At 44.4% G+C, this 288358-nt stretch overlaps 1 protein-coding gene across 1 annotated transcript; it reads left to right on the top strand.

Annotated features, from left to right (window-relative positions):
- Window positions 1-75366: 75366 nt before the first annotated feature.
- Window positions 75367-237705, top strand: ARHGAP32 (Rho GTPase activating protein 32; the record flags this gene model as incomplete). Its single annotated transcript, XM_084301400.1, has 24 exons — window positions 75367-75474; window positions 94967-95058; window positions 96105-96146; window positions 96517-96601; window positions 133892-133978; window positions 154195-154332; window positions 156471-156563; window positions 158264-158386; window positions 160579-160656; window positions 167574-167670; window positions 173767-173817; window positions 176324-176398; window positions 195206-195355; window positions 211354-211456; window positions 214639-214783; window positions 215469-215551; window positions 218116-218223; window positions 219490-219635; window positions 221309-221510; window positions 222299-222444; window positions 223623-223697; window positions 224324-225178; window positions 225830-226743; window positions 235444-237705. The coding sequence occupies 24 exons, from the start codon at window positions 75367-75369 to the stop codon at window positions 237703-237705; spliced, it is 6258 nt and encodes a 2085-aa protein (XP_084157526.1).
- Window positions 237706-288358: the final 50653 nt, after the last annotated feature.

Below are 288358 nucleotides of genomic sequence, written 5' to 3'. Positions count from 1 at the left end.
TATCTTGGTCTTCTGCAAAGTACGTAATTTGTAAAACTGCAGTTATGACCTTAGCGCAGGGAATGTGTTTTCTACTCTCATAGAAAGGCTCTCCCTAATGAAGTCTCAATCCATTGCTCTCCGTTAACTCAGACTTCTGGAAGTAACCATCTTGTATACAGTAGCTGGAAAATAAATAGAACAAGTAGTATCAGAAATCTGTGGGGACTAAGGTGGAAAGGTCATCACCAGTGTGGCTTGTTTCCCCCTGAAGCTTAAATTGTAAGGTCCTGAACATGCTGTTAAACTTCAGTTAAACAGTACTAATAAAGGGTAACAGCCCTAAATGCTTTTGTATGCAAGATGTGTATTCCTTTCATGAAGGCCATCTGTTTTTAAACACAGAAATGACTAAAAGTGCTGTGTGCCTCAGAAACTTAATCTACAAAATACGCCAACAAAACATAGTCTCCAAAAAGTATATTTCTGTCAATGAAAACTTGAGGCTGGGAGTCAGTTGTGTGTTATAGTCCTGAACATACTGTTGAATGGCTATTTGGTTTTGGGCAGCCTTTTTGTGAGTTGATGTCTTGACCTGTAAAAAAGGATGGGGTAATGGGGGGGATTGGCCAGAAAAAAAAATCAAAACCAGGAAGGCAGGGAAAGGAATTATAAGGTTAATTTGTGTAATGTCAAAAGATCCTTAGATAGAAATATGATGCTTGGATTTTGGAAACCAAGCATTTCAAAATGACCTTTTCACATAGCTTTGAGGCCTGCCTATAATTCGTTGGGTTGAAGATCACATCCTTAATTGGAAGCTGAAGCTGCCGCTCTTTGGTGATGCTAGGTACATTGGTAAAAACGTGCCGGCAATGGCATGCAAGGTGTCCGCACTCTGATGTTTTGCTACGTCTTTAATTCTAATGAAGCTTCCATGTATTTCCTTACCCTTGTGCCATTATCTGTTGTTTTGGGACGTAGTGTAATTATGCAGTAAGAAATATAGATTGCATTGAGAATAATCAGCATTTATTGTACCGTGTTTCAAGAAATATTACGTATTCAGAACATTGATGCAATTTGTTCCCAGTTTCACGGCAGCTGAGACCGTTTGAAGGAGGTACTCTGTAGAGTCAGGCTGCAAGCATGCTGGCGCATTTCATAAAGATATGGGTATTAATTGAGCCTGTTTTTTATTTACAATCCAGATTAACTGTTTTCTTGTGTAATTTTTCTTTCTTTATTGTTTCCCAGTGGTTAAATCCCATCTTTCTTTCCACTGAAGAGAAGCACAGTAGCAGTGGGATGCAGTATGACTAAAAGGTAGTAAGAGGGGCAGGGAATGACACGGAGTTCAGCTGACTGTGGTGCTCTTCCCTTATCCTCAATTTATACTGAATAACAGCACAGTAGATGGGACACCTGAAGGAAACAAGCAAACATGCTCCCAAACCAGAGCATTGTGAATTAATATCTTCCAGTCACTGCATTCACATGCCTTGTCAGTCCAAAAAGCATAGCTAGGTTATTATTTAATGTAAACTAAATGTCTGTGAAGGTGTGCTCCTCCTTCCAGTCTGTAAAGATAACTGAACCAGTGAATTTCACAGGTTGGTCCTATTATTCCTTTTTGGTGGATTTTTGGTGGGGCTAAACCAGTTGAAGACTTAATTCTTCGTGTGTCTGGATAATGGTGTCTAGGACTACATAGCAGTCTTAGAAGAACCACAAACAATGAATACGTTTGTATTAAACATTGCTAAATGTTCTGTTGTGATTTTTATAGTGTTGGTGAATTTATAAATTGTTTAATATGTCACGAGTTGCAAAAATGACTGAATTAAAGGCTGCACAAGATATTTCTATTGAGTAGAAGTTTTGTCTTAAGCGGCTGGCATGCCTGGAAAGTACAATGAATTCTTATTTCAGCTTTGGACTCCAAGTGTTGGAAAATCCTGCAGATGCTTTGGAGCAGTTTGTGAGATCCCAGATCTTCTGGGCATAGGAGGTTAAGGCACGTTGACCAGAACTCTTGAAAATTCTGCAGTTTGTTCATTTTGACTGTGGCAGAGTGAAGAGAATTTTCTAACCGAGTTTGCTGTGGTTAAAATCGACATCTATCTCTGCAAAGCATTGAGAGAGATCAAATGTGACTGTGATGTGGGAAGGGCTACTGGGCCCGTCTGTTCAGTAAGAGCAAGGGGGGTGGGAGGAGTGAATAGAAAAAGCGGTTTTTAGCCTCAGAAAGTCAGATGTCTGCCTGTCCGGGCCTTGAGGCACCGCTGAGCCCCAAGCAGCCCAGCTGGGGCCCAGGTCTGGGCTGGCCGTGGCCGCCATCTTAGGGGCCGTGCCCCTCACCTCACAGGGCTCTCCCGAGCGGCCTTGCTGCTCTCACGCAGTGCTGAATGCCTGACCTAGGATATAATTTATTTTAGCGGGCTGTCTTTCAGAAGCAATATGCAAACTTATTTTGCTCGAGTAGTTTGTAATGGATTTTAACATTTCAACAGTTGAATTGGGCCTGTGTGTGTAACCAACTCATCAGAAGCGGTGACCTTTTACTTTCAAAAGGCCTTATTTAAAAGCCTATCTCTAGTTAGCCTGCTCTCCATTTTTCTTAACTTGTGTTACCTCTGAGTGCATAGAACCGGGTTCAGCCACTGATTGCTTCTAATAGTTGTGTTGGCAGAAGTGGCAATCTTTCCGGAGAGCGCTACTCCAGCAGTGTTTGTGTTAAGCCTCTCGCTTCCCCCGCCCCCCCGCAGCTTTAATTCCAAATCAGCATCCTCTCCAAATCTGCTACTGCATTTTGTTAATCCTAAGAAGCTGAGCGTGTTTTTTTTTTTTTTCTCCTCCAGAGGAATCTTAATTATTTTTGGTAGCACATATGTGGAAAAAAATGAAGTAAAAATCTCTCTTCCTCTAGTGTGAACGTGAAGTCATCGCTATTGTCAACTCTCAGTGGGTTACTTGCATATAAATAAATTAAAGGAGGGGGGAATAATCTTTTGTTAACGGTGCATTCTGTTACTTGTGGCTGCTATGGTAACAGATGAGGGAGAGACATGCTTGCATGGTAAAGCTTAATGGCAAAGCAGTAGAATGTAGCGATGAATTTAGCAGGAGGAAGAAGGGAAGAGAGCACAAATCCTTTAGCAATGCTGCGAAATGAGTCACCAATTAAGCCACAGATGGGGGAGGACTTCCACATTTATTTACAAATGATTTAAACCGTGTTTTGTTGATTATATTTAGAGCAGGAAGAAGGACAGTCTGGAACGTAGGGGAGCAGTAAATTAGGTGGTATTGTTGTTGTGACTGTTTAAGTGCAGTCCTGAATGACTTTTGTGACTGTGGACCTTGCCAAGAAAAGTCAGTGGGCATTCCCCCTGCCACTTTTTTAAAGATTTACGTCTGTCGAGGTGAATTTTCCTATTCTATCCTGTTAGGCTGAAAGGGAAGGTTTTTAACCCTCTCTTTCTTAAGAGGATAAATGGTGACTGTTTTGACTTTCCTTTTTCTTCTATGCTTTATTAGTATAAAGCATCTCTTGCACACTTCAAAGCTTTGCCAGAATAGCAGGCCAAGTCATATATCTGGATTGAGTTATGAAGGGAGGATTTTATGGGAAAGACCGCAGAATGTCATCTGGTGCCATGCCTGGCTTTAGGTAATACTTTGAACTTGATAAATGTGATGAACCTGATTCTGTGCGTAGTTGGTTAGTAGAGCTTTTAAACTCGAAAACTTCTGTGGAGCGATGTTTTTTCTTTTTCCCCACGTATATTCTGGCATGATTACTACCATGCTGAAGTACAGAGAGTGATTTCTTTGAGCTCTTGGGGAAAGTACTTGTCATCTCAAGTTTTTCTTGGTGAAACATCAAGAGAGCGTTATAATTACTGCTTCAGTGGGAGGCTTTGTGTCAAGCAGACAGTTCCGGAGCACAGAATCTTTTCTGTAGAAACTTCACCTGAAGCTTTAGTTTTGTGGATGTGATGCAATGGAAGTGGTTCTGAAAGTTCGTAAACAGGTTCTTGACTGTCAGTAAACGCTGCTAGACCATATGAATCTTACAGCTGTGAAGTTTAATGGTGCAGGGCTTTCAGGAGTGCTTGGGGGATGGAGTAGAACATGACAGGGAAGGCAAAGGAAGGGGAGGTGCGAAAACAAGTGAGATGTGGGATGAGTTTGGAGTGGAGGATGTTGAGAAGGCTGTCAGAGGAAGAGTTAGAGAAGGGACAATAGGACTTTAGTTTAGAGGAGATATGAGAACACAGGAGGAAGACCTTTCGCTAGCAAAGTTAGAGGTGGATGAAGGATCTTGTGTGAAGAGCATTTTGTCCAGACTAAAGGACAAAGAAACAAACTGGCATTCAACAGCTGCACTGTTAAGAGGGGAAATCATTGATACTGTGAGTGGTGCTTCCCTCTTTAAAGTGCTAGGGAAGAAGTGAACAAGATATGTAAGCAGAAAAATGCCTTGTTTACTGCAGATACCAGCTGTACAGAGGGAAGTGCCTTTGTGTACCCTGAAAGGGTATCCTACTACGACATGCTTCTGGAGATGGCATCAGCACTTTCAAAAGCTTGCATCTATATCGTCTGTTTTCAGAGATTGGTTTCTTTAATTAAAAAGACAGAACAACATGACGTGACTATGTCAAAGCTTGGTATGGGCTTTTCTGGTTTGTTTTGGTACTGCACTTCGTGCCTGTAACCAAAAGCACATCTAGGCCTGCTTGATGAGGGTAGAAATGGATGGTGATTGGAACAGGGGGAAAATAATGAACTGTGATGGGAGAAAAAAACAACAAAACAAATCCCCACAATTTTTATGTATTCTCCAAAACGGTCATAAATACTACTATGTTAACTTTGGGCTTTTAGTACGTTCTGTGAACTTCTTAAAATTAATACTGTGTCACTGGCATGCAGGGAGTGTGTCCTTGCCATCCTCAGCAGTTTGTGAAAGACGTGAACTTTTACGAAGTGAGAGGCTCTGTGGGACCTTGTCTGTCCTGCGTGGTTATCCCACCCTCTGGGGAGAGAGGGAGCGGTTGTGTCGATTTCCATTTCAGGACAGGCCTTGCAAAGGAAATACTCTTGGGTCCTTTGCAGCCCAGTTCTGGTTGAGAGAATAGCCTTATTTTGCAGGCTTCTGGTTTGAGAGGTGTCCTGAAGGATAAAGCTGAAAGGCGTCATTGTAGCGTTAGTCCTGCCTGAGCTGAGGAAGGCAAGCCAGCGTCTTGCCTGCAGCATCCTTGTTAGTCTTAGAAATAGACTCTTGTCATTGTTTAAAGGAAAGTCCTATTAAATGATGCTTTTCTAGCATTGAGTGATTAATAGTAATACTTTAGAATATTGCAACCATTTTGCTGTTTCCTTTCTCAATTTCACTAGTACGAACTATATTTCATCCCTAGACACTTTTTTATTTTCTGCTCCATAAACCAACATAATGCTGAATAGTTGATTTGAGCAAGAAGCACCTTGTTAAAGGTGATGGTAAAATGAAGGTAAAGTCAGGGTAATTTCCTTGCCTCTGACAAAGTGGTCCCTGTTGTTCCTGAGGTGGTTATACAATTTCTACTAAGGTTGGCTTTATTCCCTGAGAATTGTAAAGGAAAATTATTTCTGAAGTGTTGAGACTTTTGCCTCCAAAAAACTTTAAACTGAACCACATTTCAGGTAAGATTTTTAAAATGGAGTCTTTTGTATTCTACACTCGTTTTGTTACAGCTGGTGACTGCTCAGCTTTTGCATGGAGTGGATGTAGGATGCCCAAAGTTTTGCTATTCTCTTGGTGGGCCTCAGTCACATGCTAGTTTTGGATGCCGGGCAAAGGAGTGAAGCCAGGTATTGAGAGAGCTTAAGCGTTACGGAAGGATTGCACTTGTGGCATGCGGTGTTACTTCTAGCAGGTGTATACGTTTAATTCTTTGAACCTGGTGTTTTATGATGACTGAGTTGTGAGATCAAGGAGTTGTCTCTGTTCTGGACACGGAAGGGCAAAAGCATAGAGGAGTTAAAAGTGTAAGAACTGCCATTTGCTGGGAGATGCTCAGTAAAGTCTTTCCTGTGTCAAACAAAAAGCAAATGAAAAAAAAGAGTCTAGCACCTGGAATAGAACAGGGCTGCTCTGCTTGTAGGCTGTGCTGTGCTGAAGCTGCTCTCATTTACTAGCAAGAATCCCTCTGTTGTCATTGTAATGCTGGTAATGAGTTGGAACAGAAAACGTTCGCTTCCCACTTTGTGGTGATTCCCCCAGAATTTCGGCAGTTCTGAGCAACTATTGCAAGCAGAGCTTGCTGCCTCTTTAAGGCTGCCTCTGTTGGGAAGTTCAGGTTTGGACACTTAATACAGCACTTCGGGATTTGGGGCTTTGGCTGTTTTGTTCATTACTGGAATGAAGGGACAGTGCATCAGGAGCTGTCCTGACGGATCCTGATTCTCTTGTTTTGGAGTTTATTAATTTTGACTTCCAGTTCTTCTGACTAAGAGATCTGCAGTTACCTTAGCTTTCCTGCATTCGGATCTGTCCCGGCACTGCGATTTGTTTGATTGTTGCATGGCCAGGCTCTCGGGCTTGTGCTTCCAGAGGGCTTTACCGCTTCATCAGCTCCCTGCTGGGGGCTGGCAGGGAGCATAGGCAAGGTGAGGTCAGATCGCAGCCCAGCAGCTGGCGGTGGGAAGGGCCAGGCGTGAAGGAGGCAAAGGAATTGGACCTTGGAGGCCAGGAGGGGCGGCTGTGCTGCCGAGAGGCAGGCTTCTTGCCCCAGTGCTGGGGAGGAGATGCAGCTTGTGAAGCAGAACAGACCAGTGCGTAACAGAGGTGGAGGAGGACCGGCTGCCTGCTGCTCCTTCGGGAGCTGGCGGCTGCCCCGTGCGTTTCTGGAGCGCTGCGTGGGGCTTGGGCAGGCGGCTGCTGTGTCCTGACAGCTCCGGGGAGATTTGACAAGATCAGCGCTAAGTAACAGTCCAGATCTTTTCAAACCGTCTGAAATGGGGGTGGACAACTCGGTGCCTTTAATAGCTGTTTGCTCCCTACAGAAGGGGAACAACTATTTTTGGCTCCTTGTTGTCATTGACCTCTAATACTACAAACGAAAAACTATAGGACAAAAAAATTGAGCACCATAGCATAAACATTGCTCACTAAGTACAAAGAGCTCCCTTTTACCTGGCAATTGCCTAACATACAGGTATAGAAGTACACCTGGAAAGCCTTAAATATAAAAAAAAATTGGGCAAGATGAAACATGGCAAAAACAATTTTGCCTGAACATGTTTCAAATTCCCTCCTGAAGAGAATGCGTATATATGTTGCTCTCAAGAAACTCTTAAGTGTTCCTGCATCCTTCACCGCTTTCAATCAGCCAGTGTTTCCAGCTGGGCTTTGTAGCTCTCAGGAATATTTTATGTTGCCAGTAAGAATGCCTTATTTTTATTTTGTGTGTGTGTTCAGAGTCCACAGGTAGTAAACTCCGGCTGTAATATTGAGGTGTACGTGATATGTGAGGCACACGGCTTCTGTATTTATTTATTTTTCTTAGCAAATCATGTGATTGTTTTCAGATGTATTCACATGGTTGGCGTGGGATTACAGTTGTGATGCCCTCGAGATTTGACGTTACTCTCAGCATAAAACTAAAGTCTTCTATGGAGCTGTTAACTGTCTCAGTGCCATCCAATAGGAAGGTATAGAGGGCAAAAATTCTCTTTATTTCCATTGTGTTCCAACACAAGTTTAGAACATGTCTTTGGGGGGAAAAAAGAAAATACAATAATCAAATATCTGGGGAAAAAAAACAACAAACCACCACCAACAAACAAACAAAAACCCCTTGCAAATCCTGAAAGGCATTGCACCAGCCGACCAATTATTTCTAACTTTTGCTGGTAATAAGACATGAAGCTATGAGATTGTTTTTGTGTTAACTGCTTTGCTTTGTTCTTCTAATGTAATTTTAGCTGTGAGAAAGCACTGCTGAAACTCTAAAATACCACATAGCAAATTATATGAAGTATTGATCTTCAAGTCTAGCAGGGATACGAAGTCGTTGGGAAGATTAGGCTTTTCTGGCAGCACATACACTCATGTACATCTGGTGCTTTCGTAGTTACCGGGCCCCAAGGGGTGTCTGTCCCTCATATCCTTGGCTCTTTTTGATAGGAGACGGATTCTAGCCAGAATAGTTCTTAAGTTTTGAAGCTTAACAAAAGGCCAGACCTGCTGGTGCTGACTGTTGCTTTCTTACAAGCGTGGCTTTCCTGGGGAGCACTTGGGGGTGTTCAGGAACACTCAGAAGATTGTAGCAGGGCTCCAGAATGAGGTAGCGAGCTTTTACTTTTTCCTTTTCTTTCTTTTTTTTTTTTTTTTTTTTTTTTTTGTACAGGACGGGGGAGGAGGAGGACCTAACTTTGTTTTCAAAAGGCAATTTCATTATTAAATGCAAATTTTATGCATCTCTTGGATAAAACATGTTCACCAGTTTCTTATCTTTGTCCCTCATCAGAGGTAGATGTTTCTTAGCTACAGAACTGGGGCAGTAATGCAAAAAGAGACTCTGCAGTGGAGCCCTTTGCAACACAGGAGAAGTGTCTTGTCCAGACAGAAGAGCAGAAGATCTTTTCAGGTCAAGATATTAACTCGTAATAATAATTTGCAGGGCGTGGTGGTGGTGGAAACGAAGTGTGGAGATTGGTGAGAGATGCTGCTAATGCTGATCTGTACAGTCCCGATGAGGCAACTGCTGGTTCCTTTGTAATTAGCAGAAATGATAGTGCAACTGCCTCGAAACAATTACACTGCAAATAAACAATCTGTGCCATCTAAGAGGTGTTTATTGTCATAATGGAAATTAATTTCAAAAGCTCCAGGCAAAGCGAAAGCAGCGCTGCTGTGCGGCACATACCGCGAGGTGTTCCTCCTCCAGCTCCCGGCCAGTTTGCTCTCATGGAAATGAGTGGCGTGCTTTTCCTCCATCAGGTCGGCGACACACAAACAGGTAATTTTGATCCATTAGCCTTAGTGCTGTTGTGCTTTGTTCAGTGGCAGGTTAAAAATACCCCAAAGGAGACAGAAATATTTTATAATTACTAAGCCGTGTGCTGCGGAGTGACATGGACCGTGCAGGCACTGCTGTGTGTGGACGGTAAGGACGCTGATGGATAACGTGGGAACCCAGGTCTGCAAAGCAAACAGCGTAGAAGCTTTGGGTTTTTATTTTTTATTATTTATTTATTTATTTAAAATATTAATTAATTCTGCAGGAATTTCTGGTATCAGTTGACCTTCTGATGGTTGAAACTAGTCTGTAATTGGGCAAATGCTTGTTCCGGCAGCAGCGAGTCTAAACAGCTCGTGCTTCTTGCTGTTGTCCTTGCAGTTATGCTGGTGTGATCGTTTTAAAGCTGTAGACAAAAGCAGATTGAGGTGAACTGCCTGATCTGGATGAGACTCTTTGGACTTCCCTTAGTTCAAGCAGTTCCTGTTCTAACTCCCCTGTTCCAGCTGTTCGTGCATCTAGCTGTCTGCTCCCGGTTAAGGCAGCACAACTATTTCTGGAAATTTTCAATGAACTGGTTCAGTGGGCGGTAAAAATAACCACTGGGGAGGGTGGGAGCCCTTACATTTCAACCTGGTTTATTCCATTGCCCTGATTATCTTTCTTGCTAAGATAAGAAAGTGCATCTCTATGGACACTTCTATAAAGCAGGGGTATGGTGAATGGCTGACCGACGGGGATAAGTGCATTTAGGAGGCCGGTACTCCCATGCAGTATGGTGACACAGGCTGGGATGCAAACTGCTAGACTTCTTTCGTTTCTCTTGTTCTCACTGATGGTTTACACGTGCTGTTTGCCTGCTGCCACGCTCTACTCCTGGCACACCTGTTTCTTCTGCTGCTGCCCTGCAGTCTGAGACATAGTTATGGAAAACTTCCCCAGGCTGCACAATGAGCCTGAAGGCTGGAGATTAAAGGGAGCATCCCTGCTCCTATGCAAGATCAGCATTACTTTTATACAGAATGTAAATCCTCCACGATCTGCTTTGGGGAGTGATAAAGAGCCTCTTGGCCTGTTTGCCGAGTGTGAAGAAGTCAGAGTTCTCCTCTGAGTGAGATTCATCATAAGCGATCGTAGGTTTGAGTTAATGTTACTGAGGTGAACAAACTCCTTATAAAACTGCTCTGGTGCATGGCTGTCTGTAAGCCCTTTAATACCAGCTGAAATTATCTCTGAGAAGACAGCTTTCTGTCTCCTCAGGGGTCTGGCTTGATAGATCACATCTGGGGATTGAAATGTCGTACCGACACTTGCTGCAGACGGCCCTAACCATCGCTTGTGGCTTGTCGTTGTGCATTAAGCTTATTCTAGTCCTTGTAAAATCAAGGGAGAAACAGCCAGCGTACTGCAATGGGCATGATGCTTTATTGAAATACTTTCATCAGAATGTCCAGGAGTTGCTCTGTTGTCTTCCTGTGATGCCGAGGATTTTCACTTTGGAAACAGCTTAAACTGGAGCGAAGATTGGCAGTGGGGTCAGGATGTACGTGGCTCTACAGTGTAACAATTCAGAAAGAAGCAAACTTCTTTAGGAAGAACTTCTTTACCGAAAGGGTTGTGAGGCATTGGAACAGGCTGCCCAGGGAAGTGGTGGAGTCACCATCCCTGGAAGTCTTCAAAAGACGTTTAGATGTAGAGCTTAGGGATATGGTTTAGTGGGGACTGCTAGCGTTAGGTCAGAGGTTGGACTCGATGATGTTGAGGTCTCTTCCAACCTAGAAATTCTGTGATTCTGTGATTAAAAACCCCAAACCAACCAACCAACACCCCAAGCCCTTTCCTCTGCTCTAGCTGCTGTTAGAAGAGGTGAACCTTTGGGGTGGAAGCCAACAGAAGTTTCTCTGCGCTTTGCTTCTGAGGTGGGCGCTCAGGAAGTTCACAGGTGTCCTGCTGCACCAACAGTGCCCGTGGTGGACTGCCTGCTTCCTCATCGTGCTTCCAGCGGGTTTTGAATTTTGTATTAGTATTCCTTGAGGAGTTTTCTTTAAACACCATCTTCCCTAGCCTCTCTTTGCCCCCCCCCCCCCCGATTGTTTGTTTATTTTTGAATGAATACCTTTGTATGCAAGAGCACTGAGGCATCAATATTGTCATAGTAACTAGAACTGCAGCGCTGGCTCCCCGCCAGAGCACGGTGAATCATGGCGTGAATGTGGGTGGCTGGAGATGAAATAAGATCTGATTCTTGGGTGAATCAATGAAGTAGTATTTGTATGCTTGTTTTTTTTTCTTTCCCTCGCTTTTTCCTATGAGATATTTTGAACATCTTATTTCGTTCTGGATCCATTTTTACTTCTGCTGTTTCATAGGTAGGATGTTCTCAAACTCCGTGCCCTACATCTGAGCAATAAACACAGTTCTGTATGGTAAACACTTCTGTTGATTTTGGGTTTGTGTTTTTGTTTTAAGTCTTATTTTAGTTTAGCTTTAAATTAAAAAAAAAATGAAACCTGCAAGTTAGAATTCTGAAATACAGCAATTTGATTTAATTACGGACGAGTTTGAGAACAGGTTTGTGTACTCTGTGTGAATGTGGTCTCTGTGGAGGACAGTAGAATGTGATAATTGCAGAACAGGGTTTTCTAAACACGGCTCTAATTTCTATAAATGTTGTTTGTGCCCACACTGAATCCTACATTGTGTTTATATTTATATATTGATGAAAAGTAATCGCTGAGCACGCATGTGTAAACAGAAATGTGGATGTGAATGGCAAGACTACATTCTGGGCACGCATACTTTCAGCTGCTGCTGTTGCTGTGAATGAGTGCCTCATCTTCAGGAAGGGCCACAAGGAAGCTCCTCCTCCTCAGGTGGCTGTTTCTTCAATGTGTTTATGTGATATACTTCAAGAAATCCCTTCATTTGTATAGCAGTTTAGTTTGAGTGTGTACTGAGAACCAAAATTACACCAAAGACCTGTATTCAGGGGTCTGAAAAATAAAAGCAACTTATGACTGAGTATATTGTATGTTCGTCAGGAAGAGACTCTTATGTGCTTTGTTTTATTTAGGTGTTGTTGCCACTGTGATCAAAAAATTGAGTTGCTCTGTTTTCTGACTTTGGGTTTAGAGGAGGGGATGGGTGTAAGGTGCATGTACGTAAGCTCTGGGGAAAACCTTGTGTATCAAAACTCCTCACTGCTGTCCTAGTCAGGGCGCTTTATCAATTAATAATGAATTGTTCCTGTCAGTAATTTCAGACTACACTAAACTATTCTAACAGATTATACAAGTTTGAGTACCTTAAAATATTAATGAAATTGCTTTTCTTTTGAAGTCTTCTGTGCCTGCAGGTAATACACAGGATGACCTTTTCTTCCATTTCTTCCTATTCTCCTGCTTTTGCCAACAACGTTGTGTTTTAGGAGACCAGTTTTTCCTTTTACCATTTGTGTTTTCGTGAGCTGTGCCAGTCTCTGGGTATCTCCTTTCGTCAGACTCCCAAGCCCATTTTCTTGCTGTAGCTGTTGGGTTTTGCCTTCTGTCAAGAGTGGCACAAATGCATCTATGGTGAGCTCTTGGAGCAGTTCTTCCACTGGGTATCGTCAGTCCAACGGCTTTGATGTCTGGCATTTTGGGTTGGCTGCTGCTGAGATCATTTATCCTCTGGAAGGCTGTCAGAGGTTTTTTAGTGCTGCTGTAAGTTCCACACCCATGGTGTAATACCACTCTTGGGAAATCATAGCGCTTCTGCCCCTTCTCCAGCTGCATGTAAATGGGAACGTTGACAACACAAGTTCAGCTGGGCAAGGGTTGAGCGTGGGCATTTCTTCTGCCCAGCTGTGTGGCAGCACTGAGAGTGTGTGGAGAAACAAGGAGCTGGCTGCATGTTGCAGCACGCGTGTGCTGCCCGGAGGACTCGCTGGGGCCAAACAGTGGTTTGCTTTCCTGTCTCAGAATTGGTTTCAACCCCCCTCTCCTCCCTTTATTTTAATAAAAGCAAAAGAATGAATTTGTGCCCCAACACAATTGTTTCATTATATTCTGAGGCTCAGATGTTTCCAGCGTGTACAACTGAGAGAGATTAGGTGTGGGGGAGAGCTGAAGAGGAAACCTCTGTGGCCCCTGTGTGCTTTAAAAAGCATCTCTCTGTATTTCTAAGGTGCCCTAAAATGCTTTTTCTCTGAGATGGACTGTGTGTTTTTTTCCCACCTGCTAGTACATTGGTGTTGTTTGGGGGGGTTGTTTTGTGTTCCTTCAGAAAAGAATGCGCTGGTGCTGGAGTTCAAATCCAGTATGGATATGATCTGATGAGGATTTAATGAGGATTAATGCTGGCTGCCGAGTTCTTCTGTCTGACTCTCTGGGTGCTTTGCTCAGCCTGCCCTGCCGGCAGGGGCTGTCACCTCCTTCAGCCACGATGGAAGTGCACTCGCACAGCACCCTTCTGAGCTCATGGGGCACAGTTAAAGCGTAGGAGGTGATTGTGTCCCACCAACAGCTAAAAATCACCTGGTGTCTTCTCTTTGCGCTCATGGAGGGCTTGGAGGTTTGATCCTTTTGTGCGGATCTTCTGCTGGCCCTAAAATGGGCTGGTCCTGGTGTAACGCTGGTGAGAAAAGGCCTTAATGGTCTCGGTGGTGAACTGCGAATGGCTGATGGGCTGAGTGCGGTAACCGTGGTTGTGGACCATGGCATGAAGAAAATAAGCTTCTTTATGCAATGTGCAGGGCTGTGTTTTCCTGTTGTTTTAGTTCTCCCTCAAAGATTTTTTTTTTTTCTTAGACCATCTAAATGCAGCTCAAAGCACACTCATTGCAGTTCTATCTAGCCCGCTAAAGGAGACCAGAAGAATCTCCCAGCTAAAGAGCAGAATGAGGACTGGCTCTGGAAATGCCTTCTCTTGCTCTTCAGCAGGGGGAGGAAGCTGGGCTGGGGAAGCTGTCGTGAAAAATATCTGCTGAAGTACAGCGAGGTCCCTCTGCCCCCTGCTCTTCCTGAGCTGCGTGCCGTGTTCATCTGCCTGCTGTGTTTTATGAATAGTGTGGATTTTTCTATCATCATTCCACCTGTCAGTGAATGCGAGGGAGGAGAATGAAGAAACGCTTCCTCAGAGGCATCTGTTGCTGCTGCGTGCCTTGCTTCTGTGCCTGCCAACTCACCTGGTGAGACTGCCGGGTCTCGTAGCTGCCGTGGTGAATGTCTGCGTGTCACCAGGGGCAAGGATTTCATCGTCACCATGAGTCACCGTAAAATGCTGTTCTGTGGCTTAATTATTTTACTCAAATTCACGGAGACAGTTGTCTGATGTTTTTTAAGAAGCCTCTGTATAAGTTGGTCTCATAGAGTAGTTGGCAGCTGCTGGAGGAGAGGCTTCTAGAGGGCTAGCACCACATTAGTTTGACTCCTGAGAAAAGTGGCATTGGTGTATACTTTTATTATTTGCCCTTTAGTCAGGTGGGAGCAAAACTAATCAACATTTTTAGCATGAAAGTAAGGATTGGAATATAAAGCAAGAGACACAAATTACAACAATTACTGGTTCTTTGCTGCAACTTCAGAGACGTTTGATGGACAGGCATTGTGAAATGTAAGCAGGTTCTCTAACAGCAGACCTCGCTGGTTAGCAGAGAGTGCTTTGATTTCCGAGTTAGGGTAAAGGACAGCATTTCAAGGCAAAGAGTGAGTTGTGGTTTTGTCCCTTGATAACCAGATTTGACAGCATAGCAGCTGTGCTGGAAATAACTTCACACAGACAAGTTCTTCTGCAAAGCTTTGTTTTTCTTTATCTCTAAGGCTACTGTGTTTGGAAGCCACTGGATTCAGATGTTCAGAGCCTATATGTGAAGCTTTTTAAGCTTGCTTGCTTTTTGTAAAGCCAAAGTGACTGTGACAACAACAACAAAACCCCCTTTGAAATGTGGCTCCGAGATGTTGTGACTTGATAGCACTACTTAAAATGAGAACTGTTGGGCTCTTTTGCTATGCTAGTTTTAGGTAAAACTGACACCTTTGCTTCAGCCGGATCTTCCCAAAGAACTTAAGCAACCTTTCTCTTGTATAGAGCCCTGAAGGTCTTCCTAACAATGTTCCAGTCACTGCCCAGCCCAGTGGGGTTAGAGACCAGCTCCTTGGGCAGGATTCATCTGCCCTAACTGCCTGGAAAGATGGCTGCTTGTCTCTGGGCTTCCTCTGCAGCTGGTGCAGACGAATAAGCTCCTCCCGAGGGTGATGATAAATCTGACCTGTCTTTAATGCTTGCCTTAGGATAAGATTAATTCCCCCCGAGCAGTGGTGTCAGATTTTTTTTTCCCATCGACTATAAATGTGATCCAGGGTTGAGTAGTTTGCACTTAGATTTCTGACACAAATGGTAATAAATGTGTTTCCAAAAGGAGATGGAAAAAAAGTCAAGCCTGTATCTCTGAACACCGTTTTCAAATGAAATATATATTTTCAAATTCATTGAGCACTAAAATTGAGTTCCAGAAAGTCCCCAGGACTTAACATCTCATCAGTGGCTGGTTTTCTCCTGTGTCCCTTTTACTCACGGTGAGCTCTAAAAGTCTCTTCTGCCCCTCGTGTGACGATTTGGTGAGGCTGCAGGGGCTGGGGTTGGGTTGACATTGGTGGTGTGACTGCTCTGGTGTAATCTGAGATTGTGGTCCTGATTTAGGGAGGAGGTGAAGCCTGGCGACAAAAGTAGCGAATGCAGACGCTGGTTTTTGTTCCTGGCCCCGTGTGTGGTGTGCCCGCTGGGAGTCGGGTCTGGGAGCATCCCTTGCCCGGCTGAAGCGTGCTGCGGGGTGCAGCAGGCTGGGAGCTGCGGCTCCGTGTTCGGTCCCCTCTGGTTATGCGGGGGCAGGCGGGCTCTGTGCTGGGCCGAAACTGGCTCGCTGTCAGTGGAACAGACACCGTGCCCCTCAAATGGCAGTGCTTGGTGCTTTGCCCTTTTCGGGGAGCTCAGATACTCAAGAAGAAGCTGTCACAGAGAAATACCGTGGAGCTTTCTCCAAATGTGCTGGGCCTGTCGGAGCAGGAACTTGTTTTGCCTTGAAACCTAATCTGGAGCTCAGCTGGAGCTGAAGATGAAAGGCAGTTAATGGATTATGAGCGTTCAGTAATTTCCAACGTGTGTTACTTTATTGGAGGGACCTAAGTTCACTGGAGGTGATCTTATAATTATCTTGCAGTTCAGTGGTTGGTGCTGGGCAAATGTAACAAAGAATAATGACAGGATTGAATTTACTTGGTATTGATTTTTTGTGTCAGGGTGGGATGTTCTTGTGACATCAGTATTTATCTTGAATTTGGGGTACAAAAAAGTAGGGCATTTGGGATCGGGGACTTGGCTTGTTTATTACTGTTTTAAGCTGGAAGAGCTGAATTCTCTAGGACTGAAGCGATGCTCGTACTGCTGGGAGCAATGCATCTCTGCTGCGTTTGGCACCATTGCTTTAAAATGCCTGCTCTACAATTGGGAAGTCACGTTTTCCTTCAGTTTTGCAGCCTTCATTGAAGCAGCTTCCTTCACTCAAAGGAGCACATCAGCCCTTTTATTTAGCAGGTAGTCAGGGGTGCTACAACCGCCTCGTAACAGGGAACCAGCTACGTGAGGGTTCAGCTGGTCCATTTCACGAAGAAGCTCTTCAGCTGTGACAAGCCCAAACAGTTGTGAGCAGTGCAATATCGCTGTGTGTGTGTGTGACGGATGAGTTTTTATTTCCTACAAGTACCGTCACAAAGGTGAGTGTTTTCTCCTTTCCAGCCACAAGTTGAGTTATGTGGTCAGCGTGGTTTGCATTTTGGTTGGGCGAAATAGAAAGGATGATGTTTGCTGAAAACCGCCTGATCAGTAGGAGAGAACACCCTCGTTTTCGGAGATGGCCACGAAGGAAGCCTCCAGATGCCCCCCATGTTTAAGAGGTAGTGGTGCCTGCTCTTCTGCATTAGTGCTGCAGTGCCTTGGCTGCTGCGTGACATGCAAATCTCTATAGCATAGAGAAATAGCTGAAAATCTGATTTGACTTCAGTGAAAGGGCAGTAATGTGATTGTCAGTTGAGAGGTGTTTTGTTTTTTTTTTTCCGAGTTAGCAAGATAAAAATCTTATCTTGGTTGAGATAAGGGGGTTGTGATAGTTCAAAACAGGCAGTGCTGTTTTGGTCATCTGTCAAAGGCAGAACTACATGGTGTTTCTAGCTGGGTCTGAATGTGAAGGAAGATTGTTTTTTAAATTGCTACTGGCCTTATTAGAAGCCTGCATCCTGATGTAGATGCTGCTGGAGGGCTGAGACCCTCGTTCTGTTGTTAATGGGGGTTCTGTTTGAGTGTCATTATTTCTTTATGAAATAAACCCTGCGACAAGTCTGGTGTTTGGCAGTCATCGCTCCCAAACCACTTCCATTTCGTGCAGTGCAAGCGCACAAAATGAGCAGTCAGAAACATAATTCTCTGTGATTTAATGGTGCTGGTGATAAGGAATAGCTGCCGCCAAAGCAGTGAAAATTGAAAACCAGAGAGGGAGGAGTAGCAGAAAGCGGCAATGACAGTGATTGCTGCTGCTGCTCCTAATGCTGGTAAGCAGCTAACACTATTTCAGATAAAACCCAATCAGCAACATTTTCCAGAAGAGGTGGTTCTAGCCTACCACCTGTTAGACTGTGCTTGCTCGTGGAGGCATTTAAATTTGTTACGATGCACAGTTCTTAGAGTGAGCAGGGAACTGCCTTTGCTCCCATTATTCTGAGTATTTTTCCTTGGTTCCTGTCTGTTCCTATTTCTGTTTTCTTGCACAGGTTTTTTCTTGTTCCACTGCTGTATTTCTGCTGATAGCTTTGTGTTTCCACTCCCTGCTCCCCTTATTTCCATGCATTCCTTATTTCTCTGGAACAAAACTTGTGATAGAAGGGGATGTTTCAGTGACGCCGTTCAGCCAGACCACGCTCACTGCCGCGTCTAGGTGGGGTGACGTGGGAGCAAAGAGCAGAAGCAGAAGCAGATGGTGAGCTGCAGGGGCTCTCGGCGCTGCAGGGAAGGTCTGCTCTCGCAGTCTGGCTGCGTTACACGTCCCTGCAAGGGAAGGGGGCAAAGGAGGTGTCAGGTGAGAAGCAGGGCACACCTGGGGTCGTACCGCTGTTCCCATCTTGCATTGCCTCTCACCTCGCTCTTCTCTTTCAGCTTGTCTGCTCTTGCAGCGTGTGGGAAGTTCTCTTACTCTGTAAATTCACAGAGCTTTGTGCCCTTCGGTACGCGTCCTCTCACCGCATAGCATGTCCCAGTAGTTCTGCTGGCATGCAGTTCAGCTCAGAGCTAAGGAGGTGTGGATGCTTTGAGCCCAAACCTCTTGTTCTGCAGTGCTCTTCTGCTTGTGATACCTGGCTTGTGGTTGTGTCCTCGTGTGCTCTCCTTAGCTTCGTGATTAGTTTGGCTGGATGTTGCCCTTTTTATTCCTCCTGCTAGTTTAAGAGCTGGAATGGATTCAAAGCCCATCTCTTACACCCTGCAAGCTGGAAGTTGCACGAACCTTTGCTATTCATTCTCTGTGATGTTGGGAATTAACTTTCCTATGAATAAAACTATTCTCAGTTAGAACAGACTTTTCTTGGAAGCTACACGCAAAACGGGTGCAGTAGAAATCGCAGGGAGGCAAAAAGGTTGTCTGGGCTGTAGGAATGACAGCTATGCAGGGAAAGTTCATACTTGCAAGTACTCCTACCTCTGTATTTACATTATCAGCAGCTATTTCTGCTTTGTCAACTTGAAGTTATTTTATCTCAAGTTTGTTACATCAGAGTGGTGTTCTTCTGTTTTTATCATATCTTCCCTATTCGAATGTTGCCTCAATTTACTGCTGCTTCATTCCATTTGTAACCCTCTTTCTATCCTTCGCCTCTTTCTTGGCTTGCCAGACGGCACCGCAAAGCTATCAGACTGGCTTTCCATTTGAAGCCATTGCAGCTCGGTTCCCTGCCAGGCTTTGCAGTATTAGTCAGGAAAACCTTTGGCAGAAGTCTGACACTGAATTTTGAAGCAGATGTGGCCGTCTTCATTGGAGGGATGTGTCGGAGTGAAATCTGGCAGGTGGTTTTATGCAGGTGCTGATACAGATAAGGGCACAGGAAGGTGTTCTTACTTTGCCTTTCTTTTGAAAGATTTCATGTGCTCATTCTTTACTCCTTAAACTGTTGTCGCTCTCTTTAAAAAGTTACCAGAGAAATAAAAAATCCTGACAAAGGAAGGACACGAAGCACAGAACTGTCATTGAAGTAACAGATCGGAGGCGTGGGACAAACATTTATCCATTTGGAAATGTGCAGTATGCCGAGTTCTAATTAAAGTTCTTGTCGGTTTCTTCTGTTTTTCTTTGTCATGTTGACTATAAAGGGGATTTTGTGATAACTCACCTTCATGAACAGAGGAAAACGCTGTAGCATAGATATGGGTGATTGAGAGTGGAATAAAAGGAAAGCCTAGATATAAATAAGTAAGAAGTTATTCTGGTCTTTTTTTTTTTTTCCTCCATTTCTTAGAGGAATGCCTTTATGAGTCTCTGAAACAGAACTTTCTTCTACTTATCTTCACTCCTGGGACTTTGTGATACTAGGGGATGGCGGTGGAAGTGGAAGCTGGAAATGTGTTTGTCTGGATTTTGTTGCTTTGAGTAAGGAAGCAGGAGAGAACAGACCGGGAGATGATAAAAACCTGCCCCACCAGGGGTGGGGATCTCACTGGATCCTGAACAACGTTGTTTTTCTTTATAACCCCAATGTTTGAATCATTCTGAGGGGGGGGGGGGGGGGGGAGGGGGGAGCAGGGGGAGCCACGGGCTGAAGTGCGAGGCAGAACGTGACCGGTGTGCTGGAGAACTGGAGGTGCTGGAAACCACCAGGGTGAGGGACAGGCTGGGAGGGGAGGGAGTGTGCAGGGGGCTTGGGAGGATGGGGAGAAACACATCAAAAGCCTCTGGAGGTGAGAGAAGCTTAAAGGAACTGCACAGTTGTGTAGCTGTGTGTAGGGTTTTGGTAATTGGTTTTTGATTTTGTTTCTCCTTTGTGGTTCTCTTCCTTAGGATGGGTTCTTATAAAGTTGCCTGCAAAAGGGTTAAAGATGCATTGCAAAGCAACAGCAAATTCTAGAATATCAACACAATCTGCCTTCACGCTAAGAAAACATATTTAAATTTTTAAATAAAATCACATTTTTATTAAAGGGGAAATATTTTTTTCAGACTACAAAATCCCATTTTGTCCTTGTGCTAAAGTTAGAGGTACCATTTTAAAGAACCGTGCATGCTTACCTCGGAGTTCTGTGGGAAGATGCTCCTGTGACAGAGGAGAATACATTGACCTGATAGACAATGTATTTTTGTCTGATGTTTTAGCTTAAAATGGGTTTGGGATTTTTTTTTTGTTTTAACTTTAGAAATTGTCCTGCTTTTATTTTTTTTTTTTCTTTTTAATCAAGTCAGTTCATGTATTAAATTGGAATCTGTACAAATTGCAGTTAATTATAGTCAAATCAGAGAGAGGCCTAAAATAGGTCACATGCCATTTGGAATAAAATGCACAGAAAATCATTAAATCTGCTTGGTTGGACCTGACATATATTCAGAGGTGTTGCATCCTTCCCGAGCTGCTGCTATTCCATTTTTTTCTTGTATGCCATGGGGAGTCTGCTCTCTGGTCAGTAAAGGGAGATGTGCCCTTTCTAAAGGAAAGAAAACATGCATTTAATTGTGGAGTCTTCTGTTTTTAACACTAGGGTCAGAAATCTTTTTTTACTCCATCTGTTTGTTTTAACCCAGCTGAAATTCTTCCTAAATTTTGTCACAGTGGCTGAATACCAAAGGGAAATACATGTGCTTCAGAGGGAAGTGGGCCCTTACCCTGCGTGGAGACAAGTCCATTACCTACGTATTGAAGATATTTAAATGATTTTAAAAACAGTTCAATTGGTTACTTCAGAAATCTTTACAACTGAAAAAAATAAGTATCATATGGAACCTCTGTTAGCCTGTATCATTTAACGCACCTGTTTACTACCACAGAAAATAGCTACCTTTAAACTTCATTCCTTTCATTTTTTACCTGGAGTTGTGCCTTGGGTTCCAAGGACTTCCCAAGGACATTCCTTCTCCATCCTGTTTGGAGGGGACAGGGAGTGAGCTGCCTCAGTGAGTCAGCAGGATCCCGTTAACCCTCTCCCAGCACGATTCACGCCATTAGGCAGGCATTGCTTTTGTTTATAGGTGATGTGTAGTCCTCGGCTTCTCGTTGTACGTAATAGGAATAATGGTTCTGCATACTATGGAATTAATTACACTGAAACAACTTCACCAGTGACCTTGAGCAAAAATCATTTCCAGCAGCATATCATCTGCATATATGTGCCGACTTGATGAATGCCTGCGCACTTCCTCGTGTTTGTCCTTTATGGGAACTGATTGTTATTTCAATTGGATGCAAGAATATGCATGCATCTCCATTTTTTTGGAGCTTTATTGCAGTAGGTACTTGTGAAATTGTCTGCCAATAAACATACCAGATCAAAAAACCTGGTCTTGTTTCCATACTAAATATATCTGCAGTATAAGTAGAAAGTGTTTTTATTTTTTTATTTTTTCCTTGCACAAGCCTCGGAGCTCTGTAAACCCAGCTGTCTCCCCCTGGTCACTAACTCCAGCTTCTGCATGATCATTGGTAATCATCAGACCAGCCTCCATGTTCAGGTAAGCCTGAGACTTTAACATTTGTCCTCAGTGTGCTGCAGCCCTCCTATTGCTCCCAGAGGATCAGCTGTTGGCAAGTCAGTGAAGTGTGCAGGCAGCTCTGTTTACCTGGCTCTACCATCAAAGTGGGGAGGCATATCTGACCTTGTGCAGCTTTGGGGAGCCACTCTGTTATGTAGGAAACTGTTAATTTTAAAGATAAAGCTGTGCTTTAAAAACTGTTCTTTCCTAAGCAGTACTTAGTAATAAAGTTCAAGGTGCACATAGAGGAACCCGAAGAAGACACCCTGTGCAGCAGTGGGTCTTTAACTTGCAGCTGACATGAATCTGGTACGGTGCGTGAGGTCTTGTGCGTCTTGACTGTAGAGGGTTGAATTTCTCTGTTGTTTCTCTTAGACGACTCTAGGTATGTTCTTAGGGTTCTGTAAATTTGCAGCATTAGTTAGGAGATTTTGATCTGTCTCAAGTCACAGGAGAGGTTAGGCTGTATGTTAAATGAACTGAGCTGTTTATCTTTAAATGATTTTGGGAAATCTGCATCATGAAAGGTAAGGCATTGGAGAACTGAGCTTATTTTACTGCAGACTGGCCAGATTTTGTAGAACATGCATCAACTACAAACTGCACTTGCTTTCCCTTGGCTGACATCACCGGAGAGCTCTTTACATACTCAACATAGCTGCGGAGCCTTAGTTTCAAAGAGGTGCCACCTTTCAGTTCCCTGACCCCTGCTGTTGGGCTTCCATTTTACTTTGCCTTACTTTTCCTGTAGGGCCGTTCTGTTTCCTAACTGATCAAAACTTTAACAAGCAAAAATTGGAGAACAAGAACGCTTGAGCAGCTGAAGTTTTCTTGCTGTAGGAACCGGTTACCATAACGAGATGGTTGATGCCATTCTCTTAAAGCTTCAAAAAAGACTGATCATGGTTTCCTGTCCTTGAATAGTTCAAATTCCAAGATCCTTTTATTTTTAACTTGTGTATTTGGCAGCTGTGGTTTAGCAGGATCTCTGAGGAAGCAAAAGCAAGATAGGGCATCTTAGGTTTAAATTGCTGGCTGTGTTAAGGCTCTTTTAGTCCAGCATGTCTATACCAGTGGGGGGTTGAGCTTTGCAAGGGCTGCTTGCATGTGCTTGACTGTAAAGCCGTGAGCAGTTCTCAGTGACCTCGACAAGGACCTGCACTATTTCATTTAGCCATATGTCTACTTTTTTTGCAAGAGGAGATGTTCCTTGATGCTCCTTGTTTATTTAATGGTAAGCCAAGAGGCCAGTCCTGCAAGTTGTTTCTCATCGTAGTCACTTCTGTGAGAAAAGTTTTGTAGTAGGTTGTGTCCAGCTTTTGCATCTCCATCTCTTCTGTTTTCTTGTGCTGCTCTTTGTCTTTCCAACCCTGTAGACCACAGAGACACATTTTGTGGAGAATATAATCTTAGAAAAGAACATTTGATGAAGCAACTTGTGCAAGAGAAATACTCTGTGTAAAAAGAAACCATTCATGGCTTTTAGCTCTTTTAAAACTCGTCCTAATACTCCTGCTGGGTCCCTTTCACTGTGAAGTAATGTAGAGGATTAGTCAGCATCATCTAATTAGGCAGCAGCAAAGCAAAAATTTCCTTTAGCTGACTCTGCCCTGATTTAGTTTCCATTCACTGGATTTGCCCATTGAAACCAAATGCAATGAGAACATTATTGATGCCATTTGAGATGTCAGAGGGCGCATGAGGTGTGGCATACTTGAATGAGCTCTGCACCTGAGGAGGAAATTTTCAGGGTCATCCTATGCAGCTTTTATACCCAAACAGTCTTCCTTGTGCTGTGAGCGGGTCTGTGGGTAGCTGGAGACCATCCTGGTTTCTTAATAGCTTTAATTCTGCTCTATCCTGAGAAGGATGCGAATAAAAGAGTTGCTGGAGAACCTTTCCTTCCACTCCTGCAAGGCTGTGTTGCTTTGGTATCCATATGGCACTGTTTGGTGATCTTCAGGCGTTCAGCCACCCCATTAGAAGTAGTTCCCAGTGACCGTGGGGCTGAGCTGGCTGCCGGTGGCATTGCTACGTGGCTGCCCTCTTGGGAGAGCACATCTTGGTGGCCTCCAGGGCAGGCTGGTGGAGTCTCAGCCTCCAAGAAACCTGTACTTTGCAGTATGACACGCAGAGACTGGGAGAAGGGGCTTCTGTCAGGAGGTTTGTCTTGGCCCTTTATTGCACAAAAGCACTTCAGCACGTGCTTAACTGCCAGTGGACCTCTGTGTCGTGTGCTGAACTGCTTTCTCTGGCTTTGGACCTCTCTGGGGAATTCTGACAATTCAGTTCATGGTTGCATGAGGACAAGCTGGGTTTGACTTCGTTCACAGTTCACAGAATCACAGAGTCCTTAAAGGTTGGAAAAGCCCTCCAAGATCATCTGCTCCAACCACCCCCTACAACCCATATCACCCACTAAACCATGTCACCAAGCACCACATCCAACCATTCCTTAAACACCCCCAGCGATGGTGACTCCACCACCTCCCTGGGCAACCCGTCCCAGTGCCCGACTGCTCTTTCTGAGCAGAAATGTCTCCTCATTTCCAACCTGAATCTCCCCTGCCGCAACTTGAGGTCCCTCTGGTCCTGTCACTGGTTACCTGTGAGAAGAGGCTGACCCCCAGCTCCCCACCCCTTCCTTTCAGGCAGTTGCGGAGAGCAGTGAGGTCTGCTCTGAGCCTCCTCTGCTCCAGTCTAAACACCCCCAGCTCCCTCAGCCGCTCCTCACAGGACTTGTGTCCCAGGCCCTTCACCAGCTTCGTAGCCCTGCTCTGGACACGCTCCAGGCCCTTGATGCCCTTCTTGTAGTGAGGGGCCCAAAAGTGAACACAGCACTCGAGGGGCGGCCTCATGAGAGCAGAGTACAGGGGGACGATCACCTCCCTGATCCTGCTGGCTGCACTGTTCCTGACACAAGCCAGAAGGCTGCTGGCCTTCATGGTCTAAAATGAGGGCTCGTCCGGGATTTGAACCCGGGACCTCTCGCACCCTAAGCGAGAATCATACCCCTAGACCAACGAGCCGCCATGCCCTGCCCTTGGGGTGCTGAGGCAGGAGAGGACCCGGCCTCAGGTGCCTGTGGAGGCTGAAGCGCGGTGCCGGGGTGGGACGCTCACCTCGCTAACCATAGGGACGAAGCTGTCCCGGAGGACGGCTCTGGCTGGGAAAGCTGACACCGGCCGGGCCTTTCGCCGGCATCGCCGTGCTGCCTCTCCATCCCTGCCAGGCTCTGCTGCAGCAGGAAGGTCTCTCGAGGTGAGCGGCTCCCTGCCCGGGCAGGCGGGGCGAGGACCCTGCTCCTGCGGGCGCTGTTTGGGGAGGGAAACGGCTTTTACGAGTTAGTGGTCTGGGAGATTTGATCGCTTGCAGCTGAGGAATTTGGGAAGAACAACTCGGTCGTTTCTGAGCAGAGGTGGTTGCTCTAAAGTTTTGCCAGTTGGGGCGTTAGGTCTGCATGAAGGAGAAATTGGTCTTTTTGTATGGGGCTCTAAAACAAACAAGAAAAAAAGCAAAACCTCATTTTCTGATTAGAAGGAGGGTTTTTTACGAGCATGCTGCTGACAGTATATAATTTTAAACAAAGACTGCCGTAGATATCATCTGCAATTAACTGAAATAGCTGGGACATGACAGAGGATGGGATAAGAGAATTTTCTGCTGTATTCTGTCAGAGCTGCTTGCTGCTTTCTAGCAGGAAGTGATGTTGTGCGTGGAGTCAGTCTTATTGCTGGTATTGGAAATGAATCAGTGCATTGTTCCTAAGCCGCTGAGACTTTTATGGCTCCCAGCTTCGGTGCTGGGCCTTGACTCGCAGCTGGCGGGCAGCCTCCTCGGGGAAGGGAGGGCGTACGCCCAAGAAGCGTAGATCATCATCACTGGAACGTCCACTGCCGTGGCTTTGAGCCTGTCTGGCTGTTCTGACTCTTAGACAGGTGAGAAGAGATTAAAATTTGCTCTTTGCTGTATAATTAAGGAGCTTTTATGAGGTGAGAGCTGTTGGGAACCGAAGGCCTTTGGGGATGGGGTAGCTGCAGCCTTGGAACCCTTCTGCTCACCTGGAAGGGACAGGGTGCTGGGGAGAGGAAGCACATGGCTGGGGTTCTGGGGGCTAAAGAGCAAAAACGTAGAGTTTGAAGTGAGAGAAATCTGATTCCTTTTTACCTTTAGGCACCATAGGAAGGCTGAATGTGGAGAGGTTGGTTTCGCCTTCACCCCTCAGGAACACCACCTGCAAAACATTTCTCTTCTGCAGTCTGTGGAGTATGAGAGCAGATTAGAGCCTGTTTTTCCCTGACTTTAGACAGGGGATCTCTAGGGACATGTCTACCTAACTTTCCAGCCAAGCTTCACTGCTTTTTTACTGTGCGGTTTTGTTTTTTTTTTTTTTTTTTTAAAGAAATGTCCTTAATATAACAATAAAAGCAACATAGCAATTCACTTAAGGGATTGCAGTAAAAAACAAAACAAAACAAAAAAACCTTCTCTGGCCTTTGAAGATACCTTTTCAAATGATGTTCTGCATGCAGATGAGATCTTGGATTTTCTTATTCCTGATGCTGTTGCAGTGCTACGCATACAGCAGTGTCGCATGGAGATCCCCACGTAGTGTTTGAGCATCCTGAACCTTGAATATCACATCAACTTGTCAGACTTGAACAGTCTTGTTAAAGTTTCAGGATGAACTTTATAAAGGGATTTTATTTGCACTGTTTTTCCTCTATTATTTTATTTAATAGAAAGTGGAAGAGGTACATTGTCTCAGAGGCAGCTCTAAGGTGAGTCACATCTATATAAATAGAACTGCTGAGCACATCGGATAAGCTGCACTGTGCAGAGAACAAAAATGTTTCAGAGGAAGGAAAGCCTCCTCCTTAAAATGATCACATAATTGTAAATGCCTGTCCTCCAAGACTGCTGCCAAGGGTACCTGCCACATCATATTCTTTTTCCTTTCCTCCTTACCCCTCCTTCAAGTGCAGGTTCATTTTAAATTGTAATTACTGCACTTGTTAGATCACTGAAGTTTCAGCAGAAAGCATACAGGGTGGAGACAGCTGCAATACGACCGTGGGTGCTGCACGTGTGCTTTCTGTGCTGTGAGTGAAAGCATGTCCTTTCCTTGTCAGGACTATTACTTCATAATCACCTCTTCCTTCATACATTCTACACTCCATCTTTTCTCTGCAGTTTCCAAGCTTTTTCAGCATAGGTAGAACATGACAGTGCTTGACTTCATTGGGAACGCTGTCTGCAAACCCCTGGGAAGCGTTTAGTGCTAGCTCTGTTTGGCCTTATTTGAGAAGAGAGAGGCTTTCCTCTTGCGCTGAAGTTCAGGGTAATGGAAAGAGCTCAGCAAATCAGCTGTCTGCAGACCTCAGTTTGGACTTTCCAAAAGCACAGGGAGCCCCCAGTCGTCACTGTGAAGCCGAGTTTGCCCCAAGCCACGGATGCGGTCTGGTGGACAGGCATAGTTCTGATGCAGCGCGGGTCAGCCCGCTGTGGTATCCAGCCATTCCGTGGTGATGGGATCTGTGTCATTCTTGATGCAGCTCTGAGCTTTTGTGTTCTCTCTGAATTTCATTATTTCAGTCATCCTGAATATATACCTTGGCATGAAGAAAACCAGTTCTTATGGAAAAAGTAAGGAAGGTTGAGGACAGTGGAAATCTGATGCCAGAGCTAGATCCGTGTATTTCTGCCAAGAGCTTAAATACAGCATTTAGTGTTCAGAATATGATATTGTGACTAATAATTCAGAAATACTTGAGGTTTTTCATTTTTTAAATATTTTCTGTTTTTGTGGAGATAAAACTGTCCAAGTAAACCTGATGACTAACTGCTAGTTGCTTCTCCAGAATTGAAACTTATGTGTTGTCCATCCTAACTTAGTTCCTAGGGTAGGTTTTGTTGAAATGCTCAGTGCTTCCTGCTGATACACACACAGTTCCTCTTCTCAGAGGCTTTACTTGCTCAGAGTCAGCTGCTTGCATGTGATCTGTCAAGGTTTTGTTATCAGCCATTCATCCCTGGTCACCGGAAAAGTTGATTGGTGTGATGTGAGTGACTGAGGGCTCTGAAAAATCCCACTCTTGCCTTTGCAAATTGCTGTTTGTGGCTTTAAGGAATGAAGTATGGGAATTGACAGATAAGTGCTTGTTCAGGAAGTCACACACAAAGAATTTAACTGAATTCAATGAAACTGAATTGGGTACAAGTCCAGAAGTTTAGTCAAAAGTGAAGTGTCCCACCACTACTACCCCAGCGTACCATGGCTATACCTGTGGTCTGATGTTGCATCAAATCTATGCTAGATGCAGGCTGCCTCTGTTTTTCCCAGCTGCCTACATTACACTGGGCTGGACGAATTGTTTACAGCTCCAGAGAGTCTGTAAGCCTGTTTGTCTTTGCCTCAACAGCCTGATCCAGGGAGGAACAGAGAGATTCTTTCCTTTTACTCATTTTCAAAATGGAGAAGCATATCTTATGATTGCTGATTGTTTTTTGGTGGTGGTTTTTCATTTTGTTGTGTTCGGTTTGTTGGTTTATTTTAAGTAGGCCAGCACTAAAACACAAATTAAGATCCCAGAAATTTCTTTTGATTTGCTGCAAATTTGTAGAACTATGTGCAAAGGAGAAAGTGGGGGAACATATACTGCTGAGGACTCTGTAGACACTGAAATAATATGTCTGTGTACTCTGAGGCCACATAATGCAAGAACCTGCGACTCCAAGGGCACATATAAAAATGAAATTACAGTCTCTCAATAATACGCAGTGTATTTTTTCTGTGTAATTTTATTGGGTTTATTTTTTTTTGCTTGGCTCATAGTTAATGAAACTCATGTTTAAAAAAATACATTTCAAGCTTCTGTTTGAAGATGGTTGTTATATATTCTCACAGTCTTCTCGGTAAAGAAGTATTGGGAGAAGAACAATGTTTTCTCCTTTTTGGGAAATTCTTGAAGAATTTTTGCAGTAAGAACGTTCCTATCCTTATTCCTTCATCCCATTTACTTTTTTTCCTGTTGGAGTGTTATGATCCTCAACAATAGCAAAAATGCATGGAATTTTACTGAAACCAGTTTGGAAATGTGTAGCATTTGTTCAAGTCTCTTACATGCATTGTGATGCACCCAGGATAAATTTTTAAGGAGAACATTTCTGGCTTATAAATTCTATAGGATGCCTTTCTTAAAAAATCCACCCTCCTTGTGTGGTTTATATTTATTATGATTGGATGAAGCTGCAAGAAAAATGGAACCCTTTCAACATCAAATATGGGTTTTGCTTTCATTGTGAACATGAGTGAGTAAGTTTGGCATATGAACTTGACCTCTTTGGTTTTCATGGTAGCAATAACTTCTCCATTCTACTTAACTGTTGCAAGGTTTTTTTCTGGCAATGCTGTCCTTTTTATCTTTAGCTGTAGAAAACTTCTTTATGTTCAGAAACTTAGATTTCATCTCATGGCTACTGATTTATTATTTCTAGTTTCTCAGAAACATAACGTGCTTGTGTTGAAACTTATCCCTTTCTAAAATTAACAGAATAAATCTGGCAAGATAGTTAGAGGCAATTAGATCTTTACAGGAGATCAAGGGTTTAAAAAAATAATAATAAAAAATATATAAATGAGAAGTATCTAAATCACAAGTACCACGGGGTATGGGACAGAAGCTCCAGGACCTCTTTTTTTTCCCCCTGATTTTAGTCTTTTCTTCCCTTTCCCCTCCTTTTTCTCCTTTTCTTTTTTTCCCTCTCCTTTTACTAGGTTTCTTTCCAGCTTTATCCGTAGAGATAAATGCAGAGGATGTTAAATGTCCTCTGCCTCATGACTGGCTATTCTGTTCCCAAGCCATCCTCAAGGTGAGACTTCACATCTGGCCAGCTCTGCGGGTGGAAGCAGACTGGTGCCGGCCGAATGAATCGCCGCCAAGCTGCCTCGCCTGCAGCCAGCTCTGCACCTGGGTGTCCGCCCCGGCGGGTGATTTTCGTGACTCTGGAGTTTGTTGCCTCCTCTGCGCCTGGTCGGCTGTGTGTGGCATATCTCGTGGGAAGCCCCTGGTGAGGGTGAGCTCTGCAGCCTGCCTATTGAAAGTGTAATTGCATCGTAAGCTTCTCTGCTGGTCCTGTGACATTTGAAGAATGGAAATATTCATAGGAAATTAATATATTCCACTTAAAACAGATCCTGAGCTCTTCTCAGGTGCGAAACCAACCCCAAACCCCTAGCTTGTAATTAAGACCCATTTTTTCCTGTTATTACTTGTTAGCTTGCATTACGTGAACCTCTCTTGAACATGAGAACACAGCTCTGCAGTAAGAGATGCCTTTCGGTTGTGAGCGGGGAGCAGCACTGCTGCCCAGGAGGCAAGCAGGGAATGTTTCTGTGCGTGGGAGCTGGAGAACTGCAAGCAGTCCTTGCCATGGTGTCCTGGTCACTCTGTCCTTCCATCAATAAATGGGGTGATGGTGCTGCCAGCCCAACATCCACAGGGACTTCAGCCATGCACTGGGGTGGAGTACCCGGATTGTCCGCTGGTTAGAGAGACTCTTGGGAGATAAAAATCTCCAGTGGTTGCGGCTTGTGGGATGTTAAAGCAGCTCTCGTGTCTAGAGATAGGGCAGCATGGTGCTCAGATGAGAAGCAGCTCATGGCTCGGATCTGATCTGAGCCTGATGTGTTGGCGGCACGGCTCGCAGACGAGGTGGAGGTCAGTCAGCTGGGGCAGAAGATCAGCGTGAGGCAGGAGGGGCTGTGCCACGGCTGGCTGCTCATCTGAAGTTAGCCTGGTCCCCTGGGGCGAGGCCCTGTGCTGAATGCTGCTCAGAAAGGAGGGCAGTTGTGCACCTTGCTAGTACAGAGGGTCCTCTGCCTGCGTGTTCCTCGCTTCAGCTTGCTAGTAGAGAACTCGCTGCGTTTCTTCATGTGTCTTCATCCTGAAGAAAAGCACTGCCTGGCATGCGTTTGAGAAGCTTTCCTTGCCAGCTCCCAGAACGCCGAGCTTCCACTGGGATCCCAAGTGGGCTTCTGTGCTCTGCGTGGAGTGTGGCACCAAAGCCAAAATGTGAATAAACATTTTGTATTGACTTCCATGTTAAAGAACTCTCTTTCATTCTCCAAGGTGGTATCAAATGTGGTATCAGATGCCCTGGCAGTGTCTATCACAATGTCAGCTCCACGGACAGGTTATATTCCTGAAAGCACCAAATCTATGGGGGATGTCTGGTGTGTGGTAACTTAGATCAGGATCAGTTGCAATCCCTTCCCTTCCCGCTAGTAAAATTATTCCAAGTAGTTTTATTTGACCATCTTTTTATTAAATACTTTAGTGCTTTCTCTGCATTGGAAGCAATATATTGGAAAAACATTTGGTATCAGGCACTGAAATCGAGATTGCAGGGGAACATGGCTGCTGCTCCTGCAAAACCTCTGCCTGAAGGGTTAGGTGAAAACTTCATTTTTGCCCCTATTTGGCCTTAAAGATTTATATATATTTTTTTAATGGACCTCACCCTTTCAAAATCATATCCTGTGTTTAAAATGTAAGTTACTATGCTACTACACAGTGTTTCAATGTGCTAGCTTGGTAAGCATGTCACCCGTTTTGAATTAACATTGTAATATCAGGTCTAGTGCTGTGCTGCACTAAAGCAGAGGCCTTGGGGATGCTGAAATCCTTCATAGTGACCGTATTGCTTCAGACTGTGGAAGCTGTAAAGCTAAATTCATTTAGATTTGTTTACGGAGAGCAGGCTTCTGCTGGGTGAACCCTGGAAATGCCACAAGGTTTCTGCTCTGTTACGAGGAGGGGCGCCGTGGAAGAGGCAGCAGCGCAGCCGCTGTCACACGCAGTCAGTGTGTGGGCCCGTGTGCTCAGGGAGGGGCAGCTCACGGCAGAAGTGGGGGGGAGAAAAAGGTGTTTGGATGTAAAGGCTCATAAAGTAGTGCGGGTTTTGTGCTAAGTGAACCTGCCTGGTTGCATTTTTTCCATAACTCACGGTGTTCGGCATGCCCCAACTTTTCTTGCTGAAGTTTTTCTTGCTCTGAGTTTAGCGACGAGCTTCGTCTCACGTCTCTGAGACCTGCTGTACCTTCCCCCCGTACCTGGGAAGCACTTTTTCCCTGAGCACTTGTCACTTCAAGCACTCATTTTTCTAATCAAAAAGGCATTTAATGTCCCTTTCACTTTCATAATCTTCATTTAAATGCAGTCCCTTGAACTACACACCTGGTAATTGGATGCACAGTTTACTGCTTCTGGAACGCTGGTGTTTGGCACCACCAGAATGTGAATCAAATCAGCCATGAGTTCTCCTGTTTGATCTGTAAAAGACATGTTTCTGAGTTTTGCTCAGTGTTTTAAGTTATGGGAATGGGCTTGATTTGATTTGGAAATATCAGGCCTTTTTAGTATAAACCTAGGTTATATTTTTGAAGCAAATCCATGAACCTGTAGAACTTGTAGTGAGCATCAGAAGCCTGAAAACTAGCTACCTGTGTAACTGTCAACTGCATCAATAGAGCTTAGATTTTCTTTATTTTTGAATATCTTGATTTCTAGGAAGTTTATTGTAAAATATTTTTTTTTAAACCCTTTGGTGAGGTGTTCCTCACCAAATAGGTAATAGACCACAAGACGCAGAGAGCAGAATATTGCTGTTGCTGCAAATTGGAGAGCCTTTGCAGAGGCACCAGCTTTAGCACCAGTGATGGCTTACTCTAACAGCCATTACAGCATGAAATTGTCAGAAACATCCCAGTAATAAACTTGCGCGGTTGAAATTTATCCATTGCCTCCCAGAGATTCATCCCTCAGGAGTTCTTCACAGCGCTTGTTTTCATGCTGGAAATATGAACACATTTAACAGTTGCACAACAGTGCAGCACATCTTTAAAGATATTTATAAACAAGTTTCGTAATGCTTCCCTGATTGAGCAGCCACCTCTTGCTTACAGTGCTGTTGGCGACAGTGGTTATATTCTGGTGATTATTTTTGATACGCAGCTCTATGAAACAGAGGTGGTCTTTGTGTTGGTGCAGCACTTTGCTCGGTAGGAGCTTCCAGCCAGTTCTGTAGTAGTATTGTAAAATAATTGCACTTGGTTCTCTAAGTTTGTTTCCTCAGTTTGTCCTACAACAAGCACAGAAGGAGCATGTGACTCCTGCTCTGAGATTTTGTTGCCCAGCCGTTCAGTTTCCTATGGTGAACTATCTGCACGCTCAGGCTTTAAGGTAGATTTATTCTGGGGAGCAGGGGATGGGATAGGGACAATTTTCAGCTAGCTCTTTTTATTTATATTTGAAGAGCAGTCTCCAAGTCGTTATTGTGGCAAATGTACATCCTTTTTATAAAAATACTCATCTATAAATATTGATTATGATAACTTCTGTGCACCAAATTACAGCCTGCCTATGCCAGGGCATGATTCACCTCCTGCTGCATGGCAGTTGTCACCCAGGAGTCTGGCACTCTTGTTTCTTTTTATAGCTGTGACTTGAACATAGTGAATTTCTTCCTCCTTTGTCTTACAGCAAGTGAGCTTTGAGACATCCTAAAGCCATGTGTGGATCGGTGAGACTTAAAAGTGGCGGCCTGGCCCTCCTTGAAAGAAAGCCCAGACGTTGCATCTGACTGTTCACCTGTGTGATGGGACAAATAGGCCGAACAAGCCACTCTGAATTATTGGTGCCCTCTCTGTTCCCCTGGGAGCACATCTGGGTTTGCAGGCACTAGGGGAATCGTGTCCTGTGTGCAGTGAGTGCAGCTGTTGGGCACAGGAGGCATGCAGCAACCTCTCCCGTTGTTTTCCCCTTCCCAAAGCTGTTTTGCAGTACAGCCACCTCACGTCTCCAGCAAACTTCCCACCCTTACACTGAAGGGGTGGTGCATTGATTTACTGACAGATTCTTTTGCCATTATCCTGCTTTAAAATGGACTTAAAGAGGTGGGCTGAGGCTTGGTGCCAGGCAGCTGTGGTTGATGTCAGTACAGGGATCTGCTCTTCGGCTGCCCTGGGCTTACAGCAGAAGGCCACATGTTTCTCTGGTGATGCATTACGTTCTGTCCTGCTAGACTGCTTGAAGTTAGGTTAGGTTTGAGTTAGACTTTCATGTCCTATTGTATTCTATGAAGAAATTTACTTAATACTTGCTTGTTTTATGTTTAGTTTTCAGAAGTGGCCTTAAAGGGCTTGTTTTAGCTTAACAAGAAGTGCAGGTAACTGCATTGAGATCACATCTTTATGGCGCAATGCGGATTTTCTTCCTGTTTTATTGAGAGAGAAAAATCTGTACTGTTAAACCTTCATGGACTGTAAGGGATTGGGAAGCAGACCTGGGAGTCGGGAGCGCTGTACTGTAATCCCACAGTAATTGGTTGTGTGTGCTCAGACAAGTTATTTAATGTCCCGTCCTTTTGTTTCTTTTCCAGCTTTTCTGTGCAAATTCTTCTGTATTTTGAATGTTTCTGCTGGCACTGCGGAGTGTGATCTGACTGGGATGCCTAGGCACTATTGGAGCTAGCTTTCCTTGAGGGAAAAATATATATATTTTTTAAGCATTTTTTAAATGATGGTAGGAACCCAGCTATTAGAATCTTCTGTATTCTTTTTTCGTTTTCTAAAAAAATCATTTGAAAGTTGTATCATACCTGAAGTTTTGTACCTGTTGAGCACTCATGCATGAAATAGATACTGAAAGACCAAAGATATGCTCAAAATGCCTTGCATTGAATGTCTTGAGGAATCCTGTTCCTGTCACCCCAAAAGACCAGGGTCTAAGCCTTGACCCAAGGTTGCACAGGTAGAGTGTTTTTCAGGCATATGCTGTGTTTAGCAAGTTATGCTAGGTTCCTACTCTTTAATTGGCAAAGAACCTGATTTATGCCAACAGCAATTCTTTGGGAAATAATGAAAGCAAGTTTGTGAACCAAAAAGAGTTCAGTCTAACCAGTGAGTTGGCTTTAGGGAGAATTCTGCTCTCTCATATGAAGGAAGTTGCAAAGGAACTAATACTTCTTGCTCTTCCAGCTGAATTTAGCTGAATTTGTAGGTTGTTTTTGTTTGTTTTATTTGGCTTTTTTTGTTTCATAGAATCATAGAATCATAGAATATCCTGAGTTGGAAGGGACCCTTAAGGATCATCAAGTCCAACTCTTGACACCGCACAGGTCTACCCAAAAGTTCAGACCATGTGACTAAGTGCACAGTCCAATCGCTTCTTAAATTCAGACAGGGTCGGTGCAGTGACCACTTCCCTGGGGAGCCTGTTCCAGTGTGCAACCACCCTCTCTGTGAAGAACCCCCTCCTGACATCAAGCCTAAATTTCCCCTGCCTCAGCTTAACCCCGTTCCCGCAGGTCCTGTCACTGGTGTTAATGGAGAAAAGGTCTCCTGCCTCTCGACACCCCCTTACGAGGAAGTTGTAGACTGTGATGAGGTCTCCCCTCAGCCTCCTCTTCTCCAGGCTGAACAGGCCCAGTGACCTCAGCCGTTCCTCGTACGTCTTCCCCTCCAGGCCTTTCACCATCTTCGTAGCCCTCCTCTGGACACTTTCCAACAGTTTCATGTCCTTTTTATACTGTGGTGCCCAGAACTGCACACAGTACTCGAGGTGAGGCCGCACCAGCGCAGAGTAGAGCGGGACAATCACCTCCCTTGACCTACTAGCGATGCCGTGCTTGATGCACCCCAGGACACGGTTGGCCCTCCTGGCTGCCAGGGCACACTGCTGGCTCATATTCAACTTGCTGTCTACCACGACCCCCAGATCCCTCTCTTCTAGGCTGCTCTCCAGCGTCTCATCGCCCAGTCTGTACGTGCAGCCAGGGTTTCCCCGTCCCAGGTGCAGGACCCGGCACTTGCTCTTATTGAACTTCATGCGGTTGGTGATCGCCCAGCTCTCCAACCTGTCCAGATCCCTCTGTAAGGCCTTTACGCCCTCATTTGAGTCCACAACTCCTCCAAGTTTGGTGTCATCAGCAAACTTGCTCAAAATACCCTCTATTCCTACATCCAGATCGTTTATAAAAATATTGAAAAGTACCGGCCCTAAAATGGAGCCTTGAGGGACCCCACTGGTGACCGCCCGCCAGCCTGACGCAGCCCCATTTACCATAACCCTTTGGGCCCTGCCCGTTAGCCAATTGCTCACCCATCGTATGATGGTTTGTTTATTTTCTTCTTCTTTTTCCCCACCCCTTCAAATAGTGGCATCCTTTCAGGCTGTGTTCAGGAGACCATAGTTTCAAACAGTGAGTGGGACGTGTTTTCGAAAACATGGTGCAGGATGAGTTCTCTTATGCTGGAGCAAGGTAGGCAACAGGAGAGTAGACAAGAGCGCAGCATCCTGGTGTCTCCTCTGTTTTGTGACTATCCTGAGGGTCTTGTCCTAAAAAGTTGCTTATGAACTTCAGGTTTTTGAACCCAGTCTTAGTGGTTTAAGAAGTCACCTCTTAAGTTATATGCAATGATAATAAACATCACGGGGAAAGGAGAGGCAATAATTGTACACATCCCAGCTTTTTGCTGAGTGAGGTAAATCCAGTATATGCTAAAATGAGTAGTAAGCATTGCGTGTATGCAAAATCCTGTTCTTACCCGTAACCAAATAACCTACTGTGTTGTGTGAATACCTACTGCAAAACATTGTACTTGGAGTGAAAACCAGCTCTGCTGCAGAACTTTGAGCACAAAGACAAAATTAACTTCTTGGAGTTGTAAAATCTCCTGTTAGTTCCAATTACCGTGAAACTGCTTAAATCTATTTCTTCAGTTTGTGTTTAATTTTAGTTATCTGTGGATTTGTGGATATCTATAAATGGTACCTTGTGGAGACTGTCTGCTTTTTAACTGCTGGCTTTACACCTTGTGTGCTCATTAAATTGTTGAATTAAGGGTTTCTTGATGATGGTAAGAACCCAACTACTAGAATCTTCTGTATTCTTTTCTGGTGTTGTTAAGTATCACTTGAAAGTTGTAGCACACCTGAAGTTAACTTGTTTAAATTTAATGAGGAAGCATCTTTTTATCCTACCAGGGGCTGTTTCCAGTTCATCTGTCTAAATCTTACTGTTTTCTTTTCCGTGGTGATGGTTCGGAAGCCGTGGTGTTAAAGCCTCGACGTGCCACACCTCAGTGCTGGGCTCTTGTGGCTTGGGGATGAGTTACCCCAAGCTGCTTCCAAGCCACGCTGCTTTTAAGGGAAGCTTTCAGCATATCTTACTTCTTGTTTTCTGACACGTTTAACAACTCACGTTCCTTTTCCCATCAAACCGGTACCCTTGGTGTGTTAGGTGTTGTAGATGTTGAGCCTGGGGCAGGGCACTAATACATTTCTCTGTGTGTCCTTTTCCCCCTTTTAAGATCTCTCACTGCAACATGCACCCAAGGTTCTTGAATATTGTTCTCTGTGCAAAACTAATGAAAATTTTGCTAAAGAAATTCCCCAAGCTCTGTCTCAGTCTTATTTTCTTCTGGTGCTTCTCAGCTTTATTATAGTTTTAAAAGATTAGATTATACACATAAGAAAAGCAATTAACAAGAATCTGTGTATAAAAATGGATTGTGATGACAGAAAATTAGATGTCTTTCATCTCCTTTTTTTCATTTGAGGAAAAGGAAGTGTCATCTCTTCTCTATGTTCAAAACAGCCATTTTATTCTCATTTAACTCTGTTCTTTCTTTTTTCTTTTTTTTAAAAAAAAGCTTTCAGTGGTACATTAAAAAAAACAACAACAACAACAAAAAAAAAAACAGAAGCTGTACTTGGAGAAAATTCAGAATATATTTTTAAGCAGAAAATATTTATGTCCAGTTTTTAACGAAATCAATGCTTTTTCATGCAGAGATTATCGTAAAGATGTGTGCTGTGTTTTGTCTTCATGTACTTTGTGCTGGTGTCAGTGGTAGTTGGAATCGCTCCTTCTCCTTGAAGGTTGGCGAAAGCTTGGAGCTCCAGTGGCTGTCCTTGGAGGCAGGAGTAGGAGCAGCATTTCTCGCCATGCAACATTTGTATTATGTAATGTCTGTGAGCTGCGTTTCCATTCGTTATCCGCTTCTGCAATATTTAAAAAAAACAAACAACCCCAGTACCAGCAAGAAGTTGCTCTGTCACTGAGGTCTGCAATTAATACAGTTCTCTAGCTGTAGAACCGATGTAGTTAATAAGACATTGAATGACAGTTTCTTGGAATATTACTTGAGACCTCACAAAACAGAATATTCATGTGTTTATGATGTGGGAATGTAGGAGAAGTTGCAGATACAGAACTGGGACTGAAGTAATCTCCCTGCAGGCGAAGATAATATGCTACCCCCATGCACTGAGAAGTTTCAGCCCTGTTTAGAGGGATTATGCATATTGTGTTTCTTTCATGTTGTTTGTTTATTTGTGTCCTTTCTGTTGAGCAGGCACCTTCTGCAAAGCACAGGCTGAAGTATGGTGTCAGCCTGTTTATTCAGCCCTTACCATCACAGCCGATCCCACACCTAATTTATTTGGAGGGTTCCAGCCAGTTATATTTGCAAGCAATTGAGACCTGCCAGCTCTAGGAGCAGAGCAGAGCCTCTTCCAAATGATTGTGAACACCTCTATCCATCCTGCTGTGTTTTCCCTGTTCTAAGCAGCGAGCCCGGTGGGAGATCATGCTGTGCTTTTCAAGCATTCTTGATTGTGGTATTAAGGAAGAAAGACTTGTGCTGAGCGCACTGGATACTTGATTTAACTTTGGCATTTCTTTTGTCTGTAAAACATTAGGCATAAAACGTTGATTAGGGACAGCTGAAGGACATTGCTAAACTCCTCCAACCTCTCTCCGTAAGTTTAACAATTGCAAGATTCACTTGAAAAGTGACTGATTTTACTCTGTTGGAGTAAAGGAGTTTCTTACAAAGCAGCGTTTGGGAAAGGGGAAGGAAAATATGTTCATCCATGGGTGAATATGAGTATGGATAAGAGGTGGGGAAAGAGCTGATTTTCAGGAAAAGGAAAATGGGAAGTGAATAAAGTAACAGCAGGATGGTGAGAGATGCAAGTGGGGAAGCAGGGGGCGATAAGGCAGAGAGCAGGAAATTTGAAAGGATGAGAACCTGAAAAAGAGCATAGTTGTGTAAGAACCTGGTAGAGGAAAGCAGTGAAAAAAAGATGGGAACAGCAAAGTGAAAGTTCTGGTGAGCTTCATGGTTTAGTTCATCTGGGGCTTAAGACAGACCTTTTTTTTTCTTTTTAACACCAGTGGAGGGGGACAGATTCTGGAAGCCTTTTTGCACTATGAAAGCAAAGGGAGAGGTCGTGAGAAGTTATTTAAAGATACCTTCTTGCTGTAATAGTGTTCCTGTGGAATCCAGCTTCAGTTAATGAAGCTTCATGCAGGCACCAAGGCTCACCTTGGTGAGGTGTGGTGGCCTGGCTTTGTTAGCCATTCAGGAAGGCTCAGTCCTTAATCGCTAATCTCTGAAGAAGCACACGTTCTTTTCTGGGTAAGTGTGAAAAACCTGGCCTGACTCTATTAATCCACGCTCTGGGAGATCGCACGCACATCTTTGGTAATTTTTGAGTTATCATTCGTCTGCTCTTTCACAGTTCCCTGTTGTTCCCAATGAGAACATTGGCAATATCCCTTCATAGCAAGGTGCTATGAAGTGCTTGGATGGTGAATGTGAAAAACAGAGATGTAACTCTGTTTAGGTGACAGGAAGCGTAAAACCAAGACAATATACAGACAGGAATACCTAAACCGTACCATTTCAAACTTTAATGTCCAAACAAGCAAAACTATGGGACCATTTCAGAGAGGGTTATTCAGAATGAAAGGAGAATGTGAAAAGAACAGACAATGACAGAAGACAAAAATTGTCCTTCCTCTTTCCTTGCAACTGTCTTGGGGAAAAAGGAGAGCTTTTATCCAAGAGGATACTAAGGTGACTATAGGGACAGAATTATTACCACTCGTCTACAGTGTATTCCTGCAAGTCAAATTAGAGTTGGCTAATATAAGAAACAGAGCAGCCTGTTGCTGGCCTTATGTGGGAGGGAGTCCTTTGTATGACTGCATATTTAGGCACTGGGTGCCTGATGGGGTATGTGACAGCTACCCGATAGGTGCTTAAAGGAAATTCTTCCTCAGGGGTGGGATTCGTGCTGGTACACAGGCATGGAGCTGAATCATTGCTGCTGCAGAAGACTGACTGTGTAATCCCATCAGATATTTTTACGTGTCCTCTAGGTGAGCTAGTCTGATGGCGCTAACAGCTGGCCTGGCGCACAGTTTTCAGCTCCTGGGACAAAATTGCCATTACCAAGGTGTTTGGAGAGGATCAGCTTATATGTGAAGAGCAGCTGGTGGAAAGGGACTTGAGTAACTGTGGAATGATGCTCAGAAATGAGAGGGACGGACAGATGGGGGAAGCGTTCAAAAACGTTCAACTACTGTGCAGCCTGTTTCAGTGATAGATACCCAGATGCTCAAATCCCTCTCAGGATGTTCTGTTTCTTCGTTATTGCTAGCCTCTTGTACGGGAGAGGAATTGCTCCCTTAAGTGCTGTCCTTCGGGGCCAAAAAGCTGTTATCTCTGAGGACTTTGACCTGGTCGCAGCGACATGTGCCTGTGTCAATTGCCATTCGACCCGTTCCCCTATTACTCAAACTCTGACTCCAGACTTGGCCACCTTCCACTCAGACACTCCTTTTGCAGGCGAGGCAGTCCTGTTGCATCATCAAACTGTCATGAAAAGACAGCGCTGCTCTCTTCCCCACGAGTCTTACAGGTGGCAGAGCTCTTCAGAGCAGCATCAGGTGCCCGGCCACCTTCTGTTTTCCCTGAGCCTGCCTCTGCTTGCTCTCTGCTACTGAGCCTGCTCTACATTTTCTGCACGTCCGGAGGAAAACAAAACGTGTGGGGTAACTGCTGTGTTTGCTTTTCTCTCTCATGTCTCTGTTCAGTGTCCCTCAGGACCTTTCTTGTCCTGGCAGTTTATCTTGCATTTTTGCTAGGCTCAGGTGGGTAGGTTTTCAAATGAGGCTGATGATCCATTTCTACAAAGGTGACTTCTGAACGTGTAAATGTTAAATATGTTAAATAAAGCTTCCCTTTTCTTTTGTAACACAAAGCTCTCTTTTTCCATGTCTAACCCATTTGAGGGATACATTTCAAACCCATGCTTCCCCCCTACCCCTTCATGTCTCTCTCCCTAGAGGGCAGGTGGCTGAGGTGTTGATGGTGCTGAGTGCAAGCAGGTGGATTGCGCAGACACACCTTGAGCATCGCAGGGCACTTGTGCAGGCATGAACTTGTACTGAGAGGCAGCTTGTTGAGGCTGCTTGATGAAGGAAGAAAGGCACTGTGGGAGCACTGAAATGAGTCACCTAGCTTGGAGTCTGCTCCACGAGGCTGGATTCCTCCTCACCTCGCAATGAGGTTGCACTAACTGTGTTGCAGGAAGTGCCTGTTTCTCCTGGCAGGGGTTGCACCGCAGAAGGTCATGGTTCCTGACTTAAAAATACCTGCAACACGTCCCGTGCTGGGTACAGAGCTGGGTGGCTGCTCTGTAGCTTCCCTTCTCTCTCTGGTTTCTAGTCCAGCTGAAGTACAGGCATCCTGTTTTAATTTTGCACTTGTCATTTTCACAGTACCAAATTCAGATCAGAATGGATATAAAGTAGGTTAGGCCATGTCTTCCCTGCAGCGGTGTCGTGCCGGAGGTCACCCACCTCGTCGTGCAGTGTGGGTGCCACAAGGTTTTTGCACGGGCACAGCGCCCACACAGTACCTGGAGGGTCGGTCTGGCCTCGGGGCTAGGGCAGGGTCATGCACTGCTGGCTCTGCTTTCTTGGTGGGCAGCTCTGGCAATAGCTTTACTGATGGATGTCCCTTTAATGACCCATGTTGTTTAAAAAATAATAAAGAAAAAATGCACCTGATACCTTTAAAGAAGGACTTGGCTGGGAGTTGAGGATGTTCTGTGTTACGTGCCCGGCGTGACGAGGAGGTTTTCCTCTGCATCTCAGCACCCCCCCTCCTCCGACCTGAGGTATGGGCAGGGCTGGTCCTTTTCAGTGAGATCCTAAACTTTCTTTCCTTGTCTTTCCCCTGATACTGCATATACGGATACTCTGGAGTGTGTTTATAGAGGAATCCATAAAATATCTTCAGCTGATCATCAGAAGAACGAGGTCCATACCAAGGAATCCAGCAAGCAGTAACTGTCATGGAGATGTACCAATGCAGAGCTGTATAAAGGGCCTTTGAAGATGATTAATTGCGGAGGTGTGCGGTCCTGGCGGTAGCCTTGTCTTTTAAATACAGCCTTGAGCACAGTTCTCGTATGGGAGCATGTGCAGGAATGCAAACTCCCCTTTGGACAGGGATTAGAAGGCGGCTGCTGCAGCCTGCTCAGCGTTGGTTTTCTTCCCGGGGAAGGCACGGCTTGGGCCAGCCCTCGGAGACTCCTTTAACTCAGCCGTACAGAAGGAGCGTCTGATGTGGTGAGGAGGGGTTGAAAGGCTTTGACATAAGTTTTGTCAGTCAGAAATTGCAGCCTGTTTTTCTCCTTCTCGTGCTGTGATTCACCAAGTCTTTCCGGTATAAAAACTTGGTCGTGTAACATGGGATCGAACAGAGTGAGCCACGGAGCGCAGTCATTCAGAGAAGGCAAATGTCCTGTCATATGCTTCAGCGGAGAGCACTTTGTGACCTGGGTCATCAATTAGCAATGAAATAGTTCTTGTCTCGGGCTAGCCGCAAGATTTTCTTTTAAATATTTTAGCTTCTTGGTTCCAGCTGGCCAGTTGGTCTTCATGTTTCCTGAACTTGCGCCAGGGCATGTTGAGCAATGCCTTACAGAAAATTTTGGTTGTAATATACAGTATTAAGATGGAGGTGCTTAAAGTCATTGAGGCAAATATATATATATATATATATATATATATATCAACACTGAGATATTTTTCCATTAAATTTCATTTGCTTTTGGAAGCAAAAGTAGTCCTACATTATCTTGTCATGCATACATTATTAATTGAATTCATTTTTAATTTAATGAAAAATTATGCTAGAGCAAGGGAGGAAGCTGTCTTGTAGCATCCTTGCTCTTTCTTTGCCTAGATAACCTCAAGCAGTCAAAGAGGTAAGATTTAAAATCCATTCTCGGTCAGAATTTTTCTCCTTAAATGGAGCAGTGTTTACATTCAGGAAACTATCAAAGGAGGAACGAATGCATCCGCGGAGGTGACAAGTGGTATTCAGGTTGTATAATCTCATTCTTTGTGGTTGGCAGAAGTTTCTGTTAGAGAACTGTCTGAAAAGGCGTTCTCAATGCAGTTTCCCCATTTAAGTAGTAGAAGGTTGAATCATTGTGTAAAGCTAATTATCATTCTTGTAAGCTGTCACCATGGAAGTTAGTGAGTTGGTCAGGAGGGTGGCTGTGTCAGAAAGAAGCTCTGGGCTGGGGAGCTGATCCTGCCCGGCTCCCTGTTCCCCTGAGGATTAGGAGAAAATGTTACCAGCAAATTGGAGCTTGCAGTTACTGATGCTGTTCTGCTCTGTTCTCTTCTTTAAAAAGTAAAAAAAAAAAAGTAAAAAAAAAAACAAACACAAACACACTCAGTCCTCACCACAGTTGGGACCAAATTTTTATGTTTCTATTGTTGTGATAATTTAGGTCCCAAATCAGTACAAATGTAGCTGACTGGGGAGCAGACTTCATCTGTAAGAGAAATGATCCATTACTGTCAAAACTCGCCTTCAGCAGAAATAATCAAGCTCATGTGCGGTAAGGCTGTCCGTTTACATCACACTGTAGCACAGTTTTGGGCCTGAGCTTCCACAGGATGTCTTAAGACCCTTTTTAAAATGTGGCGTAGAAATGTTCACAGCTTTGTTTCCTAATAACCGGTGAATTCCTGTAGGCTCTCGAAGAAAATACTTATTTTTTTGTTGTTTAAGTATAGAATCCAGAGCTCTGGTCTCGAGTAAAGGCCCGTACAGAAAAAGGCACAAATAAAAATCCAGGGTGTCTCTCTCTAGCCTTGGGGAGTTGGCAGTCAGAGCATGAGCCGACAGGTAGTATCTGATGCAGACAGCCGAGCCAAGAGGTGCTGAGACGATGCGTGAGCACGGCTGGCAGCGCTGCAGCCCCAAGTGCAGCAGCAGCACGGCACCCTCAGCGGCAGTGGCCCTGCTGAACCCCTGTGCAGGGGTGAACGTGGCTCCTGCCCAGGTCCTCAGCAGGCACGGCACCTGCCGGAGCTGTACCCTGACGGCATCTCCTTGTGCTTCTCCCCACAGCTTCTGGCCCACCAATACGCCCAGCGGCACACCTTGGGCTCTAACCGATGCGGTATGGGCAGGAGCTGTTGAGTTCCTGTGCTTTATCCCTTTATTAAACGGGTCTGCTCTTGCTCCGTGCTGCATTGCTATAGGATGCACCCTTACACATCTGGGCTCTCAGAGCTCTGTTTTATCCTGGTGCAAAGTGAGAAGAGTTGTTTTTAAATGAGTGTATTATTTCATATTCAGTTCTCTTTATTTTTAGCTTGTCCTACTGGGGCAGGTCTGTTTTGGTGAAACAAAGAAAAATTAGCATTGGGAGAAAGGGATTTAGAAACAGTCGTTCAGGCTTTCTAGGCACGGAACAGGGAGAACCTGTTTGCTCTGCCCGCTTTGCCAGGCTCGCAGCTTTCCCTGCCGCAGCCGCTGAACCAAGGTGAGCCGAGTCCTCACGCACTGGGTCTAACAAGGTGGTGCTGCTCAGTTACACAGCACTTAGCCAACAACACTGATCTGACCATTTAAAAAGAAAAAAATCAATAGTTATATTGACTGTTTTGCATAATTGGGGACTGGGTAGCCTTTTCCCTGGAACTTTAAGCAAGAAAGCGTTTCTATTTAGTAAATCTTCTGTCTTTTAGGCCTTGTGTTACACCGAGAGAGCACAGATCACATGTTGGGTTTCCCTGGGCTCTATTCCTGCGTATAGGCAGCAGCTGATGTTATTTGTTACAAATTACAGCTTGTGTTTTTGAGCTAGATCTTCAGCAAATAGCGGCAGTAATACAAAGAACTTGCACCATTTCTCGGAGGTGGGAATAGCTCTGCGTTTTGTACCGGTACGGAAAGATTAAAACGACTTGATCAAGGTCACGCAGCAAGCTAATGGCAAAGCCAGGACTGAAAGGCACTCATCCATCATCCTGGTCCTCCCCTTTATTTGCTGGTCCTCGCTGCCTCTTAGGGATATTTAATCTTCTAGCCTGCTGCAGGGGGGGGGCTGATGAAACACTTCAGTCCTTTCATGGGATCTGAAAGTTGGCTAATAACGCTTATTCCTTGTTTATGGTTCAGTGTGTAAACTGGAAAGTGGGAAGCGCAATATCAGCTTTGCAGAACTTTTAAAGCAGGCTGCGTAAAGGCAGAAATCAATCCAGCCGCATGGGTCTCCTCTGGGAACCCTGCAGATCCTAGCCAATTTCCAAAAAGCAGGAAGCAGAACCCTGAGGAAATGAGGTCGCAACAGCTGGCACAGCTGGGAATAGCCTCCGTTTTGGTTGCTCGCAGAAGTTGAATTTTGGGGTGAAAACATCCAGCTCAGGCAAGGACACCCGCCTCGTGCAGCTGGGGCAGGCTTTCAGCTGCAGTGCCTGTGGCAGCCTCGGGAGAACAACGCGGAGCGGTGCTGCCGAGGGAAGGCGGAACGGGAGCCCGGCGTCGCGGGTGCTCCGCGTCTCGCTCAGCTTCCCCGGGCGTGCGGAGCTTCACCGGGACGCAGTGGCGGCAGCGGGTGAGCCCCAAAGGTCAGTGCTGCTGCTACGTCCCTGCACGTGAGCGCGGCGGAGATGCTCGCTGTGCTGTTAACCCTGTTGGCTCACCAACGGAGCGCTTGTGGGTGCGGATCGCCGAGGACTGGGATCGTTTCACAGCTGGCTCTAGGCAGCGATGCCTCATAAGAATGCAGAGCGTGGTGTTCAGAAGGCAAGCGTGTCATTTTCACTGAGCTAATGCAACTTCATTTCAATTTTTAGTGTATTTTTCAGCGTATGTATATGACTATCTTTTAAGTGGTTGAGTATTTGAATGGAGAAGGGTTAATTACACCCTTCGATCAGATTACGTTGCATGGCTTAACGCTAGCATGTAGAAAGCAGATGAAGTATAATTTGGCATCCCTTTTCCTTCATGTGGCATGGTCTTTGAGGCATTTTCTGTGTGTGTAGAATGTTGTTGTTAGTGTGAGTGAAACCTGCCTGCTTTTAACCAGCAGTGAAATCCCTCCTGTCTGTGGCGGAGTGAAGCACACGCTCTGCACTCATGCTGTGTGAAAACAGCACTGGGCAAAAGGTTCTGTGCTGAGCATCTACGTGTACTTTTCCTTTTTAACTGGTAACTAAGTGCTGCTGATACGGCGTGGATTTAGGAGCAGTAGTTGTGGAGGGGCCAGGTTATTGTGTAGCTTAAATTCTTGTGGAATGAGCCAGGGCTGATTATCTTCATGGCAAATCGTCTCCTTCACCCTAGGCTTAGATTTATTCTGTGGCTGATATGAAATAAGCCTATTGCTGTTACACTTCAGTTGGGATTTTCTACTTTAAGGCTGAGAGTGCATAAATATTTCCTGGTGGAAAAAAGGGAGGGAGGTGGGGAACCAGCATAATTTAAAACTTGCCTCCCTGGGCATGCTGTTACCACCTACCTGGTTTAAAGATCAAGAGCATTTCTACCAAACTAAAAGTTATTTATGGACATAGCTGCCAGAAGCTGAAGACACAGGTTCTTATTTCACTGTAGAATACATTATCAACAAAGTCTTGATAATTTATGCTAACTCCACCCACTTCAGTTTACACTGCCAGAAGCTGAAGGAGAAAGGCTCATAGCAGCACTGCAAAATTCCTCTGAGTCTGCTTTCTCATCTTCAAGTATTTTGCCGTAGGAGAGCTGCTACTGGGTATCTTTGTATTGTTCTACCCAGTGACTGAGGTGCTGTGAGAAAGCCAGTTTGGTGGTTTTGGTTCCCCTTTCTCAAAAAGAAAACTGTATTTAAAAATCAAATGTGTATAGCGTGCTGATGCTGGAGACCTCACACTCCCCAGTCTCCTTTGTGACAGAAAAAGCACAATGCACAATACATTAGCATTCATGTATACGCATGCACAAACGCTGTATAGAGCTCTGTAAATAGGATCTCCAGAGGATTTCTGTTCCCTGTGAATTCCCTTGGGAATGTGAGTGTTGGGGCGCGCAGCTCCTGCAGGGTGAGACCTCCGACATTGCGAGTGGCCGGCACCAGCAGCACAGGATTCCGGGTCCGGGGCTAAGGAAAGGTAAAGTTTAGCAATGATTTGATGCAACCTATGCCAGTTTCATCCAAACAGATCTTGTATTTCAGGGAAGCCTGTGGATTAAACGTATTTGAGTGAGAATCCCCCTTTTTTCCCTCCTGCCACTTGTGCAGAGTCCAGAGTGTGACAGAACCTGGTACAGGCTCACTGGGGCTGAGTCTCGGAAGGGGAGATCTCTTACCCCTGTGCGTCCTGTGTCCTGCTTTTCGAAGCAGAGATGAAAATTAGCATCGTCTCTTACAAGCAAGACTTGCCCTTAATAGGATTACAGAAGTATTTTAAACTCTGTACTCAGCCCGCTGCTCCTGGCACTGATACCGGGAGCGTGGGGAGTTTGGCTGTTGGTGTAAAGGTAAATCCAGGCAGCGAGAACCGAGCTGAAACATTTCTTCCGCTGGAGAAACCAGGTTGTCTTCTGGGCGGTACGTGGACGGATTGCAGTCTCCTGGCCTGGTGCATAGCAGTAGCTCCGTGGCTGGAGGGGAAAGGGGAATGAAACAGCAGCTCCAGAGCTTGTCACCCAGCGGTCATCCCAGGGGCAGGCACAGCACGGCACGGAGCAGCCGGCGTTGTTGGCACTGGGGGCATCTTCTCCGCAGGTGGCCCTCGGTGACCCGTCCCTCCGTCCGTACAGGATCAAGTAACCAGTGGTTCCTGCGCTATTAGAATTTGGGCACCATTCCCACTTGCTTGCTCTAACATCTCCCAATTAACGTATCTGATTATTCTTTAACAATTTATAGCTATTGACAGTGTGCTTCAAAACTGAAAGTCCTTTGTTCTCTTGGTACGGAGCTTAGAGTACCAGGAGGGTGCGATCCTGTGTGTAGAGGTAGAGGACACAGAGAGAATAGTTTTTTAAAGCAAGTTTCTCTTCCAGAACTGAAAGCTTTCAGCTGGACATGTTGGTCTTAAAAACAAACAAACAAAACACTGCCATGATAAAAACCTCTCACTTGGTTAAATACGTGTTTTTTTTATTAGTATTTTTTTAAGGGGGGGGACACTTTAAAAGTCTTTAAGTAATGCCCACTTGTTTCTCAGCCTTGTGTATACTGAGGACATTCCCATTTTGACTGGAAGTTGGGAAAACGTAGTGCTCAGGAATTTTTAAGAGATTTGTTTTCAGATGCTTTTCGTGCTTGAAGGTGAGCTGGAGATCACCGACGAGAAATAATTGAGCAAGACAGAGCAAAGAGAAGAGAGATGCAAGAAGAAAGGAGAGGCGAAGTGTGAAGTGGAGGCCGAGAGGTGGCAGAGTGAGAGGACAGGAGGAAGCAGTGAGTTTGGAGTGGGGGGTGCGAAGGACAAAGCAGAGGAATTGGGCTGGGGTCTGAGCCTTCCAGGCGCAGGGATGCTGAGTGAGGCAGGTGGGGATCGAGCTGCTGAGTCAGAACAGGGCAGGTTTCACCGTGCATGCATTGAAAACGAAGCAAGGCAGGTGTAGTGTCCGATGTGCACCTTGGGATGTGTGCGCCTCCAAACTTGCTGTACCTCGGGAACAGGAACTGGCTGCAGCAGCGAGGGCTGAGGGGTGGAGTAGGCAGCTCCTTGGTTTCATCGGGTTTCTTTGCACAGGCACACGGTGCTGTTAGCTCCCTGTTCTCCTTGGTTGTGGAAGGAGCTTCCTGCGTCCTGTTCACAGGGAAGAGCTTGCAAATGTGTTTGAAGTGTGTGTCCCCAAAGCAAATTCCAATATAACCTCTGCGCTTACACGTGTGGGTGGCTCGTGGCTGCTCTTTTGCTCTGGCCTGATGGTGAGGACCAGAGCATGAGTCAGAGCGAGGATGGCAGGAGGAAGAACTGGAGCTTGGCACCTTTGCTTTGAAGGGTCTTGCTTATGTTCTGGCTTCTCTTGTGCCATGTGCTCCTTCTGCTTGTGCTTTCTGAAACTGAATGCAAAATTCGTTATCCCAGCACCTCTGGAGACACCTCGGAGGTGATCTGATTCCAGTTTGCAGGTCTGCTGCCTTTTCTCATGGAACCCCAAATCTAATGTGGTTTTCTTCCCCCCTTGCATAAAAGCAGCAGTAGCAGTGCAACGCTTACCAAAAGACTTGGCCCAGCTCCCTTTCAAAGCCGTGGGAACCCGTGTCCGGTCAGAGATGCTCGGGTACAGGAGGAGGCTGTAACAGCAGCACGGCGATCGGCAGAGCCAGGCCTGACCTCTGCTCAACTCCCAGCCAGGAACAGTGTGTCTGTGCTGGATCATCCGTGTTGGATTATCCTCATGGCTTCCACTGCAGTTCGTAAAGGGTTGCCTAGCCTTTCATTCCCTTTCAGTAAGTTCCATGGCTGAATAAACCTCTGAAGCATCCAGAAGATGACAGTGCATTACTGCTTGGTGGATTACATGTTTACAGTTACTCTAGGTTCATTTGAAAGCTTCTTTGGGAGGTCTGAAATCTCTGGTTAATCGGACGTGGGGAAGGACTTTTAACCTGACACTTCTCATAATGGTGAAGACTAGAAAGCCCTTGTTACATTAGCATGCCAAGAGTTTAACATAGCTCTTTGGTTTTTAATTCAGACAGTTCAAGCCAGGGGCAATTTTAACTGGGTGATCACAAGCATCCTATTGCTTTTGCTGAAATAAGATGTCGGCTTCTCTGGACAATGAGCTGATACGCAGGCGGTGGGAATGGTTTGCTTTCTCTGCAAATGAATTTAATGCAGTGTGTAGTCCTGATGGGATTTAACTGCTCTTAGAGGGGGCAGTTCTGTTTTTATGACTCTCCACTTGAACTGAGTCTCTGGGTGCAGCTCGTTGCTGTAAACCAAATGTGACAAACTAATGAACTCCAGCAATGTGTATTTTCTTCTTTTCATTATGTATTATATAGCAATTTTCCTATTCACAGTGCCATTGAGTAGTCAAGGATTTCTCAACATTTTTTCCCCAGGGTTTATAAATTAGTGCTCCAAACGTTGTTCAGGATTGGAATGTAGCAGATGAGATTTCAGCCCTAAAGGAGTGCTTTAACCATGCAAATATGCTTTAATTTCTGGCCACAGTTCTTCATTTGTGTATTTCAGAGGGTTTTGTCCTTCTTATAACTGAACCATAACATTACACTTTTTTTCCAAAACATCCAAAGCTTTTGAATCTTTTTTTTTCATCTCTGTATGTTTTCTTGTACTAATGTTTTAATGGAATAGCTTACTTGCTGTTAGACAAATGTAACGTGTAAATACACAGTGTATGACTGCAGCTTGTTCAGTGTCACTGTGCTGCAGGCTGGTTGGGGAGTGGAAGTGGGCAGGACCAATGTCTGTCATGCCTTTTTCTAATTCTTCACCCCCGCCAAAGAAGTGCATATTCCTACAGTGAATATGATTTTTTTTTTTTAAGTAAAGATTTTTGATGCAAGATGTGAGATCCATATCAATAAGTGCCATGAAACCAAGAGTCGGAAGGTAAATTAAAAAAGCAATAAGCTACTTAATTACATTTTTTTCCATGGTTTCTGAGCAAATCTTGTAATTTGGAGTGATGGGAAGCGGGGCCCTGACTCAACATCTTAATGTTTTCCAGTAGTGATATAACAATGAGGCCAAATGTTTGTATGGCATGAAACACACAGCAAGCCCCTTGCAACGCTTGAGATAAGAGTTTCAGTTCTGGGCGTGTGCCCTAACACATTTCTTCAGGTGTGTGATACTCAGATGTTCTTCTTTGAAAATGCAAGCAAGCCTGTGGCTGTCCCAGCCTCCAAAACCTGCCTTCAGAAAGCTTTTGCATAAGCAAAGCCTGCTTCAAAACCAGCTACTGGTACAAAAGCAGGTACAAAAGCAGCTACTGTTAGCATCAGTGTGGGGGAACATCCACAGCACAGGAGCCATTTGAAGATTTTTCTGAAGATAAGTTGATTTCATCTAGTATGCTAAGAGAAAACAAACAAAGCATGGATTGAAAAAAAAAAAAAAAGAGGAAGAAATGGTAACGATTTCTTAATTTTGCACAGTTTCATCTGATGCACAGTGTTGACAGCTTCCCTGCGACTTTCCCAGCTTCTTACACTACCAGGGGATCTGCTCATGAGCACACATGAAAATACTTAGCCTGTCACAGACTGAAACTCTCCACTCCCTGTTAATGGTTGAACAAGGCCAGTACAAGATAGCACTTTCTGAAGAGTGTTTTTCTTGAATTCTAATGTTTGTGGTTGCAGAGAGCTATTAAATTCATGCCCAGAAGGTTAACCAGAGCTGTGTTGGCTTTTTTTTTTTTGTCTACAAACTAATTTGTCTAATACTGCCATGGTTGCTCATAGCTTTTCGCAGGAACAACATAATGAGATTAACAAGCCTCTGATCGCTCCATATCTGATACTTAAATCCCCATGGGAAGCTGTGAAAGTGTCAGAGCTCTGCTGCTCTTGTGTGGGGGCTGCGCTGGCAAAGCAAAGAGTTACTCTTTATGTAAGATGATGAAGATTTGGTTGCTGGGAAAATGGAGTAGCTAAGCTTCAGGCTGTGTTCTTGTAGCCAGCATGATTTAAGAAACAGAGAAAAGATGCTGAGGCTGCCAGCCAGGGAGTTCATTATTGGAAAGAAGAGACAAACATCTCCACCCTGCACCCCGGCGCTGATGCTCTGATGAGGAAAGCAACTTTCAGAGGGAGACGATTCTGCAAGAGCTCACAGCACCACGAGTGGAGCTCCTGGGAGGGAAAACCCGTGTTAGAAATACCAATTTCTTGCCTTTTGCTACCAGCTAGCTATGGCGCATATGCGTGGTGTTGTCCCAAAGCACTTGCCGCTTACCTCCTTGCCCTCGCTGTCTGTGCCTGCTTCAGGCTAACAGGCAGTGAGCCTGTAGTTTGACAGGTGCCTGCAGCCTGATTTATGAAAACAGATTGATACCTAAATTACGTTTCCCCCTGCTTATAAAAACATCCCGGACTGATTGATTGAGTGCAAAATTAGAAGCTTTTTCTTAAAAGCAAAACCAAAATGAGGGTGAACTGTGTATTATTAAGAAAAAAGGGAAAAAAAGCTCAGTATTGATTTTGAAGCACTGTTGTGTTTTTTTATCCCATCTTCAGTATTGTTGAGATGCTTGAGATGCTAACAGCTGCAATATGTATTTCATGGCGATCTCCACCAGCCTCTTCTTCGTGTGCACATCCATAACTTCCAGCCTCTTCTGTGTAAGGTGCATTCTGATTTTTAATTAGTTTCCCCAGTTTCCCAGTGGTGTCCGTGTATTTGCCAAAAACGGCTCCTCTCCAATCCTTGAGCAGAAGTTAGCTTGGTGAAGATTGTGAAGATGTTGCTGTTGGCTTGTGAAGGACTGTGCTTACTTGTCAGAATAATTCCTCTTTTCTCCATGCGTCAGTGTATGTTAACAAACATCAGAATCCTTCAAAAATATTTACTCCACCGAGTGTCTCTGATTTTGAATACTCTCCCCCTTCCAAGGCTTGATCACACATGGAACTTTTCAGGAACAGCTGCACACAAATAACTCCAGATGCAGGCAGCCCCTGAATGCGATGTTCTGTTCCGTATCGGACCTGTTCGTGCTGACCTTTTCCAACCCCGCTATTGTTTTTTAAGCCCAGGATTTCCTCTTGCTTATTTAAAATATAAGTTCTACGTATCTATACATGTGAATTTTAACATTTAAATGGTGAAACTACTTTTATTCATTGTTCTGCTCTCTTGTCCAGCTGTAGCTGTCAACACTGGAGGTAATGTGCTGCTGTTGTAACTGTCCTTAACAAGAGCTGTAGCGTTTCTTCCATCTGCAGAGCCACACAAGCAGTGAATACCGGGCTTTGCTTTCGTGCTTATGTACTTCAGGAGAAGAGACCCTTAGGCCCCCTGAGAAGTAGTTCCTCAGTTAGATGCTCAGGTCAGAAATGCTAGCATGATTTAGCGAAGGTAAACATAAGCTTTGTGGCCATAAGATTGTGTGGTGATAAAGTTTTTTCCTTTAAAGAGCATTGAATTCAGTTTATTGATTTTGACTTTCCTTATTTCTTTTTGTTGAGGAAATGTCAGAGCAAAGATCATTATAAATCCTCTAAATTGTTTTCAGATGAGTCAACGTGCAGTCAGTCGAACAATGGAATGTGTACTTCACCGCATTGGCTCAGAAAACAGCCAAGCAAACCACCAGAAAGAGTAGGTCTGGAATTGCTTGAACCTTCTTGGCTGCTCTCTGCACAAGGAAGAGCATGTGTAGCTACGCCAGCTGGAATGCAGCTGCTCCTTAAATCTGGCACCTAATGGTGAGCCCTGTCAAAGTACATAACGTTGGAGAATGCTGATCAGTTTGTTTGCAGGCAGAAAAGTATGGGTGAAGGCTTGATTGCAGAGGTGGAGGAAAGCCCCACCACATCTTCATATGCAAGTCTTTCAGACTAGGTACGTTGAAGATGGAATTTGTGTGGGTTCAAAAAGCCCTGCTGGGTTAATTCAGGGCCAAAAAAAAAAAAAAAAGTAGGTATTCTTGTAGATATCTGGTTGTTCCACAGATTATCGGTGGCTACAACCATTTAAGTCTGTGCTCCATCAGCAGTCTGCTGCTCTCCAAAATGACTCATAGTGTCTGGAGTACAGTCCTCGGAGAGAATTTGATATCACTTAGTTGTTTTGCTATGATTTTTTTCTCTGGATTCTGTGGTGATAGGTTTAGTGACACGTGTGACATTACTGAAAAGTGCGATGTAAATGCAAACTTCAGCGTCATCGACAACAATGCTGTAAGCACGTGATGCTAGTGCATGGTGCAGAAACCTCCCTCTAGGCATTTTCAGTGCTTTCTGCCTCTTTGATCAGTAGTAAAGATGTTAAAAAAGGTTGATGTATTTGGGTGCTAACATATCATAGTTGTCATGTTAAATTTCTGGAAAACATCAGAAGAGAAAACAGCTAAAGCTAATAAGCTATATATATGTGTTTATATATATATATATGTATTTGAGTCTTTCATACCTTGTAAATTACCATGGCACGGTTTCCTTTTATGTTCAGTTTGATGAAGCAGTGTGCATCCATGTAACTGATACATTTAACATCCTGGCAAATCGTGCTAGCGGGCTTCCATCACAGGTTAAAGCAGAAGAAAAGTACCTGTGATACTGCAGAATAAATAACCATGTATTTTTTATTTTTCTTCCCTCACAACTGCTTAACTGTCACATCTGACTCTTTTAAGAGTACATGTTAGATTGATGAACGAGATGAAGGTGTGTGAAAGTGAAGGCCTGTCTGAAAGCTGTCACGCAGCTGTTAGGAGCATTCAGCACCTTTGGGAGATAGCAGTGTTATTACAATCATGTGTATACACAAGGGCAGAGTGAAAAAGGTAACACATGCTTGCATATGGTACACTTCTTCCTTCCTGTTCAAGGGAGTGGAAAACAAGCTTATAACTGGAATAGTATAGAAACCTTTTTTTATATACTTATTTGGTGTCCTAATGGGAAAAACTGACATTTTATAAGTTTGCAATATGTTTTTGACATTTGTTTGGTTAAAGCATCTCACTGTCATCACACACAGAGGATTTTGTTTTCTCCTCTGCCTGTTGATACCACGTTTCTTCTGCCTGTGCTGGAGGCTGCCCAAGGCATGCGGTGAGCTTGGGTGCAGCGCCCTTCTGTAGGGTCTGGCCTGGTGCTGACTCGTAGCACTGCGCTTTCTGCACTGTGAGTGTAACACTTAATTTAGGGAGATCAGAGTAAAATTACCAGGGCTCCCAGAAGGGTTTCTCCATTTATTTAATCCTATACTCTCTCTAATAGCTTCCTCTAGCCATTCATCTCCTCCCTTATATGATAATACCTTGTCCTAGTGCTGGCCTGTGTTATACTAAAGGTGGTGAGTTTTCCCATTTGTTGTTTTGTGCGACATTTTGGGTGGAAGTCAGTCAATGTGTGCCTACATACCTTGGGGGGGGGGACTTTCTTGTTTTTATTTTTGGTTTGTTTGTTTTCCAGCAGCATCAATCTGATAGTGCTAATGTCTTCTCTACAGTTTACCTTCCTGTTGATGATTTCAGGTAAAGTTTTGTCACACACTCTGATGGAAGCAGTTAATTCAAAATGAGAGTTCTCTAAAGGTCCTCTGCAGCAGTCATGCATTGGCCAGTTTTGCACAGGATTTTATAGCACTGCTGTGTCAGCTGGGAACATGCAAAAAATAATAAATACAAAAAAGAAAAAGGGTGTCCTCTGGCTGATGCAGTGATCAGTCTCCTTGTATAGGGTCAGCTGAGATACAGCACAAGAGTGGTTGTTGGCATGTACTCTGCAAATTACTACAGCAGTCCAAGATGTTACCGCCTGTAGGCTTTTCCTGTAGCATAACTATTGAAGAATTCAAGGGTTTCTCATCTACTTCTGAACAAAATCAGACCTCTTACCTTAATTTCACCGTGTCTGCTTTGGAGATGCTCCCTCTGCTCACCAGCAGAGGTGAGAACCTGTGGGCGTCATGTACTTCGGTCCTGCTACTACAGCTGATGTATGACTCTCCCCTGCAGGAAGATTGCTGTTTGTGGCAAGGTCTGTGTGCCTAGCAGGGAGGCTCTGCTGACATAATTGCATGGGTAGAGCTGTAGTGGTGAAAGCTCTGTAATGTGGAGAAGACCACCGACTGAAAGGACAAGTGTCATCTGGGAATCTTTGCCTAAATTGGGCTGCGTATATGCAGTCACACCAGAGACTGAAAGGCTCATTTAAAGAAATGCTGATCTACTTGAGTGACTTCTTATCCTTAGTACAACTGACCCCTCAAGCATTTAAAAAGCAGCAGTCAAGTTTCTGAAAAATCAGAAGGTTGACTTTTAAAAGTATGCCTTTTAAGGTGCACTTCGACTTTTTTTTTTTTTTTTTAAATTTGCCCTCCAGTTTAAGTTTTTAAGTGCAAGATGGGTCATGTTGTTCAGCTTTCCTCTGCAAGATGATTTCATAATTATAGTGAAAGCAGAAAATATTTCTTAACTGTTTGATTCCGTGACTGGAACTTTGAAAATACAGAATGTGGAGAGACTTGCAGTGAATTAACAAAAAAATTTCATACCGTCTTGCTCATTTTTGTATTTTGATGTTATTATAATACAGGTCCAGTGGTATTTATGCAGGTCATGCAAGTCCTAATGGTTGCTCTGCCAACAAAACTATTTCCACGTTTCTCATCAGCTCCTTGAAAAACACCTGACAAGGTATTTTTTCTGGATGCATATGTAGAAATACGCACACGCTTTCTGTTTCCTCTGAAGGGGATTTGAGGTACAGCTCCACGTAGAATCGCATCACGCAGTGGCAGCACCTGCAGCCCTGTGCAGGGCTGTACCAGCAGGCAGGGCCAGGTAAGCAGCGAGCTCCAGCTTCTTTCTGGGGCATGGCGGAGCCTTGGCCATGTGGAGAGCACCCAGGTAATGCTGTCTGCCCTGGAGGGTTGTTCGTTATCTCCCACAGGGAAAAGACAGCAATGTTTTTATTTTTTTAATCACTTTTGTATACCGTGCTGAAGTGCCATGAAATACTGCTTTGATTTCTGAGTATGTCTTACATTTCATGAGCTCCAGCTCTATAGCAGCAAGGGGAAGACGAGGTGTTCATCTCACTGATGTGAGACTTGGCAAATGAGCCTTTGTATCTGGTTACAGCTAGCAATATGCCGACATAGGATACGGCAGTGGGAACACACAGCCACTGATACGTTAAAATGGTGTTAAACACCAGCTGATGCCCATGTGGGCTTTTTAATTAGTACCTGGCCTCTTTCTGAATCTAGATGTACCTCTCCGTAGGGAAAATTTTTGATAAATCCCCAGTGGCTCATGAAAGAACAGAAGGTAATTTTCTTTTTGGCCTTTTCTCTGTTGTGCATATGCAAAGTTTTCTTGGTGCCTGCTAAAGAAAATATATATATATTTATATATTACTAGGGAGTAAGATGCCCAGAAATCGAAAGACTCCTACAAAAGAACTTCAGACTGCAGTTTATTGAAACAAAATACTTGTGCAGTTATAGATGGAATGTACAATGTGGTATTGCGTGGTGTTTCGTGGACAATACATCTCTGGGCAACTTACCTGGTGTTACCTACTGGAAAAATCTGATTGTCGCTTGGCTATTTGGCTGAAAAGAGAAAACAAACATTTCATTCTCACAGGTACTAACGTCTCAGCCTGCCCGTTTAAACACACTGGGACCTGTGTAAGACAATGGTATTTGCTGAAAGCAGCATGCAGCAGGACTGACTGCAGGATACACCCTGTTCCAGTATGTGATTTATTTTTTTTTAAATGACTCAAAAAGTTGAAGAAAACAGGCTAGTTACTAAATATTACTGGCTCTGAGCTGCGAGGTACTCAGGGGGCCCCAGGTTAATGCACCAGATGTGACTTTCTGGAGAATAGATTTATTTAGGCCCTGCCGTGTTGATGAAGGGCAAGAGGTTGCAATAATGCCGTGCTTCGCACATGGCTAACTGCACCAGGGGGAGGAGTGCGAGTGCAGGAGAGGAAAAAGGCACCAGCAGGGTCGCTGTGTTGCAAACTCCAGAACAGCGGGCGAGCATGAGCGCCGTGCACCGTATCAGCGCTGAGTGTGACCAGTTGATGTTGCTGCTTTGTGGAGCGCTGCTGAACTCTCAGCTGGTGCTTCAGACTCTTCGGTCATGCATGGGGAGCTTGAGCCAGAGCGCTGAGATTGCTGGCAGTTGCGTGCTCAGAGGACTGGCTTTGTTTAGGGTTTTCAAGGTGTTTTGTTATCACTCATCAGCTCATGGAAATGCTGATCAGTAGGGAGTACAGTCATGTGTACAGCGAACAAGAAATACAGGTTTGGGAAATAACTTTCATCATCTTCAGTGCTGTTTAAAGAGGGAAAATATGGAAATAGAAACTACAGGTACTTCTTCCTTGTTATATGCCCACTCGTGATAATGACTTTGCTTTTGCATATGCATTTCATAAAAACTGTAATAAAACCCTTTGGAAAAATATTTATTAGTAATTCAAAGGAAGTAAAGCCAATGAATTTAATATAGGTGCATTAGCGTACATACAGATTGAACTTCTGATTAGATTGAATACACCTGCTTTTGCTGATTCCGTAAATATGTTATTCATATGCTTACTGATATCAAGCCTTGTCTCTTTTCAAGCTCCTTTCCCAAACCTGGCCCAAGCAATCCCCTTCCCTGGCCCTCCTAATACACTCTTTAAGTTGGCTATCAGACAAGCAATACCCATTAATGTTGGATGTTTGCTGATGCTAGGTACAGCCCAGGCAAAACAGAAAGGAAACGTGCACATCAAATAATACATTTTGCTATTATTACAAACTTAAGAGCTTAATGATACTTTTCACTACCTACAGAGGCACTTTTGAGTGGGTTAAAAGAAATTAATTGAACCTGACCGGCTATCAGTACAATAGCAGGTGTATGGCAGCATGCTGGTAGAAAATAACACTGAAACCTGAGCAAGGGGTTGGTTCAACATTGCTTTATGTGCAAATGTCTGTGGCGACTGATGACGTGGGAAGAGTTGCCCTGGCATTAGTGTGGTATAGCAGAAGGCTTCAGGTGCAAACGTGTTTTGTTGGTAGGAAATCTGTCTTTTCTAATGTGCTACCAATGTTTGCGTATGCTGGGAAAATAAAATGAGGTCATTTTTAGAGAATATGTTTAATTACTGCTGCATTTACAATAAAGATTTTGTTGAAAGGCGTAATTATGTAATGGGAATACGAAATGATATCAATCTCTTTCCAATAATAGAAAATTTTGTTGTTTTTTTTTTACTAACTCTGCTTCTTTCTGCACATTTTCCAAAACATAATGAGGAGGCAGCAGGGCAGAAAGGTATTGCCTATTCATTTACTACATGAAAAATTAAGCATAACAAACTAGAAGAGGATACTAATATAGTTTAGCGATCATTTAGATTTTGCTTGAAAAACATTTATAATTAATTATGAGGATCTTGAGAAATTCATAGAAATGAGTGCCAAGAGTTTCCTTGCAAAGCACATTTATGAATCTTACATTAAATTTAAAACTCTTTGACTAATTACCTGATTAATTTGATGTATTTCAGGGAAAAGAACAGAGCAGCTGAGTCCTTTGTGTTCAGTTTGACATAAGGAAGAACTTGGGTAGCACAGCAACCTCAAATGTATTTTCAAACAAGGACAGAATATTAATAAATAAATAAATAAATAAATAAATAAATAAATAAATCAGGACCAAGTTTGAGAAGACTTTCGGTGAGCCTCTTTGTGCCTGGGATGGAGCCAGCCCCAGAGGCGTGAAGAGCTCTGGGGGGCTGTACTGGGGCCATGGGCTGGTGCTGGTAACGTGGCCACAGCCCCGGGACTCCACCGGCCCCATCCAGGGGAGAGCAGAGAAGGAGCTTACACTTATTGCTTTGTCCACTATATTCTTACCTTTTTTTTTAAAAAAAACCTGCTGTCTCCAAGCCTTCCCTTTTTGCTGAGTTACTCATTACGCGCTAAAAAGTCTCCTTTCAGTGTTTCGGTTCTAAAACCATCAAGATTCCTAAGAGAACGGGGGGAGGTCTGAAGAGCACTGTTGACTGTCATCTTTCCTGGGCACTAAAATGAATGTGCACTGGTTTCAACAATATCTAATTTCTTTGTGAAGAATAATAGCCTGGTCACTTCATCGTCCTGACTTTTTGCACAAGTGCCGAGGTAATGGAAATGCTTTCATTTTCCAGACTACCCTTGAGTGCTTGAGACAAATGCTTTCAAAAGCTAACCAACGCTTCTTCTTTTTTTTTTTTTTTCCTGTTGTACAGGAAAAGCTATAAATCTGTTCATCACCTGTCCATTTAGGTTAACATGTTGCACCTGCAGCCCATTTTAACGTCTTAAAATAATCAGACAGTGTGCTTTCACTGGAAGGTACGTCACTGAATCAGTTAAGGCTTTGTCTATTTATTTATTTTCCCAAGAGGGCATTTTATTACTGATAGCATGAGTCAGAACAATTAAAGGCTATGGTGAAATATGCCAGCTTCTGTGATGCAATAGGAATTGTAATGAATGTTACCTTAAAGTTAACATGCTGTGTGCTGCGTAACCTGTAAGGCAGAAGCCTACCAGTTATCTTTGTCCCATAACTTCTTCCCCATCAACCTGAGTGTGTGGGCAGTGGCTGGGAAGGAGAAATGATGTGCTTCTGTGTTTTGGGGCCTCCTGTGGGCATTGGGTTTGTCAGCGTGGAGATAGAAGTTTGTCCAGGCTCACCTTCTGTGGGAAGGAAAGAAGGCAGCCAGCGCTCCTGGGTCTTATTCCAGGCTTCGGTGGCTCAGCCAGCGGGTCCATTCTTCTTGTGCATTATTTACACTTTTTTAAGCAGGGTAACAAAATGAAGCTTTTTTACGGGAAGATTTTGAGTTAACTTTGAAGAGCTAGATGGCTTAAGTATAAAAATTACTTCAGGGCAAAACTTTATCTTATTCCTCTTGGTCTTTTGAAACAGGATTGGAAAGTGGATTTAGTGGCTGAGTGTAATTTTCAGCAGGATTGTCCCTGTGTTTTAAGCTTCCCTCCCGACCCTTTAAATTGTAAGAATTCTGCCCAAGGCGCCGGGGAGGGTTGTGTTGACACAGGTGTAAGCAGGATGTTGCAGACGCTGCGCTCCTCACTATGACTTCCTGTTTTTAACTGTAATCTATTTTGATGCAAAGGTCCACAGTCCATTTTGCCAGCCATTCATCTACACAAGCACATGTATTTTCCTCTGCTGTCCATAAAGCCCCAGCTTTCCTTGTCCCAGGACAGCAGGGATTAATTTTCCCAGCAGTGGGAAGGGACAGCACCTTACGCTAAGGGTTGCATGGTATTGGCAAAGGAAAGCATGTAGAAAATCATTCTATGTTCTAATGTATGCCTGAGTCCTTTTCTCTCCCCACCTCTCCTCTGATGTTGCAGTTCTCTGCCCTAGCCAACACAGTTATACAGATAAATTTTGTTGCTTAGGGAAGGTGCTGGTATCCTCCCATCTTTTATTACCCCCATGCACAAGCGAAATGGTAGCACAGATATCCCATAGAATTTATACTGGTGCAATTGTGCCAGGAGAGATTTAAAGGCAGAGGAGGAGGAAGCTCATGGTATTTTTCAAGTGATTGTGTTTGTAAGTGAAGAATGGTGGAAGGAATTAGGGTTACCTGATCTGTCTGCTTTTTCTACCCCAGCCTTGCAGAGCGTGGCAGCACCTGCTCAAGTTTCGCTGCCCTTCAGCTCGTGGCTCGAGGCTGCCGGACTTAGTGCCAGGAGTGTCTCCTGCAGGCAGCTTCCAAACTGAAGGGACACGAAGGCTTCAGTGGCAATTCAGGAGGGTGGAGGATTAAATGTTCTTGAAAAGCTATTTGCATAGAGCTTTGCAAAGGAGGGAATGAGTGCAAGGCTGTTCAAACTGAGCAGCGCAATCTGCACACCTTGACTCACCTCATCTGTCTGCTTGGCCTGTGCCATGTGTGTTTAACAGGTAACGTTTAATCTCTCCCTTTCAGGGAGATACGTGAGAGCTGTTCAGCCTCAGCAGACACAGGAGAGCTGTCCTGTAAAGCTATGCAAGTAGAACGGGAGCTTACATTTCATGCCAGTTTCTCAGGAGAATGACCGAGGAGGTGCAGAAGCATCATGTCGTGGCTGTCCTGTCCGTCCTCGCTGGCTCGGCAGGCGCGGGGCAGGGGGTGACCATCTCCTGTCTTGCACCACCCCAGTTCCTTTTGGGGTTGTGCCAGCTTCCCCAGGCTCGCGTCTTCTTTCAGCTTCGTGCTTCTCTGACTTACTGCCAGGCTTTAGTTTCCTTCTGTACTGCTCACAAAGCAAAGCAGCCTCTGTAGAGGCGCGGTACCAGCCTCCTGAGGCAGAGGTGCAGCAGGGGTTAAGGGCAGCCCGATCCCTGCCGCCTGCCTCAGGTGTGCAGCGGGTGAGGCTGAGGAGGGAGGCAGGCAGGCGGGATTCCAGGCGGGAGCTCTTCTTGTTTCTATTTATTTATTCACTTAGTTTTCCACAATAGATGCTATTTCTTACGGAAAAGACTGACCTATCTGCTGCTGTAGTGTTTTCTTCTTTCCTTTTTCTTTTTCTCTCTCTTATTTTATTTTATTTTTTCCTGCTGAGTCATTGCACAACTCAACAGTCATTTGTGTGGCATGCTTCCTGGAGCCTTGAATCGGATTGTCACGTACCTTTCTTCTTTTCTCCTACGTTTAATGTAACTGCACTCCTTTCAAGCACTTCTGCGCAGCGGAACCCCTTTCTGATGGTCCCGTGGTTCCTCTCTGTGATCGGGGTGAGTGAGGCTGTCCTAATGGCAGAATGTGACCTGTGCTCAGTAAGTTGTTATTCCTGTGATCATGTTAACATTTAAAGATTCCTTAAGACTCTGCCTTACACGGAGTTAGCAGGCAAATGCAGACACTTCATCTTGTAGCTGAGGGAACAAAACTCCTTGTTTGCTTTTGCTTTTTCATACATTCCGCTGCTGGCACCTGCTGAAGCAGTTTAACGCCGCTCATATTTTTCATCCCTGTAATATATTAGAAAGGGGGTACTCTTTTTGTTCTTTGAATGTCTTTTCAGGCTTAGGTCATCTACAAATATGTAGTTCACTTCCTCCCCCCCTTTATTCCTTCAAAATTGGGTTGGCATTTCAGGGACTTTCTTGGCCTGCCTGATATAAAATTAAAGAGGTTACCTAAAACCACAGAATTAGAAAGTGGTACAGCTAAAGTTTTTTTGTTCTAAGGCTGAAAAATCACAGATGATGTTTTTTTCACTTTTAAAATGTTATTAGACACAGGTTGTTTCTGTAACACCTATATTTTGTTCATAGTTAGTTTTTCAAATTAAAAAAAAAGAAACAGAAGTTTGACATCTTTTTCCCCCAAAGTGTTTCAGGTGCTTTTTTTTTTTTTTTTTTTTTTTTTTTTTTTTTTTTTTTTTAATCACAACAAACAACAAAACTGTTCTTTTTCCTGAGCTCTAGCATTCACAGAGACCTTAGGGTGATGCTGCATGATGAAGCATTGCAGCACACTGACAACTCAGGTCCCCAGCTCCAGTGTTTGCAAAGCTAAGATAAATGTCCAAATTCTCTTCACTCAGTGTGAAGAGATGCACATATGCATCAGGATGGGATCTGCAAAAGCTCAGCCAGGCTTCACAGGACAGGAGGAGGTCATCCACTCTTTCTGAAGCTACATCCCAGTGAAGGTGAATCAAAATGGTCCTGTTGCTAATTGAGCCATTTCCACCCCTGACACTTTTATTAGGCCAACAATAGTTCTTTTAGCTGTTTACTTTGTTGTGGCCCAGTGGAAAGCTAGTCCTTCTCAAAATGCATTTATTTTTCCTCCAGGGCAGTGTCAGTAGAGATGGGCGAGCAGCTCTGCTGGCATGGGGCAGGTATGGCAGCAAGCAGCTGGGAGCGATGGGGAGCTGCTCCTTTTGCAGAGCCCTTGCATGACTTCTTAGGCTGCTGTGGAAACCTCATGGCTGGATAGAAGAGCTGTCTTGAAGCCGTGCCAGATGGGTGCTTTGATAATACTGGTATCTGCAGCCCAGTGCTTCAGGGTTTAGTCATCCTAGTCTTTCTTTTACATGGGTTATTGCTTTTTCTCCCTCTGCTTTTTGTAAGAAGGTAATGGGGCAAGGCGAGGCGGAGGTGTTGCATCAGACCTTAGTGGTTAGAGCCATCGGTTGGGAAACAGCAGACTTCAACACTGTCCTGAGCCTCTGCAATGAATTCCCTGAGAGAGTGCCCTATTTATCTATTGCTGAGTGGGGCTGGGCTGGGGGAGGCTCTCCGTCACTTCTTCACCAGGCTACAGCATCACGTGGCAAGGAATGGATGAGGGTAGAGCATGTGCGATCCTCGTCTGCTCAGGAGGGTGTTCTTCCTGTGCCCTGATTATTTTCCCCTAGGGCCTGATAGGGAGTTTTATATTTAGGGGCTTTGTGGCTAGGAGCTGCAAAACTGAAGTTATTTCCTACTTTAGCCTCAGTCTTCCTCTGAAATATTGGACAAGTTATTTGAGCTGTCAGCTACTGTGGGTTTTTGGAAAATGGAGGTATTCTCTTTGCTCACCTCTTGTCTGCTTTGATGTAGTTAGTCTTTGCTGTGACATTTTATAGTCTCCCAGCACAGTCAAGTACAGCTCTGAGCATAATTGGGGTCACTGGGCACTAGACAATAGTGTTTATGATCAGAAGTCTTCATAATACAGGCTAAACATGGTATTTCAGCTTTATGTTCTTCTGAGTAGCCTTTAGAGTTAATGTTTTTGTTTTATGATGCATCATCTCTCAGTCTCTCCTCCAAAAAGTAAAATAAATCTAAATTAGACTGAAGCCTTGGCTAATTGTTCTTTCTCTATTCATCTCTGTGGCAGCAGGAAACCTAGCAGCAGGGTTTCCATTCACAGCAGACGTGTGCCAGCTCAAATGCTTTTGTCCCAAAATTGCATATGTGGGTGTTGAAGGTAAAAATGATTGGGTAGTAGTGGTTGCAGCTGTATCCTTGAGAACTCCAGGCAAGGGAGATCAATGATCTCTTTCCTGCATGTCTTTTTTCCTCACTGAAAAAGATACTTAACAATTGCAAATCATTCCAAAAAGGCAAAGGAAATGTTTTTTGATAATCAAAGACTGCATCAGCCCTGGGTCTGTTTGTGGTGCTGACATTGGTTCTGCACAAGGTAGGAGTGGGAAGGGTTCTCTGAACTACTGCGAGGCATTTTGATGCCTACAGCACTTTGATCTGATGGCCTGCAGGTACCGCGTCCCCTCGGCTCCCCCCATCTTACTGCGCTGCTGCCACCGGCGTTTCCTCCTCCTGCGCATCAGAAATGCGGGTAGCAGATGGGTGGTCCAGGCAGGTTTGTCCTGGTTGGAGCTTTTCTTTTCCACTCATGTTAGCTTCAGAATGACCTGCTTATGATACACATCTCTTTGCTACAGCAGAAATAATTACAGTATGGCTTTGCACATACTACACCCATATGATGACCCCCAACTGGTCAGATCTGCCCTTGATAGCTTATTGTAGTTGCAGGCCTCCATTTCAGTCCATTTAGCTGGTCAAGAACAATCCAATAGAAATAATAATGGTGCAGCATGTTAGCAGTGATCTCTAGACATGGAAAGGAGTGAGCATTTTCCTCTTTTTTGCTGTTGATCCCACTGACGTGGAGTGACAGTAGGAGAAGTATGGCTGTAAACACGATGCCAGGGCCACCAGTCAGTTAAGGCGAGTCACTAAAGGCAGAACAGCTGGAACTGCTCCTCGGTTATTTGCTTACGCTTGTCTTTCATTCATTGTTTGGCTGATCAGCTTCTGGTGCCCCAAAATTCATGTCCATCCTTTTCCGTGTGAGTATTCGCTAGCAAGTCTTCTCTGGATGTTTTCTCCCCTGACTTCTCACACAAAGCGTGCTGTAAGCGTGCTGCACAAACAGCCACAGGTCCTGCAGGTTCTGCAGACTGCTGCGGAGATGGAAGGGCAGCTCCGGGTAGGTGACGGCTCCATCTGAATGCTTGGTTAGGGAAAAGATTTCCCCGCTGAGCAGCTAGCTGACTAGACAATTTTTAAGTGTTGTTCCATGTTATGAGCAGTTGTCATGTTAATAGCATGCGAGGCTAATTGTAACTGATTAGTTGATTGCACTTGTTCCTCATTTCACGTACTGAAAGCATCACTTTTCTAATAGATGCTTGTATTAGGAAGGATTAAATTTACTGTGGCTTTGCATTACCACTGCACTACAAATGAATGAAAGATCAGCCCAGGCAAATGTCCTTGGATCTAGGTTTAGGTCATGCTTTGTAATCTTGAGGTAAACTTTTCTGTATTTGGACTACCTGTAAGCAGCTGGGTTTTGTTACTGATTGGCGCTGTGGTATTTAAAGACTAGCAAAAATTGGGACTGCTTTTGCTGGGAAGCGAAGACATGAGAGGAAGGCCTTGCTCAGGAGAAAGCATCATCTTAACAGCGACAAACAGAAACAGGAGATGGCAGAGGAAGCACAGGGACCACTCCGTTGACGTGCCAGGCGTTGATGAAGCTCGGTGAGGTGGCACGTGTCTTGCTGCCGTTTGGATGAGGGAGGTGAGGGGCTGCGCTCTGAGCCCTGCTGTGCCAGGGCTCAATCACTTGGACCTAGGAGGGAGGGAGAAATGAGGCAGGACATCCTGCTCTGCCACTGCACCCAGCAGTTTTTTGTTCGCAGCACCTGCGTTCAGATGTCTTGGAGGAACAGGAAGGGCAGGAGCAGCCGTCCTTTGCCATCTCTCTTCTTTGCTGAAATTTTAGAGCTGCTTTTAGCGATTTATTAATTGTAAATGAGAGGTTAGTACTTCTTTTCCCTAGAGACAGTTTCTTGTTTCTTTAATATCTTTATATTCGTTCCTGAATTGAACAAAAGGAAGCCAAGCCAGAGCTTGGTGATTTCCCAATTCCTTTTCTTAGACTGGGCAAAAGTGATAAGAGAAAGCTATTCTTAAAGATTTTTTTCGTTGACTATCTCTGTGTTCTTCTGAAAGAAAATGCCAAGCACCTACTAAAACAATGTCTTTTAAGCGTTGCCAAAGAAAAGAGTGGGTTTGTTCAGTAAAATATGTATGCAAAAGCATAAGGATTCTGAGATTATTTTTATAAAGCTTTTTAATAACTAAGACTATTACTAAAAGCAGGTAAAAGCTGAACATCCCCAGAACTTACTCTTTTCATACATTGTTTAAAGAAATTCCAGTTATGCAAAACCTAATAAATTAATAAATTAATTTAAAATTAATAAATTAATAAAGTCCAGCTCAACAAAGTTCTTAGGTGCACATTCCAGACCCTTCCAGAGCACAAAGTGTCTCTGCTCTTACCTAGTGCCTTGAGGTGGGTGCTGCTGAGCTGGGACCTGACGCACAAGCAGGAGAGCCAGGAAGCAGTGAACGACGCTGCCAAGAAATAGTATGGCAGAGGAGCAGAAGGAAGGGAAGGTGGGCCTGCTGACCCTCACTTACTGAAGGTGATTTAGGGTTGATCTTACAATATGCCTACAGAATTATCTTGTTTTCAGGAAAAAAATATGACAGCAACAGGTTTTGGTTTATAGTACGGTGTTGGCTTCTCCTGTCCCAGCATCTCACCTTATGAGATGTTAAAAGCATCTCTGCAGTGGCCAGCTATTTGACGCGTGCACCCTAAAGGGGGATGCTGAAGTGCTGCTGGGAGAGCCACTGTGGCTGGCTCCTCCACCTCGGTCACCTTGCCAGGCCCTGGGGGTGTGGGTGACAACGTGTGTGGGGCCCTGGGTGCATCAAGTGAAGCACAGCGTCTGTGTGTGTACACGTTTTGGGGGTGCTGAGTAAATTAGGAAGAGCTGCAGAGACAAAGCAGGCTGCCTGTTGTACCTTAAGATGTCTTTTTGCTGAGCTGGGAGCTGTCCTACCCAGGCTTGCCCCTTTGCCCACAAGTTTTAGGTTCCAGGCGATCTGATCTGGTTTGTTTCTTTGGCAGCTCAGAAGCCGTGGTTTAAATGCCCATGCAAATTAATGAACTAGGCAGGTATTTTGAAATCTGAAAACTCATTTAAACCCTTGCACAAAGAGACCTTAACTGGCTGACTCTCTTGGAGCTCGTATTAAAAGCGTGTCCAGAGATTTAAAGCAGGACAGGAAACCAGCTTGTTTGTTAAGTGCTGGCCAACTGCTGGCCTCTGCTTCATGCTGTAGAGATACATCAGTGGTGGAAAAGCTAACATGTCTGGTCTTGCTTTTTTAAAAAATTAATCAGACAATGCTGAAGATACTGGATTAAAATGGCCATTATTTCTTTTTTTTTTTTTAATATATATATATTCTTAAAGGTTAATGCAAAAAAAAAAGTTTTATTTTTTTCTTCAGAGCAAGTGATTTCTCTTCTGACAGACAGCTGAGAATCTAATTCAACAGGTGGTGGTGCACACCAAGTGAGAAAGTGATTTTTTTCTCAAAAAAAAAAAGAAAAAGGTAGAAACAGAAACTCCAGAACTAAAAATATTCTTGAATTGTGGCCTTCCAAATCCCCTTTTCTATAAGGAGCTGAGTAACAGTTGTTAGTGATCATGTACTTCATTCAACTCTAGCGTAGGAAGTACATCGATCATTTCTAACTCAGCTTCCCTGGGTATAGGTACAGTTTGGCCAGTCTGAATTTGCAATCTGTGAATTGGAAAAGCTAGAGATTCTGCTACTGTAAAGTATTTTGAAATTATCTCTCTAGATGTGGTTTATGTGATTTTGTTTTTGAAAAAAAATTGCAATTGAATTACTCTGTCTTTTTCAAATTGAAATACTCCCTCTTTGTAATAGTGGTGCTCCTGTTCAGACCTGTATTCCCATAGCTGGGTGATTTCCAGCCTTCTTTATTTGGGCACGTGCACAAATTTTCCTGCAAAGCAGCCATTCCTGGAAGGGTCCGTATTTACTCACTAGTTTCACAGCACAATTGAACAAGTTTTTCTTAGTCAACTTCTGCTCACCTGCACTGACTGTTCTCACACTTTACTGATCACAAGCTGAAAGCCACTGACCTGAACGTTTAAAACTAGGCAACGCGGGCGTCTTTATTAGCACAGGTAGTAAGTACACAGAGTAGTTCAGGGAAAGTGAGGTTGGTTTCTGCTGCCTAATATTTGAATGATAGCAAAGGATTTTGAAAACATCCTTCTGTTGTAATATCCTGGTTTTCTATTAGTTTTTCTTACCCAGTGACTTCCCAACCAAATGAATTTTGACTTCCAATGATGAACTTCCATCAAAAGTGGCGGTTACAGCTTTCAACTTTACAGAATCAATCCCAGTAAACGATACAGTTATGCCAGGTTTTCATTTTGTGGTCAAGGATTACATACAGTCCCATTTACCATTTGTTTATTTATGAGGTGTGTTTTAAGCTGACCTTGTAGGTTTTTTCCGTCTTCACTCTATGTGAACCTTGAGACACACTTCAGAAATTTTATTTAGTATAATGCAGATAGACGTAATGTAATCAGCAAGGTGTTGACAATGCTGATTTAAAACATGGGAAATTAAATTCTCTTCAGGTCAGCACTGTCAGTCTTCAATTCCCATCTCTCACTTCATTGTCCCTGGGGCTCTTTCCTATCACTGCTTTCCATATTGCATGATTATTTTCTTCCTTTCCACTGTATTAGTTTTAATTTCATGGATACAGAGTTTGCTTGGAAAACTGGGTTGGCAGAGGGTGTGTGTTTCCTGTTTGTTGTTTGTTTTTTTTTTTTTTTCTTTTTTTTTCCCATCTCTTGGATGTCAGTACATGTCTTTCTTTGTAGTATAAGTTTGAGGCCAGAAATAAAGACATCAAAGTTTCTCGCTGTGTTGCAACTTCTTACCCCAGTGTTTATATGCTTTAGGTCAGGTCTTGGTTCTTGTTTCCTAGTTTTTCTGCCTTTCCTCATGATGATAATAAATAAAATATATGATATTTTATATTTTTATTATATTTTATATATATATATATATATATATATATATATATATATATATATATATATTAGCATTGTCTTGATCAAGTTATTTTTAAGCCCTTAGGCAGAAATTCTCAAGGTATCTTTCCACTGACTCGCCATTGGCATTCCTTTCTTTGCTGTGACTGGGAGTTAGGGGATTGAAGCCTGAAAGCTACTGGGTGGCACTGGGAGAGACAGGGATGCTGCATCCAGGCTGTTACACTAAGCCTTGAGCCTTACGTGCTCAGCACTGGGTTGAGGATTTTTGCGCTGTAGCTCACCTGCACTGAATTCTCGAAGCCTGAAGTAAACCCAAATCTCATTTGTTTACAGAACAGCTGGCAAATTCTTGTGGTGGTGCCGACACGTGCTGTTTGCTGCTGCTGACCCTTGGACGTGCAGCGGTGCATCACGATCCCATTTCGGTTGCTCCCTGCCATCTGTGTCTGCTGCTCTCCCCTTTCCCGAGCAGCACCCGGTGGCGGTGTCAGAGCCGAGGAGCTTACTGGAGATGTGCATGGCTGCCAGCAGCAAGGAGGACGAGCCACGTGGATGTACAGTTCCCTGCAAGCAGCACAAAGATTAATCCGCAGAGCGTTATTAGCACCCTGATAAAGCCTATCTTATTTTTATTTTTTTTAATGCAAATTATTCGAGTGGCATAAATACCTATTTTTATCAGATAGTGTTTAAAGCTCATTAATTTTCAGTATAGGTTTTTGTCAGCAAAAGCCTTATTTAAATTTGGCTTTTTGGGGTAGAATTTATATCTCAGAAAACATCGCTTTCTGTGGATCTCTAAATCCTCTTGAATCATCACTTCCACAGGGCAGAGCTGTGCTTCTCTGTTGGCTGAGAAATCTCCAGGCACAACAACAGCGCTATATAAATAATAAATAAAGTAATAAATCAGTCATCATCTGCTCTCACCTCCTAAATTGAGGTCAGGAAGAAAAGTCACTTGAGGGAGAGGCAGCAGGGAAAGCTGAAATGCCCGTTGTCCCATTGGGGGAGCACAACCCGAAGACCAGGCTTGGCATTTAATTTAAAAAATACACAGCCGGGCCGAAATGAGTGTCTGTCAAGCAGACAATTAACTGTCTGATCTGAGGAGCCTGGCATTCAGAGTGCTTCATGCCTCCATGCTACACGTGGCTTTTGAACCATCAGGCGTCTCTGGGAGCGATTTGTCAGCACCCAGAGGAGAGCTGTTGGTCCGCGTGTCAGCAGCATCCCGCTGACAGCCAAGTCCACGGCAGCCCCGTTACTGCCACCGCTGAGGGCTGGCAGTGGGACGTGGTGCGTGGTAAAGAACCTGAGTAATGGGGACAAAAATTCTTGTAGGAGTCTCACCAGGTTTTGAAGTTTCTGCCCCTTTCTCCTCCCCGGTTTAATCCAAGTTCTTTCAGAAACACACTTGTTGTGGTTCTTTTCTTCCTGCACAAAAACAAGCGTGCAGTCACTTGGTGTTTGTGGACGTGGGACTCCTCCAAACTCATATGGAAAGTTGCTGCCTAGTGGAAATAGTGATGCTAAACAATATTATACACACAGAGCAACTCGATTTTATGGACACCTACTTATTATTACTTTTCCTACAGAGCTCCCATGCCCACCTGTATTTCCAGTGCCCCTTGCCCTGTGGGGCACAGCTCCTCAGCAGCACCTGGTGCTCAGCACCTCCCGGCCAGGAGGTCGGTACCCAGGTGTCTCAGTTCCTCCTAAGCAACATGCCACAAGTACTGGAACCAGCAAATTAGGTTTGAGAGCATGAGAAAGGGCAGTGGATGCTTCCCTGATACGGCCGCATGGTGTACAAATGTACGAGCTCTGGCTTGAAATTCATAAACTTGACCTACTGGAGAACTTCGACGGGTGGGTGTGAATGCGGGCCGTGCCTTTTGTGCAACGTCCTGTAAACATTTGTTCCAGTACATTTGATTCTCAATTTACAATGAAGAGGGATTCATTCATCTGCAGAGCGATTGCTTAATGGCCTCTGTACAGACAGAACCTTATTAATATCCTGGTGTCAGAGTTCGTCTGAAGGGCGTTCAGAGCTGCTAAGCACGTGAAGAAATGGCACTCTAAATAAAATTGTATTTGTGGTGTTAGGGCTGGCGTTACATTCTGTGGTGAATTTTCAGTCATTTGCAGCTGAAAATAGCCAAACGTAGGCCTTGCGGAGCAAAGCAGGTTCTTTAATATTTTGTCCATTAATGTTTATAAAATAAGTGTCAGTGTTTTATGTAGGTGCTGGTGGGACTCGGGGGGTTCTACCTTCCCATGGAAAAGAATCCGTGGCAGAAGCAAGGTAATTAGTGCTGGTGCAGCCTGACGTGGGTGGTGACTCAGATACACGCATGCAGTGCTATTTATTTCCCCCATAAATTAAAATAATGTCAGATACACATAATGCATACGTGTCTATAACAATGTGCGTATGAGTGTCCATATCTATCATTTTCCAAGCACATCTGGAAGGGGTCCAGGACACAGAGCAGCATCTGGCTGCTGGGAAGAGCTGCGCGGCTCTGCGCTCCCCATGCCCAGGGGACATCTTTGGTGATCCTTCGGTGCCTGCAGCCAGAAAAAGGACTCGGGGCTCTGACATCCCTGGTTCTCCACTGTGAGGGCGGAGAGCTGAGGGCACCTGGGTTGTCTCCTGGAGAGAAGGAGGCCGAGAGGCGACCTCTGCGGCTTCCTGAGGATGGGAGCAGAGAGGGAGGCACCAGCCTCTGCTGCTGGCTGCCGATGGGATGTGTGGGTCAGCACAGAGCTGCGCCTGGGGAGGCTCAGACCAGGCATTAGGGGAAGTTTCTCTGCTGTGAGGGTGGCCAAACACTGGCACAGGCTTCCCAGTGAGGTGCCTGGTGCCCCGTTCAAGAGGCAGCTGGAGAACACTCTCAGTAGTGTGCCTGGACTTCTGGGCAGCCCCGCAGTCAGGCACTTGGACTCTGCTTTTCAGTTCCCTCCCAACTGAAATACGCTGTGCTAGGCTAGTCTAGTTCAGCCTATCCTTTTGGTAAGGTGTTTTTCTCTGTTTTGAAGCTGTTACATATTTATTGGTAAAAAGAAATCATACAAGAGATGCTTTGTGTGTGCAGGGAAATTGGCAAACACTGAGACACTTTTTTATTTTTTGTATTTTACTATCTTGAAGAAATTTCCCTTTCTATGACAGGGGAAAGCTTGCAAGAGCGTGTTACACATTGTATTACAGGAATTCAGTTGTACACAAACCGCGTTCTCATCTTGACACCATGTTCACACTTCCCAGCAAATTCAGCGTAAGCCGGCCTAAGCACAGAGCCTGCGCAATACACATGTCGTGTTTGTGTTCACGTGTTTTAAAATCTTAATTGCTGATCTCTGCCCTCCTGATTTGTAGCTTCTGCGTGATAAACTTGCTGTAGAGCCCTGTGTGCCTTATGTTGAAGCCACCTGGCCCGGCAGGGTTATGGTTCTTGTTACGGGGGGAGCTGGGTCTCCTGCAGGTCCCGAGTCTCCCAGGAGAGCTCGTTCCCTTCTGCCCACCTGGAACTGCTGCGGGATAACTTGCTGCTGGAAGCACACGGCCGGCCGTACGGTAACACGCCCGTGGGCTCAAAGGTCATCCCCGTGCTCCTCCAGTTATTGACTGGCCACATGTGGCAATCAGCGCATGAGTACATTCGTCACAGGGTGAAAGCTTGGAGCTGAGACCTGTTTCGGTGCCTCCTTCGGCTCCTTCCCATCGTGGATTCTTCTCTCAGTAAGGGTCAGGAGTGTTGAGGGGCGCCTGGCCAGGTTTTTTGTGTTACTTGCATGGTGTCTTTGGGTAGCCCTGTGTTCTGGCAACGTCAGAAATTCAGAAAATTTGTTTGTCAAAAGGAAAGTGTTTTCTTTGGTGGAAAATGCTATTAAAAACTAGATTTCTGATGAGAAATCCAGGAGGAATTGGCATAAGCCTGAGGAGTGTGTAGTAAACTGATTTGTAATCCAAAGCGATCATAAAGTTGCAAATTCAGTTCCATTATTTTCAAGTCTTTAAGCTGAGAAAGCAGGCATTTTGTAGGCTGTTTGTTTTAATGCTGATCAAGAAAGCTGGGTCTTAATCACGTGCCCCTGCTTTTCATCCCATCGTGCTGTCTGATTGCTTTGGGCTCAAGCTGCTCTGGTTCGAATTGCTTGGATTCATTTGGCACAATTGCAGCATTGCCAAACCCCAACATCCAGAGATCCCGGGGGAAGCCTTCCTGTGCCTGTTTCAAAATCACAGTGTTGATACAAAAAAATAAGGATTTTTTAGCTTATCTCTTGTTTCTGTGTTGCACAATCTGGTTTCCAAAACTTTTCTCGGCACCCAGCAGGTTTCAACTTCCAGTTAAAATACGTGGCAAACATCTCGTGTGCTGGAGCTGGGGCTGTGAGAAACACACCAAGCTCGCTCTTGCTACACAAAGGAGAGGTGAAAGAGCCGTGCTCTGGAAGCAACATGTCTTCACGTTCACAAAAATTGAGTTCTTTTCAAGAGGTGTGTTGTAAAGGTGCAAGTCTCCCATCTGAGCCAGCATTGCAGTTTTACGTCCTGAGTCATGGCACCTTCGTGCACATTTTCTTTTCGTATATGTACACTTCCACCGTTTAGGCGTACTCTTATCTCGTTGGGGTGCCCTGCTATCAGTGGGGGATGCTCGTGGTGCGAAGGGCACGTGGGGCCCAGCAGTGTCAGCCTGAGACCAGAGCCTGAGCACACTGCGTTCAGGAGTTGCAAAACTTCAGATTTTTTTCTAAAGCAAAAGAAATTTCTTACAAGGCTTTCACCACGCTTGCTTTAGTCAAATGGTGCATAACAGTGTATGCTGATCAGCTAAACCAGCCCTGTTTTTCCATCCATGTATGTGTAGTGCTGATTATTGATACGGTTACTCTGAATAAATAAATAGTGATCTACTAATAAAGTAAAAATCTGCTTGAATCTTGTATTGTAATGAAACCACAACAGATACCACTAGACCTTCCATAGGCCTTCGGTACTTCAGGTCTGTGCCCTGAAATGCAATGTAAAATGGCTCTTGGCTGCAACAGCAGAGCTGCCGTAAGGATAAGCTGGGCAGCTTTTATGGATACTTTCTGAATTTTAATTCTTAGCCTCTGATCTCTTTACAGGCTTGAAATACACTTCACAGGGTGTTCAATATACAGCTCCTTATCTGGAGAAAAGTTTACCTTGATCAAACGAGATTGATTTGAGCCCATCCCTGCAGAGCTGGGGCAGCTGAAGGCGCTCACCCTTGCAGATGGGATCAGTAAGAAGGATGAGAGCTGCTGGCTCAGGCTTGGGTCACGCATTCAGGCTAAGATATGGGAACAGCAGGCTCTGTTTCAGGCCAAACCATCCAGCGACAACCAAGAAATCAAGTGTGTATATCTCTGTCTAGGCTAATGGAGTTTGCCTGGGCAGTATAAGCAGTTTGTTGAAAAGGACTGAAAATTACTCCTCAGTATTTTTCAGTGTTTTAAGATTTGTGAATCGTGCAGTGATTAAACAAAATTATCTGTTGATTGGCTAGGAAGTGCAGATTTCTCTTCACCAGATTTATACTCTTATCTTCTTTGTATAAAGAGGAAGTAAGAGAAACTTGAGAAGTTTCTGGTTTTATAAAAGCATTTATATTGTCACATAAGCAACATAACTGAACTGAGTACCAGAGCAGACCTTATGTAAGATTAATGAGCAATTTTCACCAAGTATCAAACCTCTCTGTCCTCCTTTTCAGAATGATGAAGTCCTCTGTACATGGAGAAGAAGATGACTTTGTGCCAGAGCTTCAGAGAAGCATCCATCCCCGGGAGAGGCCGGACTGGGAGGAGACTCTCAGCACTATGGTAAAACACCTTGTTGCCTTTCCTGTGTGCATTATTTTCGGTTCTGAATAATCTACACTGCTGGCTCTTGTACTTTCTAGTTCTGCTTTGACTCTTATTCCCTGAATTTCAGATTTTTAAATGGATTGCACAGTAGTTTCAATAAGACCAAAATACTTTCCTTCCTCTGGCACTTTGTCAAGGAGAGAGAGAAGGAGCATGCATAACGCTTCTGCCCTATTAATATGTGCCCCAAAGCAGGTCTAGTAACCAATTAAAAGGTCCATAATGTCACAACGAATTTTCAGTCTGCATTAACCTCTTTTTCAGTAAGATTTTTGAGCATGAAGGGAACTTCTTGTAAGAATATGCTCTTTGAAGCATGCATCGTTGTGGAAAAATATGGTTTTAGCAAAATGCTGGCTAAGTCTACAGAAATAAAAAATGTCAGCCTAAAAGCTTACCTGCCATCACATGGAAAGGAATTACAGAAAAGCAGCCACAAAAGTGGGGTTCTCATGCCTAATGAAAACGGAACAAGTGGCAGTGGGCCACAGAAAACTGTAGCACCCTGATTTGTTTTCTTTTTAAATGAATGAGCAGAGTACCCGCAGTTCCACTTTTCCCAAATCCTCTAGAATTTGCTGAGCTTGGACAGTCGGTTATTTTCTTAGTGGTCAAATAAGTTGGTTTTGTGAAGTTATCTGACCTCACAGAAGCTTGACCTACCTTGTTTTGGTATAGGAGCATCTGGAAGTTATATCTTGCTTGTTATTTTCAGATTTTTTAAATTGCCTCATTAGCATAATAAGCTGATGAGGAAATTGCATTCTGCGACAGACCTTGGACAGGGAGAAGGTCTGAATATTTCAGGGTGGGATCGCTGCTCTCATGGGGACAGTCCAGCTGCACGGCTAAAATTACTTACTGAGATGGGAGACCAGTGACAGGTTTTCCCTTGCATCAGATCATGTGGCAGTGGCAGGGCATCAGCCTGGAAAAGCCGTATGTACGCTGCTCCCGGGCTCCCAGCAGTGCAGCAGCAGCGTGAGAGATGGGCTGGGCTCCGCTGCACTGCAGCACGGCCACGGCCATCTGAGGTGTGGGGCTGGGGCTGCAGAGAAGCCCAGGTGCTGGGCTGCCTGGTTGGCTTTTAAGCTCGGTTACTAGGGTGAGATCAGAGGCCTTTGTGGATAAAACCCCAACTTTGGGGGAGGATATGGGGGGAGAAGGAATTTTCACTGTTGGTCAGTAAATATTTGATGCGTTTTCCTTTTCCCTTTGGAATTGCAGGGCTGATGAAAAACATTTGGGTTGTTTCACTGCTGCGTTACTGTACATGGCCAGTGTCCCTAGGACTTTTATACAGACCTGTGATGACATTCGGTAGTACTTAATGCATCTTAATGACTACTGTTATTACCAGCAGCACTTAATTTGGAGGTATAAGTTGTTTTATCGTGGTTTAATGTTAACAGAACAGTGAAACAAAGGGCAGTAACTTCATCTTGCTTATCTTGAAACGTGGCAGCAGACACATTCCTCTGGTTTGTCTTAGAAATTTCAGGCTGTAACATAAAGACCGATACTCCTGTAGAAGATCTGAGTAGCAAGTTTTTCTTCGTCTAGGAGCGTTGACCTTGTCACATATGCACTTGTGCCTTCTGTAGCACCACCTTTGTGAACAACCTTTAAAAGGAAGGATGCAAGGTACCCTGAGCTTACACAGTGCCCGACAGTGAGAGAGCACACATTTCAACCTCACTTTCCTTCAGCGGCTGAACAAGCCTTCCAAGGATGTGGTTCAAGTGAAATCAATGCTATTCACGAAGCCACAGGAGAATCCAACAAGACAAAGGAAGCAAGCAGGACATTCAAAACCCACTGAAACATGAGCGTTCATCTTGATGGATTATTTAAAGTTTAAATCATCATTAATATTTGGCTGGGTCACATAAAATAGATGTGGGGTTAAATGTTCATTACACAGCATTCAGGAAATGTGTACCCTCCCTACAAGCCAGGTATTTATTTTAATTTTAAATGAGACAACAAAGTTCAGTTCTATGGTTTACTGTTCTAAACCCCACATAATACAATTAAAATATTTTGTTTCAAACTTTATTTTTAGACCGAAAAAAAAAAAAGAGAGAACTCAGGCCTCACTAGTGTTTTTTCTCTGCTGGTATTTTCTGCGCTTGTTGTTCTGCTTGACCCTGTGCTTATCCATAGCTAATGTAGACTTCTTGCAATTGTCACCTCCTAGGTATCTTTTTCCTCTATATGCAGGTACATTTTTCCTTCTTTCTGCCTTGGCCAGCAGTTCACATTGGTGCCTCCTGTTCGGGAGCCCTGTCTGTTCTAATCAGCGTTATTCAGGCATCAACCTCAGAGCATGGTGCTCCGAAGCGCCCTAAAGCCAAGCCTCCTGTGCAGATCACTGCTTGACACCGGTGTCTGTAACCTCGAGGTGTGTCTCAGGAATGCGGCTCTCCAATTCAGTCTCCACCTGTAACACAAGTTAGCTGGCATACCTCATTTATTCTAGCGTTTGTTTGTGTTTTTCTTTTCTTTTTTTTTTTTTTCCCTACCGATGGTTTATAATGGAAGACAGGTTCACCAGCTCTGGCTCGATACCTTCCCTCATCTCATCAGGACTGTTGTCCTCACGTACACTGTTCAGTGTTCAGCCCCCATAGGTGCACAACGCTTAGAAACTTCTGTGCCTGCTGACTGCTGGACAGGTGCATGCTCAGGTTGTGCGGTGCTCCTGCAACTTTCTGCGAGACCCTGCAACTGCTGTCAGTGCCAGCCTGCAAAGGAGGGTGGCTGCAGACCCGAACGGCAGCCAGCTAGCTGCAGGAGGCATCCTGGGGAAACACACAGCTCCGGTGGAGTCAGCACACCCTGAGCTGGAAGGCACCCACAAGGATCGTTGAGTTCAGCTCATGGAGAGCTGAACTGAGGAGCTGAGCATAATTTCAATCCCTGGCAAACTCCCTGTTGACTGCTAGCAGTTAGGTAACTTAAATTTCTGACAGGAAGATTTGTTCGCGTAGGAGGTGGCATTCCAAATGTTTTCCTGTTCCTCTTCAACACTGCAGTCCTGGAGAACTTGTGCTACTATATTTGCATTAGGGGGGAATTTTTTTTTAAATTAAGATGGAAATTTAGTCTCACTTTTGTTCATTGAGAGCTCAGTAATCATTAGAAAACGGTCATTGCAGTCTTGCAAGTTGCATTTGTGTCTGGCAAACAAATGAGAATTTCTTTTAATGTTATAAAATGCTTGCTTGCAGCTATGACAAAGGGCTAGCCCAGCCTGCCCTTCGCCCCCTACTTATACACAATTTACTCTTGTAGCATTATTGGTGAGGGGGAGATTCTTAAAAAAAACCCCTTTGGTTGGATGTTTCGTGGTGTTGTTTTTTTTTTTGTTGGTTGTGGGTTTTTGCTAATTTTTGTTAAGAGGTACAGATTAACATTTTTTGGTAGTTTTATTGACTGGCTGATGGTTAAGACAATAAAACTGTGAGGCAGTAAGTACCTGTTGCTGAGAAAATAGTAGAATGTGGTTGCAAATCACCTGGGAGTGTTGCACTAAATTCTCTTTCTGTATACGTGTATTTATCTGCATTCTGGGGAAAAAAACAAACAAACAAAAAACTGTGGGAAACGAGATATGTACCCTCGACTTTTTTTCCTTCTGGTGGGATCTTTCATTATAGGGGAAGAAAATGAGTGGCTTTATGGAACATCTAGCAAAAGTACCAGCTGCCAGCAGTGAAGAAGTTAGGAAACTCCATGTTCTCATAGTGACAAGGGAAGAACATTTCCTTCATGTTTCCAGTTGTGCATTTTCAATAGCTGTTAGCACAAATTCTGAGCATAGGAGAGTCAAACTAAATATTTGCGTTAAAAAGAAAAAAAAGAATTTCAATAAATAGAATCCATACAGAAAGCAAATGACTGTTAAAGGGTATGTGTGCGTGTGTGCGTGTGTACAGTGTAGTATTTCATAAGATGTTAGGGAAGATATTGCAATGGCCCTGCTTTTGCAGGATGTTCTGTCAGGGTACGTCTTTGTCCTGAAGAGAAGCTGTTAAACCCGGCCAGAAGGACTGGGGCCATTACATTGTGCTGGAACAAGAGGCTGTTCCTTTCATTCTGCTAACCATTGATTCATTTTTTAGAATGTGTCCTGTTGCACAGCTCTATGCCAGCAATATAAAAATTTAACAGTCCAGGTACCTGCATAAAAGAGATTTAGAAGAGGATAAACAAGAAAATTCAGGTCTAAGATTTGCTGCACAGTGATTTGGTACAATGAGGCATAGGGGTAGGTAATAAAGGTACTTGTACTTAGGGTTTGTTCTTACGGTGTTCCTTTTACTTTGTGGTCCTCTGAATACATTTCAGATGGGTGAAAAACCCTCACTTGCTCATGTTTACTGTGTTAAATGAATCAAATTTACATTTTCATCTTCTGCCTTGTGTCCAGTCAGAAGGAAATATTGACAGAATGCTCTCGTTCTAGGGGTTCAACGCCGTCACACCCTGCGTTTTGTTTAACCAGTGCATATACTATATTTGCCTTTCTCCTGACCATGTTAATCCTGAAACTTCTTTCCCTTTCCATTCTTCATTGTGCATTCTTAACAGCCTCAGGTTTGATCTTTTCCCATAGTATGCTGCTCACATGCTATGTGAGTTTCTCAGAGCTGCACAAAAAACTTAATTTCTGGTTGGTAGTTGTTCATGTTGCACATTTCGGGTTTTCTTGTTGCTTGTTCTGGGTAATGGAGGCTGTAAAGGCTGGGGAAGTTGGACATTGCTGTGTTGGTCTCTGGTCTCCATTGCTTCCCGCTGTAGACAGCTGGAGACCCAACTGGGTGCCAGGCTTTGTCGCGTGCAGTGACTTTCGTATTCTGCCAGGTGAGTAATGCTGAGACCAGAAGCAATACAGAGAGCCTGGAAACGTCTGACACGACAGACAGACCTGCGATGCTCGTTCATTTCTCTCCTGAACTTTGCCTTTGTACATGTTTTTGTACTTTGGGAAAAGGTGATTTATGCATTCACGGTTAGATGAACATACCCAAGTCGTCCCTGCCCTCCCTCTCCCCCCTTTTATCTGCAATATGCTTGGAAGTGCTTATTGTTAATTTATATAACTGCTTTGTTTCCAAAGCCACTTTTTAACAAGAAATAAACTAAAGGTCTTTCTAAATATATAGAGGTTGAACGTCCTCCCATAACATGAATATTAGGTAGGACAGAAACTCTATTTTTAATAGTTCTGTCATTGTCAGTTAATTCTGGGCACTTGAGTAACTTCAGTCCTTTGTACTTCTTTGATTGTTTTTTTTTCTACGTTTATCATCTGTACTTTCATCTGTTTTTCTTGTTTGGGGTTTTGCAGAAAGGCAAGTAATTTTCTGTTGGAGATTTAGTTTTTCTGGGTACTTTTGGTGGTTCTTGAAACTTCATAGTAGTTACAAAATCTCATGCTGTCAAATCTGAGAACCAGACTGAGATGCAACACTAGGCAGACAGACTTTGTAGGAGTTAAATAATAAGACAGCTGCTTGACCAGTCCTCAAGGACTGCTGTGTTTTGTGTCAACCCTCAGTTATGTTCTGTACTTTCAGACTTTATTAATATTAGCCCCGCTGTTTTTCTCATGTCTCAGCCTCCAAGTCCCATTGCGCTGCTGGCCTGCCGCGTAACCTTCACACGCCGGTTTTCTCAGTTTGGAAAATGCAGTCGATGACAGTGACTTTGTTAGATACTTGTGAGTTGTAGGGATGAAAAGCCATATTTGAGCCAAGTAATATTGCAGCATATGGATTTCCTAATGTTTCTCTGAGCTAGTTATGTTACTGTCGAGGAAAGGAGCATCTTTCCTTGTAGGGCACTGAAAAGTGCTGTTTCTGTGCTAGGAGAAATGAAGTTGTGAAAAAAAACTTTAAATAAGGTTTCTCACACAAACCTACAAAACAGCTGTCCTCAGCCTGTCATTAACTTTAGCATATTTTGGTATTTTTACTTAATATTGCGTTTACCTTATGTTTCTGATTTCCTCTCAGCATCTCTTTATGACCCTGGACGTTGCAGCGCTCGGCGCAATCTGCTCCAACCTCGCCCCTCGGCAGCCCTCTGTGCTTACAGCCGTGAACGCACGCTCGATACCATTGCCTTTTGTCTAAATTTTGTGGGGAAGCAGGGTTACAGGAGTGAAAATAAATATAAAATATTTTAAATATAAAACTCATTACTCACACACCCTTTTAAAACCGCGCTGTCCTGGGAAGATACCACCTGAAGCTGCCTTAAGCTGGCAGGCAGAACTGTGAGAGATAAGGTGAATGTACTGACTCCACAGCTAGAAATGGGATTTCTTTTTTATATATGTGCTTCTGAACAAGGCTGTTTTTTTCTGCAGAGTGTGCACTTCTTTCAGCTCGGGAAGCTTTCAAAGGCCCTAAAGCTGTGGTAGGTTTATTTCCTGGGAGATCTCGTTCCATAGTGCCCCGAGCAGGATCCAGGTGATCGATTGCTCCTCCGCCTGCTCACGTCCTGCAGTGAATGTCTGCAGGGCTTCGCTCGCCAGTAGATCGCTGCTGATGGTGTGCACGCGTTCCTCACCCAGAGGATGCCAGCCTTTCCGCCCTGGTGCACCTCTAAGCCATCGCTTTTGGGATCTAGAGGTACAGTTAATAATGGAGTTATTGAGAAGATAACCTCCGTGTCCCCCAGTGGTACTAATTTATAATCAGGTTGCCTAGAAATGGGCTGACGTAGAAACCTCTAAATTACTGATAAGAAGCCATTGAGAATCCTTGAATTTGGCAAATAAGTTAATGAATAAGAAGACGGACAGTTGGCAGGTGGTACGCAGCATCCTTTTTGCCTTATGCTGGTGGAATTTTCTTGTTTTCCTGCAAATGTTTTAGAAAGGTACAGGGGTTAGACCCTGTCTTTATGAAGTCCCTGCAGTGATCCCAGCTCTTACATCTGTTCAGATGGATTCTGAGGCCTGTAGTGGTTCCAGTGTTTGATACTAGGTAAGGTAACATGCCATGGTTTGTGAGGGTAACAAAGACTTTTTAATGAGACCTCAATATATCACTCTCTTAAATCTGGGACAGGAGTGACAAGAAAACTAATTTTAAATACAATTTATAAAAGTGTGTAGAGATTAGTAGATTGTAAAGAAAGATTTCACTCTCTTGTAGAGCCGGGTTTGTTTCTCATTCTTTGTAGAGCGCTTAGCCTGGCGCTGCCCCAGATCTCGTCTGTGACTTCTGCAAGAATACATGCACAGAATAGGAGTAGCTAGGGTTCCTTTTTTATTTTTTTTCCTCTTCATTTTTGTTTTGTTTTATTTTACTTTTAATTGAAGACATCAGGCGTGTTTCTGAGGATGTCAGTCGTGACCAAGCCAAGATGAATACTTCCAGGAACTGTGTAAAACTCTGAAGAACAAGGCAGTGTGGTAAACCCACTTGTTTGGCACCATCAGCTATGGTGGTTTCCAAAAAGGTGGTTTACTGAAATGCTGTCATTTCTGCAACTGAGATGCATGGATACAGTACCCTGCGACATGTCAGAGCTGACATTTGGGATTTTCTATTCCAGTGGCTTGCAGCCATTTGTGCTCTGTATACATACGAACCAGCACCAGAATTTCACAGCTGGGTATCTGACTGTGAGCTGTTCAGTGGTGTGCAGGCAGTTGCCTTAGCCTGATCCTGTTTTCACGTGGGATGAATGCTGTGTACTCCTTTTGAAAAAAAGAAGAGCGCTGTTGAACTCTGCCAACCTGTAGGCTCTTTTTTTTTTTTTTTTTTTTTTTTTTTTTTTTTTTTAATGGCGTGGACATTTCACTGGGATTGGGCTTTAGATACTTATTCACCTAGATGCTCCAACACCTGGCTTCTGGCCCTCAGTCTTAGGAGTCATTGCATTACTTACATGTAATGGAAAATGTTACCTTGAGGTTCAGACGTTAGCTGTGTGCTGATGCAGCAGCACCTTTCGTACTCAGCACTCCGATAATCTGCAGCACTTTGATGTGGATTGCGGTGCTCATCATGAGTAGCAGCGGGGGCACAGGCAGCCCTTTGGACCAGGGTAACGATGGGGCAGAAATGAGGTTTCAGACAGTGTGGGACTATCACCAGCACAGGCCTCGACAGGAGACAAATGTTCCATGCAGCACATCAAGCGGCCACCGGGCTGTAATAATATTTTGGTCCAAACAGTTCTGGTCTGGCATCGGACCAACAGCCTACATTTCGTTTTCAATTCACATAACTCGTTTCCCTTATTATTGCTGCATGAATCGAATGTTTTTTGCCTTAGGAAGCTTTTGGCAAGGTATCCCCTTGTTGCATATGGTCCTTTCCCTCCCTCCGTCTTGGTTAGAGAGCTGTTTCCCTTCCACAGGCTAGCTCCCAGCGTGAGGCTCCCTGGGAATCTTTAAGAATTGGGACAATCGCTTAATTGGCACATTGGCTTCCATTTGAGTTTGCCAATTAAATGAGTTCAATTAAACCAGAATGGATACTGTAGTTTTGGCAGTAAGTATTAATTTATAGCAATCATTTAATTTTTGTTGGCGATGCTATAGAAGCAATTGTTTCCAGTTATGTTTACTCCGGTTTACAGTGCGTACAGTCTTGCAGTACAGTGTCAGTCTGGGAGAAAAAAATATAATTTCTAAATTTCTGTTTTAGAGTTTTGTGTATGCAGCATTTAGAGGAAAAAAAAAGATATAAAATTTGCTAAGGCTGGATGAGTAAAGTTTACTGATCACCGTGTCCACCAGTTTGAATGCACCCTGCTTTTGCATTTTGCACGTCTGTTTATTTCAAAGTTAATCCAATGCGCATCAGTAAATAGAGTCTTGCTAAGTGAAACATTTGGGTCGTGTATTTACACACTACCACCTGTACTTCCTCTTAGTCGTGGAGGATAATGGCAGTGAAGAAGACAAAGGTGGCACTGGGGTGTACTAGCTAATTTTTTGAATGCTCCCAGCAGCCCTCTGCCAAATTGCATATGTGTAGGAAGGGCTAAAATGCATTAGTGCACGTTAAGCACTTACGTCTGGGTTTATTAAGGCATCAGGGAGCCCCAGCACCCCCATTAATCATGCCCCGTGTAGACGGCCGTGCTCAGTGGCATGTCTGGTATCAATAGTGGCTGCGTGGCAGTGGAGGCCGGCTTTGCTTGGTCTGTGAATGGCTGGCTTGAATTTCCTGGGTTTTAGGTAATTGAATTTCAGTTTCAGATGGTTTCACATCCCCATATCTTTTATAATTATCACCAGTTTTCTGTTGGATCGGGCTCGGCTGGTTTGCCTGGTGGTGGCAGCGTGCTGGTGATGCTCTGCAGGTTGCTGTGGTGACGCCAATGTAATTAGCCCTGCAATCAGCCTGTGCATCCCCATTTCGGTGCTGGGAGGAAGCACGAGGTGAGCTCCGAAGGCTGGGTTATGCTGTCATGACCTTCCGCCTCCTTTCCTCCCACCCAATTCCAAAGATGATCTCTTTTTACACATTTTGTTGTTGCAATGTAAGAAATGCCACATTTGTTTGAAATGTAGTTATTTAGGGGGATAAAACTTATAATTTATTTACCTGTCAATCACTTTTCCCTGTCTTTTTTTTTCTGCTCTAAAATGAGATGGAACATGCAGGAAGGGAAAGGAGTTTCTTATTTATACTTGTGTTTTTTTTTAAAGTCAGTATTCATTGCCTCTCAGTTACCATAACGTGAAAAAAGACGGACCAGGTTTGAGCTGCTGTCAGCAGATCGCTCAGCAGCCCCCCTCCGTTCCCCAGCCCCGGCTTAGCTCCAAGAGACTGAGAAAAACCTGTCAGCACGTAGCTGCTCTTGCTAAAGGCTGTGGGCAACCCTACGATTCAGCCTTCTTCGTTATACGGCGATGAATTACTCCCTAAAAATTGGTAATCTTTAGCCTGATTTTTGAACTCATTCCTTGCTTTCTTTGCTTTGAGGTCATTGCAAGAAGGTTTGTGATAGCTGCTGTAGGCCTTGCTTTTTCCATTGAGCGTGGCTTTAAAGATTCTGTCTCCCTAGAAGTGAGTGTGTCTCGTTCAGTTAATTTTCCTCAGCTGGTGTTGTGGGATCCAGAAGCTTGTGGCTGTGACCGGGTTGTGTGAGGATGCGCAGCCTCCCAGCAGCCGGTGCCAGGGCTGGCTTGTGTAGCTGCAGACTGAAATTCACCGTGGTTCTGGATAGCAGCAGTCAGTTATCAACTCCAGGGTGTCCTTTTGGGACTGGATGTGGTGCTCAGTGGCCTCAAAGAGTCCCAAGGCCTCTCTTTGGAGGCAGCTCCCTGCCAGGCTGCAGGGGTCTGTCTTGGGACAGTTGTGGTGAGCGAGTTTCTGGGATGAAGTGCTGGGAAGGGGATCACTGCGATAATCTCGTTTAAAAATAATCCCCCTCCAAGAAGGTTAGTTTTTCTCTTTCTTTTCAGTCCGTATTGTTTGGGATTGTAACCACTAAAATAGCTGCTGCAGTGCAAGGAAGTGGGAGAGAATAGCCAGGAGCTGAAGGATTGGGGCTGGAGTTTAAAAATGTGGCTTTGTCTCTTCAAGCCAGGCTACCAGGAAACTCTGCCCTTGGTGGCAGTGCTCCTGGTGTGCCTTCTCCTCTGGGCAGTGTAAGAGAAGGGGAGCTTCAGGGTCTGCGTGTTCTTGATTTGCTCTGCGGCCTGTACTGCCAGCAAGTAGTTTCAGCTTGAAAGCATCTGAAGTTGCTCTTTGGCGTGGTTTCAGAACCCGAAATGTTAACTGTTGCTTCTTGCTTTGTGGCACAACCTTTTTCCTGGTATTTGTGTGTGGTGAAGGGGCTGCCGTCAGTTCCCCAGGCTGAAGGGCAGCGGTGTGCTCCAGCTGTGTGCTCCTGTAGGGATGTCTGCCAGCTTCGTCACGCTTCTTGTCTCTGGGCATGTGTTCCTATACCTGCCTCTTGTTTTTGTCTTAAGCAATGACCCTTAGGGAGGAAATCCCTCCTATTTAGCTAATAATTTGATGAATGCAGTCTGACATCCTTGGCAGCGAGGATTCCCACCAGCACCTCCTGCTGAAGATCTCCTTGGTGCTGTGAGCAGGATGTCACCGTTCACCTTCCAGGCTTTCCTGACCAGAAACACGTGCAGCCCTCTCGTAGGTGATGCCGTGTCCCGGTCTGACCTCCCCAGGTGACACAGGGCCTTGCTGGAGCCCACTGTCACCTGGGGTCTGCCAGCATCGTCCCTCGGCACCCTCACCCCGCTGGAGAAGCGGCCACAGCAGGGCCACCTTCCCTGGTGGCACTCGAGCATGGCTGATGAGCTGACTTCTGCTCCGCTGCCCAGAAGTTGATGGCTGATAGGGATGGCTTTAGGGGATAAATGGCACGCTACAAATAAGCCCATTCCTCATGCTACTGTGTTATTAGAAGGGTTTGCAGAATGAACATGTCGTATACCAGTCGTGTGTTTTATGCTGTTGGAACCAGCTCTTCTTATAAACCGAGCCCAAGTTGGCTTGGTTTACAAGCATAAACATAAATTCATGTTAACTCTATGGACCTGGTGATACATTGGGGTTAAATGTCAGGCTGCTGGTTTTTTCTGCCTTCCCAGTCTTTCTCCCACTGCAGTGGTAAGTTCTTTGGTTCCTAAGCCGATTTATACCTATAGCATAATGTAATGTAGTGTTGTTACTTGCACAATCACTGAATATGGTCAGGGGACTTGCTGGAGTGGCATTTGCTAGTTTGTGCCTGACTTAATTTCTGTAGTTTTTTGTGCTATGAGAAATTGCATTCTGGCATAACAACCCAAAGCCCCGCTGGTCCTTGTGTAACTAAGCCATGATTAGGATCCTTCCTCCCCTTGTGAAACAATAGACTGCAGAAATTGTGTACCAAGCAGGGTGAGGGATTTGGGGGTTGTTTTTTTTTAGCCAACAAGGAACTGGAATCAAAGTATTGTGCTCGTTGGATGTTCTGTTTTCTCTGGCTTTCTTCTAAAATTTATTTTGTAAGCTGTACAGAAGAAGGACTCTAACCCTGGCTGCCTTTCCCACGCATATTGTATGTGGGATTTTTGTTCTTAAAGAAAGTACATTCCTTAGCCAGTATACCATTATGTGGGGCTCTGTACTGTACCACTGCAGCTCCCCAGGCTGAAACCTTTGTGAATGGTAATAAGGGGCTCACTGCTGCTCGCTATAGAGTGTCAAGGCCAAACTTACAGCTCACAGGTAGTTATCATGCTAATGCTGTCCTCAGTGGCTAACCATTCATTTTTGCTTGGTGCATCCATTTTTGCTTGGTGCATGCCATTTTCTGAAACAAGCAGTAGCTATGAAAGAAAACACACCAGTGTAGGGCTGCTTTGCTGGCACTAACTGCCCCTTGGGTGCACATCATTCATCCGCAGAGTCTGTGCCCGTCCATGCATCTTTTTAAGGTCCACTTAGGAAATCCTGGTGTGACATAAAATCTGCCTGCTTTGCAGAGGTGAGTTTTGTTCGCAGTGGCAATAGTCCTGCCCAAGGAGGTTGGTGCTGCTGCCAAGTTGCTTACTCGGTGTCTTGGATTCCATTTACCAAATTAGCTGCTTTACATGTGAGCTGGGGAGGGTTGGACCCACGTATCTGTGAGCTAGCACACTTGATGTGAAAAACCAGTAGATGAATGGTTAAGAATCTGTGCTTTGTTCAGTCCAGGCTGATCCTTTAAACTATGGTAAATGGATGCCCTGGACTAACTCCACTGTAATGCTAAAGCTCAGGAATGAGAGGTTTCCCTTAATTTGCCAGCTCATGGCAATGCTTAAAAGTTTTTTCTTATTTTTTTCCCTTTGGAGGGAAAATGTTGGGAGCAGAAAAAACACATCCTGTGTGGTCTTGTGAAAGAGAATAATTCACTGTTAACTGTGCCATGCAATAAGTGCTGGCTAGAACAATTCAGCATTGACAGGGAATGTGGAAAATGGAATTAAATGTCCTAAACTCAAAAAAAAAAAAAAAAAAAAAAAAAGGAAAAAGAAAAATTAAAGTATCTTCTTGATTGAATGCAGCTTTCTTAAATGTGGGATTCAGAATGTGCCCAGTCGGTATTCAGAGTTTCCCTACTGGTAACACTTGTCATTCCTTCACTGACTTTCCTCTATCACATTTCCTTGTTTGCCAGGAGACTTTAAAGGCAGGGTAACTGTTTCTCCACGCACTATAGTCCCCAAGCTGAGAGCTAAATTAAAATCTCTGTGCTACCTCTAATTACTCCAGCAGCTCTGGCCTTGAGCTATGCCTGCACAGAAGCCAGTCCTGCAGCTCCCCTCTGGCACGGCAGAAAGGGTTTTTCATTTATCCTTGCAGCCAGAATATAGAAACTTGCACTAGGTAAGGAGCTAAGTGATGATGTTAATTAAAAAATAAAAACAAAACAATATATAGAAAATGTAAAAACGTCAACTTTCTCATTCTGAAAACCACTTCTGTGCCCTTTTGTTGGCACTCAGGTTGCTGCCATCCATCCCAGCACGCTGGGCCCGGTTTGTGATGCTGCACGAGGACACAGGTGGGTAGGTGGCCCCCTTGGCTATGGGAACAGGGGCTGCCCTTGGTTTTCAGCTGTGTACAGGCTCCAGGCAGTTATTAAATGCGCCAGTGCTGCGCTCTGTTGATCAGACTGTGAATAGCACGGATGCTAATTCTTAAGGTCAGCTGGGAAGTGTAGCGTCTGGAGGGTCTTGTGGTTTTTTTTGCTTCTTCAGTAAAACTGCTTTAGTATAATGGGCAGATATTTTTGTTTAAGATGAGCTTGTCAGACCTGTGCACACAAATCAGGTGCTTATTCACTTTAAATGTGTCCAAATATCTTATGCAGTTCTGGAAGACTTAGCTGCAGCGTGTTAAAGCTGCTTGCAGTGACACAAACGTCCTGCATGAAATCACTTCGGAAGCTCGGTACCTGCATCCACTAAATGAATCATCAGAGATGATTTTTTATATGAGAGCTTGGCAAGTACTTGTATTTTCATCATACTGCCACTGTACCTCTGACATTTTTTGATGAATGTTGTATCTTCTTCAATTGCTGTACGTTTCTTCCATCCAAAAAAGCGACCCAGTTACAGGCTTCCTGGGCTCAGGTACATTTTAATCCTTTTAGGGATAATGCTCAGGCAGATGAAAGCTGCAGAATTGGGACCTTTCATTTGGAATTACTTCTAACAGCTCGGACATGGGGATTTTATGTATAGTGAAAGTATTTTGCCTTTGCTTTGTTGATTTGTTTGCTGTGCAGAACCAAGGTTGTTGTTATTTTTGGCTAGTCCTGTGTGAAGGCCGGAGCTGGACTGGATGACCCTGGCGTGTCCCTTCCTCTTTGGGATATTGGTGTGATTTGATAATCCTGTAAGTAAGGAAACCTTCTCTCCCTGGACTGTGTTAGTGGCTGCAGAGGCCAAGACAAGCTGTCTTTCTTCCTCCATCCTGCTTCGGCCTCGCTCTTGAACAGCGATTGGTAAGGGCAGGGCAATGCTCATGGAGCCATCGTCCTTTAACCTCCTCGTGACGGGAGATGTGTGTAGGACAGCTTCGTTTTAATGCTGCAAAGTAAGCTCTGCAGAAGAGTTGATGCCTGTGTGCAGCTAACCAGCATCCGAGGTTGAGAACAGCTAGCGATGCCCCTGGGGGTCAGTGGCCCACGAGGCACCGAGTGGGACCCCGGCGGCCTTCATCGCGCATGAGGAGCACCCCCTGCTCCCCACAGAGCAATGGCTTCCTGAAGGAACCTTTCTGCTTCCTGCTGTTCTTCGGTGACGTGAAGCTCCTACACAGCTTGTCTTCTTGGAAAGCTCCGGTGATGGCTTGTTGGTTTGGGTTAGGTTTAGAAAGAAAATCAAGGGGAAATGGGAATGATATAAAGGAAAGACTGTCATGGAAACCAGGCAGCGTTTTGAATCCGCTCTGCCGTTTTTAGCAACAAGGCCGTGTGCTGAAGGAATCCAGAACAATCTGGTCTCCTTAAGCTGGTTTGGGTGAGAGACTAATGATAGGAAGACACATAAATGTTCCTGCCTGACTAATATTTATCCTTACTTTGTGTTAACCTTGGCTACGAGCAAATTTCCCCCCTCAGAAATCCCACTTGGATCCCGTAGCCTGGCTTAGGCCTCGAGCTGTACCGGTCACTGCGTGAGGTGCGTCAGGGCAGCGCCGGGTGTTTGGGGTCTGCAGTCCCTGCAGGAGGGCTCCCACCCCCTGCCCTCAGGTTGCCCAGGGCCACAGCCCACCCGGTGTGTCTCTGCTTGGGGGTCTGCTCTCATGTCCTTCTGTTGTAGGATCACGGCCTGGGGCTGCCCATGCAAGCTCTGAGCAGAGCTCACAAGGATACAGGTGCGTGGTTATTGAAGCGCGTTGTCCATGCCGTGCTGGATTCAGTGGTTCTGTGAAATTAAAAGCAAAGCTCTTTGAAGACCGAGATAAATGGGGGACATGAGAGAGAGGCAGGTGGGGAGAGGGGGATTGTGGAAATCATAGTGCTGTGGAAAACCATTTTACCAGTTATACAGGATCCTTGGAGCTTGGCGGGATCCCACCCTTCCTTCTCTTCTTGTACCTCCCAGTGCAGGTCTAAGGCAATGGGCTTTGCCTAGGTTCAGTGTTTCCCCATTTGTACCAAGGTAGAACCTGTGTCGCATCTTGTTTGATGGACTGCTTTCTTCAATTTTTTGTGTTTATTCAAATTGTGTTATGTTTATGGAAGTGAGGGAATAAGGGTTGACATGCTTTCTGATAAATTCAATCAGACTTTTAGGAGAAAATCCCTTAACGTTACACTGTGCAGTTGTCAGGTATAAATTATTTGTGACTTAAAGTTTTGTGCTAGAGAGCGCAAAGCTGAAGTTTTCCAAATCATGCCTGTAAAAGACCAATAATTTCAGACTTGGATGCTTACAGCTCGTCACCCTGGTTTGTGACAGCTCTCGCATTCCCAGGAAGTTTAACAGCGATGCTTGGAACTGCCCCAAGTGCCGCAGGTGCTTTGGGGACCCTCCTGCAATCCCCCAGCAAACAGCTGGGGTGACCTGAAACTGGAATGGCTGTCCATTAGAAGGGTGGGACGGACAGACAGACAGACGTCCTCCTGAAACTGCTTAAACTCATTAGTGGTGCCTGCTTGCCTCACAGTTGATGTTGGTGCCTGTTACAAAATACTGAAGATCTCAAATGTTGTCCCAGGTGTTACTGAAGTGGTGCAGTCTTTGAGCAAGCCTGCGGTAGGAGGATATGTGGGTTTGGGGGAAGCTGGTGGAGCACGGTGGGGCTGAGAAGCCTTCAAGCGTAAGAGGAGTGTGGATAGAGTCAACAGGCTGCGTTCTGGATCACGTCCTAATTTGTTTACCAAGTTTGGACCAAAGCAGATTGATTGATGCAGCAGTGACATTAAGCTGTGAAAATTGGACTGAATAATTTGCATGAACAGATTTGCTCTGCAATTACTAGGTTTCCACAGAAGAGTGATGCATGGAAAATAAGGAAGTGAGAAGCAACTGATGATGTTAGCTAGCTAATTTTCAGATGTTAGTAATTCAGCTGTTTCAAAATGATTTTAAAAGTTAAATGACTGTGACACAAAACACAAAAGACGACAAATCTCATTTTGGAGTGTTTTGTTTGTATTTTGAGAGAAAGGTAATCTAGGGTGACATTTTGCTTGCCAGGTTTTGGATAGAAACAAGTACAAACTAGTGGTGAATACAGCGTGCTTTTCTGTAGCTCTGTATCTGTGGTTTAGACAGAAAGTAGCTGCGTTTCATTTTGGAGCAATATGGTTTATAAAATCGCACTAAATTTCCTTCTTCATTATCTAATCACCAAGTTTTTTCCTGTGTTCGCACCTCATACTAAAGATTTTGGCTTACACAAGATCACCGTTCTGCCTGTTTTCCTCAGCTGTGAGTTCTGGGAGATGATGTTCTGCGACAGTCCTGAGAGCTCAAATCTAATTGGAAAAGCACCCGCAGTTAATGAGTGTACCGCATCTCATTGTAGTCCATGTCAATGGACGCGTGCTGCTGGAAGTGGGAGAGGCGGATATCTCCTTCCAGCAGGATTGGACATAACTCAATCGGGAAGGAGAGTAGAATACAACTTTTTAAAAGAAATGCTGGCATTTAAGTCTCCCGGAGGTGTGAGTTTTGCCTACGCTGCTTTGAGTCAGATCCAGGGTAGTCTCTGCCCACTGCTGCAAACTGGCTTGCAGCCCACGTTTTTCTGTCAGATTTGTTTAACCATTTTTATATCCCACCAGCTTCTACTGCTGATGGAGAAGAAAAATTATTTTTCATCCTACAAAAATTCTGTTCCTTAGAAAACTAAGGCAAGCGCATCCAGCTTTGCCAAAAAGCAGCTTACAGGAATGGCACATTTATTATTGTAATTACTTATTTTCTTATGTAAAGGACCTGTAAGGTTTATTAAAATCGTGATCCTCTTAATGCTGAAATTCGCAATGAGACTCTCAAGTGTCCTATTACACACTGAAGTAATTGTGTGCTTATAACAGTCAGTCAGCCCAGGAAGGGTTTATTTAAGGATGTAAATATTGTCCTTGTTTTCCTTCAGTGCGTGGGCGAGCATGTTCTGTACAGCTGTGGGACAGCGGAGCTGAAACATTGCTTCTCTTCAAGGCTGTGACAGGCACAAGTGGGAGAGTGAGCATCCTCACCTCGAACTCGTCTGAGCTGTCAGAAGGGGAGAGCACGGCCGGCACTGCTGCAGCATCCCTTTTCTGAGGAATTTGGCTCAGAAGGGAGAACTTGTGCTCTACTCAAGTCCTGCCCAGGCACAGTGATGCTGGCTGACGTGTGCAGGTGTCTGCAGTGCATGCCTGCACCTGAGCCAGGGCCACCCTGGATTCCCTCTGTCAAGGCAGAAGCAGATACTCCTGCAGCTCCTAGTTGCTTTTCCCTAATCTAGGAGAAGAAGAAAAATCAATTCCTGACCCAAAGTGCCTGTGTATCTCTAGTGACTATAAAGGTAGCCTTGGGAAGATAGACAGTTGTAGCTGTGCTCCTCGTACATTTTTGAAGTTAAATGAGATGAATCGCTCCCTCTAGCTCTGTTGTTGTTAGTTAATGAATATGGGAATGGCTTTGACTTACTTCAGCTCTTTGTGATGTGGTGAAGCACATGTAAATTTGACCCAGGTCAAGCTAAAAGGAGAGCTTCAGGGAGGGCAGTGAGAGGTTCTGCCATTGTTCGCCCTGTAGGAGGGCAGCCAGCCTGAACTGTGGTTGTCTGACTCTGAAGTCTGGGGGGTGAGGACCGAGTTGTGCCCATAGCTGACACTGCGGCGTGCAGCTGGCTGTGTTGTGCTGTCCAACAGCCTGCCCACTGATCGTCTCCATTCACAGATCCTTTGGTAGGCAGGGTGAGAGGCATTGGCACTGATATTCTGGATCAGAGAAGTCTGTTCACTCCTGTCATTAGGAAATGAGTTTCATGTAATACCTACTTGTACTGGGCCCCCAAGAGAAGGAGTTCTGAAGTGACTCTCTTCTTCTTGCTTGAGCATTCATTATTCTGGACATTATTCATGTTTCGCACTGCATTGTATAAAGCAGAAAAACATCCTTCTGTGATCTGTCCTGTGCTCGTTCAGCTGGTCTCACCCGTGCCACAAATGAGCCAACATCAAGGACCATATTTTACTCCTCTTGCACTGTAAAGCCTGTGCTGATCTCCTGGTTTGATCACTGGTTCCCTTCATGAAAACCTTGCCTAAAACCCCTTATTCCCTAGAGCTTAGGGCCTGCAGCAGCACAGCGAGAGGAGCGCATGGTGCTCATGTTCCACCTGGGGTGCTGAGTGCCTGCCCAGCACGGCTCACGGCTTATGGAGAAGCAGCTGGAGGAGGGAGAGGATGCAAAAGCGTGACAAAACAAATGAAAAAAGAGAGTGTGGAGTTGTGGCCTCACCAAAGTAAATGAATTCTGATGAATTTTAATATGTTCATGCACTTGTTCCAGTAGTTTCAAATACCTTTTTTGAAAGCTCACCTCCCACATATGAGCAGCTCTGTTATTAACTTGATTTTCTGCCGCATGAGCTATCCAGCTTCTTCCCCTTACTGAACGCTGCACAGATGTTTGGAAAAATCGGGTACTTAAGGAGGAGTCCAAGGATGGAGTTTAGGAACATGTTACACACCTACGTCTGAAAATCTCTTCTTTAGAAACCAGAAAAAGTAATTAATAAAATGCTGGATCTCTGGAGTTATTAGCAAGGCTCTACAAAACAGCTGAGGAAGAGATAATCATATACTAAGTTAGAACCCTAATTTCAGTTTTCTTTTTCTTCCATGTTTAAGAGGCAGAAGTATAGCTTCTACCACAAATGAGGTTTGAGCTATGGCCACAGTATGCAATCAATTTTTAAGTTCTTTTTATTGATTGATTTGTTTATTTGTTTTGCAGGCAAGAGGTGCAGATATCCCTGACATTTCAGGGGAGTTGCCACTTAGGACTTGTGGCAGCACAGCAAGTATGAAAGTGAAGAATGTGAAAAAGTAAGAGCACTGTTCTTTCATTTTCCTGTATTTGTTGGGCTTCTAGTTTTGATATCCTGGATTTTAGCTGTTGTGCTGGAATACAGCTAGGGCATTTGGCAACCATTTTTGTTAATGTCTTCATCAGAGCAACCAAAATTATAGAATCATTTAGGTTGGAAAGACCTCTAAGATCATCTAGTCCAACCATTAATCCATCCAAACAAAGTAAATTATAGTTAGTGTGGTCTAAAACTGGGGACATCAGAGGTTTTGTTAGGTCTCTTGCCCGTTTTGTGCCATATGAGCAAAGCCTGTTTAAGTTCTGAACCTCACAGTTACTGTATTTTTAAACTTTTGTAATTTCTCCCAAAACCAATTCATTTAAATATATATATGTAGGGTGGCCTATATATATTTTTATTTGTGTTTTACTCTTTTCCTTTTTTTTTTTACATTCTGCCCTGTTCCTCTTCACTGAGTGGGTTTTGCACAATTTTTCTTTTTTAGGGGTATTTTTTACTTCTCTGGTTTCCCAGATTTTTTTTTTTTCTGCAAGCTTAGGCTCTTTTTCTCTCTCTTTCACACTCTCCTGGATAATGTAAACCAGCTTACTATGTTTGTAGCTAAGGTTTCAAACCCCTAACCTGTAAAGAGGTTCAAAATTAATCGATATTACTTGACTTGTCTTTGCTAAGAGTGCTGACTTGAGGACCAGAACTCCCTAATATTGATTGATCTGTGCATTCAGATCACCCCTCTGTAGTGCTCTGATGCTGCAAGGGAAATGGCTCTTTGTTCTAGTGCTGAGCAGCCAGATGCTGTATCTCACTTCCCACTTGTATTCCCGTGGGAAGAGAAAGCTAGATAATGACAATCTCATTGGCTCACCACCAGAAATATCTATAGGAGTCTATAATAGCTTCAGCAGAAACGAGAGCATGTTGCAGAGCCAGAGGATCTCCCCGTCAGCCATCACTGTAGCTGGAGACACTTGGGAATAATTATGCCTCACTTTTGAATTTTAAAAAGGCAAAGGATAAATAGCGTTTGTTCTGCACCCTCAGATACATCAACCCGGGACTGATGGGCTGTGATGCCTTTCACAGGTAAAGTTCTACTTTCCTATGTGTCTCGTGTAAGGCTGTTTATTTGCACTGCAAAAATGCATCTGTAAAGGTAGAGCGGCTTGTCCCTGCACCATTTCTTAAAGATGTGGGCCTTGGTGTTGATAAATTGCCACGCAGTTCTTTAAGGATGCAATGATAAAAGCCACTTTGCAATTTAGTTTTCCTTCCTCACTCAGTTCCTTTCTCCACTGTTTCGGTGCATCACATCACCAAACCCCTCTGTTCCCTCGGCTTTGGGTTGAGAAGCTCCTTATTATTTTATACGAGTAACTGCATTTTATAACAGTGCTTGATGCTGAGCATGGTGTCAGTGATTTGCATCTTATGGTGTGCTTTTGATGTGCTTCAGGTTATCCTTTACAAAAGGTCATTTTCCGAAGATGGCTGAATGTGCGCATTTCCATTACGAAAATGTGGACTTTGGCAACATACAGGTGAGTTTCAGATTTCTTTTACATACAAAACATCATTATGTTTGTCTGGCTACCAACTAACCTGCTGGGGGAAGCTCCACTGAGGTTTATTCAGTTTATTGTGAACTGTTAGTAATAGGAAGTTAAAGCAATAGCATCTCTTTCTTTGCAGTTGCTTCTGTGTTCAGGGCCAGAAGCTGTCCTCAGCTGTGTGGCCACCCCTTTGAGGCTGGAGAGGATTTTATTTCCACAGGATTTGGCTGATGTCACGGTTTTAAGACTCCATTAAACATGCATTATTGAGCTGTCTGTAGTAACTGCATGCATATTTTTTAGCTTGTGTGTGTATTTTTAAACAACTGTGTTGTGCATGTATTTATGTAAATATAAAATGTTAATTCAAATTTACTGATTCTCCTCGTGTTATCCGAGCTCTGCATTGTGCACTGCAGCAGCTGTGTCATCAGAATGCAAGAAACTGCTAGTCAGCCTGAGTTGCATTTCTAGAAGTGTGCAGGCTTTATTCCTTTGTGAGCCATCCATCAGAAACATAGGCAGATGCATTTTTCATTGAGGAGTACCGGGGAGGGTTGAAAACCAAGAGTCACTGCTAGTTTCTCATAAATAGGGCACATCTTGTGCTGCACTTTCAGAAACAGGAATGCCTCCAGCATCTGCCAGCCTTGTAGCCAAAAAGAGGTTACAACCTTTTCATTTGTAAAACATTTCGTGTAATACAGTGAATTATTTACAGCTTTTCATGTTTCTGCACCTGACAGTTTTGCAAACAGAATTATGCACCCTTTTTTTTCTGTCCTTAAATTCTGACTGAGAAGGTGTGCTCTGGAATTCAGGTCCTGTTCAGGATTCCTATGTACTGTTACTCACACTTCATGGCTCTAAGTAGATCCACTATACTGAGCAGGGGCTGCACATATGTTGCAAGACACGTGCACATACAGTAGTTACGTAGAAATTCACATTGCTGACTCAAAAGAACCATTTCAGCTGTGATACATTCTGTTCCACCCCCCAAAAGCTTTCCAGTCTTACCTGAGAAGCGCAAAACCCTGTTCTTTCGCAGTTAAGGTAATGATTGTGCCTGAAACAAAAAAGGAGGAGAGAGGTACTATCCCCAGATGTCCCCAAGGCTCGGTGAGTTAGACAAAGCAGTGGCCTCAGGAGGACACCAGAGCAAAGAGCTCAGTGCTTTGTCAGGTCTCTGGGAGGGGGCTGCTGACTCACAGCAATCCTTGGGCTTCTGAAGCAAAGCTCTGCTTCTTTCAGTTCCTGTCTATAGGAATAGTGTGACTAATCTCCATCCCTATTTTTGTCTCCTGGTAATTTTCTGAGTTGACATCACAGATCTTTCAGTCATTTCAGGGAGAGGTTTTATGTGGAGTAGGTGTTGAGCAGGTTTCTGTACACACGGGGATGGTTTTGGCATTCTGCGATCCTGAGTTCTCCTCTCCATCAGTCAGAGAGGTGGGTGCATTAGCAGACCTCCAGTGCCATGTGCATGCTACAGAGAGATTACAACCTTTGCCTGTTGCTAGTATTTAAAGGATTTTGAAGACAAATCATCTATTTTGTGGTGTTAAGCATTTCTTGGCATCTTTTAAGGAGGGCAGTGGGTACCTATATGGTTGATGTGCTGAGATGTGTGTTCTCAAGAGGGAGAAACCAATTGCAGAAATAAAATCCCAGAATATGTTCTTTACAGATTTTCTTCACGTTGCTGTGCAAAGCATGTGCTGGTGGGCAGTTTGCACAAGCAAGAGCTGGTGCAGTCTGGTGCTGTCTGCAGCTTCCTGTGGCCCTGCTCAGGTGTGCTCTGCGTTACCCCTGGCACAAGGCAGGACACCAGCGGCTGTAACCAGAGCAGTGTCTGGCTGAAATACCTGGGGAGGAATAGCAGGGGAAGAAAAAGCAGTCCTGGGTGTTCAGCTGTATCTCAGTGTCTGTGCCACAGAGTCAGAAGGATGGTCAACAGCCGCGCGGGAGGCACTGGTGATGGGATGTGTTGGGGGCAGCCAGTTGTGTCTTTTCTGTTGCCTCTGAGAAGCCCTACACAGAACTGAAGCCTTACTCACCCAAATGTGCTCTTTGCTGTTTGTGTGCCTAAAGCCAAATAAGTGCTTAAACAAGGTGAATCAGGCCCTAAATACCAGCTCCGTGCCTCTTGTTCTTCCCCTTTTCTAAGCAAGATTCCTGATAGATTCCCACGGTGTGGTTTCTTTTTAATAGGGATAAAAATATCATAAGAACAGAGCTCTGCTCCTGACATAGGGAAGAACAGAGCATTACAGTATTTCCTTAGGAGGAGAAGACCAGTATTAATGGCAAAATAAATGCAAGCTATTAATACAACAGCAGTATTAGTTTACAGTCTTAAAAATAGGTTCATATAGGGCTCATACATTTTAATCGAGTGGCTTTCATTGGTGGCTCCTTTGTGATAACAAAGTAGACTAGAGAATAGCAGTAGGATGAAGTGACTTGTAATTGACAGCTTGGCACCTAATAGCGAATTACCAAGTTGCATCTGAGGGGGTAGTGGGTGTAAACTCCTTTCAAAATCTATTCACTGTTAAAAATTTGCATAGTAGAAATGCAGCATTATCTGGCTGTGTCAGTAATTGTGTAATGCTGTCTATTAACAGCCTGGCCAAATTTCAGATTGTTTTGTAACGTTTATGTCACTTGTAATATGGTCTCATGCTGCAATTGGTATTAATATCTTGGCATTTCACCTCATGAGATCGTTTTAAATTAACTTCGAGACGTATAAAAAGGGGTTGTTCTCCTCCTAGCACTGTGCTAACAAAACTAGGTGCATTTTGGGAGGCTTTTCTCTTCAGAGATGTTCTGGTACACTGCTTTCAACAGCCACATATTTTACCCTTATCTGTGTCTGGCCAGCAAGACGTGTGTTGCATGGGCAGGAAATTTCTGGTTTACCAGGCAAAAGCTGTATTCATGACAAAGGTAGCTGCTGTCAAAGCTGCAGTTACAGGATGGGCTTTACAAATTGCATCAGTGCCAGAAATCCACTGGTATTCTGCTGAAATACTTCACATTTATTACTGCATTTATTTTTCATGCACGTATCATTTTTAACTTTATGACGAAAAGCCAGGTTCTGCACTGACCATTTGTTTTAGTCTGATACCAGGTGAGTATTTAAGAGCTTTGTTGCAGGAACAGAACTGTGGTTCAGCCCTCTGTGGTCTGTGTCCCCCAAATTAGATGTTATTAGGCCACAGCTAGGCTGTGATTACTCAGCGTTGGTTAGGTCGGTTCTGCTGCCTGCCTTCACTCTTAAGGTCTGCTCTGCCTTTCCACAGCTCTTGGCTAACGTCCATCTGTGATGCCTCTCCTGTCTGTAGAACATCCAAATCCAACCAATTAATATACAAAGTAGACATTGCTTATGCAGGTATTGCTGTACAGAGTATCCTAATGTTCAGCTAAGCACTAAAACACAGGGTTGGAAGTCCTCAGTGCCTCTTTCAGGTCTTCTTACACTGACATTTCAGAGTATAGGTAGGCAGGAAACCTCACTGCGTGCTTAACTTCAGAAGTGCCTAAATCATCCCAATGTGACATAGCATGCTCAGAAGCAGTTTCACAGGTAGCGTCTTAAATTTAAACGTGATTTCAGTGTGCTAGAGGGGGAGAATCCCCTCCCTTGTACTTCTGGCCTCACTGCTTTTGGTGCATCCCAGGGTATGTGTGCGCTCTGGGCTGTGAGCGCACACTGACAGCTCCTGTCCAACTTCTCATCCACCAGTGTGCCCAAGTCCTTCTCCTCAGGGCTGCTCTCAATCCAGTCATCCCCCAGCCTGTTCTGGTGCTTGGGACGCCCTGACCCAGGTGCAGGACCTTGCCCTTGCCCTGTTGAACTTCATGAGGTTTGTGTGGACCTGTTTCTCATGCTCATCTGGGTCCATCTGGATGGCATCCCTTCCTTCTGTTGCATCAGCTGCACCACTAAGCCTGGTGTCATCCACAAATGTGCTGTTTTTGTCAATAATAAAGATATTGAAGAGCACCGGTCCCAGCATGGACACCTGAGGGACACCACTCGTTGCTGATCTCCTGGACATCGGGCTGTCGACCACAGCTCTCCAGATGCAGCCGTCCGGCCAGTTCCTGGTGCACCAAACATCCTGCCCCTCAAGCCCCTCTCAGGGCCATTAATACGAACAGGAGAAACAGTGGCCAGGTATTCGCCAAGTGTCTTTACTGTCTGCCAGAAATAAAGACTTTGTCTTCACGTGAAACAATTAAGGAATTATCTTCAGTTGAGAAGATTTTAGTAATGGAATATGAGAGCTGATGAATTCTCCGCTTCCCAGGTGATAGGGGTTTTTCAGGGAGCAAATAATCAGTAAAGCAGAGAAAGTGCTGTAATGCACATTCATATCGCTTCAGCTATCTTGCCTTTGGCACGGATTTACCCCTTCGCACAGCACGGTCTCTGTCTCGCTGTGGTTGTGTTTGTGTAGCTGCCTTCTAAAAATAAAACCCCGTCAGAACAGGACTGGATTACGGCGCATGGAAGATCCTCTCCTCCTTATCTGTTAAGCCCTGGCATTGCAAGTGATAGGAGCGTGTTATCAGTGGTAAAGGAAGTATTTGAAGCAGAATCACTTCCGCCGGTGGAGGCATCAGCTGCCAGGAATTCCTGCTGCAGCTCAGCACATTGTTTGCTGTTTGAATGCCTTTGGCAAGCAGCAGCCTTCCAGCCAAGATGCTGGGCTGCATTTCAATGGTGGCTGTGGTTTGCATCTGTAATTGCATTCTCCTGTCGTGTCTTAAGAGTTAGAAGCACTGCAAAGAGCAGTTCAATTTTCTGATGCTTTTTATCAACAAAGTCTGTTGAGAAGATGTTTTGGGGGGTCTTCTTCCTCTTCTGGTGATTTGTCTTTTTTTTTCTTCTATTTAATAATCCTGTGGGGAAGAGGGTGGGGAGGGGAAGTGTGCTTGTGAAGGTCTCCCTCTATTAATCATACAAATTTATTTTCTTTCCTGTGATGGATTGTAAAGGAAACAAAACTGGGAAAGCCTGCCCAGATGCCCTCCTCTGGAGCTAACTGGGGTGCTTTAACATGTTTTGTCAATGACTAAAGGCTGAAACATCTTTGCACAGATCAACCAGAAGCAACAGGAATGTCAGTGCTCCCTGACCTGTGTCTGTGTGGGGTCAGACAGCTCCCATCTCCTTCCAGCCATGATTGGAAACGAAGTCTGCGCCCTGCCGTCGGTGGAGGAAGGATTGTTCGTTCCCTCAGCTCTCCTGTGGGCATGGCAATATAAGCATCTTGGCTGTCATGACCAGCTGCAGGCTAGAATGTCTTCATTTATTCCACCCATTTGTGAAGTGTTTAAAGAGGAAAAAAATATTTATTTAAAAAAGTGAAACATTAAATAGCAGTCCTCCCTGCCTGACTCGTTCCCTTGAAAAGATGGAAGTGCATAATAAAATCCCTCAAACTGGCCTGATTTTTGCTGTGTGTTCATGCTGTGAAAAATAATTTTGCTTGGTTTTGCTTGGTCTTTAAAAACATCTGAGTGGTTATGGCATGGTATACCACACTGAATACTACATGGTGCTCCATTTTAGCCTGCCTTCCATCTGTGGGTGCTGTCACTCTCTCCCTGTGCCTGTTCCCTTGTTCTGGCAAGTTTTGTCCCCTTCTGCAGAGCAAGGGCCCCTCCTTCTGACTGCCTTTTCCGTATGGTTTCTTTACCATCACCTTCTAAGTGGCAGGGGGAGATGTTGCAAGGGCTGCTCTTAAGGACATGGGTATAGAAAAACAACGATGTTCATAATGTGGAAACTGCTTCTATTAACTTAATAACTCCAGCCACAACTCCCTTAAAATTGGCACAGTCTACAGCCAAGATCAACAGATTTCTAAAATTTGGAGTCTCTAGGCGAAGCTTCTCAATGCCAAAAAAGTGAGGAAAATATTCAAGTAAGTTCACCTCAGTTTTTGGAATCTTCTGCTTCCCGGTTCTGCATCCAGCTTGCCACTCAGAAAAATTCCTCCCTGGAACAAGAACACACCTGTGAAATTCCAGCTTGTTTCGTTTTCTTCCAGCGTGGATTTTAAAGTGGGAGGATGACTTCAGGTGTGGAAGCGTTGATCTCTCTCCACGATGCCTCACTACAGCTGCTGGCACGCTCAGGACTTGTTTTACGGTTGTTGCTGGCTGTAGAGCAAGCTAACAGCCTTGTTAGTGAGCTCTCTTCAACAGGCAGGGTTCACATAAATTGTCTACCACTCTGTAAAACCTGCTAAAAAAAAACTGTCAGGAGGTAATTTCAAGGCTAACGAGGGGATCAGCATCTTGTTGCACTCCTTCCTCCCCTTGGCTGGCGGATACCGGAACGATGACTTTATAAATCTGTTTTATCTTTTTTAAAAAGCAAAAGCTAATTTGTCTGCCATTGCTCAGCTGGCTGGTTATTGAATTGCCTTTCATAGGGAGGAAAGGTTTTTTTCCTCTCGGTCTTTCTTTAGATGAGCTCTGTCAGATTTCCTTTGTTCTAAGGAAATTGAAAGGAATTTATTTTTACGTCTTTCATTTCAAGCTCATCATCATCAAAGTATATAAATAGAAGGATAGACTATAACCTGCAAATTATTGTTAAAAGCAAATGAGATTGTACCTGTTAATTCCGTTGAATTAGTATTGTTGTTACTTTTTTCTCCTTTTGCCTCTGGGTGCTTTTGAACATTTGTATGGGACGACTCGTGTCTCCTCTGGGTGTGCTTCACCAGAGCAGAGCCCAGCTGTGTCAAATGGCAAAGCGAGGGCACTCCGAGGGTCTGAGCATTGCTCACCTGGTGTGTTTCTGCTCTGTCTTATTGTAACATTAGAAAATAACCGTGCAAATTTGGATAAGCATTTTCTTTGACTTAAATACCTTGAGGCAGGCGATGTGCTGAGGACCGGCAGGCCAGGGTGGTTTCAGGGAAGTCTCTGTGCCCTTGGCTCTTCTTTGCAGCTGAGGATTTCTAGCACTCACATTTGAAAACGGTGACCTCCTGCAGGAACCCAGGTTACTTTTTACTCCCCCTGCATTTAACACTGAAAATATAGCAAACTTGTTTGTGGATTTTTGTCTTTACTGGTGCATAGTGGCTATTTGATGACATGAGTAAGTCTTAAAAGTGACCATAATAAGCCCAGCTGTTAGCTCTGGCGTTGACCCCTTGCCGTTTGCCACCATCATAAATCATCCTTAGCAGCATGTCACAGAACTGTAAAAAAAATTGTTTTAATTAGTAACTGGAGCAGAGTTGTTGGAAAATTTTTCTTCCCTCAGGTTTAATGACCTGAAAAAAACACAGATGTATTATACGTATAATTAAAATATATTAAAAATTTAAAAGGAATCCATGTGCTCCAGAAAAGTAATCCCTATTTCACTAGTGTTTCGTAGGCTGAAAGAGGATTAAAACTCTTTGTTTTATACACAATAAGCCGTGCTGCTAACAAGAGAAACGTTTAAATGAACCTTGTGTTGTGCTCACAGATCTGCAAGCATGCTGAGCCTGTGTGGTTTTAACAGCTAGAAACTTGGTATCAGTACAATCCCTGGGATTTCTAGAAGCAGAGGTGTGGTTTTATATGTGGAGGTTTGTCATGCCAGTACCAAATACCATTTGGACCATTTACGTGTTGTGTTCACTGTGCCTGCTTACAAAAAGGGAAATTTGTTTCGTTTGTGCTTGGGGGCCACATCTTGAGATTGTTTGATGGCAGTGTTGGCAGCTCAGGGGTAGGAAGTTGGGCTGTGAATTAGGAAGCTGTTTGTTCATTTATTCATTAATCAGCATCCCAGTGGAATGTGGGTGCCTGCGAGCTGTAGCTATAAGTGTTTGTCTTCGTGTCCTGGCTGAGATGTGTGGGTGGAAGGAGGCGAGGGCTGCTTGTGAGGAGATCCCTTGCCCCATTCATCTGAGCATCCCAGGCGTGCTGTGGCTGTGGTGCCAGACACGCCGTGTGTCCAGGAGCTCTGTGGAGCTCCTTGTGCGATCTGCTTTCCAGCTGGGTTCCAGACCTGGAAAATCAGCGCTGCTTCCCCACCTGCTTCTCTCAGTAATGTAGCATGTGGCATGGCAAAATCAAGCTTGTTCTCTCGTTATAAAATCAGAGAAGAGTTGTCTTTGAGTGCTCAAGGAAAAGCTTGTTGCTGCTCTCAAACTTTGATGGTCTACCCTGAATGGCAAGAAAATGTAGAAGAAAGCACTTGAACTAATGGTGTTTGCATACTACACGTGAAAATGTTTGCTGTACTGTGACAGGACTCTTAATGCAACACACATAGCTGTACGTGTACCACAGAGGATGTTTCTAGATCTGCTACGCTGAAACCCAAGTTTTCTTGTTTGTTTTACTTGCAACAGAGACAGATTTGTGCAGAAGATTTCCCGTGAACCTAAACTTTCCCAAGGGTCTGGGTTCAGACAGATTTTTCGTTTTAAATGGGTAAGCGTGCACACAGGCACATATTCTCACCCACGCGTACCATTATAATGTCTAGGAGGCATTTAAACATGTTTGTAGACTTTGATAGTTCTGTTATTTTATCCCTTGCTGTGGTGTGTGTGTGGAAAATGGAGGCTTCTGTTTCCTCCTGGGCATCCATACCAAAAAGCTCTTTGATCTCTGGTGAGTATTCCAGAGATATCAATTCCTTATTTCCTCTGCCTTTTCATTTCTGGCTATTGTGTCAACAAAACCTGCAAATTCAGGTTGTTTTCCTGGCAAAGCAATATAAAATTGAATGCTACCATTAAACATCATGTTGAAGCAGTTTAGCAGTGCACTTGTGGTTTGGGTTTGTTTGTTTTTATTTTATTTGATTTATAAAATACTTGAAGGAAGAAGCTCATGATGCTTGCACATCCTCTTCAAGATTCATTCTCCTAAAGTGTAGTTTTTAAAAATTTCTCTTTAAAATAACTGAAGAAACTTTGATTTTAGTATCTGTTTTTTCTTCTTTCCATCCTTCTACCATATGAATTAAAGAACCATTAATAGTAACTAAATAACTTGCTATGGGACATATTTTTAAGGTGCAAGACCTCTCCTATATTTCCCAGAAGGAGCTTTTATGAGAAGCTTGTTTAGGCCTGCATGCAAATGTTTAAAGCCCCATCAAGTGTTTTTCTGAATGACTGGGGACTGGTTTGTGAGTTGCAGTCAGAGCTCACACCTCTAACTGCAGAGCGAGCTTTTGGCACCATCATGCTCAGAATTATGTCAGTAATAATTCAGAGGAAAGACTGTTGCTTAATAGATAGCAGCAAACCCAGTATTATAGCAAGTTGGAAATGAAGATGTATAGTGCTGTGTGCTTTATGTATGCTCAGGATCCGTGAACCTGCCCTAAAATTAATCCGGTTCTATTGGAAGAATGATGAAGCTTATAAATGTGGTTATAAAACAAGTTGCCTTCTAGAAAATCTCATTCTTGGGGTAGGTGATGTTGTCTGGTCCTGCCAATTTATGTTTAGATACTAACAAAAATTCTCGTGAGTTACCTTGAAATTCAGTGCAGCTGTGTAATTGCTCTTTACAGAGCTTGGGTGTTAAACTTATTTATTGCAAATATGACATGTCAAAACATTCAGTCTTTAAAGTGACTGATTTTGGACCAAGTTCCCATTTACCAGCTTGAAGTATTCAAACAACCAAAACAACTTCTGTTATTTTTACAGTGTGAGTCCAGGATTTTACTTTTAAAAGCTAGTAAATTATTGACAAACTGTGTATGTGCTGAGTCCCACAGTAATTATAGGTGCAGCAATCCTGGAATGAACACAGATGCCAGTGGGAGCTGGAGCCTTGGGTTAGGAAGGATTTGCATGAAAGAAGAAGCGTCATATCGGGACAAGGGTGCTGCCTTGTTCAGGTGAGGGGAACTCAGGCTTCTTTAGCCCTAAGTGTAAGGCTCAAGAAGCATTAGATCAAGATTCAGAGCCCACTTCCGTGCGACTTCTCTTGTGGCTCAAGGTTTGTTTTAACGCCAGGCCTTGCCATCTGTTTTAAAATGAAATAAAAGTTAGATTGGGTTTGGAAACTCTTCTCGGAGAAGTGACCTCTTACTCTAGTGCATGCGTTTTGAATTATTAATGCATTTTAGCAGTAGCACCAGAGCTGTGATATGCACTTTGAGAACACCCGGGACAAGCTCTGCTGGTTTTTATTTCCCCCAGTACATGGTCTGCATTTCTTCCAGCTCTGCCAAGCCTCCCTTTATCCATCACTTTCTAGTTACTTTAAACTAAGTAGAGTTTAAACTAAGCAGAAGATCTTTTTAGAGCTGGTTTGTGTTGCTGCTGAATCAGAGGGCACAGAGAAGTTTTTGTCCTTCACTGAGCTGTGAATATTTTCCTTCTGCCTCTCCTGTCTAAAGGATTTGCAGGCTGCTAATAAAGACCCAAACACAAGTTCTGGTTGGGTGGCGGGAAGTGGGAAGGCACATCCAGCCTCTTAGAGGTGTCCGAATATTGCATTGGTTATAAAGACATCACCTCAACTGAAGATGTGCAGAGGATGAAATACATACCTGCACTGTTCGGAATAACGTCAGTGAGAAGCCATCAAGGACAAAGACATCTTTTGTTTTTTATTTTTAAAAGGTTTAAAAATTATCTGCAAAGATGAAAAGGAGTTTTATGTCCGAGGTCTCAGATTACGAGGATACCTTTTTGGTTTTGAATTATTATTATTGTATTTTTCCTGTTACTGATCTGCAATATTATCATTATTTCTGTATCCGTGCTGTGGTTTGCTTGCCATTAGGTGTAGCTTTTCACGTGTAAAGTCACTTCCCGCTCAGACGTGTCATAGGAAGGGAGAGCTCCGAGCACAAATGCCTCTGGTCATGTTCATGCTGTGAAGAGCACACGTGCTGCTGCCCACCTCCCTGCCTGCTGCCCCCTAAAACCAACGAACAATTAACAAAAGGATCATCTCTGCCACACCGCGCTTCTCCTTCTGGCGTCTCCTCTCAGGCAGCAGTTAAAGATCGGGCCAGACATGGCTGAGGCCTTCAAGCCTGCCATTAAAAAAAACAGGTAAAACATTAGGTTATTTTCAGGTTTTAAAGAAAAAAATCCTAGAGTTCTACATTAAAAAAGGAAGATAAACTCTCACTGCAAGCAAGCACCAAAGTCTGTGCTGCGGGGTCTTTGTTGTTGCTTTGCGTTCTGAAGGGAAAATAGAGGATTTTAATCTGAATTTGGTTGCTGTGGGAGAAGACACAGGTTGGTAACTTCTCATTATATGAATATTTGTGTACTACTTTAAGGGGTTTGGCTGCTTGATTTCTGCTTTTTTAGAGAAGAGGAAGGTTGCATCAGACTTGAAGATTTCTCAGGAGTAAGTTAAGTAGGAACTTTTTAACAGGAAACCTTCAATTAAAAGCAGGTCTCATACTGCCCCATTCGTTTTTTAACAAGAGAGGACTCTAAGCCTTTCTTACCTCTAAGATGGTGCCTTGTCCTTCATTGCCTGCTGTGCTGCTGGGAGCTCTTCATGAGCAGTGAGATATTTTTAAGATTAATTACCCATAATTACTATTCACGCCCAGAGAGACCAAAAAATAATAGAAGCTTGTAATTGCAACTGATTTTTGAAGTCTGCTAATTAGGAACTTACCTAATTATGGCCACAGCTTTGGCTGTGATCTTTTCAAAAGTCAGGTAAAACCATGCTGGGGTTGGTCAGTATTTTGACCTGGAAATTTCTTGTTTTGGCCTTGATCTTGGCAATTTCATTAAACGATGCTCTTCCTTCTAAAGTATTTCTTCTGTAGTACTCCAGCGCCAGTTGTGCTGTGGGCACGATGGCCAAGGAATTCAGAAGTGCCCCAGGTCCTGGTGTAACCAATGGGGGGCACTTAGCTGTGGTGTCATTCTTTAGGAAAAAGATGAGCACGATCTTCTTCACATTGCTTCCCTTTCGGGTCTTAGACAAAATCAGAATCACCTTCTGCCTGTGCAAGTCTTGTCCCATGAAAAAGGGTGAAAGTCAGATGTCAGAGGCATTTGTGCTCACAGTGTTTCTTCTTGTGTGCATTAAGTTTACTCTGCAATTAAATCTATACTGCTCTGAGGTGCTTTTGAACTGCCGGGGTATTCCAAAGGGGAGCTGTGATCAAGAATAAATCCACGTTGTGTAACGAAAATTGCACTTCCTGAGGTCAGGCTGCACTCAGTAAATATGCTGCTGCACTTCTCCTCTAAAACTTTTTTGTTGGGTTGTTTTTCAGGGTTAGTTTACCTGGTATTTTCATATTTTGAGTCTCCTTTGATTTGGATGCTTTGTAAGATGCAGATGAAACAATTCCTACAAGCAGTGAAATGTGAATTATGTTAAAATAGGTGTTCCTTTGCTTGTTTCTCCCCTTTCCCCCAAGTCTTTTGTATATTAATTTTCTGAATCCATCTGTCATTTCTTTGGTTGCTTAGGAATAGCTGAGATGCAAAGTGTGTTCCGAACTGATTTTAACAGAAGTTTCAGTGGTGCTGTCAGAGTTTGTTAAACTTTTTTTTATTATCCTTTAATTGAAAGAAAGCAGTGAGGTTGTCATCTCTGCCAGGTTTGTGTAGGATGTTTTGATTTAAAACCAAACCTCAAGTATTTGCTGGTGTGTTTTTTTTCAAGATTCAAGTGTTGCTTTCCCCTATCAGCTTGGTTTGACTTGCGCCTAATGTCATGAAGACGAGAACTTGGGTCATACATTGACTCTTCTAGAGACAGTCCTGAAAAAAATAATGTTTCAGTTTTCTATTAGATTAAAAAAAAAATAAAAATACAAATAAAAAGGAGAGGGGGCTAACTTCCATTTTTAACAACAAAGTACTGATGTACTCTACCAGTTCTTGTGTATCAAATGGATACACTTTTTAGATTTCCTTTGAAAATCACCTTGGATGTGGTGATGTACTGTACTTTCTGCTACAGTTAGGGGTGTATTTTTCTTGCAAGTTGCTGTGATCAGATTAAGGCTAAAACCACCACTGTAAAACAAACTATATCTGCATCAGTAATACTAAATCTCATTGCTACCATAACGTGTCCTTGAATTCCAAAAGGACTACAGCATGGATTACATATAAGCCCTGCGCTGTCAGGTGTGCTGCATGTGCACACTCCAGTGTTCCCCAGACAGAAATCCGTTCATTTAAATACACTCACTTCAGTGGCTGTAGACAGTCTGAGTTATTGGGAGGCCTGTAGCATTTTACATCTTGTGTGTGCTCATTTAGACAAGCTATTGCATCAGAGCTTTCTGTAGGTGAGTGTTTGTTCTACTCCCAGTTGCTGACAATTCACTGTTTTCTTTTGGAAACTAAGAAGTTCTTCATACAAAGCTTAGCAGAACTGCCAGGATAATACAGTGAAATAAGACTTTGAATTCTTTGTTTGTCCACAATTTGGAGCTGTGGGGGGCTGTCTGCTGGAATTGCTCTGCTCCTTGCTCTCCTGCACATGGAAGTGCTTCCCATGCGAGTCTGTCACTGCCACCACAAACCATTCGCCTCCGGCTGTGGGGCCGGGCAGTTGGGCACAGGGCGATGAGCATCACGTCACCCGCTTGGAGGAACCGAGTCCCCTGCAATGCTGGGTGGCCTCCGGGGTGCCATATCAGAGTGGTTGATGCTATTATTCTTATCCTCGTGGTTGTCTTCATCAACGTCAGGCAGAGCTGAATCATAACAGCCCATCTCCTGGAGGTCTGCAGAAATCCAGAGAACAAGTGTGTCAGAAGAGCAAACTTCTTAGGAGCTTTCAAAGAGTACACAGTGGCAAAGTTAAACCAAAAGCTTTTCTCTTTGGAGAATGCAGAACTGGAAACTCAGCTTCGCGATTCGAGTGGGGAGATCTCAGGTGGAGCCTGCAAGGTGTACACCTGGTTCCAGTGTGACCCAAGTTGTTCAAAAACCACCTTCCCTGATCTGTCATCTGGGAAATTTAAAGGTTAAAATTTTCTTTTCAAATCTTTGTTGCCTTATCTTCTGCCTCTGGCATTTTAGTGGTGTTTTCTAGAGTGAAAATCTGTGGTTTTTAGATCCATGAACTTTTATGGAGTTTTCCTGTATTTGTAACTTTTGAAGTTTACTCTATTGGAGACAGCCGATTAAGGTTTTGAGACATGGATCAAAAACAAACAAATAAACAAAAAATGCCCACAAGATAAATTTTATGAAACATTTCATAAAAATAAAAATAATCCTATTTATAGAGCTTTTCCAAGATTATTTCTGTAATACCATGGATAGAAGGCATTTTGCTTTACTGTCCTTGCTGCCCTTTACCAAGTCAACATACAGAAGGTGCATTCTTTTATCTGCAAAAGCATTTTTCTTCCTCCCCTGGGATTTTGGAAATGCATGTGATATACTGCTTTGCCCCATGACATAAATAATCCGTGGCAGGCAAGTAATGGGGTAATTCCTGTGTGTGCTTGCAGTCTGGAAAATACAGCCTCACGATTTCCAGTTGGCCACTGTGAGTTTGCAATCCATTTCATAGAAGCACTGGAAAAAAAACAGCATTGAAGTGGTCATGGTCTCGAGTGACATGAAATGTCGAAGGCTGGCTTGCACTCCGCTGTTGTGCTTCACGATGCCGTCTGTATTTCTGTGATCACACGCTGGTTTTCAGTTGGGACTGGACTGTGCGGTTCCTCCCCACCTGGCAGATCTCTGAGGTGCCTCAGCAGCTCTGGGGACAGCCTCAGGATAGCAGGAAAGGATTTCTCTTACTTGCCTGGCATCTCTCTACTGCGGTCAGTCCTTTACTCACGAGGACAGTCCGTTTGACCTCAATGCAAGTAAGACCATACTGGGCAGGGCTTATGTAGTGAACTAAGAGCTTCACATCCTAGTGAAGCTTGTCTGTTTAGCAGGAATTCTTCTTCAGCTACAAGACCCAGAAAATATATAGAATAAAATACTCCTCTTTCTTTTTGTTAGCCATAAGGTTGCAATTAATATTTAAGAGGATGGGCTGCTTTTCAGTGCGGCATAATGTGTTTGCTTTTCCTGGGCTGAAAGCTCTAGTCCTTCTAAAACAGCATCTCCCAGAAATAATATCAAACCCAATCATATAATTAGATTAAAAGTTGTGGTAATTTCAAAGTAGGTCTCATTATTAGCTAGGTGTTTGTCTGCCATAAGGGTACACACGTATCTTCAAGCCTTTCTCAAAGAGAGCGAAGAAATCTGTTTGTTTAAAGAAACTTGAGTTTCTCACATAATTGCTTAAGACTTTAACATGATTATCTTGATCTTTTTTCCAACTCATTATTTTCAGAACTGAAAATGGATGACAGTAGTGTCACCTATTTCATTTTAATGACTGCATTACACCAGCTTTCTGTCTGCTGAGTAGTGCCTTTGGCTAGAATTATTGAGGCTGAAACCTTATAGATGAAGTGGTAGGCACTTTCTGAGAGCCGGTTATGTTAACCTGAGATGAAACATCTAATTTTCAGACTTCTTAGAGATTTTCCTCATTGATTTGGCTGAGATAACAGTAAAACAACCCACTGGTTTTAGGGCATTCGTGTGTCTTGTTGGAATAATGGTACCTACAGATCTGTACCTATGTGGACCTCTATCAAGGTTTTAGCATTTCCATTTTGGTAGGAAGGGTGGTAATACTGATGATAAAGATACTAACACAGCTTTCCCTATCAGAGTTAATAGAGCCTTCATGTTTACCAGATGTGGCAGAGGACAGAGACTGGCCTTGCCTCTCTCCTTTGTCCTTCCCAACATTGTCATGATGCTGTGCAAGTGCTGATGGCCACGAGAGTGACCTCATGGTTGTACTCTGGAAAACTTCTTCCAGGGGCTGAGGATAAGTTCTTCAAGTCACCTAGCTCCTGTAAATGTCATTGATTGTTTTCATCAGAAATACAGTGCCTCCTACACAAGGTCTGACTGTGTCATTAACCGTGTAATTGCAGCATACTATAAAATCTTATTTAAAATGCAGTAGGAGTGTGGGAGGGAGGGCTTTTTCAGTGCCTTGTCTTAACTTACGTGTTCTCATTCTACAACTAGTATAAATGTTTGAATTTGGGCAATATTTATTTTTCAGAGTAGGTAAGGTGCAATATAGTAAACTTTTTTTTTCCCCCAGTATATGAGGTGCCTTAGACCTCATACAACTGCTTAGTTACTTGGCAGCTGTATTTTGAATTCTGTGTGCTAGTCTGAGTTGTACATTGCCTAAAGCCTGCAGATACCTTGGGACACCCCATTCTGCAAAAGACAAGGAGTTGGGGATATCAGGGAATTTGTAGAGGGTGCAGTGTGTCCCTCAGTCCCTCAGTGTACTCCTGATGACCGCGATGTGGGAAGGCGCTCGCTGGAGCGGTAGCAACCCAGGGCAGGTGTGTGAGCAGCAGAAAATAAGAACCATGCACGTGGTTGTGTTTGCACTTGAAGAGGAGGAGAGGTGCAATAAATACAGGCATCGTGATTCCCCTTGGAGTTTCATGTTAAAGCCAGATATTTTTAGTCTGACTGAAGTTTTTTATGCAACATCTGGCTAATGGGGGAAGTTTTTGTTTTTTCTCCTAGCAAAATTTTCCTTTTTCAGAAAATCAATTAGTCCATGTATCTCTTCTGGTCATTTTCCAGCTCCCCTTTCCCAGAAAGGAGTAGTCGAGAGGAAATACTTCCATCTAGTCTATTCCACGCTTTAGCACTCGCTCAAGTTTTTGTATAGAAATGCCTGTGGTGATCTAAAACATATGGGAGTTGTGCACTGCGCCTCTGCATCCAGCTGTGGAACATGGACTTTCGTTTTCTTTGTTTAAAAAAAAAAGGAGAGAGGAGGATTTAAGATGTGAAAATTTTAAACATCCTTTGTCACAGATGTACACACATGCATGTGTGCACAAAAATTGTGTGCGCACCCTCACGCCCCCAAACTGAAGTGAAGCAAAGAAATGAGCAACTAGCTAAAGGTCATGGGCTTAGTTTGAAAGCTCTGGGAGTCCTGTAGTTGTAGAGTAACCTTTATGTAAAACTGGGGGCGGAGGCACAGTAAATGCCAAACGCACCGGGTTTCACACGGCCGGGTTGGTAAAGATGAGTGGTTGTTGATCTTTCCCACTTCTGGGGTCATGGGAGGAAATAGAATAAGCTTCCCCTCAGCTTTTATCGCTTCCTCCTCCAGCTAAGGGGAGATTATTTTCTTTCATTTGCTGCTCGTCTTGTCAGCAAGAGAGGTTGGTATTTAGCCAGATAATAAATAATGCTTTTCCTGGGGAAGCAGTTCTCAGATGTGGTTGTAGTTAACACTGATTTCTCCCCCTCTTAGCTTTTCTGTCTTGAGCCTAGTCCTGCAGATCTGTGCTTGGAAAGATGTGGTTTGCGTAAAAGTGATGTGCAAAACTTGTTTGGTTTTGCTTACAGTCTGTTTCCCAAGCTTTTAGAGAAGTTTTGATGGTGCCTTATTACCCACTGACATGTCTGTTCATCCTTTTGAGTAAGTTTCTGATGATGAAATTGCAGTGGAAGTATTTTTGTGCAATTGGGCTTATTTATGCATTTCTTACTGCTGCTCTGTAAATGTAAATAAGTGATGTTACTCAGCCCAGCCCACTTCTCCATTTGGCCTGTGTATTAAAAACAAAATGAATACTCTGTTTGGATGACAGGAAGGTGAGAAATCATAGTAGAAACCTCTCTGCACTCTGAGTAAGGGAAAAAGCTGTGGCAGTGAGACAGGATCAATGGCTAGATTAACAAATTGGGCTTCTCATTGCCACAGCGCTCTTCCTCCCATCAAAATGATTGCTTTTGGGGCTGCTTTTATTGTTCTTTCTCCTCTCCCAGAACTCCTGAGGAGATTGCAGGTATTTAAAGCATTTTTTCCAGTGACTGATTATTATCAGTGTGGGAAAAAAAAGTGAATATTGATTTAGTGGGGGAGAAAAAAAAAAGCAACTGAGCAAGAGACTAATAGCCTGCAGTGACAGGACTGTATCAATTTTCAGTTCTCTCAGAGGAATAATATGCTTGTTTCCAGCAAATGGAAAAGTAGACTCTGACTAAAACTGTCACTGACCTCCCACAGCATTTAATGGATTCTGGAGCTCCGAGCAGAAGAGGCAGTCATAACTAACTCCGGGATTTTAATGCACTTTCCTTGAAAGTCAGCAGTTTTATGAAATGCCATATGCAGGAAGATAAAACGTACATGTATCTTACAGAGCTGTAAAAAAAAAATTATATTCATTGGCTTACTCTTTTTTTGACCGCGGATGAAGGCGTTTCTCAATAACTTTAACAAGCCCACGTTAGAGGTTCTACATGGTTTCTACCCTTAACATGTGTTGCCAGCATATAAAATGAGCCTGTTTAAAAATGGTGGGCGAAGAGTGTGAAGCAATCCCACTCCTGGCCCCTTCCAGAGGCTTTTCCGTGCTGGCAGCCCCGGGCGCTGAGGCAGCGCTGGGTTTGGGCACAGCGACGGGCAGCGGCCGAAGTAAGGGCCCCGTTCTGTCCAGCAGTAGCCAGCGAACGTAAAGGAGGCTTTGTTCTGTGGTAAAGCCACTTCTCTTTGGAATAAATAAAGAAATAAGTGAGCCCCTTCAATTGAAGGGTCTCCTTGTTTTTGCCTGGCCCCGCCAAGCGGCTGGTTCCTCACACGGAGCCGTCCCCATTGTCTTGGCCCTGGAAACGCAGCGGCCGTGCCGAGCCGGCCTTCCAAAGGACGGGGCTCATGAGCCGGGAGATGATTTTACTCATTTTTCTTAGGAACCCGAATCATTGCCGAATCCCACCATAATTTGTAGTGCGGTGCCACCTAGCGTGCAGAGGGCGTTCAGGCTTCTCCTGCTCCGCAGGCCGGTGGCAGTGGTCGTCTTCTCCTCACTTCCAGCTCCAGGCGGCTCCAAACAGCTGCAGCTGTGTGTGCAGAGAGATGCCTGGAGCAGTACTTGTGTGCCATGAGCTGCTGCTTTTCAAAAGTTTCATCTTTACAATTGTTGGGCATTTTTGGAGTGAGGTGAGGCTGAGGAGTGCGAAACGCAGGAGAAACGGTGGTAATTTGCACATCCACCATCCCTGGAGGTGTTTAAAAGACGTTTAGATGTAGAGCTTAGTGATATGGTTTAGTGGAGGACTGGTTAGTGTTAGGTTAGAGGTTGGACTCGGTGATCTTGGAGGTCTCTTCCAACCTAGATGATTCTGTGATTCTGTGATCCTCATCATCTGTTCATCCGTCAGCTCATTCTGTGGTCATAAGCTGATTTTGTATCGTTTGTGTGTGTTTCTTAAATCACATCAGGAATTATTTTTTGTCATTTAGAACATGTCCAGTGGTCGGTAGGTGTGTATATCCAGCGTGTTTTACCGTTGCACCTTCATTACTCAAGAAATGTCATTACGAATCCGTGCTTGAGTTCGAACCCCAAACCCTACCCACCTGGAAGCCGTTTGAATCTGAATTCTCTGGTCTTTGGGCCTGTTGTTGATGTGACTTCATCCCTTGTGCTGTTGTTCTTCCTTTACATTTTGATCCCCTAGTTGGCTCTTTTAAATTCTGCTCGTATTAAAACGTGGCTTTTCTGTCAGCGAGACGGAGCAATCCTTCCCTCTCTTGTTCCAACGAGTGTGTAACAGCAGCGATGCGCTTGCAGACGCGTCCTGTTCCAGCACCAGTTTTGGTATCGCTGTGTGATATCCAAAATGTTTAATTCTAAATACTGCCGGGAGGGGGTCTGTGCCTCCCCAGGTAATGAATGACTAAACCTCAGCACGGTAAAGGCTGCCAGAGAGGATTAATTTCTGAATAATCTCATTTTGGTTTCAATTAATTGTGAAATCAGACTTTAATAGGGTGTGAAATGGAAATAGAGAGAGGTAACACCAGCTGCCTTTATTTACATGTGTTAATCAGCACAGAGCCAAACAACAACAACAAAACTGGAGCCATTCATAGTGTTTGAAATGCTTCGGTTTGGCTGTGAACTTGGAAAAATGCTCCTTTGCAGATAGGTGGAAGGTCAGTGGCGTTTTTAAAAAAACATCCCAAACATGCCAGCATCCTATCCGAACCCTGAAGTTACTGTATTTCAGAAATACCAAAAGTGGCTATGGAAACCCATCATTACATTGAATTAGTTTTGCTTTGAACAGTAATGTGGAAAATATTTACTTTTCCCTTTTTGCGTATAGCCTGTGGTGTAACGAATAACACAAGAGCGGGCATGTGTGCTTTGTGTATCAAAGTGCCTATTTCCAAATGTCTGCTATTACAGTCACCAGGGTCAATTAACCAGTGACTAAAGGTGGTTTCCTTTGGAGACAGACTGGGTTTTTCTTTTTGGCTCCTAGTTCTTAAATGGTGGGCACCACAATTTTATGGGAATTTGTGTCGGAAGCAGAGCTCGGTCTGCAACCAGGGAGATTCTCAGTTAACTGTTTAGTGCAGCTTTAGGGCAGTGGGGAGAGCAAATACAGATTTGGGTTGTGCTGTAGTTGGTAGTAGGAGATGTCTTGGCAAAATCCATTATGTCACTTCTGGCTAATTCCCTCTGTTGTTCGATGGCAATTTGATTTGGGTTCCTGGGAAACTTAGCGGTTTTGATGGTGTTGCTTGGGGACTGGTTTTGTTGGAATGAGGAAGGCGATTTCTGCAGGAAAGAGCTGAGGCAGGTTCAAAGAAACTTTTTCATTATTCATCTGGAGAGGAAGAAACAGCCTCCTTAGCTTCAGTTCATGAGATTTACCCCATCTTTCCTTTACAGTTTCCCTCACTCATAACCCACAACCTGTCAGAAGGAGCAGAAGATGGGACAAGGAGAGTTCTGGCTACATGGTGTAGGGCTGTGTGCATACACCTGGGTGCACATGCCTCGGTACCCCAGGACATCCACGTGGGAGTTGCTGTGCAGAGATGGGTGTAGACCTAGTGCATAGTTGGGTTCCTTTTAGCATCAGCACTCTCAGTCAAAAACACAGATTTACTGCACAACAGCATGTGAAATCATGCTGTTGTTTCTTACAAAACAGTATCTATATTTCAGCATCTGAGATACAGTTGGGCTTGTAACCTACATACTCGTCTTGCACAGTTGAGAACTGCATGTTGTTTGTAAGGATGTGAGCAGTGATCTCATTTAACAAAGTCAGTTTAGAGAACAGTTGAACTTACAGCTGGATAAAATAGGCTTTGTCAGTTGAGGGGAAAAAAGAACATTTTGGTTATTTACTGGTGTTTCTTTTTCCTGCTATCTGGTACTTGCAAACAAGGAGCTTAGATGGTTTTAAAAGGGAAACAAAGTTTGTAATTGGCCTTGTATTATACTAGTAGCATCCTTTTCAGCTCCTTGTACTTATGAATGATATATGCTACTAGTTAGGGAAATACAAGCAAATGAGCAGTACAGACAACAGTTCACACATTCCTCTGTTGCATTTTACAGGTCATTTCAGGATGCTCTTTGCCTTAGCAAATACACTTCTCACCTCAGAAGAGATTTTCTTCATTGTCACTTTCTATAACCTCTTTGTGCCAGTGGCAGACAAGTCTGCACATCATTGGAGCCACCGATTCTGTATCAAGAATTGCTGTCTGATTTTATCAGAGAAGACCAGGTGCAAGAGGGAATTGGGTCTCAGCTTTCAGATGGGCTGAGGGGCAATGAAGAGAGTACAAAACTGGAAGGCTGCTGCTTGCTGGTTACTACTACCCAGTTTTGCACAAAACAGGGCTTCTGTGAGGTGACTTAGGCTTTAGAATTTAAAGGCACTGACTTCCCTCATTCCCTAATGTGTTTTCTTGGTGCCATTAAAATACACCATGGTGTCATGTATTTAGGTGTATGAGAAGCAATCTTGTCAATTCTGCCAACTTGTCATACTTAAAAATACAGCCACCAGCAGCACCTTCCGCTAAGTTTTCCAGTGTAATGGTTATATTTCCATGTGGGCAAGCAAGCATGGAAAATGGATTAACGTTTGTTGCCACCACGGGCAACAAACAAGAAAAAATGGGAGAACTTCACACAGGCAGCAGGACAGGTATCAGCACTGGAGTGAGGCAATTCTGTCATCTTCCTGCATCATAGACTCTACTTGTTGGAGAAATAAATACGAAAAGTGTGCAAGAAGAGAGTTTGTTTAAAATCTGCACTCTGTGGTGTTACACTTAAAATATGAACTTTTGGAAATTCCTAATGCATGAAGGTAACGGAACATCGCTGTGTCAACACCGCTAGATGCTTACGTGATGATTTTCTGTCATTTTTGTGCCGGCCAGCCCAACCCTGAGACTGGCTGTAACGTCCCATCAAAGTAGCTCTTTCAAACACAGCACCATCTAGAGTAAAAAAATCAAGTACTGCAATACAGCACTGAAATAGACTTCTGGCTATTCAGGGTAAGGCCTGCTGCTGCCTCCTGGAAGATGAAGGCACTCGCAGTACCCCACCAGCTTCCAAGGACCGACTTAGCCCTGTTGTGGAAGTGGTGCAACTTCCCTTTGCTGGGCTGCAAAGGTAAACGAGAATTTGGCCAAACACAGTAATAAAGGCATGAGGTTGTGCTAAGAAACTATCAGATATTAACACTTCTGTTTTAATAAGGGAGTTCAAAAATACAGATGTGAGAGAGCTGGTTGTGTTCCCTCCCTTCAGTGGGGAGATAAATGCCAGGCAAGGGCAGGCTGGCTAAAATAAGAACCCCTGACGTGGTCAGTAAGTTGCAAACGCCTCTTTCTGAGCAGAAGGGACTAGACCTCAATATCCTGGGCTAGCCAAAGTGCTGTGAAGTGGCAGGAGCAGTGTTACGTGGTGTGGTATTCAGCAGAACTGGTGGCTGAACTGGAGTGCTGAAATTGCCACGCACACTTAGCATCACGCCCGGCGCTGGGGCTGAGCAGAGGGGGTGATCTCCATGCTGGGGTTATCAGTGCTCAGTTGCTGAGTGCTAAAATCCTGCCAGTGGATAATGATCTGCAAAATTTGATTGGCAAATGCTTCAGTGTCATTCATCCGACGGTCGTAGTATAGACCTATTGGACAAGCTAACGTATTTAGGCTGTTAACTGAACTGGGAAGATTTTGATAGCAAACTTTTCATCGTTTGAATACTTGTTTTCTGTAGGGAATATGTGCAGTGAACAGAGAGCTGTTGTACCTAGGCACTAGGGCACACATCCTGCATTGATCTGCAGCTTGCACAGCACCAGGGACTTGAGAGGAATTTCATGGAGCTTTAGCTCTGAGCAGTTTGATACCAGTGGAAACGAAAGGAGGATGAGGAATCGGCTTGCCCTGAACTGTGCCGTGTTTCAGGCATGTGATGGCAGTTTGCTGTCATTTTTTTTTCTTCCGAGCCGTAGCAGCAGACTTGTGCGCTGCGCCTGAACACAATCCCTGCATGCATTCCCTCCCTCTCTGTTTCTCTTGGCTCTTGTTAAACTCCACGGCTTGTCTTGTGGGACCTTTCCAATGAGAGAGCGAGCGGGAGAGAAAGGAGCAGCGCCGATTTCTCTACAGTGCAAATTGAGCATGAAATGGGCAGTGTGGAAGCGGCTAACGGGGCTATGGAGGCAGCTCTCGAATGCTATTCATAGGCACATTCAGATGAAGAAGCAGCGGCACCAGGAAGAGAGGAGAGCGAGTGAACCGAATGTGGGGAGTTTAATTTGATTTTGCTAGCCTGGAGTTCCTGCATTTCGGAGCCGATGCCTGGAAGGTTTTTTCAATTAACTGCTGGGAAACGAAGGAGAGACCTGGAACTGTTAGGCCTTGGCTAGGGATCCCATCCATGGAAAGAATAGATCATTGTAGCAGGGGTAAGTAGTACACAGCCTTTCAGAGGTCCTCTGTGCTTGATATAAGATCCTTTTTGTTTACTGGCACAATGTAATAGCAATGCTAAAATAAAACCAGCTGAAAGAAAGCCTCAAGGATGGCACCAAATGCTAATGTGGCAATAAAGAGTGAGTCAGATTACAACTTCACAGGCAGTGTTTGCTTTGCAGAATTATCAGATGTCACTTAAAGGGGGCATTTCTTGCATTTTTGTGTAGACTGTCTTGCATTATTGATTTTAAAGACGAGGAAAATGCAACCTGTGGCCCTCCCTCCAGAGATTAACCTGTGGCCTTTTGGAAGATTTTTGTGCTGAGCAAGTCAGTCTGAAAGATGTATTAATGAGAGACAAGGAATTAACTGGGAATGGGGCTGGGAAACATCCCAGTAGTGGTTTCCGACCTCAGTCGAAGTGAATGGCTGTTCAGATCCTTTATTTATTTATTTATTATTTCTAGTGAATCTTATACCAATTAGAGAAATGAAGAGCCAGTGAAAAAAAAAAAGTTGCATTTTATGGTGCTAGATGTATTGCTAATAACACCTAGAACACTTCCTTTTTTATGGGGCTAGGTTCACCAAAGATTTCTTTTTAAAATGAAAATATTTTATAATGTTTGCTTTTTATCTTTCATGTGTCCTTGAAAGATAATCTTTGGAATATCAAGTAATGTTTACTGGTAAAGAGGATGCATATCTGCCCCGAATGTTTATCTGCACAAGGAATTTTATAACCCTTTATTTAGGTGTTTCTTCCTGACACTGATATGTACCTATATGAAACATAGATTTGGATGAATCTTAAATCAGGTGCAGGGACACTTAACACTCATCTTAGAGCTGTGCTGACAGGAGCCATAGTGAAGTGTACAGTAGACGGGTAACTTTTTAGAAGAATACATGCATTATTTTTCATTCATAGCCAGTAAATTATTAAATAGACAAAATCACTATTTGCTATCCAGACTCTCTAGGAATGACTTTGTCCACATGCCTACCTCTACAATTCCTGCCACAGGCGGCTCAGTGCTACTCCAGGCTCTAGACAGGCGGTGTACATCAGTGCAAAGCATCTTCAAGACCCCTGCAAAATAACTCTGAGTTACCCTCACGCCTCCCCTTGGAAAAGGCAAGTGGCTGTGAGCCCTTGGGATGTGTCGTAACTTCTCCCTTTGTGCTGGCTCAGTTCTCCTGCCTCGTGTGGGAGAGTTGGACTTAACCCTCTTCCTATTTCCTGCCTATCTTTGCTCGTTGCTTTTCACATGGCCCAATGAGCCTTTCATTGCTTGCTCCCCAATTTGCATACGTGACTAAGGGCATCTCCGTTAGCTGTCAGGCTGACTGACACCTTTCACTTGAGCTTGTGGTTAGTGTGACAAGTAAGAGCTGGTGATGAAGCATTTATGTTCCAAAAAATGTGAGCTTCGTAGCTGCCATAAGTCAAAGAAATGGAGAGCTTTTCTGTGTTTTATTTGTGTGTATGGGGCAGTCAGAGTAGGGTAGAGAGATACTTGGACTGGCTGCTTTCAAAATGCTGGACTGTTTGCATGGCAGTGCTTCCTGTATGCAAAATGCAGTAACTGTGAGATATAAATTCATTGTTTGGAGTCTATCTATTTGACTTGTGCAGGTTTTTTTACTCCTGCTGATCTCTTACAACACAATTCTGTGAGTAGCTGTGTTTTTTTCCTTCCTCCTTCCCTTCTTTCCATCCCTTCCCTTCCTTTCTCTCCTTCTTTCTAATGTTTCACATTTTAAAAACTGTGAATTGACAGGGAACAACCTGATATGCTCTGGAGCTCTAGGAGACGAACTCCTAACAAATATCATGCAGCTCATCAAACCTCAGAAGTCTGAAATTGATGAGGAATTCACAGTCCTCTGCCTGGACCAGAAATGTTGTTTGCACGATGCACTCTGAAAAGGCCTTTCCATAAAGATGCTCAAAGATGTGTTCAAACTCTTCTTACACCAAAACCAAACCAACCCCCTCTGCTTGGCCCTGGTTTATCATACCTGGAGGTATCTGTGCCAGGAATTGCTGCAATGTTTGGAATTACATTTTGTCAGCAGCGTAATATTAACAGGAACCTCTACCCTTAGCCATTTAACACGCCCTTGCGATTGCTTTTGCTAAGGAAACGCTTCACTTACGCGATACATTGTTTTATGGAAAATTGAAAGAGATGACTCGTGTACCTCCAGATTATTTTAATTTCCTTTTGGCCACACTGCACTTGTTGCTCTCTCTCCTTTCCTTGTAAGCCCTGACGTCTGTGCAGGAAGTCGTGCAGGGCCCGTAGGCATTATCCTGATAATGCCTTTTCTCCACCTGGCTGGAGCAGGGGTGCCTGGAGAGCTCAGTGCTTCAGCCGCTCAATGAAAATGCTCAGCTCAGGCCATGCCGCAAGACATCACTCCCTCCTCCTGTTCCTGTCAAAGTGGCGTGTGCTGCTTTCTCCGAGCAACAAAACAACCGTTTAATCAACAACATGCTATAATGGAGGCTCTGTATTTACTGGAACCAGATGCGCTCGTGTTTCTGAGGCTGGGCTTGCCTGGCAAGCTGTCCTTGGAGTAGCAGTGGTTTTGGTTTCCATCGTAGGTGCACTTAGCAAACTGCTTCTTCCCTTGTGTCTTATCCTATGGTGTATCTGTTGGCGGTCAGAAGGAGTAGATGGGGTCAGTGACAGATTCTGCTCATTTATCTTCTAGTGCCTGATCCCTGAAGCACGCGGCTGTGCAGAAGAGTTACCTGTGTGTTTATTCCTGTGCTCCTCGGCTGCTCTCACCACAGTGTCTGGAGTATTGAGTAGCACCTAATAAGCTCTCTTGAGGATGAGTTTGCAGAAGGAACATGATTGCCTGTGCCCTTCCGTCCTCTGATACATTCTGGCAGTGATTCCCCAGCTGTGGCCACAGTTACTGAGGGACTTTGCATGTGGCTGCCACGTGTAGCTTATTACCCTGTTATAAGTCTGGCAGAGTACAGGAACCCTGCGCCCATGCAAATGTTTGTTTGAGAGCCACTGCTTTAGTGGCATTTTTGTTGTGTTTTCTGGAACCCCAGGCACTGGGAGTAGTGCCCCCACAAGAAACGAGGAGAAAATGAGGTTAGCATGGAAGTGAAAAACCAAATACTCACACAGGAAAAAAAAAACAACTGTGAAGCAAATCTGGTAGTAGCTCTGTTTTTCTCCCATCTCTTCCCAAATTGTATTACCAGTGAGATTCTGCTTCATACTAAGGAGCCAGAACATCCAGATTTCAACCAAGTAAGGTGAAAGCAGTTTTCAGTCTGATGACTGTAATGTAGAAAGTTCTCTCTCTAACCATGTTTTGGGTCTAGTTTCTCCAATGACCATTATCGCTATTACCTAGAATACATGGAGTAAAGAAATTTCTTAATGGTCAGTTCCTATAAAGCATTAAAGACAAAACCCAAACCTACCAAATTGTGGCAAATCACAGGTGGCAAATCCAACTTATATAGCATTGCAGGATGTTGTGCCTCTTTGCCAATCACTGAGTTCCTGAAGCACTTCTCTGCATGCAGCTGCATCGAGGAGGATGTTTGTTAGTTTGTTTTTAATAGTGTCTGATATTTTAACTTCATGAAAACATTCTGTTTTCAGACCCTAAGAAGTTGTTTTTTGCCTAATGGACTCCCTAATGGTTGCATCTCTGAAGTTTTTATGAATATTTCATTGCTTATGAAGATTGACCTTCTTACACACTTGGAAGAAATAAACGGGTGAGACCACAGGAGAAAGCATTTGCAACTTAATACAGGAAAATCTGGGAAAAGTATCTCTGATACAATTCTATGAGATTGTTTGTCTCAAGAAGCTCAGGCATCAGATATATTTGGTGTGAGAATTAAAACAACAAACTCCAGCAGCATACACCTAAGCTGCCTGCACTGGCGGCTCAACCTGCGATCAGGAACTGAAAGGAAACTCTTTCCAAGTCACACGTTTCTAATTGCAGTAGGAGTGGAATTCTGTCAAGGTTAGTCTTGAGTTCTTCACAGAAGCACAAACTGGATCCCACTGTGCTTGGTGTCTGAGAGCAGCACTACAGTAGCACTCTAGCATGGCATGGAGAAGCCCCCCTCCCCAAAACTGCACACAGGACTGGGGAGCGTGGAAGTAGCCAGGAACTGCCTTCCATCTCCTCTTGCTGCGTGTAACAGAAATGAGGCTCAGGGCAAGTTTTTTTGTCTGGTTTCATTTTTATTTTATGTTGCTGGCTTAGTTCATTAGTAGTTCTTAATCTGCTTTATCTTTTACTTTCCGTCTAATTGTCTGCCTTTAGTTCTCAGGGTCGAACTGTCTTGCACTGGTTGCTGTGGTAAACTTAAAAATATCAGGTCTGAAGCTGCTGTATTTGCAGCGCTGTCTTTCCTGGCATGAAGTTACAAGAGCACTACATCCCCTGTACTGTACATTGTTGCAGCTCTGCAAATTCTTCCTGACAAGGGGCTGCTTCTGGACATGCACCTAGTGAGCAGCGTGCTGTAACCCAAGGAGGTTCTCATCACCAAGAAAACAAATTCTTCCTTCTCAGCTCGAGTAACATAATGGAAATCAACACCTGTCAGACTGATGCTGGTAACTTTAGTCAGCGCTAAAAGCAGTTGAATTTCAGTCTGAAGCTGGCTACTGCTTGCACATAGGCACCCTGTGTTTTTCTATCCAACATCTACTGGGGCTATTCCTCTGCTTTGCCTGATTAAGTGCACTTTCCTTCTCCAAAGACATGGCACTAGCAAAAATCTGCAAGCTGCAGTGTTTGAAGGGCCTTAATAACCTTTACCAGCATTACATTCTGGAGTCAGCCTCTAAGATGCCAAATCTGAGAACAATTAGTTTTCATGAGATGCTCGTCTTCTCTGCCATGTTAAGATGCTGCCACTTGCCAGCCACTTGCAAGAGAGTTCAGGTGAGAGCGTATTTAAAAAGTTGCAGCAGCTAAAAACGCCAAAGGAGCTCTGTTTTTCACATGTCCTAGACAGCAGGCATCCCCTGCGTGCTCCCCTCTATCTTTAAAGTTATCCTCCACAATAGTCTTTGATTTGCAAAGCAACTCAAGGGGCGTCACAGCCTCTCTCCGAAACACAGCGAGATACACAGTGTGCACGCATGACCTCACTGGAAGCTGATATTGAAAATGAAATAACAAAATAACCCCAAAAGAGACTGGATCTGGTGCATGCATGGCACATATGGAGCTGTTATGACATCCAGCATGATTAAAGCACCTCAGAGATCCTGCTGTGGGGTAAGTAGCTGCCCTTTTCTCTAGCTGTGCATATTTATAAGCGACAGTAGGATTTATTAGTCTTGAAGGTGAGGCTCAGTTGAAGGGGTGCTGACTGTTGAATAATCATGCTTCCAAAGGAAAAATTGTCTCATGTAATTTGCAAGCTTAAAATAGTTCTCAAAGTAACTACGGGCAAAATACACTTCCCATAACCTTTTTAATTTACTTGGTGCTTGTATTTATGTAAAATTAGTCCTTCTGAGTACACCTGTGAGTTGATGGGAACTTGTCTGCTAGGAGAATTTAAGCCAGCATTTAATACCACTTTTATTGCTAGAGTCCTCCTGACACGTTCCAATGATGTTTTCTCTTGTACTCTGCTCGATCCATGGGGAAAAAATAGGATATGTTCTTGGGAACGTTTTGCCTTTTCATTGCAGAGAAGCATTTGAGTTTAATTCTGCATACAAACACCAAGCTGAGTTAGTCAGTGAACCTCAATGCCAATATTGGCACACTTAGGTGGCCAGAATTAATCTGTGCAATGGTTATACACAGTTTGATCATACGTGCTTTATGAACGTGATGTGGAAATTCAGCCACCCTGGCAGAGCTTGGCCGCATGCCTTTCACCTGGGCACACATCACAGTTCTGGCAGGCCTGCAGCAATTTGGGGATTGTCTGGAGGAGGTGTGCAATACGCCGTGCTCCGTGCACATCAGACATGCTGTGGGTGATTTTGTCACACTGCTCTTAGCTCGGAGTAGTAATCTGTGGCATTACAGGAGATGCCTCTTGTTTTTGTCTTGTTGAGCTCTGTTTGATTTTTGTTGCTCTCGGTTGCCTCTTCTAAGATTTCAAAGGGATGATTTCAAAGAGCAGTAAATAAATGGAGTTTCAGATACAGAGATATTCTTTAAGCATTTCTTCTTTGTCTTTACTTTCATCATTAGTTTTGAGAAGCTGCTCTGTTGGAAATGTTCTTTGCTGCTCTGAAGCCACAATTTGGTGTGAAAAAGATAAAGCAGGAGAAGATAGGGAACCGTTTGGGGGTAAAATTAGTACATTTATCAAGATAAATTCTGGAGAGAGGGAGAAAAATGGCCAGATAACTACATTTTTGCTGTCAGAGAAATTAGAGAATGTTTCCCTGTGCAAAAAGATTCGCCAACCTACATTTTCAAATACGGTAAAACAGTACCTTCAAATATATCAAAAATAGGTTTTGAAAGTGCCCCATTGCAAGATAAACTGATGTAAGTAATGGGTTCTGCTAAATGAAAATTAAGTGGTGTTTGAATCGCTAGGGCAATTTGAAAGGTAGTGAAAGTATTGTCTGGTAAGAGACTAGAGCTGAGGCAGATAGTAAAAGGCTTTTCCTGTGATGAGTCTGCAGCTCGAGGTTTGAACAGTGTTAAGGCATTCAGCTTCCCAAGAATTTGCCCCAAGGATATTTGGGTCTTAGATTTTTTATTTTTATTTTTATTTTAAATAAAATGGAGAAATATTTCACAGGAAAATCAGCCTCATATTTCTTGCTCTTGGCCATCAGACATACTTTTCACCCAGTACATACATTCCAAAGCGATGCATAAAGGTGGCAAGATGACCTGTGGTTTTTCCCTCGTCTGATTTGCTTAATTGCACAAACATTGTAAATTAACAAGAGGACAGGCATCAAGGAGACATTAGAAGTGTGGTGGTTTAGAAAGAAAAAAAAATCCATTGCTAATATTGTCATAAAAAGTCATCAGATGTAACAGGAGTTTGCAAATGTAATGAGCTTTTGCTATGGCTGAGTTTGAGCAGCAGCAATTTCAGTTGCATGTGTCTGGCTGCTTTTGCCAGGGAGTTAACCTTAAATTCCATCTTGGAAAAATGTGAAAAGATTACCGGGTTTCCTTGGAACAATGACACATCCTCTGCCAGGAAAAGCATCAGCTTTTCCACTGACTTCAAGCTCCTGGCGACAGACAGCTCCTCATCATCCTTGCCATCTCTCCTCGACATTCCTACAGATGTGCGCCGTGTTTGAGATGAAACCTGCTGAAGTTTCTCTTGCCTGTGAGGCTGATTCATGGCCATCCGCCCCATCACAGCACCCCGTGCCAGGCAGCTCAGCTCGCTGGGACCGCTCCCTCACCCTTGGACCGCTGCACTGGGCGCTGCTCAGGGAGCACAGCCGGGCAGGTCGTGTACTGCAGGCAGTGTGAGGACTGGGTCTGCTAAGGAGGTTTGCAAACTTCTAGTAACTTTAATGTTACGAAGTTGTGCAGATTTTCCTGCGTTTGGAGAGAGCAGTTGTATTCAGTTTATGTATGGAGTTACTTTGATTGGCCATGAAATGCATTTTTCACATGATGAGAACATGCATTTATTTGCAGTATGTTGTGTGCAGGTAGGTATGCTTTGTCCATGGCTTCACTGCAGGTTGTATGGCAATAAAGGATGTAGTGCACTTTGTGCATGCAGATCCAAGCAGAAGAGAGGCAGCACTGCACGTTCAGGAATGTGTCAGGAGCTGCACCTGCTGCTTGGGGTCAGGGACAGGCATGTTTCTGTCAGCATCTCGCTCTGAGATGCCAGAAATGTATCTGCTGTCTCAGGCCTGGTAATGGATATGCATGGTAGTGCTTACATTTTGCTCAAAAACCTGGTACTTGCTCCATGAGGCGTGATAGTGCATTCATTCTGTACCAGCAGTGTCACTAAAAGTTTTTGCAGGAGCCAGTCACTGGTGTGCAAATAGGGCAAGGCAGGAGCTGGAGGGTTTGGGGCTGCCTGCTGGCTCCCAGTCAGCACAGCATTTTCTCAGGAATTTAGACAAGAACTTGCAAGATGCTGTGTGGAGTACTGAGGTCGACTCCAAGAGGATGTGAGAGTTATCCACAGGCCTTTGCTGCTCGCTGTAGTGGCCTTCCGAGGGTCAGTGGGCTCACACCTCTGACACGTGGCCGGCCCCAGAGGGCTGCCCTGCCCAAAGCGTGGTGGGGTGGCAGGGCTGGAGCGTGGCAGGGAAGGCCCTGCTCCTTCTGTTTGCAAGGAGGGAGAAGACTTGAAGGGAGGAGGAACCATATTTTCCCAGCCTATGATCTTAATTCAGTAATTAATTGTTAAGTATTTAATGCCTCCAACATTGAATGCTAACTGTAACTCTCTTTCTGCTTAGTTTTTAAATTTTGCCTTAGCTTCAAGTAAGATTTTAAGCTTCAGACAACAGCACTGTGCAAAATGATTTATGGGACTGGAAGCGAGGCAAGTTCATGGTGTTAGTTACCACAGGCGTGGACAGCTTTGCCAGAGCCCTTGTAACCTTTTCTGTAAGTATGTGCTGTTCTGCACACGGGCACTCTGCCAGCAGCCGCGCGCTGTTCACTTGTTGAGATGTGTGTGAGGGAGATCAAGAGCAAGTGTTCGTGGCGTTAAGAAGTAGAAGCTGAAATAAATAAGCTTCATAGATGAACCAGGTCTGTTTCCCAAGCCTTGCACAAATTATCCTTTCATCGGGAGAGCTGGATGGAGTTAGCATCCCTTGGAAAACAGGGAAATTAAAGCTAAAGCTACCTCAGTGAGCTTCCTGTGACATTTGGGGGTCAGGGGGTGGCTGGGAGGAACAGACACAGCCCCATTCACCTTGCAAAGCAAAGCCAGCTCTTACCTGGGCAGGATTTGGCACTAGAATTTACTACCAATAACCCTAGCCTCAGCAGCAGATTTATGTAGTGCTCTTCCTTAATATCATTTTTTAAAGTTTTTGTAGTCTGAGAAGAGCCCACAATTGTGGTACAAAGCATAAAAATGATTGCATGAATCTCAAAGCTGTATTTTCACTACTTTTCTGTCTGTGGTAACACATGCTCATGAAACAGGGCTGCTCAAAAGCTGCCTCTGTTCTAATTGCCGTCCTGACCGCAGTCACTAGTCCTTCCTTTTTCAGTCCCTGTGTGGGGAGCATGGCAGGTCCCGCACAGATTCACAGCAGGTTTGAAGTTGTGGAGCTGCAGACAAACAAATGAGACTTTAAAACTTTGCTGCTTTGCTCCGAGCACAGATCTGCCGGAGTTTGATGCGAGGATTATTCTTGGAGGGAGAGCAGAAGGGAGCTCCAAAGCCACTTTGGAGAGGACGGATGAAAGTGTTTGTTTTGCTCCTGCTAGCCCCTGCTCTGGGAGGTAAACACACGAGCACAGTGCTGTGCTCGGTAAAACTACCAAGCTTTTCAGTGAGATGTCTGCATGTGCCATGTCATAACTAGCTTTCCCTCCTGGTTGCTGTGGTGTTGTTTATCTCTGTGAGAGGAGTGACCAATAAATCATCCCTGCAGGAGACTCCTGTAATCGCTGTCTTTAGCTGCTGGCTTACTGGAGATGAGCTGCTTTTTCTCAGACAGTGGGAAGACAGCATGAACTAGAAGCATTTTGAAGTTAGTGCTGCCTGTAAATACTATCAGTAAAGTCTTGGTTAGCAAGCACTGCTCTTTTTTTTTTTATTTTTGGCAAAATTATATATGAACAAGGTATGTAACTTAATTTTGTCTTCCAACTTAAGAAGGTGAAACTTGCTATTTCAGAGTGGGTACAGTGAGGTTGTGATCACTTCTTCAGCTGTGTCCTGCTCTTGGAAATCTTTGCTGCTCTTTGGTTTATTATCGTTCCCATTGTTGGGCAGTTACCCGTTGTTCATTGCATCAGGCATCACTACAGCTCTACTGGTCAGCAGCACAAAGCGACACCGTGTGCTTTTGCAGGAAGAATCCCTCACCTGCTCCAGGGTTTAGCACATCAGTTCTTTGGTGGTCTGTGCCGAAAGGCAGAGTGGAGACTCACAGGTTGTCTTTAGCCATATAAAGGAAAATTTCAATGATACTTTGACATAAATTTTACTGCACCAGATGCACCTGTCCTTTGTAGGATGTCTTGTTTGTAAGGTACACATCAGGAGGAAAGGCTTTTAAATATTGTGGAAGCAATGATTTTTGAACAGCATTAATGTATATCAAAATAAAGATTAGGCCACATCGGAGCAGGGAGCATAAGTGAATCTTCCAGGGTGTTTTGCTGCAAGGATAGTTACGTTACAAGACAAACCCAACAGATTTCCCTGTGTACACAATTCTGCTCACTGTCCCTCAGCAGTCATGAGACTGGCTGCAGGAAGAGGGGCAGTCACTGAGCTTCTACAGCTTTTCTCTGAAATAAGACACTTCCATATATGTAGGGCAGTACAATGGGTTTAAAATACCACTTCTCACCACTGGCAGATTAGAGAGAGAAATTACTAAGGAATTGACCCATCGTGTCACACTGGGACTTGGAACAAAAATACTGTACTGGTTGATAATGTTATGCAGATTACTGCAGCCCCTGTGTGGGCGTTTTTTGTTTGTTTTACAGGACATGTAAAACAGCTTAGGAGTTGGTTTTGCGAGACGTGTGCCGGGATGTCACGTAAATGGCTTGAGGTAATAACTTGCTCCCTCTCCTTGGAATCCAGGGAGCTGTGCTTTTGGGCTGGCACCTGCCCAGTGTCAGAGCATCCTCCCTACAGCCAGACACCCCGGGGAGGTGTCTGCAGGTGGGTGCGATGCTGCAGGGGAGGGCCCTTGACAAGCGGCCCAAGATGAAGCTGCATGCTAGCAGGGGACCCTTGGGGCAGTAGGAATCAGTGGCAGTTTACCACGGTGCCTGGCTCCTTCCCTGGCATTTTACTGCCACAGGAAGCAGCACAACCCCAATAGACCAGAGAAGTTCAGAGGAGAGCTGCCGAGCTGCTGAGGCCTCCAAGTGAGCAGAGCCATTCTGTGCCGTAGCACAAGCAGCACACCTTAGGCCGGGAGTCTGTCTAAATGGGGACTTTCAGAAGCATTAACATGAAAGCTAACTGCGTGGGTGTAAAGTCAATGAATATAAATCAGCCGGTTAATCCTCAGGTAGGTATGCTCTTTCAAATGGAAAATGATCTGAGTTTGCTGTAACCTAGTCCTCCTACACACAGGGACCTCACGCCTACGGATGATTCACTTTCTATTTCTGGAGAGATCGTGTGTGGACTTGGCTTGACATGAGTCCAAACTGGTGTGAATGGCAGCAAGATGCGAGAGGAAAGGTGATGCAATTCAACCTTTGTCTTAACTCGACCTGTACCTTTTTCTACCCCGTCTCTTGTTGCACAAAATCAGGCCTTATGTGTGCCTTGTGTGTGCCCAGGGAGCTGCTGCAGTTGTGTGTGGCCGATTTCATGGCCTGGCTGTGCAGGTAGGCAGAGGCCAAGAAGTGATGTGCAGCCCTTGGGATGCGCTTTAGCACTGGTGAACTTTAAGGAAGGCAAGGCCTGAAATTTCATTGTGGGCGGACAGAGTAGGTGTATGTACCCTAAATAAGCAGTGAGGAGATTAAAGGATGGAAACTTTTCTCCTTGAGTAGGAAACCCGCTTTTAATTGAACTGGAGCTCCCTGGAACCTGACACACGTGGAAAATATTTCCAGCCATGTATTAGCTTTCCTTTAACTGCATGCTTTGTTTTTTTGTTTTTCTTTGACTGTTAGTTTGAAAATATAGTAGCACTTGAAATATGAAATTTGATAGCAAAGAATGGTGATGAAGTGATGGGGAATGTGCAATGCAGAAATAAATAATTGTATTTAATCACATTTATGGCAGTGGGCCACGTACTACTACACACATAGAAAAGTCAGTCTTACAAATCTTTAAAATTGTCTCCTTCTGGAATGCGATTTTTTAGGGTAAGCTCGCTCACCGTGTCACAGATCCTCTGAAGCAGTTTGAAAGGTTTATATCCAGGGCTGTGCTGCACACCTGCTCATGGGGATGTGAGCGTGTGTAAAAATCTCAAAGTTCTCATTGAAAGGCTTTAGGGAAGAAAGTTCTCTTCAAAGGGGGAAATAAATTCTCCTTGGGTGGAACCAAAAGGCTGCCCAGAAGCTGAAAACAAAAGAGTGTGCTAAGGAAGTGGTACAAGAAGAACTGCAAGAGTGGTTGAGGGAGATGCTTCATGTGTGTTCTGGAGAGGTGATTTGTGACAGAGCAAATTAGTGTCCTAACGGAGGTGACACTGAGTGGATTCATCTTGAAGAACTTGCACAGTGTTTTAAAACTTCCTATATCCTACTGCGTAAAGAGCAGCTTCAGTGAGCTTAAACGTTCCTAAAGGACAGCAGTTAGGTCCAGTTTAGACTAAAAGTGCAAACTGTGCTTCTGTTACAAATCCTTTGATGGAAAGTTTTTATTTGCTCACCAAAAAACACTTCCAGAAATGCCCATCCCACTGGGAGTCAGGAGAGCAGTGACAGCTGGGTGCTGAGGGGCTGAGGCCTCATCCTGCTCGTGTGCCTCTGCTCTTTCTGCCCTGCTGAAGGATCTTCTCTCCCTAAAACACCTTTTCGGAAGACATTTGTTTTGTTGATTTCTTTTGCAAATGCTCTTAATTTGCATAGGATCAATTTGTAACTTCAGTTTTGGGTGAACTTAAGCCCCTGGAAGTGCAGGATATGAAGACCCCTGGGAGCAGCAGAGCCAGCCGAGGACTTGTTGTGGCTCTGCGTGCAGGAAGGACACGGTTAAATCTTCTCTCACCTCTCTAAGAAGAGCACATCTTGGTGTTGTATTTAATGACTCTTTGCATCTGATGAATGGCACCATAAAACTCGCTATTGTGGTAAATTGCTTGACAGCACTGGAATTAGGATGTATGTTTTATTATCTAACGTCTGCCTGAACATACAAAATAAAAAATGAGTAAAATTGAAGGGGATCACTGTTATCTGATGCATGAATATTTATGGAGATATTTTCAGTGAACAATTAATTTGCAGACTTCTAAGCAAGATGTTTAATCCCTGCCTTGAACAGTTTGCCTTCCTCTGATTGTTTTATTTTTGTACCAGATTTTTTATTTTTAAACTATCAGGGGAGATGCCAAAACCCAATGACATTAGAGGGTCTGTGCAAGGCATGAATGCTGAATGGTTTCTACCTGACGACTCCAGACAGACGAGCATTTCCCTGGTTCCCTGATACTCAGCATGTCTTGCAGCAAGTTGATGTGACTGTTGTGCTTCGTGCATTATTACATGGCTGGCTTATCCCTGCTCACTGACCTGGTCTTTCTCTCTCCCTCTTCTCCCCACCCCCTGCCTTGGTGTAGCTCTCGCTCCCAGAGGAACAGAACGAAGTGACGAGGAATGGCTGCGAATCCAAGGAGCTGGTCTACCTTGTACAGATCTCGTGCCAGGTAAACGCCACTTTTTCTCCCCCCACCTCGTTTTGCAGCCTGTGTTGCAGTATGTTTAGTGACAGCCTCATAATATTTTGATATGGCACTTCTCTGCAGCGTGTGTGGATTTTTTCCCACTTCTCCACTAGCTCAGTCCTCAGAAGGGTGCTGTCTGTGGTACTGTGACCAGCTAATTTTAAGGAAACAAAGGGAGCATCAAGAGGAGAAAATGAATCAGTTAAGCAAATAATCCCGGCTACAGTTTGTGCAGAGCCACACGATTAACCCAGGGACACAAGCAGGCGTGCTCAGGCAGTGTGTGTGTGCCTGCCAGTCGTGGGGGAGCACACGCCGACACACCAGGGATGTAAACAGATGAAATAAGTGAGCAAGACTGCCCGCCACTATTCCTGTCGATTAAGGCATGCTGCTGGGAGCCAGGAACTGGGGACTCCGGATCCGTTCCCAGAAATGTCTCCAGACGGCTGATATGAAATTCTTTCGCTGCCTTTGCTACTGTGGTACCAAAACGTTGTGAGCAAATATTCTGCTGCCTTGTACCGCAGATCCCATCTGCTAGTGCAGGGATAGTGACGTTGTAAAATGCTACATACTGGGTTATCATGTTTTAATATACCAAAGAAAATTGTTGTTTGTAGGAGACCTATTGCACTGGTAAACTCAATTGGGAGTTAATGCCTGTGAGGCTGTTTTCCTGGTCTCAGCATAGCAAGTCCTTTTCATCACAGTGATGTTATCCAAACCATAGCAATAGCTTCAATGACAGAGACAGACACTTCTCAGGTACTAAAATGAAGTGGACAGAGCAGGCATGCCTGCGTTGTCTGCACTGAGGTGTGTGAGGTAAGGGATTGCTTGCTGCCACACCGTGCCACCACAGTGCCATTACTGCACAGACAGGCTGCGAATTTGCAGCGAAATTGCTCCTCTGCATTACTCTGGGTGCATGCTGCTGTGGTGTGTTCAAAGACAGCTGAGGAGCAAAGCATCTTGCTCTGGTTTGAAGGTGGAACTTGACAGCTGCAGCAGTGTGTAGGTAACGTGATAGAAACACGCGGAATAATTCTTCTCTGTTGGCAGGGCTTACAGTGCAAGAGCACTCGCAGACATGCGTGTCTATACGTGCATATACAAGTGCTGCTTTTCAGAGAGGAAAGAGAGGCTGAGAGTGAATATCTCCTAAAATTGCCTGTGGTTGGCCAATTTGCTAGTACTGCTCTGACCGAGCTGTAGCCAGTTTAATAAAAAAAATAATTGTTTTTTTTAGAAAAGGAGTCCAGGCCAACAGGCAGCACTGCAAAGTGTAACGGTGGACACGTGTCTGTGTCCCAGCCAAGAGCAGCGTGGTGACATACAATGGGATTTTTCTAGGGACTTAAGGAAATTGAAATTTCCATATATTTTGGGTCCTCACATGTTTGGGACTTCATTCAAAGTGCTGTTTAGAGTTAAACTTCAAATTCGTTTCTGACTGACCGTTTCAGGTGGGCCTCTAGAATGTACTGGCACTTCAAAACCGTCCGTTGCTTTAGAGCAGTTGTACTCTAGCCTTGGAGCACACCACTTCTGATCTTCCTGCCTACCTTACTGAGCTCTTTAAAGATTACCAGGACACCCTCAGGTATAGTTATGTTTTTAAATCTTGCAGAACGCGTAAGCACAGGAGCAAGCCCCCGGAGTTGCAGAGAGCCAGTGTGAGGCACAGATGGTGCCGTGATGGAAGTGAGCCCAGCTGTCCAGCAGTTGGGCTGACACTTCTGGCAGACCCTCAGGTGCTTCTCAGGGATGTTTCTGAGACTACAGAGGAGATCTGATTTCTCCGGGGACAGTGTGGTGAGTTTTGTGCCTTGCCCAAGGCAGGTGCTACTTTGCAGGCAGACTTAACTGAGCTGCTGCCCAGTAGATCCAGAGGCTGCGAATCATGCCCAGCTGCTGAGTTGTTACTTTCTTTTTCAGTGTTTTACTAAACTAAAATGAAAGCACTGGGAGTTGGCCTTTTCACTTTAAAGGATGGGCACAGAACCAGCCACCTTTTCATTTAGTAATCCAACTATCTAGGGTTTCTCCACACCCCAAGTGGTGTGGAGGCTAACATCTCTGGTGTTAGTCAGACTAACATCTCTGGTGTTAGTCTGTCCCTGCCTCTCAGATGCTTACAAAGCTGAGAAACTTGTGGCATCTGGATTCAATGAAAGGAAAGGCATGGAAGGAGCTGCACAGCTGAGTATCATTTCTACCGTGAAGATACTTCACCCCTGACATCTCGTGGCCTCTCCTAATGTCCAGGGAAAGATTCCATGCTGTCACACACTGGATACCAGTGGTGTCTGGATGGATTTGGCTCCACATTCGAATCAAATGGGAGGTGTGAAATAGCTCATGGAATGATAGTGCAGTGGGGAGAAATTTTGGCAAGACGCGTTTGTATCAGGCCAAAAATACTGAAGGAGGGAGAAAAAAAAAGCCTATAAAACAAATTTTACTTTGCTTGCCCTTCGGATATGCTACTAGCATTGGTGTTCAGCCTACTGCAACAGCTTGCAAGTCTCCTTGATTTCTCTCATGGGCACAGAGAAAAGTGATTCTGTTAATTAGGGCTAAATCTGTATAAATTTCAAAGCTTTAAGATAGTTATGATTTGTTGCAAAAACAAGAGTGTGGTGAAGAGCAATGGCATGTGGCCATCCTGGCAACTTTAGATTACAAACTTTAGAGAAATAAGCTGAAAAGCCTGGCTCTGGGATCGATCACGTTGTACTACTGTGCCTTGCCCAATTTGGACTGTATGCAGATACAATCTGTGTGCTGTGTGGTCCATAAAAAGACATTTATTTTGTTATTTTGCTCTGTAGCAGACAACAAACCCAAAGCTTTTGAACATTAGACTTTTAAAGTATCCAGCTCAGCTTTAGCTGTGTTTGGCAGACTACAATTCGGCATTTACACTAAGGAAATTCTATCCCACTCTTTCCCATCTGTAAGTATAATTTTAGTGGTGTAAAGAGAATTATTGTTTGATGACTCTTTTGCAAAACCTTCCCAAATAAAGTTTAAAAAAAATGTTGAGATGTGTTTGTGACACATTTCTGCTGCAAGTCAGCTTGTGAAATACAAGCTTTGTGTGAGGTTCAGAGGGGTTTTTTAAAGTCTCTATTGAGCTTTTCTTCTACTTAGAGATCTCAAAAAATTAATCCAGGTTATTAGCTCTTAAGAAGAAGTGGGAATATATAGAAAGCTGTTCCAAGGGTTTTTAAAAGTGGAAAGACGGGATTCTTCTTTTGATTGCTTGGAACAAATTCACTCATGAAGACTAACAGATGACTAAGGTAGGTTTTTAAATTTTGTTTGAAAGATCCAATTTTTGTTTTGTTTCTTAGAGCAATGAAGGTGGATTTAGCTTTTTTTTCCAAGGAAGATTTCACTGTTTAACTTTCACTCGTTTCCAGGAGATTGCTTTCAGGACATGCACAGTTCCTGCTGTTGACAGATTGCTATTACTGAAGTGAATATGAATAAAATCCCTTTCTATGATGAAAGAAGGGTGGTTGGGAAAAAAAAAAAAAAAAGACTCGTAAGCAATCTACAGATGCTTGAAATCTGAGGAAAGGTTTCTGGGAAAAGGAATCCTGTTTTGAGGTTGCTCTTTCCCAGAGCACAGACAGTATGCCACGTGCATTTTGGCTAGGAAGGAAAACGCCTTTTAAGAATGGTAGAGATTTTTTTTTTGTGTAGGAAATGGAGAAGCATAAAATGCTGGGATGGAGGATGTGAGGACTGTACCTGTGAACCTTCAGAACTCTGCAGGCAGTAACTGTGAGCTTTAACCACGGACATTAAAGGACCACAGAGGATGTCTGAGGCCTCGCTGAGTTTGTGCTGTACCTGTAGACTGTGAAGGTCCACTGACAGCATCTGCAATTCTTGCTGAGTTCCACAGGGATAAGCAAAGAATTTACAAGGTCTGCAACACATTTAAAAGGGGTTACTATGTGTGTTGAGAATAAATCAACAAGAGTAAGAGCCTGCAAAAAGGTTGAAATAGGCTAATCCATCCAACATGTTTTGTTGAGTTGTAAAGCAGGCTGAAAATCTGCCTTTTTAATGTTTTTAGATTTGCCTGTGTGACATTACAGCAGCAACTCCCTGCATACACGCTTAAGTATTATAATGTAAGAATGGCTAGTCTAAGCTGTTATTCTGAAGAACAACAGAAACATAAAAAGCATGTGCTACTCATTGCAGTGTGAGGTCTGTGGTGTTTCAATGCCACAAACACCATTTTTGTGAAATTTGGAATGGCAAGGAGAGAACAAGAGAGAAGTTGTGAAAATATTCTAAGGTAGACCTTAAATTCTAGATATCACTTATGCTTTTTATCCTTCATTTTCCTTATCACTGATTATCACTGTTGAAACAGAAATGACAGGCACTAGAAACCAGAGAAGACAGACCGTGCAGGCCTGGGTGATGTTTAAAAAATCTTAGGCCTAGATCTCATGATAGTCCCTGAAACACAGCTTGACTGCTGTGATCCCAGAACAAAGCCACACTACATCCCCTGTTTCCTGGGTACTTTTCATGGGATAATGCCAACTTCCTGCAAAGGCAGACTTTTTGCTGCAACCTAGGTGGATTTCTAAGGCTGTTCTGAAGGCAGGAAGCTCTCATGGTCCAAGCGGGGTTTTTTTCCATTTTTCTGCTCTCATTTGCAGACCTCGCGCTGGCAGTAAGTTGAGCCACACAGCTTTGTTGTATAGGATGCACAGTGCTTTGCGCTGTTCCTGTTATTTGTTCAGGGCAGCCATTGCTGTCTGTGCTGCATTCAATTTGATTGATAGAATAAGGTCTCTGATGTACTGGGTGAAGGCATTTACGCAAATCTACGCCCCTTGTATCTCCCAGCTCTGCCTTGCAGGAGATTCAAGCTCGGTATCTTCTCTCTGAAGCACTGTATTTGCAAAACCCTGAAGGCAACCCCATCCAGCGTTCCATGGCTGGAAGCATGGTTGCAATAATAAGTGTTTCAGGGGCAGCAGGGAGAATGCCAGGAAGAAATGGGATCCAAGTAGGAAGAACAGTCAGGACTCCCCATCCTGGGTGGTTTGTGGGGAGAGAAGAGTGGAATATAGTTTCACAGAAGCAAATGTCTTACTCAGACTACTAATGTCTAAAGTATGGTTTGCTGATTCCATCTGCCTGTGATAGTCCGTGCTAAAAACCACAAACTGCTTGCAGTAGGATTTTTGAATCTAGCATTCAAAAACTTTTTGTGTGATTGTTTTTTCTCTGAAGGGCTTATTCTTCAATATATAATAGGTTTGTTTTGTGCGACCGAGGCTCAAACACCTAGAGAAGAGTCACTGAGTAAGTACTGCAAAATTTGCTCCTGTGAAAAGCTACAATTCTTTAAACAGATGGGGCTCTAAGGGCCAAATTCTAACACACATATACATGATTTTGTGTGTGTGTGTATATATGTATATATATACACATATATATATATATACAAAGAGAAAAGCTAGTCTCATCTGTGTTAATGGGATAGATCTATGTTGGAGCATCCCAACTGTGTCCTACTCAGTGCAGAGTCTGTTCCTCAGAGTACGTGTTACCTGCTTCTGCTTTCTTAACGTAGAATATGCTGCCTTTGTTGTTTCAGGAAGATTTTGCTAAACAAAAGCAGTTCCCCTGTCGTTTTATTGTGTAGTAAATTCAGGTGATGCTTCACACCATGCCTGTTGCAGTCAGGCTGCAGCTTGCTGCCCCCAGCGGTGTATCCTCACTCCTTCCAGTGATGATAGAGCTGCTGGATGAGTCCTGCCAGGGGTGAAAACCAAATCCCACCCTGTGGCTGGTGGCAGTGGTGGTACAACCAAACTGAAGTAGGTGCAAAACGGACATGCACTGAACTACGAGGGTGTGCCCTGGTTTCATAGTGTATTTATTAGCTGCTTTGTACAGGCAGTGCATAGGGACCCACAGTATGTGCTAAAGCTTCGTCTGTTCAGGAGGGTTCAGGAAAGGTACGCTGGTTTAAAACACAGGTCACAGTCGTGGCCTTTCCCCCTGGCTTGTTTTCTGCGCTTCTTTTCTGATGCTGCTATCACTTGCCTAAAGATAACAGCAACAAAATGCCTGAAGAAATCTAACTTCCACCACCAAGTTTGCCTATGAGTGTTAGGTACCTCACGTGCTTGCATGTGTTTGAAAAGCCCTGTTGTGATACCAAGTATTTACTTCTAAGTCCCCCAAAACTTTTAAAATCCTGACCACAGGCCTTTATGGATCAAGTATTTCTAGGCTGTCCCTCCAGATGCTCTCAGACATGGAAACCTCTGCCTTAAGCATTTCTAGGGGGAGAAGGGTTTATGCTAGTCAAAATAAAGCAACTAAAATCCTTGTTCCCACAGTGCTAATCCATCACTTGATGTGCTGTGCTTGAGTGCTTGCTCGTAGGCTGTATATGCCTTCTGCTCTCAATAGCACTAAATAAAAGTGAAGGACAATAGTAGCTGGGGTTAATAAGGAATGTATGAGGCTGGCAAGCCGACTGAAAAGAGCTGCCGGGCTATGTTCAAAGCTTGGGAAATGCCAAAACACTGGCAAGGTAGCGTTTTTGAGAAACTTGGGTCTGTTCCAGGCTTTTTGAAAGTGAAGTAGCATCTGTAGGGAAGAGAGAGAAAGTACTGAATTGCATCGGAAGCCTTTAAAACTGCATAATTAACATCTATTACTGTGTAGCTGTTAGTATAATACTAAAGGATAAATTCATTCAATAATTAGGATAATAATCATTAAGGACAAGGATCTGACTGACTGTTCTTTGGAGTTTTGCCACCCGACACTGATTTGGGTAGGGCGGCACTCCCATCAGCCAGGATTAACGCTGTGCTGTGCTGCCTCCGTCCCTTTTGTAAAAACACACCCTGCACTGTTCTTGCTCTGCTCGCCATGGCATTTATATACAGCTCCCATTAACCAGAGTGGTTTGGACATGTGTGACAACAGAGGTAGCAGTTCTGAGGCAAAGAGGAGCTCTCTGCACCGTGTGGCACTGCCTTTTAGTCTGAAGCTTACAGGAGGCACTCGGCGGGATGGCTGCGTGGGGACCGAGGGGTGCTGGCAGGACGGCTTCCAAGGCTCACACTGCTTGCTCGCTTTCATCAGTTGCAGTGTATTTGTGCTCCTCAGGACTCTGGAGTGGACACGTGGAAGCCAGCCGCTGTGTGCAGTGCTGGGTGACCTGTGGCAGCACCGCAGCTCTGGGGTCTCGTTGTCCCACCGCAGGGTCGCTCCTGTCCCAGCCACAGAGCAGTCAGTGCTCCTGTGTGTGTGAGTCTGTCCACTGGTAACAGGAGGTGAAAGACAGCTGGGGGTTGGTATTTCATTTCTCCATTCTGGCACTTGGATTTTTCCCTATTTAAATGTGTGTTTTGAAGGAAGCGAGGTCAGTGTGGGCCTTTCTTGTTCTTGACTCTCTATGCTTCAGATGCAGTAACAGGGTTCCAGCTGTGCATGGGTTTTGGATTGAATGATTTATTTCTTGCGTGACAGTGCAGAGATAAATATTATCATGGAACTGCTTATGCTATGGCAAATCCCTTCAGCAGGTGCACGTGTAGATGCATTTCAAGCTGTCCCTTCGGTATGCCAAAGACAGAGGCTTGCTCTGCTCTGTTAACGGCTTCAGCTTCCAGCTCTAGCAGAGAAGAGGTCTGGTGAATTTATTTGATGGTGTTTTTTACTGGGGAAGGAGGATATCTAAAAATGGTCACTGTAAGATAACAGCCTGGCAGTTCCTCAGGCTTGCATCGGACTGAGCTGCTGTCTGGTATCTGTGAAGGAGCCGGTGGGTGCTGCAGGGCAGCAGCAGCCCCGTGTGTGCTTCAGGTGCTTCTCTGCGATGGAAACCCAGCGGAGTGAGGCTTCAGTGTAGTCCTGCTCTAGAAAGGGAAGCAGAGCAAGAGGGAGAATTACTTCTTGGAATGAAACACCAAATGGCATGAATGTGCTGCCATGAAGGTTTCTGAAGCAGGAGAGGCTTTTAGGATGATGTGGTGGTTTGTTAACGGCGTGTCCTTTGGGCGTTTTGCCTTTAGAGAGAAAGCTCTGAATTAGAAAGATCCATCTTGTTGTATCTAAATTGCATTCTATTTAGCTCTGAAACAAGAGTGAAAATCAGTGTTGAAATTTAAGAGGACAGGGTAGCGATTATGGTTTCTTTCTGCCAGCGCTGCCTTTTGGCAGGCTCTGCTGTCACGGGGCGCTTTGTGGACGAGGCAGGGCCCGGCCGCAGATTGCAGAGAGCACTTGGCTCAAAGTGCTCTGCAGAGACGTCGATTCCTGCCCCATAGCTAGGCACGTGGAAATGCGTGGCCGAGGAGCAGCATGTCTGCGATTTGACTTCTTTTACAACTTCTCCAAGAGCCACATTTGGTTCAGATCCAAACTGAGAGGAGGACTGTGGTGGATGCCCCTGGTTTTCTTAGCTGCGCTGATGTTTATTCCTTGTGGAGGTTGAACACGTGCACTTGTAACAGCAATATGACAGTGCCTGTGTCTTTGGGAGAGTCAACAGCCATTTGGGACAGGTAACAAAGCCGTTTGTGCAGTTGAATCCTTTGATCAGCCAGCAGAGCAGTGAAATGGGCTGAGCACAGCCAGTTCAACCCCGTGCTCCCTCTGACTTTACAGAGTGCTTTGACTCGTTGCATTTGAAAATGAAGGAGGACTTCATTAGCAGCTGGGCCAACCGAGACCTATTTCAGCATTATAAAGAGGAGATGCTGTACTTGGCAGCTTGGTCCTTGTTTTCTGGCTGTAAGGTCAGCAAGAGCCTTTAACACTGTAACTGGTTTTCTCTCAAGGAAATGTCAATATCTGCACTTTAAGGAAGTTTTGTAGCTAGCCTTGAAGGTGTTACTGTGAAGACTGTATATGCAGGAAATGAAGAAAATCCCTTTGGATGTCACAGCTTAAATTTTGAGACTTGACAATAAAATTATTATGCATTTTACAGCTTTCCAAAGCTGATCAGCCTGTCTGGGAGAGAGACATTGAAAAAGGACAGAGAAGACACCTCCGTGGTGTTTTGTTTTATTTTGTTGGTGATAATCCCTTAAAGAAAGCCCTGGAGAGACTGAGGACACGTGCATGTCTTAGCAGTGTGGCTGGGCTGCAGTAGATGAGCTGGCAAAGGGAGCGTAGAAGCAGAATAACCCGAGGTTGGTGCAAGCAAGGGGTGTCCCTCGGTCCTGCTCACCGCCAGCCCCGGCAGGTCTGCAGAGCTCCCAGCTGGAGGCACCGGGCTGCTGCCATAGCGGGGCTGGGGCTCCCGAGAGCTTCGTGCTGTGTCCTTTCTGAGCAGGGACAGAGATGTGTGCTCTTAGCTCTAATAACAGCTGAGCGAGCATCAGAAAAAAGGCGAGGTGAGCCTGGTTACAACGCCTCAGACCCAAAGGACTTGCATGTTGATAGACTTCATATGCCTTGGAAGAGCCTCCCTTAACTTCCAGGCAGCAGCTTCCTTGGACATAAGGTGGAGGGGGTGCAGCGTTTTCATTGTTTGTAGCGGGTCTTTGACATCACTGAACAAAGGGGCAAAATTCTCAGTCTGGGATGTTTGGAAAAGCTCTGTCCTACCAGTCACTCTGACTGCACCTTGATGAGCTGAAGCCTGATGGCGTAGAGAAAATCTGTAATTGAGTTGGCTTGGTAATAAAACCCCGATATTGTCTTCTTCAATAACTAGAGGTGCAGTAAGATTTGTTTAAAAAAAAAAAAAGAAAGAAAAAGGGTTTTCCTTTGAATGAAGTAAATCCTTCATAATTGCATCTCTTTTGTTCTAGTTTGATGGAACATAAAATTAATATTAAGTTAATAAATGCTTATCTTCTGATTACAGCGGGTACAGTGCTATCAAATAACCCAGATGCTTGCCTGCTCTTTTATGCAGATGTGCTTGTCAGGGGAAACGGCTTCATCACACATGCCAACTGGCTTTTGAGGCAGGACCTCTGCCCCAGTGGTTAGGTCTCCCAGTGCGGTGCCACAAAATAGGCAGGTTTTCGTTCTGGAGAAAACTTGTCCAGGAATCAGCATCAGAATTCTCAGAGGGAACGTGATCAAGGTCAGTCCTTAAATCTTTGCACCCACTGGGGCTTTCCCTCAGCTACAGTCCGGACAGGTGCTCCTTGTCGCTGGGCTGTGCAGTTTATTGACCTAGTTCAGCGACCACTCGCAGCGTGAACCAACTCTCAGTTCATCGCAGGCCTGCTGCAGATTCCTGAGTTCTCCACTTCCTTGGCAGGGCTGAGAGCCTCCAGGCTTCAAAAGCTGCGAATGTGCAGACAGACTGGGGGATGTGGCATTAAGCACAGTTGCCAGCTGATATTGTTAGGTGCTGTGGAGCAAGTTTGCAATCAAGAGCTCAGGCTTTGACAGATGAAGATGAGGGGACAGACTTCCTTTTTGTCTAATGATGCCTTTTTAACTGATCTGTGGTTTTTAAAAGTCCTGTGTTTACCTTGAACTTTGTGGTCTACCTTTTTAAAAGACCGCATCATAGATATTAGAGAATTAAAGATGGCCTGTCTTAAACATTTTGTCTCCTAGGTCTTGGCACCGATCTTCAGTGTTTCTTCTTGAGGCTGGTACAGGCAGCTGCCAAAAAAGCAGCTCTGTTTCCAATTTGGCTTCAGCTCCAGTTCTGTTAAGAAAACTTCTCCAAAGCTGCTTCTCTTTCTTGTGAAAGAGAAGTTTCTAAATTTCTAAATAATGTTTCTCCTTCCTACCTGCTTTCCTCGAGTTTTGGTCAGCTGCATCTTTAACCCACCTGCTTGCTGGGGGGGCTTTCTGGCCTGTGCAATAACTCCAGCTCCCGATTCTTCACAGCATTTGTATCAGAGGCAGCTGGATGCCTTGCTGCACTGGTTTTTGTTTGTTTTACCTCCAAGCATGTTGGGTGCAGTTCAGGGCACAGGATATAGCCAGGTTTCGTCCTGAGGAGCTTCCCTTTTAATTGTAGGATTTCAGCGCTCCTTCTGTGCCCTGCCAGGAGCCCCCTGCTCCTCATGAGCCCACTGCCCTCCTCTGGAACAGCCCCCAGGGAGGTCGGCTGGAAGCAGGCCCTGGGCTCAGGCACAAACTGCAGCGATGAGGCACAGGCTTAGGCAGAGAGAAGAAAGTGCCGGTCCCACAGCTGTGCCGGGTAGCAGGCTGTCCGTTCTGCTGATCCTCAGCTCTCCAGGCAGATACGTGATCTCACTTGTGCCTACAACATGTTGCTGTTTGCTCCTACCTAATTTTTGGTGTTGTATATGCTTACAGACTTGTCTTCCGAAAAGCGTAGTTCAGCCACATGGCATATTTGCCTACCTTTCTCCTTAAAATGTTAATGTGTGTTATCCCTATAGCCCTACCCAAAGCAGCAGGGGTAGGCAGAGAGGTTCCCTCTGGATCCTCTGCCAAATCCTGGGGAGCAGAGGGCAGCGGGGGGCAGGAGCTGCCACATGCCCCCAGAGAGCCTCTGCTGCTGCTCCCACCGTGCCTGCGGGCAGATCCTGCTAGCAGTGGCTGCCTCCTTCTGTGGTGTTAAGGTAAACGGGTTTCTAAGGGAAGCCGTGTCAGATACAGCATGGTTTTAATTATTTTCTTGCTTCGGAGTTGCTGCTGTTTTGTAAGAGATGTGATGGATGTGCGTTCTGTTGCATGGCAACCGCAACTGGGCTGCCTTGCCTTGGTTTTTCTTGTTTGCTTTTGGTTTGTTTTTTTCCCAAAAAAAAGTTTGTTGGTTTTGGACCTACAAAATCTTTTCTCTGGCAATTAATTTTAACGGAAACATGCTTCTGTCTTTTGATCACTTAAAAAACAAATCTGCCCTTCGCTTCAGCGATGTGCCCAAGAAACGAGACGTAAGAAAATCGAGCTCTGTATCCGCCTGAGCTGCTGTCACTGCAGCTAACCTCAGGCAAGTCATTCTGAAAGGTTTTCCTCTGGTTCAGTTTGGTTTACTAACCTCAGGCAAGTCATTTTCAAAGGGTTTTTTGTTTTGTTTTGCTTTGTGCAGTGCTCGCTTGCTTTGATGAAAAGTTGTTTCTCCTCTGTGGTTAAGTGCCCAGTAGCTAATAACACGTCTGGGACAGGGAGAAGTCAGTGCTGGCAGTATGCTTGGTGTCCCTATAATTCAGATGCATTCATTCCTTGCCTTGCTACCTGTAAGACAGCAGAAGTTTTGTTCCTGTTACTTAGCAGTTGTTCTTGTTAGCAGCTTTGAAGTATTTCCTTTGTGGCTGTAAGCTCGTGTTGGGTTAGTACTTTAATTTTCTGGAGTGCAGAAGCGCCGTCCCCCACACCGTGGGCGCCCTCCCTTTCACCCCTGTGTCCCTCTGTGACCCTTTACTCCTGCAGTGTAATTTAACTAAAGAGATGATTGATACTGAATTGTTTGAATTATAACATGTCAGGAGAGCAGGGAGTTTCACTGAGATGCTGAGAGCTGTAAATCCTGTTTCAAGTTCATTAGGTCTCTGCTAGGCTGCCATTTAGAAATGGGCTTGCTATAGAAGAAGCAGGTTGTTAAGATTTCAAATGCTGTACACACAGTGTGTTTGTGTTAGGTCGTCTCAGCATGCCCTTACTCCCCTGTACCTGTACAAAAGCAGCTGCCACCAAAGCCTGAGCCAGATGCTTGCGGGCTGTCTGGATGCTTTGGGCAAAGCTTCCTCCAGAGTGATGGAGAAACCGCTGGAAAGTCAGGGCTCACTCCATCTGCACCCAGAAACATGCACAGGTCTGATCATGGTGAGTTTCCAAAACTGGTCAGAGCAAGCAGGAATAATACTGCTGTCATTCAGACCAGCTCCTGGGCAGCCTCGTGTTCCCCATGGTTGTAGTGTTCCTATCTGTAATTGGAATCAGGGAGCACAAGGGAGGGCAGCATTCAGCGGCAGTGATTTCCACCAAAATGTCTTTTTCTCTACTGATTGCAATTAATTGATAACAAACTGATAATTAGTGCTGAAAGAGATTAATTTATTTTGTGGAATAAGTTTTTTTCAGGATTCATGACATAAATATACCAGACTTTCTGCTTGCAGTCTGACGGTCCCTCCCTTCATCTTGTGATAGCTTTGGTCTCTTGTGTCCATGACTCCAGGTGGAGCCTAGAGGTTTTCCTCTTGCTATCATCCTCACCTTATTTAAAGCTCCCTCCTCTCCACATTTTATTTTCTTCTAAACATAAGTATGTGCAGCTGCCTGACAGCAGAATGGCTGTCATGCTGCAAACTGTCCATGCTACCTGAACAGCCCAGGTCCCCCCAGAAGCGAGAGTGAGAATCCATCCACAGCCTCAAGGTGAGACCTGGAAGTGTGGTAGCCAAAAAGCCTTAAACTGCTGTGTGAGTACTTTCATTCAGAAGTAAAGTAGCTTTATGCTGCCGTAGTGCAAACCTGCTTTAAGTTTTAAAGTTCTACAATTTCCCTAAAGTTGTAATAATAACACTAGAAGGTGTGAAATCATCCAAGGCATTTTGGTAAACAGACTTAAGCTTAGATAAAGCCACCTACAGCACCAGCTAAACACCCTTCCTGTGTAAGCTCCAAGTGGTGGATTTTATCAGTCTTGTTTTCTGTTTTGACTAAATTTCTAAGCCGTTTTCCAGTGTGACTTGTATTTAAAAAATAAAAAGGGGGCTTAAGGGTCAGGCTGGAATAACATACAGAACCCAAGACCCAGACAGTTGTAAAAGTCACCCACATGGCAGAGTTGAACTCCGCGGGTGGATGCTGGCATGCTTCCAGCTGTTTAATACGTGGTGTTTTCTTACTGCAGGGTCAAACTGAAGTGACTTTTGCCATATACTTTCATCTCATTTTCTGGTCTCGATCTCCATGTGGACTGGTAAGGTTCGTGAGAGCGTCCATGTGATTTCTCTCAGGAACTGAGCATTTGAACCAGAAAAGAAAGGTCTATCCCTGTCTTAAAGTAAATAAATCATAGGTGCAACAAAGAAAACATACTCAGAGCGTGGGACAGGAAAGTTGTGCATGCTGGAGGTCAGTAGCACTCGGGCTTGAAGATGCATTGATGGACAAAAAGAAGCCCTATCTGGGCAGATTTAGGTAGATTCAGCTGGAAACAGCCTTTTTCTTACATAGTGGAGAGAGGAGTTTTGTAAATCCTTATTATAAAACTTGGGCATATCTGTTTGCTAAATGAACCGTATCACAAATATTGACAAGAGACAAACCTAATCACTTCTCTGTGTTAGCTGGGTGCCTCCGAGTAAGCCATTCAGTACGCTACCAGGGGGCAATTGCTTCTTGCCAGATCCTGAGTGAAAAGAATGAAGTCTGCAGAAGAATATTGCTACATGGAAGTGGTCTTGAGCTTATGGGACCCCCTCTTGGAAATGAGTAAGGTTTTTGTAGTGGTCAGTTGAATGGTAGAAGAGATAGTGGAGCAAAGTTGCTTGTTTTCAGCTATGGGAAGGAAAGTACAGAGGATGTTTTAAAATACCCTCCTCTTCAGTTTGCTTTTCCCAATCCAGCAGTAAGCAAACAGCACTGCAGTAAGGAATGCCTCTCTGTTAGGAGAGAAACCATTGCTCAGCTGCAATCCAAAAGCCATGTGCTGGGCTTTGGGAGAAAGGGAACAGGGAGTGATAACGCTGCTCTCTTGAAGCATCACCAAATGAGCTTCATTGAAGGGAATATGCGAGCTTCTCTTTACTATGGCTGTACGTTGTCCTCCTTAGAATGTTTGAGCAGTAGAGCTAAAAATACTGCTCGAGGAGCCGTGGCTCTGAGTCCTTGTCCCTCTGAATCTGTCTCATCTGATGCGCAGGCAGTGTAGCTTTTTATGATCTGTGATCTCAGTATAATCATTTCACTAATGGGAGGTTCCAATCTTTGGCTCAGTGGAAATTAAATCATCAGTTCAATAAACTCTAATATTTTTTTTAGCATGACACTTCTTCTTGCTTTGATAATGGGAAAAAATAAGAAGCTCTGTGTAATGTTCTGAAGTCTCACCAGTCTTTCACGATGCATTTAATCCTACACAGCATGCAAGAGTAAGAGAGAAGGGAAGATCAGACTGTAATAAGAGAGGGAAAGAGCCTAAACTTTCAATTTTCTGGGAAAATCCATAATTGTCATGATGTTTTTTGTTGTAAACATTTCTGTAAAATGAAATTCCAAAATATGCTTTGATTTTGTTCAAGAGGTTTTGTTTTTTAAATCAGTGGTCAATTTGTCCTTTTAAACATACTGATACTCTATTTTTTTTCTGGCATTGTTGAAATCTTCATCCAGGATTTGACTTTTTGTCTTTATGAAATTTGTCCTGCCCAGGTTTGTAATTGAAGGCTCGAACCCAGGAATTCACTTCACTGTGTGCTTAACTTCACAACTATTTTTATGTCCCATGGAAATGAATGGGATCTAATGTGCTTGCCTACATCTGAGCCATCAATAATTTAAAATACTCCAAAAAATAATTATTGAAACTGGCGATTGGAAATCAAATGGCAATCAAAAATTAGTTTGGGTAACTCTTTGTGGAAATCATTAACAGTATGAAGAAGGCATTTTTGTTTTATGGGTATTCTGTGCCTGGGGCATCCATAATGTTTAGCTTTGCTATAAAACACTGCTGCAAACACGATGCTGACAACACGAGGCTGACTTAGCAGTTACTTTCTTGTTTCTGCTATTTTATTAACTCTCTAAATTAAAAAAGAAACCCTTCTGACACTTGAGAGTTTTCAGGAAATGGGAGCAAGATGTACAATTTTTGTATTGATACACAGAAACATCGCGGTAGTTTTGATATCACACAAGGTCTGTGTTGTTTGTGCTGCTGGCTACACAGCTCAGGAAGCCTTGCTGAGAGGTGTTTCTTTCGCCTGGGCTTTGCACTGGCAGGTTGGGGTGCCCAGTTCCTCCCCACTACCTGCACCGATTCCTTCCTCTGCACCTTTGAAATGTGGCTGTCTTAGTTTTGCTTAAAAATTTTATTGCTGGGGCTCCAAATCTGCAAAAACTTTGTTTCACAGAACTGTTGGAACGGTCTAGAGCTTTTTTATTTATTTATGCCAGGCTTTAAATTGTAGGGCACTGGGAAATACCGGAATAACTTTCTGCTGGATAGAAATTTGTATTTTGGCTCCTGAAACCATGTCCTCTGCTAGCACACCATGCACACTGCCACACATACGTGGTTCGAGAAGGGGCAGCCCTGTTCCTTGCAGGACCTCGCACCTCATTTGCAGAGAGCCCGGGACGTGGGGCTCTCTCGCCCAGGGACAGCGACGGCCGCAGCCTGTGTCTGGTGCTGCTGCCTCGGCCTGCATCTCATGCAGCACCCCGGGCTGGAGGCTGCTGCTTCGCAGGCGAGCTCAGCTGGTTGCTTAGCAGCTGCAGAGCTGCTGCAGTGCCAAGGTAAAGCTTCTGTGGGCCGGGGCTGCCCCTTCTGCACCAGCCTGGGGCTGGGCCGGGGCAGTGCCGGCCTCACGAGGGACCTCCGGGAGGGATGGCGGGGCCAGGACCACTGCCACGGCCAGGTAAGCTGCCCCTGCTCGGTGCTCGGCCCCCTGCTAGCTGCCGGCAGTTCCGCTCTGTGCTGTGCAGGATGCGGCTCTGCGGGGGGAATGGTGCTGGCGTGGTCTGCTTGGTCTGATTCCTCCCTACACACCCTGCTGCAGGAGCAGGAGCAGGCTGACCCCAGGAAATTTAACTCTTGCTGTCTTCATTTATGACAGAAAGACTGCACATCTATGGTAGAACATCTAATGTTAAAATAGTGGGGAGGAAGTGTTCCTAAGGGCAGGGTTGCGGTCATTTGGCAAATAGGTTTGTTCTTTGCATGGGCAGCACGCGAGATCGCATTGAATTTAGGGACAAAATTAGAAAGGCCAAAGCTCATCTGGAGCTCAATCTGGCTACTGCCGTTAAAGATAACAAAAAATGTTTCTATAAATACATCAACACAAAAAGGAGGACTAAGGAGAATCTCCATCCTTTACTGGATGCGGGGGGAAACTTAGTTACAAGAGATGAGGAAAAGGCGGAGGTGCTCAATGCCTTCTTTGCCTCAGTCTTTAGCGGCAATACCGGTTGTTCTCTGGATACCCAGTACCCTGAGCTGGTGGAAGGGGATGGGGAGCAGGATGTGGCCCTCATTATCCATGAAGAACTGGTTGGTGACCTGCTACGGCACTTAGATGTGCACAAGTCGATGGGGCCGGATGGGATCCACCCAAGGGTACTGAGGGAACTGGCAGAGGAGCTGGCCAAGCCACTATCCATCATTTATCAGCAGTCCTGGCGACTGGGGGAGGTCCCAGTTGACTGGCGGCTAGCAAATGTGACGCCCATCTACAAGAAGGGCCGGAGGGCAGACCCGGGAAACTACAGGCCTGTCAGTTTGACCTCAGTGCCAGGGAAGCTCATGGAGCAGATCCTCCTGAGAGACATCACACAGCACTTGCAGGGCAAGCAGGCGATCAGGCCCACTCAACATGGGTTTATGAAAGGCAGGTCCTGCTTGACGAACCTGATCTCCTTCTATGACCAAGTGACGCGCTGGGGGGTGAGGGAAAGGCTGTGGATGTGGTCTACCTTGACTTCAGCAAGGCTTTTGACACCGTCTCCCACAGCATTCTCCTCAAGAAACTGGCTGCTCTTGGCTTGGACTGGCGCACGCTTCGCTGGGTTAGAAACTGGCTGGATAGCCGGGCCCAAAGAGTCGTGGTGAATGGAGCCAAGTCCAGTTGGAGGCCAGTCACTAGTGGCGTCCCCCAGGGCTCGGTGCTGGGGCCGGTCCTCTTTAATATCTTCATCGATGATCTGGACGAGGGCATCGAGTGCACCCTCAGTAAGTTTGCAGATGACACCAAGTTAGGTGCGTGTGTCGATCTGCTCGAGGGTAGGAAGGCTCTGCAGGAGGATCTGGATAGGCTGCACCGATGGGCTGAGGTCAACTGCATGAAGTTCAACAAGGCCAAGTGCTGTGTCCTGCACCTGGGGTGCAATAACCCCAAGCAGAGCTACAGGCTGGGAGATGAGTGGTTGGAGAGCTGCCTGGTGGAGGACCTGGGAGTATTGGTGGACAGTTGGCTGAATATGAGCCAGCAGTGTGCTCAGGTGGCCAAGAAGGCCAACAGCATCCTGGCTTGTATAAGAAACAGTGTGAACAGCAGGGCTAGGGAGGTGATCGTCCCCCTGTACTCGGCTCTGGTGAGGCCGCACCTCGAGTACTGTGTTCAGTTTTGGGCCCCTCGCTACAAGAAGGACATGGAGGTGCTTGAGCGAGTCCAGAGAAGGGCGACGAAGCTGGTGAGGGGCCTGGAGAACAAGTCCTACGAGGAGCGGCTGAGGGAGCTGGGCTTGTTCAGCCTGGAGAAGAGGAGGCTCAGGGGCGACCTTATCGCTCTCTGCAGATACCTTAAAGGAGGCTGTAGCGAGGTGGGGGTTGGTCTGTTCTCCCACGTGCTTGGTGACAGGACGAGGGGGAATGGGCTAAAGTTGTGCCAGGGGAGTTTTAGGTTGGATGTTAGGAAGAACTTCTTCACTGAAAGGGTTGTTAGACATTGGAACAGGCTGCCCAGGGAAGTGGTGGAGTCACCATCCCTGGAAGTCTTCAAAAGACGTTTAGATGTAGAGCTTAGGGATATGGTTTAGTGGGGACTGTTAGCGTTAGGTGAGAGGTTGGACTCGATGATCTTGAGGTCTCTTCCAACCTAGAAATTCTGTGATTCTGTGAAATGTCCTCTGAAGTACAGCATGCAGAAACAAATAAGGGATTGTGGCGATTTCTCAGTCTGTTATTTCTGACACTGGTGACTAAACCTGGCTCAGCTGAAGGCCATACTGGCAGCTTACCAAGAGAGCAAGAGCTGCTTTAGAGCAAAAAACTGAGAAAATTGGAAAAGCTGTCATCTTTGGGGAGATGCTTGGACTTGCAGTCCTGCTTTTGTTTTTCTCCTAGAGACCAGTATTCAAATGACAAAACACGTCACAATGGTACAGCGCTTATGTCACGTAGATACCTCACTAGGGTTCTGAACCCCAGACGAGGTTGTGTGTGATAGCGAAGTTTCTTGGTATAGTACATTAATTTGTAAGAAAATAGCTAGTATTTTGGATTATCGGATTTACTTTTACAATTGTTACAAGCTTTGGATATTAGCAGAAGGGCGACACTTCCATATATGTAAGTAATTTCAGGGTGTAGCAGGTTGTGGTGGCGAAGCTGGCTGTGCTTCTTGGTCACGCAGGGGAAGAGGCCCCGTGTCCATGTCTCCGTCACAGCAGCAGGTCTGGGTACATGCCGCGCAGTCATGTTCCCCACCAAAACAGAGGGTGGGGAGGCTTTGTGGAGGTCTGTGGTCACTGGTTCAGCATCCACAGCTGTAGAATAGCAACATGTCTTCTCCAGGGCTGTATGGGAGTGCTGAGAGGATAAATGACTGTGCATAAAGTGCTTTGACCTGTAAACTGCTGCATTACTACAAGATTTTTTTATTGATCATAATAGGCCATTGAAGCATTTAGAAGTAGTCATTAGGTATTAAAAGCTTCACAAAGTAAATTATGCTGTGCTGCTGTGGTCTCTTCCTTGTCCCCCCAAGGAATATATATGTATCTTGTCCATGTTTTTAATTGGGGAAATGATCTGCACTTAGGAGTAAATCTTCAGCTAGTGTTGTTATTCATTATAGATTTTTTTTTTCTAATTCAACAGAAGATTTGCCTGGGGTATCTGGCAGAAATATTGCAAGCTCCAATGCTGCCTTCAGATCCTTGTTTGCGTGGTGTTCTACCTATGTAGAATGTAATTTCAAGCTCTTTATACAGTCATTTTGTGATTTACATTTGTGCAAAGACATCTTGTTTACAAAAATGCTACAAAGTCCTCGTTAGACAGGTGCAAGTTAAAAGCTTTGGATGGGTCCCATAACTGCTGGGCCACATCCAGACCCACTGGTATGGGATTAAAACAGGAGCACGAACAGCAGCGTTGAGCATGAGTGGCTGTCTACAAATCAAAACACAAAGATATTGCTAAGACGTTTTCATCACTTCCAAATGATTTGCAGAATGGGATTGCTGGATCTGTTGGTTACTTGTGGAAGAGTTGTCCTTTTCCTCATCTAACCAGCATGGGTGAGTGTGTAACGCTGTGCTGCTGTCCTCTGTTTGCGCAGGGAAGGAGCTGGATTGTGAAGCGGAGTTACGAAGACTTTAGAGTCCTCGATAAACATCTTCATCTGTGTATTTACGACCGTCGCTTCTCCCAGCTCTCAGAGCTACCTCGCTCCGATGTCGTCAAGGACAATCCCGAAGTAAGTTATCAGCTCTGCAGATATTTAAAGTCACCAGCAAGGGGATGACAGATATTTGTGAGTAAGGACACAGTGGTTTTAATGTGGCCTGAGTTAGATTTGGAAATTAATTGAAGTAATATGACCAGTGTGTGTTTTCTACACTTTGATTTCCGTGGTTTAAAGGGAAATGGCCTGCAAGTTCATAGGAATTACTGTGCCTCTAAGTGTGGGGTGATTGTGAAGAGAATCAGGAAGGAGGCTGCACCATTAGCACCTTAGATAAGAGTTTTGGTATGCCTTTGGGAATTTTTTCAGTCATGCAGATATTTACTGACTTAACACTATCAACATTCCTTGGAAATCATGCTGTTCTGGGACTACAGCACTGCAAGAGTAATACCACTTGGAATGCTAGATTGTATTTATAAACTGCAAATTACTGAAGTTGGCTTTTAAGAGCATTGACATTAGTGTAATATTTAAATTGTATTTAAAAATATTATAGAGTGCTTTTTCCTACGTAAGAGGTATCTTTCATTTCTTGTCTTACCACCTTTGCTCAGAAAACGATGAGTCTTTGCTGTTGATAACCTGGGGATTTATTCATGTCCAAAATAATTTTCTGGGAAGTAGCAGGTGCATCTTGACTGCATCATTTAGAAAGATGGGGACAGGGAGACAATGCAATGTGTGGCCACAGAAGGTTATTTGAGCCAGCAGAGCATGACAAAACAGCCTCTGTTGGGCCTCAGTCTGTCTGTGGGAAGAGTGTGCATCACAGCCACAGACAGTGCCCATTGCTGCGTTTCACAGGTCACTGGTCTCGGGGACCTGTGCTCGGGGACCTGTGTGTTTGCCCCCTGCCATCAAGCACAAGTATGAAAAAATCCTGACGTGCTGTGTTGGAAGGCTAATGTTGCCTGCCCACAAGATGCGTAACTGAAAAGGGAGATCAGAAAATTGAAGCCATTCCAAGCATTCAAAGCAGAATCTATCCAGGATGTATAAATCAGAGTCTGTGCTCTCAGTGCCAACTGGGTGAGGATTGATTGCTTTAGAGCTACACACAATGGCTGAAATCAGTACCCCACTGAAGTCTACAGGGCTTTCGCCATTGGATATGGAAGATTGATAATGCTTTTCCATTTCTCATCAGAGAATGTGATTTATTAGTTGCTTTGATTTCATGCAGGTTATTTCTGAAGAGAATTTGAGGTCATTAGTCTCTTAAATTCAACATAAGAAGCAATATCCAGGATAATAAATTCCTGCATTCATTTTTTGAAAATATATTTTAAACATTCCTATTTCTTAAATCTTCATTTGTACAGCTGATCAAATACATTTAATACGTACTTTATATCTGGAGGCTGAAGATCTGCATTGTGTCCGTAAGCACAGAAGATGTAAAGATGTCGAGCAGCTCTACTGCTCTGTGGAATGGAATTCTGCAGCTGTGTGTCTCGTGCTGTAATTTTATTTTGAATTGGCTACATTTGAACAGATGTTTGAGGAACTGTTTTAAACAGTCTTACAAACTCTGGGCTACAGTATTGCTTTATAACACTGTTGGTGAAGCTGCGGAAAGACTTCACCAGCTTCTCTTTTATGAAAGCAAATTTATTGCTACATAAGGGACCTTGCTAAGTGTATTTTTAAAACCCTCTTGTTCTATTTGAAATATTACTCTCACCAAGGGGTCAGTCTGAGTTGCCACATTCTTAAGGGTTTGCAAGTGGGTGGAAATGGCAGCCCGTGGTGTTTTTTGTTTATTTGTTTTTTCTAAATGGTTCTCAGATGTGTTTGATGACCATAATACAAATGATTTGGTTGTGTATGAAATTCACAATAAGAGGAGGGCTTTAAATTTAAATATCCTGACAGGGGAAATTACTAAAAATCTACTATCCTAAAAACAAACAAACAAACAAAAACACATTATTACTTTCACAGGGAGCTGCTTCTTTAGATAGTTTTTTTCTGTGCAATCATTGCTATACACCATGTATAGCTTGCCCCTCTCCAAATGACAGATCTCCTATGTTTCTGTAATACTTGCCTGTTCCAGGGAATAAATTCTGGTAGTTCTGAAGAGGTCTCTCTAAACTAAACTGCATGAACAGAAAACCTGTATGCGTATTCCTTTTCTCTTCCAGCTTGTCAACCATATTCTGATGGCTTACTTGGCCCGATTATCGGCCATCGCAGGCAATAAGATCAACTGCGGGCCGGCTCTCACATGGATGGAGGTATAGTATGAAGTTCTTTGTTTTGTGACATTAACGAGCAGAGCAAGACACAGATATGCTCTGCTGCCTTTCCAGAGAGGTATAATCCTTCCAGATCTATTGGTGTCACTGAAGAAATATCCTAAAAGCTTGATTTCCTTGCTATAGGCATGTAGGTGGCCACAAGAAAGGTATAGTACAAACAGAATCGGATCCTGTGTTACAGAAATACAGGAGCTTTTTTTGCCTTCTGCTTGGATTTTGTCTCTCAAAGACGTGTCATTCTTCTGATATCACAAAGTAGCATAAAGTGGCAATTCTAGTGCAGCAGGGATTAAGCCAGCAGACCACCTAGGCAAGTCCAGCCCGTGGCTGGAGTCTCCAAGTGATAGGTTGCAGGAAGCGAATGCATTCTTAGCAATTTTTTTGGCAAGACAATAGTGCAAGCACACTAAATTTAAAACTGTTGGAGCTGTCTAAGTTATGCTGTTTGTCTGTCCTCTCCCCCCTCCCCCTTTTCCCCTGTAATAGCTGCAGAAACAATAAATATTATCTGCTCCTGTTTGCCATCACTGTTGGCTGAATGGCTCAACAGAGCCTGCTTTGTGCTTGCAGTGGCACGGTTTGTGTATTGTGGAGTGCAGCTGTAGCTTTGGTTTCTCTGTTAATGGTCTTCTACCATCTGAAACAATAGACCTTCTTGGGCAAAGAGCGCAGAAAAGAATGGGGCTAAATGATTGAGGCCACCTGTCTGTGTCAGCGATGCCATTGCTGATTAGTCTGGGAGGAGATGTGTGTGTCTTTGCATTGCCTGATGATGATGCTGCACACCAGGAGCACAAACAACTAGACTTGCAATTCTTTTTCATAAATGCTTGTGATAAGGACTGAATGCATTTCCTGCAGGTTTCCCTGTGGATATGCTCCTCACCCGGAAATCCCTTGGGATGAGACAAATCCTGGAAACCTCAGAATGAAGGGAGAAAGGAAGTTAGAGAGAAAAATGAAACTACCGTCTTTATAGCAACACAGTGAAATACAGATTGCAGCAAGTCTACTTTACATACTGCACTTGCTGCAATGCAATTTGAATTCTCTAGAATAACCTTTTCAATTAACTGAGATCCTTGCAAAATTTTACATGGGCACAAAAATCTAGAAATTTTGAAAGCAGGCCGATGATTGCCCCAAAGGGGTGCAGCCATGTTTTCTTAAAATAAAAAGAAATATAAAGGCAGGAGAAAGCTGAAAGTGCCACAAGTTTACAATTTAACAGCATTTCCCCCGTACCTCAATACCTCTCCTTGAACATTAGTTCCACTTCGCAGAGAGTTATTTTGAGAGAATTATTGTTGTCGTCTTTGTGTTGTCCTTTTAAATACTTCAGGAAAACCAATACAATTCAGTGATAAAGGGAGGTGCCAATGCTCGCTATCATGCTGTTGTTTGTATGTAGAGATGTTTAAATACAACATTTTTGCCATTAAATGGATGTCAGGGGACATACGACCTTCTGAAATATGCTTTATGAATTGTTCTTCCTCTTCATTTCTGTGTGTGTTGTGCCCTACAATGTCTCTTCGTGCTGCTCTCCTCAGGGGGCCCCCAAGCTGTGCTGTCTCTGTGAATCAGCTTGAAATCTCTGCCGTGTATGAACACCAATAAAATGCCTGCTCACTTGTCCTCAGCTGCCTCACAGTCCCCTGTGCTCTTTGTTTCAGCTTGATAATAAGGGAAATCACCTGCTAATCCATGAAGAGTCACCCATCAATATTCCTGCTATTGCCGCTGCCCATGTCATCAAGAGATATATTGCCCAGGCAGGAGATGAGCTCTCCTTTGAGGTGAGTAATTAAAGAAGCTTGCGTTCTTTGTTGTCATATACAGGAGAGTGTTACGTGTGTGTACATCAGGAATACACTCAGGCACCTTCAGAATGTTTTGTGAGGTGAAGCTTAGAAGATTCAGTGAAATATTAGACTTGCACTTGGTTGGCTACAGGGAGGAGTTCAGTCATCTATAAAATATAGCTTTACTTGGCATTAGAGTCTTCTGATTAAACAGATACTGCCAAGTATTCTAGCCTGGTCTCAGAGCAGCAGCAGACCCTGCATAGCTTGTCCTGCACAGTGTATTAAAAGTATGTTAAATCTGTTCAGGAAGGCTGTCCACATATGTGTGTTTGTGGACACGTGCCAATTTAATTATTCATTGGCCAGTTCTGTACAACCTGTGTTACTAATAGCAAGTCCATGTCTAAAACCATTTTTAAGAACTTCTGTTCCTATGGAGTGTAAAGAACCAGATCGTTAAAGAATTTAGTACTTAAGGGGCAAGTGATAATCCAAATCTGTTCTGAAAATCTTACTTGATGCAGAGCAGGAGTTGCTGTGAGGCAAAGTTCTTGCAGATCAGGCCCTGGTATCCTTTGGGTATCTGGTTCTCCTTGTCCTTTCTATCCAGAAGGCAACATTTTATGCTCTGATAGTGTGCAGTGGCAATATCAATGGAATGTGCGTAGTGTTATATAAAGAAAGTGTAAAGGAAAACAGTTAGTGCCCAAAGCAGTTTCCGTGATCACATTCTTAACATGCAACACAGGAAGTAAAACTAATAGTGATAGTCTGTTGCTGCCAGGGCTTTGCTCATATTCAAAATCGAGGCAATTATTAGTGTACACCAAAGAACTGAGCTAATCAGAAAGACATATGGGTATGTCATCTTCCAAGTTAAAATGCATGCAGAACAGGGTACAGGCTGTTTGTCAGTCTCTCAGTATTAATAAAAGCATTAGGATGGCAGTCCCTGCTTGTAAATCTTGCAACTCAGAGCCAGCAGGCTATGTTGGCCTAACAACTGTCATGCAGTTGGGCAAGTTGTTATGAGGCATAGTAAGCAAGCAGGGAACCCAAGGCATGTGTTTCTTTCCATGTTTGTGCAGTGAGAAACCTTGGCAGAACAGAAATGGAACGGGTTCAGTAGTTTCACAATGTTGTGCTCTGTTCTCTAACCCACACTACAGTTTTATATTTAAGCTATTGTTAATTTCTAATAAGCAGTTGTGAAAGTAGCTGACTGGTATTTGCTCCTCAGTAGTAAGGAAAATGTCTGGTTTCCCTGCTCATTGTGGTGACAGCATAGTTTCCTTGAAGGGAGTCTGCTCTGTTGTTGGTTTGCTATTCCTTGAGCAAATCACTTCACCTCCCTGTGTCTCTGCTAGCCCTATCTGAAAAAAATGGGGATCCATCAATGCAAAATATCAGGTGAAAAATGGGCATTAGTGTTAACAGTTTGCTATACCCAGCTACAGTGTTTGCTTAGGTTCTGCCTTGTCTGCTCTGGCCTGTCTCATTTTTTGGTATAGAGGCCCCGCAGATTCTCACCAAGCTGATTTTAGTACTGATTATACTGATTTTCATTTCAGCTCTTGCAGTATTACATTTTTATGGGGTTTAGTAAAACTTCAGATAACCTGTTTTGTCTCCCTTAATAATGCTCGTTTTGTTAATAATGGTCGTTAGTGATGGTTGCAGTACCATCTTCTTCTCTGTTCATTTTCTAATTAAGAAAAATATGTAAAATATGTCTTGGTCAGTTTGTGAATACTAAAGGGAGCCTTTAAGTTTTTGCCATGAACAGAAACAAGCAGATACATGTTGATGCCTACGTATGCATAATGTAAGGCTTGTACTAAAAATTAGTTCAGCTACTTGAGAATATTTTCCAAAGTGTTTTATGCTATTCCTGCAAACTTACGTGTGCAGTTTAATCAGAACACTTCTGTACCTTTTGGCAGAGAGCCTGTGGCTTTTGAGAATTGTTTCCTTATGAACAGCTTATCCTGTATGTTGTATAATGCAGTAACTCCTCTACCTTACAGTTCAATTTTACAAAGGCAGCTCTCTCAAGATTTGCACTGGTGCAATTGCTCACAAGCGTTATGATTTTTTGCAGTGCTGCAGAATGCAGTCATTTGAACTGTGTTCGCCTCCCAGCTGCACTGCAAGCTGTGACTGATGTTGCTGTTCTCTTACAGGTGGGAGACATTGTGTCTGTTATTGATATGCCCCCAAAGGAGTTGACCACCTGGTGGAGAGGCAAGCATGGATTTCAGGTAGGCACAAGTTTCAGACTTGATAATGCAACTCAAATAAAGTCAGGATACTCAGTTTAGAACTGCTATGCCTGTGCAGGATTGCTTATGGATATAACCAGTGAACCTGCACTGGTGTAAGAGGACTTTCCCTTTTGCTCTGGACCTCGGGCTAGAGCAGAAGTGTGGTCTTCATAGGCAGTTATCTCCTTACTTAACTGTGCGAGGTAAGGATAGCTGGTACCCTTTGATGTTGATCAACAACTGGACTGATGCTAGCAGAAGCTTATACTCCACCCCCGTGAGACAGCTGACATGCTGTTCTTTCCACTACTAAGTCAAGCAGAACATGGAGGATTCACAGAAAGTTGGTAAGACTCTGCCACTGACTTGGACAAGCCACTCAACTAATCTGTGCTTTCATGTCTACATTTATTAGAATGTGTTAACATTACTAGTACTGTAAATGTTACAGCAGAGAAATTTAGACTGAATTTGCAAAAGATCCTAAACTGATGTTTGACTTAAGTACCAAAACCTTTGAGTTGAAGTGCACTTTCCTTCCAAAACAGTTGTTATTCTGTCCCTTGGATCTTCTCATTAGGAAATTAAAATTAAACTAAAAGTGTTTACAAAACAAAGCCCCAGAGCTACTGATGCGTGGGGTAACTGTCTTTCTACCTCCTCACACTGCAGTATCGTGCTGTTTCAGCTCCTTTCAAGCAGAAGGAATTTTCATACTGCTTTTGTTCTCTGTAAGTAGGTGGAATTTTGAGTTTGCTCTGGAGGGGGTCAGAACTGACCAAACAGTTGTATGTTTTGGCCTAGAAAGTCTTCTCAAAGTATCTCAGATTTTCCCTGACAGACCTTCCTGTGCCAGATCCAGGGTATGGTTCTGCTGTCATTAATACCAGGGCTGTGTACAGTACAAATCCCATCTGAATGGAGTGTTAGTTATATGATTGCATTTCTGTCCGATGAGCCAGAGCATGAGATGCAGCTTTTGTTGGTTTTATATCAGGTGTGGGAGCTCTGATAATGTCTCATTTGTAAAATGAGAGCAGCGTGGACATACGGTATGGGCTCTGAAATTAATCTGGTTTCTGGTGTTAGCACACCAATATTTCTTGAATAGACTTGACTGTTCTTCTAGCTTTGAACTGTGTTATATCTTTGCAGGACTTTTGTTCTGAACTTAGAATCCCTAAAGCTGTACTTTCTGTACTACGAAAAATGAGTGCAGTGCTTTGGTACTACTCAGAATGATCAGACTGTGTGCAGCTCTCAAGGGAATCAGTAAAACCAAACAAAAATATGTGGTGATGTGTGTGTGAGTGCAGACACTTTGTACAAAGCTGATTGTGTCCCCTGTAGGACATGGGTTCTGTTACTCAGTGCAGCCTCCCTGCTCGCCATCAGGCTGGTTGCAATTGTGACTAGATGTGAAGAGCACCACCAGTGATTAAAGACACAAGAGGCAAGGGAGCTATTTTGCAGTTTGTTGCTGCCGTCTGCCTCAGATCAGAGCAATGCTGTTGTGCTTTCCCAGCATAAAGATTTGTTGATGAGCAAAGCACTTGAAAAGCAGTTGTCTGTATCCGTGCAGTCAGTATCCTGACACAACAGTTCTGAACAGCTGCAGAAATAAGGTGCTGTATTTTTATTTAACAGAAAATTTGGGGTGGAATAATCCTGCATGTTAACTTCTAAGCAGGAGTCTTCACAATGCGAATCAGGTCATGGCCACTGAACTGAAAGACTGAAAATACTGCAACTATAACGTGTGTTTCAGTATTTCCGTATTTGTGTTTGCACAAATGCAGAAAATGAAGTTAGTGTCCTTTAAGAAGGTACTGCCTGTCAGCTGAGATAGGGTGACAGACCATCTGTACGCTTTTTGCTCCTGCTGACTGCGGAGTAAAGCTGGTTAGCTCAGAGGTGGGGTTCAACAGCTGTATCTCAGTCGACAGGCAGTAATTTCATAAGCTATGCTAACTCAGTTATAACTGCATAAACATATCTCTTCACACAACCATGGATCTGATTTGCAGAGGAGTGCATTTTTCCTCTGAGTCGACAGTTTTTGTCATTTCTTTGAAATGCACTTATCAGAGCTTTTTATTTTCATGAAACATCACCAGCTATCAGGAGATGCAAATTCTAGGGTTGTACAAAGAGGGAGAGGGTTTTTTAACCCCTGTTTCAAGTTTAAGGCCCGAAAGCTGTGAGTGTATACAAAAAGTCTATTTCCTGATGTAATGTGGTTTTTCGGTCACACTAACTACTGCAGCAAAAGGAGAATTTGGAAAAAGGAAATTTTTCTTTGATATTAATACACCAGACCTAGAGATGTGTTGCAGCTTAGTGTCATCAATTAATACTTAAAAAGAGCGTACAGGTGAAGGACGTTGTTCTAGTAATACATGCGAGAACTGTGCAGCCTTTTCAGTTAATTATAGGGAAACAATTCTGTTCCCATTTGGGAACAACAGCCATTGTAAAAGTGATAGCAATCTGCTGAGCCAGTTGTTTTAATTAATAAATCAATGAAGACTGTCTTGCCAGATTGTTGGGATTCTGAGATCAGCTGTCCTGCAGGGAGCAAAGACTTGCTTGTAACATTACACAGTCTGTGAAATCCATAGTAGTGTGTTGCTGATAGTATACAAAGCTTCAGACAGGGCTTTGAGCCTCATCTCTTACCTCAAAGCAAATCACTGTTAGGATAGACACCTGTGCTTCTGGCAGTGGTGTCCCAAGGGTGAGATGTAGAACAAGATATACTGGGTGGGCTTCATTTTTTGAAATATCCTTTAATAGTCTGGCCTTTATGGCGGAAGCCTTTGGGAAGTCTTTCAGCTGATTGCCTGTGCATGGTAAATTCATGCTGCAGGACTGGGAATGCAGGACACCCACCGAGCACGCAGCTGCCTGAGAGTGCAGTGGTCTTTGAGGAGCTGCTGTCCATCAGCAGCTTCATCCTTTGGGTTCTGGGTTGCAGTTGCAGGCGGCTTTCTCCCAATACCTGGCCTAATGGCGGCATTGCAAAATGTTTAATCCTGGGCAGAACAAAACAACCCATTAGGCTTCTTATCGTTTTCTCTGGTTAAAGTAAAATGATTTTTAAGATGTTCTTCCTCAAGCTTTTTTTTTTTTTTTTCTTTTCAAATGTCCTCAGTGAGTCACTGCTTTCAGTGTAAGATTGTTACCTAAATTACAGCCACCTCCATGTTAACAGCCTCCCAGCCTTCTTTGTTCTCTTCTTCTTTTCCTTCATGCTTTGTCTTTAAAATCAGTAACTCTGTGTCAGACAGCTGAATCACTAGGGACAGGCCCTTTTCTGATGCACAACTGCCTTTTGATGTTCTTAATAATTCTGTCTTTTGGGAACGGCTTCATTAATTGCACCGCTGCACAACAGCGAGCTGCACAGCTGCTGGAGTTGGCACAAAGCAATGCACAAGTGTGTGCAACCAGGGGTGGGCTGGACTTCTTTGGAATCAGCCTCTTACAAGAGCTGGAACTGGGTGTGAAACTGCAGGCCCATCCTTCCAAGCATATTCCATGCTGGACCTCACCATGGGATTTAGGACTGAATAGGTTTCCCAAAAAGAAACGCTTTTTGTCTTGGACTGGTCAGGAGTGAGAGGGGCTGTTAATCGAGAGCTTTTTTTTCTTTTCCTTGTGCATAATTTTATAATAAATACCATGTACGTGATGGGAACATAGGGTACCAATTAGTAAAAATGGCCTGGGAAAGCAGAGCACATTTTTGTGGCAAGTGTCACTTTGGAAGGACCAGTCCTTAAATTAAGACATGCAAAGGCAAAGTTGGATTTCTGGCTCACGTGCTTTGGTCTGGGAGCTCGGTGCTAGCAGCAGCCATCTGGTTGGGGGATGATATCACCTGCGGAACAGGCGGCGTGCGAGAGCCCCGTGGCCATGTCACCAGTGACGTCCCTTCCCAGCCAGATGGCCCCCACCATTCATAGAAGGATGCCAACTGCAGCGACAGATCGGGCAAAACAATGCCTGAACTGATTTGCCACGACAAAACGTTTCCTCCTCCGCATGCATCCACTGTGCTATTCCCGGAGGCGCGCAGCAGGAGTTTGAAGGGGCACTCGGACAGGAGCTGGCGTCCCCCTTGGCACCCCCAGCCAGCGAGCATGGCCGGAGTGGATGCACTTCTCATCAGGAGCAGCAGGGATTTCTCACACCTCACTGTTGGGGCGTGTGTGACCTTTGGTTGCAGCATTGAGCTGCCTGCCAGCTCTGCCACCCCGGCAGGTGGGGATGCTGAAGGGTGGCAGCCTTTGACGGCCTCACCTGGTGTGGGGGTGTGCCAGTGGAGGGGGAACATCCTCAAGTCTGGTAAAGGAGAGCTGAATACCTCGGCCACAAAACTCTTTTAATTCCTTTTATTCACAGAAAGGATTTCCCTGTAGGACATTATATATTATTCCTCCATTCCATGATATAAAGCAGGTTCCCAAAGAAATACAGGCCTTTGGTACATAGAGAAGCAAGGGAATAACTGCTGTAGGTCATTAGTACACGGATTTATCTTTGTGTTGATTCTTTCAAGAAAATTGTAGGCCTTATCATGTTAGATATAAAGGCTTCTCCTAAATTTTACTCTAATTCTCCTCTGTAGCCAAGGATTTATTAATGTGTTGTTTGTTTGTTTGTTTGTTTGTTTGGTGTGGCCTAAATGTAAGAAAGTGGATCTAGGGGGAAGGTATGATGGAGAAGAGAAGGAGAGAGAGAGAGCAAGATGGGAGACGAGTGCTCATGCTCCCATCCAGCAGTGAGAAACGAACACAATGTGTGTGAGGTGGAGGCTGGATCGAAGCAGGAATTAAATTCTTCCTTGCTCTACCTGCGCAGGGTGCATCTGTTTTATTTCTGCCCCAGCCACTAGTATTGTTTCCTGGAAAACAGTACAGTGAAAATTCTGCTCATGAAAGCCAAATAAGCCATAAAAAGATGTTGTTTTGGTGTTAGGTCTTGCTAGCCTGTCACAATTTAAAACTAAAAGAGGGGAAAAAAAGAAAAAAAAAGAAAGAAATTTAAGCCATACTGTAGCTGATGTCAAGACCAAAAAGCAATCCAAATGTCTCAAGCAATGTTTCATTTGCCATTTGTGTTACTGATACATTCTCACTTCTTTGAATTCCCTCCTCCCACAGAAAATGATTACTGTTATTTTGACTTTCCCATAAAACTAGAAGATGCTCCAGGCTTTAGCAGTCTCTGTGGGGAAAAAAAGACACAGTAGCTGTTTCAGGAATGTTTGTATGTTTTAGTAGTGTGTGCTCTCCTCCTTCCATTGAGGTGTGTAGTGATTTTTTAACCTTCAGGTGACCTTGTATTTATCTAAATGTATATTATCTGTGCTATTAATTTTTGTATGTTACCAAATCCTTTAATCCTGGCTCAAGCACTAACAGTGCCTTGCTACATCTGTTGAGATTAACTCTTGGACTAAACTCATGTATTTATACAAAATCGTGGAAAACTTTCTGTGGAAGTAAAAGCAGCATCTTTTAAGTGGGTGGGAATGAGGCACAAGTCATAGGTTATGACCCTGAAGATGATCTCCTGAGGATCTTGCAAGAAAAGTCAGAATAAATATGTCAAAAAATGTAAGCCAACAGAACTGCTACCGGTAAGTTAACGTCAGAGAGTTTGTAAACACTAATAAAGTAAAAATTCCCTTTCCCTTAACAGTTCATTACAATTATTCATTCTAAACATGGCAAAACTGACATGTTGAGGGCAGGTGCCATGTTTTATTTGGGAAAGGTTTTGAGGTACCCAGAAGCAGTGACATAACCATTTGGCACCTTGTTTCATTTCCAAATTCATGGTTAGCATTGTATATTGCATCGAGAAAAAGGAAAAACACCATATTAAGAATCAAAGGCAAATAAGCTTTTAATTACAGTATGGGATTTGGGGTTGAGTTTAGATCCACCATTTTTCATTACAATTAATGGAAGCTTGGTGTCCAAATATTTTGTTTCTTCGCAGGCATAGACTTGTGGGCAATTTGAAAAAAAAAAAAAAAAAAAAAGTTCTTAAAGCACTGAGAATGCAAGAAACTAATTCACTGCAGCTATAGAGTGTCCCAGATCTATTGTTTTTTGTAATGGGACTGAGACTTTCACCAGATGTGTGCTTTCTTCCTAACTTAAAAATTGTCTCCTGCATCTCTTGCATGGAAAATGTCCAAAGAAGACTTTTAGCTCTAGCAAAGTATTTAGAAATATACATAATGTATTTTGTTTGAATACCAATACTTGCTGTGTATGTACAATCAGCATGTTTCCCAGCACCTAGCAGAGAAGCACCCTTGTGCTTTGAGCTGCCCGATGAGGGGTCCCTGCGTGCCCTGCTAGCATTCGTGCTGGTTGCCTTGTGTTAATCAGCGTGTTTCTGTCTGTACCCTGCACACAGATCTCTGCTGTGCTGCGTCATTTCCTCGCAAAGCTGGCATGCTCAGGTAGCAAGGGGCAGATTGAAGCCTTGCATTGCCTTGGTTTTGGACGGGCTCAGTCCAAAACCAGCTAAAAGGAAACCCAGCTAAAGTCTTTCTCAAGTTGCAGGCCATCTTTGAGATTCAGGGGTGTGTAACATACTTGTCCTCTCCCTGCTCCATGCACATGGTTGCAAGTTGACTCTCTCTGTCCTGTGCACTAAGCTTAGGAAACAGAACTGTATTTTACAGAACTAATCACTCGGTTTGTAGACTTTTTGGCTGCAACATTTTGAAAAATTACTACTTTTATGCAGGTCATTTTATGTTGGATAATGTTATGGAGCATCAGGCATAACATTTTCCTTGAAATATGCTTGCGGTTGCTGGTTTAACTGTTCAAATCTTAAAAACACTGCATTCAATAGTATTCCTTTCTTTTTTTTCCTTCCTATAGGTTGGATTTTTCCCTAGCGAATGTGTTGAACTAATTAATGACAAAGTCCCTCAGTCTGTGACCAGTGCCAATTTTGGTAATTCAGTGCCAAAGCCAGGTATGTTTGTTAGATTTTATAGTGTGGTGAAATTAAATGCAGAGGGTTGTTTTTTTTCAAGTTCCATGTTTGTTTAATACCTCCTTTATACACTATGTTATACTCTGTGTTGATCATCCTTTATGTGTACCATGTTATTTTCTATGTGTTGATCATCTACACGTTACCTCTCTCTGAATATTCGCCACTGTTAAATGTCTTTCATCTGTGGTATATCAGTGGTGTAGCCAGTATCAATGTTCATCTCCTGCATGACTTGAAAGATTTCAGGCATGTAAGAATTTAAGATTCCTTCAGTAATCTGTAACTAGCAATTCCATGCAATATCCCAGTTCATGGTGTCCAGAGAATGTTTCACATTAGTGTTTTGTTTTTTATAAAGAACACACAGGTGGTCCAAAAAATGTTTTTGCTGACATAGATGGAATAGATAAATAAGGTACTGCAAGCTGCTTTCTGTTTGGGGATTGATGAAGAAAGTCAGATATAGCAGAACTTGGAATCCTAATTGCCTCTGTGCTGGGCGTATAACTTGACCCACTTCCTACAGCCCTTCTGGCCAGTTCAGTGTTGTATGAAATACAGGCAAATTACTGCCAGGCTCTGCTGATGAAAGGAAAAATAAACAGGAGATAAGATCTTGGATCTCATCCTGTTGTCATCCTAGTATATATTGGACGTAATTTCAGGTATATGTGCTGGTAAAACTAAGATCTCTATAGAATTTACTGGTACTTAAGGTTTTGTTTTATTCTTCATATTTTTATACATTCATGTTTATTCATTCATGTTTATATGTGTGTATCTTGTGTATCAAGAGAAACAATCTAAAATTGCTGATCTTTCTTAAAACACTAGGCAGCAGACAAGGTGAGTTGGGTAGCTGGTTAACTGGTGTTCTTTTCATCTGTTTTCTCTGTTTTAATGATGATCCTTACCTTCACAAGATTACTGATTTGATCCATCAAAAACAAAAAGATGCATTTCCAAAGTCTGATTTTTACTAAGGGAAATTTTTTACTAAGGGAAATTAATTTTATCGATCTTATGTTAGGGCTTGGGACTTTTGGTTTAGTGGTAAAAAGTCACAAACACCCTAAGCTATCAGTGTACTGCATTAATCTGCGTGCTTCAAAGAGCTGACAATTCAGGGAAATAGTTTTCGCAGCTATTGGTATCTCTAGCCCTTGTTATTCTTGGGAACATGCAAATGTATTTGTTAGAATTAGTGTCACAGAGATCACTAGCAATTCAAAGCCCTGCAGCAGGTGGTCATTCCATAAATCCAGTATCTGCCTTTTGTTGTTTGAAGTTGATCTCTAAATACTGTGATCACTCACTGCTCTGTACTCTATCAGCTGAAGCATGTAGACAAGGGAACTTTAAATCTAAATACAGGCTGGGCTGCTAGATGCAATCATAAGCAAGTGTTTACTATTAAATATGGCTCAGGCAATTAAATGTCATGAACTGCTAGTGAGTAGTTTCTTGCTATGCTTTAATGAGATAATGAAGCAGCATAGATTAATAGATTCTATTTGTCTTTAACAACACACTAGGGGGTGGATTTCCCCTTTCAGTCCTGGGAAATGTTTGTTATAAAGTTGATACCAAAAGCCCAAGTCCTATTAAAACTAATGTGTTGAAAGATATTGCCAAGTCATGAGGCTGTCCCTGTTGACCTTCCCTGATAGTTGTTCAGGCGAACAATTAAAGGCAAAAGACTGCTCTAGAAGAACACTAATAAGGGCTCAGATGCAAGGACGGCTACAACAGTTGCAGCTGTTTGTGTAATCCTTCCCTGCCCTTCCTGTGCACACAGAATTTATACCATTTCACTGCGGCATTCTGCTTCTATTTTTTCCACCTTTGGAGGCTACAGCACTTGCATGCTGGAGGCCGATGTCCGGAGATTTCCTTGGTTGGTACAGAAGTTGGGGCATGGAGGCAGCTGAAAGGACTAGGAGGAGACTCCCATGGTTAAGGCATGTCAAATGCTATGGTGGAGAACTCAAGGCACTCATCTGCCTGGAGGAAAAAAAAATGATGTGTGAAATACAGGAGGGGTGGGAAAATAAAGGGCGAGGAAGGAGTTCCAGTTTCCTAGTCTGGGTTACCACACAGGTGCCCAAGCTGCCTTGCCTTGTTAATACAGCTCAGGCAGGTGGCATGGAGCAGAAATGAGTTGCTAGAGCACTCGGAGTGCCTTAAGAAGCACTGCTGCAAAATGTGAAATTGGATTCTTCCAAGCAGTTCCTTCAAAGCCTTGCCAGGAATTGCACTGCTGGGGTCATGCAGAAGAACTTGCTTTTTGCTCACCCATATTTTGTGCATTTAATGCATTTTGACCTGTTGCTGACACATGTGGGGTATTTCCCTGTAAACTAACTACATAAACTAATTTCCCCCTGGTAGCTATATTTTAAACATTAGATTGGCTTTTTCCAAGGAATAGAGACTTTCCTTTAAGGAACCTCTTGGAGATTTTGTCCTTATTCAATATTGTCAGAGTATTTCATCCAGAATTAATGTGAAGTTTTAGATTTGGCATGGATAACAAATACTTATCAACATGCAAGCTTTATTTTATTTAATCAAAATGTGGTGTGTAGAGCATCTAGGACATTGTGTATCTGCAGCGTAAAACTCTTTGCCATGAAGGAATTCACAAACGTAAAACTGGTTGTGTTGTTTAATTGTCCATAGATTTGGCTGCATTGAGTAATCTAATGAAAAGCAGATGGAAAGTGAACTTCCTGCCCTCTGTTTTTATTAGTATTTATAATTAGAGGTTTTGATTTGCTGAAGTGATGAGGACAACATTTTAATAGAACCATAAAATATTGCAACAGCCTTAAATACAGTACAAATAATAACTGAAGCTCAAATAGAAATGAAAGGCAGGCAGTGGGAGCGGAGCTGAGTTCAAACTCTGCTTTTAGAAACAACATTTTCATTGACTGTGGAAGTAGAAGGCTCACAGCAGTGATAATGCAGCCAGTGCCTGAGATAAAGAGAAGGAAAATGGACCACGGGGGAAAGCTGTCCATTTTATTCAATTTTGAAAATTCAAGGTAGTAAGAAAGAATATTGGTTTTGCCTCAGTCACCTCTGAAATTCATTTGAAAATGAAGTTTGGATTGTCAAAATTATCTCCCAGAATGCTGCAACAGTAGGTATACTTGCAGATACCTATATAGATACATACAATTAAGGTAGGTTTCATTATTGCTTAAGAAAGTGGTTTGGAGTTTTTCAAACTTTGGACACATGAGAAAGCCATATGAGGAGAAGATGGAGTGCTCAGGAAGTTACCTGTTGAGTGGTGATTTCCCTTCAGGGTTGTGCTAAGCCTGTGCCCCCATTCTTTCAGGTAAGATGTAAACCAATATCCTGCTTGTTTCAATGTGTGTAAAAAACACCATAAAGGTCCGGGAAGGGAAGCAGGCTCAACAAATCTGTTTTCTTGAGTACTTGACTTCTCCTGTCTGAATTCTTCCTGAATTCTTATTCACATACAGGATTCTAAGGTTTACTTCTTTTCCTAAACTATTATACTGAGTTGATATCTAATATGTTGCAGTTCATATCATTTGGTGACAATTTAGCCAAATTTCAGTACTGCAATAGATTGAATCAGCTTGTATTTATTACAATTTTTAAATAGATGGGATGAAAGGTTGCATTTGAATTTCAGATAGTTGGTGAGAAGGTAAGCTTTTAAATATTCATTGTGGTGCTTAGAAGAAAAAAAGTGAATAGCTGTTGTGTTTTTTTCCTTGTAAGTGAACGTTTGGGAATTGCCCATAGACTGTGGCTGTGTTTACTTTTCTCATCCACTTCTTCCATCTCTGGTTGGTCTTTTCTGGAAACAGTGTTTATGTCTGTGTGCTCGTACAGTCCGTGCTCATTGCTTTGGTGTAATTAAGTCACAGGCAGCATGTCTCAGCTATCTGTTTCCGTCCATTCTCATGATTCTGGATATTTGTAGTTTAACAGTATTTAAAATCACATACCATGCTTCACCTCATCCACGGTATTTGTTTCGTGTCTACTGCTAACAAGTAGTTCTTGCTGCGTACCAAATCTTCACTGCCCTGTGCCTTGGCGTGGTGATTGGTCTGAAGGTTTCGGGAGCATCTTGTGTCAGTGGGGAAACAAAGAACACAGATGCAATTTACAGTGTGACAGTGAACCTGGGTGAAGAAATGGGGTATAGGAAGGTAATGTTTTCTTTTTTTTCCAAACAAACATTTTCAAAACTTCAGGGGTCTTTCTCACCCATTCCTCAGTCTTGCTCGGGACAAAAGAATGAGTGGGTTCAGCAGCTGAGCCCAAATTTATGGAGGGGTTTTTCAAATTCTTGTCTCATCCATTCATGCAATTTGGATTTAATGGATAAATGTAATCTTGCATGAAATCCAGGATACATTACAGGGTACTTGTTAGTATTACAAGCTATTATAAATAAATACATTTTAAACAAAAATAACAGATTAATATGGGGCAACACTCAAGTAGAATCCACTGAACTTCAGGAGGATTAAAATTTAGGTCTGGATCAGGCAACAGACTCTCCAGGGACCCATGTGGCTATCTGTTCTGACCTCCTGAAGACTCTAGTACAGTCCTGAATGCAGAATGGTACAGAATGAATTAATTTTCACAGGAAAAAAATGCAAATTGAGTTACATTGATTATGTTAGAGCTATTACAATCATAACAGACTCTTAACGAGGTAATGCCTGGTTTGAAACAGGCTAGTTGCTAATCCCTGGATGAAGAAGACGGCGTGGTTTTGTGTTTTTTTGTTGTTGGTTGGGTTTGATTTGCTTTTTAAATCAGGAAGGATAAAGTGCAAATAGCATTTACATCCCACAGATGCCTGGGCTGAGCAGTTGTTTGACACTGAGTGCGTAATGTCTTAATTAGTGCTTTTATAAGGAAAATATGGAAAGATACAATGTATGTAATTAGTACCATTCTCATTAATCTTAAGTAAACAAACCAGTTTTTTGGCACTTAGCATGCAACTGTTTCAGCAAAGCTAAATTAAATGAGACTTTCACTGAGCCAAGACAGGTACTGTTTTCAATGTGGGAGCAGATGTACTAACACGCTCAGGGCAGCCAGGAGTTCTTGATAGGGAAGACAGAAGATGTGCCTTCAGTATTGACAGGCCTAAGGGCCCCTCCTTCAAGAAATCACGTTCTCTCAGCTCCTGTCAAGTGAGGGGACAAAGATTTGGGTATGAAGGCCATCAATGTGAGTGTAAAAGCTGCTTCTTTGGGAAGAAGCTGCTGCTTTAAGCAGGACAATGCCAAGTTGCTTAAACCCCAGGTTAGAACTGGTCTAATCTGTGGAGAAGTCATTTCTGGAGTTTTTCTTAATTTCATCCAAACAAAAAACTAACACTTGGGGCTGAGGCATTAAGAACAAAGTCTCTGCTGTGTCTGCAATTGGTGATTTTCAGGGAGAAAACCTTTTGTCAAGAGGAAAATATATATCTTAGACAATTTTGTTTTCCTTTTTGTACAGAATAAAATGTAAGATAAAGCAGCTGTCTGCTTTAGCACCACTAGAAATGGAGGAAAGCCGAATGTGCTAGGAACCCATTTTCACAAAATGTAAATTTACAAATTTGGGAGGTTTTTTTTGTTTGTTTGTTTTTAAGAGGTTGGCATTGTCCGTTTATATAAAGACATACTGCATCTTCCTGACTCAACAAAGTACTTACACATAGGCTTAACTGTAGACACATGCTCAACAGGCATTGGGAGTAATGCAAACAAATCCTACGGTTCTCTGTTGCTGAGGAGGGTTGGGCCTTATGCTAAAAGTTCAAACGTACTAAATGCCTTTTTTTTTTTTTTTTTTTTGACCTGGGACACACTGGTTGGGGAATTCTTGGATCCTAATATATTTCCAAAGTGTTCAGGGAATAAAGCACCAACATGAAGGATTGAGTCGTTGGTTATGTGTTGCACTGTGTACAGCCTAGCTGAGCTTTGTGTGAAATTAACCCATTTGGAATGGGTGCATGTTTTAACCAACTGTTTTGTTTGTTTTTTTCTTTTTTTAATGATACCTTCCCAGTCTCCCCTGCCCACGGAGCCCGTCCAGCGTCCTGGAGCTACTTCCCCCCTTGTACGTTTTCATTTATTCCTTGTTTCTTCTTTCTCTTTGTCTCTCTCTCTTTTTTCCTTCTGTACCTGCCATTCAGTAGCACTGTTGCTTTGAAGGATATTCAGGGATCCAAAACCAAAACTTTAGTCTAACATTGTGCCTTTGTAAAAGCTCTTTGGACAAAAAACATAATACAGCAGGGAAACAAAAAAAACGATTCTAACTTTTTTCTGTGAGAGCTGATAGAATCATTCTGAGTCAATAATACCATAACGGCAAGAAATTGCCCTCTAAAGTGCTGGGCAATCAAGTGAGAATGCCAATTTGAAAGAAAGAGAAGTTTAATTTCTCTCCATCACCCATTTTTGACACGGGTCTGAAAGTACATTACAACTTGAAAATATTCAGAAGCAGAGCTTCATGCTGCTGTGGTCTTGTATTTAGGTCCAGCTAGTGCTAACCTAAACCTCATAACAATAGGCTATTGCCAGTAAATTTGAAAGCTGTTTCCATAGACTTAATATGTTTTATGATAAAGGTCTCATTTACACATATCAGCTCCCAAAGGGATGTTGTTTGGATTTCATACATCAGTCTTAATATTGGCTATGCAAATATTGTGTATATATTTTTATATAAATATGAAATATGTGTGTACGTGTATAGATGTACACATACTTGCCCCACGCCCATGCACACCTGCAGCCTGTTGTCCCCGAGGAGGAGCTGTGATAGCCCAGTGACATGGAAACAGGCTCCTCCAGAGAGGAGTGTGGTTTGACAGCAAGCACCGTGTTTCTGGGGTGCAGACTTCACGTCCCGAGCACCTTGCAGAGCATGAGCCCAGATCATCAGATGCTCTCCAAACAGAAAGGAGGAGACTTCAAAGAGGAAAGGGAGAGCAGGGTTTGTGTTTCAGATGGGGTCACGGAGCCTGTGTGTGGCTTCTTCCACTGCAAGTATGCCAAACAACAAGAGACAGGGGTATTTAATCTGGGGTTGGGTTTTTAAGATTGAGGGCAAAATTGCTATGACTGACTATATCCAGTGGTGTATAGCCTGCCAAAAAGTTTGGAAGGTTAGAATAGTGGGCACTGGCAAGGACTGAGGAGTTCCCTTGAAACATGCATTAGGGACTGGTGCAGCTCCTTGAACGTATGGGTCCTTCAGAGATGCCATTCCCACTAGGGTTCAGTAATAGTTAACTTCAGATAATAAAAGTAGGGTGTTTTTTGTTGTTGTTGTTTTTGGTGGCCTTTTTTTCCCCCTTTTTATTTTGAAAACAAAGAGCAGCCACATTTCAGCTTACTGAACCTGAAAGGTTAGCATTCAGCCACCCTTTTTTAAGCAGTTTGTGAGAAGGAGGAGTTCACCACTAGAACAGCTATAATACTTCTACTCAAAGCTATAGGGCTTGTTAGTGGTTCTGCTTGTTTTTCATGTGAAATTAATTTCCTTTGACAGCCGTGTCCCTTTGTGAGTCATGGAATTGCAACAGAGATTAGAGACTTGGCTATCGCTCTGCACAGAGCGCCACCAGAGATCGTGTGCCACTTCCCCCTGTGCCTAAGTTCTGCTCTGTGGTCTGCACTGGCAGCTCTTGTTTATGATGTTTCTGTGTTCCAAAGATCATGGTTGCATGTCTTCTGTTACTAGCAATTTAGGAAGATACTTGATGTATTATTTTTTTTAAGTATGAAAGCTTCTGGGTCCTGTTCAGGCTCTGCTGGTGTTGGGGGAAGTTACTTTCTGTGTTCAGGAAGCAGTTTTTAGACCCTGAGGTTCTTTTTTGGCCCTTGGCTTCCCCATATAAAACAAACTGAGATCTAAATAGGGAGGCTTGGGGCAAAGTATGGTTTTGAAACTGGGACAGAGTGCCTCTGAAAATGAGCTCAAAATCGGCAGTCTCCCAGCCCTAGCAAAGCCCACTATTGTGCAAGTTGCGGCTAAGTTTAAACATCTGTGATTCTTCAACAAGCATTTGCCAAACTAAATTGGGATCTATTTTACAGAATTTTTCAAAACTTTTTTAAAGTGAAAAGTGTTTGCAGTGATGTGTTTACATACTGTGTGTTTGTTAGCACTGGAATTGAGAATTAGACTGCATCTGCTGTGCTCAGACCTGAGCCAGCCTTAAGCCAGATGCTTGGGTACCAGTAGGGTCCACCTGCATCCTCAGCAGCTCAAGTTTCCTTGGAATTTGGGTGCTCGGTCAGCTTATTTCAGCTCACCTCATGTTTTTTTGCTGTTCATCCTGTGAGCTTGGTATATCACTTCACTTTTGCACAGAGCCATTGCTAGTTAGGAGTAGTTCAGGTCTAGAACATGCCAGAAAAGCAACACCTTAGAATGCAGGACACTGAAGTCTGCGTTTCTGTAGCACTGTTTCTCTAACTGCTGTCTCTACAAATCAAACTGCTACTCTCCTGCAGTTTGTTCCAGGAGATATTTTAATTTAACTTTGTCCTTTCTCTTGCCTTCTGTCTGTCCCTCTGCCCCCTTCCCACGCAACGTTAATTATGTGCAGATTTGGAGATGGATAGTGTAAAGCCAGGTTCTGCATGTGTTACAGAGGCTCTGAACCAGTCCCAGCTGAGCTCAGGTAGAGCCCGTTAAGTACAATTAGTCTCTTGGTGTCCTAACCAAGTCTAACCCTGTATGTGATAGCAGTAACTATTTGCTAACACCCTAGCTTTGCTTACAGAAGGTAGATGTAGCTGAAATAGTTTATTATTAAGATTTTGTGATTATTTTACTATCTGATGGCTGAAAAAGCCAACGTGTGACTCACAAACTGATTTTCTGCAAGTGATTTCGTTCAGGTCGGTGAGTCCAAATCTTAAGAGTACTGCTTAACAGGTCTGGGTCTTGCCATGTGGATGCTCTGTAGTATCAGTGGCTGTGAGTCTGTATCATAAATTAGCTTATTTTTTTCGTGACTGATGATTTTTTAAATGTAAAGTGTTCTTTTTTTCCTAGGCTTTAAATTTGGGCCTCAGAATGCTATATCCAAAGAGTGTGCCAAACCCTCTTTGACGATGTTCCAGAGGAAAGAACTTGCTCGAATAAGAGAGAAAAGAAATGTGGTTACATGCTGTAGTTTTATGGCAATGTAAATGACCCTAATGTCTGCCCACTTGCGCGGTGATAGCAGAAAACAACTGTGTTGTGTTGGCATTGTCATGACAACGTCGCTGCAGATTTTTCAGAACTAACATTAGGTAAAATTGAAGTGTTCAAGTGAAACTAAGGAATTGAGATGCCTCTCTGGTAGATTGTATGTATTTAAACAATTTGATCGCTGATTTTGTAGAGGTACTTGATAGCAGACATTCCTTCTTCGTTGTTTCAATAAATTGTATCTGGACTTTTGTTTTCCTGGATTTCCCAAGTGCATCAGAAGAAAATGGAAATGGCATTTTAGGATAGACTGAGTAGCAAACTTTTTGTTTCCAGCAGGTTAGATCGGGGCTTTACAGTAAGGCTGGCGATAAGACATATTTCTTGCAAAGCATTAAGGCAACATGTTGTCCTCTTACATCCCTTTGTTTTGAGATTGAAATGAATTCATGTGGTAACTGTAATCTCATGTAGATGGTCCCAGTGTATAGAGTATAATGAATTGGTTAATGGGTATTTGATATTGAAATGATACTAATAAGTACAGCCAGTCAGAGCTCTCTTGGGTTCAGCTCTCCACAATGCTGGTATTGTATTTAAGTTTATTAAGGAGGCTAATGTTTCTGCAACATGGTGATTTTAAGTGCCTGGTAAGTGCCAGGCATTTTTCCTAATTGTATTTCAAACGATTGCGAATCTTCTTGTGGTTCCCTATGTGTAAAGCTCCCTCGGCTCTCCCAGTGCTGAAGTCCTTGTCTCTCCTTCCATGGCTGCCTTCTAAAGTCACCAAAGGAGGATTTATTTTTTAACTAGGCTTTAAGACTTCATTTTACTCCAGTAATAAGTGGTTTGTTGGATGCTTGCATTAAAAACAAAGAATTTTTCTTAGCAGTGTTATTTTACTGGTAGTTTGCATCTTGGATATGTCAGGAATGCCAAACTTGGGCTTCCATTATTATGTTGAATTGCTTGCTTTCAGTGCTCATTTTTCTGAATTGCGCCAGTAATTACCTGTTTTTAAGAGAAGGGGATTTATTGCCATTACTGCTCAGGACTGCACACAGCTATAAGACATGCTATTGCAGTTGTCAGTCTTTTTAGTTCTTTAAATTCGTGTGCAGAATTGAAGTACAGATCAGAACTGCAGCAGTGTTTTCCTGTTAGTTTTTCATTTCCGCAGTCTCCCTTTCTCTTTGCTCTCCCTCCCTTGTTCAAAGTGATTCTCCTCCTCCCGCTACTTCCCCCCCTTTTTTTTTTCCCTTCTCATTTTTTTGGCAGAAATAGAAAGGAATCAGAACTGTGGGCTGATCTGTGGAAATGCTGCTATATACAGGATTCATCTGGCCTCCTATGCAAGTCGCACCATAAAATCTGTGATTCTGCCGGAAAGTATGAGTTAGAGAGAACAGCTTCCTAGAGCCTGTATTCTAGGAACAGATACTGACAGAAACTCTAAATTACATATTCTGTGTTCATTGGAAAAGTAAGCGTCAGTAAGTAATCTGAAGTTGATCTTGGCCTAGAATGAAAAACTCTTCCACTTGGGCCTGGATACAGCTTTTAGGCTGTTTTTGTAGCACGCACATTCTGACAGTTTTTTCCCTTTAGAAGGCTGCTGCAAGGAACGTGTAGCAGTTCAGTGTCCAAATTCTGCTAGATGTGGTGTTTAGCAGAGGAACTACAGGAGCAAAGCACCTGTGGGCTTAATCCAGCCTCCACCAGCCCCAAGCTCCGTTTCCCTCCCTCCCCAGCTGGTGCATCCCAAGAGCAGCAGCCTGATGATGTCCTGCCCCAGCTACTAAAGCGTCTCTCTTCAACCCCATTTTAGGGAGCGAATTTTGCAATAGTTGCATTTTGCTTCAGCAAGTCAAGCAGCACTGAGCTGTGTGTTTAGTTTTGCTTTCTCAGCGTTAGTTTGGGAGAAGGCGCCAGGGAGGCCTCTGTATGAGCTCCAGGGCTCTGGGGTCTTCTTCCCTTTTTCCATCCCAGTGTGTAGGAGCACAGCAACCCCCCCAGCTTTCCCCAGAGCCAGCCACCGAGGCAGAGGATTTCCAGTACGATTTGCACAGCTGAAACTGAGAGCTATCTTCAAAATGCCCCCTTTCCCTTTGCAGTAGGGCAAGTTTTTGATACGTTTTCCTATAGAGCTCCATGAAAAGATACCTGAAAATTTCTGAGGTTGTTCAGCATTTCAGGAAGCCAGGGGTATCCAGTGGGTTGCAGGCACATAAGGATGTAGATGCCAGTGAATAGCAGTTCTGGGGGTCCTCTTCCAAACTGGGACAAGTGATAGATTTTCATGGAACTCAAGGAAAAAAAAAAAAAAAGAAGTCCTAAAAGTTAAAAACTGTAATTTTTTTTTTTCTGCAGACTGCATTGTGCTTCTGACTATGAGAACATACTTCTGTCTATAACTTGTTTTTGAATATAGCCTTCAGTGGCAAATCTGAAATACTTTTTCTGACCACATAAATAAAATCCATGAATTCTGGCTCCCTCATAAGTGAGGGATGAGCAAGAATTTTAAGAGTTTCAAATAAATTCCTAGGGATACATAGCATTAGGAAGGCAGTGTATTTTTTCTTCTTAATCCTTTAATCCTTTAACAGTGCAGATGTTTTCTGGCAGTAAGAAGAAAGCATGCATTTTGGCAGGGTTTTTTAAGCACCCATGACTGTGTTTCATACCCACAGACTGTGGAGTCTTAGGTAATGTTCGCAGTTGATGCAGTATTTGCAGTCGGGAAAAACAGATATTTTTGTAGCATGTTGTAGGTGCTATGGAAACGTACTTTGATGGTTATCAGTTATTTGTGGGTAAATTGGTTGAAGTTTTTTTCTTCAGGAGGTCTGGCTTTGAAAGAATGGAGCTTTCCCTTTAGAAGAAGAGAGCTAGGCATCGCTGCCCTGGCTGAACAACCCCTGGCAGGCGGGGTCAGAAGCAGAGGAAGGAGGCTGGGCAGGAGGCTCTGTGGTTTGGGAAAAGAGCTGCATGGAGAAGAGGAGAAGTCTGGACTAAACCAAAAGGGCATCTATAGGCTCTGGGGACCTGAGATGAGGAGATGGATAGAGTTTGGTTTTGCCGTTTAATAGTTTGTTTTTTCTTTACCTGAAATAAAAAGGGTGTTTTCAAGTCAGCTACAAGACCTGCCTGTCTCTCTCCCCATAGCCCAGAAGAAGGGAGCGTTGTGCCTGCAGAAACAACTGCCATGTGTGCAAAGTAAGCAATTTACAGGGATAAGCCATTTCACATGAGCATTGCCTTGTACCCTGTGCAATCACGTGCACAAGTGCAAAATGAGCGAAAAAGGTGATTGCTCTGGCAACTTGGCTGCCTTGCACAATATCAGTAACAGCACAGGTGCAGGGCATCACTGAATGAGGCCTCTGTGTCCAACCTCAGGCCAGATTTGCACTCATGTTTTTCCTGGCACAGCTGATCCTGCTGTAAGTAAGGAAGAGATAGCAGCCAGAGCTGACACAGCTTATCTGCCAAAAAAAGAACACACCACCACAAAAAGCCCTGCACACCCAGTCGGGTGTGGGCACAGCTGTCCTGGCAGAAGAGCCCTGTTGTCGGCTGGGGTTATGTCAAGGAAGCAGCAGCTCTGCCAGCTGAGAAATGTTTTGGGTCAGCATATTCTGCATCTCCACTGGGAGGCACTCCTGGTGTAGGCACAGCACTGGGAACCGACCTCGAGTCCCCTCAAGTCCTCGGGGACATGCATGAAACACAGGTGGAAGGAAGAGGCAGATTCATTTCTGCAATCCCTCCTGGGCAATTTCTTCCATGTCTGTGGTCACCCATAGCCTCTGGGGCTTTCTGAAGAAGCTGAACCCAGAGACAGCAGCTTCAGGCTCCCCAGAGTCTGATGAGCGATTTTGTGGCAAGACTTGCGTGTTTCTTAGGGAATTTTAACTGGAAAAGAAAAGGAATAATGGTGGTGTGTGTATCTGTGCACAATCTGTATGCATCAGTTCAGAAATAATTATGTAGATCTGTGTATTGTGTAGGTAAGAAAGAAATGTATTAGTGGTTTTGTTATGGAAATAATCGTGGCGTTTGTGGCAGGCATGCTTAACCTCTTTTGAGAGGCAGAATCCACCAAAATAGGATGGCTGCTTGTGAAGTACAGCGGTAAAACTTGGCTGAGCACAGGGGTGTTGGAGGTACCACCATGGTAATAATAAGGCCAGCTTTCTTTTCACTTCTTCTGTGCTTGTTTCTCACTGCTCTCCACTTAGTTTTGTTTTGTTTTGTTGTTGTTATTTTTAAACTAGATATTTTTTCCTTTCTCACAAGCTCTGTCAAAGTGGGACTTAACTCTAATAATAGTTGGCTTGAGCAAAATTCCACAATTGTGGTAAGAGCTTTGAAATCATGGAAAAAAGGTAGTTTGTTCCGCTCTGCTTTTCTTCTTCTTTTTCCTGAATAATTCTGTCAATTACTGTGGGAGTCAAGTTGTGGCTCACAAATATTTCCAGGCAACTTTAACCTTAGATGACAGTCCATAGCGCTGACCCCTTCTTGCATTGGCAAATGGGTTTATCAAGGGTCATGCTGGAGCATAGATCAGATCTCTGCTGAAAGCCTGATGGTCATTCACGCAGGCTGAGCAGCTCCACCATCACCTCTCTGCATGCACAGGAGTGGAGCTTGGGCTCTGGCTCCATCTGGCTTTTGCCCTGATGCCTTTAGAGATGTGTATCTGTGTGAAACTCTACTGTTAGATATGAGTGGACCTGGAGAGTATTTGCTGGCAAATCCATAGCATTTGTTTCGCTTTATAAGAACGAATTGGTTTGGGCATGGCCATGGTGTATGTGCGGGGCAATCCTGAAGCGAACACATAAAAGGATGTATTGTCCACTGCTTGGAGAAGATCTGCAGAATGTTTGCATCAGAAATCCTGTGCTAGCAGCCAAGGCAAGAATACTACTCTGTCCCTCTCTGTCTTGCCATCCTGCTTTTGCTTCTTTGCTATTCCTCCGCCAGCAGTGAATTTAAACTGCTGCAAAGTTCAGATCCTAACATTGCTCAGGCCTTTATGGTTTGCTTCTCTAGCTCACGAATCAGCTTGCGTCTGATTAATTCAGGAGACTTGGCTGATCTGAAGTTTCATCTACAGGATTTCATTTAAGAACTTGTGTTGGTGTCGTGCTCATTCTTCTTCAGCATTTAATCCTGTGACTGCATCAGAAAGCTTGCATCAAATTCTTTGACTTATTCTCATGGGAACTTGCTTTTGCTAAAGGGAAGGAAGGGCAAGGGAAAGTCGTCTGTTACCCACTTGGCTGTGTGTGATATCATTTTAACTGCTTTTTTTTTTTTTTTTTTTTTTTTTTTTTACCTTTGTGAAGGAAATAGTTGGAAAATGCCTCTATGTCAAAACTGACTTCTGTGAGCTCTGTGAAGCCAAGTTTTGAGGTTATCCCATGCCCATTGAATGGTTTGCTGTTCGGTTTGGTTTTTGCTTTTTGATCTCCCATCTTCAATCTTAGTTTCTCCCCAGAAAAGGGAGGTTGGTTGTTTGGGGGTTCTTTTTTGCATGTTTTGAGAGTATTTGATTGCAGGATAAGTGTAGCTGAGTAAGAAACAGCATTGAAAAATACTGGCTGCCTAACTTCTAATAATGGCTTGAAGCTTCCTTCAGTGGTCAGATCTGCAAAACCAGAAAGTGGAAAAAACTACAGAGTATATTAATAATGTTTTCTAGGTTATTCTGCCTCCCCAGTACTTATGTCTGAAATAACTTTTGGAAGATAGGTTAAATTTAAGAACGCTTTAAGGATTGAATTTGTGACAAGTGTGTGGATGGAGCCTTTTCATCTGTGGTTTCAAATGCTTGTTCTTGTTAGCTGTGTTTAAGAGAGAGATGTTTATTACCTGCCTCTTCTGCTCCACTGCAAGCTGATGAACACATAAGCAGTGGAGAATTCCTCTCTTCCACTTGTTTTTGTTGCTTAAAATAGTCCAGCAAAATAAGTTAAGAACAGAAAACGAGATTCATGTGAAGATATATATTTTTCTTTCAATCAAGAGATTCAGAAGAAAGAGGGCATCCCAGTGCCATTCAGGACTGTCGAGGTCAAAGATTCCCAGTCTAGGGCAGAACCCATAAGTGGCAGAGGCAGAGAAGTCGTGTCTGTGGTGGTGGGACCGAGTCCTTTCGCTCTCATGCAGTGAGTGCTGTGCCAAAAGCAAACTTTTGTTTCCGGGTTCAGAAAAGCCACATCCCACATTGCTCAGGTTTCATTCCTGAAAGAAGGGCATTTTGTAGCAAGCATTAAGTAATTCTCTTCACAAACAACAAACTGCAGGTGTGTGTGTGGGGAAGTGTACCATTAGGAAAACAGCATTACCCTGTGGATGTTTAAATATCATCATAAAAATATGAAGTATCAGGATGGCTAAGTCAGATTTACAAAGATCTCTGCAACTATGAGCTCCGTTGTACGATTCTTTTTGGTGTTGTGTGTGACATATGTACAGCTTCCTACCTCTTGATGGCTTGTTTCCTCAGAGCAGATAGTTGTCCCTTTAAAACAGACATTATGGACCACATAATAAAATATCTCAAGTACTGTTGATGGTGATCTCCAAAGGTAATATGCACATCTACAGAGCTCTGTTATTTGCAATGTGGCTGTTATACTCCTGCTCTGATTAGCAAAAACAGGATTGTGACCTCTGGCCTCAGCTTGAAATGGTGCGCGAGCAAACTTGTGCGAACTGGAACAGTTTGTCACAGCACAGTCAGTCGGCTTTGTAGGATTTTACAAAAAAAAAAAAAAAAAAAAAAAAAAAAAAAAGAAGAACCTGATCATGATTGTGGCAGTTTTGAGTAGCTGCAAGCAGTACTACTTTGCAATCCTGTATAGCTTGTTTTTCTGTTCTGAATTATTGTGTGTGCATTCTGCATGTGAATTTCGGATAGCATTGCTTCTGTTGTGTTTGTTCCCTATTTGTGTTGGGATTGTACCAATTTTTATTAATGGGCTTGACAGGGAGAAAGTTCCTGAAATATTCAGCTGGTACCAGGAAGCAGATTTTGTATGCAAATTGTACATACACATGTATAGATCTAGATTCTAGGAGTCACTCTCAGCTGCTAAGGAAAAAAGTAATGTGGTGCTGTGATCATTGTCCAAGCAAAACAGCTCCTGTCGTAAATACAAGTATAATAAGTAGCTGGAGAACAAGCATTATTTGGAGATACAAGTCAGCAAACAATTTTGAAAACAACACGTTTGCTTGAGGAGAAACTACGAACACCAAAAGAAATGTTTTACCCTCCTGATGACCAGGATGCCTGCATGAATACAGGCAGATTCCTCTTTAATCCTTCTGACCCTGAGGTTGCCCAACTTACCTAGTGATCCCACATTTTAACGTGTGTGACAGCAATTAGTGAGATTGATGAAGTGCATTGCAGCCCTGTACGGACTGAGGAGCTTGGGGTCAGCGTGGTGAAAGAGAACAGCAGCAATATGTAGTCCTCAAGCACCAGATCAATGCAGGGACCCCACCAGGTCCCCTGGCACTTGCAAAAGGCCGGACTGCTGGGCTCAGGTCACTGCGTGCTGGTTTTGTCCCTGCCGTGCCCTGCTGTGGCCAAGTCACAGCGAGGTGCGCTTTGTGCTCTGGCAGGGGGATGCTGAGAAGGTTTTGGGGCTGGGCTGTGACCTGGGTCATTGTGAAACGCCCCGTGTCGCTTGGCTTTTGCCAGCGGGCCCCGGATCGCTTGTTTTTCACGATCGTACCCGCAGCTCCACCAACACAACCCCGGGGCCGAGTGTCCGGGCTGCGAGGCCCAGCCAGGGGCCGGGCCTGCTGCCGCGGGGCACCCCGAGCTGCCTGCCCCAGCCTTGCCGCCTGACCTCCGCCCCCAGGGCCCGGGGGAGGCCGGGGAGGAGGAGGAGGAGGAGGAGGAGGAGGGAGGCACCTGCGGGAGGTGGGGCCGGGCCGGGCCGGCGGGGCTGCGGGAGCCGGGGAGGGGCCTGGCGGCGGCGGCGGCTGCAGGGGCGGCGAGCGCGGCGGTGCGGGGCCGGGAGCTGCCAGAGCCCCGGGAGGCTGCCAGGGCCACCCCCGGCCGGCGACAAGCGACAGGGAGGTAAGGCAGCGCTCTGCTCCTCACCCACCCCCCCCTACCCCCGCCCACTTGTTGCTCTGTCTTGACTCTGCCGTTCAGGACCGGTGTCCTCGCTGCAAGGTGTTTATTTTTTAACAGCCGGGCACCTGCCGGCCTCTCCTGCCGGCTTCTCCTGCGCCTTTCTGCTTCGGAGCTCCCCGGTCCTGCGCTGCTGCGCTGCACCCATGCGTCGTGCGAGGCCGGAGCTGGTGGAGCTTTCGTGGCGGGCAGGGTGGGTGTGAGGAGCCCCCCGGGCCCCATGGAGAAGGGGTCCCAGCAGCCGGAGCTCCCAGGCCGGTGCTGTGCCCGCAGCGGTCCCGGGGCTGCAGGGATGAGAGCCCCGTGCGGGTCCAGAGCGAGCTGGGAAGCAGCAGCTGAGGGACGGGAATGCCGAGCTTTGAATGTCAGGAGGGTTTGGCATATCGCTTTATGCTTTCCTTATCCCTCCCTCCCCAGACTGGCACTCGGAGGACATAGGATGCGTTCCTAAGTGTTGTTGATGCTGTTGTTCAGGAAAGGGGGCTTCCTGTTTAAAATGCTACTTCATTGTTCGCTGAAGCCCCAGGGCAGCGAATGCACACTCTGGAAAATAAAATTCCCAGGGAGAGCAGTTACTGTGATCACAGGAGGCACTTTGCAAGTAGCCGTGGCTCGTCTGTTCGTATTTGTTCAGAAAGTCTCCCAGAAGCTATTGGCCGTTTTAAGGACTAAATGCCCTGCGGGATCTTATTATTTATGGCAGAGAAGACAGCAGGCCTCCTCTTTTCACTCTTCCCTGACCTCTTTTGTTCTGGGCACCACACAGGCGCAATAAAAGAGGCTCTTTTGAAATCAAAGCTCAGGACTGGTAAGATAAAGGAAAAGAACAAAGCACGCAAAACAATACAATATCTGCATTCCTAAGTCTTCAAAAGTCGGTTTAGTTTGCTGCAAATCCCCAAATGTATTGGGCCCGATTTTCATTTTTGTTAAAGCTGTTGTGCGCTTCTTCAACTTTATAGGGAGGATGTGAAGATGTAATTTTCGTTTTCAAAGCCGTTCTGCCCTGCCAGTGCTGTATATAGTGAGTGTGACATGAACGAGGCTCATGTCCCTTGTATTCAATGTCGTTTCCACTCCAGGTGAGTGCGAATTTTGTTTCCGATGCCAGACTCATCTGAGGGCTTGGTGCTGGTGTTAACAGCTCAAGTATAAACAATTTAAAAAGTCAGGGTTATGAATAGGCAAAGAACCATAACGATATCAATCTTGGAAGAGCAGGACCCTGTAGTTTGAAAGTAGCTGGTGTGGGTTGTAAACAGCTGCCCTCCGGCTAGTGAAAACGGAGATAGGAATCTCTTGTGACGGGATTGGGAGAGCTGCAATAATGGCACTTGTCATACTGGGAGTACCACATACCTCAGAGGAGCCTGTGTGCTGAGGTTTGCAGGGCTCGAGTAACGGCTACGCCAAGTGGTTGCGGAAAGGGGAGGTTTGTGCCCTGACCCAAGTCTCCTCCTTATTCCGGATGGATTGCACATATCCCTTCCTGAAGGAATAATACCTCCTTTCCCAGTGTCTTCCCAGTGCCTTGCATAAGGGCGGATGCTTTCTGAGTCCAGGATTGGGCTTCATCTGCCAAACTCCTCGTTGTTCAACTTGTGCAGTTTGTTGGTTCACGTCAGATCTTTTTTCATTGCCCGCCTCCGCCCACCACCCAAGCTGAAGCGTGCTGCCATGCAGAACTGGAGGAACTTGACTGCAGTCACTCCGGTTTGTCCTGGTTTAGCTGCTGTCAGAGCTGGGCTGAAGAAAGATTTGTGTTTGAGTGAGTAGCGAAAACTCTGGGCTGCGTGCATGTGTCCAAAGAACTCGATGTTATTCAGGGTCGGCTTTAGTTGCTGTCAAGTTTTTGGAAAATCTCCTGCAGCACTGTTGCCATTTGTATCAGAAGTGGAAATAGCGTGGGCTCAAGCAGTAACTTCATTTAGGGTGTTTTTGAAGCCTTTTGATGAGGGATGGAGCATTTTTGATGAGCTGCGTGGAGCATACGACTGGTGTCTTATAGACAGTGAGAATACATGTAAGGGAGGGCAAAGGCAATTTGCCTTCAGGTAAGTAAGGTTTGAGGACAACCCGTCTCCCTGATGGACAGATCAGAGGTTTAGTTGTGCTAGTAATACACTTACCTGAGGCAGAACGTTACTTTTCAAGAGGTTTGTTAATCTCCAAGGTGAGCAAGATAAGCGAGAGGACCGCATTAAGCTCTGCTAGGATACATAGAGATTTAGCAAAAATGTAGTATGAACCAAGAAGACAGCAAAAAGCTATTGCAGGTGTCTCTCTTGCTGTCTTTCTTCTAGCTCTGCATTTTCCACTTTGCTCCCCTTGTCTCCTGGTCCCACTGCTGGCCTTGTGACCTCTTTCCCATCACCTGAGCTGCTGATGCTATTGCCTTGCATGCTAAATGGTCTCATTTTTATCGTTTTGCTTTCAGTTCTCAAATGTTTTCCAGTTTGGGCCTCTGATAACTTGTTTCCTTTGAACTACAGCCCCATCTGCTATTATTTCCTCACCTCCCATTGAAAGCCTTGAGGACCTTGTGTTACCTAACTGAAGCCCATCCCTGCGGCTTTGTCACTATGCTATTAGTCAGCGCTGCTTTTTTTCCAAACACAATTGAAACATGCTAATAGAATTAATAGATTGACCTTGTCAGCCCTGTACCTTTGAAACCGCTCTCCTTTCTCAGTTAGCCTTCAGCTGTGATTTGTATCTCCTAACCATACACTGCTTCCCTCAGGGTAGGTACGCTCTGCTTCAAGGAATTCAGAGCTGTCCCCTGATCTGTTTGTTCAGGAGGTCAGGTCCTGTTATCTTAATGCTCCCTTGGAGTTTCTGAGAAGATCAGACATATCTTTAGCCTGGAAGGTACTACAAATTTCTTCGTACCAAACTTCCCTATCTGTGGGCAGGTGACATCCTCATCTAGCTGTCCTTGCGCTTTGTGTTCCTATCCCCTTATAAATACTCAACAAATTTGGCAGTTTTTGTCATTGTAAATAATAGAGATTGTGGTTCTTGTATGCATTTTCTCACTGAGGTACAGGAACCTTCTCCCTGTGTGCATTATTACGGACATGTGCCTGCGTGTGTCATATCAAATAAATAAAGCTACAAACAGTGCTGCTGCTCAGGTGTGCCATTAGCTTTTGCAGTCTTCTCTTCTGTAAGGAAACAAATTAGACCTAAATGCAGCAGAAGATGACGGAGGTTGTTGTATAATCTGGGAATGAAAATGCACCGAGTTAGTTACCAGGATCTCTGATGCCGGCTGTTCCTGTGCTAACCAAAATAAGCGGGCACTTAAATTTGAGCCAAAGGCAAGCACAAAGAGCTGCAGTTTTGTTGAGGTTGTTGTTTACGGACACTGCCCAAAGGACAGCTCCAGAATCTTGGGCAGGTGCAAGAATAGGAGCAGCTTCTGTGCTATTGGGCTCTGTAAATAAGAGCAACGCTGCTTGTTGGTTTTACTGTTATTCTCCATACCTTTACTGTGTTACTCTCCATGGGTATTGTGCTCCAATAATAGCTGGAAATACATGCTTGTTCGTGGTCATCATAGTTAATTTTGATGATTTTTATCTGCTGACACTGAAATGAATCACCTTTAACACGTTTCATGACCTCTTACAACACAGAGGCCAGCCGTAACTGATGGCAGCATGGCACAAGGTAGGTGCAGCAGCATCTGAGAGCACGCAGCAGTTTGTTGGTGCTGTTCGCTTTTACTGAACAAATGAGTGAGGACACATTTATGAAGGTTATTGAAGACAAAAGGATATTTTTAAACTCTCAAATCTCTGTAATTCTAAAATCTTTCTAAAAATCTTTATGGCCGATGAGGGAGCCCAGTGTAGAGATCACTGAAATTACTGATTCATGTTGGCTTGTCCTTCTTCAGAACCGGTGGCCTATTCAAGAACTAAAGGAGGGTGTTTGGTGGTGCGTGGTTCCAGATTCTGGTTGGGTTTTTAGGGCTGTATAAATTAGCTTCCAAAATAGAATCTGTTGTGGCAGGAGGAAAGTGGTAAAATGTCTTGTTGCTAAGGAACATGACAGAGAACTGGGAGATGTGACTCAATTCTTGGCTTTGTATAATTTCTCTCCAGTACGATGTGGGTCCGCAGAGCACGTCTTGCTAAGTGTGAAGGGATGAGTATTAAAATACTGAGGTTTTAAGAGGTCGAAGGAACTGCTGCTCTGTAGGCAGCCAGCGGAACTGACTCTGCAGAACAGTGGTTGCACAGGTAAATGTATTCACAAGGAGTATGCAGAATCAGGAACTTATAAAATACGTGGCAAAGCCAAAGCCAGCTTCTCATCTCCTGATTGCTGGTGCTGCTCTTTCTTCAGAATAGCCTGGTGCTGCTCTTTCTCTCCCCACAGTAGAGTTTAATTTTAGAGGAGAATAGGTCTTCAGGGGCTAATAGCCTGGAACAATTTTAGTTTGACTTACTGTAAATCTCTCTTCAGAGAGGATGGATTTCACTTCTGTTTCGTAATGCCTAGCTGGGCTTTTTTATGACATTCCCACACCTCTTTCCATCTTTGATTTTGCGACTGGATATTGCAGTTTGTTTATGTATTATAAACTCCACAGCCACACGTGTTCTTGCTTTCGACGTTAGCACCGCGGTCTTGTCACAGCAGGGGCCAGCTGGGCTCTGTAGCGTGGAAAGTCACTGGGGAGAGGAAGAGAAACAAACACACTGGCCATGTGCTGGCAATGTGGGTCAGCAAACACGCTCCAAGATTTTCCCTCAGAGTCCAAGTTTACTAATGCTGCATTGGAAAACATGCTGCTGTCAACAATCCCACGGAAAGGATTTTTTCTAGGCATGGGTTCAAAACCAAAATATTAGCGATAGCACAGGAGATAAAGCAGGTGGTTTTTATTTGTTTAGCGTGGTCTTGTTTTCCCCAGCCAAAGTGTAATGGGGTTGGAAGAGGACAGGGAGTAGAGTTATGAAGATGTCCTATAGGGAGCTGCCAGTATCCTGCTCAAAACACAGCACTGGGTAACCATATACCTGGGCACGCACCGAGCAAGCACCTACCTCTTTTGTGTATGTAGATGTGTAGGTCTTGAAACCCACTAATTTTTGCTTCTCTTTCTTGGTTTCCCTGGTGCCTGAGGAGAGGCAGGGTGTGTAAGGTGGGAGATGCCATCCCAGGATGCCAGTGTCTCATGGTGTGCTGTTGGCTGTGTTTTATTTTGTTCTCAGAGCCATTGCATGGGGGTTTCTTACTGAAAAGGGAAGGAAAATGTGTGCACAAAAAATTGGGTGCACAGTCAAGCCGCGTTTATGAAAAGATTTCTGTTTGGTCCCTGTGATTCAAAGGTGAGGAGTCAGGAGCCACTGCTCTTTTCCATTCTACTTGTGCTTTTCTTGCCAGCAGTTTGGGCAATTGTTGTAGTGAAATACATTTTAGCAGTGGTGTCACAAAGAGTTTTGTGCCCAGATGTGATGCTGCTGCACTTTGGGCTGAGACTCTCGGTATCACTGCTTCTTACGGGGGGAAATCCAGAGTCATTGCATCCCTGTCCAACCTGCGTGGGCAAAAGGAGACCAGCAGCCTGGGCTGAGCTGCAGCCAGCCCGGCACATGGGCCAGCAGGCCGAAGGCTCGGCTGTGCAGCGCGGTGGCCTTGGCAGGAGATCAGCGTAAGAAGGCCCGGCCTGCGTGCTCTGCTTCGCCACCCCCACCGCCCTGCAGATTACTGTAATCCGGGTAACTCGGTGGCTCAGCTGATGGTGAAGCCCCACGGAAAGATGCAGGAGCACGACGGGAGGTCCCCCGGGGCAGAGGTCAGAGAAAGACGGATGAGGCACGTCCCCGTGAGCTTCCAATGGTTCCCGAAGTAACCCAGGAAGAGCGCCTTGTGCTGAGCAGCAGCCGTGGAACTGCTTGGAATCAGCTGAGGGCTGACACGTTTCTCCAGCGAACACGCTGCGTGAAGCATATCCTGAAGTGCCTTTTTAGTCTGCGGCATTCGGGCAAACAGGCCCTGCTTTTAATGAAGTAATTGTTATTTAATAGTTTGCATCAATGTCGGGGGAATTTGGGGCCTCACTGACACTACAAAAGCTTGGTGGAATAGCAACAATGGCACAGATTGATTGATAAACGTTCCTCGGGGAGCACAGTGCGTGGCAGTCTCCCAAAACCACAATAAGCTACCTGGCACAAGGAGCCCTTTTATCTCCCTCCCCTCCCACTGTACAAAGGCTTTGGCCAGCGCAGTTATGTCAGCTAAGGGTGTGATATTTTTTCGCACTCCTAATTGACATATTTGTGCCAACAAAACTTCAAAAGTAGTGCAACCTCAGGATATTTTTTTATTATTATTATTTCTGCAGCCAGTCTCACTATGGCAGATGGAGATGCTTGCTCGGGCCAGGATGCTTGGCCAAACCTTTATGAGGAAAATCAGCCCCGGCTCCTTCTAGGAACACAGTTTTTTGAACAACTTGTTTTACAGTGCTAAAATCTAAGATGGAAAGTGATATGCCTAAATACTAGGATTTTTGTTTAGTTTTATTTGCCTTTGTGTTGGCAATTCAGCTGCATGGGTAATTCAGCAGCATCTCTGTCTGTAGCATATCCCGACATACAGAATTGCCTGGCAGTAACCCTGCTTTAGCCTTTGGGTTTACTTCTGTGTCGCCCGTCACCTGAACACCCCACAGGGAGATACCAACTGCAAATCTGTCATGTCCCCACTTTACTGATGGGACAATAAAGCAGGGTGGAAAAGGGCTAACTAGTTTGTCCAGATTTCCACAGCCTGTAACAATTTAGTACCAGTTTCTGGTATAAACCCTCTCCCTGGGTTCCCTGACTTCCTTCTACTTGCAAATTCTGGGTTTTTCAGTGCAGGCAGGTGGGTGCAGGAGCCCAGGACAAGCACTTGGGCTGCAGCAGGAGAGCACCACTTGCTGTTGCTGGTACCATCACCAGCGGGGCTGCAACGGTTTCGGAGCAGAAAACATTTATTCTGCATGAGTCCTGGGAGCAACCTTAGCGTCAGTGTTTATGCAGAAACTGTGACTGCTGCGCTAGCTTGATCTGAGCAGAAATGAATCAGAAATGAAATCTCTAAGGATATGCATTGCTGGTTTGACGGTCAGTTGATGCCAGGGGACTTGGAAGCAGGACTGAAAGCATTTCCCCCTTTATTGCTTTCGGCACACAGACAGCGAACCTGACAGCCTCCTGTGTTCTCGTGATAGCTTATCCGTATCAGACACCTACGTGCTTTTTTTGTTCTTTTTTATAACCTGTCAGCAGAGAGATGACTGCTCGAGTTTCCTCACTTTCCCACCCCCTGCCCCAAGAAGCCCAACTCCCCTTATCAGTGAATCATTCTCGCGCAGGTAGAAGCCCCTGAAGCCGGCTTAGCCTGGGAAACACTCGCACGGAGTAGGCAGTGATTCAGAGCAGACTGGGGCAGGAAACTGTGCTTAACCAAGGAACTATGCAGGTGTCTCAACAGGCTATCGATAAGTGATTTTCTGGTTCCCTAATCTGCTCAGGCATCGCCCTGACAGTGTCACGGACTGTTGCGCAGGTACACTAGGGGAGTGCGTTTGGAGGAGCCTGCTTAATGATACAGAAAACAAGACAATTATTTTAAACTGTACTGAGCACCTTAAAGGCAGGACAGATTTATTCTGTTTTAAAAACTCAGGTCTCCATTCTGGTTAGAGATGCAAGCGTGTTTCAGCACTAAGCCAAGCACATCCTTGGAGCAGGGCAGCGCATCCACTGCACCCTCGTTTTTCACACCAGAGGTCACCAGCTGACCTGGTCCCCAGCTTTGGGGGACCTGCAATGCTGGCACTGGCTGCATTTCCCTACGTTTTCACATCCGTTATCTGATGGATTCATTTTTCATTCAGTCAAGCAAGACACTTCACGAAGAGCTGTGTGCAATCTGTGAAGTGATTCAGATGAATCCATGGGTGTTAGTGATTGCTTTATTTGTCAGACTGGTTAAAGTGTCTGTCTGGGGTCCATCAGCTCCAGTGACACCATCACAGGAGCCCGGGGGTTGTTAACCCTCTGAAACTCCACAAAAGTCAGGCAGAGACTCTGCCTCCATTTGGTTTTGAGCAGGGTTGGTAGGAGATGAGAAATGAGCCATTACTTTACTATGAGGATGGATACAACCAAAATCCATTCTAACTTCGTTTGGCGTGTCGGCACAATCTGTTCATTTGTGGTATGTAATTAAAAAGCCACAGCAAACTGACAAAATTCCTTTAATTAAAACCCTGTAGGCAGTTTGTCCTCCTCAATGCTTCTGCATTCTCTTAAATGATTTGGGTTTGATTGGTGCAAATGCAGACCTGGGTTTTGTTTGAGATTTTAGGATTTCAGATATTCAGATGTGTTTGGCTGCTGCAGATCAATGTAATGCCATGCTGCTAAAAGGGACTTCACCCAAGAGCAGAACCCTGCTCTGTTCAAACAGATAGAAATATTTTAAGGTCTTTTATATTAGGCTTATTGTAAACAGAGGGATTCTGTCCATACCTGGTGAAATAGAGGGCACAATACAGCTGTATAAAGGGATTCAAACATCGCAAAGTACAGCGTGATACAACCTTGTCCTTGGACAAGGTTTCCCATATTGTCTGGCTGAAGAATATCCTGTCTGCCCATATGAAGCATTACTGCATGAATCTCTCTTTTGCTGAGCCCCAAGACCCAAAGCTGCTCACAAAATTTCAAGTTGTATGTGCTCCTGAGCAGTGGTGACCCAGAAGAAACGCATTTTTGTCAGCAGGGGCTGGTTCTGCTGCTCGCTGGACGCAGCGTTGCTCAGCTGGAATTTGCTTCCAGTAGTCACAGTTTCATGCAGATGGGCTGGGTGGTGGGCTTTCCTCCCTGGTTTCCAAGACAGCAGCCCTGGGGAGTGATCAGTGCAGCCTCTCAGGGCTGCAGGAACCTTCCCCTCTGCCTGGAGCGGCCCAGGCTGCCTCGCAGAGCGTGGCCCTATGAGCCGAGCAGTGTGCTCTTACCAGCAGAGCTCCTCTGTGTTAGTTAAACTGCTCTGAAATCGTCTACAGCAACGGCACTTCTGTTGGGGAGGCTGGAGCTTTTTTGTTTCACCCTTGTGCTTTCAGTGGGCCTCAAGAAGAGCTGTCTGTCGGGCTTCGCTTTCCTTCCCAACCCAGCCCCTGCTCAGCCTCTGCTCCCAGGTGCCTGCAGCCCAGCCGTGCCACCCCTCCTGCCCTTAGCAGAGGGGCAGCTGCCTGGGCTGCTCTGGTTTTCACTCCTTAGTGGCATCAGCTGGCTTGGACACGGTGACTTGTTTCACCAGCAGAGCTGAGACCACGCAACGTTGAGTGGGAAACGGAGCTGAAGGTGTAGAGGGGCGGCTGCAGAGCTGCGTTCTTGTCCCTTTGTGGACTTCATGTATTCTTTCTGCAGGAGGGAAACTGCAGCTCTTCAGATCAGCCACCTTGTTTTTCTATTAAATAAAACCAAGACAGCAATTTGGTTATCTTGCAATAATTTGGAAAGACCGAGGGAGGTAACGCTGCTCTGGGCTGGGCTGCCCCACGTGCAGCACGGCTGCAGGAAGGGCAGGAGTGATGGAAGGTGTGCTGGAAGGGCAGGCTGCGGCACCCGGAGCTGGGCATCCTCTAAGTTCAGATACTGTCAGTCACTCATTTGCTCTGGAGGAGCCTAAGGCTACTAGAATGGAAGCCAGTAACAAAGCACTTCTTTCTGCTTAGAGACTACAGACCGTGTTTGTCAACGTGGAAGAGATGACAGGTTTTGCTAGCTTAGCCTCGTTCCTTTTGCACAGATGCACATTACAGGTGCTGCCCAGCAGCCTGTGTACAGTGACAGTGCTTTAGTGAAGTGCCACCTGAAGCTGCATTTTGGGTAAATGTATCTTTGTGCTAAATTCTTCCATTTCAGCTGTTGTGTCATTTCTGCACTGGACAGGTATTAGAACAAAAGCAAACTCTCAATTTAGTATCAGACCTTGGAAAATCTGTTTCTGTAAATAATTTATATTAATGTTGCTACTGTTTTTACATGCTCTGTAAAATGCGTTCTGCGTGGCCTGAAGTGGTTTCTTTATTTTGTTGTGCAGTGTCAAAAAAACACGGCAAGCTCATCACCTTCCTTCGTTCCTTCATGAAGTCACGACCAACCAAGCATAAACTGAGGCAGCGCGGGATCCTGAAGGAAAGGGTGTTTGGATGTGACTTGGGAGAGCATCTTCTCAACTCTGGACATGATGGTAAGGAACAACCCATTTTTGAGTTCTTCCTCTGTTGGGAATCTTACTAAAGAGGGATCATATCTAGCAAAAGAGTAGTTGATGCCAGCAGAGAAATGTGTAATGAGAATCTGTGGCTGAAAGATGAACTGAGACTGATGCTAAAAAGAAGCAAGCATCAGGGTTTGACATGGGAGCACTGAAGGTGAGTTCTAAACCTCTTGGAGTCTTCAAATAAATACTAAATATTTGTTGACAGGGAAATTCACTGACACAATAATGAAGTTTATAAGTAACTGCTATGTTAAATCCATACATTTCTCTCCAGCTCACTGTTTTTGTTTGATTCTATCACAGTCCACAGTGTGGATTGTTTACCTACCCTTCCTCTTGGTTTCAGAAAATGTACAGGAGTTAACTGGATATTATTTGTCATAGCTGTATTTTCTCTGTCTTTTTCGGTGACTTCCCTACAGGTCTTCTCTGCCACTTCCACCTTCCCATCAGCACTTTAGGGATGCAGCAAAGATGAGCTCTCCATTCCAAGAAAAAATTACACAATTTTTACTACTCTTCCTTTGGTGAACTTGTTTCATGTGTTCTTTCCTACCATCTCACTGGGACATCTCCAATCTAGGCTGTGAAATCAGGGAGGTACCTGCACTGTTGAGTATCAAACAGAGGACACAAATTCTTCCACAGTTCACTCGCTGAGGTCGTTCCCACAGATGGCTCGTGCTGAGGGTTTTTTAGGAAGGCAGCGTGGAGCAGCAATGGGCCACAGCCAGTTTGCCCAGGAGTTAGAGCCATCAGGAAATCAGTGATGGGTATAGCATCACTGTCTGGCTATGTCAGTTTGTTGATCTGTTTCATATTTTTGCTTCTTGCCTAATGCAGTAGATATTGGGCCATTTCTCATATCTGCATAGACCTCATTGCCAGCATTCTGAACCTGATGTCTCCCAGCTTTTGTGTGGAGCTCAAGGAGAAGTAAAGTGACATGTAGGGTAGGAAAGAAATTTCTCTGTTAAATTTGTTACCAGAGGTACTTTAGGTTCCTTGTTCATATGAGTGCCTTTCGGAAAAGGGATGGTAAAGGGTGGGGAGCTGTTCTGTGCACTTCTTTCCAATGGATTCAATTGGTAACAGCAATGTGTACTCCCTTGCCTGACATGAAGTATTTTACTACCGGTTGGTGAATAATATGAGCTTGTTCTTAAGAAATCACGACTGTGGCAAGGCTCATTGGCTTGTTAATTGGAACCAGTAGAGATCTTTATTGCTGGGGCTTGAAAAGCATCAGAGAGCCAGAAACTGCATGGTTTGAAGGCAGAAACGTACAGTAAACCATGTAAGAACTGCATCAGGAGTGGGTAATTTACACCACTGGGTAGCAATAGAGCTGGTTTTATATTCATGCTGTGGGAGCAATCTTGGAGGGCAGGAGACATGCCAGCAGTGAGCTCATTAATGGGAAGGAGAGAGTTCTTTTTGATCCTTAGCCCTCCTCCTGTCCATTTTAGTTAGACATAAGTCAGCAATAATTAAAGCTCTTCTTTGCTCTCTGCACTGACTTTTTTGCCTGGTTTTAAGGGGCATGCATTTTATTTAGCAGTAAAAGACTCACCCTGAGCTGAACTAAACTGTCCTAATGACACTAGAGGCTCCTGTGTGGCAGTCTCTAGGAGGTCATTCCTTGTCCTGGTCCCTCCTCTGCCATCACGTGCAGCTGAGTGATTGTGACTGAGCTGTGCTAATGAGGTCTCTTCATCTGAGAAGTTAGCAGTTGCTTTCAACCTCGATTTAATAACTCTTTCCTAACTCCCCGGAGTGAAGCAGATCCAATTTGAATGTTGCTAACAGGGGCATGTCTCCATTTCACACAGCAGGATTGTTTTTTTCTGTGTGATTCAGCTCTCTGACCTGTATTCCAAGTGATGTAATCCCCGGGATTGGTTTTGTGGAGACGTTTCTGGGTTCCTGTGAACCAAGCTCTGTGCATGCACAGCACTTTAAGATTCCCTCATTCTGTAGCATTAAGGTTCCTCAGTCACGGAGCCAAGTGCAATGCTCCACGTTAAGTGAGAGAGAGCAGCGATGCAGTCCTGTTTCTTCACCTCATAAACAAGTATTTTTATAGGAGCACATAGTACTTTTGCTGAAGTCTGTGCGTGATACCTACTGGTAATGCTTTGGGATTACAACTATAAAAGATCTCAGTTCAGAAATACAGAAAGAACCAAAGGCATTTATAGATGGATTTAGATTAATGGTAGTTTTGGTGTGCTGCTGCCCAGCATCCAAAAGATTTAGCAGGACTGAAGGAGAAAATAACACTGTCCACAGTGTTTGAAATGGGTGGCTAGGCATTTGTATGCTCTGCATTAATGCACCACTGAGCCAAACTGGAGTTATGTTAATTATTTTATTAGTTATCATTGTTGGAAAGTTGACAAAACCTAACTTCCCAAGAATTCCCTGTGAAACAACAGGAGCCATCCCCGTTTTGAAATCATGACCATCTGGAACTTTGCTGAACTGGGCTTGTCCTTCAGGTAGGCAATGATGAGAGAGGAAAAGACAGAAAATAAAAGGAATATGGAAGCATGAAAACTGAAGTGGGTTTAACATTTTTTAATAAACACTGAGCTGAGGCAGCGGGCTCAGATGGCTTAGCTAGGAGAGCATAGAGTTGGTCGCATGTCTGTGTACCCAGAAGGGAATGTACAAACACAAGGAAAGGTTTTACCTCCTGCAGCACATTGTCTTTCTGTGAGCTCAGCAAGTATCACTCTCATTCTGCACCAGTTGTGCTCCCGTCAGAAGGGGAGTACCAAGGTGTGAGATGTACAGGAGGAAAGAGATGTAGAAATAAGACCTTACTGTTCCAGAGCAAGAGCCCAGGTGATGCCATCTTGCAGAGCTCCATATGCATGCTGTACATTCAGCATGCTCTTGGATCCAAACCAGCAAAGCATTTATCTTCGTTTACCTGATTTTTTGAGATCAGTCTTGCACTGGGGCCGAGCGCTGTCTTTTCTGCAAGATGCCTGTCAGGCTGGCGTGACAGAACTTGCGTCTGCTGAACTTCAGGACATAATACCTCTGTTTACTGGAGTTTCTCCTTAGGGGAGGGTGTCTAGGTATGATGGGATGAGTGGAGCAAGCAGGCTGTTGCTGCTACTGCCTCTTCATTTTTGATGAGGGTGCAATTTGTCATTTTTTAATTGTGGTATACAGACCTGAGAAGTAACGCTATAAACAGGTATAGGGAGGGAGGAAAGGATTTTAACGAGTGTTTACAATAACAACAGTAGGGATGAGTACTGCACCTGAAGATCTTTCTGTATGACGGGTGATTCATGGTAGGGATTGCAGTGATTATTGAGCTGGCAGCTGTCGACAGGCAGTGTCCTGGGTTTGGGGTTTGGTTGCTTTTTTCAATGGCAGTTTGTAGTGTGCCGACACTTTGAGCCCTCCGCACAATGACGGGGCCCTTCTGTAGGAGTTGCACCTCCATATGGTGTGGAACAGGCCTTTCCCAGAGGCCCTTGTAGACCCGACAGCAGTGATGGGAAGGAAGAATCATTGTCCTGTTTCTTAGATGAGGATTTGAGTAATGGGCACATCACAGGATGATCTTTCAAAATCATTTGTGTTCTAAGCTGCTTTTGAGAATGGCCATTAGGAGCCCCAGTAAGTCACACTGGAAGGTGATGGGATTTGGGGCCCTACTTTGCCAAGAGTGAAGGAGGAAGGTTGGCTCGTTGTCGTTGGATGTGATTACTCAGGGCACCCCGAGCAGTGCACGTACCAGACCTCTCTGACTTAAGACTGTTGTTCTGGTTGCTGGAGATTGGATAACCCTGGCCTTCACCAAGTCAGGGAACCAAGCAGTCTCAGGTTTTATAGAGAGTGGACGAAGTGTTCAGAGCTGGAATCCGGGCTGGGCGCACACAGCCCCGTGCTCTGGTCACCGGCCCGGCTGTGTGTCGGTGCGTTGTTCTCACCGAGCATAACAGCCAGCTGCCCTCTTCCTGCCACGTGTAAGTAACACATTTGGGGCTGGTACGTGGAGGAGTAAAACCAGTTTTGATGTGAGGGATTTCTGACTTCTCCGTTGGGTCTAAATCTAGCAAAGGCTGTGGTGATACAGCCATCAGGCATGTTGGTTTGCACAACACCTAGCAGTCGCCCAACGCAGCCTGCCTTCAGAGGCCTGTCTCCATTTAATTTTAGTGCGTTATTCATTTGTTGGCTCCTTCTGGGTTATGAATACTCATCTGCCAATGAAGCGTAGTTTGGAAGTGAACCAAGTTCAACAGGGAGTAGCTGTTTCTTCATGATCCTGCGAAGTTCCCAGGTGGTTTGGTGCCGCTGACACCTGCCATGCTGGTTGGCTTTGCGGAGCTGCAAGATGCAGCCAGTTCAACATAATCCCTGACGAGTAGAGAGGCCCTGTTCCCTTTGTCGGTAGGTAGACTTTTTTCCCCCTAATATTTTCTCTTAAAGGAAACCAAATAGAACTCGATTTTAGCCTGACCCCAATTAGACAGAATTGTGCATGCAGAGGATGTGTTTGTTTAGTGTGGGAGCTGGTTAAATGCTGCATTGCAGCATCTGTACCATGTCCTCATTTGTGCCTCAGAACGTTTCAAAACGTGGCTCTCCACAACTCCTGAATTTAAGACCAACGTAGGAGTTGGCAGCAAGGTGGTTAGCACAAACTTTGTGCACAGCTGCCCAGAGAGGCCGGTGGATTAGGAGGCTGTGCGGGTTCCTGGCTGTCACTGACAGCATGTCACCAAGGTTATGGCATTCAGCTCCTTCCCTCGTTTTTATCCAGGTGAAAAGTAAAAATAACACCCAGCATTTTGAAATACATGGCTAGGAAGTCCTTGTGTAAATGTCTGATTAGAATCAAGTCAAGTGCTGTCTTGTTACATCGTTTTATAGTAGATTGGTGCTAAAGTCACGTGTTTCACCCAGACTGTTCCCTTTCAGCCTTCTGTCTCCTGTGCTTTAGCCTCCTGCACAGACAAAAGGGGGCAGGAAACCTGCCTGGAGGTTGCCCACAATGTACAGTTGATAAATCCATCTTTCGGTGCCAGTCCTCTGCAAGCCCCTTAGGTTCGTTGGAGTGATGGATTGTTTCACGCGAGGGATTGGGCTGGATTCAGCAGTGCTGGGAGCAGGGAAGCTGTGCAGATCTGGCACTGCGGTGGTGTCGGTTCCTCTGCCTTCGGGAGATTGCAGAGAGGTAGGGGATGGTGAGTCGAGGTCAGTGAACCAGAGGAGAGTTTCATTGCTCTTTTGGGAATGTGAGCCATGAGTTGCAGTAACTGAGGAATTACTTTCCAGTGTGCTTTATATCCAAATGCTGCTGGGGATAAGTGCTGGAATTGCTTGGACTGCAGGAGATGAGGTGCAAATACTGGCAGCTATTCTGTGCTGAAAATGTACCTGTACCTGGCACTTGATAAAATATGAGTGTTTCTCTCTTGGTGGTTAGAGTGGAGTACAGGCTAACCCTGGTGTGCCCTAAAACAGCGTAGAGGTGTTCCTCATGGCATAAGTCATATAACATGGCCAGCTGTATTAACAGAGGGTTTTGTAGACTAAAAGCAAATGGTATTTTTTGTACCTCTTCATGTATGTGTTGTGTTGATACATCTTTATGCATTTGTTGTCTTGATACTTCATCAGTTTCCATAACTGGAAAAGGTGGATTTAGAAATGGCAGTAATTTTTATTCAATGAGTTCCCCATATCAAAGGATCTGTAGCTCCCCTTTGAGTTAGTCAGAACTCTTCTGGAAAATACTGACTGGTGATCAACAGGGAGATACAGTACTGCTGTTCTTGCTGAAAAAGTGAATGTCTTCAAAAGACAAGGTTTCCTAACATAGCTGATTCTTGCTTTCTATTCCTCCTATTACTCCCCAATTCTCCAAAATTGTTATCAGTTATGTATGACAAGTTGGGTAGGATTAAAGGAAGAATACAATGAAAACCAAGACTTTTCAAAACAGTATGCAAGATCAAATTAAAGCAGAGACACAGTCCTGTTATGTACTGAGCACTGGCAACAACTGCATAGAGGGGATGGCTTTATTCCCTTATGCTGGTCATTGCGCTCCTCAGATAAGCTTCTTAAGAGCACCTTGGGACTTGAGGTGACATCACAGTTTGTTCTGGGTCCTCTGGTCTTACCTTCAAGTAATCCCCTGGCTGCCACTGGGTGATACATTTGCCTTTGATACTAATTTATTGCAGATTTGAGTATAGGAAGAACAGTGTTACCAGAACAGAGTAACCCAAGGAATGAGATCTTGGGCAGCATCTTGGCAGGGATCTGTAAAAGTCTGGTTCCCCTTAGCTCCAGGATAAGCTTTGTAATCTATATGTCATCTCTTTTGGTTCCTCATATTAATGTGAGGAGTCCCTTTTACTAGCTAATAATCTTAATTATAATAAAAGTCTGGCTGGATGGATTTGGATCTTTGCCATCTGTGAAGGAAGTCTTGATTTGGAATTCAGGACAGCTGAGTCTTACATATTTATTAATTTTTTCTTGATGTTTTAACTCTTTGGGGGTAAATTAGCTGGTGCCCACTCTCTTGCTGTTTGAGGATGAAATTGAATATTAACAACAAGAAGTAAAACTTTGCTAAAAGGTAGAAAGCTATAAATATTTATAAATGTATTATTCTTTTTCCTTCCTCTCTCGAAGTACTGTTTTTAAACATAAACACAAGACAGCCCCTGAAATCCAGGAACTTCCAGTTTATGCTCGCAAGGCTCAGATGAATGTCTGCTCATGATGTCATTTGTAGAGAATTGTTTTCCTTCAAGATTTTAGCTTCACAAAGCCTTCTTAGCATTTGTCGGGTTCCCATCAGAAATAGATACTCAAGCTTGACGTGGGCTCGCTGCAATTCAAATAGCAAATAGTCGTGGGGCAGCAGAGAGATCTTGGAGTGCAGTTCCCCAGGGCTGCTTGGAACTGTTAGGACTTGAATGCTGGCAACCACATCAATAGGTTTGTTTAAGCAATAACTTCTTGTTCTTACACAAAGATTAATTGAAGTGCTGCACAAAAAAGGTAGGTTGTGTGTGTTAAACATAACATTTAGATCAGAATTATTAAATTGGCCACAGTCATTACAACAGGCTGAGGAGAATGTTGGCTGTGACTGAGGCTGAAGGTTTATATTAGATACATAAATTCTGTGAATGAACCCTTGGGCATTTTTGTACTCTTAATAGGTAGAGTATCCAAGCTGAAAAGTTTGAATGTGAACTAAAAGTTTCAGACCTCCAGGTAGGTTCTATGGCATCATGCTTTTACTCCTCAGTTACACCTTTTTACTCTCTCAGTTTTTAAGCATTTACATGTCCGAAGGAGTTTTCATGCTTAGGACATAAATCTGATTTGAAGGATTTGTATTCATGTCCTTTTTTGCCAAGATAGTTCTTGTGTGACTTTGGGCAAGTTCCTTCAAATAGGATCCATCTCCTTCCTTTACCCTAAAATACGTGTAAGAAGAAAATAGCGGATCCTGAGTTCCTTGTTGGCACAGCAGGAAAAATAATGCATGCTTACTTACCTGATACATTTTGTAATGCCCTCAGATATCTGGGGGAGAAAAGAGCCATAAGTAAAGCACGTGCCATATGCAGAATTGCTATCCAGAGCTACAGCTCAGAAATAGAATCATTAATGTTGGAAAAGACCTCCAAGATCAACTAGTCCAACCATGCAGTTGGTTGCATCTTGTGTTTCCTGACAAACCTACCTAATAATGCAAGTATTGATGAATCTGGAAATCTTCCTGTTCTACCTAGTTAAATAGTATTTGTACAGTACAATTCTATTGAGAAAACTGAAGGTAATTGTAGAGTACACAGCTGCTCAGAAAAGAGCAGATTCTTGAAGAAATGTCTTTAGTTAACATGAAATTGTAGCAGCTCTGCCAGTGGCTGTGAATGAACTCAGAAGACAGCAATTCATAGATAGGGAGGCCGTGAGTTTCCATCAGTGAACTTTTTTCAGTACTTGAAACTTTAAAAATTGGTTATATGCTTCATGCCATAGGGATATAGTAAACTTTTTCTCCTCCCCAGATGATTCCTTTTGTGCTTGAGGAATCATTAGATGCATACTCTTAGTGATTTGACTTGTATGTTAGGTCCCAAACTGGCCATATCTGTTTCTTATGAACCTTTATTGTTTTCTGCTTGTTTTATGTTATGCAGTGACATACCAAAATACTGTCCTGTCTCTTGCATCTGAGTCCATGTTTGTTTCAGCTCTGCACACAGTCGATGTATGAACTTGAAAAAAATGGTTGTGAAATTGCATTCTGGGGCAGTAATTCAGTGGGGCTGTTGTGACTTGACAGCCCCTTCGAGCTTACTGGTAATATCAGCCATACCCTTCAATTTATCCTGCTGGCGACTACTTCGTTTTGCTACCCTGTTTTCAGGTGATTAGCTATATATTGAAACCTGTTAGCCTCAGACATGCCAAAACCAGTTTCCTTTCAGTGTTTCACAATTTATAGTGTTTTGTTTTGTTTTGTTTTGTTTTGTTTTTTAAATCAAAATCCATCTCCAAAGGCCTTGGGCATTCAACTTGAAGAGCTAAGCTGTAGTCAGAGCTGTGCGAGCTTAGGGACATGGTCTAGTGGGTGATATTGGTCATAGGGGGATGGTTGGACCAGATGGTCTTGGAGGGCTTTTCCAACCTTATGATTCTGTGATGGGAGCCGGGTGCTCCTGAGCTCAAACCCTATCTCTCATGCACAGTTCATGGCCTTGGCGATCTTGCTGGGTGTCTGCTTCCATCTCCATGTTGTGAAATTAAACTTAACAGTCCGGATCTGCCCCGAGGTGCCACAAGGGTAAACTTGTAATGTTTGTGAGGTACTTGGAAGGTTAAGGGCATATAAACGTTAAACAGTGGTTATTCAGGTGTTACCACAGGTCAGCACGTGAGACCCACAGCCTGGTGAGTGCCTGGAGGAAATAACTCCATTGTTCTCCAGGTATCTCCTAGATTTATTTTGTTCCTTAGTTGGGTTTGCATAATTTCACAGATCTAAACATGTTAGGTGTTTTGGAAACCAAAAGGTGCCGAAGTGACTCGAGCCCTTCTGTAAATCACGAAAAGCCTGTGTGGTTCAGGTGCCTCAGCATTTCTTCAGACCTTGCAGGCTGTGCCTCTGCGAGAAACCCCTGTAACATAAAGGACGGGTCCAGCAGCCTGGACAAACAGCAATAATTGTCCCAAACTGCGGATGAGTGCCAATAGTTCTAAGATATTTTGGGCAAATGTCCAAACATAACAGGCAGTGTTATTGCTTCACCATCTGCCCTCTGAATTGCTGGAACTCAAGATTATTGGGTATGGGGTTAGCATTACAAAGAGGTATGTGGGGTCCCCATGGAGAATGACTTGTTTGGGGGGAAGTAGTTGCAAAAAGGGAGAACTGAGAAGGCAATACAAGCTTTTGCAGTAAAGAAAAGAGACAATCTCTCAGTCCCCTCCCTTTTTACCCTGCCCGCAGCTGTGAGGAGAAATTCTTTATGCCTGAGTGACCCAGAGGACAGCAGGGAGTTGAAAATTAATTTGCATTTCGAAACACTACAGCTGTAGGGAGAACAAACATGAGAAAAAATGTTGCACTACATGCAGGAATTGCTTGTGCTCTTAGCCCTCTCTGCTCTTACCAAGGTGGATACCTTTTTCAGTCTTAACTTACTGTGGTACATGTAATTGAGCTATACGGAAAGCACTAGCACAGCCTACATATGAATGTATTAGTAGTATATTTATTCCATTTAATGGATGTGATGCATTTCTGTATTAAAAACAAAAATACAACCCCAGTTGTTATCCCCACTTGGGTGGATACAACCTGGGAGATGGATGTACAATATAAAGGTTCTTCTCTTTGATACAAAAGCACTAAGAGTAAGCATGGTTTATGCCACTGCAGTGCTCAAGTGCAAAAATGCCCTGGCACAGACATACCCGCAGCACTGAGAGTGTTGCTGATGTTACAGGACTTAAAAAGCGTGGTGAACTGCCTTCCTAGCCTGATGCAGCACCACGGGATTTATTTTCTTAGGCTTGAACCTTGCACTTTGTTTGTACACAGTTCCTGGCTAAGCTACCATAAATAAAAAGAGTTCAGTCTTATAAAGCAGAGTCCAGCACTGGAGGCTGATTACACAGTTGGGCGCTGCACGGTACCTGCATGGAAACTGACTCATGCTTTATGGCTGCCTCTTCTGTTATCATGAGTTACAGTACAAAAGTCATAATTTCAAATAAGAGCACTGCACATTATCAGGAAATAGTGCAGCTTGTGGTAGCTGGTTTGGACTTTACCCAGCTCTTCAACAGTATAAATCATTTTAATGTGGGTCACACTTCTTGAAAATCAGGAAGAGAGCATCTCAAAGGAAGTTCACTCTTTGGTCTTGTTCTTCTCTCTTAATCCTGCTGGTTCAAATTTAAGGACACAGATTTAGGAAGGAGCCAAAAGTCCTGAGAAGAGAATCTTTCCAAGCCAGTTGTTGTTTTTCTGAACATGCAGGGCATGGTGGGGTCCGCGTGCTTATAAAATGGCACGTGCAGGTGATTCCCTGGGTGGCAGAGAGCCTTCCTGCAGAGGGTGTTCCTTACAGGACAGGGCAAGAAAACAAAGTCCATAACCTCTCTGTCTCGTGCTGTTTTACAAGAATTTCCTGCGTAGCTTTCACTGTAAGGCGGAGGGAGGAGTTCCAGAACGGAGCAGTTTGAAGTGAGGTTCTGAGAAAAGTTACAGTCTGAATTATTAGAGTTTTTTACTGTATTTTTTTAAGGAAATTCTTGGAAGTTTCTCTGAAAAATTGAGCTAAGAATAGGAGGAAGAATGATTGAGGTAAAAGCAACAGTACTTCCTTGGATGAGGATATTCATTGTTAGGTTCTTACGTAACTGTGTTTATATGGTAAGGGAGACAGGATTTGTTTGGCTAATTCCAGGTGTCTAGAAGTTGTCCAAGTCTCAGCTAGTCACAAAGTTCTAAGAAATGGGCACATCCCTAAAACAATCCACACCATCCTGTTATTGCACCACACGTTCCTGGGGCACGCTGTCTTCTTCAGGTACCTGATTTTCCTCACTGTTTATAGAGGCAGCCTGGACGTAAGCTGTCTCCCACCTCAGCTTCATCTTTGTAGCTGATTCTTTAAATTTATATTCGTGTGGCTCGAAATGTAGCCTGTAACCTGCTGTTGCATTCCTGCTCTCGGTTCTATTCTTTCTCATATTCTTCCTAATTATCATTACGGGTACTTGATATTCATGGCTATTTCTTTTGCTTAGGTGGTTTGGTGTGACGCTCAGGACAGTTTATTTTGTACTCCTGTTGTGCAGCAGGTTCAGCTTTCCGCATTTGTTTGCTATGTGTGGAATTCAGCTGAGCAGCTGCATTTCAGCATGCTGTGGTCCATTAACCAGCCGAAAGGCCTGGCTTATGTGGCAGTTCACCTTATTACTGTAATATTGTGAAAACGACGCTGCTAGAGGGGAGCTTGATGGGAGGCCTCATTCCCCAGCCTGAACAAATACTGCTGATTCCAGTAACGTACTTTAAAAAAATTAAAAAAAATAAAAAATAAAAAAAGCCTCCCAAAACCCGGGGAGGGACCATTACAAAAGATTAAAAGGGAAAAAAATAAAAGCAAGATGATAGGAGAGGAAATGTGACTGATTTCAAGATGAAGCAAAATGGTCTTCAGAATGAAAACCATAAAACTTCTGCTTCCTCTTAATGGGAAAGAATTAACCAGTTAACGAGCCCTAGGAGATGCAATAAACCTTTCAAACCAGCTGAGAGATACTCAGGAGCAAGTTGAAAAAATTGCTTTAGCTGCAATGGTGATCAGATGTGCCAGGGTCCACTTTGTTGACGCATCCACATCTCCAGCCTGGCACTACCTGCTGTCTGAGATGGGGAAGGGGAGGGGGTGAGAGATGGAAGGAGGTGATGGATTTTGGAACGGGAGATGTGTACGGTGCTCGGATTCCCATGAAGAGGTAGGTGTTCAAAAGTGGCAGCTGCCAGTGGATTTTAGCAGGCTGCAGCTGAGTCTGTGACTTTACTGCAGAGAAGTTACCTGGTGCCAGTGGATGAACATGGTATTGCTCAGAACAGGAATAAACCCAACATCCAGTGTTAGTACTTCTGTTATTTGCCTGGGAATGTGGATCTGGAAGGGGCTGTGCTGGGTTTAATAACGACAGACACCAGTTCTGGGCCCACAAGTTTTCTGAGCAGTGGGTTATTGGTGACTGGAGGAATATAACATGCAAGGTGCCCTGCCCTTGTGCTGGTCTTTCCTCAAGTGGCCTGCTTGTAGCAGTTGTCAGAAATGGGGTGCTGAGCATAGTGGACCTTCATAGCTGTTACTACAAACCACCTGGGTCACCAACTCTGGTCGTTAGAATTGCAGGAAAATCTAGAAATTGACTAATATTAATAGGATTATAGTGTAGATGCTACAGCGTATGAGAAGAAATCCCTGCTGGTTTCCCCGTGGGATGCGGCTGTGACATAGCTTTCTGATTCAAATCTGGTGACTGGTTTGGGATCCAGAAGCCAAAGTCAGGACCTGAACACCAGTAAGTTCACCTCCATGGCAGGGGACACAGGTTTATGTAAAGGTAGCTGTAGGTACCTGGAAAAGTCACAACCGTAGGTGGTGGTCTTGGTGCACTTCACAATCACGATCCCAAGCTTTAGCCTGTGCTGTCACCCTGCTGTTCGGCGCTGGTGCTAACAGGCGCTGTGCCCTGCATGCGTACATGGAAATGTGTGCTAATGGATGTGTAGCTAAGGGGCTTAGGATTCAAAGGGGAGAGGGAGATTAAACACATTTGTCAGGCGTCATCTTTGTTCAAAAATGAGTAAAATCAAATCACCGTTCCAGCAAAGGGCCTTCAAGTGTAATTATGGCCCTTCTTGTATTTCAGTCACTTCTCCAACCATGCAGCATTCCCCCAAAAATATCTGTGGCGCTGGCATGATATATTTAGCTTAAAGAACAGATCGTCCTGGCAACCAGATTAGGAAATGCATAGAACAAGCCTGCTAGATTTTTTTTCAATGTATATTAATTCTTCTAACTGTGCCCGGGCCCGTCCATGACAGAGGAATGGTTTAGGAAGCACGCTGCTGTTGCTGCAGCCCACTGCTCCCCTCCATGCTCCCTTGACCTGATTCACGTTGTCACAACAGGTTGCTGCTCAGAAGAACTGGTGCACAAATACCATTCTTACCGTGCTGTTTGTTGACACAGCTAGATAAACCCCAGCAGGATAAGGCCTTGGAAACACGCAGGTTTGTTCCCTGTGGCACAGCCTTCAATTAGGGCACTCAGGCAGGTGTCCTGGCCGTGCTCAGGGTGTGCAGAGAAACGGGGGGGTTCCCCCATGCCACATGTGCATCATCCCTCTCAGACATTAGCAGCCTCCCTGGTAGGAATTAGGTGGGCAGGGAATGTGCTATTACTTGCTTATTTATTTATTTATTTCAGCAGGTGCAGCTGATTTCATGGGGTGCCCATTCAGACTCCAGTATCGACCACTGAAATCTTTGGGCTTTGCAGTCACACATCAGCAGGTCTCGCTACGACACTTTAAAACCTTACCTCCTTGCCTAGTCCTTTGTGACCCTGGCAGTCGAGCTGATTCGGTGCTGAGCCCAGCATCCTCACTTAGCTCTTTGATCACAGATTTGTGACCTCTCACCTTTCTTAATGGGTGGTGGTGGGAAGAGAGATACACGTGGACATCTCATGTAGTCCTGCCCATTTCTCAGAGAAACCAAAAGGTGCATTGCTGTAGTGTGTCTTGCCATCTAGGGTGCTCTCTTTCCTCATGCAAGAAAAGAAAGCACCAACTGTGTCTGCACCTGAAGGCTGTCCTTTGTGTTCACTGCAAGGGGTGGTGCTGTTCTCACCTCTGGTTGTCTGCATCCATTTATACCTGGGTCGCACTTGCTCCTAACACGGTGGAGCGGTGCAATACGTAGGCAGCCCCTTTTGGCAACTGCTTGAGTATGATGTAATTTCCACCCTATCCAATTCAAGCATTAAAACTTTCTTCTTGAAGAGGTGTTGAATCTTTTTGCGTAAAGGGGTAAGTGTTGTCCTCTAAAAATGTTTTTTGAAACCATATTAGGATTTAGGGCCATCTGTTCCGCCTGCTCTGTTCTCAAGACATTTAGCTTACGGTGTTGTGGATGACTGATGCACATTTTACCAACATGCTCTCCAAATGTGTATTCACTCAGCAGCAAGAAGTTGTTGCTTATCCTGGCTCAGATGCTGTGCATGCTGTCTGGCCGATTCCTAATGCCAGCAGTATGCTGCGGCTCCGAGCTCCCAAGGCTGCGAGAGGTGCCTTTCTTCAGAGCGGATGCTGAGGTTTCCTTCTGTAAAAGCCTTTGGCTGCATTAGTGGAAGTTAAAATTTCCATTCCATCTACAGGGGAGAGCAAAAGAAGGTAATCACCTCTGATGGATTTCCTTCCCCCAAAAAGCAGCGCTTGGTTTCCAACACTTTTTCTATGCCATTGCTTGGTGTACAAGGGTTTTGTGTGCCCCAGAGTCTGCACCGTGCTTTGGAAAACCGTGTGAGATGCTGTAAATGCCTAGTGCTAGAGAAACTGGAGTCTGACTGGCTGAGTATTGACTGCCTCTTGGTATATTTGGGCATCCCAGCTGCAGGGTCTCATCTAGTATAGCTGCTCTTGCTCAACTGATGTGCCATGCAGCTTCTGGCCTGTTCTGGCCTGTGCTCGAGTGTGGAGCAGATGCGTGCTTAACCCAGGATGATGCTGACTCCCAGGAACCATTTGAAATTAGTCTCTTCTCTAGCTGTGTGTTTGGCTGTGTGCTGCAAGCCCAAAGAAAAGCAGTGAAGTGACTGGGAGGGGAGAGCACAGAGCATCCAAGTTGGGTAGCACTTAATCAAACTGACTGGCAGATGGCATCTGCTGCTTGATGTAAGGGGATTTGCCACATGACCTATTCAGAATCTGTGCCACGTGGCAAATTGATCAGACATGGCATCTAATGTAAGAATAAATCTCGATCATCAAAGGAGCTGTGGAAAAAAGGTGGTTTGCAGAGGAGTGCACAAGGATGTGAGCTTTTCCATGCTGATTTGCTGATGTTCACAAGAGCTCAGTCCTGATTTTCTTTCTGTGCTCAGAGCAGTTTTATCTCCCTACGATAAATACAATGATTTACTGTTCCTTAAGCCTACAAGGATGGACAGATAGCTCAGGCAGTGGATGCTGCATGGGGCTGAGAAGTCAACTGGAAAGAATTGGTTGGTGAAGTGGCTTGAATATTAACTTGACACCTAATTATATCTTCTGGGCTTATTTTTCCATTCTGTCATAACCTGGTCTATCTGCCATCTCTGTGAGTGTGGTATGTTGTGTAGCTATCTAAATCCAGTCACGCTCTGGTAGGCTTTGGGGAGGAAATTATCAGCTGTAAAAACTCTGCTGTCCCTGGTGCAGAAAGTAGCATCTCTTTAACATTTGTGTTTGCTTAAACCAAGCTATGCAGGCGATTCCCATATAGATCTGAAAGCAACAAAGCCTTTTGGCCAAAGAGAGCGTATCAACTCAGTTTTATAACTCTTCTGAACATGAGATTTAACACCACAGCTCTTGTGGGAACTGTGATGGGACCTGCACTGTCTCTGCTTGACCAGAATTGACTTTTTCCAATGTGATTCATATATCCTGGCATTTCTTTAAAGCAAAGAATGCACTTCTGTCGAGCTTCTTTCCCAAATCCTGCACTTAAAACTCTTACAGGCTTTCTCCTCTAAGGAAGATGTAAAGCACTAGCCCAGCTGGGTTTAGTTTATGGGATCTGACAAGACCACAGCCTGAACGAGGACTTTAATAACATGCTCAACTAACCCATGACACCTGTTCTTTAGTTCCCCAGGTCCTCAAGAGCTGCACTGAATTCATTGAGAAATATGGCATTGTGGATGGAATATATCGTGTGTCTGGAGTTGCGTCCAACATCCAGAAACTACGGTAAGAGCACCGTGTCTGACAAACCTGCTTGTAGAGGCGGAATGAGGTGTGTGCCAGATTCAAGGGCTGTGTTTTCAGGAGCCTGCCCCGTGCCAGCTATGGGGCTGGCTGCTCAGCAGCTCTGTGTGTGCAGTGTGCACTCCAAGGATGGTGTGCTGGGATTGTCACTGCCTTGGAGCTCTCTTTCACAGGTGTGCAGGGTTGTTCAGTAGACTTCGTTCTGTGGGAAGTTTTCCTTCAGGATGGGTATTGGAAGGCTCGGGGATTGTGGTGTCACTGCTGTCAAATTTCATTCCTGTTTCCTCTTGTTCCTGGAGCCCTTTGGAGCAGCTGATACTTCTCCTTGCTGCTTTGGAGTTCTGGCATATTAGCAATTAATTAGCGACATGTGAATAAGTACTTGCATAATTCATGGTGGGTGGCATGGCCCTGCTGCGTGGCTGTGAGAAGGAAGGCTAGGTGTGTGTTGTCCCCACTCAAGAGCTGTTCAAATCACTCTGAGTGCCCTTTATCCTTTTGTGAGGCCCCGTTTCTTCCTCCCATCATTTGGTATGCATTCTTCTCTTGTGAAGGGTCTGAGAGAACCTACTGGGATGTGACTAATTCCAGTTTTGATCGTAGGCCCGCTGCTTCACAGAGGCAGCAAAGGGGTATTTTCCATATGAAGGATATCCTTTTTGTACCAGCTATTCCCAAGTTAAATGGACGGGTTTGAGCCAGTACAGTTACTGCACAAACCCTTGTATGGATGGGCTTATTCTGGTTCAGCTTAATCCTGTTTTTCATCACAGCAAGTTCAATTTCAAAAATCTACTCCCTGAGCCTTTGATATGCAGGCTCCAAAGACTCTGATTGTAGCTGCTGTCCAGAGCAGAGTCGGCTGAATAAAATGTTTGCCCTTACTTCAGTTATATCCCTTTAATTCCCCATTCTGACTTGTGCTGGACCATGTTTCTAATCACTGCCCTAGTTCATCTTTTATAACCATATTCTCTTTTGATGTATTCCAAAGGTGCTTTAAAATGTTTTTCTAAAACTTCAGTTGCATAATACCCTGGTACAGTACAGAGAACAAAACGATAGCCTACTTTTCAATTTTTTGAAAGTACATGGTATAACTTGTAGACACTATCCCTGTCAAATTTCATGACAGATTTTTCATAAGTGTTTGATTAATGTAGGACATGTTGCATTGCTGGAGTTTCCAGCTATATAAACAGATCATTAAGCTTATTTCAAAATTAGCTCTGCAGTGCCCTTATAAATGAGCAATTGTTGTTAAGTTTCTAATAGAAGAATTGAATTTCCCGTTTTTAAAGGTGGTTGTTTTTTTTCTTTTGGTTGGACAGAAAGTTAAGAGAATTTTATTCCACGTGAGAGATTCACTCCAGGACAGAGGCTGGCTCTTTAGTAGCACAGTAGCTGCCTTTATTTGGACGGTAGATGAACTGGAGTGAGTGTCAGGTTGGCATGGGCATCCCTGTACTTGGCTCTGGCTTTTTTTGAGATGCTGTGAAGTTGTATTCTTCCACTAAAAAATCTACCTTTGGGGGTCAAAAGAAATAAGTTGTTCTCTATATAGTCAGAGAAAGAAGACTGCCTGTAAGGTTTCCCTTTCTTCACTCCATATTCTGCTTCTGCAGGGGTAGGTCTCTACCATGGCATGGGATTTCTTCCTTGGGAAGGTGTGCTGGAGCAGCAGGAGTGCTGGGGTAGGGCAGGAGATGGTCAGAGAGTGTCCACCAAGGCTCGGTTTGTTTGTTTGGGCGGGTTGGTGTCTTTCCCTGATCGTTCTTCTGAGCTCTCTTCTTCTGTGGAGCCAAGTGCAGGAAACAAGTTTGTCTTCCAAATGTGAGTAAGGGATGAGTCAGAACGTGCCTGTGGGAGCTGCGTACACTGAGCGCTGAGGAGTGTGGCTACAGGGAATCCATCGGTTGGGGAAAACAGAAACCTTTATTTCCTCCTCTGTGCTGCCTTTGGGATGAGGAGCTGGGGCAGATGTTCACCTTCTTGTCTGAAGAAGTCAACCCCTCTTCCCCTTCTCACTGGCACAGTGAACTGGCTTCCCTCACACAGCTTCATGTCTAGGTGAAAGGAGCTCCTTCCTTGTATCGTAAGGGACGAACACTTGATCACTGAGGTTACAAATACGCCTGGTTCCTTGGACATGGATTCAGACTGGTTCCATCCTGTAGCAGAGAGGGGCAAGCTTGGCGTTTGACCTGTGCCTAAGTCGTGTTTTATCTTCTGTGTTACAAATTGTCCCGCTTGGACTGGAGGGAGGCCGGAGATGTTGCCACTAAGTCCCTGCCATTGCTGTGGTTGTAGTGCAGACAGGGTGACTCCCCACATTGATGATAAGTTGCTGGGTTTACAGCTTAACGACGATGGCAGGGAAACTGAGCTCCAGCTAAAGCAGCCATGTTCTCGCAGCTCCCTGTGGCCATGCCAGCCCCTGCAGATCTGGCCTGCTAATTTGAAACAGCAATCTCCATGCGCATATCCGAGCAGCGAGCCAGCTCTTGGCCTTCTAAGCTCAGCTTTTATTTCATAGATGTTTGTGCTTTTGGTTTTCCTCTCTCTGAAAACCAAGGGAATGCTCAGGGTTTGTCTTTATGTGGTTGCTGGCTCTCTTCACCCCATAGCAGAGGCGTGCTCAGCTCACCAGCTTGGACCCAAAGAATTTCTGCACACAGTAGTTTCCATGTGCAGCAGTGCCAGCGGTGCTGCCGTTCAGCATTGCTTTATCATTTCAGTTTCCAGGCCTCTGAAATGCAAAGGGACAGCAGCTTTCATTCTGACCTGTGGGGACTCTTCCTCCAGGCAGCTCCCTGTCACAGTCCTCGGGAGTTGAACAGTCAGATTGCCTCCGTGGTCTTTGAAAACATGCTCTGGAGATTTTGTGAAGGGCTCTGTTACAGGAAAAGTGATTGTAGATTAAATTGTAGGCTTAGATTATAAACCAACTGAAAAAGGACATACCAAAAAAAAGTCTTATTTTAGAAAAAAAAAACAATCTAGTAGCAGCACCAGCATGGCTTGGGGGGCTTTGGTGACTAAGTAATTGTTTTATCCCGTAAATCAGGAAACCCTTGCTTTGCTTGACTGTAATTTGTGTTGTTTTTTATTTTCTTTCTTCTTTGCCAACCTCCCTCTACCCACTTTTGTGTATTCATCTCCAGCCATGAGTTTGACTCTGAACAGATTCCTGACCTAACTAAAGAAACATACGTCCATGACATTCACTCTGTGAGTTCTCTCTGCAAACTGTACTTTCGGGAGCTCCCGAACCCCCTGCTGACATACCACCTCTACGACAAGTTCTCTGTGAGTACAAAGCAACGTCTTCCACTTACCTCACAGCATGACCTGTTATCTGCACATGTACGCACCTTCCTTTGCCTTAATTCTGTTTTAGGCTGGTGTTTTTATAGAGGCCCAAAGTGTGTGTCTGTAAAACCACCAGCCTAACACCAATACAGCTCATGCTGCACACCAAATGCCCACCTGCTGTTAACATCCTGCCCCTTCAAAAGGTGGGTGCAACAAGGCCCCAGGTTTGGGAGCCTTTTTCTTGTTGCCCCATTAGGTTTACTCACTTGTGCCTTTGTGTCACCTCCTGCGCCCTATTGATGCCACTCCGGGGGCCCCAGTGAAGGTTATTAGGGTATTAACAGTGCTTGCAAGAATTCCCCTATCTTCTGCCGTTCCCTGGTGACTTATCTAACAGGAATGGGATTAGAAGCAAATGCTACTTGGAACTGAATGCCCACTGCAAGGAATCGCGCTGTACAATCAAGCTATGAACTGGCCCAGAGCTTGAATTACTTGCCCTTTGTTGCATTGAGCTGTGTGTCAGTCTGTCCCCAGAGACGGATGCCTCTTGGAAGATTGAGAGGCTCAACAAATTCTGTATCAGCACTAGAGAACAGTGCACTGTCCACTTAGTTCAAGACCCTGTGTCAGGTATCTGGCCTTGTTCGTATCTCAGTCATTTACTGTGCTATTCCAGGATGCTGTCTCCGCTGCTACAGATGACGAACGGTTGGTTAAAATCCATGATGTCATCCAGCAGCTCCCCCCACCTCACTACAGGTTAGTACAGCCTTCAGTCTGTTTATAGCTTGGCATTGCTGGCATTTCAAGAGTGTAATGGTGTGATTCCTCTTAAGATAGCTGCATTGTGCCTGTATATATTAAAATGGTTTATGGCTACATAAAGTTGATTTATATTATAATTAGATCATTACCAGACAAACACCATATACTTTATATCGTCTTATTTGACTTCCTCTGGAAAGTATGTATAGGAAGCAAATACAAGCTCGTTATGGCACAAGTGGCTGATATCATTAAGGAAATGTTCTTACTGAGGGGGCACAATACCCTCTCTAGGAATAGCAGTAAAGACAGTGAAATGTGAACACCAAAAAATTGCTTCAGGACTGTGGTTTAAGTTGTTCAAATGTATTTTGGCTGTAAGCATCCTCCCCCTGCCCCAAATAGCTTTTAGCTGCAGGCCAGTGCTGAATATGTCAATACATAAGGAGCAGCAGCAAGACATACGAGCGTGGTGGGGCAGCTTGGATGATGGATGGGATCGTGTTGTATTCTGGAGTGGTTGCTTGCATTATTGCAAGGCAATGCTTAGTAACGTTTTATCTATTTAATATTTAACTATAATAGCAATAATAGTAACTAGCAAATGCTAACAGTGATCTTTGGGAAATAATAACTATACTGTGTTGATTATTTAAACAGTACAAGCTTATTAGAATAGTACATGCTAAATGATATGCATTATATTGACACACTAATTAGTATTCATAACTATTTTGTTGTGCACAACAGTTAGTCTTTAATCATCATATTATATATATTAATGTTCATTTAACCAGTATTAGTAACTATTGCAGTGTATGGTAAATGTCTTCATACTACAAAGTATGGTGATCGGTATTAATACCAGAAATAATATTAATGACTATTTAAATGATATTAATAATTACTGCAATTAGCCTGGACCAATGACAATGTATTGATTGGTATAAATAAAATAATACATTACTATTTAAATATTAATAACTTTTGTATGGCATTCTTAAATAAATATAACAGTATATGGTGATTGGTATTGACAACTAATTATAATGCATATCAACCAATATTAAAAGAATTATTATTGTGTATGGTGATTATCATTTGATTATAATGGGACTATATAATTTATGCTATCCATTATTAAATATCAATAACCATTAATCAATATCCATTAATAAATATAAATATTGTACTTAGCTTTGATTATAATGTACGGTCATAGGTAATTAAACAGCATTGACTAACTTATGGGACTTAATACTAAGTATGAGGTCTGGTAATTAATTAGCATTTAAAACTAATTATAATAATAAGGGAGCAGGGCCTTGAAGAAGACTGTATCAAAAACAAAAACTCCTTTGTCAAGTTTTCTGTGGTGCATTCCACCTTTTCCCTGAAACGGCTCTCAGGGGATCCCAGTGCACATCCCTTAGGGATGCCTGTGCCCGGGACAGGCAGCAGCACAGCAACCCAGCCAGCAGCTGTGTGGCTCTCACTCCCCCACTGCTGCTGCACTGCTGGGCTCTGCCTTGGCTCACCTCAGTTCCTCAGGGTTGCTTGAAGAAGGACAGAAAGACACCTTGTTGTTCTGCTCCGTTCCGTGAGAATTTCCATGCGGGTAGGCAGTGTTTGAGGTGCAGCAGGGCTGTGCAGGTTGGTGGAGATGCCTGCTTTGTGTCCACCCAGAAACACCCATCTGAGCTTCACACCCTTCCCGCCTGAGAAGTTTTGGGCCCCTGCTGCCATATGGTGAAGGGGGCACAGAGAGACGGGTGCCAGCCAGGCTGCCGCTGAGCGCCAGCATCGAGGAGGTGGCAGCAGCGTTCACATTGCCGCCCCCTGCACTGGCTGGAAGGAGTGGAGCTGGGCCCTTCCTCCTCTTCCCCATGTCATGGTAGCAGCAGCGTTTAATCTAAAACACAATCTTTTATTTTTACCTGATCAGAAGTCCTGTGAAGCTTAACCTTGTATCTGCTGTGTACCTCTTATATGTGTATAAGAATGCTGGAGGCACTCAATTCCTAAGTAGAATTCAGATAAAATTTGCTGGTTTTCAAAATCCTGGGCTGTGTAAATAAATAGTCTTCTGTTTACCAGGAGGTTTATATTCAAAGTCCTTTCTTCTAACTCTCAGATGAGCATTGTGCTATGACCCAAATACAGCGTAAGGGCTGTATTTCTGTTTGACAATGCTATAATAAAACCACCAAGAGCTATGAAGCTCTAGGGTGCTCTGCTTCTAGATCCTGCTGTGCTGGTGGCATTTAGCATATTCCCATCCACGTCGGTCTTTGCTGGGTCCAGTCACTTGGCTGAGAACAGGTGCTTGGGCAGTCTTTTCCTTTACTCAGAACAAATCAGGAGTGACTCCTTCTTACCCCACCCCTATGTAATTATTTGCTAAAGACAACTTTACCATCCTTCTTGCCATACACTTCAACTTTTTTTTTTTTGTGAGCACCCAAAGCGAAAGAAGATAATGAACTGGGGTTTGTTTTGTAACTTGCAGCATGGCTTGCTCATTGGTGCTGAACATTTGCCTATCTCTTGTTTTCCAGGACACTGGAGTTCTTAATGAGACACTTAGCTCGTCTAGCTGATTACTGCTCTGTTACAAATATGCACGCTAAGAACTTGGCAATTGTCTGGGCTCCAAACCTCTTAAGGTAACTTTTTTTTTTCCCATTCAAATACAAGGCTTATGTAAGTTTTTGTATTTACAAAAATAAAAGATAGATATCAGTTGCCCAGAAAATCATAACTTTCAGCAGCCTAGAAGAAGATTTTCCTTTTTTTCCATCCAATGTGTTCTTCTCCTGTAAAATTTCTAATAGGAAATTATTCTGAGCAGGGGGTTGAGACCAGCTGGCAAGCTTCTGAAAGTGATGTTAATAGCTCTGCTGTTGTCAGTGGAACTGCGTTGACACACTGTGAGAGAATACCCCAGTATTGCTCTCTCTCTCTGCACTGCAGCTCCACTGACCACAGTTCAGCAGTGGCAAGGAATGAGCCTAGTGTGTTCTCACCCCCAGAACTCTTTCTAGATGATAATTTCTCCTCTCCTGGTTAGATGAGACTAGTGTGTCCTTGGTCATCCAGGAAAATGTGTTTAGTGGCATCACTGATTTCCCACTGCAGAAATCTCCGGAGTCTAATTTGACAGCTTTTGGCTGCAAAAATTCAGACTTACGGAAATGATCTTGGATAAATGTCTCCTAAAACTTGTTTTGAATGTGCCTAATAGGGTATTTTAAAATTAATGGTGTAATTTAAAAATTGTGCTTTAAAACAAAGACAAAAAAATCACCCTGGCTTCTATTGTATTGATTTCTGGACTGCTTTGCTACCAACCTGAGAAATCCGAGTCAGAGATTCCCCTGTGTGCAGTTAATGAGGGAAAGCTATTTTCTCCTTTATGGCAATTCACCCACAAGCAGTCAAAAGATTTCTTGTTTGAGTTTGCTGTTGTGAATATTGGGGTACTTGCTGGGCAGGACGAGTTGGAGACATTCCCTGCTAGAGGAAAAATGATGCAGAAGACCATGCTGAGCTTTCTACAGTGTCACAGCATTAAACTGCTGCCATACACTGTTTCTAGAAAGAAGTTAAAGGAAAGTTCCCCACTTCGTATATGCAGTGTTTACCTCAATCTGGACCTGCCACGTGCTTTCTTTCCTTCTTGACCCATTGTTCCTCTTGCCTGTTTCAGTAGGACTCCAGCCTGAAACCAAAAGCTGGATGTAAATGACTGCAGTCAATATGACCATTCATATAATGCTTTGATGAGATTTATCTCGTAACTGCCCCTAAAGTCCTGTCTGCCCAAGCAGTGTGGCACAGTAGTTCAACATGTGACGAAGCCTTACCAAGGGGATCATATCTTTCACAGTCTTTTGGCTGTTTGCATTTTATTTAATCTTCCTTTTCTTCAGATCAAAGCAGATCGAGTCTTCCTGCTTCAATGGAACAGCTGCTTTCATGGAGGTGCGAATCCAGTCAATAGTTGTGGAATTCATCTTGAATAATGTGGACATCCTCTTCAGTTCCAAATTCAGCTCAATCATACGAGATGGAGCAGGTGCGTGACTTCCTCTGTTAGCTTTACCTTGATCAAAAACAGTAATAGACGCTTAATGAAAATCTGAGCCTCCTCCAGGACATTTGAAATATGTTTTTACTATCAGTGAGAGGACAGATTTACAGGGTTATGATATTAGAACCTGGCAAATATGGCCTAGTTTTTGAAATTGCTATCAGTACCTTTCCTAGAAGCCAAGGATGCTCTTCAATCAGCTGATTTAAAGGATCAATCAGCAGATTTAAAGAAAGTTCTTGGTATTCATTAGCATTGACATTAAGAAACAAAAGTCTTGTTCTTAATGTGAAATATTTTGACACCTGCTATCCTGGTTATTTCTTCTGCATAGTCTCTATAGGTTAATTAGTATAGTCTATATAGGTTAATTAGTAGGGCTGTCCAGCTACATGGCAAAGACTGCATTGGCCCTACAACTGTTGCCCAGTTTCCTAATTACATTGCAGATTTGTGGCTTTAGGATGAGGAATGAACTGTGACATGTTTGTGCCCAACCCTGGAGCATCTGAAGCGTCATTTATCCCTGGAGTGTACAAATTTGCTCAAGTAACTGCTAAGACCTTAAGTGTACCTGTTCCATTGGAAACAAATTGAGTTGTACCATTCTGTGTGTTAGAAGAATAAATGAGAGCACAACCTATTACTATTCCAAAGCAGCATTAGGTCTGTTCCATCTGCTTTGATAACCTGCCCTTCCAATGAAATTTGTACAGTCAGTGCAGTTACTTTACCACCAGTACAGGTAGCTGCTGTTCCAGAATGGTTGCTGCTCCCCATTTTTGTACAAGCCCTACCTCTACTTGGCAGCCCAGAAAGTCAACCTGATCTGGTGGAAGGTGTCCCTGCCCATGGCAGGGGGTTGGAATTAAAGGAACTTTAAGGTCCCTTCCAACCCAAACCATTCTATGATTCTGTGATTCTACTTAGGACAACACAGTTTTTGTAAGTCCAGCTTTTATTCCTACTGGAAGACAATTGTTACGTCAGTAGGATCCAGAGCTTAGCTTGGCTAACAGCCCATAGCAGGCTGAGCTCTGCCAGGGGAAGATGAACATGCTAAGAATCCGAGCCAAATGATTATCCAGGCTTAGAACAGAGCATATAAATTCGGCTAATTGTTTAATGACTTGGGCATTCACATTGTGTACTTTGCCACAAAACTAGGGGGGGAAAGGGTCAGGCTGTTTCACAGCGTACCAGCTATGCTCAGGAATACTGTGCCACAGCAAGGGAATAACTAAAAAAAAAAAAAAAATATCTGGGAATAAAAATAAATAAATAAATAAATAAATAAAATATCTGGGAATAACTAAAAACAAACTTTGTAAGAAGAAAGCTGTCACTATCGTTATGGAGTTCAGCATGCAGATGAAGCTTCATTAAAGTATGTCAACACTGAAGGTTTCTAACCTGCTTGCTTCCCTGCCCATCCCCATTCTTGTTTTGTTTTTTGTTTGCTTAAATACGGTAAGCTGCTCTCAATTAAAAGTATTTCCTTTCTCATAAACATACCTCTGACAAAATGGTTATTTTGACCACATCTTTCAGGGGCTAGAACAACAAGATCTTAGAAAAACACAACAGTTCCCCCAGAACTTTGATGTCTGTACTGCTGTTTTCTGATTCCCCCTCTTGTCCCTGGTTTTCCCTTTCAGGGCACAGTTCTTTATCACGGCCCAAGTCTCTGCTGGTGTCCTCTCCTTCCACAAAGCTGCTCACACTGAAGGAGGCACAGGCACGGACACAAACCCAGACCAACTCTCCCATCGTGGCAAACAGCAGATACGTTGAAGTGGGAGAAGGCCCAGCAGCTCTACAGGGGAAATTCCACACGGTCATAGACTTTCCATCTGAAAGGTAAAGAGGAGTTTCCTTTCCAGCATGTGTCATAACTGATTTATTTTGATTACATCAAAAACTTGTTGAAACTGACTTATAGTAATCATGCATAAAGTATTGTAGCCAATTTTCCACCCGCTTTGGACTTCGTGAGGATTCAACTAACATACAAATGTCTGATGGGCTTAGGTTAGCCCTGCAACTTCTGTGCCATTTCTTACTTTTCACAGGGCTATCACTAAATGTAAGAGCCATACTGATGCATATCCATGCCCGTACTCGCCACAGACACAGAAATGTGAACAGGGTGAATACCTAGAAACACCGGGGTTTTCCATATTTCAGGACCACATGCCTGAAACAAACTTTGGTTGTCCTCGAAGTGGAGCTGTTGGACAGACTTGATGGTGCTAGAAATTAAACATGGCAGTGGGAGGAGGCAAGCATGATTTTACAGCATAAGAGATGCTCTTTAATACCTTTTGTGACTACACAGTTCCTCAGAGAACAGCTATACCAACCAGCTAAATAAAAAACATTCCTTAGATGCCATGTTGTACAAGTATGGAGCCTTTGCTCACCTGCATTGCATCTGCTTTGCATAGTTTGGTGGAATTTACCCAGCACCCAAACTTTAGGGCTGAGCTATAAAAATGAAAACATCCTCAACCATTTAAAAGAGACCACGTTTCTAAGCTGTCTTTCAGCAGAAACAAGGTACTGTTAATAACAAACAACTGTTAGCAAGAGCCAAATGCAATTCCCCATCACCCTGACATACACGATTTGCTCTGTTCTCACTTCAGAAAAAGACCACCCAATAAGATGAAGAAATCGCCAGTTGGCAGTTGGCGTTCTTTCTTCAACTTGGGAAAATCGTCCTCCGTGTCCAAACGCAAACTACAGCGCAATCCCAGTGAGCCCTCAGAAATGAAAGCCACAGCCCGTGCAGGTAAGGTTGTAAATCCATTCTTCAGAAAACAAGATTTTTCGGCAATGCAGAATTCATGTTTACAGTGTGCTTTTATCTCCTTCTAGTGTTCAAGCCATGCATAACATCCTGAGTTAACTGCTGTCTTTCCTAAAGGGATCTCGCATTAGCTCATGAATTTGACACGCTAGAGCACACCCCTTAAATGTGTTTATCAGAATAGCTTTTGAAGGACATTATATGGGCACCACTATAAAAAGTCTCAGAATATTTCCTTCTGACACTCATATCATGAAATAAGAATACATTTCTGTCTCCATTTGCTATTCTCGGATGATACATTTAAACTAGGCTTAAAGGCACGTTACCACAGATGTATTCTCCCAGAAAGCGAAAGAAGACATCCAACAACTTTTCGTACCCTCCTCTGTGTAGTCTCTGACTTCTCAACCCTTATATATATAATTTTCTGTCTCTTTAAAAATAGCAACTATATATTTTTGCAGTGAAACATACCACAAATTCCTAAATATGGACCAGTGAGGACTTCTGTCCCATCTTTTCTCTGGTACCATTTTCAAATTATAACCTTCAGTCTTAAGGATAATAAACACATTATATGACTGTCTTCCTGGAGCATTTTAGTTGTACTTGTTTAGTGCTTGTAAAACCAGCTGTGTAAATGTTACTTTCTTCCCCATTCTAAGGGATTTGCTGTCAGGAACCAACCAGCTACCACAGGTACATCCAGACAGTCTGTAGTGGCATGACATGCATGGGAGGCAGCAGTTTTCCAACCTGTCACCTGCAGTAGGTTAATTTGCATAGGTTGCTCTTCACCAGTCTGTAAAATGAGTGTCAAAAATCAACCCAGTCTTTGTAATCGCTTCTTGCCCAGTAGTATGCAATCATTGGCTGAAAGGAACCTCTGTAGGTCATCCAGGCCAATCTCCCACACAAAACAGGACTACTTCTATCTTAGACAGTAAAACGTATTAACAGTCAACCAGGGTAAAGGCTTTCTTTAAGGACTTCGGAATAAAAAGAAAACAGAAAAAAAATAAAAGCACAACTGTTACTTTAAAAACAGCGGTACTGATGCTAGAAGCCCATTCAGCTTCTTCCTGCCACCACTACGTAACCAAATGTAAGCCATGTTTGTAATTCAACTTTTCCCTGTCTTGGTTGCATTTTCATAGGTGGACGAGGAGACAGCGGAACTCTTCGCTCAGCTAAAAGCGAAGAATCACTTACCTCTCTGCATGCTGTTGATGGTAAGACAAAACTGTACCTTCACTTTCAATGTGTGTGGATTAAAAAAAAAAAAAAAAAAAAAAAAAAAAGGCAATAGGATATTACTGACTGCAGATATTCAATAGGGCAGATCCTCCTCCTCCCCTCCCTCCCCCTCTCCAGCAAAAGCTGGACTTACTAATTAATGGAGCAGCTTATCGCTCTGTGTTGGGCAGTATTATCATCTGAGAAATGCTCTTCAAATCTTTGTTTTCCTTCGAAGGTAAAAAAGCAAAGCTCTTGCTTTTGTATAGCTGGCATTACTTACCTTTCATTCCTCACCATCTCCTTTCTATTCTAAGGTGGAAAAGACACCATCAGGAAGGAAAATGCTTTCTGAGGGAGGCCTACAGCACACTTAACCTAGTTTTGCTTTTGCAAACAGCGTAGTTTCATACCAAATCGGACCTGACAACTGCTTTAAAAGAGTTTGAGCACATTTAATTAACAATTACCACTAAGTACATTATTTTTCTGTTTAGAGTTTGCCACACGAGCATCTTGCACATTGCTTTAAAACAACTTTAAAAACAACACCAAGCCATTGTCTCCTGGACAGTATTTTTTTTTTTTTTACACTAACTCCTGTGTATCTACTCATTCCTAGGTGAAACTAAACTACTTCGACCCAGAAGACCTAGATCCAGTAGTGATGCATTGTCTGCTTCTTTCAATGGCGAGCTCTTAGGAAACATGAATCGCTGCAATTCTTATGACAACCTTCCACATCAAAACAGCGATGGGGATGAGGGGATCATCCGTGTTCCTGCCCTTATTTCTCCTCGCTCTTCTGAAGACGTTGACCTGAGCCCACCAGATATTGGAGTTGCCAGCCTGGATTTCGACCCGATGTCTTTTCAGTGCAGCCCACCCCAGGCAGAGTCTGAGTGCCTGGAGACCAGTACCTCCCTGATTGAGTCAGTCGACATAAATAAGGAGAAGCCGAGCCTATTGAAGAAGGATGTAGAATCAGGCAGCCAGTCCCACACACCAGGCAGCGCCACAAGCTCTGAGCCAGTCTCTCCTTTCCAAGAGAAGATGAATCCCATCTTTACTATGGATCAAAGCCCAACTGAAGAGAAGGCCTGCAAACCCCATGTCTTCTCACCCAAGACGGAGCAAAAGCCCATCAAATCTCCACCACCGACTACATCAGAACCTGTCTCCTCTGCACTGCCCAGCCGCATGTCAGAACCAACTGGAGGAGTGCCCATCACGACCAGAAACTCTTCTGCTTCCAACTGGAGCAAAGAGATCGACCTCACTGAAATGACAAACAAGTCCGCAACCCAGATGTCCTTGCCCCTGGAAAGCAATGAAACAGGAGCAGGGGAAGGAGCCCAACAAGAGCTTCAGCATGCCCAGCCAGCGGCTGCTGGCAAACCAGAGTCCCCAGAAGAAGGGGAGAGACCAATGTCAAGCAGTCAGAATAAGAGTGTACCCACTGGAAACACACAGCCAGGTACAGTGCATTTTCCTCCATTCTTTCTTTAAGTTCCAAAGGGGACCTGCTCTCAAAAAAATCCTTCTCTGCGTGCCTTTTAGGAGAGGGGATTGCCCATCAGTTCTGATCACAAGTGTTCTTGCAGGGCTGTGCAAATCAGTAAGGTCTTAACCTCTGTCTTCTCCCTACATCACACAAATCTCGGATATTTTTTCATAAGACTTTGTATACCACTTTTTTTTCCCATCATGCCATACATGAAAATCTATAGCATGTACTTCTAAATCATTTCAGCCGATAGACCATCTAAACTTCTTTTTTAAATTAAAAATCTGCCAACACTTGAAGAAGGGACCTTCTTGCCCAAAACCTTATGATCAAAATTGTGTAAGGGTGTCTCATTCTCTGCTACCTACTTCCTACCTCTCTAGAAATGCAAGAGGAGCCTTTAGACAATTTCTTGTGTTTTTTTTCCTTTTTGTGATGAACTGCTGTGCTATTGAGCAGCGTTTGCATGTAAGACTGAAGATACAGTATTTCGCACCAGAAGGAATTGCCACTGTGAAAGTGTGGAAAGCATCTATTTTTTTATAGTAGTCATTAAGGTTAGGTCACTCTCCTTATTGGGTAACATAAAATCACTCTCTCTCTCAATTTTCCCCCCATTAGGAGCAGTTGCCCTCGACTCCCCCCAGGATCCTGTTCCTGTCAGTTCCGTGTCTCTTATCCCTCCTCCTCCTCCGAAAAACGCAGCACGCATGCTAGCCCTAGTGTTAGCTGAGTCCGCACAGCAAGCGTCTGCTCAGTCTCAGAAAAAGCCAGGAGATACTCATTCTGAAAGCACAAATTATGGAGAGACCGAAGCTGGTACAGCTCTAGAAAAGCTCCATGTCTCTGCTGGTGCTCCAGACAAGCTCCACCTGTATACCAGTCTGCCTGAGAACCGCCTTCACTTCCAGCCTGGTGCTCCAGTAGAGAAGGATTTTCAAGGTAGCAGCACAGCCGGGGAGCAGAACCACCTGTCTGGCGCACCTGGAGCCCGAGACCCCCCGCCTGTCCGCAGTGGCATGCCTGGGGACATGCCCGCTAGCAGAGATGAAGAACAAGAGCAGTCCAGCTTCCATCCTGGTAAATCGGGAGACAAAGATCACTTCCCGTCCCACGCTGGGGACCAGGAGCACCACACCCCGGGTGCACTGCCTGACCTGGAGCCTCCCACACCTGACATGCCAGTAAATAAGCCCCAACTCCGTGCATGCATGCCCGGGGACAAGCACCTCGCGCCCGCCTGCACAGCCGATGACAAACTTCAGACACCTCCTGTTGTGACAGCCGGGGAGAAAAGCACCCTGGCTTCAGTGCCGTATCTGACAACCATCCAGACAACTACAACTGAGCCTAGCCACGGACCAGCGAGCCAACATGCCACTGGCCCAGCCACAACTCAGACAGACAGCATTGTTACAGCGACTCAGCGCATGCTCGCAGCCATCCAGCCCGCTATGTCGCAGAGACAAGATCACCAATCAGCAATGGGACAAGTGCCAGCCGCCTCTGCAAAAGCAACCACTGGTTGCAGCCAGGTACGTGCACGTATCTGCAAGCGCCGTGTGTGTGCACAGCTGCTCTGTGTTTGTAGGGGACTGAGCTCAGGGAGAATTGGTCCAAATCTGAGTGGCAAGAGGCAGGGGGTTCCTCACGGGTTACTTACTGGGAATTGAATGTGTAGGACAGAGGCACAGCCTTACAGGAATGCAGCGCAGTATTTCTTAAGTGAATACATGGGAACATAGCAGTGTATCTACTCATAAGTTTAAGGAAAAAAGAGTATTTTGTGGGGTGACTGATCCAGGGAATGGTGGCTCAGAAGTGCTCAGATGCAAGTAACTGACAATGTCCTCTTCCGGCAGCCTTTAATAAAGCAGGTCAGATTCCTGGTGAGGGGGTTAGTCGTAGAAGTGTGCGTTCAGAAATCCAAGCTATCTGCTGCCCATGAAATACGAACACCTGCAGCTTGCTGGCTGTCTTAGCCACTCCACTGTAATATGGAAGGGATTTCAGCTGTATGACACTACTTGAGCTGCTAAGTCCTACACACAGGTGTATTTCCGTTAACATAAGTACATTAACAAGTAGACCACCTAAGAAAATGCTTTGGCCACTGTATAAAGGCCATAAAGTAGAGACAGCTACTTCCTCCCCCTTCAGCAGTATGACTTTTGCAATAAGAGCACTTACAGGCTCCTCGGCTGCCATTTGTGGCAGGTCCTGGAAGCCACCTGCCATCCCCCAGAGGCAGCATGCTGCCCTTACTGTGAAAGGGAACATACACATCTTTTCCTTTGACAGTGAGCAATGCTGGCTCTCCACAGCAAACGAAAGTCAGGTGTTGTCGACGGAAGGAAGACACAGACGCTCAATATGAGTGTACAGTGAACTTCAACTTTAATGTTGAAGGCTCAGTCGCCTTTTATCTAGTTCGAACATAATCAACTCATACATATTGCAAAAACTAAGCTCAGGATTGGCTAACACTTCCCGCTCTTTTCAGGTAGTTCCTCCTTCTTTTAGCCACCGTCCCGCCTTAGGGACTTTCCCCATGGCTCAAGGGCATCGTGTCCTTGAGCCTGATTGGCTCTCAGCCAGCTGCGTACAGTGCCCAGACTCATGTGAGTTGAGTACGGTACTTTACTAGCCCATTGCCTCTTAACTGCCCAACATCCATGTGTCCTATTTCACTTAACCATTCCTCCACAATTCCCCCGTTTTTATTTTGCTTAGTTAGGCAGTTAAAGATTATACGTGCAGCAACTATAATCAATGTAAGTAGAAAGAACTAACAAAACCCATCCACCCATGTTCCCAAAAACAGATTTAAGCCAACTTTCAAACCAACTATCTTGTACTACAATTTTTTGCGTATGATCCCTTAACCATTTCAACTGGTCGTGAATTGCCCAAGTGATCCACATATTGGTTTTAGGATCGATTTTGCTTAGGATGGCACTATTACGTCCAACCGTTATTGTCAAAGATAACGCAACCAGAATCCCTTGCACCGTTAGATCAGCCATGGTTACTGTTATTCGTACTTGATGACTTTTCTTCAATGGCTGGTTTAACACATCGACTAGGTACCCAGGTTGGACCTGTAGGGGAAGAGATACACACATAACCTCGCCCCATATAAATCACGTCAGCAGGCCCCAACCATTGTCCCGTTTTCATATCTCAGTACAGTACTCTCATAATACATTTATTTTCATTTTCAGACTTAATGTAATGACGTGCCGCGGATGGTTCCTCATGATCTTCAAATATACAAAAATTATTAAGAACAAATAAAGTTTTATTCACCTTCTCTCTAACATCTGTAATGTCTTTAAACTTTTCCAAGTACTGCTTAACTGTTCCATTAGCCCTTTCTACTATAGCTTGACCAGTTGGTGAATGTGGAATACCAGTTATATGCTTAATGTCCCACAGTTCCATAAATCGCTTAAGTGGCCCACTAACATAGGCTGGACCATTATCAGTCTTTATAGTTTGTGGTACTCCCATTACTGCAAAACAACTGGCACGATGACGTCGTACATCCCAAACTTTTTCCCCAGGCTGCGGTGTAGCCCAGAGTAGTGCAGCTTGTAACTCTTCAGAGTTTTGTATATACCATTCCAAATCGCCTGGCTTCATGGGTAACCAGATCATATTTGGAGGAACCCCATCCACCTGCAATATTCGATTCCTCCCCTTCTTTACTAATTCTGCTAATGTTGCAATTTTTTCTTGAATTGTTCGTCGAGGTTGTAACGGAGGAGCTATCCATTCTAATACCACAGTTTCTCCTCCCTTCTCCCCCGTTTTTATTTTTTGCTGTGTTGTCGTGGTTTAACCCGGCCGGCAGCTAAACACCACGCAGCCGTTTGCTCCCCCTCCCCCTCCCTCTCTGGGACGGGGGAGAGAAATGGAAAGTGAAGCCCATGAGTTGAGATAAAGACAGTTTAATAAGACAGGAAAATAATAATAATAATAATAATAATAATAATAATAATAATAATAATAATACAATGATGATAATAGTACTACTAATAATAATGTGTACAAACAAGTGATGCACAATGCAATTGCTCACCACCCGCTGACCGATGCCCAGCTTAACCCCGAGCAGTCCGGCAGCCTCCCCCTAGCTAGCCACCCCTATATATTGTTTAGCCTGACGTCAGATGGTATGGAATACCCCTTTGGCTAGTTTGGGTCACCTGTCCTGGGTCTGTCCCCTCCCAGCTCTTACTGCACCCCCAGCCTGCCTGTTGGCAGGACAGAGCAAGAAGCTGAGATGTCCTTGGCTTGGTATAAGCATTGCTCTGCAACAATTAAAACATCGGGGTGTTATCAGCACTCTTCTCATCCTAAGCCAAAACACAGCATTCCACCAGCTACTAGGAAGAAAATTAATTCTGTTCTAACTGAAACCAAGACATGTGTTATGGAATACAGTCCATTCAAATCTTTGATCCGGACCTTCACGATTTATTGCCGGGAGAGTAAAGGCAAACCTCTGTCATTTTTATGGATCATAGCAGGATTAGGTAGACCAGGTTGCAGTGCTCCCATGGCACACATTTTGACAGTCTTAGGTGCCCTTGTTGACACTGCTCTTGTACTAGGACTTTCCCGTTTTAGCGGCCACTGCTCAACCCACACAGGTTCATCAGTTTTCCATTTTAGTGGGGTTGGGAAAGTCCAATCAATGGCCATACCTATAAATGGTGATCTGACGTAAGAACCATTCCCATCTGAGCAAGAATGTCTCTCCCTGTCAGTGCTTGTACTCCATCTGGCAACGGTGAGACAGATACACTGCATTTTACAACTTTGTCACCTATTGTCCATTGCAGTACTGGTGATCGATGAGCAATAGTCATACCTCCTACTGCTGCTACAGTGGCACTGGATTCGAATGTATGCCAATGCGGTGGCCAAGTTTGCGCGCTGATTATTGTCACATCTGCGCCAGTGTCTGTAGTGGGTTTACGTGGCAAGGTTTTGGTAGCAGGGGGCCATAGGGGTGGTTTCTGTGAGAAAGATCTAGAAGCTGCCCCATGTTTGGGAAGGGCCCCATTGTTTTCCAGATCTGAGCCAATAAGCGATGTTGTTTTGCACCTCTGTGAGAGCATATTTAAGACGGAAAAAAACGCTGCGCCACACAGCAGCCGGGAGGGTCACGGGAGTGAGTGAGAAACAGCCTGCAGGTGCCAAGGTCAGTTTAGAAGGAGGGGGAGAGGCGCCGGAGCAGAAGTCCCCTGCGGCCTGTGGTGAGGACCATGGTGAAGCAGGATGTCCCCCTGCAGCCCATGGAGTACCACGGTGGAGCAGGGTTCCACGCTGCAGCCCGTGGAGGAGCCCACGGTGGAGCAGGTGGCCCTGCACCGACGGAGGCTGCGGCCTGTGGAAGACCCCTGCCAGAGCAGATTCCAGGCTGGACCTGCAGCCCGTGGAGAGGAGCCCACACAGGAGCAGGTGACCCGGCAGGAGCTGCTGCCTGTAGGGGAGCCAGGTTGGAGCAGTTTTCTCCTGAGGGATGGACCCCGTGGTACAGACCCATATCTGGAGCAGTTCTGGAAGAGCTGCTGCCTGTGGGAAGCCCACGCCGGATCAGTCCATCAAGGACTGCATCCCGTGGGTGGGACCCCACAGCACAGGGGACGAGAGTGACCGAGAAGGAGAGGCAGAGAAGAAGTGCTGTAGACTGACCATTACCCCCATTCCCCCGTTCCCCTGTGCCACTCGGGGGGAGGAGGTGGAAAAGGGTGGATGGGGGGGAGGGTGCTTTTGTTTTTTTTTTTTCCTTTGTTTCTCATTTCTCTCGCTTGCTAGTAATAGGCAATAAATCTTACTATCTCCTTATGCCGAGTCTGTTTTGCACGTTACAATAATTATTGCGTGATTTTCTCATCCTTATCTCAACCCTTGAGCCCCTTTTCACATATTTTCTCCCCATTCCTCTTTGAGGAGGGGGAGTGAGAGAGCGGCTGTGGTGGAGCTCGACTGCCCACTCGAGCAGAACCACGACAGTGTCCAACAATGCCTCAATTTGCAGTTTCTCATCCTTTAAACATACTGTGATTTTCTGTCGTGGTCTCTGCTGCATGCCAAGCGTTAATAACGCTACTTTTCCTGTGGAGCCAAATGCTCCGAGTCCTTGGTCCTTATTGACCATCGGTGGTACATGCATTGGAGGAAACATTGCAGAAACCATAATCTGTATTTCCCCAAAATAGTCTTTAGAAGTCCAAGCAATATTTGTGATCCATTCAAGGTAGCAGACGATCTTCCGATCAATAAAGCTCCCACAGGATCACCATTAATAGTAACTGGTCCCATAACTCCTGTCTTTACCCTGGTGGGTTTGGAGTCCAATAGCGTTACATCTACTGCTGTTGCCAAGTCCAAGCCGAGGCTCCCTCTGGTGGCTGGTCGGAGGTAAAGGGCGCGGGGCAGTCCTTCCCGCTGCTCCGGCCATTTCCCGATGCACCATGTCGACAGGTCGCTGTGTTATGCGTATTGGATTGGCAGTTCTGACACCACACTGATTTCGTTTTGCACCCTTGTCTCATATGTCCCGTGATCCCACAGCGAAAACAATGTGGTCGCGGTGAAGACCCTCGGCCAGTAGGACGGCCTCTGGGCGTTTGCAAAGGAGCAAGGGCAGCGAGTGCTTGATTCTGCGTTTGCTGCGCAGTCTCTCTTAATACCTGTGCCTGTTCTTTCATACTATAGTGAAAGCTCCTCCTCTGCTACAGAGGACATTGTCACAGGCACCTCCGAATTTCCTGAGACCCCCTGTGTAATAGTAAAAGTTCTAACGGAAGGTGGCAACGGGCAATGTGTTCCTTCCATATTTATTTGCTGTGGATTAACATTATTAACCCTGATGGTCCTAACCACTCTGTTGCAGCAGCTGCAACTCTTTGTTCAGCTCCATGCATGGCCAATGCATTAGGCACTGCTCTCCATGGCTTCATTAAATTTTCTTCAGCAGACCCAATATCACTAATAACATCATCAAACAATTTATCTCCAAATTTACGCCACTCTGTTTGTTCAAAAAAACTGTATCAGGATTTGTAAAACAACCCTTAGCTACCCCATATGCTAACAACCCTGGCAAATCTTTTTCTACAATCTATATTTAAAATGCTCCGCTTTTATAAAAAGCATCTGAGCAAATAATACGCTGCTTGTCTCTCATACCTTTATATATACAGTTGCAGCCTTTGCAAAGACCTCGGCGGCGCTTTTCTGACGGGACCCTTTATAGGCTCATCCTGGGTGCGGGGACTCCCTTCCACCTTCCGAGCTGCAGGTGCGGGGACTCCTGTCCCTTTCACCTTTCAGACCTCGGCGACGCGTGACCAGCGGGATCCTCTCCCGGGTGCGGGGACTCCACGTCCCTTTCACCTTCCCGACACGGGTGCGGGGATTCTTGTCCCTTCCACCTCCTGGGCTGCATTGCAGGACCGGCTTTCCCTTATTCCGCCCAACCGTGGCCCAGGATCACTGCCAGCATCATCCAAATCTCGTTCAGACCGGTCCCTGTTCGGGTGCCAATTTGTTGTCGATGGAAGGAAGACCAAAACCTCACCCCTAGATATGGGGAAAGCGGACTTCAGGCTGCTCAGGGAACTAGTCAGCAAGCTCCCCTGGGAAACTGCTCTTGAAGGCCTCGATGTCCACCAGTGCTGGTCATTCTTTAAGCAATGCCTCCTAGAAGCACAAGATCAGGCAATTCCTAAATATCGCAAGTCAGGTAGGCGGGGCAGGAGGCCGGCGTGGCTGACCAGGAACATTCTAATGGAGATTAGGCGGAAACAGAGAGTGTTTCGCTACTGGAAGGAGGGCCAGGTGTCATGGAAAGAATACAGGGATGCTGTTCGTGTTTGTAGGGAGAAAATTCGTGTGGCCAAAGCACAGCTAGAGTTGAAGCTGGCTGTGTCTGTGAGAGAAAATAAAAAGGGTTTTTTTAGATATGTGAATGGAAAAAGGAGAACTAAAGAATACATAGGGCCGCTCCTTGACAGGGAAGGTCTCCTCACAGACAATGACATAGGCAAAGCAGAGACGCTTAACGCCTTCTTTGCCTCTGTCTTCGATGCCGATGATGGGCTTCGGGACCCAGGGTGCCCTGAGCTGGAGGACCGGGACGGTGGGGACGACAAACTCCCGACCGACCCTGAACGTGTGCGGGATTTGCTACTCCACCTGGATCCCTACAAGTCCATGGGTCCGGATGGGATTCATCCCCGGGTGCTGAAAGGGCTGGCGGACGTCATCGCGGAACCTCTCTCAATTATTTTTCAACGATCCTGGGAATTTGGAGAGGTCCCGGTAGACTGGAAGCTGGCAAATGTTGTGCCGATTTTCAAGAAGGGTCAGAAAGAAGACCCTAGCAATTACAGGCCTGTCAGTCTCACGTCAGTGCCTGGTAAAATCATGGAGAAGATGGTTCTCGAACTTATTGAGGCGCACCTGAGGGACAAAGCAGTCATTGGTCCCAGCCAGCATGGGTTTGTGAAGGGTAGGTCCTGCCTAACTAACCTGATTTCCTTTTATGATAAGATCACCCGTATGGTGGACCAAGGGAAACCAGCTGATGTGATTTTTTTGGACTTCAGCAAGGCTTTTGACACGGTTTCCCATAGGATCCTACTGGACAAAATGTCCACCATACAGCTAAATAAAAACATCATACGATGGGTGAGCAATTGGCTAACGGGCAGGGCCCAAAGGGTTATGGTAAATGGGGCTGCGTCAGGCTGGCGGGCGGTCACCAGTGGGGTCCCTCAAGGCTCCATTTTAGGGTGGGTACTTTTCAATATTTTTATAAACGATCTGGATGTAGGAATAGAAGGTATTTTGAGCAAGTTTGCTGATGACTCCAAACTTGGAGGAGTTGTGGACTCGAATGAGGGTGGAAAGGCCTTGCAGAGGGATCTGGATAGGTTGGAGAGCTGGGCGATCACCAACCGCATGAAGTTCAATAAGAGCAAGTGCCGGGTCCTGCACCTGGGATGGGGAAACCCTGGCTGCACGTACAGACTGGGCGATGAGACGCTGGAGAGCAGCCTAGAAGAGAGGGATCTGGGGGTCGTGGTAGACAGCAAGTTGAATATGAGCCAGCAGTGTGCCCTGGCAGCCAGGAGGGCCAACCGTGTCCTGGGGTGCATCAAGCACGGCATCGCTAGTAGGTCAAGGGAGGTGATTGTCCCGCTCTACTCTGCGCTGGTGCGGCCTCACCTCGAGTACTGTGTGCAGTTCTGGGCACCACAGTATAAAAAGGACATGAAACTGTTGGAGAGTGTCCAGAGGAGGGCTACGAAGATGGTGAAAGGCCTGGAGGGGAAGACGTATGAAGAACGGCTGAGGTCACTGGGCCTGTTCAGCCTGGAGAAGAGGAGGCTGAGGGGAGACCTCATCACAGTCTACAACTTCCTCGTAAGGGGGTGTCGAGAGGCAGGAGACCTTTTCTCCATTAACACCAGTGACAGGACCCGCGGGAACAGGGTTAAGCTGAGGCAGGGGAAATTTAGGCTGGACGTCAGGAGGGGGTTCTTCACAGAGAGGGTGGTTGTACACTGGAACAGGCTCCCCAGGGAAGTGGTCACTGCACCGACCCTGTCTGAATTTAAGAAGCGATTGGACTGTGCACTTAGTCACATGGTCTGAACTTTTGGGTAGACCTGTGCGGTGTCAAGAGTTGGACTTGATGATCCTTGAGGGTCCCTTCCAACTCAGGATATTCTATGATTCTATGATTCTAAGACACAGACGCTCAATATGAGTGTACAATGAACTTCAACTTTAATGGATAGCTCAGTCGCCTTTTATCTAGTTCGAACATAATCAACTCATACATATTGCAAAAACTAAGCTCAGGATTGGCTAACATTTCCCGCTCTTTTCAGGTAGTTCCTCCTTCTTTTAGCCACCGTCCCGCCTTAGGGACTTTCCCCATGGTTCAAGGGCATCGTGTCCTTGAGCCTGATTGGCTCTCAGCCAGCTGCGTATGTGCCCAGACTCATGTGAGTTGAGTACGGTACTTTACTAGCCCATTGCCTCTTAACTGCCCAACATCCATGTGTCCTATTTCACTTAACCATTCCTCCACAGTCAGGCACAAAATAACTGACACTGTACTAATCCATACAAGCATCTGTGATAGCGTAAGTACAGAATGGGGGAAGGATGCTTGCCTCTAACTTCTACTGGTCTCTTCCTTATAGGTTTGGGGTGCAACTGCACCAGAAAAGCTACCTGATCCTGCTCCTGTTTTTGCCTCAGAAAATAGTTCTACTACACGCTGCTCATCTTCTGTGCCCGCAGGGCACCAGAGCCATGTGGAAAAGCCTCGGGAGAGTACAAGGGCTCCCCCGCTGCACCTGCGTTCCGAATCCGTCCCTACTCATTCATCCTACAGCTTTACACCTCCTGTCCCACCTGTGAGAACACTGGAGAGCAAAATTGCTGCTGCCATGCACTCAAACAATACGGATGCTATCAACAACTCCAACTATCATGCCTTCCTGGCTTCCTCCATGCTGGCCTCCTTTGTGGAGGAAGCCCTGCTGCCGCCGCCGGCGCCGCCACCGCCACCGCCCCCCAAGCACGCTTCTCTGCAGTCCATCTACGTGCCGCATCCCAAGCCGGAGAGCATCCCAGAGCCCTCTGGACCAGACAACTACCTGCACCACAAGCTGACCTCCAGCCACACGTACAGGCCTGAGAGTGTTCCTCCTCACATCTCCTACCACACCAAACCTGACCAGCACCAAGCCTATCCTCCTCGCTCTGAGACACCGACTTCTGCAAGCACTCGCTACAACACCTACACAAACCAAGGAAAAAGCACCTCAACTGTCCACTCCAAGCCTCGCAGCCGGATGGAGTTTGTTTCCTCTGTGAGCCCAATGGGTCTGCGTAACACCAGCTACGGTGAGGACGCCCCACCCTACCCCACCATCCGTCGGGTTCAGTCGCTGCATGTCCCCACCCCGGCTGCCGCTGCTATCCGCTCCGTTCCCATTTCGCGCACCGAGGTGCCTCCAGACGACGAGCCCGTGTATTGCACACGGCCTCTCTACCAGTACAAGCCATATCAACCCCACTCTGACTACCACGTAACTCAGCTGCAGCCTTACTTTGAGAACGGACGAGTCCATTACCGCTACAGTCCTTATTCCAGCTCTTCCGGATCTTCTTATTACACTACTGACGATGGGAACTTCTACGACCTGGACCCCTACAATACCGTACGGGCCAAGCCCTTCCACCCCATGCCCAGCCGAGAGTTTGCCTCCTGCGCCTCGCGGCTGCAAAGCAAAGGTCTGTACCGCAACCCTGGTTTGTCCGCCTACCCGCAGGGTGGCCTCATTGGCCACCTGGCTGGCAAAGAGCACAGCTTTATTAGCAGAGACGTGCCTCCTGCCCCAGACATCAAGCACACGTACATGTCGTGGGACCTCGAGGACATGGAGAAGTACCGCATGCAGTCAATTCGCCGAGAGAGCCGCACACGCCAAAAAATGAAAGGGCCGGTGATGTCCCAGTATGACAACGTGACCCCGCTGCTGCCGGATGATCTGGGAGAACTGGATGTCATTCATCTGCGCAGTAAATCTGATCCTGGGAAAACTGGGCTCCTCACCGTGGCAGAAGGTAAGGAGGGGAGGTACCCAGCCAAAGCAGCTACACCCGAGGGAGATGAACGCTACTACATGCAGCACCCTGAACCAGAACTGGACAGAGCCCACTACCACGGGGCCTATGGGAACGGCCCTTCGGAGAAGCCGTCCCTGCCCCAGAAGCAGAGCAGCATCCGGAGCAGGAAGCTGCACGAGCCTGGATGCAGCACAAACGAACACGGGACGCACTTCCAGCAGGAGGGAAGCCATAGGCAGCCTTCTGAATCCAAAAACGGACCCCCTTATTGTGACTACAGGCCTAAAGGTGGCCCAGAGCCTTCCGAGCCCGTCGGTTACCAGCACTCTGGCGGGAAGTACATGACGATGAACCACGATACCCTGAGACTGAACCACAAGGAAGTGAAGTTAGCGGATGACAGACAAGATTTAGAAAGACCTCGAGCCAAACCGACCATGTCCATGGAGAAACAGACCAGAGACAACTATAAGGAAGAGGAGCACGCTGCCTCACCCATTGCACCACCACCCAAGCCTGAACGGAGCCACAGCCTCAGGATGCAGCACCCTGAATCCATGGAGAAGGATTCTGCCTTCCTCTACCCGTACCAAACCCTCGGAAAACGCCAAAGCACTATGACTGTGATGTCCCACTACGACAATTTGGAGGATTACCATACCATGCCTCAGCACCAAAGAGGGAGCTACGTTGGAGGAGGGGGGTTCATGCCCCCCACTTTTACCCACATGCACAGCAGGACATACGCCACCGCCCTTGGCCAGGGGGCCTTCCTCCCGACGGAGCTGTGTTTGCAGAGGCCCGAAACAGAAGTCCATGTCGAGTGAGCTGATATGAGGCGAAGAAGGAATAGAGTGTAAGCAGCCTCTGCTGGACAGTGGACTGTTTTATTTTTTCAGTGATAGAAAAAAAAATAAATAAATGTTGCCCCAATGAGCAAAGCAAAACTCCTTCAACCCCCCCTCCTCTCCCACCAGCCCACCACTCACTGTTTTTATGTAGTAGAGATACAGCTTTTTCATGTTGTTTGAGATAACTGGAATGGTTAGGCAGGCTGTTGGCGCCCAGATGTTGCCAGAGAGGACAGGCAGAGCTGAAAGAGATGCTGCAGGAGGAAGGGAAAAGAAGTTTTTCCTTCGCTGGATTTGATGTTGGCAGTTACCACCGCTTCCTCACCATGCCTCCGTAGTCCTGTGCATGATGGACTGTGCATGCTGCTGTTCTTGTGAGCCCCGTGTGTCGCCCTTCCCACTGTTAGCTTCCAAGAAAGGGTCTCCGTGACACGCCTCGGAGGAGCCACTCTTCTACTCCCGCTGAGGTTATGCAGCACGAGGGGGTGGGGGGCGGCTTCCGAAGTATTTTCTTCTTGATAAATGCCAAGGTGTGCCTCTCCCTTGAAAATTAGTGCTTAGGTATAGTGGATCTTCACTGCTTTAACTGCTTGGAAGTGGGTGGGAGCCTGTTTTGACTTCAGCCTGTGGAAGAGGCTCTGAAGCAAGCTCACGATACAGCACACTTCTTAAATTGCTTGCTTCACAAGTTGCTTCTGGCTACAAGAAGTCAAAGTTTCTCTAGTATAAGTGGAGGCGAGCTATAGAAGCCAAGTAGGGCACAGGTCTACATTTCTCACAGCAAAAGAAAAAAACAATACAAAAAACACAAAAACACATGCAAAAAGGGAGCAGCACACCCATTTCATGCCAATTCCCCCTATACTGCTAGGCTATCTACAGTCCAGATGATTTAATACCATGTTGAGGCTGGCCAGACAGTATCCTCTCACTCCAAAAAAAAAAAAAAAAAAGAAAAAACATACTAAGAAAACCACTTCTAGTAGCGTTGTGTCCAGCTTGTAAATTGGAGCACAAGTTTCTAGCTGGGAATGACTGTGTAAGTGCTGAGTTACCTGCATGCCCAGCTATTTGCCCAGGGCCAGACCCTGTTGTGTCGGAAGACACAGACGCTCAGTATGAGTGATCAGTGAACTTCAACTTTAAGGGATAGCTCAGTCACCTTTTATCTAGTTCGAACATAATCAACTCATACATATTCCAAAACTAAGGTCAGGATTGGCTAACATTTCCCGCTCTTTTCAGTTAGTTCCTCCTTCTTTTAGCCACTGTCCCGCCTTAGGGGCCTTCCCAGTCGCCCAAGGGCATCGTGTCCTTGAGCCTGATTGGCTCTCAGCCAGCTGCGTATGTACCAGACTCATGTGAGTTGAGTACGGTACTTCACTAGCCCATTTGTACTACAATTTTTTGCGTATGATCCCTTAACCATTTCAACTGGTCGTGAATTGACTGACCACGGTCGGAAAGGTTAAAGCAACACTTCCTCCCACATCTTCACACCCATGTCCCTGAGCCAACAACAAGAAATCAATTGCGGCTCTATTTTGTAGTACAGCATGTCTTAGACTCTCCATATCTTGTGACATTTCAGAAAGAACTTGTATGGTAACATTTGACTGTTTAACAGCCCAGGTGACCCATATATTCATCTGAGGGTCAATCTTCCCTACGATGGCATTACCATGTCCAACCATCATTATCATTGACAACATAATCAACATAATCAAAGTCCCTTGCTTCGTTAATTCAGCCATGGTCGCTGTTATCCTTTTTTGGTGACTTTTCTTCAAGGGCTGGTTTTACATCAGATGTCAAATACATAACATAACACAACCATACAACTTAACCCTAATAACACTACAATTACTGTAAGCACTTAATGGTAACACAATTAATAGTAAGTAACACAACTTAATAGTAACACACTTAAACCTAATCACTCAATGGTGATCGAAGGCTGTTCTTGATAGTCGTCGAGGTGTCACAGCCCACGTCATTGTCAGAGTAATTATCAGGAACCTCTTCCTGGTCGTCTTCGGCGTGTGCAGATTCTAAAGCTGCCCCAGTCTGCTTTGCAGTGATCCACTGGGTACCCGCTTCCAGCACCACTTCAAAATCTCTATAACATTTTATAATATTTTTGCAAGTAACCCCTTAACCACATCCATCACAATACTACATGCAATGATTGACACCACAGTGAACAGAATCCTTAATCCCTCTTTGACTAATCTCAGTAACCATCTATGCATTGTTTCAAACAAATCAGTGAACCATTGACTGAAAGGATTGATACCATATTGACTCCTTCTCATGCACTCCTTCAAGAAAGCAATGAATTTGTGAATTGATTCATTATGATCAAAAAGGTTTAAACGGTACATTCCCTTAAGTTTCTCCAAGAGGCTACTTCACACAATGACCCCATACTTGTGAAACATGGTTTTGCTCGACCAGTACTAATTTCCTATGATTTCAGCCTGCACTATGGCAATAAACGTGCTCTCACTAACACAGTACACACCACACTTGCACACCCAGAGGCCTCTGACACATCTCACTCTCAATCATACCACAACCTCAATCATACCACAGGAATATAATTTAGAATGATAAGCAAACAAACAAGTATTGTCTCATTGTGTTCCTCGTGAAGTTAATTGTAACACTTTGTTTTAAAACCTTACCCTTACACAAATACTTTCAACACAAAATACCTGGACATTTAAGAATAACACATACAATTATTAACACTCCAGTTAGTATCCCTTTTGCATTGCAAGGTAAACCTCTTATGAAAAGAATGCCAGAGAGAAGCAGCACAGCCGCCGCTGCTTCCATCAGACAGGCTGCAGGGTCCTGATGTCCGTCCCTCTGCTCTGTGCCGACTCACCACACGGTGAGGGTCGGCTGCCGTTCGATTCCGTGGAACTCCGAGCGCAGCGCTGCTCGTGGCGGTGACTGAGGGGGGGGGAAGCTCCCATTGCCCCGTAGCCCCCTGAGGCAGCGTTATCGTTCTCACTGAAGGCGGCAGTGGGCAATCCCAGTTGCTCTGTAGCGGCAGCAGCGACTCTCTCCTCAGCCTGATGTGTAGCTAAAGCGTTAGTGACTGTTCTCCAAGGCTTCAATAATTTTTCAGCAGCCTTATTTTCATTACTAACTTCATCAAACAATTTGTCCCCAAATTTACGCCACTCTGTTCAAAAACTGTATCAGGATTGATAAAACAACCCTGCGCTACTCCATATGCTAATAACCCTGGCAAATCTTTTTTACAATCTATATCTAAAATGCTCCGCTTTTCTAAAAAGCATTTGAGCAAATCATACGCCGCTTGTCTCTCCATACCTTTATATACGTCGGTACCGTTGCAGCCTTTGCAAAGACCTCGGCGGTGCTTTCCGGCGGGACCCTCTATGGGCTCATCCCGGGTGCGAGGACTCCCTTTCCGCGCTGCGGGTGCGGGGATTCCAAGTTTTCGTCCCTTTCACCTTTCAGGCCTCGGGTGCGGGGATTCAGCAATTTTTAATCCTTTTCACCTCCTGAGCTGCGTTGCAGGACCGGTTCCCGTATTCCGTCCAACCGTGGCTCGCAGATTCAACTCCAGCGGAGTCCCTGTTCCCGTTCAGATCGGTCCCTGTTCGGGCGCCATTTGTTGCCAACGGCCGGAAGACACAGGGGCTCAGTATGAGTGATCAGTGAACTTTAACTTTAAGGGATAGCTCAGTCGCCTTTTATCTAGTTCGAACATAATCAACTCATACATATTGCAAAAACTAAGCTCAGGATTGGCTAACATTTCCCGCTCTTTTCAGTTTGTTCCTCCTTCTTTTAGCCACCGTCCCGCCTTAGGGGCCTTCCCAGTCGCCCAAGGGCATCGTGTCCTTGAGCCTGATTGGCTCTCAGCCAGCTGTGTACGTGCCAGGCTCATGTGAGTTGAGTACAGTACTTCACTAGCCCATTGCCTCTTAACTGCCCAACATCAACATGTCCTATTTCACTTAACCATTCCTCCACAAGACCCTGCAGCTCTTAGATCAGGGAGTGCTCCTAGTGACCCCAAACTGAAGGCCCTGCAGGACACAGCTTTCTGTAACCTTTCAGTTCTGCGTTGGCAAGGGAATCCCTGTGAAGTCGTGGCACATGCAGAGTAGTTACGTGCTGGCTGTGCGCTGTGAAATAGTTTTGCCTCCCGTATTGCAAGCGTAGAGCACACCAGTATTCAGTTAGCAGTAGGGACAGAAGGCCAGTGCACTCTATAATACACTAATAACATTGTCCTAGGTATTTAAAAGCTTTCCATATTGTGAAAGAAGCCAGGCACCCACTGGTGTGCAGCCTCCTAGACTTCCCAGGCCTAACTACAACCCCACCTTACAAAGCACATCCATTTCATATTAGGCAGGGCTTGCACAAAATACTTGAGGTTTAGGAGTTTTTAAATGCTCACTGAGAAATACCAAGGCCATTCCTGTTCCATATGGTTGAAGAACTTTTCTACCCATTTCAAATCTCTGATGTTTTTATTAAAAATATGGAGGTCCTGCAGTTAGCACACAGCTGTGAAAGTTAAAGGGAAATTTTATTAGATTTATAAGATGGTTGGTTGTTGTTTTGTTTGTTTGTTTTTTGAACAAAAGTTTCATAGCTATTTCGGGGTTTTTTAAATCTTAAAGAAAATGTGCTGCTAGTAGCTAACCAGTCTTTAGCTGTTTGCTTCTTTTACTCTTGTAGCCTTGTCCAGGGCTGTTTCAGTAACAGTACCTTATGGTCCTATTTTATTGTGCAATGTTGTTGTTTTAAGCGTTTTGTTCAGCAGAGTTGTTACATGTTACAGAAATAAATCTGGCAGTCAGAAAACAAGAAAAAAAATGCACTGTGATTCAGGTTACCGTCACCTCCTTGTGAGTAATTACCAGGTAGAGGGGCTTGTTTCTTGGTGGGGGAATGCTTTTTGTAATGTTTTCTTTTATGGGGGAAAAAAAAGATGCACAGAAAGGGGCCCTTAGGTGAGCCAAGCTGTGGGCCATCCCGCTCCAGTGTTAGCTCCCCAGCAGAGGCTGACCCATCCCGCTTCCTTGCCACAAGTGAGCTAAGGGAGGCCGAGTTCAGGATGTTCAGGATGTGCGCTCTCCAGCGAGGTGCGTACTTCACCAGGACTGGTACCAGTCCTCAAGCGCTGCAGCACAGCCCCCCCCCAGCTGCCAGGTACCTGCCGAGGTCTCCAGTTGAAGCAGGGACAACGCGTTTGGTTCAGGCTATTTGGGATTCAGGTACCGAGAGCTGTAGGTCAAACCTCTCTCTCCATGAAAGCCTTAACCCCCGCTCCTGCCCCCCAGCAACTCTCCTAACTTCCGTTTTGGCCTTATGTTAGTCAGGACTGTCCTTCTGCTACCAGGGGGCTGAACTCGGCCCCCACTATTGTAAATGCCTCTCTGGATGTTCCTGCTGAAAGCCACCATCTCCCTTTAGATACCAAGTGCCATCCCTGGACACTTTCTGCTCCCCAGAAACCTGCCCGAGCCTGGGCTCTTCCAGGCACAGCATTGTGCAAAGTGCTGGGTGCTAAGCACCCTTTCTCCCCCACGGGAGCAAAAGCTTTCAGCACCTTTCAGAAAGAGCTCCTGGAAGTACACATCTGTACTCCTAGAGGGGTGCTCCACGCAGCCTTCCCTCAAGAGCAAAAAGCATTTTAAAAAGGCACACAGCAGAAAACTTAACCCAGCGTCCTCCCCGCCCTGTGCACAGCCACATCGGGGCGTATTTCCAGGGCTGCAAGCTCTCAGAGAACCCAAGCCAACCTCTCTATGCCAGGAGTAGGCCACAGGTACAAGGCAAGGTTCAGGTACCAGCTTTTCCCAGACAGTCCGACAGATGAGCGCCTTTCTTTTGGTGTCACCACCAAACATCACAGCTCCAACATCTGCAGCAATGCAGCAGTCAGCCTGCGCCCATCCCACACGAAGCCATATAGCGAACTATGCAGTTCTGCTCTTGCACCGTGGTTAATCGGATGGTCCTTAGAAGGAGTTTTTCCATCCCCATTAATTGATTGATGATAAGTCAAAACAGCTACATCTTTCCAAAATCACAGCTGAACTATACAAAAGGGCACTTTGCTTCAGTGCAAGGATGGGAGGTTACACCACATGTCTAAATAAGGTGGATGATCTGGAGGTGAGTTGGTAGCTCAGTTCTTGGCATCCTAGCAGAGAAAAGGGAGAGAGCAAGGGGATGGCAAGGCAAATAAATAAAACTAATTGCAAGGCCAGTTCTTCTCAGATTAATTTATTGCCTAGCTTTATCTCCAGCAAGATGACAAGCAGCTATGCTTTTAAATATTTCCCTTACACTTGCCACAAGCTAGCTACATCTTAACTTGCCACTTCCTAAGTTTTCAGCTGAATTTCTGCCTAGTGCATGGAAGAGTTAGGGTCCAATAATGTACTCCAGCTCTGGTTTTCCACCTCCACCTCAGAGCAGAATGTGTGACCCATAGGAGACCTTTCTTGGTGAAGGGAGAGTGCAGACGTTAGGTGAGTAATGAGGACCTAGCCCCTATAAAGTCTTAAGTAAAGCATTAATTTCTAATTTTTTAACAAAACTTATCAGGTGAAATCTATATGCAGATATGACAAAAGACCCACAATGTTGTGCCTATGTCTTTCCAGAGATCCTCATTTTATGCTCATCATTTGAAAGGGGTCAGCAAGGATTGCACAGTGGTAGTAAGATGCTACACAAAACCAAAACCAACCAGAAAACATGCTGTTCCTCTTTAACCCCAGAAAGGGACAGAACCTCACGTGTACTATGCCATTCCTCAGTACGTCAACAGGGCATTGACCGAAGTGATGTGTTACGTGTTAGGAAATCTGGATGAGAAGTAGTTTTACTTTCTTTTGTTAAAGGCGGCTTAGGCATGCACCTCTTTTCCCAGAACCTCGTGCTACGGAAACCCGATGTTGAAAGGCAGGCATGGTCTGGTTTAAACAAACGTACGCCAGAATACCTGTGTGTGCAGTCTTGCCTCGTCCAGTTTGTTGGGAGGGTGGGGGGGGGTGGGGGGAGAAAAGGGTTGTTTTGCAGTTCATTTTCCTGCTGTAGAAGACTTGGTTTTTCTTTCCCTGAGCCGCATGAGAGAAACGTCCCAGAAAGTCTTGGGTTACCTTTGGAGATCCCTCCACTTTAATTTATATAGTGTCTTTTTTTTGTGAACTGGTGTAAAATGTATATGCCGACGAGCTCATGTATTTTTATGTAAATATTTTTTGTGGTTTCCCCACTGCCCTCCTCTGTAAATATTTATAATTCTCATATTCTTCTCACCTTGTATGATGCAGATGTGGTTTTGTTTCTGTTTTTTATTTGTACTGTAATGCAACAATCCAGACTGAAGTGTCTTGTGGTATTAAACAAAAGCAACAGTCCCACTGAGCTCACACTCAGATGTACAACTTGACAGCATTAATCAAGCCAGGTTAAAAACTATTCCTTTGTGTTTGTGTATTTGTACCTCTGCCTCATTATTATTTTTATACTATATTGTTAATTATTAATAATGGAAAAGCATGAAAAAAAAAATGAAGAGCCATGCTTCGGAGGGACAGGGCAAGGATCTCTGAACACAAAGGACAAGGTGATTTGTATTCATTTGCAAAGTCTATCCCAGAAATTGTTCACTGTAGGTCCTGCCACTGCTTATCTGCCCCGCTCCACCTGTGGCCATGACTGCTCCTAACAAAAAATAAACCAGCCTGGGTTTTTTTTGTCTCCCTTTCTTCTCACCCTACCTGCCAGAGCAGGCAGAAATAGCTCGGCCCTTGCCCAGCAGGGCTGGTGGAGCTGGCACTGACAGATGGCACTGGCCACGGTAGCCTTCAGAGCCCGCTGGGGGATGCGAGGTGCCACACTAATTTTGTGCACAGTTAATTAGCAGCAAAAGATGATTAGAGGGAGCTATGCTTTTAACATTGAGGGAAGGACTTTTAGGAGTATTTTCAGCCAGTACATGCTATGTAATTTAGAAGTGCTGCAGGCAATAAAACCCAACCTAACCGTCCTCTCTGGGGGCAGCAGGCTGAACCCCCTGCTGCAGGCTGGAGCCGGTGGGACACCATCACCGGGAGCTGCTGTGTGTGCCTGTCCTGGTGCACAGGCAGTGATTTGGGAGCAGCAGGCCCAGAATTGTTCTGTGGGAGCACAGAGGGGTAATTACAGCTCCTGTGAGCTGTCTGCTGAGCCCCCTCTCTTATCCTCATCCACACCTGAAGCCTCGCCTCACAGCCCAGGTTTACACGTAGCGCACTCAGCCCCATCCTTCAGCTGACCACCGGTGTCCTTGCAGGAAAGGTCCCACGGGCAAGCCACCACCTCTGGTTTTTAACATCTGGCCTAGGGAGTCTTGGAAAGGTGGCCACCCAAAGCAGTACCATGCTGTGCTTCAGTGCGAGCCATACCTACACTGCACAGCCGCGCTGAAAGCAGCAGGCATCGAGCTTTTCCTGTGCTAGGCTCCATCAGAGCCACTGCTGCCACATCCAGCCTCGAGGTTACAGAGCCAGGCTGTTTTCACACACCACCATGCAACCGCAGGCTTGATTTCCAGCACCCCCATAGATGCCTGGTGAAGGGCCAGCTGTTGGTTAATGCCCCTAACTCTGATGTTGTCCTTCAGGTTAGCGAAGGCAGAACACAAAACCGGGGGAGCTAGCAAACAAAAACCTCAAGGCTTCTGAAGGCCACTACACAAATTCTCATTTTCAGCTAAGGTGTTTGTGGCAGCACAACAGCTCTGCTGCACGCTACACCGATGATCAAAAAGATCAGGTCGAGCATCAAATCCATGCCAGAAGATCTCAGTTTGGTGAGGGCACAGCAGGTCTGACCCCAATGCCCCAGGAGCACGGCCTCCCTCCTTGTTTTGGCCTGAAGCACATGAAAAACAAGGCTGTGCTTGCCCAGCCAACAAGGACATTGCCTGGAGCAATCCTCCCACCAGCACAGCGAGCAAAGTAGTCATGAGCTGGGTGTTTCAGCTCACGTCCAGGGAGGACTCGGTGTGTACAAGCACTGCTAGGAGCATTTCCCAGCTGCACACCCGCCGCCCTCCTGGCACCACCACAAGAACAAAACAAAAGCTGGAGGCTCTCGGCTCTTCAGAGCCGCTCTCGAGCAGCAGCCCCGTGGCTGAGATGCACACGCAGGTGGGGGGGAAGAGGGCACCAGGCTGATTTTCCCCAGGTGCTTCCACCAGGCGGCACTGTGAAACCGCATTTACCGCTAAAAGCCAACTTTTTAGACCGTTGGAAAGGATTGGGTTCCGTTCTAGTAGTTTCTGTCCGGGTCCCCAATTCCTGGTACCTGGGCTGGATTTTTTTTGTTTGTTTCCCCACCATAGCTGCTCTGACCGCCCAGCTCCCCAGCACCATGCTCGCTGCAGCCCCAGCGCCCAGCCAGGAGGGCTGAGCTGTTGCTGCTCAGGAGCTGTGCTTAGAGCCCGCTTGCCAAGCTGAAAGGCAAACTGCAGACCTAGGCAGTTCACTGCTGCTTTTCAGAGAAGCCATCAGCTGTTCAAGGACTCTGTCCCCAGAGGAACACTGCAGTGCATTTGCTTATCATCAGATGTGCTGGTTAAAAGAGGAATTCAATGCTCGAAGAGACATCCAGAAGCAGCAGCTGAGGCTGGAGAGGCAGGGAAGATGCAGTGCTGCTTAGTTCCTCCCTCATCATCCTCCATCTGGCAAGGATGCCCTGTTACAATTCAGATTATGCACCCAGAAGACCCCCAACCACAAGCACCAAGTCCAGCAGCTGCCAGAGCAGCGCTTGTACGGCTGCAAGAGGCTCTGCAGCCACATGTGCAGATGGCAGCACGCAGGATGCCACTTGTTGAGCTTCACTTCCCAGCACCAGACTGGGCACAAGCCAGGCCTTGGCCTCTCATCCCACATTAATGAGGGCTGAGCACCTGCTGCAGACAACATCAATCTACCGGGTCCACACAGAGTGGCAGGAAAACCCCAAAACATGAGCTCAGGAGGCAGGAAGCCTCCAAACAGGGAGGCTGCTCCTGCCCCTCGCCAGCAGGGCTTGATGAGGGAGGGACACACAAGTCCCCCAGGAATAACATTCCTGCTGCAAAAGGCAGGGTTGGTGTGAGAACAGCCTACCACTGCCTCAGGGATGGCAACGCACCCTGTGCAATGCCTGGGTCTCAGCCCGGAGAGGCCAGATCTGAGGGAGCACCCAGCTGTGGGGGCCAACAGCAACAACAAAAGGGATGGGGAAAATGGCACCAACCAAAAGGGATGGGGAAAAGCTGTCCTATGCTGCTCCCATCTGCCTAGGGACAGCAGGAGCACGCTCCCTGCCCCAGAGATCTCCAGCCTACCCCTCCACAATCACTCTCCTTTCCCCCCCAAAAATACATTTTAAATATATATATAAATACATACACACACACGTGTATTTGTCCTCTCTGTGCAGTTGGGTGCACACACACAGTGGAACAAAGCCCTCAGGTCAGTGCAGGGACACAGCTGGCACCACGGCTACCTCTTAAAACAAAGTTCTTCAGCCTGCAGCAGGGCTCTCGATCCAAGCTGTGACTTTGGCTTTTGAAGCCTCGCAACCACCCCAAATATTTCAGCTTCCCCTGCTACCCACCAGCCCTGTCTGCCCACCCAGACACAGGTTATACATGTAGCTCCCAGCCCAGCTGCAGCAGGGGACCCCTCAGGCTTTTTGCGCTGCAGATCTCTGGCACAGACACAACACAGCGATACACCCTGCTGATAGATATCTGCTGTGTGGGCAGCCCCCAGATCCCAACAGCCGGGAGGAACAGGAACCAGAAATGAAACCTGTTCTGGCTTAATGCTGCAGGGCTGGGGTGTCCTGAGGGAGCCTCGTCACAGAGTCCCCACACAAACCTGGGGCGCTGCAAGCTCCAGCACACAGCAGCACTGCAGGGAGGCAGCTTTGGCCTCTTGTCCTTCCCACTCCACCCTCAAACCACCAAGCTCCAGAGCACGAAAGGGTTGTTTGCTGTGTGACCTGCAAACAGCATCCAGTAAGTAGGGAGCAAGCCATCCCGTGGCAAGTAGGGGGAGACTTGCTGCAATGCACAGTTCAGTTAAAATTTACTTAACTCTGTCACAAGCATCTTGACCCTCAAAGACCAGAGCCACAGATCCCTCCTTGTCCCAGGGGATGGAAGCCAGCCCTCGGCCCCCAGGCAGACACCCTTCACTTCAGACATCCCGTCTGCACTTCTTGATCCTAACTGGCAGCCAAGATTTGGCTTCACTTACAGTATCTGCCTTATCACCTGGCTGGAAACCCCTCTCTGCCAGCACAGGCCTCCTCCAGCCTCGTGGCAGAGCTGGTGTCTGATCTGTCCTGTCCTCACATCTCACTGTGGATTTCCCTCCCTGCTGGCTCAAGGCCTCTGCCAGCAATACAGTGACTGTGACTCCTGGTCTGGGGAGGTTGTTTTGCTACAAAGGGACCAGAGTTCTCCCCAGTCTGTGCCAAGAGATGCCCATCGAGCAGCAGAATCATGCCAGCAGCTCCTGCTTTACCACATAACACCTCAGTGCTTGTCTCAGACACACGGCCCAGCACCCCAGTTCCCTTCTGCAGGCCGCAGAGCAGAGAGAGGCCACCTGCACTCGGGAAAGAGGGGAGAAGTTCCTGAGTGGTCTCAGCCCTGTGTATGCGATTGCTCTGCTCGTAGTGACCCAATATCTTCCCTGTTACACCACCCACTGCCTCCCCAGCACTACAGAGAAAAAAAAAAAAAAAAAAAAATCCAGTCTCATTAATGGGGGGCAAAGGGAAGAGAAAGGTGAATCTCCCCAGATGCACAGCATCCCGTTACGGCTTGATAGAATGTAATCACTGAGGCTGCTGCACTTCCGAACAAAGAAAAGTCACCCTTCTATCAAAAAGGTCACCCTAACTATCAAAGGCAACAGGAAAGAACGAGATTCTTGTACAAAAGGGCTGTTAACCCTAGTGGCAATTGTGTATTTAGAAAGATGCAAGGTTTGCAGAAAGTGTGACAGTTTAGAAAGGGAAACAGGTTGCACAGAGGGCAAGGGGAAGGTTTTAAAGCAAAAAGATATTCATTTTTTAAAGATCTAAGGGGCTGGAGAAGAATTTTTGACTCTAGCAAGTGCTGGAACTTTACGCATTATTCAATCTGTTTGAACATTTGAAGACTGGAGACCTGAGAAGCCTCGAAGAGAACAAGTCACCTGGCACATTCCCAGGTAGGAAGTATGGGTGAGCTGTGTAATCGGACCAAGGAGACGGCTGCGATGGGTTTCATGGCTTCTATTTACACTCTGCACCTCAGCACCACACAGCAGCCACCTCCCCTCCATTCCCTGGTTATGCAGAAAATCCCAATGAGATCCACTGGGATCTATCCAGGGAGAAACTCTTCCTGACCCACAAGTGTCAAATATATCTAAAAACTAACCAACAGACAGAAATTCAGAGGAACTAAGAGCAATAACCAGGGCAATACAACACGTTCACAAAAGGCATGCAAGTAAAAATCAAGTCTCTCCCTCCTCCAAATCAGCACTCACCCTTGTGGGCAGACAATCTCATCAGCAGCAATATTCCAGGAGAACCTCTCTCTGCTGCATTTTGAGTTGTAAATTCAAACACAAGAAGATTTGGAAAAAAAAAAAAAAAAAAAAAAAAAAAAAGGCACCAGACAGGGCCAGGTTCTCAGACAGGCAGGCAGGCAGCCAGCAGAAATGCATCCACAGACCCAGGCTTGCTCCCGAGGATGGGAGGACATCTGCCTTGCCCCTCTCCCTTCTAACACATGCTCGCTTTTCACGGGTTTCATTTATTTCATTAAGATCCTTGTGTTTTCTTCAGGCTTCCCTTATTTTCTTTCCTGATTGGGATCTTACCAAGTCACCTCACGTAAAGGATTTTTTCTTTGGTTTGCACCTTTGATTTCTTTCCTCTGAATCCACTTCAACCTCTGCATGCCTTTCTGCCTTCACCTAGCCCTGAAAGGAGGGGAACTGGAGCAGGATCCCTCGTCTTCTGCAGGAGATGGGATGCAGGTGAGGGATGGGAATGCCCCCCCACAGACATGAACGTGGCAGTGTGTCAGGCATCCGCATGTCCCCAGACAGAAAAAGGGGAGGTTTGTTGATAACAGCACATAATGCACACGTGCTGAGGTGTGCAGTCGGGTACAGGAGGTATGTTAACGTGCTACAGAGCAGTCACTGACGTCTGTAATACAGCAAGAGAAAGAAACTGGTCTAAACTTTCTCATATTTCCCCTACACAAAAGACTATTTTGGAAAAGAAAACACCATTCAAGAAGGAGCACTTTTTAAAATGGAAAACTCTTTTTCCTCAATCAGCGACACAACATCAAAGGCAAAACCCAAACCCTTTAACAACCCCCAGACTCCCAGCCTTTCCCTTCCACCTCTGGGACTGGTTTAAGCTGCAGGATGGGCACAGTGGCTGGGATCCCCACTCAGCTCTGAGCTCTGCCACCCACAGGGGAGCCAGGCATCCCCTTTGAGGCTGCCCCCAGCTCCGAGCCAGCTTCCACAAGAACTGGGCATCCCTCAGCCCAGCAATGCACCGAGCAGGCATTTGCTCAGATGGACACCAGACAGGAGATTCAGTGGTCTGCAGAACAGCCGAGTGCTCCCAGTTGCAACCCAATGCTGCAAGAGCCATGCCCTGAGCCCCTGAAGGGCCGTGGCTGGGTGCTTGGTCATCTCAGATCCTTGTCATACAAAAGGTAACTTATTTTCACATCAGGTTTTGAGGCACAGGCACACCACATTCCCAAACAGGAAATGTCCCTTCTTAAGGGCCAAAGGGGTTATTTATTGCTTGTGAAGCGTATTGATATAAGAGCAATTGTAGCCATACCATCACATAAATAAGGCTTTAAATTCACCAGTCTGTTTTCCAGAGCAGAATTTGAGTAAGTAGTACAGGGGCAGACAGTACACCACAGAAAACAAATTACTGAGCAGGGGCTGAGCAAGTGAGCACCATCCTTCCTGCACACGGGGTGGGAGCTTTGGAGCAGGGTAGCTACAGACCATCATAATGCCTACACGCAAAGGTGCAAATTGAGATTCACCAGAAACCTCTTTTCTGGCAGTTCCTGGCTTTTTAGGACATCATTTTTTAACCTTAGGACTGTGCTTTTTGTGGGTTTTTATTATAGATGCAACCTCTGCTCTCTGCTCCTGCACACACATTAACATTTTTCCACAGAGCATGGCTCAGCTCCCACCCTCAAATAGAGCAGCCTAAGTGTCCTTGTTCCGGCTTTCTTTCATCTCATCTCCTGCAGGATGAATAATGGAGTAGTGGTAAGGAAGAGAAGGCAGCAGACATGCCTGTTTGGAGCTTCAGACCAGACAGAGGGAAGCTTAAACCCTGAACTGGCCAAATTGGGAGGAAGCTCTGTTGATTTGCATCTGCCACAAAGAACACCACTGGGAAAGAGGCTCGGTCAGAGGCTAATTTAAAGGCATCATGAAAGGGAAGAGAAAAAAAAACAAGGAATTAGGATCCCATTCTGTTTTTTTCCCTACTGATCTTGTGGTTTTCTGGTTGTATCACAGAGACACTCAGATCCAGAGCTCGGGATGAAGGCCTGACCATTTCACAAAGGGCAGACTCGAGCTGCACACATTTACACACACGGCTGGAGACAGGCAAAGTGCAGGTGAGGTGTTAGTGCCAGGAGAGAGGCAGGGCAGTGCTTTCAGCCCAGCACACACCTCTGGGCGAGCTGGATGGTTGCTTTGCACAGAGCCAAGCACTCAGCCAAGTCTCCGCAGCTGCACCGGCTGCAGCAGCCCCGTGGGATCCCCAGGGCAGGCAGAGCCCTCTGGAGATGATCCTCACTCACCCCTGGGAGCCTCAGGAGCGTATCATGACTGCCCCCATCAGGACGTGCCTTACCACACACTGATTACTTACAAACAGCAAACCATGCTCACAACATTTATCGTTTATAAACAAGGGGGTCCAGCACTGCCTCCTACACATCCCACAGGCCTCCTTCTGCCTCCTTATCCCTTTCAGACCGCACGCCGATGGGAGCAGCACCACCTTAGGTCTGGTACACAGGAGCAGTCAGGTCCTGTCACCACATCATGCCCACTCTGCCAGAGCCGTGAGCAGGGATCAGAGAACAGTGCCCAGGGTAAGGCAGCCCGAACAGCAGATGTGCCATCACCATCAGGAGCTGAACGCTCCTGATCAGCCTGCTTCCCCTCCTACATCATGTTCAGACTATGGGAGCCACAGAGCTGCATATCATGGTATAGATGTTGGAGGTTTCAGAATAAACTAATTGGCTCCATCAAGGAACGATTTATTGCTCGCCATCTTGAGCTGAATAAACCAATACTCCCCAGTTCCGTTAATGCGTATTAGATTAGCACTCTTGTGCACAACATCTGCTCGATCTGTTCTTGTGGCATACATCATACGACAGCGGGGCACCTCACCTTGCAATTTTTCTTGAGACTGCTCCCTGATTAAGCAGCTCTGCAGCACTACTGAGCCTACACCAAGACAGTGAGCAGCAGGGGATCCTTGGTATCTGCAGCATCCCTTCTTCCCAGCCTCACCCTGCTGCTGGCAATGCTTACATTTAGCCTTCCTCCCAAAACCTACCCTAACTGGGAGTCAGACAAATGTCTGCCAAGGTTAAGCATCAATAACACAATAAGCAGTCTCTTTGAGGGCATACTTCAGTTTGTAATTAACCAGGCCTTCTTGGGAAGCTGGCATCATCCCCACTTCACTGAAGGGAAAAAGAGGGGACCAAGCCTGCTGAACTTGCCAGGGGTCAAATGGCAAGCCAGCCATGACAACAGGACTCCACAAGACGTTGGTGTCTCCATGGATATGCCATGAGTGACTTTATATTCCTGACTTCAAAGTAGTCTCATATTTCATTTTTGCATGCTTATGTGAAACGGTCAAATCCACAGACCCTTCACAAGTTCCTCAGCACTCAGCAAAGCCCGTTTCAGGGGGCTGAACATTAGCTTAGCTCAGGCATCAACAACTAAGGCAGGATCTTCAGCAGCTAATCAGTTTTGAGAAGCTAAGCCTCCAATCGCTACTCAGAAATACAAAGCAGACTTACTTCTTCTTCACTTTAGCAGGCAGAAGAGTAGGACAGAGAGCTGTAATGACCTGTGATGGATGCATGCCCAGCCTTTCTTACTTTGAGGGTCTGCTTTTGTACACTCCTAGGGCATGTGCACTAAAGCATCCTGAACATAGGCTTTGATATTCCACAATTGCATCAGCACTTGAGGAAGAGAAATGTCAAAGTAATTAATTTTGAAGAGGTTCTTTTATTTTCTATCCATTAAAATCCTGTAGAACATTTCCCAACTTAGGCTTTTCTGTAGTAAACTGTCAGTATAAAAGTCTTGTTTTCTTCTAAAGAACAGGGAAAGGGAAAACTGAAAGCAAGAAATCAGAGATATGGGACAGAAGAGCCTCCATCCAAACTGCCAAATTTTCCACTCCAAGTTGAAATGTTGCCTTTCTTTGTAGTAGGCAGTCTTGTTTCTTCTGGCATTTTCTATTGAAGTGACAGAAGTTTTATTAAAAAAAAAAAAAAAAAAAAAAGAATGAAAAAGTATTGTAAAAACAGCTGCCGAGTTACTCCTGCCAATCCCTTTACCTGCTTGCGCCCCAGTTTTGCCAGCTGTAAGACAGAGATAATGGCACAGACCTGCCAAGCACTTCAAAATGACAAGGACTATGCAGCAGCCTGTTCGCTGTTCAGCAACAGGCTTCACGTGACAGCTGTGAATTGTCTCCTGTGTACACAAAACATTTTCCATTTAAACAATCATTAAGGCTTTTTCTCTGAACCATAATCAACAGATGAGGTAACGCTCTTCCCTTTTGCAAATGAACTTCTGCAAGGTGCCTGGAAACCACCTGCCTGCTGCTGTGCATACCTTTCATGTATGGCCTAAAACAAATGGCAAGAAGTCAAATTACTGAGCACCAAGGCTTGGGTGAGCAAGCAAGCAAGCAAACATCAAACCAGAGTCATTTGGCCCCCCGCCACCACCCAGTCAGCAACCATGCTGGAAAACAGCTCAGGAGTCGAGTCCTGCCTCTCAAGTCTTCTGCTCTACCCTGTAGACCAAGCTATTGATGATTTGCTGGTTCAATTACATTTTCTGCTCTGTTCTTTCAGAGACAAAGTCAGTGGTAAATGTTTTCTGCCAAAGGAAATCCATTATGAGCATTTCCCAGGATACAAGCTGTGCAAACCAGCTCACCGTCCTCATGAAAAGGAACAGGAAAGAGACTGTGCAAGGCAATGGCAGACTCTGCCTTTCTGCAGCCTTTTTACTTTCCTTTGCCTCAGCTGCTCTGGCCACATCTGAGCACTGCTGTAGCTCTTCTTTTTTCTGCTGAGCCTCACTGCCTCGTTGCAAGTTATGAACAGCCTTCCAAAACGGAGTTAGGAAGAAATAAGTGCACTATGCATTGCACGTGTTATTCCACTACTGAAACTTCAAGGTAAAACTGCATGAAAAGGACACTTTTTCTGAGGCTCCTCTAGCAGCAATAAATCTTCCAGCTGCATAAAATGGGAAAACACAGATTAAACTTGCAATGTATGTCAACAGGAGGGGCGTATGCTTGGCCAAATTCAGCTGTCAGTGTATCGCTAGGGCTTGCTGAGAACTGTGTGTTCAATTGCAATGGGAAATCAGCAGGTCAGCTGTAGGAACGTGTGTCCAAAGTCTGCAGACAAAGAACAGTCGAGCTGTGATCACTGCTTTCATTCACCTTTCAATGCATGTGGACACCACCACGAATAACACCACTGTCTCCGTAGCTCAACATGGAGGCTCGTTGCAGAGGGCTGAGAATTGCTGCAGAAGAAGAGCAGCAGAGTCAAGGAAGAAAATAAAGAGGAAAAGGAAGAAAACCAAGCAGAAATAACAGGGCTCACCACAGCAGGCATTTTCCCGCCAAGTGATACAGAAAATAATTTAAATAATAAATGACACAAGCTAAGTGTTTAATTTCTCCCTCCAAGCCCTTCTCTCCCTAGGCTCTCTGCAGGATCATCCTGTTGGACACAATCAATGAGATATCCCTTCACTACCCACTGAGGAAGCCTTCATGTACTTGCTAAACTCATGGGCCAAGAGTGTCTGCAGCTTGACACCAGTTTCCTTGCTCTTCACATCTATTTCTGGCTACTCATAGAGGCAGAGGGAAGTCTAAGACTAAACTGAATGCCAAAAAGAGAAGCCTGAATGATGACAACATGAAAATTATCTGGAGAACTTTTTTTCATCTGAGACAAAGGAAAGAATGCAGAAATAAAATCTTCAGAAGGGATTTGTAATTTCTGGTTGGGATGGTCCTATCAAGCTAAAAAGTTCTTCCTCCCTTGTCACAGAAAACAAGCGGATTCCTTTCCTTCAGCACATTGGGTTATTTCCTCATCACATATACAATCAATAATTAAAATCCCTTCACAGGTGCTAATAGAGAAGAACAACGCTGGCACAATCAGCCCACCACACGGGTACAAACATCACCAAAACAAGCACCACAAAGAACACAAAATGTGTACAGTGATGAAATGAACAGCACTAACATCGAAATTCAGAAAAATTTCTTCTTTCTACCAGCTCAAGTTCGCAGCAAAGAGCTCCGATAGAGCATGCCACTTTCCCAAAACCTCCTATCTCCAATCTGGCCTCATACCTTTCAGAGCTACCCCCAAAAAATACTGTTTAAGCACTGGCCTTGCTGCCTTGCAGCCTTCCGCAGTGTCACCTGCCAGGAAGCCGGTCCATGGCTAAGCCTGTGCTACAGTTTGGCGTTTATTATCAGGCTAGACTAAAAGTTTTCACAACACAAGGGCACATTTACACAGCACCAGTAACAAGGCCCTCTCACAGCTAAGACCCCAAAGAACCATCGTGCGGCAAATTCATAAACCCAAATGTGCGCAGAGTGCCTTCTTCGCTCCAAGCTCCATAACTGCCTTTCAGCAGGGAGTTCCACAGACTTCCGGGGGTAAAGAAAACATAAATACAGACATACAAGTATATATTAGTTTGATCATTTTAAAATTAGCTTTTTGTTTTTAAATTTTGTGCCATTCTTGTTTTGTTTTCTACTGCTATCTCTGGCTCGGGGATGTGGCATTTCCATAATATACTTAGTTCCACTGAAATCGAGATGTTTTCCAGGCTGTGGCCTTTCAGGAGGTGGGAGTCAGAACTAGTTTTCCTACAGCTCAGCTGTGTGCCCTCTGGTCTCTCCTAAGAGAAGAGCAGAGCTGCAGCCAGTCCAAGGAGGAAAGGGCAGGAGCTATGGCATGCACATGCTGCTACACATTCATTATCACAGCTACAAGGGGCTGCCAAGTTGGAGGGATATTTTTAGACTGGAGAAAAAAAAATTGGAACTTATTAGAGACTTATTAATACAAAAGCAACACTAACACTAGCAGTGTTCTCGTGTTTTCCCTATACTTACACAAATGAGGTTTATTTCCTTTCCTCCTCCAGCTTTTCTAGACAAGGACATTGGTGCTTATCCAGCCCCTGTGAGGACTTGGCAAAGATACCAGCACAGGAGAGGACAGTTGAGGGTCACTGCTTGGTCTCAAGGGGATGGAGGGTGTTCTTCAACAGGACTCCTTTTGGTCCTGCCACAGCCACAAGCTTGTCACAAACTGCAAGGTCAGGGAACAAGCCTTGGTGCAAAGGCAGCGTAAATGCCCCACCACCAGCAGTGATGCACGGACGAAGTTTGCATATTCCCTGGAATATCCTGCCCTGGGGATTTATTGGCAAGTGGAGGACCAGGGCAGCTAACCTGAGTAAGATTTGCACAGGGAAACTGGACTAAACCCATGTGTGGGCACTTTCACCCAGAATCAAAAGCAGGCTTCACTGAATTTAGCCTAATTTGGTCATTCACTTCAAAGCTATTTTAAATCTGAAGAAGAGCAGACATGCTACTGGCCAATGTAGTTTAAGGAATCCACTTAAAATTCATGCTGCTGGCTTACTTGGACTAATTTTCATCCAAGTGTCCCTATTTAAAGAAGCTTGAAGGAAAGCTGGAGGAACAGCTCAGCCAGGTGACTTGAAGACAGCCAACACAGACCCAACCTCACCAAGCAGCAGGATCAGGAGAGTGGGGAATGATTTTAGCTCCTCCTGTGATGAAGTGTCAATGATCTGCCTCAGTCCTTTGAGGTGAACAGGAGCCATGGCAGAGCTGAGCTGGCAAAAAAAATTGCCCTGGATTTGCTACTCCAGGTTAGTGACCAGGCAACACTTGGGATTTCAGCCCAGTTTTCTACAAGAGACATTTTTGGCTGAGCTGTGCAGACAGATTATTTAACAGAAGGACAGGAGAAAATGGGGAGGGAAGGATGGATTTAGCTTCTCCGGAGAAAGCTGCTGACAACGAGCAAAATGGAATACCCTGGAGAGAAAGTGCTTGACGAGAGACTAAGCCATAGGAATTGTGTTATCAGCATCACAGGAGCAAACCTGGATGGAGTTACGGGCTGACATTTGAGAAATGAAAGAGCTGAACAGACACTGCTGTGCTGGTGAAACGATGAATGGGAGAGCAAAGGGGCACGAGCAGGTAGAAGGGAAGATTTCATGCATGACTGGACAGGCAGCGGCAGCTCACGGCTGGATACAGATCCCCTCCAGCACTATGACTGATCAGAGGGAACCTCTCAAGCAGAGGGTGTTTTTTTGATATGCAAAGCCACCAAACTTTCCCCTCGCATAGGCAAAACATCCGTGTTGTTTCACACTGAAGGTTGTTTCACCAGGTCTGTTTTCAGTACCAGGCTATTGCAGCAACAATAGCAAATATTGAACATATTAGGAAGCAATTCATCGAGCTGGAAAGAGACGTTATGGAGAGGATTTTATCAAGATAAGATAAGCAGCGACTTAGCTGCAGAGACAGAAACTGATCCAAATGTATTACTTGTTATGCCCCTCTGAGAAAACTTGTATTTGTCTTGTCACCAAATACAAACACATAAATATCCAAGACAGATGTTGTCCTTTCCTCTAAAAGGCAACACACACCTCCCGGAAAGTAACTCCTTAGAAGCTAACAAGTTTTAAGTTTTGATGTATTCCACCATGCACTGTTAGGGGGAAAAAAAAAAAAAAAAAAAAAAAAGGAAAAAAAAAAAAAGAAAAAAAACAGAAAGAACAGAGTGGAAAAAAAAGGATACATTTAGTGAGAAAGCCAGATCTAAAAGTTAGTTGGAGGGCATGATTTTGGAGGGCAGAAGCCATGAAGATAATTAGGTTCTGATCAGTTTCGTGAAAATAGCAGCTGGGCATAAGGAAAGAATCCCTAGTAGCATCCTTGTGGCATGATAGGCTTTTACAGGAGGCAAGTTTCATTAGGCTTTGGAGAAAATGCCTTGAAGCAGAAAACCACAAGAAACCAGGCTTCACTGCTCTTCTACTCACAGAACGGCTTGTTTAGAAGTTACTGTCATTCATCATGTACAAATCCTTATTACAGATGCAATTGGTTTATAAACAGTGATTAAGTTTGAAACTACACCACAAACTTACAGTTAATGAACTAGTTCAACTTCTGGACCAATTTAGTTAAATGATCCTCCACCCCAGCCCCTCCCCCCCCCCAGCATAAGCAAGGCCATGGGTTAAGAACAGCTATTCCATCAAGTACAAGCAGGGAGGAGGAAAAAAAAAAAAAGAAAAAAAAAAAAAGTAATGTGCCTATTAGTATCTGAGCTAAGAGAATAATTAGTTTTACCTCTTTCTATTCATAAATGGGTTGGAGCACCTTGCAATTTTCTTTAATTTATTTAGGATGGGAAATCTGCAAAATTATTCCTGCAAATAATTAGTTATTGATGTATAGTACTTAGGGAAAAGCACTCATAAGCAAATCAATCTATTATTCAAGTGACATTTGCTGTTTGGGGATTCGTGTTGCTGGAAACACTTTTTTGGTCTACTACTGACTGAACACAAACGCAGGTTTCTGCAGGGGGGGAGGTGGCTCAAGGTCCACTTACAGAAGAGTCAAACATTTTTTTCTTCCAATGACTGTTTTTCTCCAGCATAAAAGGTTTTGAACATTTCTTAGCAAAAGAAAATATAGCTATTTTATCAATATTCTAGAAATATTTTCCCAGCACTGAGTTGTCTCTAGCTAATAACAATGGCATGAAGACAGACTTTGAATTCCTCATGAACCCACAGAGTGTGGAGACAGCTTCAGATGCTCACAGCTGGGGGCTGATCTTCAATTTCAGCTCAGTTTCCCACTTCTCATCATGACAGACAAAGCTCTGATCACCAAAAACACCCACCCATCACACTTTTGCTACAAAGCCACACAAATCTCATGTAATCATGCAATAACACCTTCCCCCAGCATGAGGGCCTCCCACACTTTGTGTGGGGATTTTTGCCACAAGTGGAACAGGAGGCCAGCCAAGTCTCCCAAAGTCAGTATTTTTCCCATTTTCCAGAGCATTTACTGCCCTCTGATTTTAGTTCAGGTTGTATGTAGCCACTCCCAGCAAAGCAAAGCAGACATTCCCTCTGCAGTAATTAAAAAGGAAGAACTACATAAAATTATCTGTCAAACTTCAGAGGCTACGGTTGGTGTTCAACTGGAGTTTTGCTGAAACAGGCTGCTGGTGCCTGATACTGGAGGGTTTATGGAAAGAAGTGTGTATGGGGAGGAGGCAGACCTGACGGCTGCCTCACTGAGGCTGCTCCACATCTGTGTGCACACATGGAGCAAGCTTGTGCTTGCATGTGCACACTGGCTAAGCACACACCAGTGAAGGGTTGCAAGGAGTAACCAGGGAAACCAACCAGGACTGACAGAGCTGCTGATACTAGAAGTCAGGAAGCATTATGCCCTGCCCTCTGAGACCCTCAGCACCACACTGGCACGGGAGCACACGCAGCCCAACACAAGGCCAGTGGGCAGGTCTCTCCTGATGTTGAAAAAAAAAAAAAAAAAAAAAAAAAAAAAGGAAAAATCCCAAGCAGGCTCTTAGCATCCTCCTGTTGCCCTGCAAGCATCCGTGCTGGGCCTGCAGTGGGTAAAAAGGGGGGAAAACTAGAGCTCTGCACCTGCTGCAAACATTTATTGTTCCGAGGGCTTTTTGCTTGTACAAGGAACAAAACAATTTTGCAGCTTTCCGTGCTTTGCATCAACCATCAGCTGCACAAGGGGTTAACACTGTGCAGCAGTCCCACCCTGATCTGATAAAGGCAAGAAACCCAGGCTGGCAGGGGACAAGCACCTTGCTCTGTGTGACATTTTAACAGGAATGAGCTCTGTGACAAGAGACATGAAAGCCAGACCACAGCCTGCCCCATACTCTCTGTGATAATGGTGTTGCAAAGCTTTCCACACTGCATATGCAATGTAAAAAGCCTCTGGATGTGTGTCCTACAAGCAGCAGCAGACAGACCAGTGTGGCCGTGCTGCCAGTCCTTAAGTGAATACTGATTTTAGAGACCACATATTGCTACCTGGTACAGCTCGCTCCTGACTGCCTGGACTCTCATGATTTAAGTGCTACTTGAGCTCCTTCACATCCAATTTCCCTGCTCATCCCCCACCTCTCCTACAGAATTTCTTCAAATTGTATGCAACAAAAACCTCTAGAAGTATTACTTCATCCCCCTGCACTCATGAGAGATGCTAGTGTGAAATGCATTTTGGGGCATTACCAAATCCAAAACCACTAGTGCTTGTTAATGCAAATGCCTTGAACTGTCCTTAAGCCTTCAACTTCCCTCCTTCCCACATCAGCAGTGCCATTCTCAGCATCAAGCAGCTTTGGTGCTTATTCCTTCTAACACTCCATGCAAATCAGTATTATCATGCGATGGTGGGTTCAAAAGGAATCTGCATTTCCTGGGCAAAGGAAGTAAAGTTCTGTCTTTTTTTTTTTTTTTTTTTTTTTTTTTTTTTTTTTTAAAAGGCGTGTTGTAAAATATAATAAAAGTGGCTGCTTTTGGAGAGGTAAGAGATACATGTAAATATGGCTTTAAAGGAACATCTTCCTCTGCAAGCCCAGTAGAAAAAGTATTTTCAATGCACAACAGCCATCTCTATTAATCCCATCCTGTATTATTAGTTAACACTATTAGCTTCCATCCTCATTACTATCCAGATTAACACTGTGGGATTTGTTCCTTCAGTTCTGGCCTTGCCTTACAATGCTAACCATAAGGGAATCTGCTTGCCAGTTGGTCACCAGCAGCACTCACACTTGGCTCAGTGTTAGGGCACAACAGCCCCCAGGCTGTGTGTTTGCTAACCAGCAGTCACGGCACAGCTCTGGCCTTTCTTGCATGCCTCTCTCACTACCTGCTGCTTGCCCTTGGCTGAGTCATTAATGCTTTGTGCCTTTGCTTACTATCAGGGTGGATACATCATCACTTACAAGTATGTTCATAGCTAACCCAGCCCCAAAAGGCTCTTATCTATGCTGGATGTTTTACGAGTATGTAGAAAAGCCTTTCTCTAAGCATACAGGCTTTGAGATAGATAGCATGACACTGAAATTTGTATTGCACAAGTCCCAATTGCATTTCACAAATAATTTATTCTTGCATTAGGATGAGCACAGAAACGGAACTTCAGAAAACTGGAAATATAGAACTAGTGTATTAAAAGGAACATATGAACTTCCACATAATTAGTAACATTTATGTAAAGGCACCTTACAAAATGAAGTACTACTAGTTCCATTATACAGGTGGGGAAACTGGGACACAGATGTTCCCAAGGCCACGAAAAGGCTGGTAGCACAGGGAAATACTACTACTCAGGGCTCAAGATTCCCCAGGCAATGCCCTAACCTGTGAGCTACATCTGATCTTACCAGAATAATGCTTTATTCCAGTATCAATTGATGGGGAGGAAAGAAAAGGGGAGAAACTATTGTCTACAGAGGATTATAAATTACTCAGTAATTCTCATTATAGGTGTAAGAAAAGCCCAGTAACTTTTAAAAGTCATGATGACCTTAAGCACCCATGACAGCTACCTGTTAGAAGCTCTTGTGCTGAGCAAGATGTCACTGTCTGTCACCAGCACCCAACAGAGCAGGTCAGAAAACTAAATGTACGGATCCAGAGGTCCCTACATGGTCACTCCATGACTAGCACAGCCTTTAACAGTGTTTTTACTTCCCATAGCAAAAGAATGACATCAAGAGATCAGGTTTGAAACATACATAAAAAACTTTTTTGGGAAAAAAAATATGTATGCAAAGCAATGCTTTGCCACAAAGTCACAGAAAAAAATAAAGGAGTAAGGAACATCTCAGACTAAGCTAAGTAGCATCCCAGATGCTATTTAGTGAGGTGACACTTTATAATCTTTAATACATTTCTAAAACAAGCCCTGCTGAAGTCCCTGCTAAATTAAATGGGCTCACTGTGCAATAAAGTAGATAGCTGGAACTGCTACAAAATTACACTGCTTCTCTGCCCCAGATAAGCTTGTCACCAGCGAATTCTTCCACCCCCACCCCCCCCTTTTTTTTCCATATTAATGCCCTCCATCATAATAAGGATTCCTACCCACTGCCAAAACTCAATTTACACTATTTACTTTAATGACCTCATTTGTCATCTTAGCATGTGTGTCTACCTCTGGGACTGCAGCCCCGCCAGTCTGCCAGAAGGTCTCATTTACAGTTTGCTCTTTCATTATTATTTTTAAAGATTAAATTGCTTCCATTTCAAGTCAAACAGTCTGGGAACTCCCACAGCCCAGAGGATACCACGACACATTCATACATTTGATCAAAATATGTTTTAGGGTTACGTGCATCTTAATCTCAACTGACGCTCCCCTTCCACACTGCCCCACAGCATCATCCATCTGTTACCATCACCTTTAACTTTATTATTCCTTTTAATCTATGCAAAAGATGCACACTGGCTATGACATTTGAATACTGACATAACATTTCAAGTTGTGAGAAGAATTTTCTGTTTTCCTATTTTGGGGGGCAAGGTGGGTGACAGAGAAGGGTGCGATAACTTCTTTTTCCAGCGCATCCATTCGTCTGTTTTAAACCACAGCTTAACAGCTTAGCTGGACTACTCCAGAGCGGTGTATTCCTCCCTATTAAATTATATTTCTCTCTTACGGTGCATCTCCAATCCTGACATGCTCAGTAAAATTCAATGTTAATCAAGTCATTTAAATAGGTTAGGGGAAAAGATAATATTTCATGTTTCATTATATTGCATGTTTTGTGGAAACAGCATTACACAACTGCTAGAAATACAGCTAGAGGAAGTCCCCTAAAATGCAGCACCGAAACCAAAGCAACACAACAATCTGCCATTCAGAGCAAGGAGGGAGGGACTGGATATTTGAGAAATTCCTTGTGTCTGTCTGTGGGGTCTGAACAAACCATTCCCGAGCTTGTTTGCAACACCTTTAAAAGGAGAAATTAAAAGCCATTTTCTTGCTTGTGAGAAACCGCTCTGTCCATTTGCCTCCTTCTGTCTCTGCATCCAATTGACCGACTGGGACAAAACATGTTTTACCAACGCAGCCCCTGCAATCTGGAGTGGCCACTCCTCTCTGTTTCCAGTAACATTTTTAGGCAGAATGGGCATTTCCTAGACACCAATTGCAAATCCCGGAATAAAGCTCAACCAGAACAAACAGATTAATTGCTAGGAAAACTGGGGCTAGAAAGGTGCCTAATTTAGAACCACAACATAATCAGTTCCTTCAATATTTAGGATTTTTTTTTTCTTAAGACTAACAGAAACCTCTCTTTAGGAAAAAAAAAAATAAAAAAAAATCAGCCATCAAACTTCCCTAAAAACAAAGCTTAAGAGCTCTAAGTTCTTTCAGAGCACTTCTCATTTCTTCAGCTCAGGCAACTATATGATTACTTCTTTCTTGTTTTCCTACCACTGCAAACATTTATCTAGAGTCCCATTAAACATTACAGCAAAAACCTTTACATCTCCCATTAGTGATTTCCAATATGCTGATATGTTTCTTCAGAAGCTTTCCCAGTGAATAATTGGTCCCAGACTAATAGTACTTGTTATTTATACACAGAGGTGTCCTGGCTTCAAATGTCTTCTAAACAGACTTCAGCAGGAGTTTAAGTAATATCACCTTCTTCGCATGTATTTGTGTCCAACATAAATGTGGGTATTTTCTACAGAAAAACTGGTTTCAGAGATCTCATCAATACTTATAAAATACAGTTAAAATAAAATTCTTCAATTGCTTCCAGATCCTATATGATGGTAACCTGGCAATAAAACAAATTTACAGGCTATGTATGCCATATAAAAGCATATTTATCTTACTTACAGTCAGATGATCAAGTTTCTGGTATGTCAGGAGAAGATGGAAGATACTGCAATACAGTCTTCCCCAGATTCCCTCAAGTCTTGCTCTGGATCATCACATATAGACAAGAGCAGCAATTCTGAGGAAAAAACAAATAAGAATTGACAACATTCAACCAACAAAGGCAATGCTAGCGTAGTCTAAGACCATTTGCTAACACGGAAGCAATACAGCATCAAAGCTCTTAGGAACAACATCAGGTAGTGCCAAAAAGATGCAAACACTTTAGAGGCTATGCAGTAAAACTTCAAACAACAGCTTTTGGGCTGAAGGTTATTTTTCTCCCTTTACTTTTCTTTGTACCCGTTATTTTATCTGTGAAGGATTTGTGTTATAAGCATGCTCTGTTTGCTGCAGCACAGAATGGCTGATGCCTGTGCAGCTGACTCAAACCTGAGATTGAAGAGAACTATTTTCTATTTCTGTGGTAGCTGCTTCCCAAAGAAACATAGGGGGAATTTTAATAAAAATGGTAAGCTGGAAAACCTACAGAATTTGCATGTGAAGCAGAAAAAGGTTTTACAAGAAGGGAAACTGAGGCACAGACTAGTGAAATCATTCCAGTACAGCTCTTAAAAAGAGAGCTTGAGGGCTTGAAAAAAAAAAAAAAAAAAAAAACCTGCGGTTTACAAGGAAAACCCACCTCATGAAACTTGAATCTTCCTATGATCTAAAAATTACAGATGAAAAATTTGTCTAAGCAGGTATATTTCTGTAAAGAGCGTCACGTTTAACAAGCCAGACTTTTCTGGTGCACTCCGTCAAAAGAGTTTCCCAATCCATTTAACAAGGGGTAAAGGCTCTTTCTGACAGGCATGAAACTCTCACGCTTGGCATATTCTGACACCTACTCCAACTGTATAGAGGAATATTTGTAGTCACAGCAGGTAAACGAGCTGTGGACAGGGAACACAACTAATTTAATAGCATGAATTATTTACACATACATTCAAGAAAGCCATCTTGCTACACAGCAGTCCCAGCAGCAGGGATTATTAATTTATAACTCAACTACAGCTACATTAAACAGAACGAGGCTTCCATAAAACCTTAACTGTGGTGATGCACAGAAAATATTGCCTAACTCACCCAGAAAGTACAACAGGGTTCCCTAACAAAGCCTTGACCATCAGCCAGAGATCGATCATGGCTGTTGGGCACTGAAGCAATGTCCACTGGCTTCTGATCTGCACCCAGACACGCCAGCTTGTCTGTCGTGCCCATACAAAGCAGTGCATCCTGAAGTAGGATTTGTCTTTAAGCTTTCATTAGCTTCCAAAATAGCATCAGTTTCTTCCCCTTCAGAACAGCAGTGTGAGCACACCCGTCTCCATCAGAACAAAATCCTTGAGAAGACACCAGAGCATCCCCATGTCTGCGGTCTCCTGGCTGGGCCCCTCAGCATAGATCTGTCCAGACAAAGGCAAAGAGATGCACCAAAGGGTAGGCAGGAGAAGCACTGGGGTGGGCCCAGGAATAATGAGACCTGATGGGAACCTGCAGAATGTGTAGAGGAAAGGAGAAAATGTGAAATAACTGAGCAAAGAGTCAAGGAGAAGGAAATGGGAGCATGGAGTATGCTCCCCACAGAGACAGTCAGACTAGGGTGAAGGTAGGCAGGACAAGCAAAGGAAACTGGAAGACAGACATATCCATTTCCCTCTGGAAAGGGAAATATAAGTTTAGAGGTAGAAACTTGGACAGCAATGAGAAATTTGAAAACTAAAAATAGGTAAGGAGCCAGAGGCAAGGCAGAGGCAGGACTGAGCATAGGACAAGAGGAGCTCAGTGCCTCACAGCACCACCCAGCAGCTCAGCCTTGTAAAATCATGTATTTACACAGCAGAAACCCACATCATGTTGAGCAATCCCAAGACATGGGTTTAGAGACCCTGTTGCTTGGTCTAGCTCCTGGCCAAACACTTTGTATTCTTAAATCCTGCTGGTACCATCTGGAATGAAATAGAAGCCACTGCTCCGTGCAGGCGTTCTTCCAGCATGCTATTTGTCCTGATAAACATGCTAATAGCTGGACTGCCTGCATCTTCACATGGCTTATTCACCCAATAGATGGCTGATACAGCAAATTAATCTTCATACAGTAGTAACTCAGTTCCTATTAATGACTAGGAATCCTTCATAATGCGCTGTGATCAACCTGAAATAATTTCATAAAGTCAAACCTCACGGCAGAGCTGACTCCACTATTAACTCCTTGCTAAAGATCAAGGGACTGAAAAGGGCAGGTTAGATTGCCTGTTCTTGGTGATTTTGAGTGTTGCTGTTTTCAGAAGAGGTGGTTGGTGCTTCCTGAACATACAGGAAGGACCACACGCTGGGGACAGAAGAAAAGGCACTTATCCCACTGAATCGTAAAAAGAAAGCATATATCAACCCAGTAAAGCGGCTCTTCCTCTTTCTGGCACAGATATATTTATGACATTCTCAAGAAGTGGGTGTTTGACCTACTTAGAAATCACTTTGTGATACTGTGTAAGTGACCAGCCAGGGGCAGAGCCTGGGTCAATCCTAAATCCTGAGCTCCCTTACACCTAAGCTGAAGAAGCATCCGACTACGGCAGCACCTACGAGCCCCCCAGGCCCTTTGGCTGGAACAAAGGTGAGTGGGCAACCTCTTCATTCCCTGCTCTTCTCTAGGCCATCATGAACTGTGTGTTACTAATGTGAGGTTACTAACCAGGAGCATTCAGCATCACTGTTGTGCTGATGTCTGAAACTATCATTAGACCCCTGCTGAGGCTGCAATGAAAGGGGTACCTGTGGACCAGGACAGTCAGGTGACAATCAGAGCCTTAATTAAAAAAAAAAAAAAAAAAAAAAAAAAAGAACAACCCTACCTACTAACTACAAATACTGGAAAAGCAGAAAGGTTAATTATCTCAGCGGGATGGAAATTGTCCTGTGTCAGGGATTTCAGCAGCATCAAAGAGAGCTTCATACTGAATTTGAGAAGAAAAAGATGAGTGCTTCTGAGCATCTAGAGAAGGACAATGGGACAGATGGACACAGGAAATATACTGCAGAGACAGGGCCTGTGAAAGGTACAGTCCTGGTCAGGAGTTGAGGAGGAGGTCAGTGAGGTTATTATTAGAGTGGGCACAGGATGCAGAGCAGGGATATTACACTATAAGTTTCCATACAGAATTGTTTTGAGATCTTACATTAAGACCATTAAACTATTTTTCTGCTCTGTGCTTCAGTTTCGCCATCTTTACAAAAGGGGAGAGTGACATCAGCCACGTGAAATATTTTGAAACACAGAACCATACGATGTGCTACACTTGACGTGGGTTGTGGGACTGCTGCGTGCTGTGGCCGAGGCACTCTTTGAAGAACGTACAGCCTACCAAAGGAGAGGCAGGAGTGAAAGGGGCTTTGGGGCAAGCAAGTCGGTACTGTTAGCAAGAGCCAGGCATGTGGAGCAGCATAATGTCCAGACTCCCATGCACTACCTCTGTTAGTGTAAAGAACTGGTACCACTTGGCAAAGCAGCTACATGTATTAGCAGAGGTGCAGTGTGTGTTTGATCACTGCCTGATGCTAATGCAAACATCAATCGCCCAAACAACAGGTAGCACAATTAGATTCTAAAACACAGCAAGCGATTTTAAGCAACCACAACAGGTTTGTGACCTGATGGTTAGCTGTCCCACAGAAGAGGGCATGGAAAAATCCTGCCCCGAGAAGGGCACCATCGCTCAGTACCCTGAGGACCAAATAACCATGCCTCAAAGGCTTGAGACATCGGGAAAAAGCTGTCTTCCTGCACACCACTACAAGGGCAACATGTAATTTATGTCTGGTTTTCCTTACCTCCCTTCTCATCCACGACTGTTGCTCTTTTCCTTGAGGAAGCAAGGCAGAAGGCACTGAACACACTTCATGAGTGCACAGAAAGCTCAAAGCAGCAAACTGAGCAGCAGAGAGGTCAAGGAGCAGGAGCATACCATGTGCAACTGCACATTTCACTGCCACAGAGCTCCAGCAAAACTAAAGCTACTTTTTTTTTATTTTTTTCTCCCTGAGCAAAACCAAATTCCACCCATATTATTCATCACAGGAAAAGAAACAAAAAAAAAAAAAAGAGAGAGAGAAAGAAAATAAACAAAATAACAACAAACCCTACACCTTCCTCTCCAACCCTACTCCCTCAGCAGCAATCAGCAACTTAATAGAGTCCCCCTGAGTGCTTGGGAGGGGTAACAAGTTCTGCCTGTCAGCAAAGCCCCATTGCTCCTTCTTGCCTCTTCCTGGTCAGTCTGTGTTGCTGGGGAGTTACAGCTGAAATCCACGAAAAATAATTAATTGTTTTTTTTTTGTTTGTTTGTTTGTTTTTTTTTTGAGGAGCTATTAAAACACCAGTCTAATTCCTGGTGCCTCAAAGTAAGCCAGCTTTAATGTATTTTCTGTTTGTCCACAAAAACGTGTTGGGAATTTATTTTTCTCTATTTTTGTTCTCTATTTTTCTCCTATTTTTTCCCTTTTGCAGGATGCCAGGGGAGGAAACAAATGTTTCACTTTTGAGTCCTTGTTCAAAAACATAATGAAAACTTGGAAATTATTTTTTCATGAAAATGTCCACTTAGGAAAAAAGCAATTCCCTTCTCTTTCCTGAAGAAATGATTTCATTACAAAAAAATAAAAAAGCAAAAATGGTGCATTCTAGCGAGAAGATAGTCTCTTCTAAAATTTTGAGTAACAATCCCAGGCACAGAAATGTAATTTCTTTGTTATTCTCACCAGTGTCGTGCTTGCAACAGGCAAGATTCTCAATGGTACTTTCAAGTTACCAGAAGTACATTTGTTAAGAAAAAAAAAAAAAAAAAGCCTGGCATATAATCTGTATTTCCAATTTACAGTCGGACTTTCAAGATTTAGTCCAGCTCAAAACTCCGCTGCACCTTTCTGCCTTATTTAGCAAAGGATGCTGAACTGTGATCCTGCCTCTCGTGATTCCAGCAGAACTATGCCACAAGGAATTTGGCTTGGGGACTTTATTTAGCATCTTTGCTATTTTTATGGGAGCTGTGCAGAAGGCAGCTACTATCTGGGGAAGTTTCTTGTCTAGACAGATGCTAAAGGAAGGTAAGCAACCCATTTACCATCACGTAACGTTAGCAGAATTCCTGAGACAAGCTCATGCCATTACAGCTAGGTCAAATTGCCTCCAGACTGCAGGATTTGCAAGTGGCAGGATATTTTACTGTACCCGTTGGCCCCGGAAAAAAATATCAGTAGGAGTATTTATGCAAGAGATGAAGGATGGGAAAGGTCAGGTTAAATATCAGGAAGTGGCTAATACATCTGTTCTGGAGCTGCAGTGGGTGACGTATCCGGGGGGCAAGTGTGGGCTGCCCCTGCTTGTCTCCAGCTGGGAAATGGCTTAGAACAGGTCCCTAAAACAGCATTTCCATGTACGTTCTTGCAATAATAGCCACAAAAGTGGCCTGAGATTGGCAACACAAGGGAGGTGAAGCTGAATGTTAATAAGCAGGACCTAGAAACTATCTCTATCTGCAGACTTCAGGTCTACTTCATTACTTCTTTTGCTTAAATTAAAGGCCTTAATGTGATTGGGCACAAAGCCATTTTACCAGAGAGTTCTGTTGCTAGCATTGTATTTATAACTGCGATATCAATATGCTCCACACAGGACTGAAATCCCTTTCTATTTTGAGCTGTGTAAGAAGAGAAGGACAGATTTCCTGTCCCAAATGATTTACAACTTAAACAGGCTACAACATGGGAAGAAAGGGACTCTGCGGAGTCCTGCATCAGTCAAGTGGACATAACAATATGATCTGCTACCTGAATGAATGTTTGTTCCCTCAGTTGCTAACCAGAAAAAGCCTTTCCAGAAATCTGCAAGCTCAGAACTTCCTTCAGAGCCACATCTCTAAAGCAGTAAAGTCTGGGGCATCTGTAAGCTTTTTATCAGCCATTTCCTTTGGTCTGTCAGTGTAGAGCTGACAGCATGATAGTCCTTGTAATGTGCTGCTCTGTCAGCTTCAGAAATGCTGATCTTCCTCACTAGTGATTGAAGTTATCCCAGCATCTCATTACCATCTCTCCCAGTTGCCTGCCCCACATCATAGGGGTTTCCTGAGGCTTTGACAACAATCTCCCTACTTCCAAGGGAAAGCTGTTGCAAGCTTTTTTGTATGAAATTATTTATGGGAGCTGAAATAGGATTTCCTCATAGATGGAAAAAGGTAGAAGCTCCAATTTTGCACCCTCCCATGCACAGTAGAAGACGATCCCTCAGTCAATGGGGAAGAGAAGGCCTGCACGAGTCAGCACTTTAAGCCTCAGGACCTGGCTCCCAGAAGATGTTCCTATAGGCTGCTGGGTATGCCCTCCTGGCCTCACACTCGGATGTCCCACCTTTGGCTGCAATTTTGACAGAGCCTTACAAAGCAGCTTATGGAGAGAAAGCTGAGTGTCCAGACCCAAACTGGACTTGGTGCTTACAGCACAGTGCCAAGCGAGAATGTGTGCAGACCTCTCTGTACTGTGATAGGTTTTTATCATTGTCATTCATCTTTGAGCATAAATGTTAAAGGAAATAAGTGAGGCTTTATTTCCCAGCACTGAAAGTGCCTTTAGGCATTACATCCAGGATGATTTCCCTCACTGGAAGATTTTGTGCCTAATATGCACCTTGCAGGAATCACTCTGGTGTACTGGCTATGGAGCAGAGAGAAAATGAGTGCAAGTGTGTGTGCATGACGGGGTCTGTGTGCATGCACAAGCAGATCTGAACATGTTCATATGCCAAATAGCACAGCTACAGGCAACTATGCCCTTCACACTGTGTATTAATGGTCATCCACACAGCATGTTGCCGTGCAGACCCGGGGGGGCTGCACACTGCACCTAACTCCTGGTGAGCATAGCTTCAGGCAGCTGTTCAAGGGACATAATTAAAGATGGTCTCCAAATCCATAAATCAAAGAGAGAAAGACCTCGAAAAGGGGGATAATAGGAAGAAGAAAGGACTTAAGAATATACCCTGTGCTATATAATACCCAGATAGGTTTTTTCCAGACACAATTGTGTTCCAGAAACAGCATACTGAGACTCTGCAAGTTACTGGGGAATCCAGGTGGGGGGAGGCATTTAATCTCTACGTGTTTGTGGGGCTTTGAGCATTTTGCTCTGCTGTTAAATCATAGCTCTTCTTTCCTGCATGGCCTCCCAGGGAAAAAGCAGGAGACGGTGGTTCCCCAAGGAAAAGCTGTCGAGCTGTCGGGGACGTGACTGGCTGTGAAAAAATACCAAGGGAGAGCAGCAGGGAGATTTTTCTCCACAGTCCAGATACACAGGAGAAAGCTTAACCAACAACAAAACTCCGTTAATGACTCCCTTACATGCATTAACATTTTATCAGTAAAGCCCCAGAACAGTCGAGAGGGAGATATCATGTTTCATAGGAAAGGAGAAACTGAGGCATGAGAGGATGAAGGTCAGTACACATGAAAACCTTTCCCCTCAGACACCCCAAGTGGACACCCATCTGCCGGGACACAGCTCCACATTAATTCATCCTTCCGGCTGCAGCCTAGGTCTGTGGCCTCTCTGCTACTTTTCAAGCTCAAGCACCAGCAGCTTGGTGGATCCTGTCACAAAGCAGAAAGGTTTGGAGAGTAGACAGTGAAACCCAGGAACACAGTCTGCCTGAAGATCTGGAGAACACTGTCCTGGTCTGCTTATGAGCATGGTGCTCTTATTTACCTTTCTTTAAAAACAAACGAACAAACGAATAAAATCTCTTCACCTAATTCCTTGCACTGTAGAGCTGGAGAGCTTTTCATTAACTATTTCCTACTCTGGTTTCCATGGAAAACAGAAAGTCAGATTTACTGAATCCAATGAGATCATAAAAAGTGCCTTTGGTCTAACAGTCCTACTGGCCCTTAACAAATGAGGCCAGCAAGGAAAATGATCAAAATGCAAAATAGGGATTTCAAGTCCATCTGCTGAAGTGACACAAGCTCTCAGCTTTTTAAAATAATACAATTTCCGAGATATACAAATAGGTCCACACTGAGGTATACTTTCACAAAAAGGGCAAAAAGAGGCATTACCAGAATGCGTTGAGGAAGTATAATATATTGTGATTTAAAGCATTTGATCTTTTTTCTCTCTGGTGCAAATCCTAGAATGACAAGTCCTAAAACTCCTCTGCAGTTAAAGGAAGTACACCTTCTTCCTCTGAACAGGTACCTTGCCTTTTTGGTACCAGAAATCATGGGTTCCACTTGAACACTGCAGTGTTTCCTTGCATGTACTGTCGGTAATTCTATGCATCATTGTCCATGATTTCCAAGGTTTGGGCCAGGGTCCCTGACTTCTGTAATGTCTACTCTTGCTTCTTCCAGAGGCTTCTGCTGGCTTTCATACAGCGTATGGCCCATCAGAATGACTCTTGAGATCATCTGAAGTCCTGGAAGTTGGATGCTCAGTGCCTAAAGAAGGGGTGAGGTAGCTGAGAATTAGGATGCTTGATTTGCATTTGCAGCAGTGCTGTTTATTTGAAGACTGTGATTTTCAGCAACTCTGTCTATCAGCTTGCCCATGTAGGAGAAACATGTGAATGCATCTAACTGCTTGCTCACAGATGATAGAGAAGGGAAATTCAAACATGAGTAATGTTTGCAAACTAGTATGGTTTTTTTTATGTTTTTTTTTTTTTTTGCTTGTTTGTTTTGTTTTGTTTTGTTTTGTTTTGTTTTGTTTTGTTTTGTTTTTTTCTATGTAGGCATCCATAGGAGGCTTCATTATTCTGCTTTAGGCTGAAATCAGCTCTTTTTAGTGATTTCAGCTGAGCAACACTTGCCCCATTACATGCAGAGTATAGCAGAGTTTCAAATTCCAAGAATGAGAATGAATGCAGAAAAGACACCAAGTTCCTAGCAGCTGCAGGTTAGATGAGGCCATTTTAAAAATAAAGGATCCTGCTATACTGTGCATCAGGCAGAATGGAGCGTGGGCCATTTTGGGGACAGATCCAATGGAGTCTATCTGGAACCAAAGCAGAATTCTTAATGAAACAAAAGTGCAGCACTCTAAATTTAGATGCGCTATTAATGCTTTTAAAAGTAAGTGCATCTATAGCCATGGGGTGTCTGAAATTTCATTCACAGTGTTTGCTCCCATCAAGCCCATCTGAAACCCACTGAAGCCGGTGGCAAAAATCCCATCGATTTTAATAGATCCACCGCTTGGCTCACATTTCCTCTCCCTGCCCCTATTTGGTTGCCCATTTGGGAGATTGTTCTGTATGCCTACACAGGACAGTCCACAGTTGTTGATATTTGTAATTCCATGTTATGCTGTAGCCTTTTTGGCAGCAAAGAAGAGAGGTTAAACCTTGCACAGTAGCTTGTTGAGTGAGGCAGCAAAATAAACAGCAGGCCAAAGAGTGTAAATCCAAAGGAGATATCTATCTCTTGAATAGCACATCTGTTAGTCTAATGCTCTTTGTTTGTGTTGCAAAACAGGTTTCTCTATGGCACTCCAGCTACATTTACATCAGATGTGCCATATATCATATAGTAATACAGACAGGAACTGTGACTTGCCTGGTAAATTGCTTTCTGCTTGTAATATGCTGATCTCTGTGGGATGTGGATGTATGAGATCTGTGGATTGAAGGCAGTATTGCAATCTGTAGTATGATGGTTATACATGAGGGATGTTCATATCAAAACCACACTGCAATTTATTGCTTATTCAACCAGCTTGATTTATAAATATTTCACCTTCACTCTTTAAAACTATGCACACAGACAAGCTTTCCAGTGCCAAAGGATGATCAAAGAGGATCATCAAGATGCAGGCTAAGGATGTAAAGGCTGCAGCTTCTCCACAATAAAGCCCACCAAAATCAAATAGGAGTAAAGCCCGTGATTTTTCTTTGGATCAGTAATAGCTGGTGATCCCTCATTTATTCTCTATTCCATTTAAGCACATTATGTGATAGGCACGGGTTACAAGCATGTACTGATTGTTCTGATTGTTCTGTTATAGGTTGTTTGATCTTGCTCGGCAGGGGGGTTGGACTAGATGATCTTCAGAGGTCTTTTCCAAGCTCAGCCATTCTGTGGTTCTGTTCTGTACAGAATCAGGAGAAGTTCCTTTCCATCAGTGTTAAGGAACAAATTACAAACTCACCTGTCCTGCTGCACTCTCTGTTCATCCTCATAAGGTCAAGAGGAAGCATTAATAAAACCCAAACCCACTTCCTGTCAATCACTGCCAGGTTTATCTGTTAGAGACACCTCTTTCTGCCAACAACCTAGTTCTATTTTTACTGAGCAAATGCTTTCACACCTCAGCTTCCATGTGTGTGCCCACTTCATCCATTGTTCACACCTAGTTTACTCTTAACACCTCTCAAGGACCTTGCAGATAGGCGTGAAAGGATTCCTCCTTTGGACAGCCATGTGCTCTGATAGGAAGAGGGAAAACAAATACGAACCAGAGTTGCTGTCAGCACTTAGGGCTATCGAGGGTGGAGAGGAGAGGCCCCGTTTGTTCTGGCCTGACTTACAAACAGCAAGGGAGTGTATATTCACTCCAGCCCTTCACAATTGCTGCCCAGTTTATTCCTTCTCTCTTTGCAAACACTTTGGAATTGAAGCTACGTAAGAAGAGCATCCTCTCAGCAAGGGCCTCGATTTTTTGTGTATATTTCACCCAAGCTGAAAATTTCCTGCAATTTTCTGTGTCCAGCAATATTGGGAGCACAAACATCCAGCAAGGGGGCAAAGTGGTTAGACATGGAATCATGACCAACCCATCTGAGGAACCAAGTTTAAGACAAACAGCCCTACACCTGTAATTTAATCGCTGAACATCTTTTCCCACATTGCCAGGAGTGCTAAAGATTCCTTGTATAATCACAAGGTCAGGCTGTGCCAGCTTATCCTACAGGCTTTAGGACTGCCTTGCAGGACACATTGTCAATCCCATCCTTCACCAGCTGCTATGACTTTAGTCAGATGTGTTCAGAGTGGCTACTAACCCAAACGTAGTCTTGGAAATATCCCCAGAGCATCCATCTCAGTGACAATTAGACATGAAATATGAATCCTCTTGATATCAGTTTAGTGTCTTTCCAGTAACTTCCTACTTCATCTTTGGAATGTACACTATTTAAAGAAAGAGGGTCATATATTTAATTAGGATGGAAATAAATGTGTGTGCCAGATATAATATGACTTTAAAGAATGATCCTAGTGTTTAAAACCTATTAGTTTTTCTCTTCCACCTCGGTTATTAATAACATAGGTGCAAAAGAAATCAAATACTTTTCCTGGGATGAACCATGCTAAAGGAGGGTTGGCCAACCTGCACCCTCTGTGTTGGGCTCTTGAAGGGTATTTGGATGCCTGTGTATTGGAACATTGCGTACAAATGCCTTACTGTACCCAGCCTGGCTGCAACTTACTATGTCTAAGAATAAATACTTCCTAAAAATAAACCTGTAATTTCCTAATTTTCTTCCTTTCTTTGTTTTCTTTCTCTGGTTGCTTTTTTCTATCTTTCCTTCTACATTACTACCTAGCTATCTTTTTTTCTGTGCTTTGTGCAGTCTGGACATTTGAAAAGACTTCTCCATTTCAGCATTATCGAGCTAGAGGCTTCCCTGCACACATGATTACCTGCAGTAAAGTTAAGTTCACTCACTAAAACTACTGATACAAGAATAAAACATTTAGGAGCCAGACCTCTGTTTCATAATCATTTTACTAAGACAATAATTTCAATCTTGAGACAATCAGTAGACTATGTAAGAAGTGAATCATTGAATTGACTTGAATAAGAAAAAGGGTTGTTCTTTATGTCAGAATTACAGCAGGATGAATTTAGTACTTATTTTAAGTTGAAAACCAAATAAACAAAAAATAATAATAATAAAAAACTATGGCCCAGAGACTACAGATACTTTCACATGCATGATGGACAACTACCATAACAGCATAAAGTGCTTTCCTTACTGTTACTGCATCAGACACTTTTACATCCCTCAATCTCCCTGAAAAGAGCGGTAAGATTGGCAAAAAAGGCATGAGAAATTTATAAGACTACTGTTTCTTGAACTCCCACTTCTCATTCTTCCTAAGGGAATGTTACAAATAGGGTACCAATCCTCCACATGTCGAAAATAAGGGTTGCTAATTCTTTCCTCTTCCGTGGCGAATGGAGCCAAGATTTTCAGATGTGACTGACTGGTCATTTTGGAAATCTAATTTGGCACGCCTCAAGAGAACCCGATTTTCATAAGGCATCAGAGCAGTCTTTCCTAGTTCACTAGAGCATGAATCTCGCTCATAATTATTGAGCCCATTTTGTATTCAGGTTCTACTCTCCCTCATGCAGAGCGACAGCAGCTTAAGTGTTCTCATCTCATTTTTTCTTTTCCCACAATTCAATTCTTTCACATTAGCAGGGATGGGGGGAACCCTCTTTGAGATGTATTATTTCATTGAATGTTTCCAACCAGGCTACATTTTTCATGGCCTTTATTTGGATCAATCATGTTAAAAGCTGATGTTGCATTATTTAAGCTTTGACAGGCATAGAATTAAGATGCAGGTTTATTCACTTACAGAAAATGTCAGACTAGAATTGGATGATCACTTTATGGATTGAACCTAACTACTAGGATAGCTGCTTTTTCAAGCAGCAAATGTTAACGTTATTTTTTAAACATTTTTTTTTTCACCTGGTGGCAATGAGAAGTGGTATGAGAATGGGATTTATTAGAACCTGTAGTAAGTTCATGGAAAAATCATCCTGCTCTCTTCTTCAGTGAAAACAACCCGTAGCTGAATACTCAGTACCAAACTGTACTATACCAGACTTGGTACTAACATAAAGCACCCTAGATAGTGTGTACTCACACAGGAATTTAAAGGACTTATGCCTGAGGGCAAGTGAGATTGTCTGCAGCAGACTGCAGTCTTGTCTGGCTTCAGACAGTTCTATAAAGCTATGTTGATTTACAATAGTCAGGACATTTCTTCCTGTAAGTTACATTTTCTACATCCAAAGCGTGGTGCTGCTAAATCCCAGTTACTGAACAGCTGGAGTTCAGCTCCACGCTCCCCAAGGAGACTGCTGTTCCGTGGGGGGGCTCTGGGCATCCCCGAAACTTTCCTCCTGCTGATACACTTCCCCTGGCTCAGGGAGTCCACTGCAAGCATTAGACCCTATTCTCAAATACAGCTTAAAAGTTTTGGTAACACGAATAAAGCAACTACCTCATGGCCCTGCAGTGTGCTGAATTTCTGTTTTATTGGATGAAATACACAGGTACGGAAATTTTCGTTGTGTTATGCACTGTGTACGAGAGAGTGGGAGCTGTGCTGGGAAATGGCGAGTGCCCAGGGGTCCCACCACTTCATTTGGAGCTGGGACGGAGTGACCTGGCCTCTGCTTACCCATCCTCTGGAAGATGCACCTGTGTGCTTTGGTAACAAGTGGGTTAATAAGCAGCTTTTCACATTTTTCTCCTCTGTAGCTTAGTTACCCCACAATCAAGGCAACAGACTGTTTTTCAGCATGGATCTTATCTTCCTACTCAAGAGGTCACAGATTGCCAGCCTTGTTTTAATGAGCTGTGTCCTGTGAATTTCACAGTCACTTCAAGTCTAATAAGGGAATCCACAGGGGTAGTGTTTTCAATTTGCTCCTCTTTCCTGGCGAGTTTGTACCATACATCACACATAGCAATTCACAGCTGGTGAAAAAAGAAAAGAATTAGCTGTATTCCCAATACAGGGATTTTACAATTCAATATTTATGAAGATTGGGGGTCCTCTCATTTGAAAGGCCAAACAGTTTGTTTTACTGTGTGTGGAACATATTATGTTAATATAGAGAACAACCGCTTCCAAGAACTAATCTGATGATGGTGTTGAAAAGCCCTGCACACTACAGAAATATGATGTGCATCTAAGAATTCTTCATACTCTTGTCTAACCAAGCCTTTTGCATGCAAATTAAACACAACTGGAATTCCTGCCCTACCCCCCATCAGAACTATGGGCTACTTACAACTGAAATGACACCTAAATGTCTAATTTTAATTTCAAATTCACTCTATAAAAGTACAGCCTGATTGTTTTTCCCCGTGCTAAAGAAGTCCTATGACAAATGATCAGATCTAAGCTTTACTTAAATGCGTATGAATGAGCACTGCCATCAGCTGGAGATTCTTGAATATTCATTAATTCTTCCAGACATCTGATATTCCCTTGTACACAGCGTAGCAAATATTATTGGTCAGTAAACAATACCAATGCCCAGTGGGAAATCTGGAGATCCATTTTTGACTTTTCACCTCACAGCAAGGTGAAATATTCAACTATTTTGGAATATAGAACATAATATTCATATTCAGACAGAGAACTTTTTAGTTGAAGTGGCATTTGCAAATTAGAGTTGCTCTGTTGAGCAGAACTCAAGTATTTAATTTTAGTGAGATCTGGCATTAGCTTATGCTTTTCTACCATCCATTAGTGTCAGAAATGAGCTATACATCTATTTCAATTACATGTTTGTATAAATAAGCTTGTATGCAGATTAAAATAGATTATACATTCAATGTAGGACACTTCACAGTGAAACATCCAAAAGTCACCAAAAAATTGAGAGAATTTTGTCTTTTTGAGGCAAGGATTTGCTAATTAGCCAGTAAAGTACATAAGACAACATGTGATCTTCGAACAAAGGGAGGCTTCTGTTACGTACTAGGAATGGTCAACATAGGTCCCAGATAAAGAGGAACTAATGGAAGTGTTTCTCCACCTAGGTCTCTCACGAGTACTCCTGTTCGGGATGTTTTTATCAGTAAGTGCCTTTACTTGTTTTCTGTTTAATATACTTTGACTCACTGTGATTTTTCAGTTAAATGAGTAACAATAAGGGATTCCTTGTCTAAAGGCATGGCAAATACATTGACCAAGGCGTGGAAACCTCAACATGTGTCTCTTCAGAATACCCAAAGGATAATCATGTGATCCCACTTTTTGCCCAAATAGGAAGGAGTGCCAGCCGCACTACAGGAGGCACAGAAGGGTTTTCCAGTGACCAGTGGATAGTTTCTGTGTGTCACAAGGTACCGAGGAATACACTTAGACCCTGCAGGTCACCAGTGAGGCTCATTTTCGTGTACCCACTCTGTAATTCCCAGCAGGGAATAACATTATTAACCTTATACCCAGCTTTAATTTTCTGTTTCCTGCTGGGAAATCTCAGAATTTGAAGAAAGGAAATTCTCCCATGTGTTTGTGGAATGACAGCTTCTACCACCTAAACAGCAGTGAAAGAAGAGTGTGTGGAAAACAAAGAAAAACAGCTTTATCTACAGTTAATAAAAATTAAATGTCAAGCAGGACAAGAAAAACTGATGTGGTAACATACAGAGGACAGGATCCATGAGAGACTGAGTAATGAAAAGGTCAGGAGAGCCATAAATAAAGCCTGAAACGGCCAAGATCTAGGGAGGGAGAAAGCTCATCTGAAGAGTGTAACAGCCCAGGCAATTTAATGAACATGTTTTATGTAAATGGAACAACTACCATTCCAGGTACAGAAACTGTCTTTATTCTGAACAGTACATAACCACCTGTTAATAATCAAAACAAGGCACAAACTGATCACATGCCTTGGAGGGACTGCACAGTGCAGGGACATAGCTCAGAAATGGAGAAGAAGAGCAATTCTCATTCTGTCAGGGTAACCCAAGGGAATTCCTGGTTTTCTTGGGGATTTGGCTTGTAGCCCCCACCTTCTCCATGTAAAAGCATGTCAGCCTGCAGAGTCTGTAGGTCAGATGTGGAATAGGAGGTGCATACAGGGCAGACATGAAGGAAAAGGTGCATTACTATCCAAAATGCAATGGAAAAACAACGTTAGTTCAAGGGTTGTACATCAGAGTGAATTCTCTTTAGGGCTCTCTGGCTGTGGGCATAGTGCAATAAAAAAAAAAAAAAAAAAAAAGTGAAAAGCATCAACTGATTTTGGCTGACAAAGACACAAATTAGTGCTCAGGATGGTGAGAACCAGCAGGGCCAGAGGGCTCAGTGAGCAGCCCCCAGCAAGGCGCTGCATTCCCATCTGTGCAACCATCAAACAGCCCCATCCTAAGGGTTGTCTGGCTGCCTGGTGGGACACAGACCTGGTCACTACTTCACTTGCCTGTGTCCGAGTCTGCCACCCAATCTGGTCCCCCCAAAGGTTTTCCCAGACAAGCCTGGTTCCTACCCACATCAGTGACCATGCTGATCAGAAAGAAATCACCTGCAAGATGACCTACCCTTCTCTAAAGGGCTCCCTGATGCCCTGTGACAGTATCCCACTTCTCTGCTGTATGAACCCAGAATAAAAAATTACTCCTGCCTCAGTGAAATTGCAGTCATCAATCCCAACTCAGAAAATCAGCCAGCTTAATATTCAGAACGTGCTCGTGGGTCTTCCTAAACTGGAGCCTAAAGAGATATGACAAACAAAGCACCATGTGTAAGCACCGACTCGCTCAGAATTGTACCAGGGGTCAGTGGAAGTCAGGGATAAAGCACAAGTTCTGAGTCCCAGCCCATTGCCTCAGCCATCAATTATGCTGTGTTCTTCAATATTGTATGTAATGAAGCACAGCACTTTGTTCTAGGCTAGCTGTTCATTTATACCAGCTAGGACCAGATATTCACTCAGTTCATTATTATGACTGTCTATCATGTGTATTGCAGGAATAACTGCAAGGCTCAGCCCTGCTGCGCTGGCTGCTCTGCAGACACAACAGAGGCAGGCCCGCACCCAGGAGCTCCAAGCTCGTTGCAAGAAGGCTGAAAGCAGATGGGCAGAGAAAACAGGCAGGGGAAGCACAAGGCTGTGAGACAACTATGATTCAATAAAACCTGACATTGTGAAATTAAATGTGAAAAAAATGTCTTTCCTCTGCTATTGAAAGCTACTTGGAGCGTTGTTCCAACTGCCCCGCAGGATCTGGGGTCCTACTCCCTCTCCTCTCCTGATTGCTGTTTCAGCCATGTGGTCTGTCTCTTTATGCAGCTTGGCAGCCAAGAGAAGTTTCACTCGGGGAAGGACAAGCCCCTCATGGCCTTCCTTCAAGGGTCCATCAGGCAATGACTCTCTCTGCCTGCACCTGGCATCTGTCTCTCCTCTTTCTATTCTGGGAGGAAGAGAAACAGCTGAGCTCTGCTACCGTATGCGAGGGAGGCAGATGGGGCGTGAATTCAGTAGTGATTGTACTGCTCATTTGTTTGGCATGAAAATGACGGACACATGATAGAACAACCCGGAACAAACATGGGGGGTGGGGGGGTATGAATACTGAACAGCATTTACCGTCATTACTTTTCCTGTTACTGTGAGTTTTTCTTCTCGTTGAGTGATAAATCTGCATAAACACGGAGGGCTAGAGTTGCCATCCTGATTCTCGTCAGGTATTTTATCTGACAGGCTGTCCTATTTCTACGATTTCCTATGGTGCATTTCTTTCACTTTCGAGCAATGGGAATAGACAGTTCAGTTTCACTGCTTAGTTAGCTGCACACAGGCATCCATGAGCAGTACTGGAAGTTTGGGTAACAGGAGTGGAAGGGGGAAGGCATTTGCTTCCTCTATGGAATAGAAACACAGGTTCATATAATTTTTTATTAACCTTTGGCTTTAACCACATTTAGCTTTCTGAATTGTAAATCCGTGCAGGATTTGGGGACCAAAGCTCAATTTAAAAATTTTGAAGATTAGCTTTTTGTGACATGAACCCCAGCAACCTTCATCAACCAGAATGATTAGTTTGGTGCTTCCTCAGCCTAGCCCACAGCTGCTGTTTGTGTATGCTACAGAAACACCATTTTGTTCAATCTGAAAAAAATTCCCTTAAGCAAAGGTATATTGAAAGAGCGATGGGTCAAAAATAAGATTTATTTGCACTCAGAAAATGCAGGCTAGTGTTGCTGAATTTGCACACTGTAACAGCAAAATCATTAAATTCTTTAAATATTCCTACAATAGTCTTATGCTGAATGAGGATCTTTATGAATATTTCAATTACAAGATGAGGCTTGAAAGAACAGAGTAGTTTCAATTTTGAATCACCCTTCCTCACATAACTTGTCCTATTTGGTATTAAATGAAACTGAATTAAATCCCACATCCCCGCCATGTGTACCGGGGGTGACGGGGTCTCTGCAGATAGAACCACCTCCCTGTCCCTCCTGCTCTTGCTTTGAATAGACCTAGGGCAGTTCGATTCAGGAGACATTGAGCTCTTGCCATCTCCTTTGGCAAGAAGAAATGTATTTAGATGGCTCGGCCAACATCCTTCCCCTCCTCCTTGCCCACTGATATTTACAATATTTGTTTAATGTTAATTTAAAGGCTCAGCTTTGCGCTGTGCAGTGCTACACCTGCCCCCTCTCTGTACAGAAGAAATAACAGCGACTCTACATCTGACATGCACAAAGCCAGTCTTGTTTCTGCAGGACTAAAGAGAGAGTTAGAGAGCAGCAAATAATACTGTGCTGCACTGATCAGCTCATTTCTACTCCCAGGATAGGAAAGGTCATTGATTTTCTTCTCTGTCCCTGCACAGACTTCAATGGACTATGATTCAAATACCTTGTAAATAAAAGCAGAGCCTTTTTTTACCACTTCATGTCCTGGTTCTGATCTCATTGAAGCAACCAAAATTTAGCATTAATTCTGAGGAGTTATTCCTGATTTTACTGATGTTAATTAAACCAGGTTATTTTTCACTCATTCAGCTCACCCCACTGAGCTAAATTCTGTATTTGCCCACACAAGTGACCTCCAGTGCTTGCAAACCGGTTACATCACTGAAGTTGCTCTAGAATTGCATTCCTATCAACACGTGAAACTCAGACTTCATTGTGACTTTAGTTAGATTTCATGTTCCTTGGGAAAGTAGTTGCATGTTTGTGCTATCTCATTCTAGCTTAAACAGGATGCCTTGACAGTCCTGTAATGCAGATAACAAACCTCTTCCAGCAAAACTGCAGAATTAGGCTTTGCTTTTCAGCAAAAGCGATTCCACCAGCACCAGCTGTTCAACACAAACCACTTCCATATGCATTTTCTTATGCACAATAAAGTCTGAAAATGCAACCCTCCCCTCCGTTCCCTGAAAGCACAATCAGTAGTACTCAAAGGCTGGGTTCTGGTCTGCTAGATGTTGGCAAAGCAGAGGGACCCACTGGGCTCCACTGGAGCGTCTTCCCATTTCCCTAGCATAAATTAGATCAGAATTTGGCCTTGACTTCTTCATGTAACAAAATGCCAAGAGCTAGATTCTCCTGTTTCTAACACCTATCTAAGTGACCGGGCATCCCTGGAAATGAAGTCCTGCCCAGTGTCAGCGAAAATATCAGAATCAGACTTTCAGTAGTTATTGCTGTTTCCCTGGCCCTGAAATACTGGCACTTTAATGCATGGCCTTAAAGCTTGCCTAGTTTCCCTGCAACTTCATTAAGTTTCCTCTCCATCATCCCCCTAACTGCTGCTTAACACGTTCTGGCAACACGCCCTCCTGTATCGCAGCGGATATGGCTGGCAATGTGTGGAGCTTATGACGGGGCATTAATTACTTGAGCATAAATAACATTCCCTCTTATCTCCACTTCAAGATCCGCTACTTCTAATGGTAATATATCCATAACTACAAATTAGAAAAAAACAATAAAAGGGGTAAATCTAAGCCTAAAAATGAGTGACAGTTCTTGCAATGACTGAAAATTAAAGCCAGGCAAGCTCTAATGAAAAATAAAGGTACATTTCTAACAGTTGTGTTGATTATCCCCTGGAATCACATACCAAGGAAAGAGCTGTATTTTTGGTCTCTAGATACCTTCAGATCAATCTAAGAAATGTAGTTTAGTCAAAACTAATAGTCTTAATGAGCATAAGTATGGAAAATCATACAGGGGAAAAAAGTGTATGAGCAATACAGGTCAGCCGGGCTGTATATAAGCACTGCTAACAACGCACAAGAACAGAACAGTTAAAAAACCGGGCCCAAGAGAGGAGCTGATAAAATAAAATGTCTTGTATTGCAGGCCTCCCTCCCACTCCAGTCCCCAAACCCTCAAACAAAATCAAGCTGAATGACAAAGCCTTTACTGCAAGCAATTCTCCTTTTCTGCCTCCATTCACAGCTCATTAACTCTCCTGCATTAGAAAGGTGTTCCCCAACTATTCTGCCAAAAGAAAAAAAAAATAAAGAACAAGAAATACAGCTTTTGTGTGCTCAAAAACTCTCATTAATGATCGCAGGACAGAAATGTATACCTGAAATCAAATTACTTTCATGCTGCTGAGGGCTGCGTGGTGTGTTTGTGCTGTGCAGTGCAGTATTTAGCTGTACGATGGAAAAGCGTTTGAACATGTAGGTTTGCCTGCTGGAGAGACGGCGTGTACGTTTCCGTCTGTATGAAGGCACCTGTACTCAGGATGAATAATAGAGTCCTCAGGTGGTGTTCTAATATGCAGGATTCAGGTATGCACATTTGTGTGTGGGTGGGTGTTTGTGAATAACTGTGTACGCTTTGTGTACACACACAATAGGGATAGCTCCTGTCGTGTGTGTGGCAGGAGTGCTAGCTGTGTTATGTACACAGACTTCTGAAAGTGTATGCTATTGTAGATGGCTACTGTTGTAAATTCTGCTTATCACAGATATAATTATTCAACGTTTTGGATATGTATTTTTAGCTTGTTTACTGGGTGCATTATATAAATGTGAATGGTTATTTGTGGATGAATAGCGTGTGTACAGGCTATAAATATTTCTTGTGGAGTATTAGTTATTAATATTTCTGAAAGTACAGAGGCTGATGAGTGTACAGTATATATTGGTTATTTATGTGGGTGGATACATCCATGTGAGCTATTTCGACTCACATAAGAGATACAGACCTGTACTGAAACCTTCACACCAATGAGTAGGTTTGCCATGCTTTATTCTCATGGTTTACTGTCCTACACATGCTCAGGGAACAGCAGGGGAACTGATACACATTTCAGAGATGACATTCCTGGAAGAGGAAAAGGGGCACCCTTTTACCTTCAGAATGGTTCTACATGCTGAATGAAGTAAATCTCTCTTTGGGATGCATTTCAGGAGAAGGAGAAGACAGGACAATCCTGAGGCCTGCCTGAAATGCTTTGTGAAGGGTACGACTTGACTGTATCACCAAAACCCATGTAACTGACTGCCACGCAACCTGAAAGTACAGTTCCCCACCTTTCATGTATCAAATACAAGGTTCATTCAGCTCCGGAGGTGATCCTCCTCCAGATCTGCTCAGCTTATTAAAAAACCACAGGAGGATGTTTTGCCTGTTCTCCAGCACTCAGGGAAGTTATTTGCTATTGCTCACACTGACACCATTTGAAGCATGTATTCAGCAAGGCACTTAGGAATATGTGCAAATTTTGAACACGTAAGTAGTCCATGGAAGCCAACAGAGTACACAGCTGCATAAGAGCTTTGCTCAAAAGGAGAGCAGTACACTTCTTGCCTTAATCCCATGCAGTGTAATAGATGTGCACACCTCCTCCCGAACTCCACACTATTCAGCAATTATTCCGCTCCTAATACTCGACATGCAACAACAAGCATTCCTAACATGTAGGCTATATGATGTCACAGACTTGACAGTATTAGGAAAGAGCAATTTTATGTGATGAAATTTCAAGGGCAATAAGCAGGCAAAATAACTTTTTGGCTATTTGAAGATGTCTAGTTTCTCTCTGAAGGGTAAAAATCAGGTAGGAGAAGAAAGATACGACTGCAGTCTAGTGGCATTTTGCAAGCTCTCTCTGTCTGCAGTGACACAAGGGGCCCAGCAGGCCCTCTTCTGTTCAATTGAACTGGGCAAGTTGGCTTGTTGGGTACAGCGCACAAAGCCTCTCTTGGAGGGGCTGGAACTGCCTCTGTGGTGCCTGGATCAGTTACAGTTTTACTTTCCAGTACTCTCCCCTACATTAGGAGTTCACTTCAGCTACAGAATGAAACATTCTGGGAAAAAAAAAAAAAAAAAAAAGCTCTGACACATAATTATTTTGTAGAGGCAGGGTGAGGAATGAGAGGCTGAGAAAAAGAATACTTTCCTAGGATACTGCTCCCATTTTTCTCCATCTTTTCATCTTTCTTTCCCTTCTATTCTTCTGAGGCTTAGTATGGAAAACAAGGAAGCTAAGCAGAAAAACTAAAATGAATTTATTTGAAAAATACTACACTCTTCATGTCTACAGGATGCTTTCTAGAACTGATGAGCACTTCAAATGCATTTCCAAACTTACTGCATAAGATGATGGTAATTCCTATATCCTGGAGGCCAAGCTGAATGTTGACTCAACACAGTTTTAAGTACAACACAGCCATGTCATGCTCATTTTTCCAACCCCCTTAGAAAGAAATACACATTTCCCTTTTATTTGCATTATAACACTAGGTCTCTTAAAAATACTACCACTGACCCCTATATATATTATTTTCCTCTTTGTTTACATGTCAGTAGCACCATTCTATTAATCCTGAATAGCTTTCTATTGCCTTTTTTTTATCATCTTCAAATATCAAGAGAAAAAAATCCTAGCATGCTGTTCAGTCCATCCCTACTAAGATGTATATTTATTTCATGAATATACATACACTATTTATATGCAATGTAATGCTTGCATAGTATATTTTCTTCAAGAAATAAAACTCCATTTTGATAAAGAAGTAATCTTGCAGGAATCTTAGTTTTCCAATAGATTTTGGGTGGGTAACAAAAGATTTTCTCTAATAAGTCTATTTTTTTCCCATGCTGTTCACATTTCCAGCAATTTTTCCCACTTTACAGGCAAAATCCCTTTTCTGTATGTAAATTCTTCTTTGTGGAGCTATGGTTTTATTCCTATCTCTTGTAAAGACCAAAATTGCTAACTTAATTTGGTTCTTCACAGGAATAGCAATCTTAATTGACCTGCAGGACAAAACGTGTCTGAAACACTTGCAGAAGTTACTGGCAGGTTAGCATTAGACCCACTGAGATGTTATTGCTTGCCATTGACAGGA

This window comes from Netta rufina (genome assembly GCF_964035555.1).
Source record: "Netta rufina genome assembly, chromosome: 25".
Lineage (NCBI taxonomy): Eukaryota > Metazoa > Chordata > Aves > Anseriformes > Anatidae > Netta > Netta rufina.
The sequence above is the reverse complement of the archived record's forward strand: the minus strand, read 5'-3'. Positions and strand labels throughout refer to the sequence as shown.